At 47.1% G+C, this 243,793-nt stretch overlaps 8 protein-coding genes and 1 long non-coding RNA gene across 55 annotated transcripts; 6 read left to right on the forward strand and 3 right to left on the reverse strand.

The window, feature by feature from the left end:
- The first annotated feature begins 14,044 nt into the window (after nt 1–14,044).
- On the forward strand, nt 14,045–39,167 carry hk2 (hexokinase 2). Its single transcript, XM_006625350.3, has 18 exons — nt 14,045–14,343; nt 22,918–23,080; nt 26,610–26,758; nt 27,308–27,427; nt 28,001–28,096; nt 28,252–28,351; nt 29,324–29,507; nt 29,954–30,109; nt 30,211–30,444; nt 31,285–31,589; nt 32,158–32,306; nt 32,474–32,593; nt 33,240–33,335; nt 33,430–33,529; nt 33,768–33,951; nt 34,270–34,425; nt 35,168–35,401; nt 35,786–39,167. The coding sequence occupies exons 1-18, from the start codon at nt 14,281–14,283 to the stop codon at nt 35,928–35,930; spliced, it is 2,754 nt and encodes a 917-aa protein (XP_006625413.2). The 5' UTR covers nt 14,045–14,280; the 3' UTR covers nt 35,931–39,167.
- Nucleotides 39,168–40,278: 1,111 nt separating this feature from the next.
- Nucleotides 40,279–50,048, reverse strand: LOC138224444 (uncharacterized). The gene is made up of 3 exons (XR_011182944.1): nt 49,860–50,048; nt 47,944–49,591; nt 40,279–42,540 (listed from the first exon to the last, which is right to left on the reverse strand). It is a non-coding gene; the product is annotated as an uncharacterized lncRNA (long non-coding RNA).
- Nucleotides 50,049–53,269: 3,221 nt separating this feature from the next.
- On the forward strand, nt 53,270–63,647 carry LOC102686592 (pituitary homeobox 3-like). The gene is made up of 3 exons (XM_006625540.3): nt 53,270–53,716; nt 59,550–59,788; nt 60,831–63,647. Exons 1-3 carry the CDS (start codon nt 53,632–53,634, stop codon nt 61,302–61,304), a joined length of 798 nt encoding a protein of 265 aa, XP_006625603.2. The 5' UTR covers nt 53,270–53,631; the 3' UTR covers nt 61,305–63,647.
- A 190-nt stretch (nt 63,648–63,837) lies between these two features.
- LOC102686392 (protein transport protein Sec24C) lies at nt 63,838–76,039 on the forward strand. 5 transcript variants are annotated; one of them, XM_069181766.1, is made up of 21 exons: nt 63,838–64,186; nt 64,803–65,212; nt 66,434–66,519; nt 67,154–67,222; nt 67,846–67,957; nt 68,200–68,327; nt 68,451–68,595; nt 69,416–69,525; nt 70,316–70,428; nt 70,515–70,709; nt 71,769–71,862; nt 71,963–72,073; nt 72,243–72,410; nt 72,527–72,623; nt 72,702–72,850; nt 73,312–73,450; nt 73,690–73,811; nt 73,920–74,099; nt 74,692–74,889; nt 74,977–75,066; nt 75,231–76,039. In XM_069181766.1, exons 2-21 carry the CDS (start codon nt 64,891–64,893, stop codon nt 75,369–75,371), a joined length of 2,769 nt encoding a protein of 922 aa, XP_069037867.1. In that variant the 5' UTR covers nt 63,838–64,186; nt 64,803–64,890; the 3' UTR covers nt 75,372–76,039. The 5 variants fall into 5 exon arrangements, with proteins under 5 accessions (XP_069037867.1, XP_069037876.1, XP_015195840.2 ...); XM_069181775.1 differs by having other exon boundaries at nt 75,237–76,039; XM_015340354.2 differs by having other exon boundaries at nt 73,339–73,450.
- On the reverse strand, nt 68,791–79,653 carry mrps24 (mitochondrial ribosomal protein S24). Of its 4 annotated transcripts, XM_069181807.1 has the most exons (7): nt 79,568–79,653; nt 78,843–78,916; nt 77,770–77,850; nt 77,103–77,214; nt 76,683–76,901; nt 70,655–70,706; nt 68,791–68,992 (listed from the first exon to the last, which is right to left on the reverse strand). In XM_069181807.1, exons 2-6 carry the CDS (start codon nt 78,879–78,881, stop codon nt 70,678–70,680), a joined length of 480 nt encoding a protein of 159 aa, XP_069037908.1. In that variant the 5' UTR covers nt 78,882–78,916; nt 79,568–79,653; the 3' UTR covers nt 68,791–68,992; nt 70,655–70,677. The 4 variants fall into 4 exon arrangements, with proteins under 4 accessions (XP_069037908.1, XP_069037906.1, XP_069037902.1 ...); XM_069181805.1 differs by having other exon boundaries at nt 68,791–70,706; XM_069181801.1 differs by lacking the exons at nt 68,791–68,992; nt 70,655–70,706 and adding an exon at nt 71,415–71,485.
- Nucleotides 79,631–87,002, forward strand: nudcd3 (NudC domain containing 3). The gene is made up of 6 exons (XM_006625538.3): nt 79,631–79,828; nt 81,295–81,587; nt 82,229–82,361; nt 84,098–84,241; nt 84,539–84,727; nt 86,149–87,002. Exons 1-6 carry the CDS (start codon nt 79,631–79,633, stop codon nt 86,257–86,259), a joined length of 1,068 nt encoding a protein of 355 aa, XP_006625601.2. The 3' UTR covers nt 86,260–87,002.
- A 5,982-nt stretch (nt 87,003–92,984) lies between these two features.
- On the forward strand, nt 92,985–168,900 carry LOC102696029 (calcium/calmodulin-dependent protein kinase type II subunit beta). Of its 37 annotated transcripts, none has more exons than XM_069181844.1 (25): nt 92,985–93,267; nt 100,349–100,443; nt 109,001–109,060; nt 109,407–109,461; nt 110,640–110,705; nt 113,860–113,932; nt 122,963–123,065; nt 123,561–123,644; nt 124,114–124,208; nt 124,789–124,911; nt 125,337–125,420; nt 126,536–126,578; nt 129,311–129,385; nt 133,520–133,557; nt 138,874–138,906; nt 142,994–143,062; nt 147,933–147,977; nt 150,380–150,428; nt 151,612–151,710; nt 152,646–152,783; nt 154,475–154,624; nt 156,566–156,641; nt 157,156–157,250; nt 157,500–157,734; nt 158,800–168,900. In XM_069181844.1, the coding sequence occupies exons 1-24, from the start codon at nt 93,206–93,208 to the stop codon at nt 157,730–157,732; spliced, it is 2,043 nt and encodes a 680-aa protein (XP_069037945.1). In that variant the 5' UTR covers nt 92,985–93,205; the 3' UTR covers nt 157,733–157,734; nt 158,800–168,900. The 37 variants fall into 37 exon arrangements, with proteins under 37 accessions (XP_069037945.1, XP_069037938.1, XP_069037951.1 ...); XM_069181837.1 differs by lacking the exon at nt 113,860–113,932 and adding an exon at nt 116,902–116,974; XM_069181850.1 differs by lacking the exon at nt 113,860–113,932 and adding an exon at nt 116,902–116,974 and having other exon boundaries at nt 133,523–133,557.
- A 2,325-nt stretch (nt 168,901–171,225) lies between these two features.
- Nucleotides 171,226–221,004, forward strand: ogdhb (oxoglutarate dehydrogenase b). Of its 3 annotated transcripts, XM_069181817.1 has the most exons (24): nt 171,226–171,386; nt 176,155–176,550; nt 188,533–188,721; nt 190,047–190,149; nt 196,900–196,944; nt 204,793–204,908; nt 205,935–206,089; nt 206,540–206,686; nt 207,109–207,199; nt 207,616–207,795; nt 208,122–208,250; nt 209,114–209,293; nt 209,963–210,115; nt 210,659–210,761; nt 211,452–211,580; nt 211,857–212,007; nt 212,120–212,247; nt 212,873–213,051; nt 213,496–213,567; nt 213,798–213,923; nt 214,442–214,514; nt 216,347–216,510; nt 216,819–216,973; nt 219,156–221,004. In XM_069181817.1, the coding sequence occupies exons 2-24, from the start codon at nt 176,329–176,331 to the stop codon at nt 219,274–219,276; spliced, it is 3,111 nt and encodes a 1,036-aa protein (XP_069037918.1). In that variant the 5' UTR covers nt 171,226–171,386; nt 176,155–176,328; the 3' UTR covers nt 219,277–221,004. The 3 variants fall into 3 exon arrangements, with proteins under 3 accessions (XP_069037918.1, XP_069037926.1, XP_069037923.1); XM_069181825.1 differs by lacking the exons at nt 190,047–190,149; nt 196,900–196,944 and adding an exon at nt 189,734–189,827; XM_069181822.1 differs by lacking the exon at nt 196,900–196,944.
- A 614-nt stretch (nt 221,005–221,618) lies between these two features.
- pargl (poly (ADP-ribose) glycohydrolase, like) lies at nt 221,619–239,488 on the reverse strand. 2 transcript variants are annotated; one of them, XM_015341020.2, is made up of 17 exons: nt 239,317–239,488; nt 235,826–236,340; nt 234,794–235,155; nt 233,967–234,083; nt 232,102–232,188; nt 231,482–231,553; nt 229,473–229,559; nt 229,166–229,326; nt 228,560–228,633; nt 228,083–228,149; nt 227,365–227,440; nt 227,132–227,279; nt 226,646–226,724; nt 226,076–226,184; nt 225,888–225,996; nt 224,120–224,248; nt 221,619–223,531 (listed from the first exon to the last, which is right to left on the reverse strand). In XM_015341020.2, exons 2-17 carry the CDS (start codon nt 236,319–236,321, stop codon nt 223,419–223,421), a joined length of 2,286 nt encoding a protein of 761 aa, XP_015196506.2. In that variant the 5' UTR covers nt 236,322–236,340; nt 239,317–239,488; the 3' UTR covers nt 221,619–223,418. The 2 variants fall into 2 exon arrangements, with proteins under 2 accessions (XP_015196506.2, XP_015196519.2); XM_015341033.2 differs by lacking the exon at nt 235,826–236,340 and having other exon boundaries at nt 239,317–239,487.
- Nucleotides 239,489–243,793: the final 4,305 nt, after the last annotated feature.

Raw genomic sequence — 243,793 nt, forward strand, 5'->3', positions numbered from 1 at the left:
CTGGCCCAGAACACAGGAGTAATAAATAGGCAATACTCCATGGCCCAGAACACAGGAATAATAAACAGGTGATATTCCCTGGCCCAGCACACATGAGTAATAAACAGGCAATACTCCCTGGCCCAGAACACAGGAGTAATAAACAAACGATACTGCCTGGCCCAGTACAGAGGAGAAGCAAAGACTGCCTGAGCTAAGAAGGATATTGACGATGTGCAGGCTCAATGACAGCTGTCTAGAGGTGGGGAAGTGTGGACACAGGCAAACGCAGACACCTAGAGAAGAGATGAGTGTGGACTGGATGGAAATGCACGTGAATTGAAAATCTTTTCTCCCCTCTGTTCAGCAGCCAGGTTGCCCGTCCTGGGCTGTGTTTCAGTGTGAGCTGGACAGTGCCAGGGCCCCCTGGGGACTCAGACAGGCTTCTGGCGAGGGCAGTGATGGTGCTGTGCCAGCAGGATTCCAGCTGCTGTTTGTTTTAGAGTCCATTATGCTGTAGAGCCGTGGGGGGGTTTTAAACACAAATTTCCTGCAACTCTGTTCTTGCATTTGTTCTCCCTTCTCCCTCTCTCTCGCTTCTCTGTCTCTGTCTTTTCTCTCTGTGTCTCACATGCCGGTGTGTCTCTCTGTGACTGTCTCTCACTGGTGTGCGTGCCTCTCCACACGTCCAGCACAAGCAGGTGAGAGGAACCCCCAGGCAGCCATATGGGAGAGTCAAAGAATAATAATTAATAATAATTCCTTACACTCATACAGCGCTTTTCTGGACACTCCACTCAAAGCTCTTAACAGGTAATGGGGACTCCCCTCCACCCCCAGTGTGCAGCCCCACCTGGATGATGCGATGGCAGCCATAGTGCGCCAGAACGCTCCCCACACACCAGCTATCAGTGGGGAGAACAGAGACATGAAGCCAATTCGTAGATGGGGATTATTACGAGGCCATGTATGGTAAAGGCCAGAAGGACATTTGGCCAGGACGCTGGGGTGACATCCCCAAGCTTTTAGAGAAACACCCTGGGAGATTTAATGACCACAGAGAGTCAGGGCCTCGGTTTTATATCTCATCCGTAGGATGCCAGGCACTTTTTTATAGTATAGTGTCCCCATCACAAAGAAGCATCCAGCCAGACAGGTCGATGGAGTTAGGTGTAGGAATTGTTTATGGGATTATAAAGATACAGTCGGATACAGGCCCCAAACAAAGATTGCCAGGAATAACAAGACAAGACAATTCTGCCCCCGCCTGGCTGTAGGGCGGGGTGGACAGGACCTCCATGTAGGGAAGTACCACACAGCTGCACGGGGGGGGATGCAGAAAGACGAATACAAGGAAGAGAGAGTGGCTCACTGGGGTGTTTCTAGCTTTTCAGGAAGTGACATCATTGGGCACAATAAGTTAGAAGAGCAGAGGTGTGCAATTAGGGATTTAAACTCCATTTCAATAGTTCTGCTTCAGGTTAAAGACTGTATTTCTAGAGTTTTAATGTTGTTGAATGCAATTTGTAGGTTGCTGTTGTGCCACTTGGTCAGATCACCTTAATATTCAGCTTCCTGAATAAAGCTATTAGCGGTACTGGGTGATTGGGTGATGTGGAATGATGGGTGGTCATGTATTTTTGTCAAAGGAAGATTTTGGATTGCCAGTTAGAGATGGCAAGGACACACACTTGACTGTCCATTTCTACATACAGCCTGCTCTCTCAAAGCACCTTTCTCCGACATTCATTCTCAGGATTACCAGTTTGACTCTCATAAAGCCGTCCTGAATGGAGAAGGCCGTGTAGATGTCAAAGGAGCAAGACACAGATGTTTTTTAATGTCGATTTCTAAAGTTCGTCTCCTCAAAAAGCTGGGCTTTGGAAATGCTGGTGATGCGTACAAACACACAGTGAAACAGGCACCCACACCTGGTAACACGAGCAAAGGCACTCCCACACACTTTACACAGACACCATGATAAACCTGAGCATGCATGCAGTGATTACTTATGGTGCTGTGTGTGCAGGGCTTCATTTGGGAATTTTATTCAGTTTCGGAATTCTACCACAAACGGGAGTACACAAAAAACGGGAAGGCACAAATGCATTCAGTCTTTTAAAAGTCTACTTTTCATTGCCTCGGGTTCTTAGAATTTCTTGTTTTTCTCTATTTTCGTTTAATTCCCCACTCCTTCAGTTTTTCTTTTCCATCTGCCTCTGTCCTCTCCACTAATTCTGTCTCCCTTTCTGTGCAAATTTCCATCTACCCCTTGGCGCTCTCTGACTTTGGCTCTCTCTCCCTCCATCTATCTCTCCGGGCCTGATTTTAAAAGTCCTGCATGGATGCAAGCCCACAGAAAGTCAATGAGCTTTTGTGGTTGCAGCCCTTTAGAAATCCAGCTGTCAATTTCTTTCTGCAAATGGACAAGTTTGTGTACACTCAGGAGTGAAGTCCTTGCCAACTGCCTCAACACCACACAGAAAGCAACAGTACACTGGCCTGTAAATGTGCCCATAATTCAGTGCAATGTTTCTTCTGTGTAAGAGAGATAGTGCTGCCTTTTTGCTGTGTGTGTGGTTGTACATGTGAGAGTAAGCATAGTGGGTTTTGTTGTGTATAACTGGTAGCTTTGTGTTGTGTGCAACCTGTTGTGCATGTCTGAGTGACAGTGCACAGGATATTTGTTGTGCGTGTGTGTGAAAGTGCAGTATTTTTCTTGTGTGTATGTTAGAGACATTGCTTTATATTTGTTGTGAATGAGACTGCAGTGTGTTTGTTGCATTGTGTATATGAGAGACAGTGCAGTATATTTGTAGTGTATTTGTGTATCTGAGAGACAGTGCTGTATGATTGTTGTGCATGCATGTATCTGAGAGACAGTGCAGTTTATTTGCTGTGCATGTGTGAATGAGACTGCAGTGTGTTTGTTGCATTGTGTATATGAGAGACAGTGCAGTATATTTGTGTATCTGAGAGACAGTGCAGTATAATTGTAGTGCATGCATGTATCTGAGAGACAGTGCAGTTTATTTGTTGTGCATGTGTGTATGAGGCTGCAGTGCGGTGTGTGTGTGTGTGACAGTAGCGTGTGTCTGGCCTGGGCAGTGCACTGTGGGTGATCAGATCAGCTGTGTGTTGGGGCACGTGCTAGTCTCTCCCTCTCTGGCTGGGAGCCAGGACGGGGGCTTAGTGCTGAGCTCTGCTGGCGCTGACTCACTGCTCAGTCACTCGGATAGACCCATTCATTCACCAGTGGTTCTTCACACAGCCTCAGACTGGCCTGTCTCCACCTCGTGTGTCCACAGGACCTGGCACTGTCAATGTCATTACTATACCAGGGTAAAGTGTGCCCACATTCAAAGCACTGGTTCCCTGTGCCAGCAACAACATTGTGTCACATTTCATACCTTATTGCTCTGTTGTTATTATTATAGCTGTCACATTTGCCATGCGGGTAGATAAGACAACAACATGTATTTAAAACCAGAACAGGAGGCACTTCTTTGCGCAAAGGGTTGTGGGGGTATGGAACTGGATGGCTAGAAGAGAGCCTTGCATCAATAAGATACACCAAACTGGCCAGAAGGGCCAAATGGCCTCTTCTCCTGGGCGACACTTGTTATAGGAAGAGGGGCAGAAAGCCAAAAGTTTATGGATGGGATTTTGAGGAGGAGGTTGAACTATAGCGCACAACAAAATGTAACAAAACAGGTCTGAATGATTAAAAAATATTTGTGCTCTGAATATTGGTGAAATGATTCCTTCTTGAGTGTAGGAAGAAGATAAGTGATTCTATTTCAGTCTTGAAAACTTACTTTTAAATAAAACAAGATTTGCACGATTTCAACCTTTCATAAATAAAGAAGAGACAAGCTAAGAAAGACATGAGTATGCAGACAAAAAGCCGATCAGAAAGATGTACGTATCAAGAAGATAGAGATTTCAGTACAGGTACAAAAGGTGTTGGAACAGTGGTGCTTTTCCAGGACAGACAAGCCTGCCTGCTCTGTAACATAGAAGGCATTAGTGTTCTGCAATTCGTATTCCTGCATTTATTTATTCACTGAAAGCAACAGATGCGGCACAGTGGCACAGTGGTTAGCATTGCTGTCTCACAGCGCTTGGGCCATGGATTCAATTCCCAGGGTACAATCTCCATGGAGTTAGTATGTTCTCTGTGCATTCATGTGCTCCAGTTTCCTCCCGCAGTCCAAAGACTTCCTGTTTTTTTTTAACACAATTAATGTCATTTCCAAAATGTTTACCAGTCTTAACAATGAGTACAACTCTAACATAAGATCTCCACTAAATTATAAAAGTTCTTAAAAGGGTGATTGACCATTCTCAATCAATTCACTTTGCAAGTGGTTGCTGGGGCTGGATTTGCACAATGCAAGAGTCTCTCCAAGCCCCACCGCTTGCTCTTGTCCCTGTCCTGGCTCTGAAACTTCTGTTGTCCAGTCCTCCACTGGTTTTTCCTCCTCAGCCCCTGTCCAGAGCCACAGTGCTTTCCAGTGCTCCTTCGCCTACTGCTAGTTTAACTGGCTCCCAGGAACTTTGGCTCTAGGTGTGAATGTGTGCACTCTGTGCCCTGAGGTATACTGGCGTCCCATCCAGGGTGTACCCTGCCTTGGGCCTGTTGCTTGCCAGGATAGACTTGACTCACCCCTTGACTGTAGTGGATAAAGTGGTTAGAAAATGGGTGGATAGATGAAAGCAATGGAAAACCCTGCAGTTATTAACAAATTGCATCTGCAGCCCAGAAAGCCCACAGGTTACAGAGCAGTCGCCCAAGCCAGGGAGACCTGCTCGCAGTGCAAACCGATCTCAGCGAGCATCGGGCGAAATCTCTGAACGAGACCCACACAAAGGAGACATACTAGAAGCGCAGCCTTAAGGAGCCTCAACAATTTCATTTTTGCGGCAGAGCCCTTACTTGTGTGAGAAACCACCAGAACGAGCCGCAGGAGTGTGCCATGTGCTCTCATTGCACTCGTCACAGATCTGAGTGTGGGGGTGAGCAGGCACCAGGTCCTCATACTCAAGCTGTTGCAGGATGCTGGCACAGCTCTGGCCTCGATTGCAGGCCAATTAACGTTCTCCTACTGGTGTTGGGGAAAAAAAATAAAAAGAGCTTATTTTTAGAAAATGTAGGTTTGTTTTTGTGTCTTTCCAAAAAAACACGCCAGGTCAGGAGGACTTTCTGAAAGAGGCAAGGGGAAAGAATCACAGGGTACTTCAGGATCGAGGCTCGTGAACTCCTTCCGTCTCTTTCCTGAAGACTTTGTGTCTGATGAAACAAGAGAAGAAAGGGAAAGAAAGCAAAAGCATCACGAGTGGAGGAAAAATAGAGACGCACGTACTGAGAGCTGGGGCGCAACACAATGTGCTGCACTGCGGCCATCTGATCACCCCACTCCATGCTGATATCAATCGAAACATACTTCGGGAAGTAGGTTTCCTCAGTGACATTTCTTTGTTCGGTTAACAAACGCTGATGTAGGCTTGGAATTTTCACCCGAGAGCCCAGCCTCTGTAATTTCATCAGCCACCAAGTCACATGGTGGGGTGCAAATTGCTGATTGAACCTTATTGTGTGTTTAGATAAGGTAATTCAATACTGCATCCTCTGTGCCTCCAGTGCTGAAAGACCAGCCTAGACTGCACACCAGTGTCATGCCATTCATAAATTCAAATGCCCTGGCATGCAGTGTGTGCTTTATACAGTAATAAAAACTTCTGCAGTGCAAGTTCTTCCTTTTTGTCTCCAGTGGTAAATGATAGAAAACAACTATTAAAACACTGAGAGGTGGAGAAAAATCACTTGGGGTTTTGATTCATCCACATGAAGAGAGAATATCCCTAATGCTAATGATTACCTTAAACCAGCCACAAACCTTAACTCTGTACAAAAACGCAGGGACGTGTAATGCTTAGCGTGCTGTCTGCTACTCCAGCTGTATGTTTTCTTAACCAATGTGAACCTGAAGACATGCACTTTCTGCTATTAAAAATGAAGGCATGGTTCATGCAAAATGGTTAATGCTGTAGCTTCTTCCAGGTGGTCACTTTGTCCTGCTGGTACCCATGATGTCCATGTGAGGTCAGGGCACTGCCTCTGTACTGGCTGCTTTTACATCCCCCATCTGGCTCAGAGAGGGGCTGTGCCCTCCCACCCTTCCAATCCGATCCAGGCCTATTGGCAGACTGTTGCAGCAGCCTGCTTTTCCATTCTTTAATTGATCGTCAGCAAGATCAATATGACAATCATGACGCTGGATGCATTTCCAGGTACTGCAGTGGAGTGGAAGGAAAGGGCCACATGTTGAAGGATCCCAACCGACAGCATGACTCATGGTCTGTAAAGATGACCTGAACCCGTCTGCAGCTGGCAGTTATGGTGTCCCCACTTCTCCAGCATCACAAGCACGCCATCCTTGCCCTGAGCTACATGCTTGTTGTCTTGAGGTGGGAGGGGCATGGGCTTCGGGGTTCGAAGGTGACCAAAATCCCTGCTTAGGACATTCCTCCTCCATTCAGGAGGGCTAAAGGAGTATCCCTATTAAGGCATGTTGACTTTGGTGCTATGATTCCCAGGCATGCCCAGGTATGATGCCACACGTGACACAATACTGCTGGCACCCTGCCGCCTGCCCACAGTGCCATGCTCTCGAAGACTGGTCCATGGTCCAGCCTGGAGTCTCCAGCCTGCTGGTGCTGCCGAAGCCTGGAACGAGATACAGTAGGTGCCTCTGGCTACGGCTTCAATGTGTTCAGAATGATTTAATTGAATCTGTCGTTGGAGAGGACACAAACACGCAGGCTGGGAGTCCAAATCACAGGTTGGACGCTGCTGCTTTACCCTTGAGCAAAGCCCTTGTACTGAAATTCTCACCTGTATAAATGCGTGCAAGTGTAAAAAAAACCAACTGGTACAATGAATGCTGGAGGAATAGTGGTCTACTCCCTTGCAGAAATAACCCTGTGACCTTCTTAGAAAAAAAAGGGTTATGACAGTGTTTGAAATGGACAGACTTCGTGAGGACAGAGGCAAGAGCTGCTAAATCACCCCCTGCCGGGGGGTTAGTCTCTCTCTCCTGCCACCCACATGCTGCCCCCAGCGCTGAGCGCAGGCACGTCTCCTCCCCTTTATCCTACCCCCTCCAGCGTGTTAAATCAATTAATCCCAATTAAGGATCAGGGGGTGCTTTTGGCTTTTTTTCTCTGAAGGTCTGGACGCCTGTGTGAAACAATCAGAGCTGCTATTTTGGGGTTCTGCTCTGGTGCAAAAGACTCTTCTGTCTTGCAACAAGCCTAGATGAACCTTGCAAAACGAGTGTGTGCAGGGTGATGATGTTAAATGTTCAATCTCTGTACCCCCGCGCTCTCCCTCTCTTACATTTGCACCTTTTACCTGGTGCAATTTGATTTTTGGGGAGTTGCAATTTGGCCTGGAGTTCAAATCCCTTCAAAATCCTCTTGCCTGTGCGGAGGATGGTTGCTCAGTGAGAAATGTGGAATCCTGCAGGTGGGTTATGGAGACATTCTGTGGCTACACTCTGGTGAGCTGGTGGGGATTAAGAGAAACCTGTTCATCTCTGTTTAATTCACAGCTGATAAGCCCGGAGTCCTGTAAAAAAAGACTAAATCTATAAGTGAACAGAGAGCAATGTCACAGGCGATCTGTCAGCTCCTGGGACTGTAGCGCACACTGATATGGGATGTGCATGTCAGATATCACGTACCAATCCAGAGGCTGGAGAGCATTCCCGGGAGGGGGTGGGGGGGGGGAACTCCCTTACTACAATGTCTCCCCAGCAACACCATGGCAACCGCTCACTGGCACCCCATTGGCTGGGCCAGACTCATCACAGGGGCAGGGAACCGCTTGGGGGGATCAGAGCACCAGGGGTGAAGGTATAGACGGATAGAGAGAGACAAAGGGAGAGGCAGAGGGATAAAAGGGAGGAAAAGACAAAAGAAGGGGCAGGGCATATAGAGAGTGTGATGTAGAACGTGCGACGAAGCTTCACTCCCTCTGAAAGAGAGACCAGGGGTGTGAGAGTATCTGAAAAGGAAGGGGGCTCAAGTTACTGGGAGAGGCTTTGAGTACATGTGTTGAGGTTTTGGATTGGGCGTTAGGAGAGAGGTGACATGAATTCCTGATGTGCACTCCCTCCCTTTCCCCTTCTAAATACCCTACCTCCCCCCACCCCTGTCACATGACCAGGTGCCAGATGTCTGCTGCTTCTGAGCTGAATAAGCAGTTTATAGCGTGCAGCGGTGATGTGCAGTGTCCTGATTACATCTGAATAGGTATGGACCACAGTGGATTTACTGTACAGACCACAGCAACTATGTGCTGTACAGTATAAACAGTCAACCTTGCACAGTCACCTTCAACCACAATCACATGAATGCAATCACACTCAGATTGCAACACACGTAATCACAGACTCTCCCAATCAGGCACACAACAGTGAAAACCTCCTCATGATATGCTGTATCATTATGCCACACAGTACTCTGTAACATCCTATTCTTAATATATTTTTCACTTTACCTAGCCTTAGGAAAACTAGGGAAATCCCTTCTCATTGCTAAATTTGACAACACTCTGGTTCGTGTTGTTTCCACTTCATAAAGACTTGTTTGTCATTCTTCTAGGGTTATCTTTTTTTTAAACCTTTTCCCAATCTCTCCTGTGAAGACCTACATCTGATGATGGAGCCATGTGTCAGCATTACTGAATAATTCTGTCCACCCAGGGAATGCTGGGAGCTATAGACAGTTGTACTGCTTTACTGTGCTGCTCACTGTGCACACACATTTTCAACAGCTATCACAATTCAACTCCAGTTGCCGACACTGGAGGCTAAATCTTGATATCAAAGATGCAGAGTGTTTTTCTTCAGCGCCTCTTGCAAGTTGAAGCAAACAAATTTTGGTATGGTGTCTCATTCTGTCCCAGCTCTCCTGCATTATTGATCTATGAATCCATCTATGAATTGCCTTCATTACTCTGCTCTCCTCCCCTCTGATAGCTGATGTGTGGTGAGCGTTCTGGCGCACTATGGCTGCCGTCGCATCATCCAGGTGGGGCTGCACATTGGTGGTGGTGGAGGGGAGTCCCCATTACCTGTAAAGCGCTTTGAGTGGAGTGTCCAGAAAAGCCCTATATAAGTGTAAGCAATTATTATTATTATTATTATTATTATTATTATTATTATTATTATTATTACTGAAATGCGCTACACACCCTGTAACACCCTGGGGGTCTACCCAAGTGATTGCAAATCGTGCTCCTTCATTCACACTAGCCACCTATCTCTGTTGTTACTGAGGACTGGGTGTATTAGACTTGTTGTTCTTGCACGTTTTTGATCTGATTAAAATGCCTGCCATAACCACACTGGACTGGCTTATTCATTGGTGTCCGATTGTCGTTTCTTACCTGCAAGTTAGCAGCTCCTTGTAGCTGTTCCAAAAAACAGACCTGTTAGAAAATATAGCCCCTTAGTTCTTGTGCTTCTTGTGCACAGCCCATGTGCGTTCAGGTAGAGATTTCACTCAGAGGCTCGGTGCGGTGTCCTGAGATTTAGTCTAGATTTAGATAGTGGAAGAAACAATCACATGGGGCAGTTTTGCTCAAAGTTTCAGTATCTTACTTTACTGCAAAGACAGATGTGGAGACATTTTTTTCCATTTAAGCTGCTTTCCAGAGAGCAGGGGCACTAATGCTGCTTCTGCATTTAGCCCCACAATGGGCGGTTATGCAACAATGTCGGGTATTAAATTGGGTTAGAGGATCGCTGGCTCTGCTGCAAAAGATCCACAGTGTAGCAGCCATCGCGGATTAACAAACCGGCTGTAACGTGGCTTGGTGCTTTAAGTAGGGGATCCTCGGTGCATGTGCTCTGTGTGTGAGTCCATTGTGCGAGAGTCCATCTGAGTGCGTGAGGCTCAGTCTATGTATAATTTAGTGCTTCATTATCTGTGTGAATTGCCTGGGTTAGTATGAGAGAGTGTATAGTCGCAATGCATTAGTTGTGTGGATGACTGTAATGTACCGTGGAGATTTTTCTTACATTATGTGCTTCTTGAAAAGTACTACTTTGTGCATATAAGGAAGGAAGACTTTCTCTTTCATTTTCTCTTGTCTCTCCGTCTCTGTGCTTGTAGCCTGGGTTCTTTGGACGGAGATTAGCGGGAATCGGTTATTCTGCTTATTTGATCTCAAACACCTCTGTGCAGAGTGCCATGAAGGATCCTGTGGCGCTATGCAAGGAAGCACAACTGTATTTATAAGGCCAGCACGATCTCGTACCACAAAGCAAGGCAAACAATTTCCAAAGGGAAATCACAAGGCAAACAAAATAAAGCTTTCAATATTGAGGATATTATATTTTATTAGCAAAAGCAGTAGGGATGAAATCAATGCAGATTCTTTCAAATGAAAATGTTGTTTCTTGTTCATCTGGTTTTACCAGAAATGATAACGAGCAGGTCGTGATTAAGGCATGACCTCCAGGTCTATATTCATTCAGGACTGTGAGCTGCAAATAAAGGCATCTCCAGCCTGTGGAGTACTCAGTGCTCCACGGCTGGAATCTGAGGGTGTTGCTCTCAGCCAGATACCTGGGAATGCAGACTAACTGGGTTGAAGGTATCAGATATTTCGGGAGGGGAGGCTCTTCAGAATCACCGAGTGAAAATGATCCGTCATGGAACTCTGCGTGCGAAGAGGGGAAGGGCGCAGACAGTTGTGCCAGAGACTTTGCTGGTGAAATCTAAGGCGGGACAAAAGAAACCAGACACGACGGACGACCTGTTCTGAGGTCAGTCCTCACTTGTAGTGTCAGTCAATATGGAACACATCTAGAGGAGGCGGGACATTCTCTTCCACACCTGTCTTCATGTGAAGAGGGGTAGGAAGGTTCCTCTTGATGGACAGTATGTAGGAATTTCTCAGAATCTATTTTTTTTAAATGAACTCTTAGAGGCATGACTATTCTGGAATAGAATAAGGCTAGGTTCATGTTACACAAGGAGCGCGATCAAGTCACAGGGTCACGGGTCCTCCTCTTTCAGTTTCATCAGAATGCTTTAAATGTTCACCCTTCTCAATAACTGTTTCCTCATCCTGCACCTGCTGAGAAACACGTTCGTCTTTTATTTTCTTACTTCCCTTTATTTACCTTGTTTCTACCCTCAGCCCCTCGAGCCTGAAATGTCATTTTCAAGGAGGATTTTTTTCCAGGAAAACAAAACTCTGTTCAACCTCTCCTTTCTCCCTTCTGACATCCTAATCAACTTCAGCAGGTTACTACTACCCGTAGTATTAGCAACAGTAGCAGCAGAGGTTGTAGAGCATTAGCAGTAGTAGAACAGTAGGAGTAGGACAGTTATAGTAACAGTCACAGGACAGTAGTAGTAGTAGGGCAGTAGAAGGACGGTAGCAGTAGTAGTAACAGTAGGAGTAGTAGGACAGTAACTGTAGCAGGGCTGTAGCGGTATTAGTAGGACAGCAGTAATAACAGTAGTAACTAGTAGTAGTAAAACAGTTATGGTAACCATCACAGGACAGCAGTAGTAGTAGCAGTAGTAGTAACAGTAATTTTAACAGGGCAGTAGTAGTAGCAGTAGTAGTTACAGTAGTATTAGTGAGGCAGTAGTAGTAGCAGTAGTAGTTACAGTAGTATTAGTGAGGCAGTAGTAGTAGCAGTAGTAGTAACAGTAGTATTAGTGAGGCAGCAGTAGTAGCAGTAGTAGTTACAGTAGTATTAGTGAGGCAGTAGTAGTAGCAGTAGTAGTTACAGTAGTATTAGTGAGGCAGTAGTAGTAACAGTAGTATTAGTGAGGCAGTAGTAGTAGCAGTAGTAGTAACAGTAGTATTAGTGAGGCAGTAGTAGTAACAGTAGTAGTTACAGTAGTATTAGTGAGGCAGTAGTAGTAGTAACAGTAGTATTAGTGAGGCAGCAGTAGTAGCAGTAGTAGTTACAGTAGTATTAGTGAGGCAGTAGTAGTAGCAGTAGTAGTTACAGTAGTATTAGTGAGGCAGTAGTAGTAGCAGTAGTAGTTACAGTAGTATTAGTGAGGCAGTAGTAGTAGCAGTAGTAGTAACAGTAGTATTAGTGAGGCAGTAGTAGTAGCAGTAGTAGTTACAGTAGTATTAGTGAGGCAGTAGTAGTAGCAGTAGTAGTTACAGTAGTATTAGTGAGGCAGTAGTAGTAGCAGTAGTAGTAGTTACAGTAGTATTAGCGAGGCAGTAGTAGTAGTAACAGTAGTATTAGTGGAACAGCAGTGGTAGCACTAGTAGGAACAAGTAAAAGGTTTATTCCATGCTGTAAGGAGAAGAAAGAAAACACAACGTTTCAGCTGTGGAGCCTTCTTCGGGTGTGAGGAGCACACCTGAGTAGCACTGGTAGGACAGTTATAATAATAGCAGTAGTAATAGTCACGGGACAGCAGTAGTAGTAACGGTTGTAGTATTTGACAGACACCTTCACTCAGGGTAACGGACTTGCATAACAGAAGAAATTGATCAATATCAGATACAGACACCGGTTGCTATTTTACTGTATCAAATACTCTGGTAAAAAGTATTCCAGAGCCCAAAATCAATTTTAAAATGTTGACCAAAGTCATAAGAAACACCCTCACATCCAAAAACGGCTCCACAGCTGAAACGTTGTTTCCTTTCTTCTCTTTTCAGCAGGGAATAAACCTTTAACCTGTTCTTTTGCAGACTGATAAGAACTACAGTAATTCATACTGAGTGCCCACAGGAGCTGTGCCACTGGGTAGACGCGCAAAGCCCGGAGCAAACAGAAGAGTGTATGATTAGCTTTAAAAAAAAACACTGTTTAAGTTGGGTGCTGGTTGGACAAACGGTGAAACACACAGAAAGAATACCATTGAAACAACAGTACAGTGAAACAGCGGAGCTGTGGACCTGAGAGCAGGTTATTCTGCGCAGGGTAAGTGTCTAAACCTTTGTGGCCTTTTCTGAGCTCCGAAAAGAAGCAATCAAGCTTCATTAAAAAGTTTAGTGGGCCTACGCATCGGCTCTCTTTCAGGAAAGGCACAGAAGACGCCAGGGGTGGCTTGGGGCCTGGAGGTAGTGGAAATGCTTCTTTGGCCCTGTAGCTGACTGAAGCAGATTATTCCAGACTCCGCAGAGCTCCAGTCCCCAGGGTGCTGAGCGCTTCGCTGAGCCAAAACGCTGAATTTCACCACTTCCATTTAAACACAGTGGCAACCCTGGGGGAAGGGTCTTCACCTCCGGACCCGAAGAGCTCCTGTCCAGTCAGTTTTATAATTCCCCACTACATCTCCGGTGTCAAGAGATTTGGAGCAATTTCATTTTGGCATATTAAGCTGGTGAAATCAAGTGATGTAGAAATATTTGGCACCACAATCTTAGCAGCTTTTGGCCCTCAAGGGACAGAGTTCTGTGCATTGAACAGGTGACTTGCTCAATTCATCAGTAACAATCTGTAGAAACAGGTGACCTGTTAGACAAGCTGGATTGGCTCTCTCTATGACCGGGGCAGGAGACCCCCTGACCTGCTGTAAAAGGAACTCAAGTACCTGAGTGAGAAGACTTTAGGATAATTGAATAAGAAGTATAGGCAGCCGCTTGCCTTCAAAGGGGAGTTTACCGGTCGGTCCTGGTTTTCTAGTTCATGTGATGAATTAAGCAGCCGCCAATCCATTGGTTACATGGGAGAAGCTGTGTCATTTTCTCCCCCCCGTTCCAGTTAGTCTTGACCTCTTAACGGGACGTGCCTTGTGACCGTAAGTCAAGCGCATTGTACGTGTGTGATGGAGGATGTATGAGTAATGCCTAAGCCATCTTTTTCAAAGCCAGTTTTCACGCGTCGCACCGCTCTAATGAGTCTAGTCACTCCGCGCCCTCTCGCGGCTTCCCGAAAGGCTCCATTCTCTCTCGATAGCGGCGCCGCTCATTGGCCCGACCAGCACCACACCTTCCGCTCTGCCAATCCGGGGGGGCCGGCTCGAGTGACGTCAGCGGAGGCTCGAGTTACATGTGGAAACCCCTTCGTCAGTCCACATCGTGGAAATCAATCTGCCGGCAACTGGAAGCGAAGTACTGGCTATGTTCGTGGGCGAACGCGAGTAGCACATTTTATAGCAAGAAAAGTAAAACGGGTTCAAATAGCCGCGCAGAAAGCAAGACTATTAGGGGCGAGGACTTCAATCAAAAAGAGAAAAAAATAATCTAATTTATTCGTTTTTGTTACATTGTATTTTGGGGAACGTAATTTGGGAACCATGATTGCTTCGCATTTACTGGCATACTTTTTCACGGAACTGAATCATGACCAAGTACAAAAAGTGAGTATTTAAAAGTTTTTTTTCCCATTAATGTTTTAATGAATACGTAATATTTCACTTACGTGTACTTACGTCAACTGTGTACATGTTCATTTACACATTTCGAGAAAAACTATGAAAACACGACTTAATTCCTATCATTTAGACCTTAAAAAAACTTTAATTTAAAGTTTAAATGTTGTGAGTTCTGTCAGTAGTTCGAGTATCTGCAGCCCGTAATTTCCCTGGGCCTTATTAGCATCATAGTACATCGTACCTTAACAATAGCTTCAGATCCCTTTGAATAGGGCGATCGGGTTTAAAACCTTAACAGTGCGTCCTGCAGCGACGTCCTCTGCTCTGTGTTAGGAAAAGTCTAAAACCTCTTCAGTGTAGATTGTATTATTCTACAGAATTATGTAAATAAGTGACAACCCACGAATTGGAACTTTGCGGGCTCAAATTTGCCCTTCTTTCCTGGTTGTGCGTGATGAAATATGCAAGAACACGCCGAGAGCATTTACCTTCAGTTTCGGAGATGTGTGACGCTGCGTGGTGCCTGAGTTCAGACACGTAGCTTCGAGGCGCTCGAATTTAGTGGTCGTCTCTTCAGATCGTTTCGATTTTGTTTTTAACTTGAAGAAAGTATGATTGCGCAAGTGGTGAGAATTCACGAGGGCTCTTTCTTTTCCTTTTCCGCTCTGTTTCGTGGAACTCCCTCCCCCGTGGAAATTGAAGCTGGTTTCCTCGTCTTTCCTTTCGGCTTTGAAATCCCTGATCAATTTGAAACAATCGCAGGCCAGTCTGCTGCGCCTGAGTTTTCGAGAGAAGTTATTGCGGTGACGACTGCGATTGAATGACTTGGAGTATCTTTTTCCCCACTGACTCGACACGCTAAACACTTCAGACACTGAAAGCTCGCCGATGTGTGTTCGAAATATAACCAATTATTCATATTTAAAAGTATTGTTGACGGAACTTTGAAAAACGACACGTAACCGATCTCTTCAATAGCATTGATAGACCTTTGAAGTCTCGTATTTTCTTGATTCTTCGATATGTTTTAAATGTATGCATCAATCATCATTTTACCTCCAGTGACCTTTGCGGCGTAATTTACAAAAGAATCGTGCCTGTACCACCAGATACGCAGTTAAAACCTTACGGTGTGGTAAAGTCTTATTCTGAGGCGAGAAGGTATAGATAGCTCTCATTGGCTTTTTTTTTTCTTAAATTTCAGACGCCTGTTTAGCCTCGGCTGTCCTGAAACGCTCCGTGTTATCTGCTCCGCGATCTCAGTTCGCACTTAAAGGGACCTATTAAAGGATAGTTATCATCCTCTTAACAGGATGGTCAAAGTCAGAGATAAGAACTAGGATTCCGGATGTATATATTTATCAAGCTGTTTAACACTAATGGTTTTCGCACAGACCCAGGAAAGTCGATATTTGGGGTGCGCTTTTCCTTCCTTACGGACTTAGTGCGGAATAGCTCACACAAAATAAAAACACCTAAGTGCTCTGGGGCACGCGAGAGACGTGCCTGTCCTGCCTTTCCCAAATTTAAGGAAACTCAGCCTTCTTCCTCCTCAAGGGCTCCAGGTCTCCCCTACAGTCAGACCGCGGTGAAACAGCACCCCCACAAAAAAGGGTCGAACACGTGACCCCGTGGTTCAGGTGGCGTCATTCTGGCCCGGAACGCGCTGCGGGCTGGAGCCTGGTCTCCTGCTCCCGGCTAATGTCACGGAGTTCAGCCCTGAAGGTTACAGAGCGACGACGAGAATAGGAACACGCGTAGGTCATTGTCGACAAGTACCTCAAAAAGGATAGACTATATAATTTACCACTTAACATACACCATGTCAGATCCAAATGATTTGTTCCTGGCTATAACTTCTACGATCTTTTTTTTTCCCCTTGGATTTACCCTAAAAGTACAAAAAATTGTAAGTCGCTCAGGATAATGACGACTGCTGAGCCAATTATTTCATTTTTTTTCCCCCCAAGTTTTTCCTACACTCCTTCCCCCTGTAAGATATGAAAGCTGGTTTGAACCGTGATAAGGGAGAAGCCGAACAGTCACCGAGGTTCTGTTATTTCCTTTGAGTCTGGGGCTCTACCCCAGTTGCATGTGCCTGGTTTTCCCTAAGAGCACCCTAACAGAGCAGGGTTCGACCTGCTCGACCTGCTCCTGCCGAAGCGGATCAGGCCTCTACTGCACAGCCCCTGGCCCTCTTCCAGTCTGTAGAAGATACAGGCTCCTCTTTGTCAACCTCCTTCTGGCAGTGACTTTGCATACGTGTTTGCCTGCCACCTGATTCACAGTGCATGTAAATATGCGACTGCAAAGCCAATATAATATTGTATATTGCGTCTCCACTCCCTTTGTACAGTTTGCGCAAGATCCTGCTTGAAAAACCCGAGCTGGATCAAAGCGCTACGCAGCGGGAGCTGTTTTCCCGAATGCGCAATGAAGAGAGATTGTGCCTTTTCCTGCACACCAAGGGGGAGTTTGAGTAGGGATCTTGAGTATGTTCTTGCTCAAGATCTCTGAAGTGGCTTCATCACTCTGCTCTCCTCCCCACCGATAGCTGGTGTGTGGGGCGCGTTCTGGCGCACTATGGCTGCCGTCGCATCATCCTGGTGGGGCTGCACACTGGTGGTGGTGGAGGGGAGTCCCCATTACCTGTAAAGAGCTTTGAGTGGAGTGGCCGGAAAAGCACTCGCAGTCTTGTATAAGTAATGGTACAGGAGGGAAGTTCTGGGAAAGAAATGTGCATGACTTGCTTCCATTATTATTCATGTCTGGAGGCCTTCCAGCCACAAAAAAGGCCCCAACTTGTAGCAGTGAAATCACAAGCCGGTTCTGGCGGATTCCTCAGCGGGGGCTCATTTCCACGTGCGCATTTTCGGCCGCTCGAGCAGTGGGGCGTGTTGGCAAAACTATCCCTGGCGTTTGCACGCCCGATGACACAGTGGATGTGTTCGAGCTTTATATGTGCGTCCCCTGAGCACTTCTGTATCATCAGGCTTGTAACTTTCCAAACTCCCCCGGGACTTTACGCAGTATGTCAATGGCGCTCTCTATATAAAAGTCATGCGTGCAGGAAGCCGTGGGGCTTGGATGTTAATATTTTCATTGTCCAGTGAATGCTGTGCCGATAGGAGCTATCAAGTACCTTTGAGAACTGCTAACAGCTTTTCATGCCTTATCTCCGCGCTGTGCTTGTTTTCCAGATAAGGGTGTTATTGGTCCCTTACAACTGGCCGCTTCCCAGCTCTCATGCAAGCGCTGTGCTTGTGGGACTTTGGCAGGCTCTGAGCGTGCATGATGGAGTGAAGGGATGAGTTTCACTCGACATGCTGAGTGTCCCAGTACGTGCGGGTCATTGTAGAGTACCTGCAGAGAGATGAGGCAAAGTCATATTCATATGGCATGCATAGTCATATGGCAAAGTCCAGGTGGATGCTGCACATTGGTGGTGGTGGAGGGGAGTCCCCATTACCTGTAAAGCGCTTTGAGTGGAGTGTCCAGAAAAGCGCTATATAATGTAAGCTATTATTATTATTATTATTATTATTATTATATTCCCAGATGCAAAGGGCAAACATCTCAGGAACTTCTCATTGGAGGCTGATCTGGAGAATGATCACTTTATTAGCCCCATACAGTTTTTTGCATTAGAAATTCATCTTTTTTGCATACACGCAGACACACAGACTGGGGGAGGAGGTTGGGGTCAGAGCGCAGGGTCAGCCAGGATTCCTCTGCCGGCCGCGGGATTTGAACCGCCATCCTTCCAGCCACAGACGCAGATCCTAAGCCCCTGAGCCCCTGAGGAGCGGAGGCTGTGTAAGGGAAAGTAAATACGATTCCTAGGAAGTCAGTTGCTGTGATTATTTTGTGTATTCTTGCAAGCCCTCTAGTGGTTGTAGAATACCTTGGGTCTGTGCGGCACATTTCGGAGAGGCCTTGCTTTGTCTTCATGGGGTTTCTAGCTGCTGTCTACCTGTACCGACTGGCTTGGCTCGGACCTGAGGCCACATGGTCCCGCTTTCAGGACAGGGGCACTGCTGGCCCTTCTCTCCGTGTGGAGCGGTTTTGCCCCGTGCCCCCAGGGCACTGGTTCCCAGCCCTGGCCCTGGATTCATCCAGTTCTTGCCCCCTTTGTTAATGTTTCTGAGCTCTTAAAACGTTGTCCTGCCTGTCCTGGAAAGAGAAGGCCTCTCCCAAGGCTGGGGTCCGGCTCGTCTAGGAGGAGCGTCTAAAAGACCCCCTCGGACAACGCCTGCTTCAGTCAGTTGGTGTGACTGATTTCGAAGCGGGACGTTCCCCGGCGTCTCCCCAAGACAAACCTCAGCCCTTCATGGCAGGAGCTCATGGGCAATATAGGCACCCCCAGACTTGGGTAAGTTTCGAAAACTTCATATGCAATGATCCTAAAGCATCCAGCAAGAGGTGAGGCATCGGGTCAGCTGGGACCCTGACAGGTGCACTCGGACTGTGGCTGTGTGTTCTGGAAGGCTCATTTTCACATCTACTGACCCCTAAAGGCTTGGAAAATTGAGATCAATTTCATGATTAAGCTCAGCGGGTGAGAATGTAGGGGCATGTAAGGCCACCCCCTGCGATGGCATAAGGGGCACCGCAGGCCATGAGCTTGGGTCTGTGCTGGGGTGGGCAGGGGCCGTGTGCGTGCCCTGTCCCCGCTGAGTGTTGCTGGTCTCCGGTCAGCTGTGCGTTTGTGCCTGAATGCCGCGATTACTCCTTATATAACAGGACTCGATACCCAGTGGCAGACTGAGAGCGTGTGGATTTGCACATACTCCCCTCTCCCTCCCTCTCTCTCTCTCCCCATCGCTCCCTCGCTTCCTGCTGTTCCCTTCTTACGCTCCCCCCTTTTTTTTGCCCACCTCCATGCCTCTCTCCTCCCCACTTTCCCTGTCTCTCTGTTCCTTTTCGTCTCTGCTCTCTCCTCCCGTTTTCTGCGTCCACATTCTTCCCTCTGTCTTTCTCCCTGTGAGTTGCAGCAGAGTGAAAACTTTTCTGCTTTGCCCTCCTTTGTCACATTTACTGCCGGCGTCTCTGGCATTTATATGGAGCGTTCTGCAGCGGTCAGTTGTATAAGCGTGCGCCGTTATAATCTCACCTTTGGCATTACCAGGAAAAGCAGGTGTTCGGTCTGTATATGTGCATCTTTCTGTGCGCTCGTGTGCCCTTTAACTCCTCTGTCTCCTCCTCCTCCCCCACCGTTCTCCTGCTCTTTTTAAATGTCTTAACAGCTGACGCTAACTTGTTGCGCAGTGTTGCTGGATCGTGGGGGGAGAGAGTGTGTGTGTGTGTCTTTCCAGTCACATGGCAGAAGGGTGGGGAACTTGTGCAAGTCTGTGCTGTGCTGCCCTCCCCTTGCTCTTGGTGTTCTGGTAGCGTAGTTTTCGGAAAGAGGAAGCTGGTGGTTGTGAGCTGGGGGGAGGGTGGTTTGGTGCTTTCTGGGAAGCGTCCTTTTCCTGGCCGGGCTGCTGAGGTCACCTTGATGGCTTGCTCACGGCCCCTAGCACAGCGATTTCTCAAAAGGTCTTTTCTTCAAAAAAAAAAACACCTCCGTCCTCCAGCAAATGAAGTCCTTCGTGTTTCATGGCCTGCTAGTTTCAAGATGGTGCGATTTGTGTTTCTGACTGTGGGTTTGTGCGCTTATCTCAGCGGAATCTGTAGGCTATACTATAGTGGTAAGCCATAAAATGAGCAGCCCCGATGAAGGGAGAAACAACACATTGGTACCAAAACACCAACTTGACAAAAGCAGGTGGATTTTGCATCACGCTGGGCCTGATGGAGATGCTCAACAAGAAACCATGGGAGAGCCAGTGGAAAAAGGGACAATTGCACTTTTGGAAAGGCTTGTATACCACACATTCTTCCCTCTGTTGATCATCCAGTTTTTATTTTAATATTTATATAGGACACCTGGATGGTCTTCAGATTCTTTTTCTTCGTAGCATTGCAATTAGATAATAAGCCCCTGCATTCCTCAAGCTGATGGAGTTGTCTCAAAACACAACACAACTTTGTAAAGTCAATGGGTTATATATGCCTTACTGTTTTGAAGATATCCCATGAGATCTTTGATGACCAAGTAGTCAGCACCCCAGTTTAATGTCTCATTCGAGGCACAGTGTTCTCTCCTGTCAGTGGTCACTATCCTGGGGCATTGGTTGGGAGATTGTGGTCTAGAGACAAGATTGCTCCTTATCAACAGCACCTACAGCAGCAACCTGGTTTGCCCTGGAGGTCTCCCATCCAAGAACATGCCAGGCCCAGCCTGCAAGGCAAGGCGGTGATCCTGCTGGGGTCACTCTTCTTTTCTATGTGAGCTGTCTGTCTGTTCAGTTGGGAAGCTACAATGGTGCTGTCATAGGTGGTGCACTCATCGTAGTGGACACATTTCCCACCTGTCACTTAACAGAGGCAGCTGCTGACTCGAGTCTCTGAGCTGGGGCGCAAGAGAGTGCATTGGACCTGGAGGGACCGGGGCAACTGGGGCACAAGAGGGAGTGAGAGGGTGCCCCAGACCTGGGGTTACTGGGGCACGAGAGGGCGTGTAGGTCCTGAGGCGAGAGAGGGTGCCCCAGAGCTGGGGCGACTGGGGCACGAGAGGGCGTGTAGGTCCTGAGGCGAGAGAGGGTGCCCCAGACCTGGGGTTACTGGGGCATGAGAGGGCGTGTAGGTCCTGAGGCGAGAGAGGGTGCCCCAGAGCTGGGGTTACTGGGGCATGAGAGGGAGTGTAGGTCCTGAGGCGAGAGAGGGTGCCCCAGACCTGGGGTTACTGGGGCATGAGAGGGCGTGTAGGTCCTCAGGCGAGAGTACAGGTTAATATGATCAAGGGACTGAAAGAAAAAAACTGCAGCCAGTTGTCGTCCAGATCTGCCCTGCAAGGAGTGGTTTACTGAGAATCTGCATGGCTGTGCTCAAGACACACTTTCTCGTTTTTCAGCCACATGCCTTAGGTCATTTTCAGTCAAAAACACTTGTACGGGAACTCGGTGGGATACTCTAGAGTGGGTGTTATTTAGCATCTGTTTACTTGACCGCCGTTGCTACAAACCCCCATGTTACTCCTTTGCTGCAGTCAGGTACTTCGGTCCTTACAGACTGAACATCCGTCAGGACTGGGACCGGATCAGGTTTATAGTGGAGGCAGGGGGGCCTGTTGTTGGAGGAGTTTGTTTAAAAAGTGCGTCAGCGGAACTGGGCCTCCTGCCTGTGAGAGACGCTTCCAGGGAGGGAATGGGTTTTACAAGAAATTACTCGAGTGTGGGTGGGGAGAGCAGTGTGACTCTGCTGTCCGAAAGGCCCCGTGATTAAGGCTCATTGCAGAATTCTTCTTGAGCAGTCAAGCCGAGAGGGCTCCACAAGCCTGGTGCCGATGTTCTGGCCTGCCGCGACATGCGCAAAACATGAGCGAGGCTGCAAATGAAGGGAAACCTGCATGGTGCCTCTTTGCTTGCTCATTGGAACCCGAGTCCTGTGGCAGGGCTGCCCCAGTCAGAGGAAATTGTCCCTCCATACAGGCAGGGGTTGTGGGGTGTGTATAGTGTGCAAGGGGAGCTGTGAGAGTCTAGGGTAGGGGTCCCCAGCCCCAGTCCTGTTAGTCTTCTAGGTCACCAGGATCACCTGGTACTGAAAGATCAGGGAGCACTGGTTTAAGCTGTTGATCAATGAATACGTAATGTTTAAATGGAGAGAGCACTGGTCCTTGAGGGCTGGAGGATTTTCAGATTTTTCTTTCAAATGATCTCCGAATGACTTAATGGAACGCCCCCACCTCATTGGTCATAGTAATTCCTGGCCTTTAGAAATTGTTTTAAAAGTCTGACTTCTGAAACCTGCCGGCCCGGCACTCTCTTAGACCAGGAGTGGAGATTGGGAGAGGAATGGAAGGGAGGGTGTGATTAATTCACCACTACTTGTTTCTGACTTTGCCTGTACTGATGCACTCTGCATCGTCCTGCGTGTTTAAATAAGCTCACCCTTGAAAAGCTACAGCAGCTGGAGTGGGCAAATTGGTTGTCGTAGGTTTTTTTTTAGTAAATTAACACAGTGGAATGGAGCCCTCCCACCAGGATTCATGTTAGTGTTACAGTTGTTTGGTTTATTTTTGCAAACAGAATGGGAGTACAGCCATCTCTTTTCATTAAACAAGACACGAAAAAAACAAGGTCTGTGTAAGTGTTAAGGACTCAAAAACAGGACGTCAGGTTGGAATGATGCCAGTTTTAGCCTTAAATACGGTTCGTGGTAAAGATTGCATTTTCCTTTTCTGTAGACCCCCTGTAGTAGTTTTGTGGACCACCAGGGGTCAGTGGACAACAGGATGGGGCCTGTTGGTGTTGGTTTTCCAGAAGTTGTACTCTATCAAAATTCCCTGCTGAGCTGTACAATATGTACAGTATTCTTTTTTCTAAACCTTTTGCTTCAGTGCTTCATTTAAAAATTTGTAGTCACATAGTTTGCAAATTTCTTGGAGCGGGAAATCGGACTCCCTGTGTTGGTTTGTCAGAGGAGCACTCTGACCGTGTGTGTGCTTGTCTGTCTCAGGTCGACAAGTACCTCTATCACATGCGGCTGTCCGACGAGACGCTGATGGACATCTCCCTCCGCTTCCGCCGCGAGATGGACAAAGGTCTCGGCCGCGACACCAACCCCACCGCCGCCGTGAAGATGCTTCCCACCTTCGTGCGTTCCACCCCCGATGGCACAGGTGAGACACTTGGGGAGCCGGGCACATGCATGCAGGGAGACGACAGGGTACCTGCACGTGCCCTCCGACACCAGGATCGTAAAAGAACATGTGCAGGGGACGCAGCCGGGTGCAGACTTGCCGCGCGTGTGTGCGCAGGCGACGCAGCCGGGTGCAGACTTGCCGAGCCTGTGTGCGCAGGCGACGCAGCCGGGTGCAGACTTGCCGCGCGTGTGTGCGCAGGCGACGCAGCCGGGTGCAGACTTGCCGCGCGTGCGTGCGCAGGCGACGCAGCCGGGTGCAGACTTGCCGCGCGTGCGTGCGCAGGCGACGCAGCCGGGTGCAGGCTTGCTGAGCGTGCGTGCGCAGGCGACGCAGCCGGGTGCAGACTTGCCGCGCGTGCGTGCGCAGGCGACGCAGCCGGGTGCAGACTTGCCGCGCGTGCGTGCGCAGGCGACGCAGCCGGGTGCAGGCTTGCTGAGCGTGCGTGCGCAGGCGACGCAGCCGGGTGCAGACTTGCCGCGCGTGCGTGCGCAGGCGACGCAGCCGGGTGCAGACTTGCCGCGCGTGCGTGCGCAGGCGACGCAGCCGGGTGCAGACTTGCCGCGCGTGCGTGCGCAGGCGACGCAGCCGGGTGCAGACTTGCCGCGCGTGCGTGCGCAGGCGACGCAGCCGGGTGCAGACTTGCTGAGCGTGCGTGCGCAGGCGACGCAGCCGGGTGCAGGCTTGCTGAGCGTGCGTGCGCAGGCGACGCAGCCGGGTGCAGGCTTGCCGAGCGTGCGTGCGCAGGCGACGCAGCCGGGTGCAGGCTTGCTGAGCGTGCGTGCGCAGGCGACGCAGCCGGGTGCAGGCTTGCCGAGCGTGTGTGCGCAGGCGACGCAGCTGGGCCCACAGACAGCGCAGCAGGCTGCATCCTCCACAATCCATACAATGTAACACCTAAAGACCCTTAACGGTCATCTTAAGAATGAATAAAAATAGCCAACTGCATGCGTGAGTGTGGTCGTTCAGATGTTGCCATGTGTGGAATGAAGAGGCCAGTTCCTTCAGTGTTGCCTGTGCCAGGCAATCGTCTCCCGTTGGGAGAAACAGCAAGTGGTCTCTGCCAGTGGGCTGAACTTGGGCCCACTTTAGGGAGTGTACTGTGATAACCGTCGAGCTTGTTTGTCAAGCGAAGGAATGCAGAAATAGTGAGGAAACAGGCCAAAAGCAAGGCCTGGCCTTCTCTGCTGCCTGGTGTTTATGTCTGGGTCCCACAGCTGATCCGTGGGAAGAGCAGAGTGTTGACGGTCTGGCTGCTGCAGCCTCGCTGTGCTCAGGGCCACCTCGGTGTCCCGCTCCAGTGCTCAGCAGCGAGTGCGAATGGAGATAGCGCTAGTGCAGATGTTTCCTTTCAGAGATTACATTTTTGTTTTGAATCCTCCCTTTTCACTTCGTGTTTTTTTTCCTTTCAGCTGGTGTCCTCTATTATTATTATCTCTGTACGTGCTGACCCAGGTCTTTGACTTGCACAGAGCAGCAGGCCAGTCTCAGTCCGGCCTGCTGCTCTGTGCAAGTAAAAGACCTGGGTCAGCACGTACAGAGAGAATTTTATCATATATTTTACAAATATACCACTTAAGTCCAGCAAAGTCAGGATGTTCAAATCCTCAACTTTTAAAGCCTTTGAATAAAAAAAAAATCAATAAAATAATTATTGCAGCAGCTAAATGAAAAGTTAAGTTAGAACAGAAAGCAGTAGATGTTGGCGGCACTCCAGGAACTGAGGATTGGCCTGTAGTTCAGAATCCAGAACAGATGTGCTCCGAGAGATTTTAAGGAGTGTTAGTAACTGGGTGTGCGCACTGCGAGCATGCTCAGGGCAGGGCTTTGCTTTCCTATCTGGTGCAGTTTGGAAGAGCCTGTTACTTTTCTTTTCAGCAGCTGTTAATCGCCGTGTTTCACAACAGTCCTTATACCAGCCAGAGGGGCCTGAGAGCAGTGAGGCCTGTGCCTGTCCTCCCTCTCACATGCTTGGCAGAGCCATTGGCCATTTTACACACTTAATTACAGGGCGTGTTGAGAGACGTGAAGCCTCCAGTTTCAAGCAACAGTCCAGACATGCAGAGTTATCTGGAGGAAGTGAAAAATAAAACTTAATTTGCTTCTCAACTATTATTTAGCGGTGAATATACCACACTGTACAGAGTGAGCCTGTAGTTAGTGGCCTTATTACATTTCATTGATCACAAACATCCTCTCAACAAATAGCTAAATGTGTTTGATAGTGACTTTTCTACATTCTGTTCTACCTAACGGGAACAGCAGATTTGTATCCTAGTAAGGTCTGCTTACCCTCCTGTTTGAGAACATGAGCACCAAATCCCATGCACGACTGTGAGCGACACAAGCCAGTTTATTGGGGTTGTCAGTGAAAGGGTTAATGATCCCAGAATCCCTTTGACAGCATGACTGGGCAGTCGGTATCTCTCTGGTTCTTACTCCTGGGCACTGAATTGCACTCATTCTCCAGGGATGCTGCAGTTGAACCTGCAGTGAAGACCACACTTTCAGTGAAGCGTACCTGCAGTACACACCTGCTCACATTCCAGGTTTGGCAGCAGGAGTGCACAAGTGCAGTAATCCAGCGAAAGATCTGCTCTTGGCTGGAACGCTGTTTGCACAAGAGGAAGCTCAGGGGCAGGCTGGGCTCTGTTTACCTTCACTGTTGACACAGGTCCTTACTAGGTGCTTATATTGCCGTCATTCTGATAAGAACAGCAGCAACCCCCTCTCTCTCTCTCTGGGAGTTATTTCCTTTAGTAGTTCTATCTCTTGTACAAGCGGAACACAGTCACCACAGTTCATCTTTGCATTAAACTTCCTGTTCTTGAACTGATGTACTTGGTTTCTTTTACATCACTTCTTTTAAAGACAAATCCCTTTTCTCAACTTCTGGTTTCATCTTCCTGTGACGCATTTGCGTTTCAATACCCAGCTCGCGTGTGCACACTGGGGTGTGTGAGTGGGTGCAGACGTATTGTTACATTCGTAAGGATCAAACTGCTTACCAGAACCAGAACTGTTTGTTTGTTTCGCAGCTACACTGCCTGATTTTAATTCCGTAGGATGCAGAGCAGTAAATAAGCCTAGAGAGCGAGTTTCTGGAGAGGCCTCGCAAGTTTAATGATCCAGACATCGGTGCAAGTCACTCGCAATAAAAGGGTCTGTCAGCGAGGCAGTGACAGATCCAGGAAGGCTGGAGGAGAAGTGTTTGCGAAACCGAGCCAGGCAAGGGTTCACTCAAAACATTGACGTGGACTTGAAAGCCGAGACTCCTAAAATAACCCTCACCTGGCTGGCAGGCTCAATTCACAGGGGGCACCTTGCCGTTATTGTGCAGTCGTGCCCGACACCGGCGTTGGCAGTCGCTCACCCAACCCCCCCCTCCTGCTGTGTGTTAAGCAAACATGCCTTTGTTCAGGTCCGGTCTGCGGCTTGATCATGTTTGTCCTTCTCCCTCGTTGTCGCTGACTGTGCTGTTCTTGTTCCTCCTCCCGCCTGTGCGCAGAGAAGGGAGACTTCCTGGCCTTGGACCTGGGGGGGACCAATTTCCGCGTGCTGTACGTGAAAGTGTCCGACAACGGGAAGCAGAAGGTGGAGATGAAGAATCAGATCTACGCCATCCCTGAGGACCTGATGAGAGGCAGTGGGACAGCGGTGAGAGAGGGGCGGAGGGGAGGTTAATGCTGCCCCCTGGTGGCCAGATGGGGACACGGCAGTGGAAGGGATCTGTCGGGTGACCTGAGCTCGGTTTTGAGCGGAGGGGCAGAGAGGCCATTCTTGAGAGGGCTGCCCAGCTCGAGGCTCTGATTGCAGCCTGTCCAGTGTGGAAGCTCGTCTTTAGCAGAAGCCAAGCATTTCCATCTTAGCAGAGCACCCCTGTATTTTGTGGGGTGTACTTTCTGAGAGTGGGTAAAGAGGACAGACGGAGTTAAGAGACATTGGAGGGCGTGGACATGGGTGGAGGTGGGAGGAGAGAATAGGACCGAGGTGGGAAAGATTCAGAGAGGAAGAAGGTCCTTTGGAAACGTTCTGTATCCTGGGTGGGAAGTGAATCCGGATTTAAGCACACAGGCCAGGATAGCTGGTCCCCCACTCATGACCGCAGGTGTGGGTCTGGGTAACGTTTGATACTGGGAGGGAACAAATCAACCCGACATCAGTGTCCATCTCATCAGAACTGCACTTCCTCCTCTCCTCCACCAGCTGTTTGACCACATCGCTGAGTGTCTGTCCAACTTCCTGGACAAGCTGGGCATGAAGGACAAGAAGCTGCCCCTGGGATTCACCTTCTCCTTCCCCTGCCAGCAGACCAAGCTGGACGAGGTGAGCTGGCCTGAGCTCAGCAGGGCCCTGTAGCTCAGAGCTGTGCAATATAAAAAAGAGCTTTGCTTTTAAAAATCCGTCTAAATCCTGCAATTTTTTTTAGTTCCCTTAACTTATGGAAATCTGCAAGTGTCTTTTTGCATTTTATCAAATGGGCATTTACCCAAAGACTGTTCACAAGTCTCCATAAATAGTTCCCTATTCGCTGGGAGTCTCAGCAATTCCCTATCGGTCTTGTTGACAGAATTCCTGCGTCAGGTGTGATTTTCTGATCTCGCTGGTGGTGCAGATCTTCACATTTCTCTAGAGCAGTGAAACAGAGAGGGGTTCACCAGTGATATAACAGCACAGTAGTTTTTCCATGCTGTCTGTCCCTCTTTGTGTAGCTTGTGGCGTTTTAGTGGTGAGAAAATAAAGATTTCAGAGGTTTTAGATATTTTCAGCATTTTTAAGACATTAAAACTCCGATTTTTATTTTATACTGAAGTGAAAGAAGTTGAGGTAGAACTTTATAGTTCAGACAAAGGGCCACAAACGCCCCTGTGACCTCCTGTCCTGTCTGTCCGCACACAGAGCATCCTGGTGACGTGGACGAAGGGCTTCAAGTCCAGCGGGGTGGAGGGCAAGGATGTGGTCGCCCTGCTGAGGAAGGCCATCAAGAAGAGAGGGGTGAGTCTTGGCTCGGGGTGCAGCTGGGCATAGCTGGGCGGTGACCGGAGAGGGAGGCACAGAGCCAGGAGAGGGGGGCGAGGGGCGAGTCGTTGCTCTCGCCCTACGCCGTGGTCAGCACAGCCGGGCACTGACGGGTCAACGTGGTCTTGCAGGACTTCGACATCGATATCGTGGCCGTGGTGAACGACACCGTGGGCACCATGATGACCTGTGGCTATGACGACCACAACTGCGAGATCGGGCTGATTGTGGGTGAGTCCTGGAGAACCTAAGAATTCGTTTTCTCCTGTCCTGGGAGCCCAGTCCGAGCACACAGTCCGCGCCTGACAGGATCGGCTTGGTGCTTTACAGCGACAGCACATCTGTGTCCCAGTGAGAGGTTTTGCTCACCTTCCTGTTCAAGAGCAGGAGCTGTTGTCTGTTGTCTGTGACTGTTACCCAAGAGCCTGTCGTAGACGCAGGGCGAGAAACGGACTGTTCCTGTGCGGTTTCCAGTCACACTTTCTCGAGACCTCAGCTGGGGGGAAGGGGAAGAAGCATGTAGGGAGCAGGGTTCAGAGTGAAGCCGCTTTTCCACGTTTCCTTGCGAAACCTATTTCACACTATGTCTCCATAGGGTCCATGGCAGACTGCCAGAGTCAGAGCGCTGTAGTGACTAGAACCTGCCACTAGAGGCCGCCACAGCGGCTTCAAAGGCCGGGTGAAGTGTAGTTTCACCAGAGCAAACAGGCTCACACGTCTGCACTAATGGTAGATAGTCATGGTTTGCAATGTGCTTTTTCACATGGGGTTAGCAAGTGGGATCTGTGTACATAAGGGTGTTGTCTTCAGGCTTCATTATGCTGTTTAAAAATAATATACATGATGCAGTAAGACATAAATGTCTACAGAACATGTTGGATAACAGGGTGTAAGTGGTTTAAAAGGCAAAAAAGGAGTCATATCTCCCACTGTGACTAAATTTCATCTTTTGAGACTCCTTTAATTTTGCGCATACCAACCCCCCAAAAAACTGCCCATGGGCAGTGCCTGGAACAAAAGGCTCCTCCATCATCTGGCAAGAGCAGAGCCGGAAGATCGGGCAGCTCGGGTTAAGGCTGGTGAAGGGCCTCTCATGGTCCAGAGCTGACTCTGAAGGCAGAGCGAGGCTGCAGAAACACTCCGGGACCCGTCTGTGTGCCAACCCGGCTTGATTCATGCCATCTCCTGCCCCCCCCCCCCCAGGCACGGGCACCAACGTGTGCTACATGGAGGAGATGCGGCACATGGACCTGGTGGAGGGCGACGAGGGGCGCATGTGCGTGAACATGGAGTGGGGCGCCTTCGGGGACGACGGGACGCTGGATGACGTGCGCACCGACTTCGACCGCGAGATCGACATGGGCTCGCTGAACCCCGGGAAGCAGCTGTGAGGCGCCACTCTCGCTCTCTCGACTCGGCTTTGCGGGCGCGGGTTCGACTCTGCCCTGCCAGTGCGGGCATGGGCCTTGAGTCGGGCTGAATGCATGCTTGCGGCCGTCCAATCAGTTTTCCCTCATGCCCTGGCACTTTGCTGACTGTATGAGCCTTTTGAAGTGACTTCTTTAGGTGTTACACTGAATTTGCCTAACGATCATGTATCATCTGCTGCACCTCTAGCCTCTTGTGTGCACGTTCTGCAATTTGCTATCCTTATACTGTAACATGTCGTTTTTTTAAGCTTACTGTGAAACACTTTGAGATGCTACTTTTAAAGAGGCTACTTAGACGCCATTCAATATTGGACATCTTTTTAAATCCATTTCTTCTGCTTTGCTGACTAAACTTACGTCATACTGTAATCATGACAAGTATGCGTCTGCGGCTGTGCCCCAGGTTCGAGAAGATGATCAGTGGCATGTACATGGGCGAGCTGGTGCGCCTGATCCTGGTGCAGATGGCCAAGGAGGACCTGCTGTTCGAGGGCAGGATCACCCCCGACCTGCTGACGACGGGCCACTTCGAGACAGGCTTCGTCTCCGCCATCGAGAAGTAAGTGGGGGCCGTGGGGGGCTCGGGGGGGGGATCCGGGGGGTCCGCTGTGTGCTGGCCCGGAAGACGCACGAGCGCTCACCCTCTCTACCCCCGCGCAGCGACAAGGAGGGGCTGGAGCGTGCACAGGAGGTCCTGACCCGCCTGGGCCTCTCCCCCTCGGAGGAGGACTGCGTGGCGACCCAGCGGATCTGCCAGATCGTGTCGACGCGCGCCGCCCACCTGTGCGCCGCCACGCTGGCCGCCGTGCTGCGGCAGATCCGCGACAACAAGGGCGTGGAGCGGCTGAGGACCACGGTGGGCGTGGACGGCTCTGTGTACAAGAAGCACCCGCAGTGAGGCTCGCTCGCCGGCTCCCACTCCCACTCTCTCCTCCCGTCCTCCTCCTGTCCCTCACCGTCTCCTCTCTCCTCCTGTCCCTCACCGCCTCCCCTCTCCTCCTGTCCCTCACCGCCTCCTCTCTCCAGCCCTCACTGCTCCCCCTCTCCTCCTGTCCCTCCCCGCCTCCTCTCTCCAGTCCTCCTGCTCCTCCTCTGCTACCGTCCCTCCCCGCCTCCTCTCTCCAGCCCTCCTGCTCCTCCTCTCCTCCCGTCCCTCACCGCCTCCTCTCTCCAGCCCTCACTGCTCCCCCTCTCCTCCTGTCCCTCACCGCCTCCTCTCTCCAGCCCTCACTGCCTCCTCCCTGCTCCCGTCCCTCACTGCCGCCTCCTCTCTCCAGCCCTCACTGCTCCCCCTCTCCTCCTGTCCCTCACCGCCTCCTCTCTCCAGCCCTCCTGCTCCCCCTCTCCTCCCGTCCCTCACCGCCTCCTCTCTCCAGCCCTCCTGCTCCCCTTCTCCTCCCGTCCCTCACCGCCTCCTCTCTCCAGCCCTCCTGCTCCCCTTCTCCTCCTGTCCCTCACCGCCTCCTCTCTCCAGCCCTCCTGCTCCTCCTCTGCTCCCGTCCCTCACCGCCTCCTCCCTGCTCCCGTCCCTCACCGCCTCCTCCTCTCTCCAGCCCTCCCGCTCCCTCTCTCCTCCTGTCCCTCACCGCTCTGGCTACCAGCACTCTTACCGGCTTGTCCACACTGGCAGCGCCCCCGATTCCCTTCCTCTCTCCCCCCCTGGCCGGCTGGCGCCCCCGTGTGGCGCTGGAAGGCGGCGCTGACTCGAACCCCCCTCCCCCCCCCCGCCGGCAGGTTCGCCCGGCGGCTGCACAAGATGGTCCGCCGGCTGGTGCCGGACTGCGACGTGCGCTTCCTGCGCTCGGAGGACGGCAGCGGGAAGGGCGCCGCCATGGTGACGGCGGTGGCGCACCGGCTGGCCAGCCAGAAGGCGGAGCGGCAGGCCACGCTGGAGGGGCTGCGGCTGGACCGGGAGGCGCTGCTGGAGGTCAAGCGCCGCATGAGGGCCGAGATGGGCGCCGGGCTGCGCCGGGAGACGCACGCCTCCGCCTCCGTCAAGATGCTGCCCACCTACGTCCGCTCCACGCCCGACGGCACAGGTGAGCGCCTCGTTCCCCTCGCCCTGGGTCTCAACCGGGGCCGTGCAGCCGTGGGGCTGGAGGGACCCCCACCTAGCATGCCCGGAGGTCACCCCCGAATCACCCCAGCCCTGAAGATGGGGAACACGAGCTGGGTCCAGGTGATTTGTTCGTGAGGGAGGAAACCCTGCTCCTCATAAGATGTGTGTTGCAGATCATTCCTAAATGAATTATCACGCCAAATGAAGCAGGTGATCGCGATCACACAGTTCCCAGCTTGACGAAGGGGGTGCTCTGGTGGTCCTGGGTTTTAAGCGGTAGAGAGGCTCTAGCACCTGCCTGGGATGTACTTGACCTCCAGATCATGGATCACACGTAGCGCTACAGCTACGTATCTGGCTCTGTGATAGATGGCTGTTAGCGCCATTCTCAGCCTTTAACCGAGCTAAGAACCCGATTTTTCTTTTCAGCGGCATCGTTATTGAATCAACAGTGTCTCTCCTGTCAAAGACTGTGTCTGCGACAGTCTGCTCCCAAAAGGCTCATCGCTGATTTTGTTTTTGCTGTTGTTATTGCCGTTGTCCCACAGAGAGGGGCGACTTCCTGGCGCTGGACCTGGGCGGCACGAATTTCCGCGTGCTGCTGGTGCGCGTGCGGAACAGCAAGAGGCGCACGGTGGAGATGCACAACAAGATCTACACCATCCCGCAGGAGGCCATGCAGGGCACCGGCGAGGAGGTGCGGGTTCGCCCGAGGGGAGAACAGTGGTCATTGCGTGGGGTACAGGTTTTGCAGTAGACCCTCTGCAGCCTCCATGGAGCGTCTGTGTGTGAAGTAGTCGGGTCGGTGCTGTGTTCCTCTCGTGATGACGTCCCTCTCCATCTCCTGTGTCCCCCCCCCCGCAGCTCTTTGACCACATCGTCCACTGCATCGCCGACTTCCTGGAGTACATGGGCATGAAGGGCGTGTCCCTGCCGCTGGGCTTCACCTTCTCCTTCCCCTGCCACCAGAACAACCTGGACCAGGTGGGCACGGCGCCGCTCGGTGGGCAAGCGCCAAGCTCCGGCGCTTCACTGGAGATGCGCTGGCAGTGCCACATGTTTGCACGTCCGTTTTGAGTCCTGCAGCTGGATACTCTTCATTTCCACTCGTGACCTCGAGTTCTCATCTCACTGCACTCGTTGCACGTGGAGCAGCAAGAACTTACCTGGTGCTTCACTGCTCCGGTCTCCTGAGCAGCCCGTTGGTACAGCGGGTTTGCCGATAGGGGTTCTGTCTAGGCGATCCGAGTTCAATACCCACTTCGGGCACAAGTTTTTGGGGCGGTGTGGTGGCACTGTGGCTAAGGATCTGCACCTGTACCGGAGGGTTCAAATCCCACTGCCGGCAGAGAAATTCTGACCAAGGCCCTCAACCCCAGCTGTTCCAGGAGTGCCATATAAATGGCTGATCCTGCGCTCTGACCCCAAGCTTCTCTCTCCCCGTCTGTGTGTCTCATGGGGAGCAAGCTGGGGTATGCGAAAAGACAAATTCCTAATGCAAGAAATTGTATATGCCCAATAAAGTGATCTTATCTGATTGCACTCCTGACGTGGGAAGAACACATTTGCTCCAGGCAAACTCTCACCGCCTAATCCCCATGTCTCGTGCCTCTCATCCTTCTGCCCCCAGGGGATCCTGCTAAAGTGGACAAAGGGCTTCAAGGCGTCCGGCTGCGAGGGGGAGGACGTGGTCACCCTGCTGAAGGACGCCATTCACCGCCGCGAGGTCAGATTTCACCAGACGCTTGCACTTCCTTTGCAGATGGACATCCGTTTCATCCGGCCTCGGCTGACCGTGTGTCCCCTCTCCTCTGCTGTAGGAGTTTGACCTGGACGTGGTTGCCGTTGTCAACGACACAGTGGGCACCATGATGACCTGTGGCTACGAAGACCCCCTCTGTGAAGTGGGGCTGATTGTGGGTGAGTGTGCGTGGGGTTGTCCCTGCTCCGATTGGGAGGAGCGTTGGAGATGTAGCTCCTGTCATTGTGACGTCGGTATCCTGGCGTGGGAGCAGCAGCAATGCCTGCTGGTCCACTCCGGGGAGATCGTTACCGTGACGCGCTGTGTGCACCGTGCAGAGCACGGTACATGGTCTCTCTCTCTCGGTCCAGGGGCTGCGCCTGTAAACGGCCCCTTTCTGTCTGTCTTTGTGCTCAGGAACGGGCAGCAACGCCTGCTACATGGAGGAGATGGCGAACGTGGAGCTGGTGGAGGGCAGCGAGGGGCGGATGTGCGTCAACATGGAGTGGGGCGCCTTCGGAGACAACGGCTGCCTGGACGACTTCCTCACCCCCTTCGACAAGGCCGTGGACGAGCTGTCTCTCAATCCTGGCAAGCAGAGGTACAGGGATACGAGCGTGCCACACGCCACTTCTCCATAATCGGGAACGCTTGGCATTCAGTGACCTAGGAGTGCTTCCTCCTCCCCAAGAGAGATCATTCAAGATGGCACCCTCCACTCACACTATAGCCGCTGCATCTAATTTTACAATCCGAAAAGGAGAAAATGGGTATGGTTTCTGGGTCAGCTCCCAAGTTTCCCTGGTTCTTTTGCTTGACAGTAACAGCTGTGCCAGCCCGTGTCAAGTCTGGAATCCAGGTCTCCATTGTAAGTGCCAGTCTTACCGACTCTCCTCCTGCCTTTCCCCGCCCCTCTCAGGTACGAGAAGATGATCAGCGGGATGTACTTGGGGGAGATCGTGCGGAACATCCTCCTGGACTTCACGAAGCGGGGGCTGCTGTTCCGGGGCAAGATCTCCGAGCGGCTCAAGACGCGAGGCATCTTCGAGACCAAATTCCTGTCTCAGATCGAGAGGTAGGGCACAGGCTCTCCTGCGCGGGCATGGAGTCTTAAAGGGGAACGGCTATGCTATTTTCATATTCTGGGGTTAGGAAGAAACAGCACTGATGAGTGCATTACAAACTACAATGCAAGTAAAATGTACACAATAGTGTGTAAAACCTCCAATTTACATCGGAAAATTACATTTCCAGGTATGCACGGCTCCATGTTCTGTGATTCAGAACGAATCAACTTCCAGTAACGTGTGCAGTTCTATAACAGCGTAAATGAGCCGGCGAGTGAATACATCTCTTTTAATCCAATAGAAAAACTGCTCTTGATTTTGAAGTGGTTTTGCTGACAAATACTACTTGTTAACTCTGCGTGCAGATCACGTTGGAAACTTTCTATGGAGAAATGTCTGCTGCGCAATCTGTACTTATTAGCTCGTACACCGCATTCCAAGAGTCATTACAGTGACTTGTGAGCAGGAAGGGCCGCTCCACATCACATTCGTGCGAGCTCTCCCTCTCGCCTGTAGCGAGACTAGGGGTTTGCAACAACCTGTTGACTATACAGTACTTCCGAAAAGTTCATGATTTTGTGCTTAAATTCAGAATTTGTCCAATTGTGCAATCCCGTCAGTTGATTTCTAGTTTGTTACCAAGATGGAGTAAGTGGTCTGAGAAATTGGCCCTGCAGTTCCCCTTGAAGTCCTGGCGGTGTCGGTGCGCGTCTCTCTGCCTCACTGCTGTCTCGCTCGCTCACTCTGCAGTGACCGTCTGGCCCTGCGGCAGGTGCGCTCCATCCTGCAGCACCTGGGCCTGAACAGCACGTGCGACGACAGCATCATCGTGAAGGAGGTGTGCACGGCCGTGGCGCACCGGGCGGCGCAGCTCTGCGGGGCCGGCCTCGCCGCCGTGGTGGACAAGATCCGCGAGAACCGCCGGCTGGACCACCTGAAGGTCACCGTGGGAGTGGACGGCACTCTGTACAAGCTGCACCCTCAGTGAGTCACTCGCACAGACACGGGACACAGGGTGTCCAGCGTTTCCGCTACTTGCCGAATTCCCTAATCCACTTCAGTGACCTAATTTATCAGTTGTGGATCAATGATAAAATCTTCTGACCTGTGGGTCTCCATCTTCAGGAGTTGCTGTGTGCATTAATATCCACACATGCAAGTGTACACTAGTATAAATACTCTGCATATAGTGAATATATCCTATACCTGCTGTGATACAGATAGCATGGCTTAGATTGTACATCATGTGTCCTTCATCTGCAATGTGTAAGTCACTGTACATTAGTATAAACAGGCTGTAGTTGCAGTGTTAAATCATTTTCTTTAGATCTCCATGTGATAATGCTGTGATACTTTCTTGGTTTCCAGTTTCTCCAACATTCTGCATGAGACTGTCCAAGACCTGGCCCCACAGTGTGACGTCACTTTCCTCCAATCAGAGGACGGCAGCGGGAAGGGGGCGGCCCTGATCACAGCAGTGGCCTGTCGTATCAGAGAGGCCGGGCAACACTGAACCTCCTCTGCCAATGAGAGCAGAGCAGCAGGCTGGAGGGAGGAGAGAAACAGAACAGACTTTAGCTTCCATTTAGCTTCCTTATTAAACCAAGTGGCTTCCACTGCCCCCTACTGACCTGAACAGAAGCATGCAATTTTTAGGAGCAAAAGCAAGATCTCCAGAGTGGAGGAAGTGAGATTGCTGTGCCAAACGATGTTCACTAATTGTAACGCTGAGGATTTTTTTTGTTTTTGTTCTTTTTAACACTGGTTGCTGTGGAAACGGCTTGTATTTCTTTGGTGCGGATGGTGGATGATTTTTATTTCACTTGTTCTAACCTAATTCCCTCTGGGACAATGAAATTTAGAAAACTCCCTTCTGTTAAAATAGAAACATGCCTGCCCCCTGCTGGGCGGCTCTAAAACTGCAGCAGCTGCATGTAGGAACCGCAGAAGTGTTACTTGTGCTGTGTTTGGGCCAGTTCTTGTGCGATTTAAAAAACCTAGCAGGCAGATGATTAGAGTAGTCATCCTCACTAGGATTAGGGTCTAAGTTTTTTCCTTATGTGGTGTTTTTTTTTTTGTGTCTGTTTTGTGTTCAGTCTGATTGGGGTTCTTTAAAGCCAGCAGGCATTGAGTTCAATAATTTTCAAAAGAAATAAGTTCCTAGTGTCCTGCACAGTCAGCCCCCTGGAAGAAATAGGTCTTATGTTTTTGATTTATATATTTAAGTGTCTATTTATTGAATGTTCTTTTTGTGCGTGTGAAATGTCGTGTTCAGTATGGTGAGAGCCAATGGCTGGAGCCGGCAACGGTAAACCTGTGGGCAGGTTAGGAAACAGGGAGGAAGAGGCTGGATTGGCAGCAGTCTCTGCTGTAGGGAGAGCACTGTGTGCGCTGGGGGAGTTGGTGCAGCAGTAGCTCTGCTCCTGTGGTTTCTGATCCAGCAGAGATCTAGATTTGCCTCATCGAACCTCTTTCATTTACTCTCTCGGGAGCTGTGTAGCAGATTTCCCATCATGCCCAGGGAATTGAAGTCGCATGAAATCGATCATTCTGGCAGCATGGTGGCATGCCTGTCGATGCTCTCGGGTGCTGGTTTCAATTCTGGGGTAGCTCACCTTCTGCGTGGAGTTTGCATGGGTTTCTTCCCACCTCCCAAACACCTGTTGCCCGGGTTTGATTAGCTCTTCCAAACTGTCCCTTTCTCCGTGACTCTGTAATGGGCTTAGCGTCCTGTCCTGGGTCCTGCCCATGATGGCCTTTCAGTCCCAACAGGGCTTCTGGGATCGATCCTGATTCCCACGACCCTCACCGGCACAAGCAGGACTATGATCATCCATGGCTTGTATGGAAGCCTGCAGTCTGTTATCAGGTTTAAATATTAGTAAAGTTCTTACAGTCACAGCTCCCCTTGAGATTAGTCTCGGTTTTCCCTTTATATTAAACACATTGGGGTTCCAGGACGTATGTCTAATACAGGGGTTTGAGCTCCTAAAGGATCCTTCGTTTTGCACCTTGGTCAAGCTTTCTGTCATTTGCACTGCGTATAAATGTCAAAGTAACAAACGACGTTTCCAAAGTATTGTAACCGGAACATGTTGACCACAGTGCTGAGTTAACCGCAACACCATGAAAGTGTGGAGTGTAGTTTTAATCTTACAGGATGCTAATTTCGGAGTCACCACAAGCCTTTTCATTCCTTCCTTTTTGGATTTGATAAAATTAGAAAGTTATTCCTTTGTCTTTAAAAAGGTACGAGAACAATTCTCGTGTCAACAGAAAGAAGTATACAGTGGGCTCCAAATGTATTCATACCCTTGATATTATATACTCAGATTCCTTATTTGTTCTTTTTTCATTACACAACATTTAACAGTTGCAGGGTATGAATAAACTTGAACATTTTGATTTTTTTTTTCATTCTTGTTTTGCAAAATGAACTTTTAGTTACAGTTTATCAAGGGTGTGGATAAACGGGACCGACTGTAGTGTCCCATTGGCAACAGCCATAGCAAAGCCAGCCAGTTAGGGTGTAAATAAACTACTGCACTTTCTCTCACCAGCCTTTGTAAGTACGTACTGTAACCACACACTTAACTGCGAGGTGTTTTATATGTTATGTTATGAGAAATGTAGTAAAGTGTAAATATTAACCGTGATGTCAGTTTTTGACTTTCATCGCCTTCGACTTGAAATCAGAGTGGTCACTGTTTTTAGGAGTGGGGTTTATTTGGAGGTCTGGGGGAGGAATTGGCAATCACCCAGCCTGATTCAACCCCCACACCCTCATTTGCAATCTCTGGGTTTTGCATAGATGCTCTGGGCCTCTGCTTTCCTGTCTTCTTCCTGTTCATGGACAGCAGGACTGTGTGCTTACAAAAATCCACCCCTCTTTGCACTTCCAGTGGACTGCTCCACAAGGATCCAGGGAATAAATGTCTGGGATGTACCATTGTGTTCCCAGAAGGTGCAGGATGAAGGGGGGGCTCTGATGCTGTGTGAATTTGATCAACGGTGACTCGGACCATATTCCGAAAAGGGATTTCATTATGGCTGCAGTCTCTGCAAAACAGGAGCGCCTTGATTTTCATTTAAAGTACACAGTCCTGTGGTCTCCTTTGGACATATAACTCCCTTCAAATCCACCTGTTTGATGATGGGGGTGGTGGTAACTCTCATTGCATTGCAGTGTGAAACATTGCAGGTTTTAAAAGCTGTTGGCTGCTGGACATAAGCCTGCAAGAGGCCCTGGATGCATCCTGCTTACTTTGTTCAATTTGGAGTAAGTTTGTGTAGATAGACGTAGGGTCCTTTTCTTCTCTAATGGTACACTCTGCCTAAGGGCCTGTACCCCATAAAACCAGACATGGATCCAAAGGCTGGGCAATGGGAGCTTTCTTGCCATCCATGAGCACAATCACTGGGTTGCTATACTCTACATAGAGTTTGCTCCATATAAACTTCTAATGTTTATTAATCTGTAAAGGAGAAGAGAAATCAGTGTTCAGAAGTTTATTTTTTTATCCTATGTGTGTATAAACTATTACCTGAGCCAAATGGTGTAAAGAGATTAAATATTTGTACAGATGCTGGTGGAATTCTTGGATGAATTGAACAAAGAGTGCTGTTGCTAATCTTTTTTTCCTTCTGGAATTAACAAGTGATTGAACCTTGACAAGAAAATGATAGATAAGTAGCGCCCTCTTGTGGAATAAGATTGTATTGCAATACAAAATAAAGGTAGTGTACTGTTCTCATCTTGTGTTGATGACTTGGACTGTTGGCCTTCATTAGGGGAAAAAAAGGGGCAGGGCAGATTGTGGAGAAAGTGGTAAGGCGCTTTATAAACTGGATTGTTTATTCTGTAAGAATGAGATCCTGGGTCACACACTAGTCTGTGGACTGCCACACGAAGAAACAGATCCTGAGGAAGCATAGGCTCGCCACAGAAACTGGGCAACACAGGCAGACCTGGGTACCCACAGTGGACAGGCTCAGTGATCACAGCCTGGCCACAGAAAACGGGACACCGGCAGACTTGGATAGCCACAGAGGACAGGCTCAGTGATCACAGCCTGGCCACAGAAAACTGGACACCGGCAGACTTGGATAGCCACAGTGGACAGGCTCAGTGACCACAGCCTGGCCACAGAAAACTGGACACCGGCAGACTTGGATAGCCACAGAGGACAGGCTCAGTGACCTCAGCCTGGCCACGGAAACTGGACAGCTCAGACAGAGCTGGAGAGCCACAGAAAAAGGGCAGAACAGACGGACCTTATTCTCCAGAGGGGACAGGCTCAGTGCCCACAGCCAGCAGAAAGAGAACGAAAGAGCTGCACTTTCTGCTGTCCTGCAGAATGCTGTCCAGGATTGGACAGTTCTTATTCCGTTAATTAATTAACTAATCTAATCCTGGGATTCTCACATCTGCCAGAATCAGACCAGCTTCCAGTCCTACTGGGGGAGGGAGAGGAAATTCAGTAGTGCTTCAGCCCAGCCATGAGGAGCAGAAAGTGAACCTCCCAGGTTTGTATGGTAAATTTTTGCATATGTCTTGCTAAATATTGTTTTGGCAACACTGCAATTCATCAGTCATGCCAGTGAAGCTTTTTCCATTCTTTCATTGGGTCTTGTTGAGGCACGACTAGCTTTCATCTTAGATACTTACTGCCCACCAGGCACCCTAAAAACACTCATTTATCCCTGTGATCAGTAATGTGAGAAAACAAACCTGCCGTAATACGTTTCTAAAGTTTGACAGTATTGTCGCCCCGAAAACAATGAATAGCAAAAGCTGGTGCTGAATTTTTTAAGCTCTTTAATTTGATATTAAAAAATAACAAGTAATACTAATGTCACCATTCAATGTTCTCCATTCTATGTAAAATCACACACACACACACACACAAATGATATCGTAAGTTAAGGACAGCCTTCTCTGACAATCGACGATCAAAGTGTTTTTTCTTCACATCCGAGTCAGAGGGGACTCGGTCAACTTTTAGCCGTTTTCTTTATCCGCGGACGATACAATATAAAGGCAGACGCAAAATGACGGCGTGTCTTCACTAAGGGTGCGGATTGGCCCCCAGTTGTCGGCGAACCACTTTTCTGTTGTTTTTTTTGTCGTCCCGGGTGGGGAATGCAGGGGTCTTTCCATAAGGCCTCCTTGTTTTTGTATGGACATCCTCTGTTTTGTGAACTCTGCCCCACTCCCACCGCACGTGGCTGGGATGGCAATTAGGCGTCAGCCGCGTCTTGTCTGTCAGTAGCGCGGCGCGGGCTCACACTCTTACCCTGACGTCACCGCGCTGGTAAGCCGGCTCTCACAATCAATGGTGGCCGTATGCGTTACAATATGTACAGTATTCAGGACAGGAGACAAGGCTGCAGGAGGCGGGACCCTGATTACTTGGTTATTTAAAATCCGATTGCGCCGTTTGTCAGAGTAGTGCTGTTTACCTCGGTGTCCTGGCTGTCGTCCACTCTGGGCTTGTATAGTCTGGCCTCACTAAGGGCTCGCCCTGATTCGACTGGTGGAGCAATCTCTCCCTCCTATTCCCGATCAGCCATATAGTTACGCTGTTAGCACAGAATGGCTGTCCCACATTCCACATGGAAGCTAAATAAGTGGAAATGTCTTTAAGAACAGGAGGTGCTTCTTTACGCAAAGGGTTGTGGGAGTCTGGAGCAAGCTACCCAGCCATGTTGTGAAAGCCGATACCCTGGTTCTTTCAAGAAACAGCTGGATGTTAGCTTGGATCAATTAGCTACTAACTACTATTAACTGAGGAAGATTAGCCAAAAGGCACTCTTGTTTGTGAGGTCTCTTTTATCACCCATTTTAGAGCTGCAATTCAGGACTGCACGGGTGCCCCCCTATTTGTAAAGGACCTTGGGGATCCTTTAGGATGAAAGGCGCTATATAAATGACATGAATCATAACAAGTATCAGCATAATTATTTAGTTTCAAGTCAGGTCCCAGTGATCATTATTTGTACCATCTACAAAATATATGGCAATTAAATAACATTCAACAAAACAGTTTTTATCCATCAATGTCATTAGAACTATACCTTATTGATAGGTACTGCTTTGGAAACAGTCCTGCTGAATACAGAATGGCATGAACCAAGTAGCAAAGTTTACCTTCTCTATTAACCATGTTATTTGTAATAAAATAGTTCCTGATCATTCTAAGCTCATCAAATACATCTGCATTGTTCACAGCAAGAGGTCGTTCCAGTTTCTAGTTTCTTAACCCTTTTAACACGGAGGGTGTGTTTACAGAGGGGTAATTCTGCAGATGCACACAGCGTGTCAGAAGTTCAGTTTCTCACCCTGGGCTGACCCTCTGTGTCTCCCCTGGTCCTCTCAGGGCCTGATGGCTACCCCCCAATCCCCCAGGCTCGGGGCAGTGTGTCTGAGTCTCCCACTGGGATTCCCGAATGTCTCCCTGAAAAACTGAAGCCCAGATCAGACCGCACCCACAACTTTAAAATGACAAAACAATCTTATGTTAAAATTGACTTTGTTAAAATGGGGTTTTATTCTTTTGAATATTTTTTTTTTTCTCTGAGTGGCTGTGCGCCACAATTTTCAAAAGAATGCATATGCTCTATAAACGAAATAGGTTAATAAAATGTTTTAGGATTTGAGGGGGAATGGAACAGTGGCACAGTGATCAGCATTGCTGCCTTGTAGCACTGAGGCCCTGGGTTCAATTCTGGACCCGAGGTGCTGTCTGTGTGGAGTTTGTATGTTCTCCCCTGGGTTTCCTCCTGGTCCTCCAGTTTCCTCCCACAGTCCAAAGACATGCTGGGAGGATAATGGGCTTCTAGGGAAACCGGCACTGGATGTGAGTGTGTGTCTGTGTGTCCTGAGACGGACATGAACTGGCATCCCATCCAGGGTGTGCTCTGCCTTGAGCCCGTTCATGCCGGGATAAGTCCCAGCTCCCCCACCACCCTGACTTGGAAAAAGCGGTTGAGAAATGCACTGATGGATTTCGAGTACTCACCTCGTGGAGCCTGTGATGGCTCCTGTCTAGTGGACTCAGCACAAAAATGCAACAAATCCCTCTGTCTCCCGGACTGATCTCCCAGCACCTCTGGGGTATACTCTAATTAGGGAGATGAAAGCCAGTTAAGAAGGGTGGTCTTTCTCCTGAAGCGTGGTGTGGGGGAGTGACAGTGGGGAAACATGAGTAGTGCAGGGGGAGACACAGCGGGTGGGCAGCTGAGGTGCTGCAGGACATTTGATATAGGTCTGAGGGTCTTTATATTCAACGGTGGGTTCTTGTGGAATTATTAAAAGCATGGATGAACACAGGCAGCACGGTAATAAGCCCAGATGCCTCACAGCTCTCGGTTCCTGGGTTTGATTCCGGACAAGGGTGCCTTCTGTGTGGAGTTTGCGTGTTACTCCGTGTGTGCGTGCGTGTGCATGCACCGTCTGATGGACCGGCACCCGGGGAAGTCTCCCATGATTCTAGGACAGGTTCCAGGTCGCCACAGCTCTTGGCAGGAACCTGCGTCTTTGTGAGAACAGAAGAACGAACGTTTGATTATGCTGCTTTCAGGCAGGGCCAATGAATCACCATTAAAGTTCAAATATATAATCAAGTATGCCTTTTTTAAAGACAGAAAGACAAACCAGTACTATTATACAAGTGCTCATTCCTCTGTGATGAGTGTTGTCTACTCATTCACAACAATATAGACAAAAAAAACATCCTACTGCTGGTTTACATTTGATGTTTGCAGTTCCCCAGCTTGTAAACTGAGCATGCCTCATGAAGAATGTACAGTAGCCCTTAAGAGTGGAATGTGGTAATATGACTAAGGATTAGCTAAATTGGTTTATCCTTTTGTCCTCCCTGTGGGTAATTAGGGATGTTCGTGGGATGTTTTTTTAAGGAGGTTATTAGGGGCGGATTTTTTATGCCTCTCTACTGTTGGCATTGAACAGTCAGTAATCCTTCCTCTCCGTGTTTCTTTTTGTCTGTCCCTCTCTCTCATTCTCCCAGTGTGCTGCTCCCACCCTGGCCCAGAGGAAGAATGTCTGGAACAAGTGAGCTGTGAGAGAGGAGGACCGAGGGCAGAACAGGGCCTGTGCACCGCAGACGCGACACCTGTCTCCTGCACAGATATGACACGCAGGAGCACAGGTTAGCATTTCCTCCGTGGGTGTTGAACAAAATGTTATTGGAGCCGCTCCATATGTGCAGGTTACACCCATGACTACCACTACTAACAGACGCTTTGCACTGTGTCTGAGGGAAAGGGTGGCTGAGGTTTCTAATTTTATGCAAAAACTGAAACAAGCTAAGAACAGAACAACCTATGAGTTATTAAAGTCCTTGGATTTAACTCTAATCCTGTTTGCATTGCATTAAATACATTGAATGGTGGAAATAGTTGTACCATCATCAGATTTACTTAGCATTTTTGTTTAAATACCAGTGCATAAATCCTCTGACAATCTGTCTGCACTCCCTACAGTGGTGACTGCAACAGATGGAACCACTCTCTTTGCACAAATGAGTGCACATATTGTACAGTGCAAACATGCCTGGCTCTCAATAATAATAATAATAATAATAATAATAATAATAATAATAATAATAATAATAATAATAATAATAATAATCATAATAATAATAATAATAATTATCATAATAATAATACAGTGTGTGATCTCCTGTCCCAGCCTGAGGAACAGACAGTGAACCTGTCTCTCAATAATAATACAGTGTGTGATCTCCTGTCCCAGCCTGAGGAACAGACAGTGAACCTGTCTCTCAATAATAATAATACAGTGTGTGATCTCCTGTCCCAGCCTGAGGAACAGTGAGCCTGTCTCTCAATAATAATAATACAGTGTGTAATTTCCTGTCCCAGCCTGAGGAACAGTGAGCCTGTCTCTCAATAATAATACAGTGTGTGATCTCCTGTCCCAGCCTGAGGAACAGACAGTGAACCTGTCTCTCAATAATAATAATACAGTGTGTGATCTCCTGTCCCAGCCTGAGGAACAGTGAGCCTGTCTCTCAATAATAATAATACAGTGTGTAATCTCCTGTCCCAGCCTGAGGAACAGTGAGCCTGTCTCTCAATAATAATACAGTGTGTGATCTCCTGTCCCAGCCTGAGGAACAGTGAGCCTGTCTCTCAATAATAATAATACAGTGTGTAATCTCCTGTCCCAGCCTGAGGAACAGACAGTGAGCCTGTCTCTCAATAATAATAATACAGTGTGTGTGATCTCCTGTCCCAGCCTGAGGAACAGTGAGCCTGTCTCTCAATAATAATAATACAGTGTGTAATCTCCTGTCCCAGCCTGAGGAACAGTGAGCCTGTCTCTCAATAATAATAATACAGTGTGTGATCTCCTGTCCCAGCCTGAGGAACAGTGAGCCTGTCTCTCAATAATAATAATACAGTGTGTGATCTCCTGTCCCAGCAGGAGGAACAGACAGTAGGCCTGGCTCTCAATAATGTTGGATGTTGTATGTTTTATGTGATGTACTGTACTGTATGTGACTCTCCAATAATAATAATAATAATAATTGCTTACACTTTTGCTTATAGCGCTTTTCTGGACACTCCACTCAAAGTGCTTTACAGGTAATGGGGTCTCCCCACCAATGTGCAGCATCCACCAATGATGTGCTCGTAACGTAAATGTCGGCAGATGTTATGTTGATTGTACGTGGCTTTGGCAACAATGCAAAATTCATCAGCCATGCCAAAAAAAGCTCGTTGAATTTGAATTCGGATTTGGATTTCTGTCAGGAGTCACCCCCAGGCGGCCTGACGGGCTCACCCGTCCGCAGCACCTGCCCGCGCCCTCCCTCTCCTGTTTCCCTCACTTTCTCTCCCCGGCCCGGCCTCTCTCAGGTCAGCTCCCTCCCCTCCAAACAGCCACCCCTTCTCCCCCACCGCTGTCTCCCGCTGCTTCAAGGCACGTTCGTTTCCCGACACGCTCCCGTCTCGCTCTGGAGCTCTCGGCGCCTCTTGTTCACGAGCGCCGCGGCTCGGGAGCCACCTCCCCCGGCGGGCCGTGAGCACGCTCACCTGCCCTGCCCCGGTACTGATCCGAGCGGCCAGAACCCCCCGTGCGCTACCCCCCACCCTGCCCATCAAGCCTTTGTTTAGTCTGCTTGTTCCAATTAGGCCACCGCCACCCCAGCCTGCCTGCCGGCTCTCCTTAAACAAACAGCCTGCCCGCCTTTGTGCAAGTGTGTGTTTGTATGAGTGTGTGGGGCTGTTTGTGTGCGCTTTCAAACCCCTGGGGCTCTGCGGGACATTCCTCTAATAACCCCCCTCCCGCCTTTCCCCCCGTCTTAACTTAATTCTCATCTAATTGACAGCTGCCAATCACTTGACAACTGTCTCTGTATTATCACCACAGGGATTCCTTTCCTACATAATCCACTGGGGGAGGGGGTGTCGAGAGGCACAGCTTTGTAGGGGGACCCCTTTCTGAAGGAGAGCTGCAGTGAAAGACAGGGGTCACCAGTAATCCTCCTGCACTTTTAAAGATGCAAGGTAGTAAGGTAGGGGCGTTTCGGTGCGCCATCTTGTCAAGAGACTCAGCTGCTTTGTACGTGGCTGTGGTACATCGGATAGATTTTTAATACAAGAAAAAGACATTTTTACAGTATAGCAGGAATGGTGTGGACAGATAAGAAGGTGGAGAGCAGGAAAGTGCAGTTTTCTGTTTATTTGAACTGGGTTATTGGGCAGAATGGGACTGGGAGTGTATGGGGACCATTAGGGTAATGTACACAGACACTGCAGTGGTCTCTTGTAGATAATCCTGCCCTCTAATTGGCTCCAGACACCCCCCCCCGCTCAAAGAGCTCCTTTTTCTTAAGGGATTGTAAACAGCTTAGCATGGCTCCCAGTGCTGGGAAAGCACAGGGCCTGACGCCACGGACACCTCCCTTAAGAGCAGCAGCTGGGCAGATCTCATTGCTAAAGCAAACAGCTGAAGGACTGCTGAACCCGGGCACTTGCATTCTCTCATGCCCCCAGCCATTCTGCGTGCTAGGCATTCTGCGATGCTAGTCAGCTACCCATGGGATGCCCGATGAGAGGGGTCTGTCCTCTACAGGCAAACAGCAGTGTTGTTGGGCAGCAGTGCGAAGCAGTCACTTGGGTTGTGGACCAGTAACTATGAAGGCTGCGAGTTCAAATCCCAGGTGGCACACTGCTGCTGTACTTCAGAGCAAGATACTTCACCGGGAGCTGCTCTAACAAAGTACCCGGGTTCAAATGGAAGGTGCTTTGGACAAAAGTGTCAGCCACATAAACAAATGATCTTAAATGGCTGGTAGATTTTTTGCATCTGTCGTAGGAAGTTCTGTGTCAGCTGGGGCACAACAGTAGAAGTGAGGTGACATTATATACTATAGTTGAGAGGTTGGGGACCCTAGGGCTTTTTTAATTGCTTCGGAGTGTGAATGAGCTGTGAAGTTCAGTCCCCCCATGTGCAGTGCCTCTGGTGGAATGTTCTTGTTTCATCTCAGAAGTGTATTTGGTTCAGAAGAAGCATGGCATAACTAAGGATTCTGGAACAGCATAGAGCAAGCATCTGCATGACCAGTGCATTCCAGGAACCCAAAGGAAGAGGAGTGGTTTCTTCTTCCTGATTCCTCTTTTCTGCACTACCCCGGATCATAGGATGGTTCTTGACCAACATGCAGAGAATGAATGTAAAATGCTTTATTATGAATTGGATTTAAAAGTCTAAGGAAAACAAGTGACTCTTTTATGGATAAACTCAGTTCTTTAACACATCCATATAGGACCTGCCAAATAGTCCTGCCATATAGGACCCATTAAGAACACATGGAATCTGGCCAGCAGTGGCTAAAGTGCATGATGCTCCTCCTCCTACTAATGATCCACAGCAGCTCTCATCCCAGTGTTCCATCACTCTGAGTCTCCCCACAGTCTGCAAGCAGAGCAGCTTGTGTCTTACACTCTGACACCCAGGCTTCTCTCAAAGAACACAGCTCCACAAGCATTAGGGCGGATCTGTGTGTCAAAGCCTTGAACACAGGGGGTCACAGGGTTTGCAACGTGCAGAGCTATGAGCCTGCAAGCACTGAGTAGGCCACAGGGGGCGCTGTGTCACTGGGAGCTGAGAGACCCCCCTAGCTAACTAATCCCACCCTGCTCTCACTGCATGAGATAGCAACATGACCGAGGCTCGAACCCGTGACACCAGATCAAAAGGCTCACCCTTTGCTCAGGCACCTTCACTGGCTAAATTTCTTGGGTGGGGAAGAGAGGGCAATGAGGGTTGCAGGCTTTTTTTTTCATGGGGTTCGCTGTGAAGAAAAGGCAACCTTTACCTTTTAACTTAACACCACTCTTTTCATCGCTCTTGTCTGTGTCCTGAATCCTGAACTAATCTTGCAGAATAAATCAACGAGCCACTGATCTCTTGAAGCTAGCAGGCGTGGGCTGGTGGTTTTTTCCACCACCGGGATATGCAGTAAGTAATTGCTTACCAAATGTACAGTATGGGATATGCGAGCCCAAGGTTTTTCTCGGAAAGCAGGAAATCCTTGAAGCATCAGGGGCATGACCTGGTGGGTTGGAGCTGGCTGTCCCTGGGCCTCCCCAGCGCAGCAGAGCGATGACAGAGGCATCAATCAGGCAGGAGGGCCTTGCTCTCACAGTCCCGTTAAACTCTTCTGCAGACCTCAGCCCAGGAGGAGGAAGAGTTGGGGGGCGGGGCGGGGGTGAGTGTTCGGTCTGGAGGAGGCCGAGCTATGTCTTCAGAAGACTGCACCCCCCCTTTTTTCCTTTTCTCCTTATGATGTGCTTGGTTTCTGGCTTCTGGGGCTCCATTGGGGACCCCAAATTTAGGTGGTGAAGTGAAGCGCTGAAATGCAACCACCTGCACAGCTCTCCGCGAATCAGCTGCGGGGTTCCCTTCGGGGGTCTGACTTGGGAACAGCACCCTCGCGCAACGCACGACGATCCCACCAGTTCTTTTTTTTCAATCAGAATGAACTTCATTTCACCATACAAATCTCACAATAAGCACACGCTCACGCAAAGCCATGCAATCTCTATTATATTCCAACTGTCCTAACAAAATTGGATTGTCCTTTATCAGTCAGTTAGAGCAAGTGGATGCTCGGGCTGGATTTGCACACTGAAAGAGTCCCTCCAAGCCCCACCTCCTGCTGTTGTCCCTGCCTTCCCCGGTCCTGGCTCTGAAACGGCGGTTGTCCAGTCCACAGTCCCCTTCCAGCGCTCCTACGCCATTGAGAAGCCCCGTTTGGTGACGTTACTCTTCGTCCTCCCCCTGAGCTCCTCTAGGCTCCTCTCCCTCCGGCTCCTCGCGATCCACAGTCCTCCAATCCCGCCAGTTATGTGCCGCCCAGGATCCCGGGCGGCGGTGGTGTATCGTCACATCACGTGGCCCACAGGAGTCTCGAGCAATCTTCCCTCTTAACTTTTAATGGCCTGCGCGCGCAACAATTTCAAGTTGTGCAAATGTTCTCCGCAGTGACAACAACGTGTGCGCACGACGTTGAGTGTATGTCAAATTGTGAACCTGAAATCATTTCTAGGTCAATACAGTCATTCTCATAGAAGCATAGAGACCTAAAAGACCGGGACAGCGACTCAGCGAGCCCAGTCATGGAGACCGAGTGTGGAGCGAGGAGGAGCAGGGAGGTACGAGACTCCGAGAGCACGGATATCGATGATCGAGCAGCGATAATAACGCGCACAGCCAAGTCGGGCCTCTCGCAGCCAGTCTCGTGGTCAATTTAGCATTTTTCAATTGACGACCGTGTTTGTTTTATTATTATTATCTTTCGGGGGGGAATTACATTTTTTTGCGCGCAGTTCAATTTCCTATGTGGGCTGGTTTCATAACCTGTGTGCGCGCGCGCGCACACACGCGCACACACAGCTTAGGGGGAACGTTGGTCTCAAATCTCATTCTGCACCAGGGGTGAATGCAGAGGTGTCTTCCTCCGCGCTGGGGCCAGGGGCCAGGGGCCAGGGCCCGGGGGCCAGGGGCCTGGACATTTCAACACGCAGAAGGGGCCGCGGGGCCGAGCACGCCTCGGCCACCCCGAGCAGGCAGCACAGTCACCCACTTCGGCATGGCTTACAGGTCTGCAGGCCTGCTTCCGCCTGCAGATCACAAAATGAGACAATTAGACAATTTCAGGCAGGGTTCGTGGGATTGTAGCTGTCTGCGCTGCTTGATCTTGTGCTCATAAAAGAAGCTTAAAATGTTATGTCGAAGGCAGTTGAACAAGACCATTTTCTGGCACGCTGCAAACAGAATGTGCCTGCGGGTGACTGGAGGGGCTGCAAGCTGGAGCTGTGCGCCGTGCGCCGTGCAGGGCTGTGCCGGAGTGACTCAGTGAAAACTCCCGGGGAGAGGCGAGCGTTTCACCTGTATGTTGAGGGCTCTGGGAAGGGCTCCTGGAGACGGGCCAGCTCTCTCCCACAGCAGCCTTTGATCCAGCGCCGCTCCTTCCCTTGGCCTTTCTCTTCCTCAACGTCTGTCTCATCGCTTGACAGGCCGGGCCCCCGAGCAGCGGCGAGACTCGCGTTGCTGGGGCGCCGAGCGCTCCGGCTCCGCTCTCGCTCTCTCTCTCTCTGCCACGCGCGCGCGCGCCCACAGCGCCGGGCTGCAGCTGGGTCGGGGGCGCGCGTGCTTGTGCGTTGGGGCGAGAGCGAGGCTGCGCCCGCGGGAGCTGCACATGGGCCTGCTGTTGGCATCCGTACGACAAAAGCTTGTGTTCGATGCGAGGCTGAATCTAAAGCTATTTTAATACCCTAGTTAACTTAGAATCGGTGTTCGCGCTAAACACGTAAAATTGCGCCTGTGTGGAGAAAGAGGCGCAAGCGACTTGAAAGTCAAAATACGTCCCAGATAGCACCTTTAAACAACTCTGTTATGATTATTACAACCCTTTACAACCCTCAATAGCCTCAAACTAAAATTAAAGAGTTCAATTATATGAATCCCTTCCTGTGGATTAGACTTTATGCAGCTCGTACCGTTCCTAAAGGCTACATACCAAACTAAAACAATTATACCTCTCCAAAAGGTCAATGTGTTTTCGTGAGAAACCAAACCCAACGTCTAAAACCCAAATTTACCCTAAGCATAAACCTATTACTAAAAACTCTAAACCAAAGACATAAAACCAACGTGTCTTTGACAAATGTTATGAACATTTGTCAAATGTCACGTTTTATGCACATATGACAGTTCTGAACACTCCTATTTGAGTTTTTTGTCTTTTGAAGCAACTATCAGAAAAGGCTATGAATGTTGTTTTAACATCTTAGGCAGCCGACAAAAAGCATGAAGCAGGCTAATTCAAGAGAAAGCAACAGCAGGCTAAATTGAGTTAAAAAGCAGCAACGCGCCAGCCTCCGGATAAGAATCTGTGACAAAACTTGTAGGAAAATACTTCATTCACTAATAAAAACTTCGTTCGGAGTTTGATTCACTTAAAGAGTTCCTGCCGCAGGGTGAAAATGACCTCAGTGAGCGGCCGACAAGCGGACACAACCCAGCCGGCTTTAGCGAGCAGCAGGGACCCGCGAGCCACCCCGTGCTCGTGAAGACGAGGCCCCGCGACGCGCTCGGGAGCACCGCGCGCCCCGCAGAACCCAGGCTCGGAGAGTGGGGGTAAAAATAAAAGCCATTTGGAACCGGGGCAGGCTTCCCTGGCAGTGTGGTAGTAATTAAATACGGATTAGTACGAGGAGATGTGTTGTAACCCAAGACACGCAGAAACAGATCGTGAGAACTCCGAGCCCGCAACAGAAAGAGATGCAGCCTTCGCACACATCAGTAGCAGTGATGTCCACTTCAGAATATTATGGTCATTTTCTTTTTGCGTCTGTTCTCTCCCTCTTAATTGTTGCAAACAAGCCACGAGCGTGGCGGGAGTGTGCCATTAGCAGCGAAAGCAGGCGTGAGGGGAGTCTTTGTCTTCGGTGTGAGGAGGGAGGGGACCTCCGGTTTGACGGGTTGAAACGCGGGGCCGCCTCGCGGAGAGCGGAGCGGCGAGGAAGACACGGGCCGCCCGCGAGCGCGAGCTCGAGCTCGAGCGCGAGCGCAGGGTGGGGGCGCCGGTGACGGGACCCGGCCGCTCGCTCTGCCCGGGCCGCGCTCCTCGCGCGCAAATCCGCCGGCCGTTCAAGCCCCGACAGACACCGACACGTCTCCGGCTGAACCACTTCAGCGTTGGGAAACTTTAAATGGGGGGGGGGGGGCATGACGTCTAGTCCTTCTCACGAGAGCAGCGCTAGGGATTTGATCAATTTGATGTCCTTTTAAGCACCGGGGGGGTTACCTCGCCGATTTCAAACGGTATTCCAGTACGGTGGAAGACATCGCTCTTGCTCCGCGAGTCTGTCGAAGGTGACCGAAAAGTGACTGGCTGTCCTTCTTCAAGCGCGTTTCATTCGGTTTGAGGCGATACCTGTCGAGCACCATGTGAAGACAGGATCCTTATGGGCCTAACTGCAAAAACCTCACAGGGAAGGCGGATATTTGGGCTCGTTTTATTTAACATAGTTCTGGAGAAGATTTTAAAAACAATTGGGTTTTTATGACAAAGCTTTGCTTATGGAAAATTCGTTTATTGCATGCGTTTTTGTCATATTGTACAAGGAGATACTATTATTAACCCCCATAACCTCCCACAAACAAATTGACAACACCAGTTTGCCTTTCGAACAAGAACACCACGATTTTTCAGTCACAAATCCGCAAATTACACTACACACCATATAGCCCTCACCTACTGTTATTAAGAGTAAAACCTGCTTTTAAATAGCGGTTTCACCCCTAAGGATCCCTACAGCTGTTACACATACTGTACGAGGGGCCCTACTTCACCCAACCACTGAAATACCCCACCCACCCGGGTATCCCGCGCCAGCGGCCCCTCTCCGCGCCAGACCAGGGCGCTGGAGAGAGGAGACTTCGCCAGCTGCATTATGGGAGAAACAGGAAGGGCAGATTCTACACTCAGTGGAATTGAACCAAGACACTGGGATTCCATTTTCCTTGTATAATTGTCCAGCGATTTAATTTATTGGTTATTTTGCCCTAAACAATTTGGGTGATGCCCATAGCTCCTGAGTCCAAGAGCAGAGTCCCATCTGGTTTTTAAACCCACAGAAGCTGAGTTATCAGTCATATGGAATGGCTCTTGCCATACAGTACAGGGGGCATCTTCTATGCCAAAGCAGGACCTCAGCTTAACCTCCTATAGCATAGGGTCCCCGGTCACGATGGTGCAGTGTTTTCGTGATGAATAAAGGAAAATACTTGCAGTGTACTGGATATGATATGGTCATCCCTCTGTACCAAGGCGACTCTTTGACTTGGTGCTTTTGAGAAACTGGCATTAAAAAAACAACAACACAAGTGCTAACATAATTAAAAATCACTGGTGAATTAAAATAGGATTTTTATAGGAAAGGTTCGCACACAATATGAAATGTTTTTTTTTTTTCAGTTTGGCGGTTTTATGCCAGCTAAAACATCACTGTGTTCACGGACATCACTGTGTAAGGAGAAGCTTTCTCATTGTAGGTGCTTTCAGGTCATATTCTGCGAAAGGTGATTTTTTCATCCTCGTCATCACACTCCTTCTTTGTACCGAGCCTTGGCCAGCCGTGCCGTGACTTTTCCAGATTAGGGACAGGGAGTTCCCCTCCTGTGCGCTCTCGCCGAACCAATCCCTATAGTTGGCATTCCAGTTTGGCAAAGCGTCAGTCAATACTAGGTCCGACCACCCCGCCCCCTTTCCAGGCTGGGTGCCGCGAGAGATTTCTCCTGTCTTCGCGCTGTGTTTCGGTCTCACCGAACCCGGCTCGGGTGCGGAGCTCAGAGCAGCGATTCCGAGGGCGAGCTGGGTAGACGAGTCACGCCGGACGAGACGTTCCGACACCTGGCGGCTGCTCGCGGCTCCTAACCGGTGACCCGCGTGTGTTCCTCATAGGAACCTTAGGGAAGTTTCCAAATATCTCTCTTTTTGATGTGCCGTCACCTCTTTCCCTATTCATTGGCTTCACGCACGGGGACGGGATCGCTTCGGCTTCACGAATTCCGTGTCAGGTTAAAAAAAAACGTCAACACAGACTGTGTTTTGGATATTCATTTGATTGGCAGTTAGCATCATTATCTTTTTTTTATGATGGCTGCTGTGAATCTGGCGGAGAATGATGTCGCTGTGGACTTGAGGGATTTATCTGGTATCCCCACTGCTAAAAACGGAGGTAAGGTAAAACAAGAATTCCTTCTGCGTTCAGAACAACACTAGACACTAGCCGCGGGTCTGGGAAAGACATCTAATTCATAAAAGAGCAAAACCGCGTCATATGCATGGCTTTCACACGGCGATAGCATGAATACTTGCATTTGTCTCTCTATAAGTGTGTAGAGTAAAACGAGTTTGATTTTTTTTAAATCCATTATTTAACTTTGCAGGCACTTTGAACGTCACATGAACGCAAAGCACTTGTACAACAAAGTCAAGTTCTGTAAGTAGGCGCAGAACGAGCCTCCCGAACACGAGCCGTATCCTATCAAACCTCTTTAATTGCAAAAAAAAAGTTCAAAACTGCTGTCGTCCACTGTGCTAGAGGCTTCGAAACGCTGATGGATGATCATTCCGTAATTAAAAAAATAGCCGTGACCTTTCTGTTCATGTGGATTTTCATAATGTTGTGACATTTTTCGTTTCTGAAAGCAAAAGTGCATTTTAGCTTCTTTGGGATCATTGATTATACGTGGTTCATGTAAAAAAACGTGTTATATACCAAATACCAAATAAAAAGACCGATCGATCTTAGCCGAGTCTTGTTAGCCGGTTCAAGTTAAGAGTTTAAAGATTTTAAAGACAGAAATAACAAACAGAACTAGTAACCTCATTATGGGTCACTAAAACAGCAGCAACAACAACAACTAATACCACTACTACTCATAATAATAATAATAATAATAATAATAATAATAATAATAATAATACATGACATACGAAAGACGCGTGTACACCTCAGTCTGTATCGCTGTCCTTGACAGAAGGGACAACACTAAAAAAAAATCGATTACGCTCGCGATATTAATGTTAAACTGCGTGCGGTTTTTTTTTTGTTTAAAAGAAAGTGAGTCGGACATTGTTATCATTCCGCAATTTTTCTGCGCAGGCTGCTCTCGGAGCGTGTTTGCTCTCTGGGTGGGAATCTCTCCAGCACCGGGTTCTGCAATGCTGCACGTGAATGGCGGAGCGTCTGCCCAATGTTCCAAGAGCTGCCGAACTGGTCCGACTCGAATATTATCCCCTCTCCCTCTCCTTCGCAGGCACAAACCTTCTGTAGGAACCATGGCCGAGAGAGAAGGGCGCGATGCGATGTGTTATTGAGCGTTAGTTTTTCAAGCCCTCGGTGCCGATGCCGCATTGTGCGCCTCGCATCAATCAAACAATCAATCAAAGTTTATTTATCAAATGCACAACAATACAGTAGTTGCTGGAATTGAAATGTCTTGGCATGGAGATTTGAAGGATACTGGGTAAGGTAAGGCAGATCAAGCGCCGAAAATGTTCGGTTATTTTATTTCGAGGCGCGGTGTGTTCAAGTAATGTCGTAAGAAAGGGATTATACAATGGCAATTAACAAACCGATACCCTGTGTATGTTTTTAACACAGCTCTTGGTTACCAATAATAACACCACCAATACATTTACACAGTAAGATCCATCAACGTAACGACTCCTAACAACAGTAAGAATCGCCGGGTACAATGACAAACACCAGCGGTTTTTGAAGAGACTCAAAGCAATGTACATTATTTGAAATAACACCCCAAAAAAAGAAGAAAAAACAGCACCTTGACTCAGTAAAAACGCGAGTGAAGTTAAATTAGGGGCTGTATTAAATGTTGTAATTGGTATTTAGGGTTGGTAATTGGCGTTAATTGGTATTAAAGGTTGTGGTGAAAAGAGGTGAGGAATTGGAACCGCTGGCGAGGCATCGAATTCGAGAAGCGGGTTTCAGAGACGGCGCCGAGCGCGCGCTGTCCGTCGTTAAAATCTCGGATCGAGTTTTTGGCCTATAGTCGCGTAGCCGCAAGAAATGCCCGTAAATAACCTGGAATCAGGCCCGTGGAGGATTTTATCCCTAAGCAGGAGAAGTTCACAAGCAACTCTGAATTTCACAGGGAGCCGGTGCGATATGTGCTGGCGCTGAGGGCTTTCTCACACAGGGCCGGGATGTCCGGTCGCAAAAACGAGTATCATTCTTATTTTACATTTTTAAAGTGTTCGCATAATTCAGGCTGGATTCAAACGTGAAAAAAAAATGTCGCGGTTGAAGGCCAGGCTCCCCAGAACAATGGGTTTTTTTTTCACGATGTTTTAACACGCGTGCAAATAAATTGAATCTTTTTCTTTTTAAACGCGTTGGCCTCGTTTAAACGCAAGGTGACCATTTGTCCGCCGTGGACAAATAATGCAAAAAAAAGACCCTCAGAACGTATTGCTTTATATTAGATATAGTGTGCAACTTTAAATTATAATAATGCCATCGGGCTGTTGTCGAATGCGTGTTTCTGTCCTCAGTACCGAGTAATAGATAGTTTGAAACCTTCACATTGTGCGTCCACGACTGACCAGGTTACCAGATCGAAATGTTACCGAAGAAAAGAAAAATAATATAAAATGGGTAACAAAGTGATCATTACTGCATTCAATATATTTATCTTAAAAAAAATAAACGCAGTTTGGAGGACCCTGTCCCATCAGCACTGTTATCTTTGAAAAGAAAATGGCCAATCATTTTTATTTTAAGCTACTGTTGTTAATGCTGACATACAATGTATCTGAGATGTATCTTTTTTTTGGACACCGCAGGTGAAATTAGTTTAAAATGAAAAAAACAACAGTATTTTCTTTAAACAGAAAGCTCTCTCTGGTACACACCAAATAAATTCCTTGCCTGGATATAATTCTCTCCCTGAAGCAGCTGTAACTTAAAAAGAAAAACTATAAAAACTCACCGTACATGTATTATAGTGTTGTTATCTACATGGCATGCTGGATCTTTAATTTGTTGTTATTATTAAGATAACAACCTAAATAATATTCTGAAATAACTTTTTTATAAGGCCCATAATGGAAACATTTCTCTGTGAAAAATCAGGCATAAACGTTAATTTGTTCTAAATGGTCACTTGTTCAGTTTTGACAATACTCCTGTTTCGGTAGATCGTGTGGTAAATGAATTGTTTAAAATTGCATGCGGCTACTTAAAAACAAAACTTTCAATATCAGTGCCTGAAAGAGGAGGGTATGAAACCCTATATTTAGAAGACTTCAAACCTTCAGGCCTACAGTAACGTGCACAATAGAATCACGATTAAGAGTTTAAAATTAAGTGTATTGCAACAGAAAACAAACCCGTCTGAATGTTTTATTATAGCACTGTACTGTGTGTACAAGAATGAGTGTTAAAATAAAAAAACATTTAAAGGTAATTTAGTATCGTCTGTAAGTCTTGATTTGCGGCACACTATTTAGCACTTGGTCTTTGAAGCAGGCGAACGGAGTTACTGTACGTTTAAATGACAGCTTTTAAATAATTTTGTCAGTTCTTGTTAGACATGTAGAGACGTATTTCTGAAGTATTTCTCCGTTTGCCTTTCGTATTCATAACACAAACTTCTCTTTCCACACTACTTAAAAAAAATAGTCTACAACGACCAGAAAAGAATGCCTTTTATTACATAGTTTATTATTTTTTCGTACAGCAATCATTTATTCTTCTTCTTCATTCGGTCATTTACTAAATCCTCTTGTGATGTATAACTGAAACAGCCCCGTTAATCACTCGTAGCAAAGTCTACGATTCTACGGAGATTTCATGGGTATGTGGGTCTGGTCCTCATGTATATTCGGTGGATATTATAAAGTAAAAGCAGATGAAAAGAAAGGGGGCTGACTGGTTAAATGCGTCTGTCTGAAAGGCGCCAACAATCGTTAGGTTCGGTAATTTTTTAAGTTGTGTTTTACTCAGAAACGTGCTGGCGAGGAAGTTGCTGGAGATGAGCTCTAATAAAGGTATTTACACATCAAGCCGCGTTTCCTGATACACATGTATAATCTCCCTCCCTTACAGCTATTTTCTCTAATTATGTGAAAAAATCCACAGACTACGCCCCCATTCCTGCTTTTTTTAATAAACGAGCCCAACTGATTTTTTTTTTTTGGTCTGTGGTAGAGACTGTACACCTTAGCCGCAGTACAGTAGCGCCAACAGCAAAAAGTACAAGTTTTATTCCGCGGCGTTTCGCAAAACCGAAGTTAACCTAATACCGATAGGAAGAAAATTTCAATTTCGATACGTGGGAGATGGGAAACATTTCTGTACATAACCGAAACTTCGAGAGTATGGCATGCTGGAGAAGTGCAACATTTAATATTAATTTATCCTTTTTATTGTTCCCTTGGAAACGAGCGAGATTCAGGACGTCTGTTTATCGGAACTCTTGAACACGCTTTCGGGATCTCGAACGAATCTTCGTTTCGTTTGCGGGTTCAGAAACGTATTTTACTTCTGTTTGCTGCAAATTAAAATATTATTTTGATTTCGGGCTTGGAATGGACGGATTTTTACAAGTCCATTTTTCCGTCAGTCTGATAAAACTTAACACCATTACTTTATGTCTTATTTCCGAAAACCTCTCTCGAACCACGTGTTACGATCGTATTTTCTGTTCTTTCTGACAGAAATAGCCAGACCTGCCCTGGAACCTTTTCAGTTTCAAAAACCATCTTGAAATAATATTTTTATTGCGCTATGAAGGGCCATTAAACGCATTTTAACAATAAAATAAACCAGTCTGTTGCGCTTTGATTCTTTCCATCGAGGGTTTGATAAGCGTATAATATAGCGTATATTTTCCCGTCACGCTCTGCTCCGGCCTGTTGGTCGGTAGGCCTTCGGGAAAAAATCCGACGCGAAGAACAACAATTACAATAGTAATTACAATCAGAACGGCCCTTTATTATTTTAAGAAACTTCCTCCGACTCGTGATGTCGATTAGAGTTCCTGGGACCGCCGTGCTGAGGTTGGGGTTCAGTAATACTCGGGAGACAGGAAAGTACGCGGCGCCGGCCCAGTTTTGCCGCTTTGCGCTGTGCGGTCTGCGGCCGTTGTTTTGAAGTGTTAGCCCTAAGTGACCTTGTCGACGAGGAGTCCTGCGCAGACACCAGTTTCATCGCAGAGATGTTTCCTCGTCAAGCAGGACGACTTTTTCTGGTCAGGCAACCCAGTTGTGTCCAATAAAAGCGTGACATGACCAAATCCGTTGTTACTTAATGCTCTGTTTCTCATCTGTTGCATTTGGATCCTAATGTATTGAAATAAAATTGATAATAGGAGGGGAAATATGAACAATACAGGGCCATAAAACTCAAGGCACCTATAGGCAGGACAGGAACTAAACGATTACCCATTGGAACTAGGCAATAAACAGGCACATGTTGCTATAGCAACCCAGATACATAATTAGTACAGGAACCAAATAATTAGTCTCTATAGGAACCACAGTTAGCACAATTATATCAGCTCTCTTATCCTAGAAAATGACTTAGACTTATTATAAACAATATTTTTAGTTTGAGCATTCTAGCCTGTGTGGCCAAGGGTCTCATCCAGAGGGGAACTGTTACATTATTATAAGTCCTCAGAGCATTAAAAAACCAAGAACAGAAGGCAGTTCTTTACACAAAGGGGGGTGGGAGTCTGGAACGCGCTGCCCAGCCATGCAATTGAAGCCTAGACCCTGGCTTCGATCAGGACACAGCTGGATGAGATCCTCCGGTCAGGACAGCAGGCAGATCTTTACACAAAGAGGGGTGAGAGTGTGGTACGAGCTGCCCAGCCTTGTTGCTGAAGGTGAGACCCTGGCGTCTTTGAAGAAAAGGCTAGTGGAGACCTTTGGATCAGTCACCTGCTAGCTACCAAACAGGCGAGAATGGCTGCACCGTCCTCCTTCCTCGGGTTCGTGACCTGCCTTGTGCTCTAACGTTCCCGCCTGTCGCTCTCCAGCCGCGGCCGCGGGCAGCCTGCGGGTCCGCTCGGGCTCGGAGTCCAGCAGCGAGGAGGCGCTGGGGCCCGCGCTCTCCGGCGCCGCCCGGCTGGAGAGGAAGCATCGGCGCCAGCGGACCCACTTCACCAGCCAGCAACTGCAGGAGCTGGAGGCCACCTTCCAGCGGAACCGCTACCCGGACCTGAGCATCCGCGAGGAGATCGCCAGCTGGACCAACCTGACCGAGCCCCGCGTGCGGGTGAGCCACGGCCAGCCTGCCGCCGCAAGGAGCACAGAGCCATCTCGAATCGCGCGAGCCGCTTGCCCGAACGCGAGCCGTCAGCTCACCCGGGTGCCCCCCTTCCCCATCGGGAGACGCCATTGCAGCCTGAAAGGCCAGCGAGACGCCCGTGCTCTCGCAGGGCCACTCTTTCGGTCTTCAGTCCCCGGGGAAGGGAGTCCAGCAGGTCTGGCAGCTGTTCTGGGCAGCTGGTTGAGTTTAAACCAAGCCCTCGATTTGATCTGTAATTCCAATTTAGAGATGGGACTAACGCCAAAGGACACCAGGGCTTTCAATGACTGGAGTTGCCCATCCCAGCTCATACATTTGAATGTCTATTGTTATTAACTTATCTGGCTGATGCTTTTATCCAAATTTACCGATTTATACATCAGGGGATTATACTGGAGAGATTTGAGTGACGAACATTGCTCACGGCTACAACAACAGTGCCTCGCTCAGGTTTTGAGCCCACAGTCTTTAATTTTCCAAGACCAGAGTCCCTGTTCTCTCCTGCCCTAGGGGGAATAAACCCTTTGGATTTTAAATTGGCTGTCGTTAAGTGAAAGGCTACCCTACAAACTGTGGTTCCATACGGGACACATCACCACAGGGCACCAGTGAGTTTCTTGAACAGTATTGATAGATAAGACGGAAATTTCTATCATGCATATTAATATTGTTGCCAAGGACTGCACAGCTGCATGGCCGCAGACATGGTGTGTCAGAGGGAGAAGATTGCAGCTGACAGCTGCAGGAAAGCAGGTTGGCTGGGTAGTACAAGTACCTCTTCTCTCCCCACACAAAAAATTGTCCTGTTTCCTCCAGTACTTTAGTTCTCAAGACAACCCCAGAAAGACTCAACCTTCTGCATGACAGTCTGCGTCTGACCCTGCACGGTGTTAGGGCTGGCAGCCACACTTCAATGAGAGGGTTCCCAGTTCCTCGTTGGTGTCGGGGGGTCCTTTCTTCCTCCCGGTTGCTTCATGGTCTCGTCTTCTCTCCCTGTGTGTCTCTCCAGGTGTGGTTCAAGAACCGGCGAGCCAAATGGCGCAAGAAAGAGCGCCACATGCCCGCAGACATGTGCAAGCCAGGCCTGGGACCACCGCTAGGGGGGCTGCTCTCCCCGTATGAGGATGTGTACTCGGGGTACCCCTCTTATGGCAGCTGGGGACCCAAAGCACTGCCCCCCAAAGGGGGGTACCCTTTCTTCAGCCCTGTCGGCCACCTGAGCCCATCTCCGCAACCACCCCCCTCCCTCTCCGCAGTGCCACTGATGCCAGATTCCGTCCCGTCCAGTCTGGACCCCCTCAGCAGCCCCCCAGCTGTGTCCTCGCCCTCTTACTGCCCTTCCCAGCCCCACTTCCTCCTAAGGGAGACCTGCCTGTCTGACCCGCGGTTCCGATCCAAACAGCCTGGCTCAGCCTTTTCCTATGGGCCGATTCCCAGCCCCAGCCCGGGGCACTGCGAGTACCGTATGGACCGGCCTGTCTAACCCTGACCTGCTCCGGGAGGCCCAGAGATGAGAAACAGTGAAAACAAACATGTAGGCGCACATGAAGGAATTTGGATGACTTGCTGTATGTGCCACTAAATGAATGTAAAAATCACTTGTTTTGAGTCCAAAAACAAGATTCTGTCATACTTTTTTCCTTGAGTCCTGCAGGGACTGGTGCTGTGTACAAGCTGATGACAGCTCAGTTATTAGAAACAGTATGGCAGCTGAGAGGAACCTCTTTTTATATCTTTCCCGATTTCCCGGGATGTCATTCGGTTTAGATGGAGTATGTGCCACTATTCAGAGCACAGGGGGTCTCCGCCCTCCATTCTCACCATTCTAAGTGAGAAAATGTCTTGCTCTAGCTGTGTAGCTCAGTATTCCATCTCCACCTCTCTCTCTCTTTCTTCTCCACTCTCTCTGCTGACAAGCAGAGCATGGCTGCTACTGAAGGGCACACAGTTACCAGAGCCAGAGCTTCAGCAATCCCACAAAGTGTATAAACCAAGACTTGGCCCGTCTAGCTAGTTTGGCTGCAGGCAGCTAAGTGAACCAAGGATCTCATCCAGCTGTTTCCTGAAAGGCCGGGTAGCCCGTTCCAGACTCCCACCACGCTTTGTGTAACGTGACGAATATGAAGGAAGGCAGACTTCACACAGATCACACAGCCAGCGCTGTAGAGGTGAAACGTGCCCACCAGCAGAGCTCAGCTTTTCACTGTCCCACATTACATCCCAAATTAAGTAACTACGCAGTGAGTTCCTGCACTAGACTCTATAAGCCATACGGATAAGGTGATTTGCATTTGTAGCTTGTTTTTCATGGTCTGAACACTGTACATTAGTTAATGTCCACAGATCTGAGCAACAGGCTGGATTCATCTACAGCTCAACAGGGGTTGTGGTTGGACAGGTTCTACTTCAGCAAAGGAAAGACTGAAAAAGGGCCATCACTGCCTTAAAATGTCATCATAGACAGAAATCCCTACTTGGAAAGCATTCATACATTCATTTAGTATTAATGAATGGTTTTGGCGGCAAAAAAAGCCAACATCCTGCTGACATACTTATGGAGATCAATGCCAGCTCAACTCAGGACTGAAAGGTTTAAACAGGTTACCATGTCAGGAGTTCAACACGCAACTCAGTACTAATCCCAGCAGAAACTGGGTTGATTGAAGCACAATATTCTTCAATACTGAAGAGCTGCATGGTTTAATTATCTTGCTGTTAAGCTCTTTACTAGAGATTGTACCATTTTCTGAAGATAAAGCTAACTTAGAACATTTCAAGACCAAAGACTAACCAAAAAACACAGCAGTGTTTGGAATGTCTTTACATTGTTTTGTACGTTCAAGAAAACAAATGTGCCTGAAACAATTTCTAATTTTGGAATCTCAAGGGAATAAAGAAAAGTTGTTGTTTTTTTACCTCATCACCCATTAAAATACCCTGCATGCCTTCCTGTGAGTGCTCTGCCAGTTTGGCTGGGGGGGGTGCCCAGCTCTTCAGCGAGATGTGGTCTCAGTCACTCTGGGACTGGGGGCTGGGTGCCCACCCCCCAGAAAATAACAATGGATATCTGGAAACATTGTGTCCATGGTACAGGAAACAACAGCAATCTTTTCTTCAACTGATCCATCCTCTCAATGAAAAGCTTTATTGAGTGCTTGCAATGCAGCTTCTACTGTATGTGTCTTAAGTAGAAAGTGACATTATTTATTAGTGTTATACTGTATATTTCTATTTTCTTTTATACTTTTATATTTAATGCTGGTCGGGGGCATTCTTCTTCTTGAACTTGATCAAGAGCCCCTGACGTGGAGAGGTTTGTAAGGGAAAAATATCAAACCGGCCAATGTCTTCGCTCAGAGGGTAAATAAATGCAGAGAATCGTCCAGGCAGGGCCAGTGGCTGAATGCACCATCCTGACTCATTCTGCTGAGGGCTGTCTGTCCAGATTTTTGAATGTGCATCAAACTTACTTGGGCAGTATCCAAGGTGCTGTAAAAAATATATGTATTTGACTCTTGTTTCTTTGTTACCAAAAGACTGTGTTTTGATAAATTCCAATAAAACAGAACAAGTTAATATAAGTCTTTGTGAAATGACTGAAAAATGGAAAACGTGTGGGTTTTCTCCGGGAGCTCCGGTTTCCTTCCACAGTCCAAAGACATACTGGTAGCTTAGTTGTCTTCTGGGAAAACTGGCACTGGTGTGAGGGTGGGTCTGTGTCAGTGTCAGTGTTCATTCCAGGATGCATCCTGCCTGCTCCCCTAGGATACTGTAATAGATAAAGGGGCGAAAAAATGGAGGGGTGGATTATATGACCAACCCAAGGATCAAGATACCGCTACTTTTTGTGATTAAATATGTCTAAAACAACGTGGGGCTTAATGTTTTTTTTTTTATTTCTAAGTGGAGGATTTCTAAGTTCACGTGTAAGAAAGATTCACTAGCCAAGCATCTCAAACTGCGGAACCCAGCGCGCGATGACCAAGTATCGCGGGGGCTCGCCGCGGCGGCGTGACGTCACGGAGTAGACAGCTGCTCCTGAGCCTGGTCGGCCGGTGTGTTTCAGCGTTAGCGCGTTTCTAGTAGTATCATATCAAGACCGGTTTTGTATTAAACATAAAAATTGAGACATTTAGTATACAGACAGAAAAAATATATGCAAGAATTGCTACATGTTCATACGAACTACATATATACATATATCAATACCCTATAGATGGGTTTCAGGCGTCATCTGTGCAGTGCACGAGCAATGACGGAGCCACTGTCCAGCGACGATGTGCGGACAAGAAGACGGGGTATATTTTAAAACAGGATGCCAGTGACTCTTGCGGTGAAGACGCTGCGATTCGCACGAAGCGGAAGGTAAGGTGCTTAGACATTGGAAGTCGTGTTGTTGTCGTTAATGCTGCATGGGTTACTATAATGTTGTTGTCGAAGGGGTAGTAGAAATTAGCGGTCTGTCTGAGGACTGGCATGCTGACGTTTTTATGGTCTGTTTATATGCTATCAGATCTTCTGTTTCATATAGCCAGCTGGTAATTTAAACATTCCTGTTTCAAAATTTAAAAGCGAGGGCATACCACATTTTCCTAACGAAAAATGAACGAAACCCTCAGAATAAGCTGGCCGTGTACAGTATTCACTGTCTGTTTTAATTTAGCAGTGCTGTTTTAAATGTTTTATGAGGTTGAGACTGAATATGCACAAGCTGAGATAAAGTAGCCCTGAGTACAGGTACTGTATGTCCAAACGAGAAGGCCAAATCAACACTCAGGTGTAGACCTATGCACTGTAGTGTAGTTACATAAGGACAATTTACCTAGCCCGGCTGATGTTTGTCTTTGTCATGCTCTGAAAAGCATTTGGTAAGGCATTTTTAGGCTATTTTTTTCTGTGTAGTAACTGTCAATTACTGTCGTTGTAGTTTGTTATCTGCCTTATCATTACTGTCCCTGATTGCTGACATATATTCTTGCAGGTCTCCCTCTCTCACTGGCTCGTGTGTCATTGCAGACCAGCTGTTATCATTGTAGACGCCAACCAATCGCAACACTCCTCAGGGGACGATGCACATCCCAGCAGCCAATCAAAGCCATGTGGACAGTCCGACCTGGCCCCGCCCACAGGGCCACAGCACCTGGCCTGCTCCTGTCAGCACGGACCGGACACCAGCGACCTACTGTCCAGTCGGAGGGCTGGAGAAAGTCTCTGCCCCTGCAGGATCAGGAGCCCCTCCCCGTTTACTTTTTACAGACTGTCCAGCCTCCTCAACCCCTCCCACCTTCCCCACTGGGCCAGGGTTAGAGGGGCCTCAGTCCTGGGGGAATCTTCCCAGTACTGACCTCCCACCACAGCTCGGCCTGCCTGCTGAGCCCAGTCTCCCCAACGGTGAGTGGACTGCAGCAGCCCGTGTCCTTCATCTGTCTGCTGCAGATCAGTCCTGTGAGGGTTGCCAAGTGACCCTAGGTCCGCGGTGTCCTTTGCCTCTACCTTAAAACACATCAGCATGTAAACGGGCTGCTAAATGCTTAATGACCTGTTGGCAGCATTATTGTAAGTGTGCATTATTGTTATATGAAAATAAACCGATGGTATCTTGAATATTTTGCAATTGCATGACGTGCATTTGAAGCTTAGGCATTTTTCCTGTTTTATATAGACTTTTCCTGAACACAACAGTAAAGCTGATCTGCTGTTCAGGCCAGGAAATGTTGGGTGACAAAAGAGAATAAACCAGTTGAGTGCTTCCACCTAGTGTACATCCGAATTGTGTTGTGGAATTTGAACTCTGTGCAATGGTGGCATGTATGAGCAGCGTGGTGGCGCAGTGGCTAACATTGCTGCCTTGCATCCCTGGGGATCTGGGTGCAGTTCCGGACATGGGGTGCTGTTTGATGGAGTTTGCATGTTCTCCCTGTGTTCAGGTGGGTATCCTCCCACAGTCCAAAGACGCACTGGTAGGTAAATTGGCTTCTGGGAAAACCGGCCCCGTGGTTTGTGTGTGTGTCTTTGTGTGTCCTGTGATGGAATGGTATCCGGAGTGTATCCTGCATTCTCTCCGTTAATTAGAGGGATAACCTCCGGTTCCCCGTGACCCTGTATTTGATAAAGCAGTAAGAAAACGGATGGATGGATGTCATGTCATTTACCAAATCGCTTTATACCATATGGTGTCGCAGGAAGCCGGAGCCTACCTGGCAAGCAACGAGCACAAGGCAGGGTACACCCTGGACAGGGGGCCAGTCCATCACAGGGCAGGTGCAAGTCAGTTGTACATGGGGACAATCTGGAGACCATGGTAAAGGCCGAGGGGGGGAATTTGGCCCGGACACCGGGATAACTCCCTACTCTTCTCGACAAATGCCAGGGGATCTTTAATGACCACTGAGAGTCAGGACCTCGCTTTAACGTCTCATGGATGGATGACATATAAGGTACAATATAATGTTGCCTCAGATTGGCTGATTGATCAAGGACAATTTGGCAACTCTGCTCCTCTTTGTCCTCTAAACCTCCTGGCTTTGCTCAAGAGAAAACTTGAGAAAACCTCAATCTAAAACTTTAGAATTTCTCGTCGGCCAGCCGTTTAGCTTTGTTTCTGTTTTCCAGGCATGTCTGACTCTTGCGAGCCGAGCCCCTTCCCATCCTGCCACACTGTCACTCAGCCACCACCAGGGGGCAGCAGCACAGAGCAGGTGAGGCACGATCAAGCAGAAGCGAAGCAGTTGGACAGTGCTGCTTACAATCATGTCCTGCAGAGAAAAGGGTGGTTTAAACATACAGTTTAAAATAATAAAAAATATTATAATAACAAAAAATAGCTTATAAATAAAAAAAACATTTTCGAGACTACAAAAATTCATCCAGGTGGGGGCTGCACACTGGTGGTGGAGGGGAGTCCCCATTAGCTGTGAAGCGCTTTGAGTGGAGTGTCCAGAAAAGTGCTATATATAGTGTAAGCAAGTATTATTATAACTGTTTTCATCTCATTGTGACAACCTAAAGAAATACTGGTAGGTTAATTTACTTCTGGGAAAACTGGCCGTGGTGTGAGTGTGTCTGTGTTTTGTGACTCTGTGTGTGGGATGAGCAGGTGTCTCCTGCCTTGTGCCCATTTTTTGCTGAGATAGACTCCAACTCCCCTGGAACCCTTTCCTAGCGAATTAGAAGATGGATGGATGATGAACTTAGTGAAGTAATGTACAGTAGAGGACTTTGGAACCGTGCATCTCCACTGCCATTTTCCACTCATTATCACTCTTCCTCTTTCCTTCTCTCTCTAACTCCTGTTCCCCATGTCTCTCGCTCCCCGTCTCCTGTCTCTCCCAGGCAAGCCGAGCTCAGAGCCCCAGGGCGCAGTCTCGCTACGGGCTGGACCCCCGGCTGATCCCCAGTGCGGTGAGTCCGTGGCCGCTCCCCATCCTACAGACACACTCAAGGGAGGCCCGGTCTTTGTAACAAGATTAAAGTCTTAAAAGCAGGCGGGGCTGATTGATGCTTTCTCCAACAACTCCCGGGTGGATGTTTTTCATTTACTTCCCTGTGAAGCTGTTGAACAAGATCGTTCCGTCCTTCCCGGCACGACGGATAGACAAGATTTCCAGTAAAGGAACAGGTAAAGGTTTATTCCAAGTTGAATGGAAAAGAAAAGAGATGCAACATTTTGGCTGTGGAGTCTTCTTAACCCTTCTTAACTGCCGGTTTCCCTCTCCCCCTCACTCCTGGAGAAGGCTTTACAGCAGAAACGCTGTGTCTCTTTTCGTTTCCTGTCAGCATGGAATAAACCCTTACCTGTTCCTCTGAAGCCTGTGCAAACTGACACAGCTTCCTGCCTGGATTTCCAGTATGCCCCTTTAATACAGTGAAAAATAATTTGTCCGCCTCCTGAGTCGCCCTGACCTCCAGTCTTAGCTGCTGTTGAATAGGTCGGAACAGGATGAGAAGGAAGATGTCTTGGGATGCGAGGGCCGAGGGCCGATGTTAGCTGTCCCCTAAATCTTTCTCTCTCTCTCTGCCTCCAGGTGAAGGTGATAGAAGACGACCGAGATGAGTGGGCAGGGCAGGTGTTTGTCTCGGACACCAGCAGGCAGCTCCCACCCCTCTCCAGCACTGAGTGCACCGTGGAGGACAGAGGTGCGATGAGTCCCCAATGTCTCCCTGTTTCCTCTCCCTAGCTGTGCCTCTGTCCCCTCCCGTTCTCCTCCCTTTCAGCCTTTCTCTCCCTCTGCCCTCTGATTTAAGCCCCCCAGAGTAATGTCCCGGCTTCCTGCACACTCTCTCCCCTTCCCTTCCTCCCCTGCCAGACGTAGGACGTTCAGCTGGAACTTGTCAGCTTGCTGAAAAATCTTTCTCACCCTCGCTCTGTCTCTCTCCAGGTAACGCCAGTCCGCGCTTCATCCGCTGTACCTCCTACTCCTTTCCCTGTGATGGAGGGGCTGCCCAACGTTGTCACCTGCCCCTGGGGGCAGTCGTTACCCCCCTCGCGAGGCTGGGGCCCGGAGAGGTCAGAGAGCACAATGTCTGTCCGTACAGCCTTGTCGTTGGAGTTTCTGTTGTCCTCATACGCCTGCGTGCCAGTGCTTTGCTCTCTCGTGTTTCCCTCTGCTGACTGTGTGTTTCTCCACAGCGCCCCCTGCCTGTGCTGATGCGTGGTGCAGAGCCTGGCTGCGTGCTGAGCTGTGGGGGGTGTGGATCCTCCATGTGTCCCTTCATGACCTGGCAGGACAGCGGGCAGAGATTCCACTGCCCCTTCTGTGGGCACATCACTGAGGGTCAGCACACACATGATGTTGTTACTGGTATTACCGTTCTTATTGTGACACAAGATATGTCACATTTTATACATGCCTGTCTTTAACCAAGTTTTGATTGTACTGATTACATTTCTCATTTGTCAGTTGTTGCCCTCTTCTCTTTTGGCATCTTTCGTCTTCTCTTTTGAAATGTATCAAAACCACTTCCCCTCATTACCTCCTCTCTTACTTTATTGTCCCAGATGGGAAATGTCCTTTGCTGGCAGGTACAGATATAACACAGTACACACTACTTTTAACACGTGAACCAGTTAACAGATAAGAGGCATACATGTATGACAAGAAAAATAATAAATAAATACATGTAAATGAAGTTAGATACACAGTCAGTTGTCCCAATTGAGCAGGTTCATAGCTGAGGGAATAAAAGAATAAAAGTTAGTTCTCTCGCTCCTGAATCAGTCTAATAGATGTGTGGATGGATCACGACAGTGAGTGATCATATTGGCCTGCTGCGCTATTTGTTTGACGAAAACGTCCGAAAGCTCTACCTGCTGTGCACCAGTCATTTTGCTGGCTACCTTCACAGTCCTGCTCAGTCTGTTTCTATTGCGTGTATTAAGCTTCCCAAACCAGGCGTCTGCAGTGAATGTTAGGACAGATTCAATGAGAGTTATATAGAATAAAGTCATTGTTGTAGCTCATGCGTTAAGAGAGCGAAGTTTTCTTAGGAAGAACAATTGCTGTTGGCTTTGTAATCAGCAACAGTGCTACGATATTTGTAGCTGCTGACAGTTTCAATGTCTTGCTCCTCTTCCTCCTCCTCGCTCCCTTTCAGTGCCCTGGCAGAATTACCAGCCCACAGACAGGGGGAGTCCCAGGGTGGATTCAGAGCTGCACCCTGAGCTGTGCCGAGGCTCTTATGAAATTCTGGAGACGCACACGCAGGTAGGCTTCATGCAGCACACACCAGTGAGCTGAAGGCTGAGCCACATGAGAGGGAGGTAGGAGGCTCTGACCTGAGCCTCACCCTGCAGTCATCCACCCACTACTAGAGAGCCACCGGCAGAACGTAGGTCCTGTCTAAGGAGCATGGTGTGATAGGTGGGACTACACTCCGAGGGGCCACAGTTAACCTAGCCAGCAAATCTTAGCAAGGTCAGTGAAAACCCTACCTAACCAAACCCAACCAAACCTAGGGAGAGCATACAAACTCCACACAGAAGGTGCCCCAGTCCAGAATGGAACCCAGAACTCGAGGGTTTTGAGCCAGCAGCACTAATCACCCCGCCACAGTCTTGCCAGTGCTAATCCACACTATCTAAAACACATGGGACCGTGTTTAACCAATCAGTATGGGTGTTTACTCCTCCAGTGTTAAAGGGCCTGAATCAAGCAGGTGTGATAAGTCGGTTTCAGTCAGCCACAGAAAAAGAGCCATATAAAAGTAAGCTAATGATTAGTTCAGGTGGGTAGCTGCGTCAGCATGCTTAAGCTGCAAAGGAACAAGTAATAGATTCCTAGAACCTATTACGCAACTCTTCGGCTGTGGAGCCTTCTTTGTGTGTCCACAGCTGAAATGTTGTGTTTTCTTTCTTCTCTTTTCAGCATGGAATAAAATAATAATTAGTTCACTTCTGTCATTAGGAACAGATGTGGACTAGAACTCCACAGACGTGTTGGCCCTCCAGGTCACATGGGTGCTGCCCAGCAATGAATGACTTCTCTCTGTCTGCAGAGGGAGTGTCTTGGTCTGCTGTTGGCTGTGGATGTGTCTGGTCAGGCAGTGAGGGGGGGGCAACTGGCTCTTGTCTGCCATCAGCTCCGCGCTCTCCTTGCCTCTCTGAGCAGGTGAGGTAACACAAACAAGCACAGGCACCGACACTTCCACTTTGGAGCCATTTTGGAAAAAAAAAATCTTTTTTGATGTTTTGAAGGGATTATACCGGCTTGGGCAAGTCGGCTCTGAGAGTGGGAGTGGTCACTTACGACAGAAGTCTCCACCTTTACAACCTTAGCCCCGCCCTCTCCCGCCCCCACATGCTGGTTGTCACGGAAACAGAAGATCTGGAACTACCTGTGTGGGAGGGGCTACTGGTCTCACTGGAAGACGGCAGAGACGCCATTGACTGGTAACAAAAGAATATTGATGAGAGTTAGGGATGGGCACATAACTACAGTTTTACACATGCTATTCAAACAGTAAGTGATTAAGTATTAAAAAAACAGGTGAAGTCTTAACCAGTAATTAGTACAATGAGGCAATTGAAAATGGAATGAGACCCAGAGGCCGCTTCACTTGAGAACTACGGAGACTACAGACTCTGTCCCTGCCCCTGCCCCCGGAGGGTGTCTGCAGCAGGCAGTGTGAACAGCCCCTGAGGGAGGGCTATTTATTTCCAGGCTTATGGGATTTCCTAGTGTTAATGTCTTTAAAAACGTCACCACAGGGTGAAAAGTGTTGTATAAAGTTTTTCTTCAAATTTGTTTTTAACTACTCCTAATTACTTTCACAGTCTTACCCAAGGATGGGGACTTTCCCCATTTAAAGAGCTAAGTTTACTTTTTCCTGTGGTGATCCTAAAATTGATGCTGCCCTGAATGTTCTGATTTAGTTGCAGTGAGAGAGACATGACGTTTAGCCTTTGAAAGACTTATTATAACTTATTAACTCTTCACCTATTATTATATTTAATGTATGTATCATGGGTGTCTTTCTGGTATGTAGAGCTGAATAACATTTCAGAGGCACACTTTGGATAAACAGATTAGAATAAAGAAGATAAACCTCTTGCACTAAAATACCAGAGCTTTCGATTGTAATCAAGAGCAAATACTTACAGTAGATACCATTAACAACGGGATTTTGTCATTTTTCTTCTGGAACAAGTAATAGGTTTATTCCATGCTGAAAAAAAGAAGAGAGAAAACACAACGTTTCGGTCATGGAGCCTTCTTCAGGTGTGAGCTCACACCTGAAGAAGGCTCCACGGCCGAAATGTTGTGTTTTCTCTCTTCTGTTTTTCAGCACGGAATAAACCTATTACTTGTTCCTTTGCAGCCTACGCATGCTGACGCAGCTACCCACCTGAACTATGATTTTTCTTCTGCTACTAAACGTTTTTCTTTCTGTCTGAGCCCCCTCAGTCTGCTCTGCAGTGAGTCTTACTGTTGTGTGTGTGCGTGTGCAGTGTTCTGGAGCAGATCCCCAGACTGTTTGTGGACGCAGAGGACACCCCTGTATCACAGGACCTGCCTCTGCGCTCTGCCCTGAAGATCTTTAAGGTCAGTTACTGGGTGCTGCCAGCATGCATGGAGAAAATGCACACAGTCTGGCTGTCACATGCAGCCATTTTCAATTCCTCTCCATCTTTATGCACTCCAGGCAGCTGGTTGTCCAGGAAAAGTGCTGGTCTTCCACACAGCTCCCCCTAGTGACGGGAAGGTGAACTGCAGCAGTGGCCCCTCTGGATTCTTTAGCTCCAGCAAAACGAAGGTGATCCAGCTCTCAGTGTGTATGGAAAGTCTGCATGTGCTTCCATGTGTGAGTTTGCGTATGAAACCAGCTTTGCATCTGTGCAGCGAGACAGAAGTGGAAATGGAACTGTTTGTGATCGGATGATGCATCCCCTGCTCTTCTGACGTCTCCCTCCTCTTGCCGACAGTCCCTGTTCCAGCCCCCAGAATCCTGCGGCTCATTGGCTCGGGAGTGTGTGGCTCAGGGCTGCAGTCTACACCTCTTCCTGTTCTCCCAGCAGGCTGTGGGAGGGACCTGGGCAGGACACGCTTCCTCCCTGACTGGGGGCAGGGTCTACAACTATGAATGCTTTCAGGTTAGTTTCTGATGGGCTGTAGCAGAGGAAAAGCAGGGCTCGACAGCAGAACTGACATAAATAAAGATTCCCCATCTCTGTCTCTCCGTGTCTGCTTCCCTCTTTCTCTCGCTCAGGGAGAGGCCGACGTGGAGCGGTTCGGCAGTGATTTGAGGAGGTGTGTGGAGGCAGAAACAGGCTACAGGGCTGAGCTCAGGGTCTCTGTAAGCAAAGGTATAGGATCCTCAAGGAGCTGTAGTAGGACAGTTATGCGTGTTTGTTACAATAAATGATCCCACCCTGTTGTTGCAGGTCTGCGGGTGTCTGGATGCTTTGGGGCATTCTCCCCGGGCCCTGATCCAGCTGTCATCTCCCTGGCGGCTATTGATTGGCACACCGCTGTGGCAGTTCAGTTTATGCATCACAGCCCATTGGACGAGCACAGGGGCGTGGCCATGCAGGTGAGCACGGATTGGCTGTTTCCTGCTGGTTGTGGTCCCAGTTGCTTTTCTGAGTAAGGGTGCTTGAGACAAATACTTACTGAGTGCAAACATGTGGAGCTAAGTGACAATGACAGTAAATGTCCCCCTCTGTTTCTGGTTCCAAGTCTCTCTCTCTGTGTCTGACTACTTGACAGAATCAGATATTAGTGGGCTTGATACAAGGATTCTGATTTTTTTTTTAAACCAGTGACACATGTACTAGAGGGCACAAGTAGATGTCACTTTAAGGTGTATTTAAAACCTGAGGCACGTCTTTATCCAAAGGCTGGTAGGAGTGTGGAACAAGTTACCTAGCCTTGTGGTTGTGGTTTCTTTCAAGAAAAGGCTGGATAAATTAACTACTGTCTACTTAATAGGCTGGATGGGCTGAACGGCCACCTTGTTTCTACTATTGTAATGTTCTTCAAATCTTTTGACAGATGTGCTTGTCCTACACTTCCTCCCAGGGAGAGAGGAGGACCAGGGTCCACAGCCTGGGCCTGCGCTGCTCCCGCCACCTAGTGGACACATTCCGCAACAGCCAGGCCGAGACACTGCTGAGCTTCTACTGCAAGAGAGGTGCAGTCTGGTTTCTCAGTCTCCCTTTCTGTATTGGTCATTTGTGTTTCTCTTTTCTGCCATTTTGACATGTTTTTCTTTCTCTTCGATTTTATTCCTTGAATATTTTTCCCCCTAGATGTTCTCATTGCAGTCATTTTACCCCTTTACTGTTGCTTTAATGCAGCTCTGATCAGTGTGCCTGTGTACTGCATGTCTAAGAGTACTCTCCTAGGCTGATCTGTGTATCTGTCCGCAAGCTTACTGCGCCGTGCTGGACAGGCCTCTCCAGGCTGTGAGAGACGAACTGGTCACTGAGCTTACAGAGGCCCTGGCCTGCTACCGGCAGCACTGCTCCTCCACTGCACTCACACATGGACAGGTGGGAGAGGGGGGCACGGCCAGAGAGACAGAGCAACTGCTTGCATATAGTGTGCGTCTTAATGCTGTGCACCTATTCATCCTGTCCTTTCGTGTGTGTGTGTGTTAGCTGGTGCTGCCCCAGTGTCTGAAGGCCCTCCCAGTCTATGTGAACAGTCTGCGCAAGAGTGAGGTCTTGTTGCCCGGACAGCGCAGCTCCGTGCCACAACGACTGCAGCTGCGTGGCCAACTGGTCGCCATGGACCCGGCCCACACTGCCGCTTACTTCTATCCTGAGCTCCTCCCACTGGTGAGACTTGCCACACCGGGGGCCACCTGCAAATGAAGGCGTGGGCCCTCTGTGTGGAGCGTGCATGGTCTCTCCTTGGCCATGAGGGTTTCCTCCCTCGATACAAAGACACAGTATGGCTAAATTGTTCCCCGTGTGTGTGCCTCCAATGGACTGACGGTTATGGACAATGGATGGTACTTCTTTGAAAGAATCCAGAAAACTGGACCAATGTGCATCTACATCCAGAACAATTCCTTCTTTCATCTCAGGGTTCAGACACCACTGGTGAATTCTGTACACCTGCATGAAGCTGCAAAAACCTGGTCATAAGTTCTAATAGCAACCAAGACAACAGGAAAGGGTGTCTAATCCTGCAATTTTGCATTCCTACTTGGCCATTAGGTGCCCATTTCTACTAATTACTGGCTTAATTGGGCCAATTTAACAGAAATTCGTATGGTGCTAGTGACTTGGGGAGACTGCAGCTGTCACGTACCAGGACAGAACACCCCTGCAGCAGGTCCTCTTGACTGACGACTGGTGTCTGTCTGCATCTGTCTCTCCCTGTGCCCCACTCTCTCTGAAACAGCGATTCTCTCCCTGTGCCCAGCCCCTGTGTGAGCAGTCTGTTGGCGATGGTGCCCCTGCAGCAGCAGTGCGTTGCTCAGGGAGCAGTCTGGACTCACGGGGGCTGTACCTGGCCCACAGCTCCCTAGCCCTGCTGCTCTGGGTGGGGGAGCACGTCCCGCTGTCTGTCCTCTCCCAACTCTTCAACGCCAGCTCCTTCAGCCAGCTGCCCTGCGGAGAGGTCAGGAGCCGACACCGCCGCCCGCTTTAAAGAAACATTTCCTCGATTTGGAATTTGTAGTGAAACCCGGTCTTGTCTCTTCTGCAGTGCTGCCTGCCCACCCTGGACAACCCCTTGTCCCTGCGCGTGAGGGCAGTAATCGAAACCCTGAGGTCATGCACAGCCTTCACCCTAAAGGTGGGTGCCACGATGGTACTCTCAGTGCCACATCCTTGATTACACCTACACTGGCATCATCCGTGTATCTACCGACACACGCAAACCAAATGATGGCAAGACATCTTGTTTGCCACCAGTCAAATAAGCAGTGTTTTTGCTACCAGGCCTGTTTGTGTGTCCAGCTGCAGGTGGTGAAGCAGGGAGACCACAGTGAGGAGGCTCTCCGGCACCTGCTGGTGGAGGACAAGAGCCCCAACGGCGGGGCGTCGTACCCCGACTTCCTGTATCACGTGCACATCAACTCCTTGCAGCTGCTGGCGTGAACGGCAGCCGTCTCTTCCTCTTCCTCTTCCCCTTCCATTTTGCAGTTCAGAAGAAATCAAACAGCCAACTTGCAGTCCAACCCAGTGGATGATTTGGCACAAGCTCCTTATTTCTTTGTTCATCTATTGATCATTTTAAGGAGGGGGTTGCACCGGAGAGCTGCACTGGAATGGATGTAAGGCTCATTTTACCAGCACAGCTGTGCTTTCTCTTACTAAATGTCCTGTCCAAACATTCCCCATTGTTCATCCCCTAAACCAGGGCTCTAAAATTAAGCTGGTGGTGATTGGGGGGGAGGGGGCAGTGTCTCTTTTGTTCTGAGCTCTCCTTTTCATTATTTGGGAAATTGTAATACTTTTATCTAGGCCCAGCAACATCTAGGTCCTGCACCTGGAATGAAGGGTTTGGGAACCAACTGGAACTGGAAACATCTAGGCCCTGCAAGTGGAATATGTGTTTTGTCAAATCTGAGGAAATAACCCTATTAAAGGAGAACTCATGATGAGTAAGAAATGACACGGGCAGGCAGAAAAGCCTCCCAGTTTGAGTCTGAGACCCCTCCCCTCTCTCCTCCTGTCTGCCCCACCACATCTCGCTCTGTTTTTGGAGCAATTGCCCCTCACTGGGTTTTTCATTTCTTCTCTGAAAATAAAAAGCTTTCTGGGAACAGACACTGCCGTGTGTCGTCATTGCGTGACAGAAAAATGACAAAAACAAGAAGTGGTGTTTTTTAGAATCCAAACACCGGTCTGTTTAGCTACATGTTCATCCACAGAGGCTGTTCATATGCTAAGCATGTTGCAGATACTCCAAATGTAATTAAAACAATGCACAATATCTGTGCATCTCAAGAATTTTACAGTCCACATTTCAGTTTCTCACTCCCCTATAGAGTGTTCTGTACACTCAGTCGGCCCTGCACACATATGGATACCACTTCAGCACACGCTGACCTCCGATTTCTTACAAACCATTTTAAACTGAGTACACTAATAAGGCTAATGCAGAATATATTTCTTTCAGCTATTTTCATTATATACACAAATGTGTTTATGTAAAGTATATGCATGGTTTCAACTAATACATTCCTCTTGATGCACATGTGGAGAGCTTCTTTTTTTTCCCCCCCCAATGAAGGTAGGCTGCCTCCTGTCCTTGCTCACTGTTTAAACGCTTGAGGCATACTGAGTACAGGTCATGAGGCAGACAACAGAGCTCTGAGACGTTTATAACTGGCTTCCCTGTTCAGAGGTATTTATACACAGCCTTTTGCTGGAGGGTCTGCACCTCCATCTTGACAGGGCACTTACAAAAATGGGAGAGCAGTGTCTCTGTGTAGCCAATCAGGAAATAGCACTTGTGAGGTGGGAGCTTCTGCAGCAGCAGGGCGCAGATCACCAGCAGGTTGCCGCGGCGCTTGATGATGAGCTCATTCGCCAGGCAGCCGTGGAAAGTTCCAGAGATGAATCGCCGCACGAAGACGTCCTCAATGGTGCGCTCAGCGGCGCCCCCTACCCCATCCAGGTTACCTGGGGAACAACAATGAGTGCTTTAACTTGACCACAGGAGTGGGACAGCAATGGGACATTGTGGAGAATGACAGCTAAAAAATATACATGAGGAGACGATGAATAAATGTCAAAAAGAAAACTTGGCTCCAAACAAAGATGGCTGAATTATGCAATGGGCAAGTCTGAGTATGGATCTGCAAACCCAGTGGAAACACTCACTGGTGTGCTGGGACAGCCAGCCCTTGCGGTGGGCAATATAGTGAGGGGCCAGGGCCTGCTCGTACGTCACCGGATTGTCACCCTTCCCAACTCGCACTCGTGCTGCACGATTCTGGAAACAGGCAGAGGAGAAATCAGGAGATGAGAAATACCATAAGACAGCTTTCAGTTAATGCTGAACTCCCTCTCTGAAAACAGGACTTTACACATGAGCTAAAAAACACCCCTGCTGCCATATCTGCCTGCTGACCACTAGGGTGCAGCCTTACTCCGTTGTACATTGAGAGAGAGAAGTTTAATCAGGTTAATTTTTTGTTTATCTCAAGCACGGTTAAATGAAAGCCATTTGAGGTCATCTAGAATCACACTAACATTACTCTGCACTGACCATGTCGATGTAACCAAATCTAGAGGACTTAACACCAAGGCATATTGTAAAATTTGCCACCTGTGGCTGTTATACACTTTTACTAGCCAAATTAATCTTCTCATTATATGACAAAGATACAAACAGTTCAGCGAATCTAGCACATTTTTGAACAAATATTATTGCTATTCCAACTGGTGTAAGTTTTAATACATGATTGCTTTAACGTTTATTAGTACAATTAGTACTGTGGCTACAGTTACTAGTAATAAATTCAATGGGACTACTGGAACCTCTTACCTTGAAGCACACTGCAGTGGTCTGAATTGCTCGTGTTCCGGGAACACATCGAACTGCACTGTTGGCCTGGGCCAGTGGGATCTGTGGGGGCAGAGAGAGAGAAAAAGAGGACACACTGCCTATCAGCCAATGAAGAGGGAAGTGAAAATGACTGTCTGTTTCACACTCCCAGCAGATACTTTTGTATTATAGGTAACACTTTACAACGAGTCTCTGTCTATATTTAATTCATGATTAACGGGAAGTCAAATAAATTACTGAGGTGTACACTGAGCCAAGTCTTTGTATATCGACTGCTTGGCAAATTATGTATTGCTTCTTACATTGTCACATTAAAATGTTTCTTGTAAAGTTACTCAATTATCAGGGACTGGTACTGAAGCACGATCAGCGATAAAGATTAATGTGCAACCAATATGTTTGGTTCCCAGTGACAAAAAGTCCTGCCAGTGTAAAATATGTTTAAAGGGATTTATGTAAAAATGCCTACAAACTACTGTCTGCCATAAATGACCAATTACCACAGAACACTACTATTTAGAACTACAGAACTACCATCTTCTACGTAGTGTGTTTACTTAATGCTATTGCCTTTATACTGAATTAAAGGTTTATTTTCAAGAAGCGAAATATGTCATCGAGACTTTTGCCATCTGCAGTGTATTACCACAAGATAAAAACGTTTAATCTAAAGCTTTTTTCCACTCAATAATTGTAAAACACTCCTGTCAAATGTGATGGATTATATATCGTCCATCATGCTGTACAACGCAAATACAAATCCCTCAATTACAGTTACACAGATTTTAATTTAGAAAGCCTGGACTATTTTATTGATTAAATCATTTGCAAATCCTTTCAGAATCTGCCCAATTAAACGTGTCATTCAGTGTACACAAGCAATAACACAGTTTACAAGATCCAGCAGTAGATATCACCTAATATCTGAAAAGCCAACATATTTCCTCATTATATTACACGTAATTGTTTTTCGTTTAGGGTTCTGTACCACTGTTTTAATTAATTAACTAGATCTACACGACTACTTGAAAGATTTCTAAAGGCTTTCTTACCAACAGCTTCACAGATCGACTACAGAAGGACGTCGCCATCTTGAAACACGCACTGATTTCTGGGAGCAAAGTGGCTATAAAAAAAGAAATATTTTATCTCTATAATTTGCTGTAAATATAATATATGTATTCAGATACAAAAATAATCAAATGCATAAATACATTTTATACTGTTTCTTTTTATTAATTACCAAGTATAATTTCCATATTTACTTTTTATTGTACGAGTGGTGTTCTGATTAAATGAGTCCGTGGAGTTGTTTCCATACATACCTAGAATGTTCTTTTCCGAGGCAATAATTTATTCTGACAGTATTTTAAAAATGTTTAATTATTGTTAAAGGATACATTATAAATTAATTATAACTTAATAATATAACTTAATTTCTTCATAAATGTGAATGTAATAGTTAAGCATACGAAAATGTTAAGTTTCAGTTATGTTCATTTGTAACTTAAAATTACGTTAGAGACGCGTTTAAGTATTTCTCGGTGATGAATTTTTGAATGTTACAATGCCTTCATTCCTTTTTAAAAAGTGCTGACATTTTTTGTTGGGTGAGCGTAAAATTATAAGAGGCAATCGGGCAGGGCAACTTCGTTGTTTTGCGTTTCCACACGGACTGTAAAACGCGAGTCAACAAGAAGCAGGCGAAACCGTAAACCGTATAGACAGAGCAGTGCGTCAGAAGGGATATTTTGAAAATATCGTAGTAAACACCTACCATAAGTGTGCAGTACAAGTGCTTTTTATTTGCGTCGTGTGTGTTACTTCGGTTGTTTACACAATGTCTTCCCAACTGGAGATGACTGAGCTGTACGACAATGCTCTGCTGGGGATACTGCAGCACGTCGGAAACATACAGAATTTTCTACAGGTTTATTTCGGGTTTCTCTATCGAAAGACAGATTTCTACAGGCTGTTAACGAGCCCCAGCGATCGCATGGGTTTTCCTCCTGGGGTCGCCGAGAAAATGGTGCTTAAGGTAAGGTGAAAGTAAATTTTTAAAAACGATACAAATAAAAAAAAAGTTGTTAAACTATGGGATAAGTGCATAAAATAGGAGCGACTTCTCTGGAGCTTTCGGTGTTCCATCAAAAAGACTTATTGTAGTTATGTATGAGAGCACCACTCTGCGCAGATTTTGGAAAGAAACTTACCTGGTGTGTTTCATTGTTTATGTTCTAAGATTATCTCGGTGTACAGCTGGCTCTAGTCTGTGTTGTTTGAAAGTACAGTTACCTAGTGAAGGATTTCAGACAACAGTTTCTTAAGAGTTTACATTTTTTAATTGCCTTTTGCTTTGTCTATTTGTTAACCCGGAAAATTCGCGTTTTGGTGGTTTTAAGCGGTTTAATCCATTTCTCGAAAGGCTTGGAAGAAAACGACGGTGATTTGGGACAGTCTGTGAGACGCATAATTTCGTGTTTTAATTAACTAAAATGATACAAATGTATCTGGAAATCTTTCAATAAAATATGTTTCGGTTAACTTTTGTTTATGTTAACACTATATGGCATTTAGAGAGTTTTTTTTTTATATTGTCGTCGTTTAAAAGCAGTTTTGTCCCTACAAGCGTATTCTTATATACATTCATAACCATAGTGTTTTGTATTAATGCCCTATAGAGGTACATTTATAACTCCTGGTTTCAGGGTCCGTGGGCTCAATTTCTAACATCCACAGAAACAGAGCGCATGATGGAAGCTCCTAATGCCCACGAGTTGTCTACCTGGTGGTATTCTGCAGCGTTTCTCCCAGATAAAATAGAATCTCAATAAAATTCTGGTTTAATAATGAATTCCAACAAATCAAAACGTGTGTTGTGCTACAGCCCCCTATTTATTTGTCTTTTATGTGGAGCAGAAAACACTAGATCGTTAAAAAATGCATTTGCTGTTGTACTTGGGCCAAATTTAGTCATTAAATGCTATCTCCACCAACAGTCACTGGCAATGCAAAATATATACTTGACATAACAATTTGCGTTACCTGTATGTTTAAGTAGTTGTCTGTCAGACTTGTTTTCACATGTTAATCAATACCACCACATATCTGCCAGTAATCGCCCCCCCCTGCAATTCTGCTTGAAGGTATGGAGTTTGCCCCTTGAAATGTAAAGTGAAATATACGTAAGAGTGTGCTTGAGGGGAAAGAGGTGATGAAGACATCTGGTTAACCAAGCATGCCTCTGAAAATCCTTTTTGGAGATTTCCAGATTTGTTATAGTTTGTGTTTAGGGCCATCTGACACGGCAAAAGGTTGTGATGAACACTTTTGTGATAGGGATGTGTACTTAGATGATTCGCTGTATTACATCGGCAAGATACCAATAAGAAATGAGACTTGCTGCAGCATTAATCTCAAATCCAAATATTTTCCTTTGTGTTGCCTCCCCAAATACCTGAAGTGTCTCAGCATTCCTCTCTTCTCTGTCATTTCTCTGCCCAGACATTCAAGGTGTTTGAGCGCCTGGCAGCGCAGGACAGAGAGCAGAGCTTGCAGGAGGCAGAGAACAAGGGAAGGAAAGAGGCTCCCCCTGCTGTGGAGGAGGTGGTGGTACAGTCTGAGGCAGAGGTCCAGGTGCCAGTGCCAGTTCCAGAGAAGGAAGTGTCAACACAGCCCTCACCCCCCTTACAAGAGCAAGTCCAACCCCCCTGCCCAGACCCAGCCTCTGCTGACAACATCCCACCAACAGAAGGAGCTCAGGCCATGCCCATTGCAGAGACAGATGACACAGAGAAGTGAGTGTGGGCACTTCTTATCCCCCACAGAGGACGTTTACTCTGCACAAATGTGTTATAATAAGAAGCAAAGGTTTGGTGCATTGAGGGTGTCATAATTTTTGCTTGGATGGGGAGAGCAAAGAAATTGAAATAGTGGGGAATTTGGTGTATGCCGTTTAAAGTCTAGCATGAAATCCAATATTAATAATATTTGGCCTGGGGCTTTTTTGCATCATGACAAAAGCCGTCAGACTGCATTATTTGTTAGACTGGCTGCAACACAGCTGGAGATGAAAGCTCACACAATCATCAGTGTGGATTTCACAGTTTCCCAAGTCATGCTCCTGCAGGCATCTTTGTCAGTCTTTATGGCATCTTTGTCACTCTGATAGCTTTAGTCACTCGTGTATGCATCTATCCAGCACTCCACAGTCCACAAAAAGATTGCACACAAAAAAAAATCTCTTGTGTTTCCTCAGTTACTTTTAAAAGTACAATTTTGAAGTGTCTTAGAGAGAACCACTTTTCAGTCTCATCTCTGGTATGTGTGCCCACTTATTTGCCTGTGTGTAGTTGTAGTTAGCCTGTTATATTTTTGAGTTTGTTGTTTTGGTTGTAGCAGTGTGACAACCATCCTGTATTGTGTGTTTTATGTGCAGGGTACAGGAGCAGTTCCAGGGCAATCCTGATAGTTACAATGGAGCAGTGAGACAGAACTACACCTGGTCACAGGACTACACTGATGTGGAGGTCAAAGTGCACGTTCCCAGCACCATTCGCAAGGGCAAGCAGGTAGGCTAAATAAAAGAGGCAGACGCAGGTAAAACCTAAAATCAAGGGACATTTCAATACTCAAGAGAGAGAGGAGTACACTGACAGAAGTATTAGGGTTTATAGGGGTACACTGAAAGAGATGGCAGTATGTCACTCAGAAGAAGAGGTGGAGGAAAGGAGAAGTAATGAGACAATAAAAAGAAAGAGAGGCACACAGAGATGCAGGTAGTTCTGGATTTATTTAGTGTTTTTAACATAATTATTAATGAGGTAGCCATGTTGCTGGAACAGTATGCTGACTGAACGTTTTTCAGGACACCAAAACAGAATACCCCTTTTACGCCAATGACATAATCCTGCTGTTGCTCGCTAAAACCACTGCTAGATCAGTGCTGTCAGAGTTGGACTGGACTGTACCATAATGCCTAATTTCATCCCTCTGTTACCACCTAAAACCTTTTACCAAGTAGGTATTTTGAGCAAATTAATAATGAATGTTTTCATGAAAGCATAGGAGTGATAAAACAGAAAATCCTTAACAAATAAGAAATACAATTTTAATTTTATTATAACAATTCTTTTGAAGAATATTTTTTTTTCAGACATAGGACTGAAGTTCTTGAATGTTGAGTAAGTGGATGGTACAGGCAGAAACCATGGAGTAAGTTCTAGAGTTACCCAGGGTTAAACTTCCTGCAGTGGATACAGGATCCTTGTCTGCCTGACCCAGCGATCATGAACCTGATGACGATTTCTTGATTCTTGTAATCACGCTTCACAGTATTGCCTGCCAGCCAGGCTTGATCATATACCCCAGAGTACTTTCCAGATGGATACTGCTGAATCATATTTGGAGCCCCTACTGTCATGGATTAATGTCCCTGTAAAGTCTGAGAATTTGTGGAACATCCTCAGCTTGCAGTGAAAAGAAGGTTTGATGATGAAAGTGAAAGAATACTTTAACAATTAGCAACCAGAAAGGTTAGATGGGTTGAATGTTTGTAATCTTGTGTTCTTATGCTTGTTTTAAATCTTTTTAGGAACCCATTTTTGACGATAGGAGCAACTACGATATTGGAGGTCAACAGTAACTTGGTAGCAGAATCAGTATCACAAATTTAACACATTTTTAAAAGAGGAATTTAACACATTTTTATAATTTTAGTTTTGACGATTTGTTTAGTCACATTTTACATTTTTTCTCAGTCTAAGCTCATTGTGCAAAACTGTATGTGGTTTGTGTTACACGTACTTTGTTTGTCTGGAGGCCACAAATTACCAAATTTCCTCCCACATTCCAAAGACATACTGATTAGGTTAATTGGCTTCTGGGAAAATTGACGCTGGTGTGTGTGTGTGTGTCCTGCAGTAGACTGGCTTCCAATCCAGAGTGTATCCTACCTTGCACCCATTTCTTGCCAGGATAGAATTTTAGCTTCCCCATGACCCTATATGAGAAAAAGTGATTAGAAAATGGATAGAAAAACATGAGTGAGCTCCTATCCAGTAAAAACAGTAAGATTATTTTTGATACTGACTGAGGTTCAAACATTCATGTCTTGTTTGATTTTGGTTGCTTCTATGTCAGTTACTTCTGACAACAGGGCAAAGGGGACTTTGATGTCTGAGCCCTATACAGAAAAAGTTAATATTTAACATTTCACCACAGTTCTTACAGTGTTGTCTTCCTGAAACGGTTGACACACATCCTTTGTCTTTATTTCCTCCTCTCTCCTCATTTCTCCTGGGGCCAGGTGTCAGTGAATCTACAGCCAAACAGCCTGCGTGTTTCTGTGATGGAGATGGGTGTGGAGACGGTGCTGATGGAAGGAACTCTCACTCACAAGATCAACACGGAGAATTCACTATGGAGCCTGGAGCCTGGGAGCTGTGTGCTGGTAAGATGGACACTTCATCATAGTACAGTGCACAGTCTTGAAACTCACTGTAACTCCTGTAGTTCATTCAAACGCTGCAGTTTGCTGGAACACCCTGTAACACAGAGACATAGATGGTCTCCTGCCCTGTGACACTTTCCTTACTTTTTCTCTTCCTGCCCCAGCATTCAAGTCCGATAGATACTTGGCACTGCTCTTTCTTCTCTCTTTCTCTCTCCTTCACTCCCCCTCTCACTTCAGTAAGTGCAGTGAACATTGCTGTAGCTCCCTCTCACTCTTATCAATCTCTCTCTCCAGCTGTCTCTCAGCAAATGTGGAGAGTACTGGTGGTCAGCAGTGCTGCAAGGAGAGGAGGAGATTGATGTGAACCAGATTAACCGTGAGCGCTCTATGGCCACCGTGGATGAGGAAGAGCACGCCGTCCTCGACCGTCTCACCTTTGACTACCATCAGAAGCTGCAGGGCAAGCCACAGAGCCACGAGATGGTGCGTACTCTGCTGTTGTTCACGCCTCGTGTCTGCAGGCTTACTTGCATTCCTTGTGGCCAAGAGCCCACGTGCAATCTGAGTTGTTGTGACCTGTTGTGTTAAAATGTAATTCCTTCAGACACATCCATGTATCCATTCTTTCATCATCATTATTCACAGCAAAATGTGGGAAGGTTTGGAGGATAATGGGAAATTGAGAATGTGGCAAGAAGACTGACGTCACAACTACTTAGAACGCACACAGATATCTGTCCACTTGAAGGATTCACTTGTATTCATCCCAGTTTGCCCTAAAATAGTGATGTAGTGATCCACACTCCACAGGCACGTTTTGTGTAAAGATGTGCTTTTTATTGTGATTACCACAGTTTTAATAGACAATGGAATTGATTTACCCCTGTAGTGGTTTGTCAGGATTATAAAGAAAAAAAACAATCGCCTTATGTGTCATTACTGACATACTGGCAGTTTATTTAGAATATTTATATTTATACAGTCATTGTCTTGCAGGGACATAATCAGGGAAGACATGTGGAAATGAAGAAGAGTTAGGGCTTAGCTCTTTTCACAGAGAGCTGGAGGTTTTTGAAACACGTTTCCAGCAGTTGAAAATTAACTCTCTTATGAAATTGCTCTGTTTTCTGTAGCACACTAATCTTTGTACTAGTTCACCTCAGGTCTGCATCATTCACATGACCAGGTAGCTACATACAAGAGCGAATTAATTCTCCTCTGATTACATGTGTGAGTGAGTGCATTAATGGTGCCGGGTTTGTATCCAGCTCTATCCAGTTTTTGGCACAAGAGTGACTCCTTGTGACTCCTGCACATGAACTGCAGGCAGCTGTGAGAGACATGACTTCTCAAGTTGTCACCAGTTCTCCTGTAAATTGCTGTTGAATCTGACTTGTCAAACCTTGGTGGACCAGTAGGTCTTCCCTTTGGACTAGACTTTCCAAAACAGTTTTCCAGTGTGGTCAACACTGGGCTGCAGGAAGTGCCATCGTTCTGATCACATAGACCAAAGTCTTGACCAGTTGGTCATTAAAGATCCTGTGGTATTTTACAAAAGAGTTGGGCTATTAGTATCTCAATATCTTGGGTAAATTCCACTCTGGGCAGTCTGGCTTCCTTGAAATCAAGTTGTTTGCTTCTTCCCATGATAAGCTCTGTAGTGGGGCCGCTGGAGCAGATTGACTGCCCTGTGTCACCTCTGTAGGAGTGGTGGAGGAACTAGGTCCATTCTTGTACATAAGGTGCTTCAGGGTCCTTTCATTAGGAAAAGATAAACGCATTAACTTATACTTATAAAATCATGAATGCGTCTGCAGGTTCTTATTTCAAAAGAGTGTATCTACATGTCTGTGTTCCGACGCACCTCTCTATTCACATTGTGATGCTCATTGTGTGTTTTTCAGAAGGTGCACGAGATGCTTAAGAAGGGCTGGGATGCTGAGGGCTCCCCATTCAAAGGACAGAAGTTTGACCCCTCCATGTTTGAGATCCCTCCCAGCGCCGTGCAGTTCTGACACCAGCCACCGGGGGAGCACCAGGGGGAAGTGTGCCACACTGAACTCAAGTCACCACACACTGGCATGACTCTCAAGGAGTATGCATATGTACTCAAATTCAGGAGAGCACTCATCGGCTGTCTGCATGGTACTGCACAACAAAAAGTCTCTAAAAGATTTGCAGTTTACTACAAAACTCTTTTTAAAAAAAGTCAAAACATTGAGGTTTGCAGAATTGACCGAAGGCTAGGGTTAAATGTTCTTTATTTTACAGCAAAGTAACAAATGACAAAGGCGCAATGACATTGAATGACAATTTTAAACAAGGCAGAGGTACAGCCAATGCAATATTGCTTAAAAATGGACCTCATGGAACCTCATCAGTTGAACAAGGACCCATAACCATGTGCGATTTAGCTCTTCTTCAACTGATGTGTATGTACAGTTGTCCTTCAGAGCAGTCACCCCTTGTTCCTTCAACAAAACCTGGCATTCTACTTCCCTGTTTCTTTTTCCTTTTCCCCAAAGTCCAATTTACCATTGTGATGGTTCTGAACTGTTCTTCTTCACACGCATCCAAAGAACTGTGTGACAGGCAGGGGGGGATTATGCTTGCTGGGGTCTGGAGCCGTGTCGCTTTCTGGGGAGGGGGATCTCCAAATTGAGTTCCTTGCCTTTTGCTGTATAACAACCAATCTCAGTCTGGGATTTTAAATATTACCAACTGTAAAGCTGAATCAAAATTAAAATGAACAAAAATACTTTTTTTCTGCACGTTATTGTTAATAACATTATGGATTTTATTTGTATACATTTTTTAAGTGCCACATTAACACTTTTTTTTTACCAAAAGTTGAAATACCTTCATCTTTCATAAAGCAGTATATTTTAATAAATTTAGCCACAGTGAACTTACATAATAGTTAAGCTAATCAAGGGTTTCATTCTTGCCAAAGAATTGCAAAAACAGTAGATTTCTTTCTATTCTACATTTTCAGTGATGCCGATTGAATCAACCTGGCGATGCAAGCCACTCTGTTAACACCAAAGTCAAATTCTTTTTATGCTTTGCTAATCCACAGTTGATTTTGATAAAACACGGAGTCACCTTTGATCAAAGCCGTATTTGAAACCTAACATCCATATCCATCATTTGGTACTGTCTACTTAACTAGAATATTTGCAAAGCTGTATCTGCATTTGGAACCGAAAAGTAGCTATTCTTGCTGACTATTTGTTATACAATGTCCCCATATCGGACTTGAGTGCGTACATTTCTATATGCTTTGTGCCAATGTGTCAATCATAAATTTGAAAACCATCAAATGATTTTCTTTCATCTCACTTTTTCACACTTTTCACATGCAAATCAAATCTTCTGATGTACTGTACTTTTTTATTTGCTTTGCTTTCCTTTTCACTTTATAATTATTGAGGATAGATGTTGTAGATGTTGCTGCAGATTCATGCTGTGAAATGAAGTTTGTAGCCCTGCCAAAAAAAAAAACCCTTAGTAAGTTCACCAGTTGAAAACTTGCACAGAAAAGCATTTTGTTTTGTCAATTGGAGGATCAACAAGCATTGAGCATCTCTGATCTGCATGATGAGCAAATTAAGAAGTGCCTGAAGAAATACTTAATGCTTCCAAGAAGCGCTATATGTTTCTAATGTGAACTAAATTGAGGAATACAACTGAATCACTCTCTCTCACTGAATGTGTGTAAGCCATTATGTTCAAGTTCTCCTAAATGCATTGTCGTCACTCTGACCTCTGCAGTTTGACATTTCAGGGCTCATCTTATACAAAACCTCCAGCAACAGAATGTAAAAAGTAATTCCCCCGTACAGTAGGACCTGTTGTTTTATGTTCGGCCATGAAGGGCTTAAACAGCTATAATTCAATTCCAACTATTTAATTTCTCTCTAAAAGAAAGACCGTGCTTTGCTAGAAACTTGACAACAGCAACGATTCGCTTAAGCAGATTTCTTCCCATGCATGCACTCGTTTTCAAGCTGTTCTGTCAGATCGCAGTCTGCTTGGCTTCTGGCTTGTGCCCAGGAAACCCAAGGAAGCATTGCGTTTTGTGAGTCACGCTACGTTTGTGCTCTTCAGTACAAACCCTTAACATGTTTCCAGGCGCTGCACCCTGAATCACTCGGCGCTGGTGGACAAGATTTGTCCCCAGATAATCGGTGCACAGAAAAGAATACCAAATCTTTGTCTCTGTTCTTTCTCTCATGACTCAGCCGTTGTTCTGTACTCAGGTTCTGCAAGTTAATCTGCAACACTCTTTATGAAGCTCTTTCAGAAGCCTGTCTAATGCATACTAGTAACACTCCTCTATCATTGAGGCTGCATCTCAGTCTTACCTTTTGCTCTTTATGTCCTGGGGACCATGTTGTGGTCTCGAAAGAATAAGTAATAGGTTTATTCCATGCTGAAAAGGTGTCAGGCTTCAACGCCGAAATGCTGTTTTCTTTCTTCTCTTTTCAGCATGGAATAAACCTATTACTTGTTCCTTTGCAGCCTACGCATGCTGATGCAGCTACCCACCTGAACTACTTAATGTTCTGTACTCTCTCACTTCTCCTGGTCTAAAACCAACTCAGTCTCTGTGACTCCCTGCCTGGCTCTCTAAAACTATCTCAGCCAGTAGGCATTCCATCCCTTTGATAAATTTGAGTGAATTTCATAATTAGTTGGAAAGAAGAGTGGAGAAAAATAGGATTACGTCTTCGTGAAAAATGTACTCATATTAATAAAGTGGAGCAGGTTGTTAGCGTTTGTATCGCAACACTGATGCAGTCGTGACACAATGACACCACCAGAGGTCGCTATTGGCAACGACTTTGCTTAGAACCCTTATTCACCCCCTTTCTTTTAGATAGATACTTTATTGATCCCGTGAGGGAAATTGCAGTGCAACAGCAGCTTGACACACACAACACAGCCACAGTGTAACGAATTATATACTAATAGTACAATACATACAATACAATACAAGAGTTACTCACAGTCCGGACACACGAGAGGAAACCAGAACAGAACAGTACACAGAAAATCGTATCACACGTATGAATATAAATATTGATGTAGAATAGATAAATATACATGATATAAATATAAATATAAATGTATTGCACAGGTCCCTGGCATGTATTGCACAAAAGTGGTTGTAAACGGGAAAAAGAAAAAGAAAGAGAACAGATGTAGCAGTAGATGTGTATATGCATTTAGTCCAGAAACAGGTCACTGTCGCTGTTGCCTCTGCCAAGACGCAAGGTGGATGCGTTGTACAGTCTTATGGCAGACGGCAAGAATGACCTCCTGTAGCGCTCCCTGTCGCACCGTGGATGAATCAGTCTATTGCTGAACGTGCTCTTCATTCCTGCAAGCCTGTCATAGAGGGGATGGGAGAAGTTGTCCATGATGGCCTCCAGTTTGGACATCATTCTCCTCTCAGCCACTACCTCCAAGGGGTCCAGGTCAGACCCTTTTTAATTTCAAATTCTTATTTTTTTAAACACCTGCTTTCCCAATTTGGAATTGCACCTCTACCGTTTGAATGACACGAGTCCATAACAAAATGTTATATTATTTTTTTATTGTGTGTGTATTGCATGATGTGCACTGAGTATCATATTAGAGGTGGTCTGTAACTTCTGTACCAGGAACGGTACATACCCTGGTTTAAATTTACAGTCTGAGGCTGAAGACTTGTTAATCTTGAACACAGAAAGCTAGAAAGGTGCCTTCTTCAGAATCAGCAGTGAAGCAGGAATCAGAGAACGTTGTATGGTATATATGATGTCGTGTATTTAGTTCACTTCAGTTTTTTTGTCATATGCACAAGCACCATGAATTTATTATTTGCGTGTACACTCCAATACAAAGACATTAAGGAAACACCAAACAGAAACACAGAACAGCAGCAACAACAACAAAGTTAAATAACATACATCTTAAATACAAGTCAGCACAAGCCGTGTACAAAAAGACATCGGTGCGAGTGAGTCGGTGATGGAGGCATTTTGTTCTTTCAAATTGACAGTAGGAGACGCGTTTTTACAGTAAGAGTCGCTGGAGCCTGGAATGAGCCCCCCAGCTGTGTTGTTAAAGTCGATCCATCACTGCTTCTCAAGAAGAAGTGGCTGGATGAGATCCTCGGACCCTTCGTCCACAAGCGATCAATCGATCCTCCTCTCGTTTGGAACCTTTCTTGAGTCCTCTCCCTTTCCCTCCCTTTTATTGTTCTTACTCGCGCTCCCATCCCCTCTTTCTCCCTCTCCTTTCCTCTCCCCGTCCTTTCCACCCCCTTCCCTCTCTCCCTCCACCCTCTCTTTTCTGGTTCTCTTTGCTGGCTGATGCTCGGAGCTCTACGCTAATGAGGCTGCCTGCCGGCTTTGAATTTAGACTCAGGTTGGGCCTAAGCTGTGGGAGGTGTGGGAGGTGGACATTGGTGAGGGGGCTTTAAATCAGGTTGATGTCTTAGGAATACAAGAATGGGTACAAATGAAAAAGGAACTCCCCCCTCCTCCAGTCCAAACTTCACTGCAGCCCACTTTCCCCACTAGAAATCTACAGGAGGGCCGTATGATGGGAGTAGTGGTTATTATTGCTGCCTCGCAATCCTGGGTTCATTTCTGGACCGGGGGTGCTGTCTGATGATGATGATAGATACTTTATTGATCCCGTGAGGGAAATTGCAGTGCAACAGCAGCTTAACACAGACGACACAGCCACAGTGTAACGAATTATATAATAATAGTACAATACATACAATACAAGAGTTACTCACAGTCCGGACACACAAAGAACAAACTAGAACAGAACAGTACACAGAAAAATCGTATCACACATATGAATATAAATATAGATGTAAATATAGATATAAATGTATTGCACAGGTCCCTGGCATATATTGCACAAAAAGCAGTAGATGTGTAGATGCATTCAGTCCAGAAACAGGTCACTGTCGCTGTTGCCTCTGCCAAGACGCAAGGTGGATGCGTTGTACAGTCTTATGGCAGACGGCAAGAATGACCTCCTGTAGCGCTCCCTGTCGCACCGTGGATGAATCAGTCTATTGCTGAACGTGCTCTTCATTCCTGCAAGCCTGTCATAGAGAGGATGGGAGAAGTTGTCCATGATGGCCTCCAGTTTGGACATCATTCTCCTCTCAGCCACTACCTCCGAGGGGTCCAGGTCAGACCCAATGACAGAGCTTGCTCTCCTGATGAGCTTGTTCAGCCTTTTAGAATGTGTGGAGTTTGTATGTTCTCCCCGTGTTGGCCTGGGTTTCCTCCCACAATGCAAAGGCCTACTGGTAGGTTAAATGGCTTCTGGGAATTCTGGGAAAATTGGCCCTGTTGTGAGTGTGTGTGTGTGTGCCCTGCGAAGGACTGGTGTCCCATCCAGGGTGTACCCTGCCTTGCGCCTGTTGCTGGTCAGGATAATCTTCAGCTCCCCCTTGACCCTGGTTTGGAGGAAATGGTTAGAGAACGGAGGGATTCTACAGCATCAGACCCTGCATATTGCATCAGACTGATAGGGTCAGCTGTGGATGTTCCGATGTCAGATCCGTTTGGCGACTGGTCTTTCTCATGTCGGCAGAGACATTATTTTCGCGTTGCAGGGTTCGGCAGACAAATTTTTATTCCTTGTCACATGAGTAGGCCCCTGCCGAGCCAGTACGGTTTCCCATTCTCTTAAACGGATTGAGTAGAAAATATATATTTTTTAAAAAACTACGTTTGTCTTCATTTATATCTACATAAAACAGAAAAAATAACCAATCTTTCGCGTTTAGATCCAATACGCTCTTGGCTTTGTTATTATTCTTTTGTCAGTCGTGATCGTTTTGCCCTACAGGTGAGAACTGCCCCGCGGTAGCGAAAATTCCCTGTTCTCCAAACCTTTATTAACTTATTCAGTCTTTCGGCTGTTCAGTTGGTGAAAACGCTCGAAGTGACATATTTTCATTTGTGGATTTGGGGTTTCTGATACACAGCGACAGGGAGAGAGCGCAGAACTTGGCTCTGCGCTCTTAAGCGGGGGCCAGGCTTCTCCTTCCCCAATAAACATTAATAAGAACGCGGGGATGTCTGAGACCCCCAGGCGAGAGCTTCTATCTGGAGAATAATCGTCCCTCGACTCGGGCTCGTTAATCTCCGTGACAGAAAGAAGACGGAAACGTTTTAAATTGCCGATTAAAAAAACGGTTAGAGCTGAAGAGTCCTGTGTGTGTGTGTGAGTGTGCTACAGGGATTTTCTTAGTTCGGTTTTCGGACTAAGACATACAACTCCGAAGATATCTTTAAAGGCACGTCAAGAGTGATATTTTAGAAAATGTTTAGACTTTTGTCTTCTTCACACAACGGTCACCTCCCGTGGTGACCTTCTCCAACTTTACAGAAATGTTAGAAAACGCATCTTGCAGGAGAATAATATTGGTACAAAGGGAACGATGTTTGATCTTAAGGAAAAGCGATTTGATTGTTTTAGGAAATATCAATATCATGCTATATGTCAGACGTATACATTTCGATTTTGATATACGCATATAAATAAATAGGCTTATTTGTCTAAGTCTTTAGAACAAGAATGGGATTCCTTGAAAATTAGGCCCCGAGATGAAATATTTTGTTCAGTACAGCGGGCTGCAAATTCCTGCCCACGCACGCAGTTGCACGGAGCGCCCGACAGGGGGAGATAGCGAGGCGTTTTGGAGTAAATACGGCTTTGACAGCAGCAGAGCGCATAGCAATTGAGCAGAGGGAGAGGAGAGAGGAGAGCGGTAGAGGCAGCCAGCGCTAGCAAACCTCTCCTTAAGTGGGCTACAACGGATCCCACAGCCGCAAAACCAGAGGAGGCGCACAGATAGAAACAGTAAAAAAAGTTATTTATCCTTAAAGTAGAAGACAGCGTTCACGAAACAGAACAAACCCGCGGCAAGACGAAGACATGGCTACGACAACCTGTACACGATTTACGGACGAATACCAGCTGTATGAAGAGCTCGGAAAGTAAGCTTTTTGTAACCCTCTGTCCCATTATTATCATTGCCGTCGGTTGTATTGCTGTTGTTGTTCTTGTGACGCTTAGTATTATCCGTACGTGACTCGTGGATAATGTGTATGTGTGTGTGTGCGCGTTTGTGTCGGGGGCCAGCTGTAGCCGTAACCGTTCTCAAAATAAACCTGCACACACACACACACGCACGCACACACACAAGCGCCTGCTTTTCCAGAAAACAAACCCACCGTGCCGAGCAGGCTTCCCAAAAAGAGGTCGTGAAGAGACGCCTTTGTCCCCCAGCATTAGCTGTATCCGCCCCCCACCCCCCTCGGACCGCTGCACCAGAGTGGACGGCACCTAGTGACATTTTGAGCTGTCAGATATGCTCCGCGGCTGTTTGGTGTCTGTAAAATGTGTCTGTGTTAGCATGCCTGCGCCCTGACGTTAGAGGTGTATTTTTTAACTCCCTTCCCTCGCTACCCCTCCTCCTCCTCCTCCTCCTCTGCCGTTTGCATCGCGGGGTTTGCCCCGTATTCCGCCGAATACTTCAATAATCTCGGCGCTCCTCAACGCCTGTTAAATATTCATCGCGCAATAAAGAAAGGCAAATGCACAACGCAGCTTTGATTTACCGCGGTGGGCTCGTTTAATGTCACGAAGAGCCGGGCTGGTGATGTGGATATAGTTAGGAGCTAGCGTCATGCTACGCTACATTAGAAATGGGGGGAGAGAAAACTGCTATAGCTACATTGTACCGTAAGAGGGGAGAAGAGGAGGAGGCGGACAGACAAAACGGCTCGTTTTGAGGGTTTTATTTTTTGACGATGATGGAGTGGAGGCAGCGGGGTCGACCCTCCCGAGCACGTATCTTCCCCTCCTCACCCGACGAGCAAATGAATAATTCAGTCAACATGCCTGACGTACTTCACGGCTGAACACTCCAGCAGCACGGGGGCTGCGTTATTTTATTTTATTTTTTTTTGTTCTCTCTCCAAAATCCCCGTCGCCGAATCCTGCTGGGAATGTAACATCTCCCCGGAGAAGTTTTGCTTAAAATCCCGTTGATCTAAGAGCGCGAGTGGGCGAGTGACGATGGACTGTCGTTGTGATAGCTAGGACTTTTTTTTTTTTGCTGCTGCACCGAAAGGGCTCGGATATAAACATAAGCCGCAAACACCACCACGCAGTCGGACTCCCCTCCTCCCCCTTTTTCAACTTAGTGCTGTAGCGGCCGCAAGGTCTTCAGCAATTGAAAAACAAAATTAAGCGGTAACAGAGTATCTCTGGATATTACGCCGAGCCCACAAGAACTCTTGATTTCCTGATGAGCTCTCCTTTCGCTTTGTCAGGTTTTTTAAACCCCTAGATCTTTTTTTTTTACTACTGTACTACTGCACATTTCTTTACCGCCAAGATCCTCCTCTTTTTAACGCGTTGTCATGTTTTCTTAATTAATTACGCGCGTACGTAAAAAAAAAATGACTTCCCCCACACCATACCAATCGTTAGTGCCAGACTTTCATGTTTGTTCAAAATAACGTTTCTGAACGGTTACCAGGTGATATGAGGTTATAGACCCATGACAAAACGTGAGGGCGTTAGTTTTGAGAAATGAGCTGTACAAAGGAGCTGCGTGCGTTTTCTTTCTTTATCAAACCCGAAAGTGTTCCTGGCCATTAAAATGAGAATTTTACCTTCCAATTAAAGCTGTTTTTTTTTTAATTACTCTCATTGCAGTTATTGACATTGACTGAATAGGGAGAGATAGGGGGGTTGTAAGGCACTTTCACCAAGAGCGGTTTGCGTTTGCACAAACTCTGCTTTTTTTTGCACAATCTGTGTAAAGCACGCTTTTATATTTAGAAATTCCGAGTCTGAACCTTGAGGTCGTTGTAAAGGAGAGGGACAGTGTTGATTTGAAGCTCGTTCTGTTTTATTTTGAAGCTCATTTTTTTTGCCTCCCAGCAGGCCCGGGGTTTTTCAGGTCTTGTGCAGCCCCGCACACTCCCTCGCCCCATCCCCTATGAAAATATTTGGGCTAAACGTGCTTTCTTCCTTGGCCTGGGACAGAGATTCTGCATCTCCTGGCATTCGCCGGGCTGTGGATGGGCGCTTCTAGCTCCTACATAGTTATTGGCTTACATTTATTATTATGAATGTACCCTTTATTAAGTATTGCTGTTTTTGCTGCAGTTACAAACTATTGGGTTATATTATGATGCCCTGACAAACGACCCGTTTCACTCAATAAAACAGAGCCTCTTCATCTCACGGCTTTCGGGCCTGTAATTGTTTTCCCCTTATTTTTCACAACATTCCCGTTCTGTATGAAAAGATACGATAACACAAGTGTTTCAGGGGAGGCGTCTTCTCGCCAGAAGCCCCTGGCGGATTCCGGCTCGGCGTGGTGTTGGCTGTTGCGAGCGGTGACTTCCTTTAACCCAGCGCCGAGACGCGACAGGCTGAGCGCCCCGTGAGCCGACCTGCGCCGGGTGTCTTTGGAAATTCTGAATGACTCCGTCTTCCTGTCCTATGGAAAACACACGTTGTATATCATTGTATACGCAGCACCTAACACCGGGTTGGAAAAACTGCGCTCAGCGCACTTGCATTTGAATTGTTCACACGTGGTTTCAGCCGTGATGTGCGACAGAGTGATTTTTTTTTCTTCTGAGCGTCACAGGCAGCGATGCATTCATAATTGAGGGCGATATAGCCAACCACGCGGGTTCGAACTATGGAAAAAAAATCTTCCTTCAAAGTCTGCGAGAGAAAAAGTGAAAATCCTGCTTGTATAGATGTTAATTCATTTAGTGGTTCTAATATTTATTTTAATGGGATTCCCGCTATTCCTGTTGTCTGGCGCTGTGCTAAGGTGCCAGTCGCCTTAATTTAATTCAAAGCATGTCCTAATGTTCATCCAGACTTGTATAAGATTCTGCGTGTGATTTAGCATTATTGGTTCCTATAATTATTTTGTGTGTTGCACAAGCAGTTAGTCTTAGATCTCCTGAGCGATGTGTGCGATATGGATTGTCAAAGCGTCGGCTCAGGAGATTTCTCTTTTATGTCTGCAGATCTGTGTTAGAATTTGTGTGTCGCTGTTTGTGTGGGTGTTGGGGCGCAGTCAGCTTGTGTGTGGCTTTGTCATTTTGCAGCTGTAGCTGTCAGGTACGATCTTATGTTTTTTTTTTTAGATTCAGATCTAATTTTCCTGTGAATCTCATGCAGCCATTAATCGACATAATTGAATAACTTTGCACGCGGGGTCCGTTGGCCGAGCTCAGGGTTTTTGTGTATGCAGACCTTCCAGTCTGCTCTTTCTCCCACAGCAGTTCGAAGTATTTCAGCAATGTCCGGGACAGACGGGTGTCTGGGGCGGATTGTGTGGTTCTCTCCCAGTCCTTCCTTGACAGTCAAAGTGCTGTACATCACTTTAATATCTCTTCAGAGGCAGACGCGGTGCGCTAATGAAAAGCACTTCGTTAACGCATTGATTGCATGTAACTGCAGACAGAGCTGGGCAGCAGAGAATGCTCCTTCTGTAACTTATATCTCTCTGTCTCAAAAGCAACCTATAAAACATCTGCATTTCTGAGCCCGTGTTTCCTCACTGCTGTGAGTCCTGTTCTGTTGATTTTGTAGCATTTGCTGTCCTGACACTACACTCATTATTACTTGAGGTTTAACTGCTTACAGCAGGACAGAAGATTGAGAAATCCTGTCACCCCAGAGGCTGAGGAGCAAAAGGTTGAGCCACTATTCTTCACAATCGCCTGTGCTAACCACTTTAATCCAGTTCAGGTATTTAAGGGCTGTAGGTTCTCTTGCTTAGTACATTATTTTGAATACGTTTGCGGACCGAAACGCAATGTAGAAATAGTTTCAGCTTCTCTGCTTTACAGTGCGATTTCTGCAGGCGCCTGTAGCTCTTTCAACCTGACCCTGACCTCAGTGTTACAGTATGTCATAGGAGTCATGATTTCCATTTCTCAGTTTGCCCAGGGTCAGAGGAGGAGGCTTGATGCTAATTTGTGCTCTTTCTGACACATACTTCTTGGGAAATCTTAATTTAATTCAAAGAGTCAGAAATGGAAAAAAAAGTAAGGCTTTGCTTAGAATAATTAAGCTGCAAGAAAACTGACTCCAAGCTATGAAGATGGGAGAGAGCTTCAAAATACACAAAGAATTAAATCCAATGCACTAAAAATAAAACCTGAAACCACTGCCCTTTGAATCTGTTAGAAATAAAGAAGAAAAATATCAAAAGAGAAAAATCAATGCACAAGACTTTCATCTAACATGCAAAATTGATTATCCAGTTCATAGAAACAAAGATTTTTTTTAAAAATTCACTTTGTTTATTAAAGTGTGGCATAAAGCCTTCTGTAAAAGACATGTGTTGAATGACAAGCGCTGTTTCAGAGGTAAAGCTCGACTGAACTGCCTGCAGGCGGCTTGTCTCAGGGAGGTCGATGGCCAGGACACCAGCCTGACGTACAGAGCTCGCCCCTGGATGGGCTCATCCGCTGCCGTCCCGCCTCTCTCTGTTTTTTGTCAGTGATCCGACGGATTTTTCACAGCGTCTGTCTCCGTGAGTCGTGAGGTCCACACTGGCGCTGCTCCTCTGGTGGTGGAGGTTGGACTGGCTGTGAATTTACCCAGCTCTGCCGTCCGTGCCGATCGGACCCCCAGCTGCGGCGGGTCCGAGCGCTTGGGACGGGTAGAGCAGGCTGGGGCAAGGGCTTGCAGAGGCCAACTATGACCCCCCCTCTGTCCTGCACTCGTGGCTCGCATTACACATTACACTATCAGCTGATGTAGCATAGTGTGACACTGGGGACCGTCTTAGCAGACAAACTGTATATTGTATTACAAAAACAAGGCAAGCTAAAGTGAGCACCTTGCATGCAGTAGTCCAGGAGCACAATATTGGATGACATGTCATAAAGACTTATGGCGCTGATGAAGCAAATTGGTCAATGAACAAGATTGGAGGCAGCTGCCATGTAGCTCTTGATAACATTGAACCCGATTTTACTTGTCTGACCAGGAAGGTTAACTGATACAGTGCTGTACTGTAGTGAAGGTCTTGGTTTTTCTTCACCTTTTCGTCATCTGAGAAACGGCGGTTTTTAAACTAGTATCTAAATGCAAGGGTTACTTTGCTTTATTTTTTAACTGTATCTCGTCCCGCTATTTGCAGCACTCCTTGTCTTTTGTGTGATTTTCATTTGCTGTTTCCACTCTGATTGTAGCGGGACATTTTTTTTTCCCCAACAGCTTGGTTTGCAAACATTTTAAAATTTGGTCAGCCGGACTTCTGCTGGGAAAACTACCGTGTTGCTCAGAGACCTATAATTCCACTCCAAGCCTGTTAGAACTTTGATTACCCCTCTTTTCTTGCACTGTAGGTCCACCATGCTATAGGACTGTGTCCCAATCCTTTGGATAGTTTTAATACCTAGTGCTCACTGACGTCCCTTCTTGAAGACTATAAGCCAAATACCAAGGATATTGCTGGTCTGGAATTAGTCCAAAGAAGAGCAAGCAGACACACTCCAGGGTTTAAGGCAGGGGTTCCCAGTTCTGGTCCTGGAGACCACCACTCTTATCGGTTGATGTTTCCAAGGGTTGTCAGTTCCATCATCGAATCTGTAAATTGATTTCTACACCAGGATTCATCTGAACTGTGTGGCTGTTTTCAGATTTAAAAACCTGCTGGAGATGGTCTTTTAACTATTGCATTTCCTACTTAAAATCAAACACCAGACTCCCAAGTTGAAAGAAAAATGTTGCAGTCAAGCAGCTTATTCATTCAGTGAATTGAGTTAAGTTATTGTAGGTAATGATGCTCAGCTGGGATGAAAACCAGCAGGTGTGGAGCAGGGCCTCTCCTACCCGGACAGGCTGAAGGACCTGAGCCTTTGTAGTTTTGCAGAGAAGACTATCAGGAGATTCAAGTATTCCCAATCCTCAAAGGCACTGACAGAGTCAACCCGGTGGACCTCTTCAGTATCAGCAGTGAACCTCAAACCAATGGACACCAGTGGAAAGGACATGGAAGTGCATTTAAAACTGAGAACAGGAGGAACTTCTTTATGTTTATGCCAAGGTCTGTGGGAGTCATGCCATGTTGCTGAATTGGCTTTCACTGGTGAAACAATGGCATGAGATCCTTGGCTGAATTTGTTTCTAATTATCCGTCAGTGGCCTCCGCTGTTTGTACCCTTTCTTAAGTTCTTATGATTATTTCTGGGTATGGATCAGCTGACATGTTAGTTGTGAATGTTTACCTTAGAGCAGAATTACCAGGAGTCCCTTACTATGAGGTAACGCAATTTAAATGGAATAAATAATTAACAGTGGGAATGTGTCCAACCGAAGGGCTTCAGGGCTGCTAAAACAGACTTTTTTTTTCTCCAGCATGATGCTATGATTTTGTTTCCTCAGATAAATCCCTTTTGTATTTTTCATTAGCTGATTTTGGTGGAAAAGTTCATTAGCATTGCATGTTACGTTTTCAGTCAATAAATATCCATCCATTGTGTAGCCCACTTTATCCAATACAGGGTCCCAGGGGGACCTGGAGTGTAACTGGAGTGCAATGGGGCGCAAGGCAGGATACACCCTGGATGGGACGCCAGTCCCTCACAGAGCATATACAGACACAAACACACTCACACCAGGGCTAATTTCCCAGAAGCCAATTAACGCACTTGTATGTCTGTGGGCCGTGGGAGGGAACTGGAGCACCTGATGGCAACGCACAAGGACATTCCAAGCAGGCGAGAACATGGGGACGACATACAAGCTCCATGCAGCTGACACCCTGAGAATTGAACACAGGGCACCAGCGCTGCAAGACAGCAGTGCTAACCACTGCTCCACCATGCCACCTGTTGATGAATATGTTAGGAGTGTATGATAAAGGAACTCGAAATGCTGTCACTTTTGTGACATGTAGTTAAATTAACTACTTCTCTGTGGTTAAGATAACATGAATGCAGGATTTACTATGACTTATTAGGTTGCGAAAGTTAAGACTGAATGGACTAAATGGTGTATTTTTCTGTCTTTATTTCCCAGGGGGGCTTTTTCAGTGGTGCGCCGATGTGTCAAGCTGTGCACAGGCCAAGAGTACGCAGCCAAAATCATCAACACCAAAAAACTTTCTGCAAGAGGTAGGCAACGCCACAGGCCCACGGCCGGCAGCCAGAGAGCCGACTCGGGGTAATAGGATGACCTTTCCGGAGCATGAAGAGAGCCGTTTCATTCTGATTCATGTGTACTTCTTTCACTTGCTGCAAGACGCTATAACAGACATGTCGTATCAGAGAATTGTGATTCTGTGGAGGGGACTGCAGAGAATGATGCTGACGTGTTTCTCTCTGTTTCGCTTCCATCAGTCCAGAGGTTAATATTCCCTGCTTGCAGTGTAGTATTTCCACTGGTGTGTCAGTCACAGGGAAGGAATAGCTGAATTTCTGCCTTTTAGCTTTTTTCATTGTTCGGTGTGTTGAATTATCCATTATTTTAATATATGCATGAAAAAAATACTGGTTGCATTATGTCCAGAATTTCATATTTGGCTTTGGTGAGGGTGAGTGTATTATTTAGAACATTGCTTTAAAGGTGCAAGAAATTTGCATGAAAGGCTTTCGCTATGCTCCGTGGGTCTGAATTCATAGTCAAAGGCCAGAAGACCTACTGTAGCTCTAGCCATGTTCGTGCTTTGGCCTAGTTGAACATGGAATGTCACTCTGTTTGCGACCGGTGACGGTGTGTGTGTCTGGGTGCAAGCCTCCAGCTTCTAAATGCAGACCAGGAACTTGGCAACAGCAGGAAAGAGCATCTGTGAATCTGCGTGCCACAAGCATGGGACTGATCATGTGACTGAGACAAGGCGCTGCTGAGAGGATATCGTACAGAGGCTTCATGGCGCTTTGTGCGCAGTGCTCAAGTCATGAGGAAGCAGGTTTTTTTTTTCTAGTGTCTCAAAAGTTTTTGGTGTGCTTCTGTCAACTGCTATTTTTAGCTTAAATCTGGGACTACGTCATCCTTAAACTTACAGACACCATGCTGAGCTTGGCTTTTATTCTGTTCTTTTTATAAAATGCAACTTGAGTTCAAAGGATAAATAGAATGGGGATGTTTGATTGCCTCACCAGTTTTGCTGAACACTTGAGCTGGATTCAGGGTAAATTGCTTTATGTTGAGAAAACAGAAGAGAACTCTCTGGAGATCACACACAAGGCGCTGGAGAGGCCTTAGATGGTGGCCTGATTCAATCATGGTAGCTACATCTGAGAATTGCTGACCTAGAATGCACACATTTTGGGTTTTTTTTTCTAGGAAATGTGCAAAATATTTCATTTTGGAGTCTTTGCAATAGGTGAGCTTGACTTAGTATCTCTTAGTATAGTACAGTAGAACTGAGGATGAAGCTTGATGTTACGGATATTTCTGGGTGTTTAAATAAAAAAAATGTTTCATTATGTATTCGCACTCTAGCAAAATCAATGGATTCAATGTTCTCACTGGTATAGTTATTTTTAGAGTTTTTAATAGATTCTTTTACGTGCTGACATATTTTTAGGTATTATGCAAGCGGCAGCGAAAAAAAACTGAGTTTGGAGAGTGTTCTTACATTTGAAAAGATAATGACAGTGTGAAACGGTTCCTCACTGCAGCCCGGAAGTTAAGCAGTTAATCGCAACCGCATCGAGTGGAAACTGGAGCAAAGTGTTAGGGGGCGGGAGCAGACATGGGGATGGGCGTGGTTTCTCTCAGTACAGCGAGCCAATGATATATACGATCTGCAGAAAAGGGGCAGTGCAGTAGGCGGGCCTCTAGGTGGGAATCCCTAGTAGCCAATGAGCACACGGAGGAAGCCTTTGGCAAACGACAGTGATTGGTCAACGCGCATGCTCTGCAGTACCTGCAATGCAGTAGCAATGTGACCTGAATTTACCCGCACCGCTAGCGGTACCTCAAATGTACAGTACCTTGTCAGTAGTGGCACGGAAAGAGAGAGTCGTATAACGTTTTATTGCGGCTTTAAAATTACATCCGAACTAGAAGGCAGATGGATTTTTATACGCCTTTTATTCTGGTATGTAGATAATTCACGGATTCAATGAGTAACCAAACCTACTAAGTAACTCGTTAGTAGTCAAAAAGTTTGTTTCGTCGCCGCCCTTTGAGTAAAGAAAATTAAAAAGTTTTAATTGGTAGCTCTCTATTAGTCAATAGGATAAATTCGAATTTGAAGTGAACAATTGTTGTACCCCCAGTAGATCAGGTAATAGATAATCTGTCTCACCTAAAGGATCTCCTGATCAAAACAAATCAAGCCGTTAACTCCAGGCACGGCAGTTAGGGTCTGGTGACCTGAACACACCCGCAGAACATGCTGAATTGTTCTCATTAAGAAGCGGATTGTGTTAATGAAAGTGCTCAGAACTCGCCCCGCATGAACCCTGCCCGAACACCTTTTCTTTTCCGTGTTTACCCCTCCTGAGACCTGAACCCACGCTTTTTCAGCTGTATGGCAGAGCCCTGCGGCTCCACGCTGTGAAAACGTTTGGAGCCTATGCAGCTCGGATCCCCTTCCCCCGTCTTGATCAGCTCCCACGTTTTCTAAGGGAGTCTCCTGATGTGAAAACCCAGGCATTTTCTGTCAGTGCACCCCCGCTGTAGTCAGTATGGGTGCAGGATCCAGTCCCTGCTTGTGAAAACTGTCCCAGCTTTGTGTCTGTGTCCATTTGGCTGCTGAACTCGAATGACATCTTAATAGATGCCTTACGTTCTATTCTTCCCCAAAGTAAAAAAAGGAGATGCTTAGATTTACGGATATGTCTCCTCACCTCCTTCATCCTTCTCCATCAGTTCTTCCCCAGGAGCCTCCTCTTTTTTCACCAGCTCCCTTATAATCAACTCACCTCTTTAAGAACAGTGTTGGGAAATGTTATAAATACATATTTAACACACACACCGTTGACCTTGGTTTTTAATGTACCCAGCGACACCAGTGAAGTTCCTTTGTGGGGAAAAAGAAAGTTCGTACCGTATACAGCCAGGCCGACTGCTCCTGCTTGGATGCCTTTTCAAAAAGATTTCCCCAGTGCTTCCGAGTGCCCATGCCTCAGTGAGGTCTGGCCTCCGAATGGGGTTCCAAGTGCGGCATGCCACTCATTTACTCCCCCTGCAGTGATCCCCCTTTGAGTCTGAAGCAGTGTTTTTGTTCAGAGGAATTGTCGAAGCCAGATCTGGGAGTGGGAAAAGCAGGTCGGCACCATTAATCACTGGGCACGCTACTCGTACCCGCTGCAGAAGACAGAACAGCCAGGGCTGCCAGCCCGTAAGGGTTAACACTGTGCTGCTGCAGAGGAAGAGCCTGCGCTGTTCCGCCTTCCCTGTCTTCAGGGATGTTTGCATTAGGATGGCTTTCAGCTGAGCGCAGCCCGGGGGTGGGGATCAAGGAGCCCCAAAAGCAGCTCCCTCCCGGTCTCCTTCTCCTCCTTCGGGATTGGCGCAGGGAGAGGGGGTGGGGTGGGGGGAACGGAGGAGACAGCGGAGGAATGGGGGAGGCGTGAGGAGGGCAGAGACGGAGCTCCCGGATTTACAGACTGAGGAAAGACTGCGCACAGGCAAAGTCTGCCTGCTATGAGTGCAGTACGCACAATTGTCTGCTCCCTCCCTGTTATTTTGCCTCTTTGTAGATATGGCTGTGTGCTAAAAGATCATCTATAGGTTTTTGTTTTTAAAGTTTTGGAGCAAAGGGCAAATGAGATACGCCGCCTCCAGGCATCCTAGAACATCTATGTTTGTGAACACAGAGGACGTCCAATTTGGTGTAGTTTTTTAGTCGTGTACTATACTGCAGATTTGCATTTTTACATGTATGACTGGGTTATGAATTTCAAATCCCAAGCTTTTGCATTGTAATTCAAGAGACTTTATTGTAATGTAACAAGTATCCTTCAAACTACATTAGGACACTTTAACTATGCAAGATACTTTAAAAGTTCACTCATTGTTTTATGGTGCATGAGGAAGAAATCTTAAATAAGTGATCCCCAGTCTAGGTCATGAAGAGCTGCAGCACTGCTGGTGTTACAGGGGAAACTCACACTTTCAACACCCCAGTGACTAAACACTAATTAAGTAACCAAATAATTGATTCGATTAAGACATCAAGAGCTCAGGTAGACTAAAAACCAGAAGGCTGTACTCCTCTAGAGACTTGAGAGTGGAGGATAATGGCTGCAGTTGTAAAGAGTACAGGTTAAATGGTTATGCAACACAGAGATGCAACTAAAAGGTCTTCTTTATACCAGCTGTATGTCACCTTGTGTTTTCTTTTATTCTTAGTCTGTGGCATCTGAATAAAACTGATCAGTGCAATGAACTTTACCCCACCAGTCAATAATACTACAAGCAAGTACGATAATTGGGGTTTGCATTGGTTACACGCAAGAGGCACAGGTCAGCTGGGGCCCCTGTGCCCAGGTGAGCTGTGGCCCAGCAGGGCCCCTGTGCCCAGATGAGCAGCAGCCCAGTGAGACCCCTGTGCCCAGGTGAGCTGAGGCCCTGTGGGGCCCCTGTTCTCAGGTGAGCTGAGGCCCTGTGGGTCCCTGTGCCCGGGTGAGCTGAGGCCCTGCGGGTCCCTGTGCCCAGGTGAGCTGAGGCCCTGCGGGTCCCTGTGCCCAGGTGAGCTGAGGCCCTGCGGGTCCCTGTGCCCGGGTGAGCTGAGGCCCCGTGGGGCCCCTGTGCCCAGGTGAGCTGAGGCCCTGTGGGGCCCCTGTGCCCGGGTGAGCTGAGGCCATGCAGGTCCCTGTGCCCGGGTGAGCTGAGGCCCCGTGGGGCCCCTGTGCCCGGGTGATCTGAGGCCCTGCGGGGCCCTGTGCCCGGGTGAGTGGCAGTGGGCTGTGGGAGGGAGAGGGTTACACCGATGGCAAGGATGAGAGAGAACAGCGTGGGCTGACGAGAAGACGGGAGCATTTCATTTCTTTGATTGGGAGAGTCATCCCTTTTTGCGCTCTCTTCTTTCTGCAAATGCAGATGAGTCATGAGAAGATGCTAGCAGCGCTCATATTGTTTCACAGCAGCAAAACAGTAAATAAGCAGCATCTGGGCACAGAGTTGTCATTCTGTAGATTTTCTTACTCAGTGAGCACATCGTTTGCACGGTGTGCTCCCTGAAGGCTTTTTTCTACTTGTTCTGTCATTTTTATTGGCGTTCTGTACAGTTCTGTAATAGAGAAGGCTAGTACAGTACATCTTGATTTTATAGGAGAAAAATAATTAGTACACAGATCTCCATATGATGTGCGTCTTGTCACTTGTCTTATGTCAGCACTTTTTTTTCTGCACCTGATGTTAACATCAGTACTGATTTCAGAACAACATGTAATGGTTACACTAGGTGCGCAAAAACCTACTGGATACAGTTTGGGATGGTCTGCGTTTATAGGCCAGTGCTCGACATAATGTCAAATACACATCATGGAAGTGTTTTAGACCCTACCACAATACCGTCTGATTGTTCAAATCTTTTATTTAGCTAAATGAGTCAAATAAGGACAAATTTGCAGTAACTATGTAAAACATATCAATTTACAGCAGGACATTAGGTGGTGAAATCTGAGTAAAGCGGCCTGTTCAAGAGTAGACAGCTGTGTCCCAACCAGGATTTGAACCCATGACCTTCAGCTCTGGAATCCAAAACCCCTAAACACTTCCTAATGAACCTTCATTTGTTCATTCTGGCAGGTTAGAATCCAAGTAAATAAGCAGGATGCCATCAGAATCTGGCAGGTCCTGAACCCCAATTCTGAGCCCTGAAGTAACAACATTGAAAATCTTGATATGTTATTTTAATCTCTCTAGCTTAATAATAGTTTATCAGTTTTCATTCATTTTCTATTTGTACAAATGGGAAGAGAGCAGATCTACATGGATCAGTGTGTACCAGTGCTGATGAAAGGATACAGACAGAAGCCATTACAGGCCCTGGTTGCAATCGAAGGCTGTGTATTATATTCGTGCTACAAGTGTCATGTACTGGTGTCAGCTACCCTACTGTTTGAATATATTTATTTTTCTGATGCCGTTTATGACGCTTAGGGTTTTTTGCAAGGATTTGAGCTGTGTGCATATGTTTTAGTGTTCATGGTCATACATTTGATTCATTTGTATACCAAAAAGCAGGTGCCCGCGTGTCTGCTCGAGTATGTGCTGAGCGTGCATGCTCAGTGTGTGGCTCCTGCTCTGGGTGCGTCTGCATTCTAGTCATGTCGGTCTGCAGATTGGTTTGTAGCTCTGTTTGTCTTCCTCCTGCTCTTTAATTATTGACCAGCCCCATCTCCCCCCTTAGCCGGCTCTGGCTGACAGCTGCACTGCACACTGCTCCAGCGTATGTGAGGCAAGTGCACCCTGACTCCTGCGCTCCACCGGGTCTGTGTCAGTGCTGCCCCCTCCTTTATGGGTCGACTTTCACACAATTAGTACCTTTCTTCCTGCAAATGCTACCACCTACAGAAACATGCTCACAAGGCACCTGCATTGTCTGAAGGGTCATAAATGTGTTATTCACAGGCCATGTTTTATGAAGAGTGGTGTTGATATTTGGATAAAGAGGTGGATTCACAGAAGTTTTACTTGCCCTAGGGAAAGATTCACTCATCCTCTCTGTATACTGTTAGAACCCGTGTCTTGATGTTTGTCAGTACAGTGACAAAGAGCGTGTTGCTGGGTGGAAGTTTGGTTTTCGGGGATTTCGTTCTGTGCATTTGGTTCAATAATGATTCAAAGTGAACTGAATTGCCCAGCTTTGTGACCAGAACCCCTGTTCCAGTGAAATTCCCGGGCTGGAGCATGACCTGATGGCAGTGTAGGAGTTCCACATGAATGAACGGACAGGGAGCTGGCTGGCTGCTAGGCTGTTTTCCTCTTGGCATGTGAGCAGATGTCAGTGAGCGAGAGCATGTTTGTCATCGAAATGCACTGGTAGACGTTTTTGATGGAATACCTGAAAGGGATAATGCAAAGACAGGAATAGCAGAGTAAAGGCAGGGCAGCAGCGTTGGAACAGAAGAAGAATCAGAAAGTGGGGGTTACGGTGGATGGGCTCAAGGCTGGAGAGCCTGAAAGTGGTCTTGTGTAGAATCTGAGGGCTGAAGGAGCAGTGTGAGCCCTCGTCCTGAGCAGACGGAGAGCAGTAGGACAGGGCGAGAGGACACTGCCCGTTAGCTGCCTCGTCACCCTGCAGGATCTCACACAGAACTCGCTTTCCGAGAGGCAGGTGACCATACGGGGCACCAGTGCCACCCGTGGTACCCATCTGTCAGCGAAGGCCGCAGTGTGCTCCCCTGACCGCCTCGTCCATTCCTGTCACGTCACGGGCAGTTGACCAGCGCAGCTCGGGGCCCCCAGTGTGCTGTTACTGCCGAGAGAGTGTGTGTGTGCGTGAGGAAGAGAGGTGGGGAAAAAGGGAGAGGCAGGGGCGGGGTCACACGGAAAATACATGCAGGTGGAGACGGAAAAAGATACCGAGAAAGATGAGCAAGGGGGAGGAGGAGTGGAAAGGGGAAGAGAGACTGCACAGTAATGCTGCAAGTCAAGTGTAACATGAAAGCTGATTGTACTGTAATGAGGACAGACTAAGTAGGTCGATTTATTGCAGATGTATATTGATTTATTACCTATCGTATATACCGCTTCGAAACCTAATTTGCCTGTTGAAAGAACTACATCCTGAAATCTCTGCGCCATGCAGCAGTGAAATTGACGACTGCAGATCTACAGAAGACTCCCCTGGGGAGTGCTCACAGCAACCGTAGACGCCAGAAGGCGCTATATAGGCTCACCGTGTCTGTGATGGCTGGAATGGTCTGCTCTGCTCTCATGGACACCTACTGTTTCATAATGTACTTCTTGTTTGGGTGGGCCGGCTGACTTTCTAAACCCCGATGTCTGAGTGTCTGTTTCATTACGGCTGCCTTTGGTCCTTTCTTATTATTGTTGCAGCGATCAGCATGTTGATCAGCATGTTGCATCTGTGTTTCAGTCTGCTTCATTCTTTGTAGCTACTCCGCGGCTGCGGTGCTGTCAGTATGTCTTCTGTGAGTCTCCCCCTCCCTCAGTTCCTGCACATGGCTGTAGCCCTGCAACTTCACCGCCAGTGTATTCAGTGGAATTGAGGTCTGTGGAGTGCTGCCATCTGTAAGAGCTGCCTAGTTAATGCCCCACTCCAGTGCTGATTAAATCTGTAGATCTGGCTGGCAGGGTGTATTTTCACTAGTGCCCATCTTTCTCTCTCTGCCACGCTCTGTCTTTTATCATGTAAGTCTGCGCCTTTTTCCATAAAATCGGTTCTGCCTCTGTTTTTCAGTTTACGCTTTACAAAAAAATTTGCAATAGACAATAGTCCTGACACTATGGACAGAGGTGACCTGGTTTCCCTTAGATGTCTCCCATATCAATACTGAGCAGGCCCGGCCTTGCCGAGCTTCCGCCATCTGACCAGAGGAGGCGCCAAAGCTGTAGCGCAGACACCCGCGCAACATAGCCGTCTCTCGTCGTCTCGCTGCCTGGCTCCTTCTCTTGCTCGGCCTCTTTCCCGGCTGGCACTACCTGCCCCGTCTCTCTCTTTCTCCATCTCCGACTCCGATTCCCCCCTCTTCCCGACGTTTACCTGACGCGCCTCTGTCTCTGTCTCTGTCTCTCTCTCCCCAGACCACCAGAAGCTGGAGCGCGAGGCTCGTATCTGCCGCCTGCTCAAGCACTCCAACATCGGTGAGGGTCTGCGTGCGCGGGTTTCTGTTCTGCAAAGCTTTCTGGGAATTGAGTGTGGTCCTGGCCTCTGGAGTCTTTGAGCATGTGTCACCGGTAGGCGTGTTGTGCGTGTGCTTGTTTCTGCCTATTTGTGTGGTCGGTCGGTGTGGAGTAGAGGAGTTTGCTGCCTTCTGCACGTGTGCGTTGGTGTTCTTCTTCATGCCATTCTCTCAGGACACAGACAACACAGTACAACAGACAACGCCACACAGCATAGACCGTTCACTGCAAAACGAAAACTTGGGTTTCGTTTGGTGTCTGTGAATCTGTTTGAAGACCTGTAACCCGGTGTCCTCCTCTTTTGCAGTTCGTCTCCATGACAGTATATCGGAAGAAGGCTTCCACTACCTCCTCTTTGACCTGTGAGTGTCGTCCATCCTTCCGTCTTCCATTTCCTCTCCCCTTTTATTTCTCTGCCTCCCTCCTTTCCTCTGCGGCTGGTGTCAGTCCCTCCTCCTCTGTCCGGCACTTATCCGTTGCTTTCGCCCGCGCACGCACGCGCTCCCTCTCCACCTCTCCGGTCCCTCTCCATAAATGTCACGTCTCGCCCATCCATCGTCCCGTCGGCCCACTCCTTCTCCCTCCCGCGCGCCGCGTTCCTGAGCGCGGGCTCGTTTCCATGGCAACAGCCCTGGGCTGCCCAGCAGATGGGATTCCTCCGACAGGGGTTTCCCTCAGTGTGCCGAGATCCTGTTGAAAGGATTCCCTCAGACTGCAGCGAAAAGGAAAGGCTGACAGAGAAGCGTTTAGCACAAGAGAAGGAACCTGACCGAGACAGAGGGACAACAAGCAAGTCTGTCAGTAATCGCTGTGAAACAGGGATCTTCTTCTTCCCCCGATAATTTCGCTTTCTTATGTCCCTGCACGTAAGTGCCAATTAAGAGTCCGACAAGGCAGTTGTTCAACTAGATAATTACAGAATGAGATGACATTCCTACTATTTGTACCTTCAGTATCCGAGCTCTTAACATGAAGATTAGCATAGTGCGTGAAGCTGTGTGCAATTTGAATACTCCTGTGCCACTAACTGCTGCATCTTAAGAGGACATGCCCTGTGAGCAAGATCACTCGTTCCCTGCTTTTAAGTAAAGGAGTACACACAAAGCTACCTTGCATTTTTCAAATTTAGCTACTCCAGTCCTGTTTAACAGTTTGTTTGGTAATGCAGAGAGGACATAAGCAGCTGTCTCAGCAGTAACACCTAAAGCTCCTGAGCGCCCAGCAAGTCAAGCACAGTAAATCCAGATCAACTGACCCCTCGCTCCAGGGGCATCAGCCCACCCTGAGTCTCTGCCAGGACAACCCAGCTATTAGCTAGCCAAAGGTGTTGCTCAGATTCCAGCTTTCTGGCCCACAGGACCTGACTGGCACGCCAGCCACACGTCGGCCCTGCTGAAGCACATGGAAGTCCTCGTCTGTGCAAACGGATGTCGATTACTGCTTGTCCATTGTCCACAGAACACTGCTGTTCTGGTCCTTGGTTTAGCGTACTGCTCACCACCCGGTCTGCCAGCTGTGATAGTGTCTCTGTGTGTTTCAGGGTGACTGGAGGAGAGCTGTTTGAAGACATTGTTGCCAGAGAATACTACAGTGAGGCGGATGCCAGGTACGTTCATCCCTTGCTTTCTGTTTCCCTCCTTCCTCCCCTCCCTTTTCTTTTCCTCTCTTTCTCTGCCTTAGCTTCTCTGTGCCTCTTCTGGCGTTCCTGACGCCCTCTCTCACATGCACACAAACTGGAGGAATCTTGCACCTCCATCGTGAGCTGCAGAAGCAATGTTCTGCTCACAGCAAAGCTTGCTTTGTGTTCCCGTAATTCCATTTGTCAAAGTGCCTAATCAGTAGTTTGCACAATAAATAATTAGCCAGCAGGTAGTTCTACGCACAATTAACAACAATTAATATTGCCTGATGTGTCTATGTGGAAGAAAGAAAAACAATTTGGAAACTAGAATTAAGCAGTTCATTGTGTTTTAAGGGTCACATATCACACTTGTTTTCTGAACTTGCATGTCATCAAAGAGGAGTTTAATCTAGAACTAGAGATTTCAGAACCAGGTCCAGACACCATCCTGCCTCTCTCTATCCCTTTCTGGTAGCCTTTCTCTTCCTTTCTCTTGCTGTCTGCTCTGATCTCCGAGCTGTCCACCTATCAAATACTCTCTCTTCCTCTCAGCTTGTTGAACTCTCTCTCTCCCGCACCACTCATGGATGCCAGAACAGTGATCTAGCTGAGTCACGTTAAGTCGTGTTCAACTGCAGAAAGGTTCAGACTGCACTGACCACAATACCACACTTTCTGTTGTCACTTAACACCCACGTCAGGATGCCAATGGGCACTTTCCTTACAGCTGTAGAGAGCGACAGGGCTGAAGTACTGGGGGTGGAACAGGGACCCGAGCTTTCTTTTGCTAACTGGGTGGGTTTTCCCTTCCTGACCTGATGAGCAAATTTTGTGGGCCCGACGTGTTTCTGTTCTGCAAAGCTTTGTGCTGAAGTGCAGCTGTAAGGCCTTTCCAGCCAGATGAGTGTTCAGTGGGCTGTTTCAGTGACGGGGGGCTGCAGTGCGCCCGTGGGTGTGCAGTGGGTGTACTGAGCTTTTCAGTGCAGTGAGAGAAGCAGGTGTGTATGGCTTAGGCTGCCTGTGTGGGCCTGTGTGTCTGTAACATGCTGTAACCCCTCTGCTTGGACTGGGGGTGAGAGGCTGTGGGACTGTTCTCCCATTAGCCGTGTCCCAGTGGGTCAGTTAACGAACCTTGTTCATTTCTCACTATCCAGGCCACCGGTGATCCCCTTTTCCCTAGGAGACAGGGAGAAAATAGGGCTTTAATTAGTGAAGATAATTAGAGCCTGGGTCTGCCTCTTATGCACTTATTAATTCTGACTTAACTCTTTTGAGGCTTCAGGGGGTTTTGGAATTGTGGTTGTGTGGTAGGGAAGTATTCTGTACCCAGTGCTGCTTTTGTGTTTTACAGGACTGTAGATCACCCTGAGCGTGTGTGTGAGTGTGTGTGCAAGAACACATTTGTTACTGATGCAGGAACATTGCTTTCTTTCTTTGCCGTTCTCAGCTTTGCCCACCATGAGGGGTGAATCATCTCCGTAACTAGACATAGAAAGGCATTTTAATCAGATTTAATCGAATTTAATTATGCTGCTTGTCTGGGTCAGTGCATGTAGTTGCTGACTGCTTGAAGCCATCTGATACCATGGGGCAGCAGCTCCCTTCCTCCGCCCCCTCTCCAGTAACCTTAACAATGCCAGTTCCTGGATCGTCAACACTCCCCCCCAGGCAGAGCTGTGTGAGCCTAGCATACAATTTCATTGCTGCTGCAGCCAAGTCTGTGCACAAGCTCTTGGTCCTTCTGAGGCTTGTGTGCTGCTCAGAGTTCAAAGAAGGATCTGATACAAAGACAGTTTTTCTGCAGGGCCAAAAAAGGATCGGATACAGTTTGTCTGCAGGGCTTGTACAGCCTGCAGAGGCAGGGTGTGTGCTCATTGGATGGTGTTGAGGGTGTGTGTGCGTCTTCCCACAAGGAGGAGAAATGTTAAGAAGCATATGGTGACTGACAGTACTGCAGTATTAAAAAAGTAATGAAAACTATATGGGTACACTTTATAATATGTCCAGTTTAGCTGAGAGACATTGTCAGGCTACGTTTCCTTATACAGTATACGTTGTCCCTTGCAGGAGGCTGTGTGTGTGCGTGTGTCATGCTGGGTGTGTCGTACTGGGGTGTTGGGGTGTATGTTTGCTGATCTTGGGTGCACCCCCTCTCGCCCCAGTCCGTCTCCTGCCCACTCCACAGACACTGAGTGGGTGGGTATCCCCGCGAACTGGCTTTCTGCTGCAGCCATTAGTCATGTCCTCGAAGGAAAGGGACTTGCTTGTGGTTTTTTCTGATTAACGCTTTATTAGAATGGCAAATACGGGTGCAAAGGTGTCCTTTCAAAAAGCTTCTCTGGATGTTTTCTTATTATTCCCTTTTACAAATAATTTTCATTTACATTTCAAATTAAATTTCCCACGCAGTGGGGGGCAGAGGTTTCTACCTACGGCACTTACTCAGTGGGTGTTGGGTGTGCTCATCTTTCTTCTTTCATTGATTACCGATTAGAAAATACAAAGACACATGAAAGACATTTTTAGTGACAAGTGCACACAATCCCAAGCGAAGCTCTCCTTCTGTTCTGGCTCTTTTTTGCTGCCTCCTCTCTCTCTCTCGTTTCCTCCAATTGCTCTGCTGTCTCTCCGTGTCCCTTTTTTATCTCTTGCTCTGCCACCCACTCCTCTGTCTTTTCTCTCCTCCTCTGTCTTGCTCTTTCTCTCTTTGCCCTCTCCTCTCTCTCTGTGTTGTGTGCCGGGCTGGTCTGTGCTGCAGTGTTGTGGTTAGCCCTGTCTCAGAGTCTCATCCTGTTTAAACTGTTTTGTCTCCTCACTCCTCCTCCTCACCGAATTCACTCCTCTCCTCACCCCTCCTTCCCTTGACTGTGCTGCCCTGTTCTCTTCCTCTGTCCTGTTACACTGCCCTCCTCCGTCCCCTATGCCTCTCTCCTGCCTTCCATTCCCTACCCTTTCCCTATATCCCTCTCTCTTCTGATTCCCTTGTTTCCCCTCCACTCCACATCACTCCCCTCCATCCCCTCCTCCCCTCCTGTTCCCGATGCTTTTCCTCACTTCCCTCCCGATCCATCCCTGTGCTCCCTCTCCCTCCTCCCCTGCATTTCCATCCCTCTCTCCTCCCTCTGTTTTGTCTTCACAGTCACTGTATCCATCAGATTCTAGACAGTGTCAATCACATTCACCAACATGACATAGTTCACAGGGACCTGAAGGTCAGTATGTGTAGTGCTGTAATGTCCTGGGCTGGCCCTGCCAGCGCGTCTGTCTGTCTGTCTCTGGCTCCAGCACTCTCAGCTTGCTCCCGCTGCACTGACTCCTCTCTCCCCCCCTGTCTGACTCTGTGGCAATGCACCCCCTCTCTCTAACCTTCACCCCGACTCTGACTATACAGCATTGCTGGTGGCGTCATTATTTGGACTAGTTCCTGTGTTCCGACCTGTTTATTTTGGTTATTTCATGTCGTAAAGCATTATTGGTTGAAAAACATGTTGTTTGTATGTATATGTGGCTATACACTACATATATATACAAACGGTTGAGCACCTACATATATGTGCATCTGTATGTGTATTTACCGATGTGTATATATGTCTGTTTTATTGGTGTATCTTTTTTTTTTTACTTTGGAAAGGACCCGAATTAAACCATGAGGTGTGCAAATATGTTACTGTTAAGACTCTGAGTTGTGTTACTCGTTTCAAGAAAAAATGGTCGCTGCTGGAAGTTACCAGCGCTGATCTCTGATGGCAGTACGCCAGCTTGATAGCGAATATCTGGACATCTGTAAAAAGACCCTAGCAGTCCAGGGGTCAGTTTTGTGTACCTGGGCTGGAGCAACTGCATTTTGTCAGTAACTGCTGCAGGTCCAAATTCAAAACAGCCAGACCACTGGACTGAAAAGGGTTGAAACAAAGGTCTGCTTTCAGCCATGATGACATAAGCAGTAGTTTTAACAAAGCTGCAAAATTCAAACCGGCGATATTCCCACAACCCCCCGGTCTTGTGTTTTAAGCACTGCTTATGTCATATCTGCTTTCAAATCTTAGCAAGGCAAGAAGCTCACTGCTGCTCAGGGCCAAGGCAGGGGCCGTATAACAGTAACATATGATCCGACGATGCCAAGCCAAGTCCAGTCCCTCTGCATGCCCTCCCAGTGCCCCCAAACACCTGCACTTTACACCCCCCAGGTCAGAGAGCTGAGCGGGCGACAGAGGAGGGAGGTTGGTGAAGGGGCTCTGCTGGGGCCAGAAAAGTATTAAATTTCATACATTGAAATGAGTGCAGAAGGTCAAGGTCAGTTCAGCACACACACTGACGCTGTCACCCTGTTAAAGCATCTTAATCTGCAGGGTGAGATTTCCTGCCCTGTTCTATTCAACAATGACCAGGAGGCAGTGTTTGCACTAGCCATTAGGCAGCTTTCATATGGAAGGGCTGTGTTTCCCTGCTCGTTGTGGGGTACTGAAAAAAACTGTACTTTTAAATTGCAGGAACAGGCAGGAAATATCGTCTTGCAGCTCCATTGCTCTTATTAGGTCCCCTTTCGCTTTTGGATGAGACCTGTTGGCTTACAACATGAAAAAGATATTTCTGACTGAGTGCAGATACCTGCAGGACCCTCGGTGTAACGATACTCTGTGGAAAAGCAGAATGCTTTAACGGAGGCGTTCGTGGAAAATGCTCATGTGCACACAGGAGCACTCACACACCACCGCCCACAGAGCAGGCAGTGATGTGACCTGCTCAGTATTAATTCATCCTAAGACCTTTAAAACATAAGCACAGGCTCCTAATTTACAACTCTGAACTTTTACTGCTGTTGCAGTTAGGGCAGAGTAAATCACTGCAGGGGACGGAGAGAGACACTGTAACAATCTCAAGCTTTCCACTTCCCTCTGTCTCCCTCCCTCCCTCCCTGCTGGTCTCTGTCTTTTGCTGTGTCTCTCAGTTCACAACCCCCCTTAGTCAGGATCTATGAAGAGAACATGTGAGAGTCAAGGGGAACGAGGCATGGAGAATCGCCCTCTCACAGCACATGTTGTCATGAATAATTGAGATATTCAAACGGAAGATCCACTCTCCTCCTCTCTCGGTCTCCGTTTTTTACCGGGAGGAAGGAATAGGGGTGGGTGGGTGATGGAGATCTTTCTGTCTTGTGATCAGCTCCCTGACTTGGGATATCAGTGCGCCACTCGAGTGAAGGAATAAGTGCAGGCACCAGAGGTGCTGAAGACTACAGCGGAGTGGCAGTGGGTCTGTGCCTGGTCTCTTTCAGGACAGACACCCCCTATCTCAAATCCTAACAACACGACACTGAACCAGGCAATTCTTGCCAGCCAGCTCCAGTGCACAGACAGCATGGATTTGTGCATGGGGGATATGTTTATACTTTCTACGGCAGAACACGTGTGCATGCGTTTTAAGCATATTGAATACATGGTATATATAGATATAAAATCTATATCGGTATATCTATAGTAATATAGATATATCCCAACAGCTGCATAGCACAATTTTCATAACTATCCCCCCAGTTAAATCTGTGAAGCAGCTCCAGGTCTAGCTTGGGCTTTAGGAAAGTGACAGAATGTTGTAAAAGTGAGAAGCTGCAAGAATTGAATGGTAGCGCAGTTTGCATTCCCCCGCTTGCTTCAGTGTCTGGGAGGTATCGAGGTAACCTTCCCCGGAAAGCAAATCAGAGCTTCAACACTCCCCACCTGTCCTGTCAGAGACTAAAGACATCTTTGCCTCTTTTTGGGATTTTGAAGTGGCAACAGCTCATGATGGAAAATAACATTAACAAGGATTATGGACGCTATGTCTATATGGGCAAAAATGAAATCTTTGTCAAAATCGTGCCCAAAGCATTGCCATAATGCTAATTTGTTCGTCATAACTACAATGTGTGTCTATCAGGTTTGTGTATTTAGCAAAAACATAAAGTACAGGTTTAAAGCTAAGCAAACTCTCAGCTCCTGGCCCACTCAGTGCCATCCAGCCTCTTGATTAGTTAAGTCAACTAATCAATTGGGCAGTGTAGCTTCCCCGGTGCAGAGTGGAGTGGGTTGTGTTGGGTTGGGTTGAAAGAGGCAGCTGTGTGTTGAGTACACCCTGCCCTGGCCTGTGCACGGGACTGTAGCGCTGCTCTGACTAACACGCGCCCCCTGGTGTTTGCATGCAGTCATTGCATCCAGCAGATCCTGGAAGCGGTGCTTCATTGCCACCAAATGGGCGTGGTGCACCGAGACCTGAAGGTGAGTGACAGGTCATGTGATGTGGTGTCCGGCGTGTGCGTGTGTGTCTTTGTGCGTGTCAATTTCTCTGTGTGGGTGTTTGGAGATGGGTGTGATTTTGTGGCTATCGTTGTGTGACAAATTTCATTAAGAGAATGGAAGCACAGACTTGGGTAGTTTGTGCTTGTGTTATAAAGGGAGTCTTTTATTCAAATACCTATATCTGTATTTCGATCTCATTCACGATTTCTGAAAGCTATTGCTTTTTGGATGCTTAATTTATTCTTTTAGCACAAACATAGTTTTTTGCATGTATATATATGTGTGTGCTGTGTGCCACACACAGTCATAACAACACTTAGTTTGTGTGCAGAATAGTCAAATGAGGCTGCTGCTGTTCATTTCTGGTCCCCAGTAGTTAATTGTGAAGTCTAGTCCATTGCAGCACGACTTAACTCAGAAGACCAGTAGGTGCACCTGTGTGGACTGGTGAGTTGTCAGATGTTGGGATTAATGTGGTCTCATCATATCTGCCAGTAGGATCAAAAATAAAGCAGAGATCCTGTAGGCTGCATGGCCAGTATTCAGTATTTTTAGTTTGGTAATTAGAAGACAAATGGTTTTTTAACCTGATTTAAACTGTAGGCACAGGGATTATCTGATGACTATACAGCGCTCTATATTCCATGATCAATGGAGTGTATGCTCACTGTAGGCAGGCAATTACAGGTCATACACGAAGTGATTGAGTCACTGTAGACAGCTGGGCCTTTGATCCAGGTGATCCTCAATACAGGTTTGAGTGCATTGTGAAAGCACCTTGAGCATCGTCCCTTACTGTCTCACTTCGTGCCCGATGACGGAGATAAAGTCTCCTTTAATTTTTTACTGTATACATTTGTTTTATGGTTATCCTATGCTGTGTGCATGTATTCAGTGCATTTGCAATTATACTCATCTGATGGGGGAACAAAACTACCGTAATTGTGCCTTTTTCCAAAAGCTTTTTTGATGTGTTAGCTGTGTTGGATGTCAAAGATATTTTAACTGGTGTCCTGAACTGTGCTTTCGGTCAGATTGCGTGAGTGTCCTCCAAGCCTTCGTGACCACATGTAATCTGCACCACACCTTGTACAGGGGAGCAGATATTTTCAGAGACCTGGAATGACTCGGAATTATGAATCTGACTGGCCTTCCTGTGCAGTCTGCTGTGTATGGCTTGCTAGCTGTGCTGTCTTGCATTGAGCGTGTGCATGAAGTGTGCCTATTCTGCATGAAAAGGAAGACTTTTTATAATGCTGAAGTTTAACCCTTTGTGTATTATGTTTCTTTGAATAGTCGGCGTGAAATCTTTTTCTTTAACCTTTTCAAAGATGCAATATCCAATTTCATCCAAGGAGGTATAGGAGTTGTTTTGCAAATATGTAGATGATGAAATTTGGAGGTTTGCATGTTTAGAAAACATAGCGCTTATTGTCATCCCCTCTCCAGTGCTGTGAAGATTTGCTGTCACTATCACAGAAGAATCATCTGTAGAACAGTTTTGTCCAAAAGAAGCCCAGAGCACATCAGTGCTGTTTGTGAGCAATGAGGGAAAGTGGTTATGGATCGAAACCTGTGCTGGCAGGGAATGCAGCTGCTTGTCCTCAGTCCAGAGTGCTCACTTGATCTTCCCGTCTGTGCTCTCTCTGCTTTGCTCCACAAGGGTGGCATTGCCACTAACCATCTTTCCTCCAGCATTTTCTGATCCCTCATCTAGGATATAGAACACCACATGATAGAACAGAATGACTAGTTTTGCCCGGATACCTCCTGTGAAACCCTCAACAATGTGACGGTCACAGGGGGACTTGGCGCCTCAAGGCAGTCGGGGCAGATTTTCCTTTAGCAATGTGCGTAGATGCAAGGATGAGGTCGCCTAAGGTGAGCCCAGGCCCTCGATTGCCATTGCGTCAGCACCAGCCCTTGGTTTGGGCCATGGATAGAGATCAGAGGTCCGAGAGGTAAAGCACATTGCTTACTGATCTCCGGTTCTTTGTCGCTGGTCGGAAGGCGGCATCCTGTAGCCATAACGATCACGGTTATCTTTTCTTTGGATTGGAATTGCAGAGCCAGTACGTTTTCTTCCCAGCAGTCCCCACAGCCTTGAAATCAGAAGCTGTCGGTCGGCTTGCTTCAGACAGACAGTCGATTGCTTCAGACCGATCATGTGTGTCCTGTAGGGGCTCAGCCTGCACTCGGAACTAGCCCGACTGCTGTTTGATTTCTAATCAATAAGTACTGGTAGAAATTGTCTAAACAAAATAGAAAAAAAAAACTAACAGAAATGTAAAATTATAGGAAAAATTGAAGTGGATAAGATAGCAGTGAAAGAGTATTGAAAGCAGCCCAGCTTGGCTTGATTTCTTTTTCGGCAGCTCATTCTGTGCACTGTGCTACTGAAGAACAGGCAGCAGTCAGTCACAGTCACAGAGTGGCAAAAGAGCCCCCAGTGTTTCTTTACAGCACATGACAGTAATGTGTGGGTCATAGTCATAGTATAGTTGACCTCTGAAATGGGTTCATGGGCCTTCAAAAATGTCTGCGGTTTGAGATGGTTTGGAGCTGAAGACAGCGGGATTCTGTGCACAATTATCAAGTGGAATTAAACAGTCCCTTTGGCCGAGAACTGGAAACCTTCCCACCAGTCTGAGGACTTGTTTGCATTTCACCACACGGAGGTGTTCGGAATTGGAATTGTTGATCGGAAATCAATTGGTTTTGTGGGATATTGTTTCTGTACTTGAACTCACGTTATGTTATTATGTTATCAATTATGTCCACCAGTCACACAATTACAAATTCAGGTAGTTCTTGGCATTTTTGTTTTTGCCAGAGGCATGGGCGACCTCTGGAAACTTCCCATGAAGTACTTTGTAAATTACAACTGGCAGGAGGAGCAATGATTTGAGTTTGTTTTGAATGTCGTTTGGGCTCCAGGTAATTAGACATAATATAAAACAATATAAAATTAAGCAAAAGTTACAACCAAAATATATTTTCCACCCCTTTTTGTATTCAGATTTTTTTAGTTGTTTCCTTATATCAACATTCACAAGAAGCCTCCACGTGTTCAGTGAAGGCACCAGTTCTCCAGCCGAGACGGAACTCGGATTCTTTTTCTACGTGTCCTCTCGTGAAGCTGTGGGGACACCCGTTTGCTGCAGAAGTATTGCACCCAGTGTTGAAAGGCATGGTGTCATGCCAGACAAGGAATGCCAGCTTTCTTTTCATGTTTCAGGAAAACTCTCTTGTATTGAAATTCAGTGAACCTGGAATTATGCGAAATTAACGTACCTTCATCTTTCTTACAGTATTTAGCTGTGACGATGTAACTTGGTGCAGTTTCATATGAACTGTATGTCAGTAGCCTTCTTCTCCTCCTAGCTAATGTGGTTCTTGTGATCCCAGAGTCCACACTACTCAATTCTCGCCCACTAACTCCACTTTCTCCCCCCGATTCATTCCCACTGCAGAATGATAAACCTAACCTGCTTGCTTAGCGCCGGATGGAGGGAGAAATGTGTGCGATTTGACAAGCATGTGCGAGCTGGGTCATATGTGACTGGGCCTATGTAAGGGCGTGCAAACTCTGGCAAACCTGTATAGTGACAAACCAGCTCTGCGGGGATCTGGATACAGATCTAAGACCATATAATTTGTTATTCTATGAGTGAAATAGGATCATGATTAATCGTGGGTAAATATGCTTGATCAAAACAGTATATTAAGTAGCAATGGCCTACAGTGCTGTGAATGTCAACAGTGCGGTACTGGGCACGTGCACCTTTGTGCTATCATCTGGAGTGTACGTGCTCTTGTGTGCATCGCTGGCTGAGTTATTGTGTGTGCGTGGTTTTGTGGAGCGAGGAGGACGCAGTGTGTAAGCCATGCTTCACTGCCTGCCTCTGCTCTGTTCTGGGCTGAAAGGAGTCTGCCTTCCTGTTCCTTCATACGCCACCCCTCGCCAGGACAGGTGCCCGGCTGCTTGCAGCACCTCTTGGGCGTCCGTGCAATCAGCACGCCGTGATTGATACTCAGGGCTTTAAGACGTCAAATAGTGGGCTGTCCCGTTCGGCATCTCGGAGCACCTATGCAATGGGGAAGGGACACCCCATCAGAAAGCTGAGATCCAGACTCATTTTGTCCTCCTTTTTCATGCTAGGAAAGAAGGGGAAAAGAAAATGCCAACAAGTGGGCCTTCTGTCAGGAAAAAGAGCTTTAGTTCCCCAATCCCACAGAAGACAGAGGTGGCGTGGGGGGGAGTACAGGGACAATGTTTGCCTTACAACATTGATCAGCAAGAGAAAAAAATAACAAAAGAGGGGTGGGGGGGTGAGAGAGTAGAAATCTTCTTTAAAAAAAACTGAAGCCAATTTAAAAAAAGCAGTACAGCAATTAAGGCAAGCAGGGGACATTTTTCCAGGCAAGAAGTGCAGAAACGGTAACCCTCTAGCCTCCTAGTTGGTACGCTGGAATACAGATGCGCCAAAGACTGCAGCAGAGAGAAACCCCAGTTTGCTTCAGCATTCTAGCAGAGAAGGAGTTGAGACTCCTCGGTGCTTTTCTCTAAGAGGGAAATTAGCAGGAGCAGCTGCAATGCAGAGGTAGTCACGACGATGATCAATTCAGCCAGTGTGGTGTACTGTAGGCACAGTACCTGTTCACTCTGCAGGTGTGTGTGTGTGCACGTGTGCCTCTTTCACCTGCCTCGGCAGAGGACAAGATAAAAATAAAATGCAGTGCGTTAAGAAGTGTGATTTTTATTTTAAAAAAAAGCACCGACAGCAAAATCTGCAGTGTGCTAGTCTGTCAGCTGGGATGGCACAATTAAAACCGTGTGCTGACAGAGATTAATGAGCAACCCTAATCTGGGACAGTCAGAAAGGGACCAGAGCTCCTCTCCCAGTTTCTAGCCCAAAAATAAGAAAAAAAAAATCATCCCCTGCAAGACTGTTTTTCACAAAGACAGCTGCGGGGCAGTTTCCAAGTTGAAAGATTTGCCAGGCAGTTGACTTTCCCTCATTGCAGGTGCAGGGGTAGAGCTCTCTTCCCCATTCTGAAAGCAGAGTCATGTGCTTTCCATTCAGCTGTGTGGGCATGTTTTCTGCCTGTCAGTCAGGGTTTGTGTGGGTGCTTCTGTACTGTATGTTATGTGCAAGTGTGTTCCTGTGCGTTGGTGTCTGTCCTGCTGTGCTTTTGTCAGTTCATGTTAGCTTATAAATGCGTGCTTGGCAGTGTGTTCGGTTGTGTGCTTGTCAGTTTCTAATTGTGAGACGGAGTGGTGTGGGTTTGTGTGTGCATGGTGTCAGTGTGCCGCTTGATTTTCTGTGTGAGAAAGAGAGTACAGTATGTGCTGTCGGTGTTGGTGTGTGCTGCTGGATTTGTTGAGTGTGTGTGGTCTGTGCTAGTGTATGTGATTGTGTATATATGAGTGTGCTTGGTCTGTGCTAGTGTATGTGATTGTATATGTGAGTGTGCGTGGTCTGTGCTAGTGTATGTGATTGTTTATGTGAGTGTGCGTGGTCTGTGCTAGTGTATGTGATTGTATATATGAGTGTGCGTGGTCTATGTTATTGTGTTTGGCTGTATTTGGAGCATGTGTGTGAGAGCTTGAGTGGTCTGTGTTAATGTGTGTCACAATATTTGTTGAATATGTGTGATCTGTGACAGTATGATCTGCTATTGTGTTGGTGTGTGAGGCTGCATTTGCTGTTTGAAAGTATGTGTGGTTTATGTTAATGTGTTCTGTGCTGCGTGTGGAGAGTGTGTGTGCTCTGTGTTAGTGTATATGTGATTGTAAGGTCTGTGAGTAAGGTTTGTTTTAATAATTACTGTTGTAATTAGTACTAAGTACTTAGTGGGTGCGAGAGGATACATGTTTCTTTCAGTGGTGTATGCGTGGATCGCACCTGTACAGCTGTAATCTGACCTCCCCCCATACCCTCCACACCCCTCTCTCTCCCCCAGCCAGAGAACCTGCTCCTGGCCAGTAAGTGCAAGAATGCTGCTGTGAAGCTGGCTGACTTTGGGCTGGCCATTGAGGTGCAGGGCGATCAGCAGGCCTGGTTTGGTACGTACGCACCTGGGTCACACCATCACTCCAGAGCACAACACAAGGGGGTTTCACATCATCAAGACAGACGATTAATTATTCAACTTCATGGCAGATGGATTAGACTCTCAAATGTGGAGCAGCTCCAGGCTTCAACAATTGACTTATGGCCTGTGACACCGTGAAAGGTTTTCAGCTGAGGAGCAGCCAGTGCGATTCCAGTTGCAGAGTTGTGTAATCCTCTGTAGGACTTGATTCTTGACAGTGTACCTGACATTTATCTTTGCATTTTATCACTACTGGAGTGCCAGCTGACAGCACTGCCTTGACAGCAAGTCATATCGATATCAGCTGCAAGGTAAAACTTTAGTTTCGCAATGCCGAATAAGTGTGCCCCCCCCAACTTTGCAAACTGAATGACCGGTCTAATGACAACTGTTGCGGTTGCCGTGACTGAGCCTGTCCGCGGATCAGAACCGTACTTTCTGAGCCGGGCCCTCTTTGTCCCGGCAGGGTTTGCTGGGACGCCAGGATACCTTTCTCCAGAGGTCCTGCGGAAGGAGGCGTACGGGAAGCCCGTGGATATCTGGGCGTGCGGTGAGATCCGTGATTCATGTTGCCACTCAGACGCGCCCTCTCGAGAAGAGAGCTCTTTCAGCGATATCGAGTCTGAAAAGCCAGCTTACGTGGCACGCCATGAGTGTACAATTCATTTAACACTTTCCGAAGCCGATGCGTCTGTTTCTCGGTTGCTTCTGACTGGAAGCAGTCTGGGTCTGTGTTATGACGTGATGAAGGAGAAAAGCTCATCAAGATATTATCTGGCAGCATGATCATTTTGGAATTATCTGGTTGCTAATACTTTCAGGATTCCATCTTATCATTTTTTTCTTTAATCATACGCTGTTATTAATTGCCGTGGATTAGTATTGTTTCAGAGGATCTCTTCAGCACCATTGATTGCATCACAGTAGCGATAGTGGCTTGCCAGTCCTTTCCTGCCTCTTGCTGTAGGCGGTATGTGTGTCTCTGTCTCTCCCTCTCACTCTGTCTGTTTGTGCCACAGGTGTGATTCTGTACATCCTGCTTGTGGGATATCCTCCCTTCTGGGATGAAGACCAGCACAAGCTGTACCAGCAGATCAAAGCAGGAGCCTATGATGTGAGTGTGCCTTGTCTCAGTTCGTGAGGACAGGGAGAGACTGTTACGGCCTTCCAGTCACGGATACCAGTTTGAACACCCCCTAAAGTCAAGGGTTTCTAACTTTCGCTTAGATTAAATAGTGGGATGCAGCCTGATGAACATAATTACCCGAACTGTTTTTTTTTTGTAGATTTGTCTATCCTTTTTTGCTATTTGTGATCATCACAGTTTTAGCCTGTGAATGTTTCGCTCACCTCTCAGCAGCTACAGGTGTGCTGCGGTGACCGTATGCTTTTGACAGACTTAACAGCAAAACAAAAAGGTGTTTTACTCAACCTGTGGCTGGAGACTGACTCAGATTAAAACTTTGACTTGTGGCCAGGTTTTAATTCCAAATTAGTTTGCTAATGGCAAGCAGGTCAAGGTTTCTGTTAAATCTGCGCCTGAGCCTTTTTGCGTGTACGTGTGGGACCTCTGGGGACCTCTCCTGTGTTTTGGGGGTCACCTGGTCCTCTTGTGTGGGTTGTGGCGCGAGATCTGTGCGGTTGTCCCCCCAAACTCAGCTCCTCCCCCCAACCCCACCTTCTCCTTCCCACAGTTCCCCTCCCCCGAGTGGGACACGGTCACTCCAGAAGCCAAGAACCTCATCAACCAGATGCTGACCATCAACCCCGCCAAGCGGATCACTGCACAGGAGGCCCTGAAGCACCCATGGGTCTGCGTGAGTATCGCCACCTCCACCCTCTCAACACTGACCCCTGGGGTCCTGGGGAGACCATTCTATTGACACCCATCGCATCTGAGTCTCAGCTTCTCTTATCTGAAACTCTAGTCATACATTAAAGACAGTAGAATAGGTCATCAGTATCTCTTCCTTCAAGAGTCCAGGTTTTTGCAGTAAAATTGTAATACCATTACAGTTGTTTGTACTGTATTAAAGCTATGTGAATTGTCATTTTTTTTCAAGAACTGCAGTGCTATGTTTGTGCTGTCAGAGCTGGTGCGAGTGTGTTGTGTATCAGCAGCTCCGTTCTGCTCTCAACATGGCACTACATTAGGCATAGATAGTTATGAGTGCTTCTACCACTGCCACCATTAATAAAACATGCCTGTGTGACACCCCTCTCTGATCTCCTGCTCTCACAGCAACGCTCCACAGTGGCCTCCATGATGCACAGACAGGAGACAGTAGAGTGTCTGAAGAAATTCAACGCCAGGAGGAAACTCAAGGTCTGTCTGCAGTGTCATCGATCCCTTCCTCCATTTGCTTCTCTATTGACTGAGTATTGAGCTTCTCCTCATGTTCTTGCGCAGCTTGATGAGATACTTCTGTGCTTCTGGAAACCCGATGAGCAGAAAGTGCTCCTTATCTGCTACCTTTTAGGTGATCTTAACTGATGTCTGGTCACCTGTACCTATGCCTGTCTGCAGGGTTCAGACAGACTTAATTAAATAAGCAAAGGGGGAGTGAAAGCAATTCACAATTGTCAGACCTAACAAGAGCAGAGGAATAATTACGGACGAGAGGAGGGCATTCATCCTCTTTAGCTCATTTGGCTGCTAATGAGCTAATTGATCTAAAGGACATCCTCCAGCTCTCTCTTGAAAGATGCCCAGGTATTGACTTCAAAGGCATGGCTGGTCAGCTTGTCCCACACTCCCACAGACCTTTGTTAAAAGATCTTCCTGTTCTCGGTTTAAAATGCATGTACACATGGTTTTCACTCGTGTCCTCTGGTTGGTGTTTCAGAAGTCTGTTGGGTTGACCTTTGAGGATTTTGAACACTTGTCTCGGGGGCCTTCGAAATCTCTGTTCAAAAAAGGCTCAGTTTGTTCAGCCTGTCAGTGCAGGGCTCTCCCTTCAGCCCCAGAATGAACCTGAACCAATTCCAGAGCTGCAGTATAATCTTTTGTAATGTAGAAACCAAAGTTTTCTGCTATTTTAATTGTGGTGTCACTTGTTAAGGACACAATCTTGTCTTCTGAATTGCTCCCTGACATTTCCTAGAAAATGTTAATGATATCATAACATACTGCAAGCACCTCCATCATGTTCATGAGTAGCCCCTACTAATTCAGTATTTCCCATGTTATATTTATGGTTTAAATTTCTGTTACCTGCATTTGATACATCGCACTTGCCTCAAAAATCGTATTGCAGGTGTTTGCAAATCTTGACTGGTTTACCAGAGCCTAGATCCTTGATACAGTAGGAAGAGCAGTGGTCCAAATACAGGTCCCTGCGGTACTCCACTAACTGGGGTAATTATATCATCCCAGTGTGAGCACTAGCCTCTTCTCTGAACTCTGTTTTCTGTCATCAACCAGTTCTCTCTCCTCTGCAGGGGGCAATCCTCACCACCATGCTGGCTACGAGGAACTTCTCTGGTGAGTGAGGAATATGTGTAGAAAAAGTTCATGACTCGGCTGAGCTGCCTTTCACACATCACTGTCGTGGGGACTGTTGAGCAGCGGGTCACATCACGCCTCCTTTCTTTACTGTCACCTCTCACATCCGCTTATTGTAGCTGGGATGCTTGCCTCCTGCGTCTATTGTCATTTCTGGTGACTGTCCTAGAAAAAGGAATAAAAAAATCCTCTAGCGGGGAGTCTCTATTTTAATCAAATTGCGTTGGGGGCAGGACAATTAACTTCCCGCTGGCAGAGAGCTCCGTTTCTGAAGGTTGTGCTCAAGAGGAGCTCCACTGCCGCTGCACCCCAACTCGTCCACCGGAGGCGGAGTTTCACAGCGCCCTTCCTGCTGGAGAGAGGGAGACAGGGTGGCGAAGAGTCTGAGCCGATGAAACAACAGAGAACTGCCCGGGTGGCCTGGTTTTCCTAAGTAACATTTTTTACAGCATTCCAAGGCAAGATCACTTGTCATGTGTGCTACCTGCCCTTTTATATTTCAACCTTGGTATCCGTTTCAGTAAAAACACTTTTGAAGATAGAGGCTTGGACTTCCCTTAGCCCTAACAAGTAAGCCTTCTGCCCTGACCTGTTAGAAACCCTTCAACGCCTTCAGAAAGTCAGGAGTAGAGTAGGGAGTTGATATAACCGCCCGAGGCACAGGATATAGGCTCGTCCTTGAAATGCTGGTGACAGTACAGTCTCCCACGCAGCAAGTGCTGGGTTTGAAAAGCACACAGCACCCTGCCGGTGTTGTGACAGTCCCTGCTGAAAGCTGCAGAGAGCCGAGAGCAAGGGGTCTAAGGAAGGGAGCCGTCAAAACCTAGAAACGCCAATATTTGTGGGTAGCCTCCAGAGCGTGGCTTGTCAGACCCACTGATGCTGCCCTTTCCTTCTCGAGGGGACGGCGAAGGTGAAGCAGGGTGGTTGGGTGAGGGACCCGCTGGACCAGACAGCAATGCTGCAGACTGGGCTAGTGTCCACAGCAGAGGACGATTGAACCGGACTACTGTAGAAGGTCACTGTCAGATTGTCAGAGAGCGGGTGTCCAGTTTGCTTTGCATGGGGAAAAAAAAGCCACCGTCTGTAAAAGGAGACCTCTCCACGTTACACACCAGCAGAGTAGGAATCCGTTGATAGATTTGTAGGAGGCGGGCAATGGCGGTCATTTTGGGGTGCAAAACCCTGAGGAAGCAGCAGTCCCAGCGGAGCGCAGCCCCAAGCTCTGTCCGAGCAGTGAAGGGACGGAGCGAAGAAAGGGGTCGATTTGCGCCCACGCCGTCAGGATTAGACTCTCTTTGGAAGCTGCTGTGGCACTTCTTTCTCAAATGTGTGCGTGGCACAGGCAGGGGGCTGTCCGCGTCCTGACGCCCTGTGTGCAGGCAGGCGGCAGGGTGCCTGGAGTTAGAGATGTGGCTGACGCTCCTGCCCACTCCTGCCCACTCCTGTGTACTCTTGCACACTCTTTCACACTCCTGGGCACTGCGCGGTGATACCTGCCTGTTCTGATGCACTCCGACAGCAGCCTGGAGAGGGTCAGGGCTGCTCGGGTCTTTGTCGTGGGCGGTCATGCTCTCTCTTGCACAGCAGGGTGTTCACAAATCCCTCCTTCCCAGAGCTCTCCCAGTCCTCCGGTGAGCAAGGAATGTGTGCTGCCTTACACCTAATCATTATCACCACCGTCATTATTATTATTGTAATTATCTCATCTTCAGGGTTTTTGGAGGAGTCATTTAAGGCTTTTTAGGGCTGTAAATGCAAAGATGTCATCTCACGTGACACCAAAGCGTTTTGAGGGCTAGTGAGAGCACAGGGATTTGGGGGCACCTGTCCGCCCCGTGAGAATGGGTGGAGCTTTCGATATATAAAAGTACACGGCTCTTTTCCAGATCAGCTGTCTGGTAGGGATGCCAGACCTAAGCAGGACTTTCCCCAGGTTGTGTGAAAGCTTGTTTCTCTTGCAGGCAGCGCCGATGTACTTTGGAGGTAATACTGCCATTGAACTGCGGTTACGGCCACTTTTCCGAGCTTTTTATACTATTTGTGGCACGGCCTGTTACCGGGAATAAATCTGGACAGACAGGGGCTGTGCCGTGTGGTTCCTCCAGTAAAAGCTGCTCGTTTGGAGGCCAGATGGGGCTGGGCCGAGCTGGCATCGCCCAGGTGGTGGCACACAGCTGGGCGGGCGCTGTCAGGGGAGGCCATGTCGGTGGGGGGCAAAAAGATTGGGCAGGGGCAAGCCGGACCAGAGCTCTTCCTCTTCCTCCCTGTGCAGTACAGGAGTCGTCGCTGGCAGCCGAGACACAAAGACACAGTTAGCACATTCCAAACTGGGTGGGTATAGACAACAAATACAGAACAACATGCCCAGAGAAATCCGCACGCGCAGACAGTTACAATAACATATTCGTGGTGCTTTAAGATAAGCAATGTTCCTACGACGTTCTGCAGCTTGTGGATTCTGAAATCAGGGTGACTGCAGAAGCTCCGGGTCAGGGATTTCCCTAGAAACGGTCCTAGTTTCTTTCTTCCTGTGTTTAAACGATGAATCGGATAGCATTTCTGGCGGGAAGGAGAGTTTGGCGTCTCTCTGACATTTCCTTTTGCTGACTAACGATGGTATTTCTCTCCTTCCCCTCTGCTCTCTCTTTCTCTCTCTCGGTTGTTGTTGTCGTCGTCGTTGTTGTTGTGGTGTTGTGTGACACTAACAGTGGGCCGGCAGACTACGGCTCCGGCTACAGTCACTGCCGCTGCCGCCGGCACTGCCGCTGGGCTGGTGGAACAAGGTAGCCACGCACCAGGGGGCGCCCTCTCACCCCCTCACCCTCTCCTCCTCTCCTTTGCTTTCTCTGCTGGCCGCCTTGGCCTCCCTCCGCCCCCCCCACTCCTCCTCCTCCTCCTGCATGGAGCCTGGGCATGCAACAGAGATGCAGCTCTCCCCTGCAGTCACCCGTCATGTTCAGGGCACAGAGCAGATCCCCATTGCAGAGCTGGCTGGGCCACTCCAGGCTGTATTCTCCATCTGGCTGATGGGCTGAAGCTCGACTGGTTGCAAAGTACAAGGTGATAAGAGTGCTGTGACTCTCCAGCTCTGTCCTGAGGGGCTGGAGCTCCTCTGTCCCCAAGTGAGCGATTCCCATGTCCTCTCCATCTCCTGAATTGCCATCACTGGACCCTGCATGCCTGCCTTTCGATCTGTCTTTTTCTGTCTTGCCCCTCTCCGCTCTCTCACTCCCTCTCCCACCCCCCCCGCCTCCCTCCGTCACTTCTCTTCTGTCCATTTTGGTTTGTGTTACGTTCATTCCTTTTTCTTGGCTTTCGTCTTGCTAACATTCCCCTTTTCCCTCACCTTTCCCAACTCCTTCCGTCTGCTCCCGTCTCTCTCAGTCTGCCTGTGGGACCGCCCCCTCTTTCTTGAAGGATGGTATTGCCTGCCCGCTGGCCTGCTGAATGCTGCATGTGACGTGAAGACTGGCCTGGTGCATGAGCTGGGGTCATGGGGGTGGGAATGCATGTGAGACGTCTGTGTACAAGCACTGTATCAAATCTGCATGTAAGGATAGGGGGTTCTGTGTGTAAGTCTAGAGTCTGTATACTAGCATAGAGTGCGTATGAAGAGCGAAGGTGTGCTTAGGGAGAATATGCATCTCTGAAGCTTAAGCTATAGGTGGGAGATTCAGTCTTTTTTCACATTTTATGGTGTTGAGAGTCCTGATGATTTTACAGTGCAAATGCCAGTCTCCATCTCAGACGGACACTGCAGAGAAAAAAATTCACAGTAGTGAACTGTCTGGGCAATCGTGAATGATTTGTGGGAAGCTGCAGAGGTATAGGCAGTTAGCCTGCTGCATCTCATGGGCGAGAGTTCGGTCCATTCCACTGCAGTGTCCCGGACTCTGTTTGGTAACATAGGAGCAGTTAACAAAACCCTTCGCTGGAATGGAGTACAACATGGCAGCAGGTTCAAGCAGCAGGTTCCCCTGAGGTCTCCAGAGTTGTGGGGAGTGCACGGAGAAATAGGGGGTTATATTCAGCAGGTGCCCCAGGCAGTGAGCAAGACAGCAGGTAGCAATGAAAGTAAGGAGCTGCTTACTGAAGAAATCTAAACATGGAGGCCCTGGGTTGTTTTTTTTAATGAGAGCGTCTGGAACATTGCCATGTCACCTGAACCCATGTATCGTGAACACAAACCCCGAACACGGCAGACGACTGCCCCCAAACCCTGACTTTCAGATTGGCTGATCGGCTGACAGGTGGGCAAGGCCCTTGAGAAACGTTGCTCACCTGCGCCCTGGGACACCTGGAGACAGACTGCTGGGACTCTTGGCTGAAGGCCATCCTCTTGTCGTCTTTTCCTCCTCTCACAAAGTTGGCAGCGCTTTTATCACTGTTAATGACAAAAGGTTCCAAGTCAACAAGGCTAAAAAATACCCAAATCAGATGATTAAGTGGACGCCTCTATCTCTGTATGAGTAGCATGGAGTTCCAGGGTAGGTCTCGAAAAGATGCCCTCTGCGTTGTTCTGGGAAATGGTTGCTCAGTTTTACTGGTTGTTGGCAGTTGGCTCAAGTGGGTTTATTTTTAAAAACCTCCATCTTCCAGGGGGTGTTGTCTTTTGGCATCACTAGGCAGTTTGGGCTTTGGAACAGCCCCACCCCCTCTTCTGCCCTGCCCAGTCGGTTTGTGACACTTCTGGAAATCTGTGAAATAGTCCCCTGTGCACGGGCAGACCCCTCTCTTGTGATTTATTCACCTTTCCATTTCCCACTGTAGCTGCAGCACTGACAAAGCTGAATGGTTATGGAAAAGGCGAGATTATTGTTCTTGGGAAGCTGATCAGATGGATAATCGGATGGTGTTTATTTTAACTTTGCTGTGGATATGAACCCCCTACCCTCCCCTTTTCTTTCTGTAGAAACTGTAGAGTATAATGGTCGATTAGTATCATCTCTTTCTCTCTTTATAACCTCTCTTTTTCATTTCCTCTGTCCTCTGCCATCTTGACTCTCCTCTAAATTTGTTGCAAGGTAAGGAGGTCTCGGCTCAGACCTGTGCTACAGAGGAACAGTGCCACCCACTGGCTTGGGTCTGGCCCCTGTTCTGCCACACCCCGGCCCCATGGAGCTATAATCACACTGTAGCACACATTGGGCGGTCCCGGTGAAGCATGCCTTAATGGAGGGAGATCCACATGCTGTCATTCCATGTAGTTTTAAAATATTCCACCTCTTTGCTTTGTTTGTAAATTTCTGAAGATGATAACCCCAATCACCAGCTCTTGAGTGTGAGTCATCCATAAGTAATATATATATATAACTGAAACAGTGGAACTGCTGGCACTGTCTGATAGGTTTCTTCGTAAAACAACATTTGGCATGCTGTAGAATTCATTCTGATGCTCATAATCTTGCTGTGAAGCGTTCAGTGGATTACCACAACAAAACTGAAATGTGAACTCATAATAGCTCAGTCTGGAGAACAAAATTACATATGTTCATGAATGCCTGAGACCTTTAATGGAAAAAAAATTAAATAGGGGCATAACTCCAGTCCTGGAGGACCAGAAGGTTTCTTTTCACCCAGGCTCTTAATTACCTGATTGAGTTTATTATTTGCCTAATTCCATTATTCTAGTGAAGATTTAAAGAGATCTATAAACCCTGCTGAGCAGCAGCCCTTGAGGACCGGAGTTAGGCCCCTCTGATTTAAAGAATGCATCTGCACTTGATTTTCAGTGTGTAAATTACAAACCCAGAAATGTGGACAACAACACTTTGTAATTTTTGGGATGTCTGAAACCTGAATTTCTGGTAGTTAGGCAGTGAGGATTTTTATACTCCGTCAATGTAGAGCTGGGCACATGGCTGTGCATTTCAAGTCACTTGAAAAAAAGCTGTGCATTTCAAGTCATTTAACAAGAGCACATCAGAGCACATAAAGGGCCTTAAACTAGAAGAGCAAACAGGTGTGTGACTAGACCAGGGCTGTCCAGTCCCGGTCCCAGAGTGCCATGTATCTGCAGGTCTGTAAGGTCTCTATAAAGCAGAAGCACCTGAAGAGCCAGGAGCTGGTATTTAATTGGTCCAGTTAAGCCAGTAACCGGCTGGTGTAGCTTGTTAAGAGCTGAGTTGGAATGAAAATCCGCAGATAAACTGGCCCTCAGGACCAGGATCGGACAGCTGGGGTCTAGACCCTCTCACTACTGTGCACAGTGACCAAGGTGGACACCAGAGACGACTTCTCCACATGACCTTTCTTCCTGAGCTCCATTAGACAACTAGGGAGCTGGATGCAACAAGGTCCAACTTGATTTGCTGGGATGCGCAATTTAATCTTAACTGGTCAACAGCAGCAACGTGTCCTCAGTAGGAACCATGCACACATACGCACATGTGTGATGTCTGGGATGGTTCAAACACCAGCCCGTGTCAGAAATAAAGGCTCTGCATTGTTTTTCTGTTTATTCTGCTGATCGATATGGAAAACGCTATCAAATTTTTTTTTTCTCCTCGAAAAGCTTAAAGAAAATTTGAAACAACTAAATGGGAAAAGAATTTTACTGGAGTAAAAAGTTTTATAAACCCTAAGTGTGCATCTACGAAGAAAGGTCTAACTCACTGTAGTTTTTGTCTTTAATTACTTTGTCCACTGGCTGTTTTCAATCGCTTACACTGAGGTTTCTCAGCATTATTGTTTCTTGGTGTCAAGATGTCCGTGTCCTGTGGAGAAATCAGCAGGGCACTGTTGCTGATTAGAAGTGTTGCTCGTGTTTAATTCTGTGCTGCTGTGGGCCCTCAGTCCTGCCCTGTAGTGTTGCCACAAGGCCCAGAGCTCAGTGCTGTGGTCAGTCCTGTCTGTCCAGACTGCAGTGCTCGGTGTCTGTTCTTCCCATTGAGTCTGTGTCTCTCTCCCTCCTGCAGCAGCCAAGAGTTTACTCAACAAGAAGGCGGACGTGAAGGTAAGACCGTCTAACACCTGATCTGATTGCCTCTTTCTCTCTGCCTCTGTGCCTCTTCTCCCTCTCTCTCTGCCCCCCCACCCTGCCCTCCGGCTCTCTGGCTTTGCGTGTGCCTCTGTCACCTCTGTCGATCTCATTTAAGGTCTCGAGTGTTTTGTGTGTGTTTTGTTGCTGGCGCATGTGTGCAAGGGTGTGAGTGCTTGGGGGGGGGGCTCTTATGTGTAGATTTGGCTCTGTCTCTGTGAGCAGTGGCTCATGGATGGGGGTGCACAGGCACACGAGAGTGGGCTTGTGTGTCTGTATGAGTTGGGGAGCGTGTGGGCGAGCACGCCCCAAAGTTGCGTCTGATCTTACAGCTTAGCAGCACACTGGTCCAGGGGCTGCAGACAAGAATCTCAGCGCCTCATCACACCGTTATGAAAGATGTTTGGTATGAAGGCTACCTGAGACTTTGGGAAGGAGGTGTCTGAGGCCTAAACAAGACAGCTCTTGTGTTGCCACAGAGAGAATTCTTGGCTAAAACCCAGAAGGCAGTTTGCCTTTGCTTTCATCCATGTGCCACAGAGGAGTGACTCGAGATAAGAACACATGCTTTCATCCGGCTAGATTTCGGAAGCATTGTGGGGTTAGGGTATGTATCCACTGTGGTGACATGTAGCCAGCGTTTGAACTCAGAAATGGTTTGCTCTGAAGATTTGAAAAGGAAATTCTGCAGCTATACTGCAGTGGTCACATACGGTACCTGACTCCCATGGGACCAGGGTACAGATGGGTTTGTTAAAAGAATGACAGCCCACTGCCGTACATAGTTGTAACCATTCAAAAATGGAAATGAGATTTTATTAGAATGGTGGAATAAAAAGATTGATATAAACATGGAATGAATAAATAAAGTACTGTATGTCCATCTCTTCAAAGTAAACAAAGCATTAAAATGAAAAGTTGGATCTGACAGTGTTCTAGTGTTGCAGTTAAATGCAGTAGCTTCATTAGTATGCAGGAGTGAATAAAACCAGCTTCATTTTGTATTTCTTGAAAGTGCTTTTTTTTTTTTTTGCAGTCATCGTTAACAAAAGACATTTTACATTGGTGTCGCATATTTTAATGCTTGATCGGAGGTCTTCTGCCAACAGGGTAATGGCTTTGCAGTTCTTTAAAACAAGCCAGGGTGTTGAGGAATGTGGTGAAGGGGGGATGTGAAATGCTCACACCACATGTCTCTTTGTCACTGATGGAGACTTGGTACTTTTATGTACCAGGGTGTTTGGGGCTGTAGTGATGGTGACTGTTCTTCTAGCAACTGCAGTGGTGTTCAGATTTTAGGTCCTCTGTTCTTCTAGTGCCATATTGGTGTTCAGGTTTGAGGTCCTCTCTTTTTCTAGTGCTGCAGTGGTGTTCAGGTTTTGAGGTCCTCTCTTCTTCTAGTGCAAGTGTGATGTTCAGGTTTTAAGTCAACCTGTGCAGACAGTGTCCACGATGATAAATTGCTGTATGGGTCAGGGTGAAATTAAAGAATGGGTTTTCTTCAATGTATAGCCATAGATAATATAAAAAGCTATATAAAAGAATTTACAGAGACCTAAAGAAACCATTGGCGTTTGAGAGTCAGATTGGAGCATCCCTGTTCAGGCTAGTTAGGGCCAAGGAAGAGTCGTTTTCTTGTCCACTGGCTCAGAATCAGCTTTCAGCAGGTAGGCCCACACAGGCGTGCATCTCTTTAAGGAAGGGACTGGAAGCGGTTTTCTTACCGGGGTTTGGGGTTAAGGAGGCACCATCTAAGAATGAGATCGTTATTAGAGTTATTTATAAATGATTTATGGGGACGTTGTCTCATTACGTTTGTTAATGCCGTAAGCTGACACTGACAGCACGGTTCATTCCAGAGACAATGCTCGCTCATGTTAAGTGCAACAGGCTGCCTTTCATGGGATGCCTCTGAAGTTCCCCACAGGTCACAAACAATTTAATTTGAGCCTGTAATGCCCCAACTGGAATGGAATGACATGGCCTGGAATAGCTGGTGTTAGCTTACCCCTGTTTCAGGGAACACCTCAGCCCCTGAAGGTCCTCTGTGAGCTGGTGTCGGCTACACCGGCGTCCTCCAGCTGGGCAATACTGCAACCCACAGATTCATTATTGATCATTCTCAACTCTGATATTACTGATTGTTGTGCATAAGCTATTATACTGTTCTTAACCTCAGGAAAGCTGTGCCTGTTTGAAAAACTGTTACGTGTGAGACAAATGTTAGCACAATTCTCCAGTAATATTGGAAATACAGATAAAAGGAAAAAAATCCTGGTTTTGCAAGCTTTTTGTATAGCAATTACCTAGAAAGGACACTGGTTTTTCCATTCTTTTCTACAAAATCCCTTCGGACAAAAACAAAAGCAACCTGGTCAAACCAACTCTTCTGGTCTTTCAACTTTCTGCTGTGAAGGTTACACAGCATCTGTTTTTTTACTGTGAACATAATTCATGTAATTAATTTCGTGATTTAAATGGGAGAATCTGAAATCCGAAAAGGAGCGATGATTCCTGCCCATATTGTCTCGGATTTGGCTGCTGGGGGGCCTTGTGTCTTCTGGTATTTGTTCCAATGTGAATAGTCAAATAATTCAATTATTTCATCAATTAGATGTACTGTATATAGGACTTTTCTGAAATCCTGAACAATTAATTACACAAGACATTCATTCACTTCATTAAAGGTAGTTCCTTGGATATTCTAATTTAATTAGTATATCATGCAGAAGTATTACAGCTGCATTAGTATGTAATGCAGCTAATGAAATGATTAGACCAGCTGTGTGGGTGGAACAGAAACCGGAAGTCACCAGGTCCTCCATGATCCTGGTCTAGAGATGATCTCGGATTAATTTTATCAGGCAGAACTTTAACCCATAGGCAACACCTGTATGATCACCTGTACAGGTGAGCCCAGGACACGTGCCCTTGGGGAGCCTGGCACTACACACCAAGGGTAGCCTTGGGTTTTGCCCGCCTGTGCATTAGGCTGCAACTTTTTCCTTATCACTCCATCCGTCCGCAACAAATCCCTCAGTTCTCCAGTTTCCACTCGCTTTCCTCCATCCCTCTCTCCAGCCCAGGCTCTCCAACAAGACAGCCATGTACATACTGTACCTGCAGCACTGTGGATACAGGTTGTGTGCTTCACCCAGTTCTTTGACAACACGGGGCAACACAAAACCGTACTCCGGTGGCGGTCTCCTGTGTGCTCGGACTGACCTGGGGCTTTTGCGATAATTGCTCTTCAGGGCACGATCAGAGCGTAGGATTAGCTTACTCTTCCTGCACGCCCAGTTGTCAATTCAGCTTGAGCCGCCTTGAGTATTGCCCCGACGCTAGAGGGCAGAGCTCACAGGTAGGGTAAGTGTTTTATCTGTCAATAACAGGCTCGGGAAAGGACTTTTGGAAGCCCTGGATGAGCTAGAATAAGCTGTCACAGCATTGTACATATTATTAGAGGGCCGCTTGAGAAGTGGCTATGCTAAAGAAAGTCTCCCCCATCTCTGGTAGTGTGCGTTTTTGTTTTTGTTTTTTAAAACATTTTGGAAGTCAAAAAAAGTACGTGCGCGAGAATAAGAGGGACAGGTCATGAAACAGTGGGCTCCGCTTCATTTTCCTCTCTCGCGCGCCTGTCTTTTCCCCTCTCTCCGCCACTGTCCCCACACTTCCTGTTCTACTCTCTTTCCATCTGTACCTCTCTTTCTCCCCTTGTTTCTCACTCGCCATCACTCTCCATCTCCGCTCCCCCCCACCGCACACCTCCTCTGTCTGTGCTGTGAGTCAGTTCAGCTGGGAATGTGACTCCTGTTCCAAGAATAGCTGGTGTGTTTGAACCCTGGAAACACTGAGACAGAAATAGCCGCTCCACTTCCACTGCGCCTCGTCCGTCGCCTAGCAACCAGCTCCCCGCGTACCCGTATTCTGGTATTCTAGGGTTTTTTTTTTCCCTCTGCCTAATGCAGCCCCCTGCAGCACTGTGCCTGATTGCACTGGGGCACTGTCCTGGCCTGTCAGAGCTGCGCTGTCTCCTCTGCCATGCACACACACCACACTCGGCCCCTCACGGTCCTTGACCTTTTTTTAAGTTTGCTTTACTGTTGTTATTATTATGATGCAGTCATCATTTCTTTACTCCTGTCTGTTAATCATTCGTCTTGTCTCTGCTGTTTTGATCGTTCTGTTTTTCTAACAGTGCTGGGTGTGATAGTAGAATGATGTCAGATCTGCCAAACACGTGCAAGGGCTCAAACTCTGAGCTCCCTGCAAGTCAGGACGTGGAACAGTAGGGGCTTTTTTGCCGAAGCCCATCTGTCAAAGTACAAAGGAAAATGATGCGGTATAGAAGGATGTCCCCAATGGTGCACAACACCAACTGTCCCCAATAATTCAGGGCACCAAATTACCCTGCTTGTAAGTCTCTAGCAGAGCTGGCTTTCTGGAGTCCCAGCTAGGGCAGGTTAAAGCACGGAGCTTTAAAGGGATAGATCAGCAGCCCCAGACCCTGAGGTGATAATTGATGTCTCTGCTCCAGAGTGGCCAGTACTGAGCGGGCCCTTGCTTGATCAAGCCCATCTCCCGCGGGCGTGAGCCCTGCTCTCTGTAAAACCCACCTGAAGAGATCCCTGCCTTTCAGGTTTCAGTTTGCCCCCCAGACCACTGGATCTCTTGTGCATTTCATTTTTTTTAATGGCCCTGCTTTCTTCTGACGTCCTCGGGGGAGGATCACGGTTTTCTTGTGGCGATCACATGTCAAGATCTCTGTTCATTTGTTCACTCCAGAAACTGGAGCTCAGCTTCGCCTGTGCCTTGGCTGGCACCGGTTCGGGCAGAGAGAACAGCGCCCCCTGGGTGTGCCATTACAAGTGAATTTTCCCTGATCCTGCGCTAAACCTGTCACTCCTATAATGTACAGTATGTGACTCTGCCTTACAATTACCTGTGTAATCCTTCCTATGTGTGTGTGTGTGTTTTTTTTTTGTATTCAGTCATTTTAAAAATGTGATATCCTGAACAGATTTAATTTAGGTGCTATATCCCCATGCAAACCGAAAGCAAAGAATATGTGCAAGCGTAAACAAACTACAATGAAGCAGTCACTTTTTTTTCCCAATTCACAGACATTTATTCATTTGCTCTTTAAGAGATTGGAACAGCTCAGGAAATAGGGTTGGGCAGATGAGAAAGTAAATAATTGGAAATAAAGCAGGAAACTCTTGCTAGACATTCTCCATAATATTCACACTCTCTCATTCTCTTTCCCTCTTCATCCTTCCATCGCCGAGCCAGAAAAGGAAATCAAGCTCTACCGTTCAGTACATGGTGAGGATGTCATTTTTAATCCCAATCTCTCTCCTGAATCTCTCCGCCTCTCTTCCTCGCTTCCCGTCTCACTATCCCTGCCTGCATCGCAGAGTTTAGTTTCCTTTTTGTTGCTTTTGCTTCCTTTTTTTTTTGAGGGGGATCACTTTGTTTGACCTTCCGTGTCCCTCTGTATTTCTTTCTTCATCTTGCGAACTTTCCATCCATTCCGAATCATTTAAGAAAACAGTTCCTGGTGAGTAAGTCAATCTTTTTTGCTGGAGTGGTGCCTCCACCAAGCCATTCGATGGTTTGGTGCCATGGGGCGGCTGAGCTGGGTACAGTTGCTGCTGGTATTACTGACATTTCTCATTGGGATTAAGGTGAAACCTTGGATTAAGTGACGTTAATTTAATTTCCTGCTGTGTACAGTGGGAGTGCAGCGAGACTGTATTTCTCTTGCTATTGAACTGTTTTGTTTTGAGATTTATTTTTTGATGAAGCATTTTCAAGTTATCAGATAAGCTGACTCTAATCTCCTTTGGTATTTTACCAGGTTTTATATGGTATTTGACATTTACGCACGAGCTAGACTAAGCTTCTTATAGGATCAATATACCGTGTGATTGAGCGTTTGAAGTTATTGATGAGATGGGATGTTAATTTTCGTGCACTCAGTGACTGAAATTATAGGTGACCACAGCTGGAAAGGTGTTTCTGTGCTTTGCATTTTTAAAATTAAAGCTGTGGGGGACTTCTTATACTCTTGCTCTGCTGTAAGCATGCTTCCTGTTTGTTGCTGATGTCCGGATGGGTCTTTATGAAGCTGAGAGTCCCAGTGGCAGTGGATTATTTCTCTAAAAAGCAATTGAATTGCAGAGCTGCTGTCCTACTGTGGCTTTCAGCTGAGTGACAGATGTTCTTGTTTAATTTTTTTTCCCTTGCAACCCAAGAGAAGACAGCTTTTTCTTATTTGCAGAGATGGCTTTGTAGCCTCAGAAACCTCAGCAGTGTTCTGAAGTAAACAGGTGAAAGAAGACAAAATATTGGACTTGTGTCTTTTTCCTCTGTCTCGTTAACCATTCAGGGCCTGAATTTTAGTTTTGGTGTAAAGTAAAAGTAAAAGGTGCTCATATATTGTAGAATCAATGCTTTCTTATAGCCAGTAACTCAAAAAGGTTTTCATTTTTATGCAATGGAATATTTACAGGACTTTAATTCCTGTCAGGTCTGTCTGCCCAGCTGATGTAACTATGTAGAATATTCTGATGTTATTAGGTTGTCAAATGATTGTTTTATATAAGGTGTGCTCAGTGATTTATTAGATAGTTAAATATCAGTTTTGTATATTTTTAAAAGATAATGAGTTTTGACATCTGTAAAATAATGATCATCTACAAACAATGAGTCAAGGGTTTAATGAAAAACACATTTTATTGCGGTGTGGTGAAACTAAAAATGCAGTTCATTTTTACATTCACACAAAGAAAAAGTTTTGAGGTTTAATTCCAGTGCCTCACAGTTCACATCAGGCTGTCTGTGAGATGACCTCTGGCCAGTTCCCACCAACATCCTGCAATCTAATGTCTTTTGACACGACTCTGCAGCCCTGCCAGGCCAGAAGCCCAGATTCAGAATTTGTAGAGCTTTTCTACTGGTGAAGACTTTCAAATGCCAACAAGACAGAAAGGGTTCATGAGTCTGTCTTCCTGCAAGGAGCCTTGCAGATCGCAACACTGAGAGGAGCTGCTGCAGAGGAGGGCTGACCAGACCGAAACACAGAGAGGTGGAGGAGAGGGTTTTTAAGGAGAGAAGGGAGATTGAAGGGTTCAGCGCTGCAAAATTATTATTAGTATTATGAGGAGTTTTAGTAATAACTCTTAATAATAAAGTGCCATTCCAAACCCAAGGACTCTGTACATCCTGATAAACAAAAAGTAAAAGAAAAAATGAAACAGGAACGTACAGGATAGAATGGAGGGTTAGTTTTGATTTGAGATTTTTAGCGAGTCGAAGAATTTCTCTCTTGAGGGAGTGTAAACATGAAAGAGATTTGTGAGTTCAGAGATCTGTGATGGAGACATTATTTAAAGCCTTAAAAGCCAGAAAAGCTTGTGTTGAATGTGTAAGGTCACACTTAGTGAGACTTAATAATGGGAAAGAAAGAAGCAGAACAGTAGGAGGGAACCTCGTGGTAAATATGGCAGATGGCTCCAAGTCATGTCAAATGTTCGACGCTAAATGATGAGAAAGCTTTTTTCCAATTTCCTCTAGCCCAGCTCTGTTAAAAATCCACAAGAAAAACCCCACAAAGAACGACAAGAATTTGATTCCTCTTCCCACAGCCTGTATTAAAAGCTGTCGCCGGGGTAATAACCTCTCCTAGCAGTATTCCCAGTAGGACTGCTGGCCTTTTTATTTCTGCAAGGGAAAGTGTATTGTCGGCGATCTTTTCTGCTCTTGAAGGAAGGAGCGAGCGATGGGGGGCCTGGGGGGGGGGGAGGAGAGGAAAGGAGAGGAGGTGAAAGAAAGGAGTGGAGGAAATCGAGGACAGGCAGTCTGCTTGGAAGAATTTTATTTGTTAACCTTTCAGGGTGCGGGGTTGTATTGTATTTCTGCTTAGGATTGTTAATACGTACCTGTGCATACTGATAGGCATCTCACACCCCATTTTTGTGCCTATAAACATGCAGGCTGTATGAAGATCGTGGCAGCTGACTTGTCCGCAGTGTGACGCAGGTGGGCTGGAGGAGAACACTAAGTTCAGGTGGCTTGCCTGACCTTGAGTGAGTGGCAGCCAGATAACTGGAAAAAAATACCTTTGCCCCTGCGTTCAAAAATGGGAACTAAAAACTGGAGCATCTTCGCTCAGGTCGTAGTTTCAACATTCCCAGCTTTCCAAAATAGTCATGGCCTTGAGGTTGTATTTCAACAATATGTGATATATATCCAGGAGGTTTTGCAGTATCCGAGATGGAGAGAATGAGATATGCCTTCAGTAGCCATTATTGAGTCAGACGTCATTGTGAAAGCTGTCAAAAACATCCTTAACCCCAGGGGATAGCTGACAACCATGAGCTTTGCTCTGGCATCAGTGACTGTCCCATTTCCTGCCTTGATATCTTCCTTTTCCTGAAGCATTTAGAGATATTCATGTTTTTTTTTCATTGTTTGTGTTGTCATAACCTTCCTTTTAACCAGCAGGCTGCTAAACTCTTTAAATTGAACGTTTGACTGCATTTTGCCCGCCACCCTCTTAATGCCGATTTTCAAAGTGTTTCGAAAGCAGTCAGTCTTCGTCAGTGGATGGGCAGGCCGCTTCAAGTGAACAAAGTGGGATTCTAGACATCTTCTTGCCAGCATGTCGTCTTTGCGCCGCCCACCAGATCTTACCGCCGGGCTGTGATGTGCGAGTTTATCAGTCGGGTGCAGGTGCACAGTGGTCTCAGTATTCTGACGGTGCCCGCGAGAGCTGCCATGTGCGCTGAGTGTGGCCGTGCCTGGGTGTGACATGTCTCTGGCGTGTGAGTGGCACTTTCTGTCTCTGTTCCTGTGCTGCCCTGTGTTCTCCATGTCGTTTTCTCATGTTGTGGTTGCTCATATCGTGATCCGGTTCTTGATGAGCTGGAACGAAACGACAGCTACTTCTTTGCTCTTCAAGAGCTCTGATCACTGCTTTGGCTTTGTAGAATTGAGAGTTCTTATCTCCTTATGTCTGGACAGCCCAGCACTGCCTTTGTGAACAAACACCTGTGATTGGTTCATTTGTCCCATTGTAGCGAAGGTGATAGGCTGACAGACCTGTAGCGTAAAAGTGCATTAGAACCATTTACCAGGGAATGTGACTCATTGTGACACACGAGCACATGTTATGGACTAATCACTCTTGCCTACTGATAGGAGCTCATCGGATTTCATGATCGGATTCGATATTGAGAATAAACTCGTCATCACGTGACTGGGCTCGCTGTAGTGAATCTACAGTTTCATAGCCTGTGGCTGGCCAGACCTGGTTTGAGGAGCTGTAAGCTGATTTCAAGGTGCACCAGCAAAGTGTCTCTTGTGTTCTCTTAACGTATTTTAACATTGTGTTGTGTTTTCTGCACAGCCGCAGTCAAACAGCACGAAAAACAGCATAGTCACCAGTCCAAAAGGAAACCTCCCTTCTCCTGCTCTGGTATTTAACTCTTTATCTGTCTTTCTCATTCTCGTTCTCTCATCCTCTGTCTGTGTTTTTTGTCTCTGTCTAACTCCATAGACCATTTCCTGTCATTGAATTTGCCACTAGTGCCACAGTGATCTAAAAAGCTATATGCTACTGACAGTCCTCTTTGTCTATGTGCCCTACACAGTATAGCCTGGCCATACACTACAGTAGTGTCTTCACTGCTGTTTCAGTGTGAACATGTTTATCTTTGTTCTAAGCTTGTGTTTTGAATTTTCTCAAGATTCTGGATATAACATGCAGTATGTATTTTGTAAAGTGTATAACATAAGACGTAAAATAGGTTTTGATCACTTTTGCACATGCATAGATGCTGGTATATGCAAATTGTGCAAACCCTAATGTTTACACTGTGTGGCGCATTTAAATTACCATGGTAAATTATACAGTCTATAAAGTTAACTCACCCACATATATTTACATCGTAAACACACACTACATGGGTGTGTAATTTAATTAGCCACCGTCTCTAATGTATAGTTGGGAGATACATCCAATTAAATTCTTATATAATAAATTAAAAAGAAACTGCTTTTTCAAACTAAACACTACCTCTCAGAAGTACTAGCTCCAGTCTTCAGGTGTGCTGTTCTTTCTGTAAGAAGGGAATTGGAATGTACAGTACAGCACCTCCATTCAGGGATGTTAGATTAGATTTGCGCTGAGCTCAAAGTGGCTCTGAAAATGACTTCTGCGCTGCATGCTTGTGTGTCAGTGTTACCAGTCCTGTTTCACATTTTCTTTATGCCAGCACTGCTGCTGCCCTTTCAGGTGAGCATGTAGTGGCTCTCACACAACAGAGATGGCTGCTGTATGACACATGCTTTTCTGAAAGGTTGCAGATAAGTCATAAGCACAGACTTTCTCTTCTGTGCACCAGTGTATGACGAGTACCATCGTGCACCAGTGTATAACAAGTGTCATCGTGCACCAGTGTATCACGGATGCCTCTGTGCACTGGTGTATCACAGGTGCCATAATCCCCTTCGCCATTTCCATCACATTCCCACGAAATAGAAGAACCGCAAGGGTGAGTGAAAGGACTGTTGTGTCCCTCCAGAGTCAATGCAGCCATGAAAGTAATTGTGAAACATCACACTCGTGCGTTCTGTAATCTGAGCCTCTGGGAAGAATGGTTTCCATGGCTGTATTTGTTTGTAATGTGTGGGTGGGGCAGGGGGTGCATGTTTATGAGTGGGCGTGGGTATGATATACGGGAGCTTTAGCTGCAGCCACAGAGCCCAAGAAGGCTGCTCTACACAGCATCTTCATTTAAGCTCATATGACCTTGATTTATGCCAAATTAATTTGATCACAAGTCTCTCTGTGTTGCTGAGCATGTGACAGACTGAATTCCACAACAGTCAGCAGAAACTATGATTTTAAATATCAAGAAACTGTGCTGCATTGACTCACTGAGTTCTTCTCCATACAGTTTTTTCCATTCGGTTCCTCTACACCTGTGTCTCACTTGTCTCACTGTACATTTGTGTTTCACACCTTCTGCAAAGGGTCTCACTTTCCCGACAGGTTCTGATGTCCTTTCTTTCACGCTAATTATTGCTGTTTAATCCTTTTAACCTTCTTTAAAGCGGTGCTTGGTGTCATTAGTTCTGCATTCCCTTGGTCCTGAGCCGATTCTGAATAATTGCTGTGCTGTTGCTGTCTCGGTGAAGTACAGAAGGATAATGGTGCTCGGTTTGCATGCCAAGAGCGATGCACTACGGTTTGCGTGTCTGAGCGCAGTGCTTTACAGAGGCCTCAGCGGCAGGCAGTAGCTTTCATGTCCGAGGTGTGCCAGATATCGGGGTTGGCCCTGGAGCTGGCCAAGACTTTGGAATGTGGGGATTCAGAGGGAAAGGCCATTATCAGGCAGCACACGTTTCACACCAGTGCAACTCTGAGACCTCTGGTTAGGCGCTATAACACAAGTGTGTCTCTCAGACTTTTCAATGGAGCCCTGCTATGGGAAATGAGTACCCCAAGGAGCAGTGCAATGTGCTCACTGTACTTCCTGCATCCCATTATTTAAATGCCTGCTTGACTGTCTGCGTCAGGCCCTGCATGGCACCCAAGGTTAAACACAGGCGTATTTTCCCAGTCTCAAAACTGCTGCTTTCTGACAATCTGACAGGGCTTTGCTCTTGCTGTAAGGACTGGGAGGATAATACCGAATTTCCACTCTTGGTTGTTCTCAGGCTAAGTGGCTCCAGACTCGACCCTCTGCTGCAAGGCAGTAGTAACACAGACTGGGTGAAAATAAGCTCAGCCAGCAAAGGTGTTTTTATAACAGATTAGTTAAAAACTGCCGAAGTGTTAAAATCGAGAGGAATTTCACCCCCGGGAATTGTACAGCCCCCTCTTCTTTCATTTGTTCTATCCGTCATCTTCCTTTATCATGAAACTCCAGGTACTCTGCTGATCCCTAATTACCGGTGTTTGTAGCTGCAGTTGTTGAGGATGATAGTTGTCATGGAGATGATGTCAGTGTAATGAAAGAGACAGAGTGACTGGTTTCTGAGAGGAGATCAGTTTTCCAGGGAGACCTGTTGGCAGCAGGGAAGCAGTGTAATACAGATTATGTTACAGTTTTGTCCAGTGAGAGGGTCCATATCAGATATACAGTGCTCTAAAGGAAATGACTGTGAGGTTGATATGTACATTTCGGTGGGATATCAGCAAAGTGGGAACACATCTTTCTTCTGAAACATATATTCCTGCGTAAAACCATCTGAACCAGTATCCACCCCAAAGAAAGCCTGAAGGATAAGGCGGAAAGAAGCACAAGTGTCCAAAAAAGCATCTAAACGGGTCCAGGCTCCCTGGGATACAGGCAGGAGATGTGCCTGCCTGTGTGGCAGTGGAGTCTCAGTGCAGGCCCCAAACCTGTGGGGAGAACAAGAAGAAAAGGCAAGCGAAGTAAAAACCCTGCTGGAAACTTCAGAGGCCAGCAAGTCGGACTGCCTAGCGGTCCGGAGCGTCGGGCCCGACGGGCAGAGACGGAGGCGCTTGTGTCCACACGCCACGCCCTTTCCGCGTCACAGAAACCAGGCAGGCGGGTGCAACCACGAGGCTGGAACTCTTCGGACACTGAGCCGCGGTTCGGCACCGCCTCCGTGTGCTGCTCATTTCAACCTGGAAACAAGAAAACGGAAGCCAAGCTTTAACGGGCAACGGGCGTCTGCTGTGGAGCCTCATCCAGTCCGGCATCACGGCCTTTCTCCTTTCTCGGCGTCTGAGGGGGTCCCTCCTGTCCCCGCTGCCCGATCCTGTTTGGGCCGCGGGAGCAGATTCCAGAGAGCCCCACGGGGACAGATCCTGACTGGACGCCAAGGTGTAGGGGTGGCCAACCAGGTCGACAGGTTTCCTCTCCCTGACCTCAGCGGGACGTGATCAGGAGCTGTACGGAAGGGAGAGGGAGGCCCGAGAGCAGTTGCCGGAAACCGAGCCATAGGAGCCAGCGAGAGGAAGGGGGCAGGGCCTCGGCCAGCTGCGGGCGTCCATCCCGATGGACAGCCGGAAAGATTTCCAGTGACCGTCCCAGCATCCCTGGTCTATACCACTGAGATCAGTGAGGGAATTCGACCGCTTTCTGAAATAGACATGCAAAGCCGGTTTACCTCCTTTAACTCCGTTCCAGAGACCCGTGGATCAGCGAGATCAGCGGGATCAGAGACAGGCCAGACAGGCCTCCTCTCGTCTGGAGCTCCTGTCCCCTTGCAGCTCGCACTGCAGTCAGTCACTCGGGCTTCTTGTGGTTCCTGGCAATGCAACAGTGCTCACCGCACAGCATGACAGCCCCCCCACCCCTGCACCACAAGGCTGCGCAGCGCTGCGCGGCAGGCCAGTCGCCACCCCTCCCATGGCCTTCAACACTGCCGCCCCACCGTGACCACGGCGCTTCCTGCGCCAAGACTCCGCACCGCCTCAGCCAGAGGGCCCCGTATCTATAATTAATAAGCAGCGCGCAGAGGACTTGTTACTCATTAAAACTGCATGAACCAGATTTATTGTCACTTACCCGCAGAACACCGTTAATCACGAGGCCTCAGTGAAAGCTCTTAATGATCCAAGATTGCATCATTTCACACCAACACAAACAGAGGCTCGGCTCACTGCCTCCACACTCCCGGGCAGAGCCTGCACAGACGGTGCAGCTTGTGCAGATCAGTGTGGAGGGCTGCTTTTGCAGTTATTCGTGTTGAGGTCCGTGTAGTAGACGTACTTCAGCTGAACTGCATGCAGGAGCTCTTTGTCCATAAAGAGCTGTTTAATGTAGTGCGATTCTGTGCCGCGCTGCTCTGCAGCAGACGTTGTTGTACTGTTATGGTCAGCGCACTGTGGGGAGTTAATATTACAGCAAGGGCCCCGTGCTGAAGGATACAACATGCTGCAGGGTGTACACCAGCTGCCTAGGACTAGGACGCTCTGCAGTTCTAAGGTCTAAGAGGGGTTGCTCAGTTAAGTAGGGTTGAAGTGTGGGGCTGCCCTCAGTTCTCGGACAGCGCTCGATCAAAGCAGAGTTATTAACACAGCCTTAACTGCGGGCACGGCTTTCATTACCCTGCGTGCTACTATTCTTTTTTATTTCGGCTTAAGGTGTCTTCTTGGATCGATCCCCCATCCCTTAACCTCTTGTCTTGGAACCTTTAATTCTCTTTCTCCGAGCTGAAGCCCTTTTCTTTCCCCTTTGCTCTTTTCTCCATCTCAATTTTTTTTCTACTGGCTTCTCACCACTTTCCTCTCTATCTCTGTCTCTCACCTCTCGCCACCCCCACCACACCCACACTTCCTTCCTCTCTTGTTCTCTCTCTCTCTCTAGGAGCCTCAGACCACTGTTATCCATAATCCAGTGGATGGGATCAAGGTACATCCTTCTTTCCTTTCTCCCTCTGTCTGCATCCCTCCTTCTGTTCTCTGCAGCCTGACTGTCACTCCTCCTGTTCACACAAGGACGTATGCCTGCCCAACGCAGATCACCCTGTGCTACACCCTGTGCGTCTGTATATTCATGTCAAAACTGGTTTCACCAGGGTCAGGGTGAGCCATGCTCTCTAGGGGTCACAGAGTTTGATCCCTGTTGTGTCGCTTTGTAAACTGGGAGTCCCCAGTCCTAGGTGTTGAGTTTGTACAGGGTTTTTCTTAGTCCTGGTGGGATAATATCCTGTGCACGCTAGCACCACCCTGTGGCTGACCAGGGAATAGCAGCACTGGTCAGTAGGCCAGAAGTGGGTTCTGAAGCTCTGGCACTGTGGTGCTAGGTCATAGTATATAAAGAGCTGCTCAGCTGGGCTGCAGGTATACTGGCAGATATTATTTTCTTCAGTGGCAAAGGTGGGTTGAATTAACAATTTCCTCTTGTAAACTGGCATCTGCAAAGGTGATAATGATAGACAGTTCAAACAGACTTACCAATACATTAAAAATACGTACTAGCAAGTTAAATTAAAATGCACAATTTAGAGCCCCTGCTGCAGTTTCCTTTCTGGGAAAGAAAGGTAGTTCTAGAAGTTTTTAAATGAAAAAAATATTATTTAACTGGACAATTTGCCTTTTAGCAATTAGTTGGAGTAGCTGTTAACGAAGGAGACCTGTGTCCTCCCGCACAGCAGAGGTGATGTAGTGAGGACTCCTCTGTGTTTTCACATGGAGTGTGAGAATCTTAGGAAGTGAAAGACTGAGCACAGGAAAATGATAGCACATTATGAGCACGGAAAACCTTTGACCTCTGACACACCGAGCCTATGTCGGTGGGGGCTCCACTTCCTATTCTGTCTGCATTTCTGCTTGCCTCTTTCTTTCTCTCTGTTCTGACTTCCATTCTGTTCATCACCACCCAGTGCCTAAAACAAGTCTCGTTTGGCAGCATACACCTCATCATAGCAGCTTGTGCCCTGTACAGTTAAGCCCTGCCAGTCTGTAGCTACGTCACTTTCCTGGAGCAGTCTGTGGTGTACTGTACGCCTCCCGCCCAGAGGAGAATTAGACATGTCATAGCTGTGGAGTTTGGGTTTGTTCTCGTATTGTTTCTGTTATCCTGTCTGTTTCTGTTGTCTGTCCTGCACGGCTGAAATTCAGTCCGAAAGAATGCAGTAAGTCGTAATCCACGTACGGCACAGCGATGATGGCATTTGCCCTGGAGCCCAGACACAGGGCTGTGCCCTCTGAGAGGGAGACGGGTCAGGAGAAGCTGCCAGTGTTGGGGTGGGGGCGTTAGTGCTGGCCTATTCATGTCAGCCTCAGAACACGGCTTTCAGGCCTGTGGTGTTCTTAAAGGGATCGCATGCTGGCTATCGTCCATATTTGAAGCCTCTTGACGGTTCATCTGTGCCAGATCCCCCAGTGAGAACAAGGACAACTCTCTCCTGTTGCCTCCCTCGTCACGATCATCCGTAACAACTGGAGGGGGGGGGGTCTGGAGAGCCTCTCTCGGAAACCCCAGCTGGGTGCGGCTCGGCTTTTAAAGACCGGTGTCGAGACCAGCCTGGGCAGAACTAGCAGAACTGACAGAAAGAGGAGGCAAAGCAGAGACGGCTGTAGAGCTCAGCTCTCGCCTGGCGGGGGTGGGGGGGGGCAGAGTTGGGCATGCAAAGAACTTTTGCCAGGTGGACCTTTTCTGAACAGTATGTTTTTGTATTAACGAGGATTCAACCGATGGAAAGAAGTTTCAGTGTTGAACATGACGTTTTAAGAGAGTCACCAAACGTGTATGTGTAGGGGTGTGACCCATGTGTACTGGGTGGACTGATCGGGCACTGTGCTTGAGCAGGATGCTCTGAGGTCCGTCACCACTATGACACTGTGCTGCCACCTGGTGGATGCAGCTATAACTGCTGTCAGACTTTTCTTTTCTTCCCCAACTAGAAGTATCACTACCATGGCAGGGCCATGACTTAGCTCTGAGTCAGTCAATCCAATGGATAAGGAGGCTGGCTGTGACACAACTTGTGACCTCTGCTGTATTGCTCTTATGTTCCATTAGTTCATTCCTGTGCTGTTCAGTCTTTGGAAATGAAAAGCAGTAGGCAGGCCTGTGTGTCTTTGTTTGCTCCAGTGTTTTGTGCGGCAGTGTGTCCAGTGAGTGTGTTTGTCTGTATGAGTGATGTGGGTGAGTGTTTGACTGTGTGGGAGCACGATGGCTGTAACAGGTAAGTGGGTGTGTGGGTAAATATGGTGTGTGAGAGAATGAAGCCTAAAGGAGGCGTGTTTGTGTGTGTGCACATGATGAGTAATGGTGTGTACTAACAGATATGTTTCTGGTCTCTGCAGGAGTCGTCTGACAGCAGTAACACAACCATTGAGGATGAGGATGTCAAAGGTATGACTGAGCTTAAACTGCCTTACATACCCACACCAGGCATCCTTCATTCACACACTGGGGGTCTGTATCACACACACATTCACACACCGGGGGTCTGTGTCACACACACACATTCACACACTGGGGGTCTGTATCACACACACACACATTCACACACCGGGGTTCTGTCACACACACACACATTCACACACTTTTCACACACACGCTGGGGGTCTGTATGACACACACACACACAGTGTCAGACACAGACATCTCAGGTGGCGAGATCTGTCCCTGTGCTGCTGCACTCGCCCGGGACAGAGCAAGGGCACCTTGCAGTGTATTTTTAGCAATGTGAGGAAAGTAAGAGAGAAGGTGTGAAGCCTATTTTAAATGACATCTCGGAGAGCAGCAGTGCAGTGCAGCAGAGGCAGGGGAATGTGTGAGATGTGGTGTGTGTGTGAGAGAGGTGTTGTGTGTGTGCCTGTGTCAAAGAGAGGAAACTCAGCACAAGGCCCTGTGCAGCAGCTGCTGGTGTGAACAGAGGAGCTCTTGTGCTTTGCCACAGTCTCAGTTCATTCCAGGTCCCAGATGCAAGTTGGTGTTTTTTCCTCTTTTGCCACTGAAGCCATGGAGCAGAAATCTCCTTGTAATGAAAACTGTATCAATATTCTCTTTTTGGTAAAAGATATCACAAAAAGTGTGTTTTCAGGTGCTTCGGGACCAGCTGTGCTACGGGAATATTTGTAGTACTGAGGAGGTGTGGGTTGAGATTTTCGTTTTGGTGTATTTTTGTTGTCTAGCCCTTTGCATTGCAGTGCTCATATCAGCCTCCCTTCCCTCCCGGCGTAGGGCTGAGTAAGGTGTCAGCAGACAATCCACTCCCTTAGGCGTGGGATTTCACAAGCGCACAACCTGCCAGGCTGGACACAGCTTAGGAAAGTGTCCTGGCCTCTGTCCGGTGAGGTCGGACCTGTCCTCTCGCTCCTGGTGGCCAGATGGGCTGGTGGTTGCTGCCGATGTTGCCTGCCCCTGGTCGGACAAGTGGCTTCCTCCCCGCCCCTCTCCTTGGCCTCACGTCGACACCTGCCCCCTCCCCCGAGTCCGTCTTTTCTGCATTCCTCTTTTGTTTTTCCTCTCATGTTTTTATTCTCCCTTTTCCATCCATTCTTTCCACTCTCCCCCCTCCCTGACCGAACAGGGAAGAGTCTAGACAGCAGCTCAGTAAAGGCCCAGTCCAGCTCCGGTTCGCACTCGGAGGCCGTCCAATCACCACAAAGCCCGCCCCCCGCTGTGTTCTGTAAGTCCATCTGAGCATGCCCAGTCCTGCCAGCCCCTCATGCAAGCTCACCACTTGTGTGAGCTGATGTGCGAGTCTGTGTGCTGTGTCTGTGTGCATATGGGGCTGCAATCTTTTAACACCTTTTAACAGACAGATGGACCTCTAAAAACCAAAAGCCTTTACTCAGCCTGTTCATCCTACTTCACCTTCCACTGCACTCCTTAACATTGTTACGGTGTGGTTAAAGAACACATTGTTCAAAGATTGTTTTTTGTCTCTAGTGAAGTTGCACCACTTTTTCTTCCAAGTTAATACTTCACTGCAGCTCATGCTGTGAAGAGGAGCAATCTGATTTTCTTTTTTGTAATGATCTCCCCCTTTTCCCCCTTTAATATGGAATAACCAACAGCCCTGCTACTGCTTTTAATACACGTGTATTAGTGCCTAAAACACACTACTCCCTTGTACCCTCTTGTGGTATGAAGCGGAACTGCTTTAGCTGCAGCTGTGGTACTATACAAAACAAATCTACAAAATTCATGTAAGATCTCTTAGTTAGGCCCAGTTTTTAAATGATTTATTCCTTTAATCACTTGATTTTGTCAAGCACTTCCCTCATAATTTACATTCGGAGACTGATAGGGATAAATTGTTCTAGTATGAGTAGTTTTTAATGAACACACAGGGAACGTGAGTGGAAGTATATTTCAGACCGTGGGGCCAGTAGTACTGCCCTGGTTAGCACAGGCACTGGAGACAAGTCCAAGCTGGAGCTGTGCGTGTCCGCTGAAGCCTCGCTGGACGATGCCAGCTGAAGGAAGTCTGAGGTTTTCCCTTTCTCAGGCCGGTTGCCTGCCCCTCTGTGATGCCTGTGTTGCACAAACTCTTAATTCCCTCCCTTCCAGTCCTAACGTCTCTGCTTCTCTTCCAACCGCCACCCCTTGCGCCTTCAGCTTCCAAGCTGACAGACATTCTGGGCTGTGTGCGCAGGGGTTCGGGACCCGGGTCTGACAGCGAGGGGGGGGCCAGCAGTGCCCCAGCTCCCCAGCAGGGCCCCTTGCCGCCCCACACCCCTGTCATTCCTCTCCAGAGTAAGTACAGCATGGAGATCGGCCCAGGCGCAAGGTCCTGCGTTCACACTGCTGCCTGCATTTCTGTACTTGAGAGGACCTCCTGCTGGCTGGCACTCTGACATGGGGTGCAAGTCGACCCAAAACTGCTGGCTTTTGGTGCTTTTCGTTTTGAAAGACGACGCCGGGTGTCTCGTGAGGATCCCCTCACCAGTCCCCGGACCCGTCTCTCAGGAGCTGCTCCTCCTCTGACTCTTGGTCCTCACAAATACAGCCCTTCCTCGCCACACACAGCACACAAAACCCCGCATGCAGGCCCAAACAGCATGTCAGGCAGCTTCTGCAGGCTTACAGAGAGGTTCCCTCGACCTACCGTATTTCTGATCCGCTGTGTGGGCAGTTTTTGACTTCCCCAGGCAGCAAGAGAGACGTCAGAATGGAAAACAAAATGATAGAATCCAAGGATCATGGGAAGAGTGGCTGGCATGGCTGGTGGCTATTCGCTTATCTAGCCCAGGCCCTCGTCGTGCTGCCACTTGAGAGAGCCCAGCAGATCAGTTTTCACAGCCTCCTGGTTGCTTTTCCAGCTCAGAAACTGTGGCTCGGGAATCTGTCCCCTCGTGCTCTGAAAGAAATGAGTTCCTTTTCGCAGGCATGTTTCTCGCAGGTCTTTTTACTCAAGGCGGCACTGTTAAACAGGCCACGTGCCTCCTGGTTACCCTGCTGTGGGAGTGCAGCCCGCTTTGAAACGCAGGGCATGACTGCTCCCGTATGGACTGACCACTGTGCGATGCACCTCACGTTGTCACTGTTCTGCTTGGCTGTTGGATGTCCCTGTAGCGCGTCTCAGTCCTTCGTGCCGGGTGGGTTTGCAGGTTCAATAGGCATAGATACCACCCTAGCAAATCCATGAGATGTCTTCCTGCATTGCTTTCATTATCTCATTACATTGTATGTTTTTTTTCCTCCACTGATTTTGCTCCCTGGAACTGACAAGAACAGTATGTATGCAGGGTCATTTTGAAATTGCCTTACGCACCCCTGTGGCCTGTCATTACATCACTTATGCATATTAGCAGCAGAAACCGTGCATATACATGGGATCATGCTGAGCTCATATGTGGGATTTGGAGATTTTGCTGTCATACATGCTTTCTTGCGTAATTCATCTTAAAGATCGATCGGATTGTATTTTGAATTTGAATATTTTCTGTAAGGAATTATTTCCTACAGTTGGTACTGAAGGACTCATTGTGACTTGACCCCAGATGTATGCACAGTGTATTTCTAGTTTTGTAGTGTTGTGTTACTTTTTGTGGGTAACAGCCTGAACCCCGAAACACACAACATGATTTTAGAGCGCCCCAGAAATCCTGGCCATGTGGCTTTGTGGATGTGGTTTGATTAGAAAGTAAAAGTTCCACACGTGTGACTCCACGCTTCTCTCACGCCTGTTTTGCGGCTCTCTCCCAGTCTCACAGACACAATTGAAAAGCCTTTATCATCCACATGGCAGTGGATTTCCAAACCTGACTCTATAGAGGCCGTCAGCTTGCTGTACGTTAGCAATTCTGTGAGCGTAGTTCATTCAGTTCGTTTTTTTTTCCTGCTGTCGCACATTTTTCCTGTCTCATTTCTCTGTGTTTTATTTTTTCATCCTGTTCTTGTCTCCTTTCCTGTTGGCCCCACCCCCCTGCCCCTCCCGGCCCCAGCGTCCCGGCTGACAGACATTGTGGGCAGTGTGCGTCGGGGGTCGGCCCCCCACTCAGACTCCGAGGGGGTGTCTGCCAGGCCTTCTGTCCCCCCGCCCCGCTCCTCCCCCCCCCCACTGCCCCCCTCCAGCCCCTCTATGTCTCCACAGAGTGAGTACGGGCTGGGGGCGGGGCACTGTGTTTTACAGCTTGTCTGCTTGGTGCAGTATGAGCACAGGGTGGCCAAAGTGCAGGCCATTGAGAGCCTTCAGCGACTCATCTCGGTACAAAGGGCTGCTTCAGTCGCTGTGGCGATCTTGGAGGAAGAGCCAGCAGTTACTGCCTTACTTGTCTTTAGCAGCCGATGCATCAGGTGCTCTTTGATCTCTGTCAAGGGACTTGAGCAGCTTGAGCATGGACCAGTGGTGAACGACTGTGTACGGGGCTGGGGGTTGTTTTCCTGAAGTGTTGCTGCTGATGCACGCTTAAACAAACTCCCCTTATTCAAGTGCTTATCCATCAATGGCCATTGCAGCTTCCCTTTGCAGCTCCAAGCTATCCGTCCCCAAGCCATCCTTTCAGAAGTTAGATTGCTACCCGCAAGACGTTTCTGAATTTCCAGAGTGAGGAGCGGCTCCTCTTGTCTGCTAGCCTGCTGCCGCGGTGCTGATGCCTTTTTGATGCCTCCTGAGCCGGCCCTGGCTATTAGGGGATTATCCTCTCGTTAACTGTGACGCTCATCCGCCTGCCGTGTGTACGGGATTCCCAGCGGCCCCGCCCACCCCGGGACAGTGCCGCAGCCGAGGCCTGCCGGGGGGGAGGAGGGGGGGAGCAAATCTGATCTAAGTGACTGAGGGGGACGAGAATAGCATGTTGAGGTCAGCAGTCTGCGCACGACTGAGTCAGTGAAGGGGGGGGGGGAGGACCAAAATGAGAAAAGGAAGAGTGGGCCGGGCAGAGCAACTCCATCTGGTTAAAGGGAAGGGTGGATTGCACTGAGCCGGGCCTTGGCGATGCAGTGACCACAGCGCGCTGCAGAGATCCTGGGCTAGCCGGCAGGGGACGAGGGCACACGCACACGGAAGCGGGAGAGCGCACCCGTGTGCGAGAGGGGGAGGCCATGCTGCGCGCGCGGAGAGCGGCCGGCGGTGCGTGAGGAGGTGGCGCGCTCCATCATGAATAACAGGCCGGCAGGTAAGGTGGAGGAAGGGCGGTCTCGACCTGTCCGCGGCTCCTCGGGCCCCCTGCAGCTACAGCCGCGCAGAAACGACGAGCTGCTTTCTCATTGCGGCCAGCTGTAAGGAGCCGGCTGTGGGTCCGTGAGAGAGGCTCCTCTAGATCCCATGTGCAGGGCCTGACGGAGCTGTTGTCTTATTTGTTTAGCGTCTGATCAGTAGGTAAGAAGACTGATGGCCCATGTGGTCCTGGAGCTAAAGCACTGTGGCTTTATTAAATGGACACCCACAGCACTGCGTTGATCCCACTCCCCTCACCCTCCCTGTCCGAGTGGCCTTACTATGTTCGTACTGCGCGTAGTTATGTACTGTACATGTTGCATGTATATTTATCTAAATGGAAAGCTTTGCCGCACTTTGATCTCCTCCACTTTTAGCTCAAGGGAATGCGTTTGGAGAGCACTTAGGGATATTGAGTCATTGACTGCAGCCCAGTGTGCACAGTGAGTCAAATTTAGTGGCAGATATAAAGGGAAATGTTGTTCACGATCCCCCTGGAAGTGCGACTTGTCAATGAAATGTCCTTACAGTATGAGAGCACAAAAGAGGCTGTGCGTGGGAGCTCGAGCGCTCTTCGTAAGAGTTTTTTTTTTTGTACATCTGGAAGGATGTCAGGAAACTCCCTGATTGGAGGCCGGGGTGTTTCCGGGGTGATCTGTGAGGCCGAAGGTGTGAACTTGTGACTGGCTTGTGGAATGCGTGCAGGGACCAGCAAACGTGACACATGTGAAGTGAGCGTGTGAAAGAGGTTTTGAATTTGTGTGTGTGTTTGTGTGAGGTCATGATGGTGCGGGTTAAGGTGAGCACTCGTCCTGCAGCTGGCTGGGTCTGGCAGTGCCAACGCTCTGTAGTAACGATGCTGCTGGTTCCTCCTCAGCACGCAAGCAAGAGATCATCAAGATCACGGAGCAGCTGATCGAGGCCGTCAACAACGGAGACTTCGAGGCCTACGCGTGAGTCGCTGGGGCGGAGGGCAGGGGGAGGCGGGGCCGAGGGGCCTGTCCTGGGGTAGCTCTGATTGGCTGAGGGCGGTGAAGACCCTGATGCTCGGCAGTGTCTCTGCGCTGCACTTAAGCACAACAGTGGTGTTGCACTGTAGTTTGAGTCATTTTACCAGCTGTAGCATCTTGTACAAAATATGCACCGGTTACTGGAGGTTTCATGCACCCTTAGCTTATTTTGAGCAATTCTGCACAGACAGACAGCCTAGTGGAGTTAAAATGAAGCCGTGTTGAGGTAGGCCTTTTTTCTTCTCTGTTATAACCAGGAAGTCTTGAAATTGAACAAATTGAAGCACAAAGCGAGTTGAGCTTTTTTCCTCTGTCTCCCAGGATACAGTGTCATTCTTTTAATCCGCCGTATAGTTCTGTGCCTGTGATGCCACTGGTGTATTTCAGACACTCTCAGTGTGCAGTATGAGTTTCTTTCAGCGGGGAAGTTCAGTTTTGTTTTTTTTTCCCCCCACAGGAAAATATGTGACCCCGGTCTGACCTCCTTCGAACCTGAGGCCCTGGGCAACCTAGTGGAGGGGATGGACTTCCACAGATTCTACTTTGAGAACTGTAAGAGTGCCGGGAAGAGAGGGTGGGAGGAGGGAGGCGCTGGGGGAGGAAATCCGGTGGGCAGAATGCTTGAGAAGGCCTGCATGTGGGGAAAGCACAAAACAAACGTTACAAGGGCTCAGCAGGCCTTGTGAAAGACAGTCCGATTGCAGTCATCGTGCAGCTTAAGAGTTGGCGTTGTGCCGTGTAATTACTGCTCTTCTCATGTCACAAAAACAATCCTCCCTCCTCCTCCTCGCTCTCGCTCAGTGCTGTCCAAGAACAGTAAGCCCATCCACACCACCATCCTGAACCCCCACGTCCACCTGATCGGAGAGGACGCCGCCTGCATCGCCTACATCCGCCTGACACAGTTCGTGGACGCCCAGGGCCGGCCGCGCAGCAGCCAGTCGGAGGAGACCCGCGTGTGGCACCGCCGCGACAGCAAGTGGCAGAACGTGCACTTCCACTGCTCAGGGGCCCCTGCCGCGCCGCTACAGTGAAGGTACGGCTCGCCCACCCACCCCAGCTCTGCCTTCTGCCGAGAGTTGCTCTAGTACATTTACGCTCGCCCCCCGTGTCTGCTGGGCTGGCTTATCCAGAATTATTCTAGTACATATACACTCGCCCCTTGTCTCAGCTGTTTTCGGTTACCTAGAATTATTCTAGTACATTTACACTCGCCCCTCGTCTCTCCCATGTTCAGTTACCTAGAATTATTCTAGTACATTTACACTCGCCCCTCGTCTCTGCTGTGCTCGCTTATCTAGAATAATTCTAGTACATTTACACTGGCCCCTCGTCTCTCCCGTGTTCGGTTATCTAGAATTATTCTAGTACATTTGCACTCGCCCCTCATCTCTGCTGTGCTCGCTTATCTAGAATAATTCTAGTACATTTACACTGGCCCCTCATCTCTTCTGTGCTCGGTTATCTAGAATGCAGTTCTAGTGTTCTCTGTATATTATCTTGGGGTTACAAAATTGAATAAATAATTATGCTGATGTTCTTAGTTCTCCTTAATATTGTTATTCAGGTGCAATGTAAGTCAGAGAAATAGAGGATGTTACTGTAATAAGAAGTATAGCTTCATAAACTGGTCACAGATGCAAGCACAGCAAGATGAGATGTGAGCAGTCCCAGCGTAAGGGTCCGTAGCTGCAAGAAATAAGAGTTGAGTGGGACACAGAATCATTTTCTGCCATGCTTGATTAACCACATTCTTGAAAGAAGGTCAGAAGATCTGATGTTGCAAAGCTTAAACGGTGCCTTAGAACTGTTTTCACAGTTTCTTGAATTCGCATCGCTTGAAGATGCTCACGTTACTTTCCAGACTTGTGTTTTCTGTGTAGAAGAACACATCAGGTGTGAACTCGGGTGTGGTGGGGATTGTTTTAGGAATCTGGTGTTATGTACTTCTTCCTCGCCACAGGTTCTCGCGACACCTTTGAGCTCTGCGTACCCACTGACTGCTTCTCGTGCAGGTTTGTTGAAACCGAGGGACGCGGTGGACTGGCCAGCGCCGCTGGTCCCATGCTGACCCGCGCCCTGTGCTGTGTCTGTGTTGCAGGGGCGGCCGCAATGCCCGAGTCTGACAGGGTGCCAGCGAGAGAGAAAGAGGGAGCGAGTCCAGGGTTCGAGCTTTGAGCCAGCGCCCTCACCCGCATGCACGTCTTTACAACCGCCCGCTGCTGTGCTGCGCCCGCTAACGCAACCTTCCAGCTGACCAGCGATCATCTACCGGCTACCCGGACAACCTCTTACCCATCCCATAATCCACTTCACCTACCCTCCGGCATGACAACCAAGGATCCTGACAACCGCCACTCAAGACCAAGACAGCAGCAACAGTAGCAGCATCAGCAGCGAATCAAACAAGACTTATTTAACAGTCCAGTATTAATCCGCTCACATGTTTGTGTATCAACTCTTTAATCACGTCATCCCATTTCTGTCTCGACTGGCTGAGTGTTTACCGTGCCAAGCACAGGCGCTCCGAATACAGTATGTAAAGTTTTAAACAAAATGCATTATTATTATTAATATTATTATGATTATGGTTATTATAATATGGCGATTGTATATGTAATTTGTACAATTCATATTCTTGATGCCAGTGGTTTCTAGAAATATAAGAGAGGAATATTTAATTTTTTTTTTAAAGCATGAGTGTTTTTTCAGTATTCTCAGTGGCTGTTTTTATCGTGCTTGAGTAAAACACACATTGGCAGTTTTGTATATGCTTCTGTCTGTTTATAATTCTACTAGCAGCCCAGGTTCGATTCTTGTGTGGTTTGGTTCTGAAATGGAATAACAAGAGGAGAGCCCAGGTCAGAACTGGAGAGGTTTTTCTTAGTTTGAAGGCGGTGGGAGGGCGGGATTGATTTGGAGCAGTGCGATATGATTGGTTCACGTTTTCTATGCGTACTTGGGCAGAGGGGTTACGATTGGCTATCTTGCTTCTGCCAATCTGCCAGTCTGATAATTTTGTGAAAACCCTTTAGTGTGATATGGATCCTTTTGTGTGCTGGAGAGTTTGCTATATGAGGCTAATGAGCATGAGTGACAGGTTTTGTTTTTAGTTTTTTGTGTTTTTGTGAGACTTTTGGCTTTTAAGGGCTTGTGCTGGGGATCACCTCAGTGAATGGATCTTCAAAGTACTGCATCTTCTACAGGAACGTATCTCAGTACTATACTGATTTCTCTTGCTGCGCTATAATATACCAAATTCCTGTATTATACTAACATCATCTACTGCATATGGCTACTACACAAGTCCAAAAGTACTATATTACATTTCTTCTGGACAGTGGTAGTATGATATACTTTTCTAAGCATGCCACAGTGCAGTATTCCTATAACACTTCCTACATTCTGCTCCTCCACTGCCTTGTCTTCTGTTCTGTATTAACACAGTCTACTAGACTCCCACTTTACTGTACTAATACTTTCTACAGCAGAGCCTCTCTGTGCCCGACTCTCTCCAGCAAAGAGGCTCATACACGCCAACGCCTCATCTTGCATGCAACCCTTTCCTCCATACCCAGCTATACTAGTGCATCATGAAAATATTCCCAGTATTGTACCGTCCCATAGTTTTACAACTGCAGCTCCCAGAGAACTGCGCTGTGCTTTGCTGTACTATAAGATCCCAATTTGCATTGTCCCAGTTTTTGCTTGGAAAACTCTCTGCTGTCAAAGATAAGCCTGATGGGTCAGCTTTGCTTCTGGATTTGGAATGGATCCCCCCCAGGGGGGCTGGCTCCAGGACGCAGCTGTCCCAGCCCAGGATTGAGCTTGTACTCTGCAAGTACGAGAACGTAGCTTCTGTCGGCGATAGGTGTCGCCCGGGCAATCAGCCCACTGTGGGAAGGACCAGAACAGGGGATGTGAGGTTTCTGACAATAATCCACAGGTAGCGAAGACGAATCTGTGTTGAGCAAACAGGATGCCCGTAGCGAGAAATGCAGTGGGTGTTGTGTGGAGTTTTTAAAAAGGAATGTAGCAGAAAGTGGATGTTCCTGGATGTTCTGGGGCTGCAGAGCAGACTCTCTCATCACTGACTGATAATTACCAGAGTTTACAGACAAGTGTTATCCACACCCCAGGGTCTGTTCTTGTATCCTAATGAGGACAGCAGGAGGTGTGTCTTGTTTCGGACTTGTTTTTGCAGGAGACTTTAGGGTTTGGAGGAGTGCATTTGCTCTCTGAGGAAGGCTGCTGTGTTTGGCGTTGGGCGTTGTCACTGAAAGAGGCACAGCGAAGAGATTTACTGCTTCTGGGAGCTGATGCTGGTAATGGAAAGTCTCTCCATCTCCAGCGGAGAGTCAAACCAAGTGCTTTTCAGCGTCTTATTGGCTATGGTCCATAGACGGTGCTTGCAGGATCCTTGTTGTTGCTTCGGTACTCTTTCTCCTTGTCAGGGTGGTGATGGTAGAGTTTGCAGGCGAGCAGAAAGAAGGGAAAGCAGGGGAGGGGCTCTCACTTTAAATCTCTTCCGAGGTTGGTTTACCGCCACTGGCGCAGACTCCTGCGCAGACGCGTTTCTCTCCCTGGCGATCTGCGCGCGGGGATACGCATCGGCGGGAAGCTCTCCAGAGGCGTTTTCCAAAATCCGTCTTTTTTTTTCACTGGTCTCTCCGGGTTTTTGTTCGCCCCGCCATTGCAGAGGGGTTGGAATGCTTATTTCCCGGGTCTTGCAATGAGGCCCATGTGTGGGAATAAGGGGTTTTCTTGCAGTTTCGGAGCCTCTGAGGCGCAGAGGGGCTGCGTTGTACTGAATTCTATGTACACGCGCAGGTTTGAGTGAAGAGGTCAGAAACTGAAGCATATCTATTATTTTGTATTTATTTGATTGGGATTCATGTTCACTTTAGGAGCGAGTTTGGACATCTTGTTTTCATGTAGGTCACTGGGATTTGAACGGTGTTATTGGGGAGTTTTCAGGGGGATTGTCTGCTTTCTTTGAAAGTTTTAATTTATTTCATGTGTGTTGAAATGATCTCTGTATTTATTTGTACTTTTTATTATTTTATTTTTACCAGTTTTCCAAATTTCAGAAAAAGGCCATGGGTGTGTCGAATGTTTCATTGCTGTTATTATAGTAAGCTGTGTGATGGGGGGGGGGAGTGTTTTGATGTCACATTGCCGGTGACAGGAAGGGCCAAATCCACAGAGGGGTCAGTCTTACCTGGATTTGGAATTCGCCCCCCAAAGCAGGGCTGGGGCATTGCGGTCTGTAAGTGGTCTGGTCTTAGGAGCCTTGTGCTTGGATGTGTGAAAGTATGGAGGCTGTTCACTGTAAAACAAAGCTCTAGCACAGGAAACAAGACCTCTCGTTCTGCGTGAGGGGTGGCATTGAAGAAGTATAATTCTTCAAGACGTGCAGAGCCTTCCCATATTATACTGAGCAGTCTTGACGAGACAGATGCTAGGTATGTGACAACACATGGAAAAAGGGAGCACATACAAACGTGCTCGAACCCGGGAGCCTGGCCTTACGCATCACGCAGGGCCTGATGCATATGCTTAAAGTTTTACCATTGGCATGGAACGTGGATAATTCCAGCATGTTGAACTGATGGGGGAGGGCTCTTCTGTAGTATGAAATCCCAGTTAGTTTTAATCCAACCACTTTTGTGCTATGGATACTTGGCACTGCCTGGCTGTGCAGAACCTGATGCCTGGACCCGATTCTGGGCTGCATGCCCATCGTTCATCCCACTTCAGAGCAGGGACACAGTGACCAGGCTGCCAGCTCGAGGCACCGAGCCTTCTTGTGTGCTGCCCTCGAAGCACAAAGCAAACATTGTGCTCAGCAATGTGGCGCTCCAGGGAGCTGCAAGGGAAACTGTGACGATGCAGGAAGGGAGGCGCAGCAGAGGAGAGTCCAGCAGTGAAATTTGCTGTGGCACTGGTGATGCTCGCACTGTGCAGTCCCGTATTTACTGCTGACCTCCCTAGGGCAGCAAGACCCATACAGCTGGGTCTGAACACATCTGTTGTGCAGGCCAGTGGAATCAGTGTCACTGCTTGGAAATGGCAGCAAACAGTACTGCAGACAGGATGTCACTGATTCAGTTAAAGAAAGGCCAGGCAGTACAGACGCTGTGCACAGTCTGGGTCGGGGGGGGGGGGGGATCGGGGGGAGATCACAAGCTGACCAAGGACATGTAGAGGGATCTTTTTTAAGGGCCTTGAAACTTGTAGGATTTAGGAGTTAATTCCGGCAAAACACAGCCTCCTTTAATTCACTGCAGTACCTTCACGTACGCTAATGTTCTGTGGAAAGTAAGATGAGGGTGAATTTTGAAATCATTTTTTGTTACCAGACCAGCTGCTGATACCTGCTCTGTCTGGAGACAGCCTGCTGGAGCGATCCGATTTTAGGGGTGAAAATTCAGTTTCCAGAGGCATTTTGTGCACATCTGGGTTCACCATGAAGGGACTTGGGGGAGTCAAACTAGAGGGAAAGTTACAGACTTTGAAGGTTAAGCAAAAACCGGTACGATCAAGCCACTTGCAATCTGTGATGCGCTAGGGGTTTTTTTTTTTGGTCCTTTTCTTTTTTTTGTTCACCCCGGTGCTTGATGTGATGATATGGATGTGTGTGCGTGCGCGCAATTTAAAAAAAAAACTGTAAATGGAAAAAAAAAATACCCCCCCCAGGAGAAATAGCCGCATGTTGAAAATGGTCTTTTGTTCTTCAGTGTGTTTAGCATCAAAAATAATCATTTTAAAAAAAAATCTAAGAAAAAATATTGCTGACCTGCAGTTACCTAGTAATATCATAGATGGGATTTCTTTGCATGACATTCTACAGGACAATAAGTTTGGTGTTTTTTGTTTTTTTACTGAATGCTGTAAAACTATGAACCTTTCTCTATTTTCTGAGCTTTGTAAGTGCATAAAACTATTTTTGTCTCAAGATGATGATGATGATGATGATAAACCTGTCATGATGATTGTATGGCATGCTTTTGTACAGGGCTCAGTGTTGTCACGGCAGCGGGAGTCTGCACTGCAGAGCTGATCGAGAGCAGCGTGTTCGTACAGCACGTGCATTTGTAGATGGATCACACCCAGGCACAGATTATCCGGCTGCGCTCTTGGAAGTATTAGCCAGTTATTTAACCGAGCTAATTCATTGATTTAAATGTTTAATTTGAAGTGTTTATCCTTGACGTTGAAATACTGCTGAATGTCAGACCCTGTAATTGATAAGGAATAAAATCTTTTTCAGATGATGCTAGTCGTGAAAAAGCACGATACAAGTGTTTGTCCCTGCTCTAACGGTTAATACCAGCCTGACTCGGCAGAGCAGCTTCTATGGAATAGATCGATCTGAATTGGCCACCATAGATTTTTGTGCTTATAACCTTGTGTGAAAGCCTGCTCTATTTTTCTCCCTACATGGCCTCTACACCGCTCACCTGTAACACAAACGCTCAGAGAAGCATGAGCTCCGTTGCACATCTCCCCCACGACCCCCACCCAGCTCCATCTCCAGGATGGAGTTACAGCTTAACGCAAGGCAACGCGCTAAAGCTAGGGCATCAACAGGACCATGGCCAAAACACAGAACACCTGCAAAGCCAGGAACCATCTGCAGACGAAGGCCATTCTGCAGCTGTTCAACCATGACCTCCACTAGGTCAGGGAGGCTGGTGGGGTGAGTTGTTTCTCTGTCAAATAACAACCGCAGCCATTTTCCCTCCCCTGGAAAACTCACAGTAGCAGCAGGGAGACGGGGCTTTCTTCTCCCTAGCCAACATCACCAGGAGTGCTCCCTGGCCACCACTGCCCTTATATCCCATGGACCTGCATTCAGCGGGGATTTTTGTATGAAGTAGAATCGTGGCGGGTAGGTGCATTCTTCATGGCCAACCATTCAATCTAGACCACTCCTCCCACCCCTACCCAGCAACCCACATCCCCTCCAAGATGTGTAAACCGTAAACTTTCCCTTATTGGGGAAAGGGAAAGCCATTAAGTTTACCCCCGTTTTGTCTTTTTCCCCCCCTCATTTTTAATTCACCAACACTATAGCTTCAACCACCAGGAAGCTGTTCGAAGTAGTGACCTAGTAACCTACTCAACCCTGCCAGGCTGATCCTGTCTGGGCAGGGTTATTACTCAAGAACCCAGACTAGCACCCATGCCACCATCTACTGCGTCTGCTAGGATTCCATTCTGCCCAACCTAGTGGGCTCAGACACCACTCCCAGCCTCCATTCTAACCTCAGGCAAGACTACCCTCTTGCTACCCTCAACCCTTTGGAGTGAGCACACCGTACTCTGCCCTGCTGTCATTTCCTTTCATAACCCTTGGAGTAAACCCACTCCTCAGAGAGTGCAACCACGAGCCAAACTGTACTTTTTCCTCTCTTGCACCTTTCCTACCCACCCATGTCCACCATCTTGCCGTCTAAATACCCTGCAGCTGAGAGACGGGTCTTTATGGCTGCTTACTTTGCTAGTGCCTGCACGCAGTGTGGATTTTGAAGGTGGTGAGGCATCATTAGGCAGAGCCAGTCCATTCAGGAGACGTGCTACTCCTCCTAAACAAGCACTTTAACATCCAGTCCAGGGAGCCGTCCTCTTTGATTGAGCCCTTTTCCATAACAATTCTTTCAGTCTTAGACTTGAGGTGAGGATGCAATCTCTTTTCCCCCAGGAAAAGGACCAAGTTCTTTCCCAAAGACTAAATATGGTACTTCCCCAGTCCTTTAGGGCTAAAGGGTAAAACTCTCAAGACCTTACGGTACTCTTCCCCATTGAGCACTTAAGACGGGACATCTTAATCCTTTGGATCTGGGGACCAGGGCAGCCTCCCCTGCTCCACCTTCCTCCAGAAGTCTTCAGACTGCACAGGACGACCTTGCTTATAGGTTTGTAGTCTTCTCCGAGACCCTTCTGCCTCCTTGTGCTGGGTCAATAGGGTTTCCCCAGGGAAAATGGTGAAGGGCTAATAATGACTTTCACTTCCTACAGCCCGATTTCCTGCTGTGCATCCATGGGAAGACCTCCCGAAGCTCCTCCATCTGTCACTGCCGTGGCAGCTGTTGCACACTGCCCTTCTCAGTCTGAGGAGAACTCGCTTCCTCTTGGCATCTTTTTCCACAGACAGAGTTTTCCAGCAAAAGATTAGGAGTGTAGACAAACGTTCAGTTGTTAGAGTTCTTCTTTCTGGAGTAGTTTGTTACTCTGGCTGGTCTGTAACTGGGCTTCTGTAAAGAGAATTGTGTCCTCCACCTCTCCTCTCCGCAAGGGCCTGCTTGAGTTGGGAACACCTCTACGGACTACTTCACTGCAGTGCAAGAGACTCTGGACTAGAGATCTAGGAGGATGGCCATTACCTACTGGGCCTCCTCTACTACCGCCTGGAGGCTCATGGTATAGCTGGGTCTGCAGCTCGCTGTTTTCTTGTGTCAGGTGGTTCTGAAATGGGCATTCACTCATCAGTGTCTCAGATGACCACACTGACTCTTCTTCTGCTCTTCATTAGGCTGTAGGACCTCATTCTTCTCCCTCAGGTCACAGGTCAATGCAATGGACTTTTGCTGCAGTTTTCCCAGTTCAGCATCTTGCTGGCTCCTCTGCTTGGGGTTCTGGAGAGTTTCTCGAAGCCCGACAGTCTTCCATGGAAAAGCCTGACGGCTATGACTGAAAGTCTGGCCATGCGTTTGTCCTTTTCTGGAACCAAAGGGTCCCAGTCACATGTTCCTGGCAGCTGGAACAACTGCAGGTCTGTGGAACTGTGAGCCCCCCTCCAAGGTCACATGATCTCCTCTTCAGGAGAGTTTCTGGACCAGGCTTCAGCTCTCTTCTCCCAAGTCAAGCTCATCTCACTTGAGCACACCAGACTGCAGCCTGCGTTCCTCCGCGTCTCCTGGTGACCAGTCTTATGTTCTTTCTTCTTCATCTCCGAGGTGCTGGCCTCTTCCGAAGAGGGAGCTGTAGAGTGTTCTGGCCTTGCCGCAGGCTCTTACCGGAGCAGAAAGACATGCCTCCTGTGGTCTGCGGGGCTGGGACCTGTTCATGCTTCTCACAGCTGCCGGTCCAGGGAGGGGGCGAGGGGGGTGGGCTCTACACCAGTCACACCATCTCCTGGCGGGCCCAGCTGATGGTCTTAGCTACCGCCAGCTCCTCTCAAGCACTGCCAGAGGAGCCTGACCCATTTCACTCTGTTACAGAGTCTTCTTTTCCCAACTCTTGTCTAGCTACTAAATCATCTTCCATTGTTTTAATTGCATTCTCAGGGAAGGAGAATAATTTCCTCCCCCTTTGTTTGGGTGAAAAAAAAATCGAGATGAGAGACGACTTGCATCGGTTTTCGTCTTTTTTGGGGGGGATTGCAATACTTGTATTGACCGCTAGGGCTGGTTCTTCTTAACCTGGTAGCGTGGTTTCGGACGTTCAACACCCGTGAACCACCTGTGAACCACCTGTGATAGGGCGCCTGAAACCCTATTTTCAGTCGACAGGAGAGCCGTTCTGTTTCTCCGCCCCCTCAAACCTACGGATATGTTTATTCTTTTTGTTTTCAGTCAAACACTGTACACTGGTCTCGCCTTTTCGGAAGCCTTTTAAAGAGAAGACTGCTCTACTTCAGCTGCAGCAGGTTCCGCTCCCGTAGCCTCGTGCGAATGCAAAGTCTGCGCTTGTTGATGCCCCGCGTGGGGCCTTCCACGCCGTACACCTGTAGCGGGGAAACCGCTGCTCCACTAAATCAAATCAAAATTCTTCAGTCAATCGTCTATTTTTAAAAGGGTCAAAATACAGTTTACGATCACGAAGCCATGACCACTCGCAAGACTGTTGTTACTTGGTTTGAAATTCAGCGCAGTCCATCACTTTTCAACACCTCGGTTATGGGTTACAGTTATTTCGCTCTTGAATTCTCTTGTTTTTTCAGTCTGAAACTCCAGACAAACCTGTACGTGAGCTGCCGGGTGTCCGAAGAAAACAGTATACGTTTGCTTTTAATCCTGCTGAATTTCCTTTGTAAATAAGACCTGCGGTCTACGTACACGTACGCTAGATGGCGCAATCCAATGCTGTCAAATTTTCGATTAAAAAGTGAAGAATAATGGCTGATAGAACAGTAATTATTTTCGTTTGTTGTTAAGAGCTTGCGTGTGATTGAAAATGCCATGTTTATTTAAACATGATATGTGGAAGGCACAGTTTTTACAATGCAGTTGCACCTTGGTAAAAACAAAAGTTTAAAACAGTTTATTCCTTATCTCCATCGGGGTCCAAATTTTCGATTCTGTTTTCTCTTCAGGGTAGATCTAATGTGTTTTATAATCTTTTATCTCGATTGACCTGGTTTAGAGGACAAACAGCATTGTGGCTTGAAAACTAAATTATTCCAAGGACACTAAAACTAAAGACAAGGGTGTGGCACGTTTGTAATAAATGGTGCAGATTTAATCTTAATCCCGGGCCCTTTATCGCAGCAGGAGGCGCCCACGATGCGACACTAGGACACTCCAGCACTTCCACGCAGCTTGTGCGGTAGTGGCCGGCAGGCGCTCAGGTGTCGCTTGAAGGCCAGTGCAGCCCTGGTCCTCGCCCAGTGCCCCTAGCAGCGCCGCCGGAAGACGACAGGACCTTAACATCCGTGTAGCATGATTCGCTCTTCCCGTCACAGTCCCACTGCAGGGTCCCGCAGCGAGGGTGGGGGGGAGCTGGCGGGGGAACCACACCGCCCTTCCGAAACAAGAAAGGGAGGGGCAGCAGCTGGGGGGGAGGGGCTTACCCGGACTCGCTCGGGGTTCTCGTCGCTCCTCCAGCCCAGGGTCAAGCCGCCTGCCCCGCGGAGAGGTGGTCCTGCGTCCGCTCAGCTCTTCGGCTCTGTACGACGCTGCTCTCTCTCTCTCCTCCTGCTGCCTGACAACACCGAGCTGACGACTCTTTGTAGTATTCCTTCTGCCTTTCTTCCCCCCCTTGTCCTTCTTTTCAAAGTATAGTTTCTCCGCAGTTTAAAACCTTCTTTTCTTTTCTTTTTTGTTTCTGTCAGTTCTGGTTTCTATGAAGATATTAAACTACTCTATTTCTCGGATGATTATTCTGATGATTACTGTTCTCCGATGTGCTCTATGTGTTCTCTGACTTAAGGAAATGTGTTAAAATGTTATCAATAAAAGCAACAACTTCAATATAAGCCCTCCCTTCTCTCTCTCTCTCTTTCTCCTTGCTGTTGTCGTTTCCTCTGTCTGAAAAACATTGAAAATGCCAGAAGGACTGTAGCTGATCCAGTGGATCCTGGCTTAAACTAATTAAAATGTCTTTTTATCGTTGGCTAGCATGGCTGCCTTGTAGCACCTGGAGTACTGTCTGTGAGGAGTTTGTATGTTTTTCCCAGGTCCACATGGGTTTCCTCTGGGTGCTCCAGTTTCCTCCTACAGTTCAAAGACATACTGGGTGAGTTGGCATCTGGGAAAATTGGCCCTGGTGCGAGTCTGTGTGCCCGGTGATGGAGTGCCGTCCTGTCTTGTCCAGGGTGTCCTTGTGCCTGTTTCTTGTTGGGATAGGCACTCCCCCACAACCCTTAATTAAATAAAGAATTTAAAAAGGGATGGGTGGATGGAATAGCCAGATTCTTTAGCTGCCACTGAGCAAAAGCTGATAAAACGAGGAAGTTATAGTGTTCCGGGCAAGGTGATGACACCCTGTGGTGACCGGTGTCTCCTGCAGTCTGTCCGGCGGACGAAGAGTTCCCTTTCCTCATTGCCAGCTGCTGTCTCGCTGATTTCTGGCAGAGAGGAGGAATGCACTTGCACCAGCTGACAGGGCAGAAACCTCTCGTGACGTGGAAATGACGGCTCTCGTATCGACGCACCTGCGGACGTGATCCCCCTCTGACCCCTCCACCTGGCCACAGATGCGCCCCCCCCCCGGCACCCCTTCGGCGCCCCGCTGTGCTGATGCTGCAAGGCTGGTGTGAGCAGAGTCCAGCTCCTCCTTGCACAACAAAGGACAAAGTCTCTCCTCCTGACCCCCCCCCGCCCCCCCCCACCAGCACTCACTATCACAGGCGAAGTGATAACAGCGAGATCACGCACACCCCCGGAGGCACATGTACACAACACCCGCACGCAGCCTCTCACATCGACAGATGGACTGTGCTCCCACACCCAAAGACAGCTATACAGACACAGGTGAGACAGACACACAGCATGTTTCTGCACCAGGCAGCAGGCCTGCACGGACGCAGATGGACTGTGCTCCCACACCAGCTATACAGATGCAGGTGAGACAGACATACAGCATGTTTCTGTACCAGGCAGCAGGCCTGCACAGAGACTTCAGAATCACACTGGCACAGCGCTTTCTGAGACTGGTGCAGCTTGCACTGGGGGAAGGGCCTCTCTGACTCACCCCTCAACTTAAGCATCCTTTACAAACAGAGGGTGACTAAGAAAGCCAAAAGCATCAGGGAGTGTGTGTCTCACCCCCTCCATTGTGAATTCACACTTCTCCCATCTGGGAAATGCCTCTGTGCCCCCCAGGTATAAAACCAACAGACTCAGGAAATCTTTCGTCCCCACTGCAATCACTCTTGAACAATGCAAAGTCACTACCTTGTCTCTTGTTTCTTTTCTCCTGTAACACTTCTGTATTCTCTTCCCTTTTGATGATGTGCATTTGTCATTGTGTTGTGTTTGTGTCGTGAAACTAATTTCCCCTAGGGGACAATAAAGCTTGAATTGAAAAAGATAAAGCTTGAATTGACAGCGTTTCACGCAGTGGTGTTTGGGGTGGGGGTGGACAGAGTTTTCACTTCTCACACAGCTGTAAAACTGACCACCACTCTTTGGCCTCAGGAAGGGCAGCAGCGGCCTCTCTGCTGAGGTGGGAGAGGAGCACAGCTGGTCAGGAGCAGGCACGCCTCATGCGGACTGTAACCAGGGTGAGAAACCACCCTTGGCCTACTCCCACCAAGCCCTTCATTACATCAGCAGGGATGACTGTCCAAAGGCTGCTCTAGAGTTTCCCATTCACATCCCATCCTGTCACCTAGCAGCGGCAGATTTCTGGTCTCTAGGGGCCAAGACCACAGCAACACACAGGTGAACTCATCTTAAAGAGGTTAGGGAGGCTCCCCACTCACACACAGCACGGTGTGACAAAACCTTTAGCAACGCACATTCCCAATGCTCGGGGCCTGGATTTAACACCGAGCGTAACCCAACTAGTAAACACCGGACCTCGTGAAATCAGGACGCTTCCTCCCGTCAGGACTTTAAGTAGCAAACTTCTTCCTAAAGAGTTTATTTTGTCTACGTGTAATTCACAATGTAAAAAGCTGAGGAATAAAACGGTTGCTTCTTTTTTATATTTATTTAGCAAAAAATATTTTTTCCTAACGGGCACTACAATACGCTTAACAAACGGCGAGCTCGTCCTTTCAGCTAAGGTTACGTCTCCCAGCGTGAGGGTGCGGCACGCCAAAATTCCTGTTCGTGACGTCAGAGCGCGGTGACGCAGAAGGCCTGGACTCGGAGTAGTCTTGCTCCGCGCGCTGTCATTTCCAGTCTGGAGAATCGGAGGGCAGTGCGGCTGTGAGGTGCCGAGCCGCTAGTTAACTAATATTCGCCGAAATACTTACAGACTTTCACCCGCTAACCGACTAAAGGAGAACAAAACGTAAGTCCTCTGCATTATTTCTAGATAGGTTGCATTTAGAAAAAGAACGGCGCGACTAAAAACCGGGGGAATGAAGCACATCTCTGTGACGGCATAGAGAAGTAACTTAGGATCTTTTAGTAATAGGTAGCGATGGGAGCAGACCTTCTGTAGTACCTGTCTGAACTCCCGGGCAGGCCTTGGGAATGCCAGGCTGTAGTTTCTTTCCCCTGCAGGAAAGGTGGCTGAAATATTCTAGCAAAATTGTTTCTGTAACCCGGTACGCAAGGAAAGGACACAGTGATGGACAGTAGCGACGACCCAATCGCACCGCCGCGGTGTAGGCGGGCTGCTGCTAACGCAGCCAATCAGCGTAGCTTTTAGCAAGGATGGAGGCGGGACTGAGCCGGGCGGGACTGGGCTTGGTTGAGTTTAAGGAGAGAAAGTGCAGTATAGCGAGGACGCAAGGTCAGGACATAAGCGTAGTCCGCTAGTGGGACAAACAAGACGCGGGGGGGACATAGGCTCTCTGGGAACTTCACTGGAGGTTCAGCGCAGAACTGTGACCGGGTCCCCGTGCTGCAGAAAGCTGCCTAGTTGTTAAAGGAGGGCTGTTTTGCTGCACTCACTGCGGCTACGGGTTGCCATGAAAAGAGACCCGCGCATACACACACAACGCGCGTGTGTGTGCGCACATTGTGTGCGTTCCTGGAAGCATGAGGCGAGATAACACTTTTTTTTTTTTACAGCCCCGCACAGTACTCTAGTCTTTCTTTTTAATGCTGACTTCAGCAATCAATACATAATGAGGAATGCATAAATTACTCCAACGCTTAGAAATAAACGAGCAAAAGGGCAAAGTTCTATGTGCTGGGACCTACCCCAACCACCATCGCCTCTTCTTGGGTCTGTGCTGAACAGGGCTCTTTTGAGTTGTCTGTTATTCAGCCACAAACGCTGTTCAGCTCAAACAGAACAGAAGATACATGGCTGTAGAAGCAGCAAGGGCTTGAAAAGCAGATAACATGTAAAAAATGAAGTATCTCTTGCATTTCACAATTAAAAGTGTGCAGTTCGCATATAGGTGATCTTTTATATAAGATCTTTTCTTGGCCATTTACATGTGGAGCTTGCACTCCTTTTGTATCTCTTTTCACAGTACACCATCTTCACAGTAAAATTAGAAACGGATAGAAATACATCTCAGGGCTTAAAGGTGCTGATGGACTTGGAGATCAGTCCACACAGTCCTGGGGCTACCCAGCAGGATGCGAAGCCTGTGACTTGTTCAGAGCCCTGCTTGAGTGATGCAGGGACTTGCACAAGAATGTCGACAGGAGCCCATTCTTCTTCTGTAATTGGAGAAGGAAAAAAAATCATAACGTACCTCTGTGAAAGCATTCCAATAACCTTAGGAAGGAGGCATGTCATCCTTTCACAACAGGCCTGCTAGCGTTGTTTGCAGTCGCAATCTGTTTGCTGCGTTGTTGCTTGGTGTCCACTCTCTCTGGGTCCTGGATCATTCCTTCTGCTTGTGTTCTCACCTTGTGCGGCGCATAGGCGCGGGCCTTATTTTTTCATTTCATGCTGTTCGGCTTGGTGCACACGGCACAATCTTCACCGTGAAGTTTTAGATGTAACGTAGAGGAACGAGTGAGTTTCACAGACACGGGTGTCTGTGATGAGCCGCATCAGTGCTGTGCTGCTCGTGAGTGGTGAGTGCCGATGATTCATAGTAGCTTCAGCGTGATGTACAGCACTGAGTGGATGAGGTCTGTATGTGTGCACTGGACGAGGAGCTTAGTCACCTCACGTTTATCTCAATACAAATGGAATGGAGGGCAGCATGGTAGTTAACTGGGTCCTGGCTTCGATTCCAGCCTGGGTCTGTTTCTGTGAGAAGCTTGGAATGTGGGAGGGAATCGCAGCACTTGGTAAAAACAATTGCTGACTAGGTATAGCGGGCCCGGTGACGGACCTGTGTCCCATCCACAGTATCCCAACCACTGGGAGAGAGGCTCCAGGATGCATATCAGCAATCCGCAGTTTTCCGATAACGGATCGATGGAGTTAGACTTCACGGCAGTTGCTGTAGCAAGACGAGGGAGAGCCACAGTAATTGCTGATGTGGTACATTGTGCAGGAAAGCACATGACTGCATACGGAGCACAGGAGCAGTCCTGAAGATGGGGGAGCCATCAGCTTGAGTTCTGTTGTTACTGTTGTATCCTCAAACATGCCACTGTGTGCCCTGTAGTCTGGTTTGCCTGACACTTCCCTGATCTGAACCTGAGTGGATCTTCATTTTCCTGCCCAGAAACACCAGCCAGCATCAGCTTCCTCTTGTCCCATGGCGAGCTCTGCCCGAGACTCCATCTTTAACCTTCTTCCTCCATAGAAATTTGAGTCCTATGATGACAGTCTGTGGGACTTTCTTCTCTTTCATGTTTCAAGCAGTTGCCCTTTGCCCCCCCCCCAGACAAGGCTGAACAAACAAATGTTTTAATTGTCTTTTTGGTTTGTTTAAGAGGAAGGGTCCCGAGAAGAATTCAGGTTACATTGTCTTGGATTATGAATTAGCTGCACATGGAACACTTAATCCTGTTTTTACCCCTTTGGATGGAACAGGTGATGCTCATCTGATTAGATTTCTTACTGGACAAACCAAAGTCAGACTTTTCCGATTTGACTTGCAGACATGGAGTTTGGACCTTCCGTGAATTCTCCTCCCACATATCCTTCTTTTTTTTTACTGCCCGTGTATATTTCTGGATCCCAATATGTGCAGTTTTTAAAACTGAAACTTTGAATCTCTTTTCTGGCTCTGTGAGAATCCTGACTGGGGCAAGCTGCCAGACAGCTCACGTGTTCCTGAGCCACAGTTAATGAATATTTGGAGTTGCAGGTCTTGACTGTGGTAGGCAGAGCCCGCACAGGACCCACATTACTGACTGTACATGTCTGCTCCGATGATCTGTCTTCCTGCTCAGTAGAGAAAAAATCTACTGTGTGGATTTCAACTTTGCAAGCTGAAGGCACACTTCCTCTTGCCAAATAGGCCTTAGCCATTGGCAGCTGAAGCTGAGTTCTCGGTGTGACCACAGGCTGACCTGGGGACACGCCTGAGATAAGCTCGAAAGCTTGCATGAACCTGCGTTGTCAAACAAGTGATAAAAGTCAGGCTTTGCATGTTGCAGGTTCCAGAAGCGATGCGACAGAGCGTTAGGTGTTATTAAGAGGAGAGCCGTAGCCCTGGAGCTCAGCTCACGCCCTGGCCCGCCCTGTGAGGGTGTTGGGTAAGAAGCAGAGGGTCCCCACGTGACCTCGTGCTGCCCCTCGGGACGTGAACTGAACAAATCAGGTTTGGTTCTCAGGTTCTTCTAGACCTCGGGCCTCAGCCTGCGTCCCCAGGACAAGGGGGGGTTACTTGACAAGGAGCCCCTGAGAGCTCAAGTGATAGAGGAGTCTCTGACACAAGGGCCTTGACAGAGGCCCATTCAGGTGACTGGTGACTGCAGGGCGTTTCCTTCCCTAGACTGCAGACGGAAACAGCTTTGCCAAATAAGGAAACCCACTGTCACCGTTTTCTCCGCTGGATACCTAAATGAAGTAATCAGGGTTGAGGTTTAGGGAAGGAATTTGACATGGGAGGGTACAGCAAAGTTGTTTTACTCGCAGTGTATTTCACCTTTTCCTTTTATGTTACATTTTTCACCTCTTACAAATATACAGATTCCACAGTGGATTACAGTGTATGTGCCATCGTGTTTTTTATATATCCAACACCTCTACTTCTCTCTACAGCTGTTGTCTCAGTTACAGCGAAAACTCCTCTGACAGCAGAGTCATTCTTCAGTTCTTCTGTGATTTGGCAGGCCTTTGTCAGGTTGTTAAGGCTACTCTCGCCTCTCTCAAAATGTCTCTGGGGGTCAGTGTAAAGAAAAACACCTTCCGTCTCCATACTGCATGTCTGTGCATTGTGGTGGCCTGGGGGTTTTAGGTAGGTAGGGTACACGTCTTGCACAGAAGCAACTGAGGCCTGTAGGCTAAATTGAAGTAGACACTAGGGCTGTCTCTCTGCAGTGTTTGGCGATCAGACCTGGCTATAGTTGTGGTTCTGGGAATGTTTGGCCTGCTTTCTGTAAATAGAAATTCCTTGAACATTAAAGATGATCTGTCTTCTGCGGGACTCGGGTCTTGTAGTACAACACATGTTGTTGCTTTAAGTAGCACTTTTCTGTGTGCACTAGAGCATTTCGATGCTGTGCTGTGTTATTAATGACACAGTTAAAAGTTCAGATATTATATAATGCTGCTTTGGGTCACATTAGGGTGGCTCGAGGACTACACTGTGGTCCGGTTCTGCTTTTCAGACCAGTGAAGTCGTATTTATATTTAGCTTTGGGGCTTTCGGCTTCTAATGTTTGTCAATGAGATTAACGTAACAAAAATGTTAACATCCGGCATAGAAAGGGCAAGGTTTATTCCACAAAAGCTAGACTGGGGAATGGTGTCCTCCTCATCACGTGCTGAGTGACTGTCACCATTGTTTTTCCTAAACTGCGTCCAGAAAACATTCCGACACTTAGAATACTGGTTATTCTGCTTTCCTTTCTTTAGGGAAATGTGCATTTTTCCATTGTGACTCACTGTTGTGTAAAGCAGCTTTCAAGAATCTGTTGTTTTTTTTTTTTTCATGCCCATTCGACAACAGCCACAGTGACCTGAGAATTCACGATCGCTGTAACGCTGTCGTCTTTCCTCCCGTTGTTTCCCGGTGCCTCTGCAGAGACAGGGCGTGGGGATCCGCGAGGACGACGCCGGGGACGCGCAGAGGAGAGTTCCAGGGAACAGCAATCCCAGCGAGAGAGAGAGAGAGAGAAAGAGGGCGACAGCGAGACGGGAAAAAGAGAGATTTTCAGTAGCGGGTGGCCGGCGGAGCCGTGCGTTTTAAGGGACTGCAATGCACCGGTTAAGGACTTGTGCTGCCAAGCTGAGGCCTCTCACGGCCTCTCAGACTGCTCAGAACTTCTCACACAAAAGGCCGGCGGCCCCGAGGACGTTTCAGCCAATCAGGTGCTACACTGCGCCTGTGGCCGCCGAGCCCTTCCTCAGCGGGACTAGCTCAAACTATGTGGAGGAGATGTACTATGCATGGCTGGAGAACCCCAAGAGCGTACATAAGGTAAGGCGCCGAGGATGATCGGGCTAACGAGCCCCGGGGGAGGGGGAGGACAGGCGCCCTGCGTTCGGAGGGCTCTGTCTCTTTGTGTCTGTAAATTTAACGGAGGAGGAGATCTGTCGGGAGAAGAGGAAGGAGGCGCCGCGAGGCGAGAGAAGGAAAGGAGTCTTCCCCAGAGGACCTGCTGCGTGGGTTCGCTGTTCGACGTCCAGCGCACTTCTGGGATTTCCACTTTGCAGTTGCCAGAGTGCCTTTGACTATTTAAAGGTGCTGCAGCAGGTTTTGAAAGCTGGATGAGTGATGGTGGTGGGGGGGGGTAGTGTTGTGTGGTCTAAAACAGATGCGATCTTCAGCAGCCCCTGGGAGCCCATGAGTGGGCTGCTTTTGATGTTAACTAATCTTCTAATTATGCAGTCGACTTGGAAAAAATAAATCTATTGTTTTAGGAGCTGCGAAAAGCTAAGACGTAGAGACCTATAAAATGCTGGTGGGATGCAGACCTCCCTGAATGCTAAAGTCTGCTGCCTCTGCGTGTTGAGGGAATGAGCTGTGTTGAACTGTACACTTCTCCTTTGCTTTTGCTGTGGTTTGCCTTTACGAGGTTTATTTCCCAGTAAACTGACCTTGACTTACAGTGCTTTTTTAAATGTGGCACGTCCTTTCCTGCCTTTACCCAAGACGTGCTTAACTAGAGAAGAATTAGTCAGTGTCTACACATGCAGCGAGCACAGAACTCTGGTTTGCGTTAAGACTTGGTTGTGAAGCCCTGTGTCAGGTATATTGAAGAACTATCCCTACAGTGTTCTCTTATCTTTCCTTTTACCATGTGTGTGTGTGCGCACGTACTTTTCAAACAAAACTTTATTTGTACTGTAGATTTTGGAAACGCATAGCAACCATCATTCCCGGTCAGATACAATCACATTTCAACTGGGACTTTTTTTAAAGTTGCACTGCCACCTGTTAGGGAAGGTCAGATAATGGCAATCTGTGCAGTGTATAAATGGACATGGGAGCACTATTGAACAATGTCAATATAAAGGCTATCCGTTGTGCTATTTTTAAGGCTTTAGTCTGCGCTGCGTACTTACACTTTTTTGAGAAATTGTAGAATCTTTTAATGGAGTAGAAAAAATAGTTGGTGACCTAATCTGGCCTTTCCCCAGCAGTCTAAGTTTGCGATTATACTTGGGGAGCAACTTGAAACTCTGCTGCACACTTCATCGTTCATGTGCTCAGTGTCAATAAGGACACCCCGTTTAATCAAGCAAAAGTATTTCATCCTAATAAAGGTATGATTCATCATTCAATTTTAATAGCAGAGCTGCACATCGCTGTAAACGCTGGCCCAGATCCACCCTGCAGGAGTGGTGATTTGACAAGCTACTGACCCCTAAAGATCTTTGAGCCAAAGGTTGAGAATCGGCATGCGAAACTCGAAACGGCCTGAGATTTATGATAAATGAGAGCTTTTGTGTCCCGTTTAAATCAACACTGACTCCAAAAAGAATGTAAATAAGACGCTGATTTAATTCATAATCATAATTGCTTACACTTATATAGCGCTTTTCTGGACACTCCACTCAAAGCGCTTCACAGGTAATGGGGACTCCCCTCCACCACCATCAATGTGCAGCCCCACCTGGATGATGCAACAGCAGCCATAGTGCGCCAGAACACTCACCACACATCAGCTATCAGTGGGGAGGAGAGCAGAGTAATGAAGCCAATTCATAGATGGGGATTATAAGGAGACCATGATTGGTAAGGGCCAATAAAAAATTTGGCTAGGACGCTGGGGTTACACCCCTACTCTTTTCGAGAAGCACCCTGGGATTTTTAATGACTACAGAGTCAGGATCTCAGTTTTACATCTCATCCGAAGGACGGCGCCTGTTTACAGTATAGTGTCCCCATCACTATACTGGGGCATTAGGACCCACATGGACCGCAGGGTGAGCGCCCCCTGCTGGCCCCACTAACGCCTCTTCCAGCAGCAACCATAGTTTTTCCCAGGAGGTCTCCCATCCAGGTACTGACCAGGCTCAAACCTGCTTAGTTTTAATGGGTTGCCAGTTGTGAGTTGCAGAGAGATATGACTGCTATGAATTGCTTAAATTGCAACCTGGACAGTTAAGAGGTATTTCAGTATGGGAGATGAGAAACCCCACTGATGTTCAAGCTCAGTCGGAGCATCAATCATGGAGTAAATCTTGTCTGTGCTTTATGTGGGAGGAGGTGGTAAATTATTATTATGATGATGATGTTTGGTTTCAAGGAGAGCACAAAAAAGTTCTGCTGTTCACAGCATTTTGAGGTGTATGAATTAAATACAAATCCATGGAGGTATTATAGGTTTGACATCCAGCTGCAGCCAGTGTCCCCCAAATGTCAGAATCACTTAACCCATGTAAAGGTCAAAGTTCGTTTTCTATAAACTGTTGCAGTTGCAGGTTAAATGGAAAAGTTCTCTCTTCTGACTGTGACGAACCGTTGGATACCAAACCGTTTTTTTTGTTCACCAATCAGTGTATTTTGTAAGCAGCATGTGGACAGTTCATCACTGCAGATACCTGCTTCAATCTGTAAAACTGCAAATGCACGACATCTAGCTAGGGCAGAAGAAAATCAGATTCTGGCTTGTAAGGTGGGCGAAGACCAGAGGAGCCAGCAAAAACCACCACAAACACACCAAGCATAGAAGACTTGTTGGTTGTTAAAACACTATTATGGAGAGCAACAGTGCAGAGTAAGCTCGTTATCCTGTTTTCTCAGAAACCTCACCTTCTATGTTATAGGGAGGGATACAAGTCGTGGACGACCGGATAGCCCTTTTCTTTTCCTGGAGCTTTCTCCCGCAGTCCTCCAGAGTCCTGCCACATTAGAAACACAAGGCCTTGACGTGTGGAACGTACACGCGTGCTACAGCACGGAGCACCACCCAAAGCCGCCACACGTGTGCCCAGCCAGCTGGAGCTGGTGCAGCTCGGCAGAGGCCTGATGCAGCCACTCGCCATGAGGGGTCGAGTGTTTGATTGTCGGAAGAGACTGGATGTTTTCCAGTCTGTGTGGTGGTGCCCATTTCATGAACAGTACAGCTCATGCTTTTTCTTTGAGGGGGACGGACTCCCTAAGGAGACATGGTTCTAAAGTGTTTGGTTTCCCCATGTTCCTTTTCCTTTGCAGGAGGAGTTAAAAGTCCCAATGTCTCAGACCGGCTATTAAGTCTCGGTAACAAATTAAATTGAATGTCGCAGAATTTTACAAATTCTTAACGAAAAATAAAATCGGGAACTTTGTGAAAGTACTGGATGGTCTGCATTTCATTGTAAACCCCCAGTCATGCCACATGCGACATCATGTGGCCCTTTCTGCTCCCTAGTCACTGTACTGACTCGTGTAATGCAACGTACAAGCAAGTAAGAACAGGATGTGCAGCAGAAATGTTCCAACGTGATCTGCATGCAGAATTAACAAGCGGCTTTTGTCCACAAAACTGTTTTAAAGTCAGGAGCAATATTTCTGTTGGGTTAAAATATATGTACAGTACTCACAAGCCTGCTTGTTCACAATGTGATAGGGCCGCTTCACCTCACCAGATGTTTTGTTGCCTTGTTCTGAATCGCAGAATATAGCACTGCGCATACCTGGAAATTTGGTCTATTTTGTTATGTAAATTGGGGTTTTGCATTTTACACTTCAAAGTGTAAATTTTACTTTTAACGTGGTTTGAAATGTAATCAGTGCGGAAATATAAAAATAACATTGCAGTTCCCCTTTAAATGCATGTCTGTTAAAGGCATGTCAGCAGTTGCTGGACAACTGCTGACTTCATGAGAAATTCTAAGGTTCTGTAATCAAAACCTCGTTTCTCTCGCAAAACGATTAATCTGATCTCATCGGCTTTGTCCTCGAGGACTTGGCATTTCAAAGAATTTCAGGCGGCATTTTCCCTTTACTTTGCCTCTTGGTTTTCAGGAAAAAAAGATTTTTGGAAAATCCTCTGAAATCTGAAAACCGCTCTAGACTTTTTAAGCTTTAGTTTCTGTTTGCACATCAGAGCTGATAAAGCTTTGGTGGAACGCTTCTCCTTGAAGAAGAAATATTGCAAGTTTGCCTAAGTCTGCATTTTGCAACTTCCAAAAAAAGGAAAATAATCTCTTCTGCCCTTATAGTTAGCTGTATGTGCAGAAGAGACTTTTAAATACCTGTGTCAATCTTGTCAGACCTGACTTTGTGTGAGGTGTTGCAAGATTGGTCGTATCACTGTTCTCTAGCATTTCTGAAATATTTCTCCAAAATGGCTTCTCTTTTCTCTGGAATGAGGAATCTATTTCTTTGAATTATTTTTAGAGATATTGATAATGACCTTAATGATGATGATAGTTCATCTGATCATTCATTCAGAGTTCCCTTTTCTGCTCTGTTCTACAATCCAAAAATGAGATTTTTCCTTTGCAAGTGTTGCGAGCCCTTGTCAGTCGGTTAATATGGACACAGGGAAGCTGTTCCAGACATTTCCCCACTGAGTTAATAAGTAAATTCCATTTATCGTCAAAACTATCTTGGAGTCGAGAGTAATTGTTCCATTGGATTAAAAGAAATGTATTCACAAACCTGCTCGTTTACGATGTCACTGAAAACTTTGTTGCCTCGTTCTGAATTGCAGAACGTGGCACTGCACTGCGCATACTAGGAAAATTTAGTCTGTTTTTTGACGTGTAAAACCTCCAGTTTACATTACTGTGAACATTTTGGTTTTATCGTTGTTTGAAATGCCCTCATCATTTAACTAGAAAAGTCATTGGAAAATCTTAATGCAGCAATGCAGGGCAAGTGCAGAAGTGAGTATTTCTCCTTTCGCCTTAGCATCTTTCAAGTTTGAGCATACAGGGTTTGGGTGTTTTCAACAGAGTTGCTGCAGGCAGTACATCTACACATGTTCACACAGTTGTCACCCGTGCTAAATCTGCTGACAAGATAATCAACGAATGCTCTGCGAGAGGAATTGAGGGCTACAGAGGTTAATAATATGAAGAGTCATGGGGCTGGAATAAAATACACTGATTTTTTTTTTTTAAAGAAATTTGATATTTAAAAGAAAATCATGGAAACTGGCTGCAGTTTTCCCTGGTAAAAATAACATGACTACTTTCCTCCTCTTCATGTGCTTGTGGTTTAACACCGTGTGACAGCTACTGTGGGAGTTTCACCATGCCGAATTAAGCTTCAAGATGTAGTCTTTCATATGGTGTCACAGCAAGAGTGTTCATTATTCACTAACAGATTGTGGGCATTTTATAGCCTTGAGCACAGTGATAAACTGGGTCAATTACAGCACTCTTAACTTAAATCCGTGCATGCTGCATGCACACACACAGGTGCAGAGACTCGCATGGCAGCTGGATACCTCATTCTAACTCGGGGGTCCTATTGCACGCAAGCTCTGTGACCTCCTGCTCGCAGTAATGCATGCTTGTGACGCTTGCGTCGCGTTCTTTACTGCTTAATAATGGACTTGTTCTGTGTTTCGCTGTTCTGCTTTTGGAGCCTCCTCAGTATGCTACAGTTTTGTTTTGACCTTTTCAGCCATAAGTAGTTAAATAGCTTTTTTTTGTGTGTGTGTATGTGCATATGTGGCTTGATTAGAAAGAAAATGAAGGAGCTTCAGGATCATCAGCCTTGGCCGATGGCGATATGGTTGGTGAGGTTTCACATTCATGCCCATTTACGAGATGCTTGCCTAATTTTTTATTAATTCTGCTGCAGTCTCTGATGAAATCCCTGGTGGTACGGCAAGAGACAGAAACTGGAAACACACAGATGGAGGAACTTAAGATGTGTTCCTGTATGACTTGACCTTTTAAGGCGCCATTAATAGAGACAAGGGTCACGGTGTCATTCACCATATGTGCACTGTAATTCAGATTGCATCTGACATTGCACACTGCAGTGCCCCAGGACTTCTCAACTCTGTAAGGTTTCTGTGCAGGGGACCCAGGTTTCTGTGCAGTGCTCTGATAAGACCCAATTTAGAATATTATGTCCAATTTTGATCATCAGGATAGAAAAAAGATATTGCTGCTCGGAAATCAGTCCAGGTTAGAGTAACTTGGGAACCTGAATCCCCATGCTAAAAGGAATATTGTACACTGACAGGATAAAGGACTTAGCTTTGAACAGAGAAACCTACAGTATGAGGAGACCTGATTAAGGTATTCAGAATCCTCAATGGCACTGACAGAATTAACCCAATCAAGACGAACCACAAGCCAAAGGACACAAGTGGATTTAAAATTGAGAACGGTGGGCACTTCTTAACACAAAAAGTTGAGAGTGTGAATTAAGCCTGCTAGCCATGTTGTTACCCCAATAAACAACTGGATGAAATTCTTGGATCAGTTACCTACTGGGGTAAAAAATACAAAGGAGATAGAGGGACTTGTGATATTTTTGTGTTTGCCCGCTTTCCTAGAATCTGCTGAATCAAAATGTAAATCTTACGTTTTCCCCTGGGTGTTGATAATCCTGTATTTTCAAAATGATCATATTAATAACAGGTTCAGGGCTGCAGCTCAAGATCACTATCTGTTTTTTTTTCTCCTTTCACTAATGGAAAGTGAGATGTCATGTAGAAACATTTAAGCCAATTAATATGAATAAAATAAATACAATCATTTATATTTCCAGTCAATCTGTTGTTCCCATTATCTGATGGAGGCTGGAAGGTTAAGGTGTATAATTTAGATATTGCTGCTGTTTTGTTGCGGCTGTGGTTTGGCAGTGCTCCATTTCTCAGTAATAACTGATGTCTCGGCATCCTTGAACACAGAGCTGCCTCCTCTTTTATAAAACACTGCCGTCACTGACGAAGCAACCCTGATCGCTGTTATTCCAGGACAGTTGTATAACTGCAAAGGGAGTGTGCGTTGCCTGATGAGACACGTTAAGGTGCATGTTTGAACCGTTGCTTTAACTTTGGGGGGCAACTGCGCTGTTAAACAGTAATTTGAGGACAGCGTTGTCAGCATCTTTGAGATGAAACCTCCTTAGTCAAGCAGAAAATGCCCCCACTTGAGCTGTACTGAGCATAATATTTTTTTACGTCCTCAAGAGATGAATAAAGTTCCGGGGAGAAAATGTCAATCTTTTTGTTGCAGTTACGCAGACACTTTATTGAACATGGCAAACATTGTTCATTCTGCAGAACCGGGAGGACAGTGGACTCAAGCCTGTTTGCTGTTCTCTGTCCACGCCGTGTGTCTTCCCAGCTCATCGCACAAATGTCCAGAGCAGCATCAAGACCTACACCCTTGCAGTGGGACAATGCTTTATCAAGAAGGGCAGCCACTGAGCTCCCAGCGCTTGACCAGTCCAGCCTCCAGCATACCGATGGCAAGAAGGTGTTATTCTCTACAGAGCAACTAGTTCTTGGGGTCTCTTTCTTGATTTTTTAACCAGGCTTGATGAGCAGCAGCAGCTTAAATTGTCTCATCGCCTGTGACTCATCACTTAGTGCTTTTGCAAAAAAAATATTGTCGTGGTCAGCTGAAAATCTCAAATTAATCAGTCATGCCAAAGCAGTCAATATCCAAAATCTCTATATATATGCTGTACTTATTTTTTATAAATAAGAATAGCTGCATAAATTAAGCAATGCAAAGTCCTTTAAGCAGCAGAGCTCCCGTTTGGTTCCTGTGACCTTAAATGTTCCCCAGCCTCAGTAATTGTGCTTTTGAAGAGTCCTAGATGCAGTGTATTGAGAGTGTTAAAAATGCCGCAGATTCTATTGTTTGCATTACTCATTTGTTATATTTGTAATGCCTGTCTGTCGGCATGCATGTGTGCGGGCTGGGAAATGTTTCTCCCTGTGAAGGAAAAGCCACAGGCCTGCTGGATGAGCGCTGGCAATCGTGACCCATCTCGAGAGACGGGTCCTGTTTGTGTATTTGCTCAGGCCTTTACTCTAGGAGACGCGTTTGTGCAATGTGCTGCCTCCATCCATACAGACCTGCTCTTGGAAGGATATGACGCTAGTAGCAGCAAGCAAGATACTTCCTCTTGATATTCATGAGCAGACCTCGTTTATCATCTGGCTACAGCTGCGTGTCCAGCTCCAGACAGAGCTGCAGCTGTCGTTCCTCCCTTGGAGGAGTAGTTTTTGCTTTGTCGGAAATGTCGCTCGCTACCCTGGCTGAGCAGCAGTAAGCCTCTGCAACATGGCAGGGCACCGTACAGACCTAATCAATTCCTTATTTTGCTTACAAACCACAAATAACACAACATGTTTTCTGTATTCACAATCAAAAAGAGCCTTTTACCACCCTGTTGGCAAACGTTCAGAGTCGAGTCATTTTCTCCTTTTCCTGAAACCCCATGTACTGACTCAGGCTATCAAATATAATTGTAGACATAGTTGGAAAAGGTGCTGGAATTAAAACCAGTCGTTGACTCTCAAACCACAGCATGGGTTTCTGGAGCAGTTTGTAGCAACTGCCCTCCCCAAACCCATCAACCAACTGACCAACTACTGCTGCCTTAGTAATTTATGATCTCCCAAAAGCAAATTCTGTGGTTCATTGCCATCCCTAACTTTAAGAACTACGAGACGAGCACTGTTATTAAACGGTGTGATACCTCCACAGGTATTTCAGAGTCTTGTAACAAGTGGCTCATAAAGCTGTTCAGAGTGCACAAAGGAAAAGAACGAGTTACCTGAGGACCAGGCTTCGTATTGGTGCTACGTTGATCTAGCACGTTTTCATAAATCGCTTTTAGAATGCAAGTTCCTTGTTTTGGTTTCAGATGTGCCTTGATCCTACTTGCATTGGTCTGTGCTGGATGAAGTTTGTAGAGCCACACTTTACTAGAAATCTGCTCTGCCACAGCCAAGTCTCTTCAGAAGCAGCGGTGTGAGGCCAGTGTTGCTATGAGAGGAAGTTTGAACTGGACTGGGGAGAGCCATGCTGTGAAGGACAGTAATACTGCCACTCTGAAACTGCAGGAGCTGCTCCTTTAGTGCTACTGCATTCGCCTGTCATCCAGCACCTGCAAAGTTCGATTTCATCCGATTCCCTCCAACAGCCTGCGTTCCGGCTCTCTGTCCCGATGTAGTTTTAACACCTTAACCTTTGGAACCTCTTAACGCAGGAAAACCAATTAGTGCTCCATTAGAAAACCTAACTTGAACTAGACATTGGGGATGTCTGTGGCTCGCTGTAATCTCTTCTTCAAGTCAGGATGTAAAGTAAACCAGGTTAGTGCCTGAGGACGCAATGAAGAAAGAGACCTACAGAAGGACTGATATATTTGAAAGGCATCTTGGTGAGCATTAAGACGAGCTTATATTGTTGAGCCTTCCTGAGTACGGTGTCTACATTGCTACAGAGAAACGTTTGTGATTTATGCATCTCTTACAGTCAAAAGATCAGTTACACACCTGATTGGCAGTTCTCCATCTCAGCATCATTAAGTCAGTTCTTCTTTATTATTAAATTAGAAGGTGTGGTTTGACCGAAAAATCACCTCAACTAGTGCGCACAGTTCTTGCCCAGGGTAGCATTAGAAGTAATATTTGTGATTCTTGGTGTTAGAGGATTTAGGCGCTTAGTTCTGATTTAAATACCCTGCTTGGAGGCATGAGTAATGTGGATACCTATCTCTTCTGAACATCTTTATTCCCTTTGAAGAACAGGTGTCTGTTGTTACTGGTGGAACAGGTTTGGGGTTGCAGATCTCTATGCAGGTTACATTTCATTCCTTTTTTAGAAAGTGCTCGATCTGTCTTCGCTTTTCATTTTGGCTAGGTTTATTACCATGTAGTTTTCACTAACAGAATGACATGTAAAACTGAGACTCAGATACTATTGCATAACAAATTCAACCCCAAATTGAAACAAAAATCAGTGCCATTTCTGTAACCGTCAGGATCTAGGAGCTGATCTGAAATTGGAGTGTTTCTGTTTTTGTGGCTGGAAAATGTCTGGGACACCGAGTCTTGTTTTTTTTTCCCTGTTTTTGCGTTTCCTGTAATGCCATGCCCAGCTGTGACATCAGCCTCAGGTCTGCTGTTGTGTAACTAACCAAACGCTGATGTTGTCTGAGGCTCTTGAATGAGTATGCTGTCAGAGATCGGGGGGAATAACCCACACTTCTGTTTATGAAGCTCCACATGACCTAACTCAAGTTCTCGACTTAAACCGATGAGAACAGGCCCTAGTAAAAAATCCTGGCCATCGTGGAAAGGTTACGTTTTGTCAAACTGTGTGTTGTTGCATTTCATGCAGTTTGCGTTTATGGGGACCATTAGAGATGTTTAGCAGAAGAACTCGACAAAACTAGCAGGCACGATAAGCAGTCTTAAAAAGTGTTTTTCAGATTCAGTTCCCATAATTCCACATTTTCCTCCAGCTGCTCTCTGCCAGTGTTACCATTAAGAAAACTGTGGGATGACTCATACAAATGGGTACTTTTTGGCTCTTATTTCCTGTACAGAAAAATCCATGAATAATGCCCTTTATACTCGTGAACTTCCTGACTCAACTACCCCACCAAGTTTCCTGTTCTGTATGCTGCCTCGCCTACTGCTCCCTGTCGGAGTCTGTGCTGCTGTGATTTCTCAGATCTGTAATTGAGGAGTAGTGGGAAAATTATTTCCTTCTTTTTCTTGCATAGCCTTGTTAATACTGTAATTGCTTTATGGATGTGATGCAGTTGAAAATTGGGGAGGGGAAATAGTTAAAAAGCTCAGGCTGCTTGTGGGCTCTCTTGTAAGTTAGGAGTTAGGGAGTGCTGACCTGGATGGTTTTCCATCACTGCAGTCAGAAAGACAAATGGAAATGTCACCTACCGGTTTCTTTTTGTTTTCTGAACAAGGGCCCCGTTCAGAGACAAATACCAAAAAGAAAAATAGGGGGAAAAAGCAGATTCGGCACATTGCGCATGTTAATGGTGTCCCAGCTTTGTTGAGCAGTTGGCGTGCTCGTGGCTGGAACACGCACTGTGTAACATACTCACACCGCATGGGTGAACCAGGTGTGATAAATGCTGAGTGGTGGAAGAGTGAGGTGCTTTTCTGTCAGTGGATGCAGAAACACGTCTTATTGTCCCGAAACTCGTGGGATCAGCGAGGACAGGAAAGCAGAGGTATGAGCTGCATAGTCCGACGCCATCGGTCGTTGGTCTCCGCCCTTATGAATGGCAATTGCCTGTAGACAACTTGTGACTTGCTAACAACTTGTGTTCGCTAAAAGAAGAAAAAGACTACAAGAAATACCTGCAAATATAACATTTAAAATATTATTAACGCGCTTAGCTAATGCTCTTTTCCAGGTGGCTTAACAATACAATGTTTTACATTTATCAATCACGACGTCATCATTTCATCAGTTGTTTTCAAAGCAGATTTGCACTGTTTTGTTTGGCACAGAGCCCGTGCTGGAAAACCCAAGCCCTGGAAGAGCAAACTGTTACCAGCATTAATAACGGAGGCATAATATTGCAGTGAGCCCAGTCGCCCTGACCACTGCTGTAACAGTGCCTGGAAAGTTCAAAGTTCTTTTCCAGTTACTGCTTTGCGAGTTGCAGTGTTCTCTTAGTACACGCTGTTCTTTCAATATTCATCCTGTGACTCGTGCGCGTCGGGCTTTCCGATTCCTCATTCCTCCCGCTGTTGTTCTGATCTCAGTCGTGTGCGATTTGCTTAGGGGCGCTGCGACTCTTAAATAGCACAGCCTTCACAAGCAGAACAGCGAATCGCATCTTCTGTATCTGTATCTTTCTGTTTCTTTTTTTTTTATGTGTATGAATACAACCGAAGCATTGAGGGAAATTTGTGACATGCCTCCTCTGAAGTATCTGCTCACGTAACGGGTTGTTTTTCTTGTTGGCCTCTGTCAACAAGCTGTGCTGTTACTGTCACTTATGATGTTTTATGTTCTCTCTCTCTCTTTCCTCCCCCCCCCACCATCACTGTCTTCTCCACAGTCCTGGGACATATTCTTCCGCAATGCCAACGCAGGTGCCGCCCCAGGCACGGCCTACCAGAGCCCCCCTCCCCTGGGCAGGAGTTTGTCGGGGCTGGCGCAGGCTCAGGCGCTGGTCAGCACCCAGCCCAACGTGGAGAAGCTGGTGGAGGATCACCTGGCTGTTCAGTCGCTCATCCGTGCCTATCAGGTCAGTGCGCTCTGTATCCCACGCACCCTGCCCCAGTGGCCTGCCTAGGGTTAAAGTGGTGCTGAATATAATGCTTTCAGGCAGCTTGTTAAACCTGAAGCCACTCAGGAGGCCATGCAATTTGCCTGTGCACATCAAGTATGTAGATGTGGTTGTAGACACACGTACGCACCCATTATACGATATATACTGTATGGCCATTTCGCAGTGTGTGTGCATAGAAGCTTTATTCCTGTGTAGATTATGGCCAAATGTTTGCAAAACCCTCCTTTCTCGGTGCAAAACCTTTTTGTACAGCGTACTTTAGAATACGTTTCGTTGCCTGCAGTTCTCAGTTCTGCTAAGAGCACCTAATGAAATATCTGGATTTGATAGGGCTGTGAACCGGCTGTATTTAGCATTGGTGATTATCTCCCCCAGGTGTCTGTATTGAATATTTATAGTAACCATGCCCTAAACTTAATATTGATCAGCACTTTGGGGTATTAAACAAATTGTGTCCAGTTTATAATTTTGCATTGCTAACCTGCCAAACTGCACTGTGATAAATTTCAGATTCTGCTCCCTGAAGTGGGGCTTGGGACTGGTTTCCTCTTATTATACTGAATCTGAACAGGAACCAGCACCACCAGGCCAAATTTCAGACGGCAATTTCAGTTTAAGTTCTTCATATAAATGCAGAGTTACAGTACAGAAGGGATCTTTAACCCTTTTGTTATTGATCTTTGCACTGCATTTCACTGTCAAGTAAAGCTGATTGCACTACGGGGAATTTAAAACAGCACACTGGTTTCATAAAAAACATACATTTAATGGTCATTCTTGAGCGGTTGCCAGCTGTTTAACAAAATGTTGTTACCAGAATTATCAAATGATTTAATTTTGAGCTTTTTAATGGATATGCTTAACCAGCTTCTCCTTACCCAGTCGCGACAATGTAATAATGATTGAATATTAACTTAATAGTGTAATGTTCTTATATTTCATGTCACTACTGTTACCTTGTTTACAGGTGACTGGGCATCACATTGCCAAACTCGATCCTCTGGGGATCAGTTGTGTAAATTTTGACGATGCCCCAGTAACAGTCGGGTTCCCGAATGTTGGTGAGAAATATTCCTCTGCAGCTGCTCTGCGCAAACGAACGATGAACCTGTTTGTGTTAATTGTGCTTTTTCCCCCCCTTCCTTCCTCCTTCCTTCCTTTATCTCCTTCTGTTGCCTTTTTTTTCCCCACACTACATATTTTTTCTCCAATTACCCTCCCCTTCTCCCCCCCCTCTTTATTTTTATTTTTGTTTCTCTCCGAACCCCGTGTTCCTGTAGATTCGCGGGCACCATGTTGCTCAGCTGGACCCCCTCGGCATCATGGACGCAGATCTGGACTCTTGCGTCCCGACGGATATAATCACGTCCTCGGATAAACTCGGTGAGGGACTGGCGGACAGCGAGGGGAGAAACGCGTTTGAGCTGGTCCTCCTTCCTGTCGGCCCTCTTCTCCGGCCCTCTGTCCCTCTCTCCCTCGGCCTGCCCCTGCTCTCCGGAATCCCGCTCCCCCCCGGACAGCACGCATCCCGTCTCTAGCACCTCGCGTAGTTGACGTTTGTCATCTCCCCTGGCATGCCTCTGTCTTTGCTTTTCCTTTCTCCTTTCTGGGACTTTGCAATGGGTAAACGGCCCCTCTCTCTCTCTCTCTCTCTCGCGCGCGCGCGTGCCGGCCTGTACCTGCGTCCCGGTCTTCTTGAACCGACCTGGAGTAAGGGTCCTGTCCAGCCGCGACCCCTCCTCCCCTGAGGGGGGCCGTGTGTCGGACACTCTCGCCACCAGCCGGTAGGGCCCGGGAGTGCAGGCTGTGCCGGTTAGCTGCCAGCGAAGCAACACCTCCGATTTTCGTTTTCAGCTGTTTCTGAGCTTTCGCGGGAGGAAAAGAAAATACAGCTTAGCGCTTGTTAAGGGCTGCCCAGCTCCGTTTACTAATCAGACCCCTGCGGAGGGCCTGTACTGCTCTGCAGTCAGCCTCCTCTCCTCTCGCCACTGCATTTAAGAGCGGACAGCATGGGACCCTGATGTCCTAAACTCTGCGGGGAGTTTTGAAACCTTCACTTTTAAAGGGGAACTGCAACACTTTTTTTTTATGTTTCGGGGTTACAAAGAATCGGCACCGATCAGTGCATTTCAAACCACAATGAAAGTAAAACCTCCAGTTTACTTCACTAAGTAGGTGAAATTTCCAGGTATGCACAGCGCTGTATTCTGCAGTTCAGAACGAGGCAATATAACTTTCTGTGAGGTAAAGCGGCCCCATTACATTGTAAACAAACAGGCTTGTGAATACATCTTTTTTAATCCAATAGAAGGTTTTTCCAACAAATTCTATTTGTTAACTCTGCATGCAGATCACATTGAAACAGTTCTGTGATGAAATATCTGCTGCGCTGCCTGTTTGGCTCATACATCGCATTACGTAAGTCATTACAATGACTAGTGGGCAGGAAGGGCCACATCATGTCACAATTCCCGTGGTGAGACCTGGAGTTTACAACAACACGCCAACCATGCAGTACTTTCACAAAGTTCACGATTTTGTGCTTAATTGGGAATTTTTGTTTTTTTAATTTTGCGATCCTATCAATTATTTTATTTTGTTACCAAGATTTAATTACCAGTATGAGAAATTGGGACTGCAGCTCCCCTTTAAATCTGACTTGAAACTAACAGTGATGTCACAGTTTTGGTATATCCAACTTTTAATGTGAGTTCTTGAAGCTCAGAGCCAGATGCAGACTGAAAAATCTTTTTTACGTAGATTGAATGCAATAGTTAAGTCCATTTCATTTTTTGGATTAATTTACCCATTGGAAATACGCTCAATTTAATGGTTTCCCTTACAGTATGCTCTGTTTCCAAACTTTTTTCGCTGGACACTGAGCACTATGCTAGCAGATCTTTGCTGGCTGCCTTGGCCTCTGTTCTGCTCGGAGCCAGGGATGCTGCACTAATCCTCTGCTTCACTCACCCTGTGCTGGGCTGGGGCCACCTGCTGACCTTCCTGTTTCACAAGGGCAGGATTATCACGAGAGAGAAGTGTGCCCGTAAGGCACTGCCAGGAAGCTACCCTGGGAAGTGTCACTACGTTTGCCCTTGTTCAGTTGCCGGAAGGGGGCAGATGTTTGTGAACGCTAACCCCGAGAGGCAAGAACTGATTGGCTGAATTTGTGATGGGGGGGTAAGACCGATTTTTGGGGTGATAAGGCAGTGGTAGCCCAACTCTGGGGCAGGTCCGGGGTGTGGATGGGAGCAAGGCTACTTGGACTGCTGCACAGCTGGCACAGCACTGGCTACAAGTAGCCGTTACCTTTGCAACTGGGTGGTTACACAAGAACACCAGAGAACCTATGGATGAGAGGAGGCCATCTGGCCCCTGGCCTGTTTGGTAGTTAGTCGTGAATTGATCCAATTTCCAAATAAAGTGGGGGTCTTGGCTCCAATGAACAGCCTCCTCCGTACTCGCACCACCTTCTGTGTAGAGCGGTGCCTTCTGTCCTCAGTTTTAAAATGCCATTCTGTAAGTCTGTCTGCAGCAGTTTCCAAAATGCAGGGGAGGGGAATAAACTTCCCATTAGACAAGAAAATTGCAATTTGTTGTAAATGTAAGGCGAATGGGGCTGTGGTGCGGTGCAGTTTTGATCCCAATGAAAAGAGTGATTGGTGTTCTTTTTGTACTTTACAGGCTGAATAAAGTAATCCGGTTCCTTGTTTCCAGCATTTGTATTCCAACTTCGTGCTTACCAATGAACTGTAATTTATTTGCCAAGTGATGCATTTTTAGGGTAAGAGGAAAATACTCAACCTCGTAACTGTTTTAGGCATTTTAATCAATCCAAAACTTTCTACGTCACACTTGTATAGTATCATAGTATCACATGTGGGGATAAAGAGTTAACATCATTCCCCATTACTGCCATGGAACCCCCTGCCAGCAACTGAGGGAGTGTAAGTAATTAATAGCAATTAACCTTTGTTTTAATTGGCTAAATCGGCTCAGAAAAAGTGCAGAAGTGGTGGTACAAGATCAGAAATGCTGAAAACATGAAACCAATTAGCTGTTGTGCACAACAAAAAATCGGAGCTTGTTCCATAATCTTTTTCTCCCATTAATTTATGTACAGTTGATTTCTTGGCTCGGTTCCTGGGAAGAAGACAAACTGACGTAGACACAGCTGCTACAGCAGCAAATGATTTCGAAAATGCCGTTATCAAGAATGGTTTTGCTACGAATATTGCCGTCTGCCCGCTCCTGTACAAAAAACATCCATAGCTGAGTCACGGCACCCAAGCTTCGGTTGACTTCCATGCTTATCTGAAGTAAACCTCCATGTTCTGAACATGGAGTGAAACGGTGAAACTGCTGAACAGCTCTGGCAGGGAGGCAGTTACGTGTGGCGCTCGGTGTTGAAGGCTTCATGCCGGAGCCGCTGTTGAAGATTAGCCTGAGCAAACGGAGCCCTGCTCTTCTCCAGTGTTTGCTTCTGCCCCGGGACACGGGGAGGCACCGGGAGGTGTGATCTGGGAGGTGACATCACGGCCATGATGTCAAAACATCGTTCGGTGCTTGCAGCTTGTGATAACGCATGACGTTATTTCTTTAGCCTTTGTTTACTGTTCCTTTCAGCCTCTTTATTGAGATTAAAAGATTGACGGATTTATAAGAATCCAGGCCATAAGGAAGTACATCCATAGTAAAATGCATATAAAGTGTTTATATTTATATGCCTGTGTCATATTTAGGAATGTATGAGAAATACACATTTAATAGGTAGATGAGAAGATGTGGCAACGCCCATTTGGGCCTGGTAATGAAGACTGGTTTGTTGTGTGCAGTATTTTGCTTTGACTTTCTCAGTATGTGATTATTTTGTTGAAGGAGATGTGCGAGTTCTGTTTTGTAGTAATCCAAAGAATTGGTTTGGCAACAGCCGTCCTCATCGGAATAACTTTCCTGAAATATTTTCCTCTTCTGTTTATTTCATTGGTTTTAACAGGTGGAATGGATTCTTAGGATTTTCATTGGTGTTAAAGCCGAGCACTAGTGGTAGGCGCTGGCTACTGTACGTGACAGAAGAATAACCGACTATCAGAGAGGCCTTTGAAAACCTGCTGACGTATCATAGAGAATTTTAGCACCCATGTGGAAAGATGTTTTGTGTTAAACGCTGCCAGTGGGAGGTTAACGTAGAAAAGATAAAGCTACATTAAAAAGTTCTCTCAATAAGTGACTTAATCTCTGTGTTAGTAGAGTTAGTCCAGATGACAAATATCCTTTGTTGGGACATTTTAGATGGATTTATTGAATTAGGGAAAGCTATGCGAGTAACTACAGGATTGCACTGCAGGTACTGGGCTAGTCTCTTAGGCTCTGGCAACAGTATTCTTACAGAATGGCGGAGTGTTGCAGCATCCATGCAACATGAATCCAACTGCATAATGTATTCTGTAAAACATTTTTGAACGTTCTGGGGTTATAAAATCGGCAAGCAGTCCCAACACCTGCAAGAGACAGATTGTTACTGAAGACCCAGAGGTCATACTGTAACCCCTTCAAGTACTTCTGATGCAATCAGATGGGAACCTCTTGCACCAAATCTTAGTCTTAGTGACCTAACTACTGAATCACCCTTCCAGTGGCTTTAGAATGCCCTGCAGTGCTGAGGATTGTTTCATTTTGTTGTAAAATGTCCTTTTGTGTATCTGCAAATGCCAAAGGAAAATTGTTCATCAATGTATAAAGGCAAAATAAAGATATGCACAGTTTTAAGAAAGCTAGCACGCCATTGGAAAAAACAGCTGCAAAGAGTCCTCCCTGGAAAGGCAGTCATAATGCACATTGTTTTTACTTACAGTACAGCAACAAAAATCACAACTGATTTTAATTTGAACAATAAAAGCAGCGTAGACAAGTGAATTTTACCATAAAATCCAAGGAATGGTGTTGCTATTAATCTTAGGTGTGTTTGGGGAAAACTCTTATCATTGTAAAACTAAACTTCATGCATTCCTGTTTAAACAGAAGGGTAACACACCCTTTCAGGCTTCAGTAACTAGTATTAGTCTGTGAAGGCTTATATTGGTGTATCAGAAGGAGTATTGCATTTGTCCCCCTGTTTTGCAGTAGCCCCAGTATGTTTTGAGGGCCAGTGATTGTTTGAAACCTGACACTTTTACAGTGAGTCTGTACAATAGGTTTGTACACAGAGTGTACTGTATACTCTGCATCTTAGATCGAGAGAATTACTACCACTCAGCTGTATCCATTTCTAAGACAATTCTAGAATTAACTTCTTTTGCCTAGAGCTCTAGGTTATTGAAGAGGATGTGGTTGTGTTTTTACTGGGACAGGCAGAAACTCGTTTGGAGTTTTTTTTTTCCTCTGCTGAAGATGATTTTGAATCTCCAAAAATGGTAGTCATTTTGCATTTATTCACCACACATATTTGCAACTTTTAATGTAGCTGTGTTGTTGTTTTTTAAATGGATGCAGGTTGCCAGTCGAGTACGCAGTTTCACAATGCGGAAACATGGTCCAGTGGATACCAAATGAAGATTGTTTTTTAAATCCAGTTTTTCTTTATGTTTGAAGTAATTAGGATACATAATAAGTTTGTGGTAGTAATATTTTGCTGAAAAAATAACTCATTGGCTTTTAGATGAAGATCGGGCTGACTGACACATTGGTGGCTCAAGAACTAGAATGAGGTATTATTTTCACTTACTGCTGTCTTTTGGTTTTGCTGCACATAGTTCCCTTCACTAAACTTATGATCTCAGTTTGTATTCAGATAATTTAATAATCGGTAGCATTTTGTTACAGAAAATGTTTTTTGCTTTATTCAGTCCTTTCTCATTCATATTAATAAGTATACACAGTTAAAGAAGTTGCAAATAATCTTTACACCTGTTTTTTCTTCCTTAACACAGCAAAACACAAAGTTGTGAAACAGGTCTGGTATAGTTGTTAAGAGTGATCATTTAAGATTTCGTGCTGGCAGTCCAGATGTCTCTCTGTGGCTTGTGACTTGTGTTTTGAAGTACTGTAGGTGTTGAGGTTTGCTTGTGGTAAATGCTTCAAGATTGTGACCCTCTGCAACTCAACTGCTTGCTGTCCAGAGCTATGCGTTTCTCCCCTAGTGTGCATGAATCTCAGATCTGGAAACATCTGAAAGAGGACAGTTTTATTGGCAAGAGTGCAGCAAAACAGCTTGTGAGCCACGACTTGGCTGGGGCTCTGAGTTCACTGGGTTTGTTTCTGCCTTGTGTAGGTAGCGATGGTCTTTATTGCACAACTCGGCACTGTTTTGTAAATTTTTTTTTGCTTAGCTGATGAAATGGTGTGTCATGTAAGAAGTTTTGGAAGATGACCATTCTTAATTATTAACCTTTATTTTTTGTTTTGTTGTTCTCTACCACAAAGTTAAAATAAATGAATCGGAGAGATGAGTATGATATTAACCTGGCTGTGGAAAGGATAATTACTTTTATCTACGATTGTATGGGTTATTATAAAATCTGGCATTGACATATTGTGAATATATAGCGAACGTAAGCTGAGGCAACGTCACTACAGTAGAATTTTTCATCATGTTTTTCATCATTTGTCCTCGTGTTTTTGGACAGAGTAATGTGCTTGTGTATTATAACCATAAAGAAGTGTAGTGTTCTTCCCGTAATGTAAGAAATTGATTGATGGAGGTCATAGCCCACTGATGAATTGCTGCTTCTCAGCAGGGAAGAGGTGTGCTTGCCTGGAATGTAGCTGATCCTCGTTCTGCCTGTACCAGTTTCCCAGGTCTGTTGATTTACTGCCTGCACTCTGCAGTCAGTCCGCGCTGGTGTGCTCTAGAAAGGGCGGGCCCCAGGTTAATGAGTCTGATCAGTCAGCCATTGCCGCGCTGAGATGCATGATCTCCCTGGAGGCCCTCTTGGCACCATCATTTTCTAGACTGAGGAATGTGGAACGCCGAGCGGCCGGTTCGCTTTGCCGCTGGCCGATGTGCTGCGCCTGGAGTGAGTGGCTGTGACTGCAGCCTGTGGGATGCAGAGGGGGCTGCTGTCCCCTGGGTGGTGTGGGCAGCTGTGGTCACTAATTGTCCCCGGGTCTCTCTCCCCTTGCTGCCCCCACCAGACCTTGCTGTGTTCAAGGAGCGGCTGGGAATTCTGACGGTCGGAGGTATGCATCTGATCCCATGTCCCCATTTCCGTCTTTATTTCTGTCATTCCTTTTCATCCTTTATTCTCTTCCCCCAATTAACTGCTCCTGTGCATCTCTGTCCTGTCCATCCTCTTTCTGCATTTGTTCTTTCCTTCACGTTTTCCCCCCTCTCCCCCACTTGTTGTCTCTCCCTTCCATCCTGTCTTGCTCTCTCTGGTGCAGTGAATGGGTTAGTAAGAGAGTAGTGGTGGATTCAAATGCTAGAAGCCCAGTGTGTCCCTGAATCCCCGTGTGCAGGGATTGGAGTCCCATGGTCATTGTGTTCTCGGATCTGTGCCACACTTCAGAGTAGAGGGGCTTCAGTCTGTGGTACACTCATGTCCCAAGATAAGCTGGCGTTGACCTGTGCAGTACATTTAAGAAAAACAATGGATTGTTCCATTTTATTATGGGAGTATTTGCTGTGTGGGGACTCTAAAAGTTAAGCTTTTGGTCAATCTAATTACAGTTTTTCTCTGTCAATGTCAATTACATATATAGTTTATTCAAATTAAAATTGATATATAAGTCATAACCATTCTTACTGCTTTTGTTTGGCATACTCCTTTACTTTTCCATAGTGGAAAAAATTAGTGGAAATTCTATCTGCACAGATTCGAAGCATGAGATCTCTGCACAGTGTCAGCTTAGATGAGCAGTGCTGCTGCATTGTGGGACTGAAATGCTGTACTGGTGCAAAAGAGCATTATTCTTCTCTGTGCATTGCTGTGCCAACAGGCATGCAAGCATTAAAACTTTATTCTGAAACTGGGGGTGGATGCAGGAGGAAGGTGGAGAGCAATGAGATGGAGAATCGTATTTCAAAAAGCGCTAAAACAAAAACCGTAAGGATAAAAAACTGGATCCAGTGCTGCGCTGCTCAAACATTTGACCATGAACTCCAAATGGCAGCCAAACACTAGATAGATCTCATGTTTCCGGAAATGTATCGACTGCATTGTATTTTCATGCCTCTCCTCCCCATTACCACCTGCCAGAAGAATTTCTCAGTGACCACGCATCTTCCAAGCAGATGTGACTCTTCTGTTGTCTTTATACTACCAACTCACGTGGTGGATCAGTATCATTGAGTAAGCACATGTTAGTTTTACCATATGAAGCTAGTGAAAGTCTCAAAAGTTGGATGACCAGAACAAGGGTGGTTCTTGTCAGCAGCCATATCACCCTGCAGGTCACAATTCACAACTAACAACCCACTGAAGCTCAGCGGGTGTGAGGCTGGCCCGTACCTAGATGGGAGACCTTCTGGGAGAAACTAGGGCTGCTGCTGGAAGAGGTGTTAGTGGGGCCAGCAGGGGGCACACCCTGTGGTCTGTGTGGGTTCTAATGAACCAGTATAGTGATGGGGGCACTATACTGTAAAAAGGTAATATCCTTCAAATGAGACATAAAACAAAGGTCCTGATGCTTTGTGGTTATTTAAAATCCCGGGGTGTTTCCAGAAAAGAGTAGGGGTGTTACGCCGGTGCCCTGGCCAACTTTCCCATTGGCCTTTATCAGTCATGGCCTCCTAATAATCCCCATCTCTGAACTGGCTTCATCACTCTTTTCTCCTCCCCACTGAGAGCTGATGTGTGTGAGAGTACTGTGCACATTCTGGCTGCCATCGCATCATCCAGGTGGGGGTGGTGGTGGAGGGGAGTCCCCATTACCTGTGAAGTGCTTTGAGTGGAGTGTCCAGAAAAGTGCTTTATAAGTGTAAGAAATTGTTTTTTTATTATTATTTATAATAATAAAAAGTTAGGCTGTATTCCCAGTCATGGACAGTGATTTTCACCAGTCAGTGAATACTACAATGTCCTGTACAGCATGCTGTAAGAAAAATGTTCTGGAATTGGATTTTGTGTAGCTTCACGTATGTGGCTGGATTTAAGAAACTCTAGTTTAGACCTTTTCTTATTGTGACATTTGACGTCAGAAAAATATTTTTGTGGGGGAGTTATAAACAGACAGACCATTCATATTTTAGTTATGTTCCTTGTGGGTGTGAAAACATTTTTATATGTGTGTGGACTGGTTTTTCAGTAGTATGTTGCTCTGTTTTAACTCTGAATGAAGGAGTGTTCATTTTTCTTTTATTCTGCAGGTCTAACCAGTTAGAAACCCCACCATAATGTTTCATCTTCCATCGATACACTTTAGTTGGAAGGCACTTTTAACAACACTGCAAATATATATATTTTTTAACTTGCCTATGGCCATTCAGCCCATCTTACTTGATTCTTAGCTATCTGTTAAACAAGCTTTTAGGGTCCCTTCGGAATGGTTATAAATGAGAGGAGGCTATCAGTTTAATACAGGCTTAATTTTAGCTGTTGCTAGTCATCTATGTGACTTCTCCAGCCCTGCCGGCCATCAGCCTCAGAGTGGATGATGCTAGTGCACGCTGACTGGCTCCCAGCAAACTGGTTCGTTCTAGAACTGCTAAGGTGTTGACCTTCAAGCATGGCCCTTCAACCATCGTTCCCATTTGCTGAAAACAAATCACGGGACAAAGTGTTCCGTTCACCCTCTGCAATGTCAAGCTCCACTTAGCACATTAGAGTTCTGTAACAAAACACCCCCTCTGTTGAGGGACATTCTTTAACAATGACCAATGCAGGAGATGAGCAGGAGACTGTCTTGAGCTGATTCAGCCTTTATTGCCCTCAATATACATAGCAACGTGGCACTGGTTGTCAGCCCCACAGAACATACAGACTGCTACAGCTTTCCAACCCTTTTAAACGGTACAGTCTCGGTAAGGTCACGTGACCGTTTGGTTATTTTCATGCTCAGGTAGCTAAAGTCCTGTTCTCTGAAGCTGATCAATCTTTCTCTTTGACAGCTTCGTTAGGAGCAGATCAATTGCTGTTTGTTTTTACAAAGTCAGTTCTGATTACACTTTAACAGACCTCGAGGCAGTTTGGTGACCAACAGAGAGCTGTCTAGTTCACATAGTGTTGTACCCCTACATGACAAGCACTAGCACTATACGTATCCAACTCGCCCTCTACAAATGCCAAGTTTGTCATCTCAGCTTTGAGTCCAGGGGGGTCTTTTTGGCTTTTTATCTCTCCCCCCCCCCCCCCAAGACATCAGAGTATTTTTTAACTCGGTACTCCCCATCTACAAAAACGATACTTGTTTCTGAAAAGTAGGGAATAAAGTGCCGCTCATCTGCAATACCAAGCACAGGTGTCTAAAGGCTAGCCCTGGGGAAGACCAGCTTCTCAATCAGTCTGTGCCTTGGGGAGATCTCTGCAGCGATGATCCCGTGACTTCGGAGAAGAGCTGCGCTAGATCTTGGGCTTGTGCCTCACCGGTTTCCTGTTAGTGATGCAGCGGCAACTTTTGTGACACATTCAGGCTTTGTTTTGTTCTCTTCTGGGAAGAAACATGTTCGCAGCACACACAAAAAATCAGAAGGGAGGGGAAGAAACACCTTGGCAGTGCACTTCCGTTCTTGTGCGCTTTTTAAACCTTTCGTTTCAGTGCGAATATTCTTTCTTCTTTCCTCTTTTGCTCAATGGCTCCTCCCCTCTCTGCCCCTTTGCCAGTCGCTGGATTTCCTCTCCCTTTTCTTCTTTTCTCCCCTTTTTCCGCGCTTCCCTGTCTGCCTTCCCATTGTCCGCAGTAGTGGTAGTTGCAATCCATCTGGCTATTGTTCCCCCGTCCCCCTGTGCTTTTACAGGGAGTCAGAGTGGTGGGCTTCTTCATGACCCTGTCATGCCCTTTCTTTTGAGCGCTTTAAGTGGCTAAATGCACCAGAGGCATACCTGGGTGGAGAATGTTTCCTCCAAAGGGTTCACATCTTGCCTGTGCACTGCTGTGTGTGACAGTAGCCCAGCATTAACAATGTTTGGCTCCTAGCACACATAGCATATGCCTAGTCATGTGGAATTGAGTGTGTGTGCAGTGTGCACTAATAGCTCTGGGATCGGCAGTGTTATCAGCAGTCTGCTAGCTGTGTGTGGTCGGCACAGTTCATTTGTATAAGAAATTGCGGGTGGTCTTTGTTTTCTTAAGATTCTTTCATAGTTTCCTTCTGCACTAAGCTAATAGCAGCTTTCGCTGGTTTGGTTTTGCAAAAACGAATTGCATTGTTAAAAAGTGGGTTAAAAAACAAAAAGGCACACAAGACTGGACAAGAAGGACACAGGAATGCAAATGGCAGATGGGGAGTATGTCTTTATATTATCTGACCCTCTGAAATGACTCTTCATTCCACAATCTCACACCAAATTGGCTTCCTGCACACTAATTCAAAGTCCTGGGTCTGTGCTTTTTACTGGTTTCATAAAGAAACAACACTTAATGCTGCCTAACTACTGAATTAAGCCTATATATAGCTTATACATAAATAATGATGTGACAAAAATGACCTTGAATTTCTCTGTACATGTCAAATGCATACTATAAAGTTTTGTGATTGTCAGTAGACAGGTGAGAACAAGAGACTTACAGGCCACAGAAATTTATGGGAGAGCATAAAACCACTTCTGTTCACACATATACATTGTTACGCCGGTGTTTATAAATATGCTGACTATTGCAAGAGACTTATCAGTTATCGCTACAGGAAACTGGCAAAGTCATCAGGTTATTGAGGAAATATGACGTAGGCTTATTCATTATACTGTTTAACATTTGTGTCTGGAGTTGAAAGCCACATGCCAGGTTGCAGATGCTGTCTTGTGAGAATCTGCCTGTTCCTCTTGCAGCTTTTGTCCAAGCATGTGCCTGTTCACTGGTCCCTGAGCCCTAAGTGCTTTGTGTTATCCTTGCAGATCCCGAATAGGTTCAGTGGGGCTTAAGTCTGGCAAGTGGGGTATCCACAGCATGACGAGTGCATTTTCGTCTTGCAAGCGACCTGCTGTTACTCGAGCAGCGCAAGGACTTGCGTTGTCCTGCCGGGACTTTGCCACATCAGGCTGGTCCTGCAGGAATGCCGAGGAGTTGATCATTGTAGCACCATGCAGTCAGGTTACCAATGATCCCTACTAGTGGAGTCTTGTAGCGACTAACCACTCCTCTTCATCACCTAAGAGCACTGGGCTTCTTTTGGCGAGTCCACCTTAGATTACTTTGTCTGTCTTAGAACTTGCAAACAGAGCAAACTTATTATTCTCTTGATATGGGGGAATATTTGTTTCCTGATTTTTACCAGCGTTCACAAAAGCTCATCACCTGTGCCTAATTAACTGTCTCACTAATCAGGTGATTTAGTGCTTGTGTGTATTATGGTTAGTCATCAATTACCAATTATTTCAAATGAAGCCAGAAACATTTAATCAATATATCACTGTATTGTTTTCTAATAATACCTGAATTGATAAATCTGTCTTTTGCGGTTCAGTATTTTTGTGTAGTACGGCTGTCCAATCGTTATATTGTAGAGCTGGTTATCATTCCATTTCCACACTTAATGACCTAAATCAGCTCATTAAAAGCTTAATTGGGCCACTAACAATTTGTCCCAGTTCTTCAGGAGCCGCTGCCTTAAAGAGACTTTGAAAACCTGCAGAGACACTGGTCCCCTGGGACTGGACAGTCCTGTATGTAGTATTGTTGTACTATTGAAAAAGTCAGAGGTACAACAATAAAAGTTAAGCTAATTAATCATTCAAGAATTTCTCTTGATAAATGAGGCTCCAAAGCCCCTGTTTGGAAAAACTCCTTGTCATGCTTATAGGAACGAGATATTTTTGTGATGCACAAGAATAGCTTCAAAGCATTCATACACAAGGAATTTTCCATTCTTCATTTGTAACCATGCAACGAGTCACTAAATTCTACTCATGAAAATGAACTGCAGAACAAACCCTGGCCTTCCTGACCTAGCTGCGTGTGACGGCACGTAACAGGAAATCCGCGTATCCCTCTGCCCCTGGGCCGGCTCTATCTCACTTGGGTATTCGCCAGCTCCACCTGAAACGGGGCATTAAATTTCAAACCACCTCAGATTTGATCCCACTTCAGAAGATCTGTAACCTGGCCATGGACAAAAAAAGTACAGCAATGACTGTGGCCATAAAAGCCAGCCTTAGCTGGGCTCTTGACACTTTCATCATGTATAGCACCTCCTTTGACTCTTAAAGAATAGTGCTTTCCAAAAAAACTATCAGGAGCTCCGAAAGTGCTTTTAGCAATGTGTCAGGTGAGGTTTAGTGATGACTTTTAATAAACGTTCAGCCTAACCTTTCATCTTATGGAGGATACAGGTTCTAAAATATTAATATTTCTGTAAGAACCCTGGGGACATAACTTACAAGTGTTTCCAGGCCTCCCACTGGTCATTAATCACCTCTGAAAGCTTGAATTGGTTTTGTTTATTTTTGTCTTGGTTAAGCCAAAAGAACTCCAGGGGTCTGCATCGGAAATGCTCAAAAGAGTTTATTTTGGTACCTGCTGGTTTTGAATTGGTGGTAAGAGTTTCTGAGTGACGCTTGCAGTGCTTTTCAGCAATGCTTAAAGCCAAAGTGCTTTTGGTTAAAGTGACCATTTTTTTTCAGTTTTGCATTACCTGTGATTAAGACTAGAGCAAAAAATTCACACTGCCTACCCATCATCAACTGTAGTAAAAAATTGACTGGGGTTTCTAGTGGCACTATCTTGAAGCTGAGGGGTTGTGAATGTGCCTCTGGAAATGACCTACTGAACTGTTGAAATTATGAATGCCTTGCATTTATAGTCTTTACTTACCCCATTTGGCAAAAGGGTAAGGGGCTTTTAGAGGTTTACAGATTTTCTGTGGCTGTTGAAGGCTCAAACAAGGCACACATACAAATACATCTCGCATGATTGTAGCATCTATAGTGACCCCAGAGTTTTGTTGTGACCTTTTCACTTTGCTGGGTTACAGCTTGAAGGGAAGGGTTTGATAATTAGCCCACTGAAGCAGCCCCTCTGGGTGTGAGGGTATGGAACGAAGCTGTTGTGTTCTTGGTTTCCCTTCCTCCTCACCAGTAAGTCCGACTAGCCTGGCTCCTGACTGCATCCCATAGGACAGGACCCCTGTCGCCGCTGCGTCAGATCTGCGAGCAACTCGCCTCCAGTTTTTTAACTTTAAGGAATTTAGGCCAGAAGTAGTTTTTGAGAATGCAGTTGTTGATCTTTGTTAATATATACCACGTGTGTGAGAGCAATAGCCATAAGTCACTACTAGCCAGAGGGTGATACCACGTGCCCTGTCACTTGTCTGTTGCTTAGAATAGGCAACCTGATTATAAATGACCTGATTACCGCTGTTTTTTTAAATGTTAAACTTCTTCCAGTTACCATATTAATCGTGTTTTTCTTTTTTTTTACCCCATAAATATTCCTCCTTTTTTTTGTGCTCAAACCGTAACCCTCCCTCTTCCCCTCCCTGTCCTCGCTGTCTGTTGCTCTCTGATCAACCTGCTTCTTCATCCCTCTGTGTGTCTGTGTCCACTGGTGTCGCATGTCTGCACACCTGTCCCATTCATTGCTTTGTCATCATTGTGCTGTGTTGCATTATTATTTCAATAATGGCAAAAATAACGCAATGAATACACGTAACATCACTGTGGTGCACCATTTTGTTGTTGTTTTAATCCTGTACTGCCATTTTTTTTTTAAAATGTCCTCACTGTTGTCATTTTCATGATGTCACATGGCATGATCTTCTCTCTAACTTTTCTCTGGTTGTTTTTTGCTGCTGGTCTTGTTCGCTTCTGTATTGGATCACCTCCCCACCCCCTGCTTCCTTGGCTTCCTGTCCTGTCCCACGCCCTCTCCCCTCTCGTTCGCTCCTCCTCCTACCCCACCCCCCCGCCGCTCGGCTCTGCCCGCCCGCCCGCCCAGGGTTCTACGGTCTGGACGAGTCGGACCTGGACAAGGTCTTCCGGCTGCCCACCACCACCTTTATCGGGGGCAACGAGAGCGCGCTCCCGCTGAGGGAGATCATCCGCCGGCTGGAGGTATGGCCTGCAAGGGGCGCTGGCTCGAGGGTGAACGGGGGGCATCGGGGCGGCTCTTGAGATCGGGGGGAGGGGTGCTTTCAGGCTGCAAGATTGGCATGTGGGTTGTAGCTTCAGACTGAGAATAGACTCCCGATAGTCGCATACCTGTCCCGTAGGTCATTCGCTCTATACGAGGTAATGCAAGCATGCAAGTGGCTTCTGCAGTAGGGAGACAGAAAAAAAAATTTGATTGGTTCTTCTGTGCCTCTATTTTAAAAATGTGTGTGCTTGGATTGGACAGCATAGTGGCACCGTGGTTAGCATTGCTGCCTTGCCCCGGGTTCAATTTCAGATGATCCATGTGGAGTTTATGCATTCTCTAGGTGCTCTGCTTTCTTCCCACAGTCCTACGACTATACTGGTAAGTTATGGAAAAAGTGACATTGGTGCAGACTTCTGGGGAAATTGGCCCTGGTGTGAGTGTGTCTGTGTGCCCTGGGATGGACTGGCGTCCTGTCCAGGGTGTAGCCTCCCTTCCGCCCGTTGCTTGCTGGGATAGGCTCCGGCTCCCCATGATCCCATAGTGGATAAAACACTTAGAAGATGGGTGGATGAATGGATGGAAATGCTTGGATAAATAATGTAGTTTTAGTTGAACTGGGAGTTAAAGAAGGATGAGAGCTGATTGATGTATCAGTGGGACTTGGGGAATTACTTACAACGTGTTGCATCAAAAATCAGAGTGATTCAGTACAGACCTTTTTTTCACACTTGCCTCGTGTTTTCATGAAAACGTTTGGAGGTGTTATATCTGTGAATGTGGCATAATCACATAGCCTGTGTCCTTTGTGTGATCAGATTTGGAACAGTTAAAGGTAAGGAAGTACATTTTTATGCAAGCTCCTTGGAGCACACTGCAGACGAAACCTGTTAAAACTGGAAAGTGAATGGCACAGGCTTGAGATGAACAGTAGTTCAGTGAGTTAAGTGATGGAAGTGTGCGTGTTGTGATCATCCCCCCCCCCCCCTCCTTCTTGCCTGTAGATGGCGTACTGCCAGCACATCGGCGTGGAGTTCATGTTCATCAATGATCTGGAGCAGTGCCAGTGGATCCGACAGAAGTTTGAGAAACCAGGGGTGATGCAGTTCACACTGGAGGAGAAACGCACCCTGCTGGCCAGGATGGTCCGCTCTACTAGGTGGGCACTGTGTAAGACGCTTCAGGAGAAGACCAGCTTCACAGCTCCCGTTTATGCTGCTGTCAGCACGGCTCTTTTTGAACTCCACTGATTGTTTTCTAGGAGTAGTGCTTCATGCAAACACCAGTGGCAGTGCACCAGGTTGCATTTTTTGTCCTGATTTACTTCTAAATGTTTTACTGTGTCAGGAAGTCTCATACATTTCATTAGATGACGCAGGGTGTGTTCCTTCACTCACTTGGCAGCAAAATCACAAGCTGTGCAAACAGAAGAGAGGGCTTCGGCTTGATTCGTGCCAGTAATAACAAGAGCCCTTCTTGCTCGGTATTCGTTGGCGTCGACCCAGGAGGGGAAGGGATCCGACTAGACCAGGAGGGAGGGTGTCTGAAATGTGTCTATAGGGGCTGGCAGGTGTGAACGTGTCCCGTTCTGTACCACGGTGCGGCACAGGTTCGAGGAGTTCCTGCAGAGGAAGTGGTCGTCGGAGAAGCGTTTCGGCCTGGAGGGCTGCGAGTCGCTGATCCCTGCCCTCAAGACCATCATCGACAAGTCCAGTGAGAACGGAGTCGACTACGTCATCATGGGCATGTCCCACAGGTCAGTGCAGCAGCGATTGGCACGATGCAGCTGGGCTCGAATCATCTGATTCCACTTAGTTCATTATTAATCTCGCAGGTTGGTGAAGCCATCTCTGCCACTTTCAGTTGTCCTGGTTTTGGAACTCGGCTCAAGAGAGAATACAGCCCGAGTTGGCAGCTTACAAAGGGACGGTTTTGAATTGAAGATCTTGCTATAGTTTACCCTTTTAAAAAGCAGTGAATCGATCAGGAATTGTGTTACATATCCGTGCGTCATAGCCTGTTAAGTGAACGCTGTATGTTAGTAAACACTCCCCCTTGAACAGTGCTAGCAGTCGTGAGTCACTGGACCACATCATAGTTCCTGTAAAATCTCCTTTCTGGTGCTTCACTGCTTGTTTATCCCAGCTCAGTGTACCCATGTTTTGACCTCTCTCTCAGGGGTCGTCTGAATGTCCTGGCAAACGTGATCAGGAAGGAGCTCGAGCAGATCTTCTGCCAGTTTGACTCCAAGCTGGAGGCTGCGGATGAGGTGAGTTACAGCAATAATTTCTGAGCCTTTATTCCCTCCTAGAAAATGTTGAAATTGGCAGTGGTCTGCTTCGGTTTTCATAATCCTCCTCCTCCTAGTCCTCACACAAAGTCCAAATCTAGCTGACTGCATGGTAACCAACCCCAGCAGCACATAAACCTTAGGGAAAAACTTAACCTTGTACCAGCCAAACATTCTTTCCATAGGGAGGTAATAAAGCCATGGAAAATGTGATATTTGTGTTAAAGATATTGGAGCATGTGATGTTTTGCAGGGAATGGTAGCAAATGTGCAGAGCCGTGAAAAACTTAAACACCTGGACAAAGAGTCCTGGAAGGGCTTTTAAAACCTGCAGGGAAGCTAATATTTTACAATGGTGTCTGTGTCCCCCCTCCATCCCCCTCTTGTCCTGTCAGGGCTCAGGGGATGTGAAGTACCACCTGGGCATGTACCACCGGCGGATCAACCGCGTGACCGACCGCAACATCACGCTGTCGCTCATGGCCAACCCCTCCCACCTGGAGGCCGTGGACCCCGTGGTGCAGGGCAAGACGAAGGCCGAGCAGTTCTACTGCGGCGACACCGAGGGCAAGAGGGTACCACTGGACGGGGCTGTCTGCGAACGTGTTTGAGTGTGTGTGTGTGTCTGTCTGTCTGTCTGTCTGTCCGTCCGGATATGGACACGGATACCATATAGTCTCTGTTTCCTAACCCGTGCCTGCGAGTGTGTGGGGCGGTTTCTAAATACTCTGTGAGAGCGAGTGGATCTCTGAATGCAAGAAGCCTGGTGTCTGTGTGTGAGAGATTATCCAGTCGCAAGTCGGTGCGAGCGTTCGAGGGGTAGAGACCAGGTCCCAGGCCAGCTGGCCGCCTGTCTGAACGTGGCGAGGAGCCGCCTCACTGCCATTGCTGTGTGTTCCAGGTCATGTCGATCTTGCTGCACGGAGACGCTGCCTTCGCTGGCCAGGGAATCGTGTACGAGACCTTCCACCTGAGCGACCTGCCCTCCTACACCACCTACGGCACCGTGCACGTCGTGGTCAACAACCAGGTCAGTCTCGGACAGGGCTGCAAGGTCTCCAGGCTTAACGGGTCTCTGCCACATTTACAGGGGAACTGCAGTCCCAGTTTCTCAGACCATTTATTAAATCCCAATAACAAAATTAAATAATTGACAGTATAAATTTCAAATTAAGCACTTTGTGAAAGTAATTTATGGTCGCCAAGTGTTGTAAACTGCTGGTCTTACCACAGGCGAGAGTGAGAGTTCTCACGAATTGCGACATGATGTGGCCCTTCCTGCTCACTAGTTCCCTGTACTGACTAATGTAATGTGATGTACAAGCGAATAAGTACAGGTTGTGCAGCAGATATTTCACTGGAAAGAGTTTCCAACGTGATCTGCATGCAGAGTTAAGTTCCATTTATCAACAAAACCGTCTTTGAAGTCAAGAGCAATATTTATATTGTATTAAAAGTGATGTATTCATATTGCATCGCTGGAAGTTTTGCTGCCTCATTCTGAATCACAGAACATGGTGCTGCGCATACCTGGAAATGTCATCTATTTTGTGATACATATGGGAGGTTTTACAAGTTTCTGTGAACATTTTGCTTTTATCATGGTTTGAAATGCACTTATCAGTGCAGATTCTTTCTAACCCCAAAATATAAAGTAGCGTTGCAGTTCCCCTTTAAACTAAGCGCCAGTAATATCAGCAGAACAGTAGCCAAAACAGTTACTGCTTTGTGTCTCTTCCATCTCGTGCTAGTGTTATGCTGCATGCACACAACAGCGCTACAGTTTTGCTGCCTTGTTTTGAATAACTAAAGAAAACGCGCGCTGCCTCGTTCTGCCATGGAAGCATCTCGTTCCCTTTCCCCGGATCATAAAAACAAACACCCTTCCCCCAGATCGGATTCACCACCGACCCCCGAATGGCCCGGTCCTCGCCGTACCCCACGGATGTGGCGCGCGTGGTCAACGCCCCCATCTTCCACGTGAACGCGGACGACCCCGAGGCTGTGATGTACGTCTGTAACGTGGCGGCCGAGTGGAGGGCGACGTTCCACAAGGACGTGGTGGTGGATTTGGTGAGCAGCGTGTCGGGACGCTCGTCTTGGGCAGCGGGGGAAGGAGAGCAACGTCTGTGATAGTGTGTTGCTCTTTAGCCCTGGCATCCTTACGTACTGGGAGCTGTAATGATTGAACAATCTTGTAAGGTATAAATGTATTCATTGGAGTCTTCTTAATTTAACAAACAGGCTTTTTTTAAATGAGTTCCACTGCATTTCGGGATAGTCTTGCTAAATGACAATTGTGATTGCCAGCATACCTGTTTACGTGTGTTTTTAGGACACCCGTTATGTGTTAAGTGTGAATGACTGGTAAATGCAGTCTTTCATGAGACAAAGGCGTGAAGCTCTTTATTGTGAAACGGATCAGTACAGTAATTTGGAAACAAAATGTGTTTCCGCTACCAGTGCTTCTGTAAGCAAAAGTCTGATTTGTCCCAGGTCTGAAAGTGAGAACTGCTGGAAAAACCTGAGAGAGATGCTTCTAACTCTGCTGTGCCAGAACTGGAAAGATTTGGATTAAGTGAAGTGGGAGCAGTATAGTTTTATACTCAGTGTCCAGATATTGCATGATGCTTTTTTTCTAGGCCAGTTAAATAAATGCAGTGAAAGCGCAGCTCATTTGACGTTCACTGTGCAATAGAGCCTGGTTGTGTGGTCTTGACTGTCTGCGTGTCTGCGTCTCAGGTGTGCTACAGGCGGAATGGTCACAATGAGATGGACGAGCCCATGTTCACCCAGCCCCTGATGTACAAGCAGATCAAGAAGCAAAAACCGGTGCTTCAGAAGTACGCCGAGAAGCTCATTGCTGATGGAACAGTGACCCGGCAAGAGTACGAGGTGAGGCCCCTCCAGAACCAGACCCAGAGCTCGGCTCCTGTGTTTCCCAGGGGGAACGAGTCGGCATGCTCGGCTCACCTGCCTGTTCTTGGAGGGCACGATGGGCCCTTCAGATTCCGTGGCGCTCGTTTCAGGTGGGGTCTGCTGTGTCATATAGTTAACAGGGTGGGTTTAAAATCAGATAAAGGACGATTGGTTTTAGTTTGAAGGCTACAGCATCCTGCTCAACAGTGTCCTGAGGTGCTGGGCTTCTGTGAACTTGCAGTGTGTTGTATACTTCATGCTGTATCAAATGTCCTCCTAACAAATGGACAAAGAGAGATGGTCTGAAAGTGCGCAGACAGTAGCTATTCATTATACCTGCATTAAAAATGATAAACTTGCATATCGCAGTTGACACAATCACTCATTTTGAGTAAGTCTCATTAACGACGGTTCAGTCAGCAAGGAATGGGCATTGTGCAAGCACCTCAGAGCACTGTGAGTAAACACAAGCAGACATCTGTGACCCATAATGCATTTCTCCCACCCACCCCTCTCCAGGAGGAAATTTCCAAGTATGATAAGATCTGTGAGGAGGCGTACACACGCTCCAAGGACGAGAAAATCCTGCACATCAAGCACTGGTTGGACTCCCCCTGGCCCGGTGAGCTCTACTTCTTTCTCCCTGTGGTGAAAGTTCTTATCCTAATGTTAGGTCTTATCCTAGGATAGTGTAACTCCCATGTGAAACAGATGAGATTTACTGTGATGTACTGATTTTCCTTGGCATTATAAAGTGGGAGCAGTTTGAGATAACTGATATAGTGTACAACTATATAGCTCTTTACTGGACCCTCCACTGAAAGCACTTTACAAGTAATAGGGACTCCCCTCCACCACCACCAGTCTGCAGCCCCCACCTGGATGATGTGACGGTGGCCATAGTGCGCCAGTACTCTCACCACACACCAGCTCTCAGTGTGGAAAACAGAGTGATGAAGCCAATTCATAGAGGGGGATTAGTAGAAGGCCATGGTTGGTAAAGCCAGGGGGACAGAATTCGCCAAGACACTGATGTCAGGTGCTTGGAATGAAGGGCTACATGAATGTGCATTGAGCATGCTTTCCTGTGCCAGCTTTCTGTTTGTGTGTACCAGAGTGTGTATCTTGCGTGAGGGGGCTGTTAAGAAGGCTTTGCGTGCGTGCGTGTGTGCATGTGCGAACGAGCAACTGTCTGTTGCCATCTTGCACAGCAGGCACTTGTCAGTGTGCAAGCGCAATAACCATTGTCGTGTAGGGCTGTAATCTGTATGTGTGCTTATATCTGCTTGCCGATTCCATTGTGTGTCTTCAGGTTTCTTCACTCTGGACGGCCAGCCTAAGAGTATGACCTGCCCATCAACCGGCCTGAGCGAGGAGGAGCTCGGTCATATCGGACAGGTGGCTTCCTCTGTGCCCGTCGAGGACTTCACCATCCATGGAGGTAGGCACACCTGTAGCTAGGGGGCTTCTAACACCCAAGAAACAACATCTTCGTCTTGTTTTCTCTTAAGTGTTAATCTGTCTCACGTAATTGTTTCTGATTTGAATGGATTAAGTAACTCATATTGAAAATGTAAAGAGCCATAAAATATTGTATGTATTAAATACGAGAACTCGGATCAGTTTGATAATTGATGGCAAAATCAATTTGTCGCAGGTCTGGACTGTCTTGAGCTGGTTTCCCGTTAACTGAGGACGATGTGTTGTGTGCGTGCAGGTCTGACCCGTATCCTGAAGGGGCGTGGGGAGATGATTAAGAACCGCATGGTGGACTGGGCTCTGGCGGAGTACATGGCCTTCGGCTCTCTGCTGAAAGAGGGCATCCATGTCCGGCTAAGTGGACAGGATGTGGAGAGAGGGACCTTCAGGTAGGAGAGGCAGGCTCAAGTACTCGCCTTGCCTGGGACTGCTGAGCACAGACACTCTTCGTGCTGCTCTTGATCGCTGTCTCACTTTCCCTCTCTCTGGGCCTCTTACCAGCCATCGGCACCATGTACTGCATGATCAGAATGTAGACAAGAGGACCTGTATCCCCATGAACCACATCTCTCCTAACCAGGCCCCTTACACTGTGTGCAACAGCTCCCTGTCCGAGTACGGTGTCCTGGGTGAGTCGCACTTCCTCCTCTTGTTTTTGAAATGCGGAAGCGCCAACGTGTTGCTGTTTTTTATCATCCTCCCAACCAATTTGGAATCACCAGTTGTTTTATTAGAATAAGTAATTCAATGCTGAAAGGTGAAGAAACACCTTCTTCACACCCAAAGAAGGCTCCAGAGCTGAAAAGTGTTCCTTTTCTTTTCCTCTCAGCATGGAATAAACCTTTACCTGTTCCTTTACAGCCTACGTATGCTGACACAGCTACCTAATCAAATGTCAGTTGTTTTAATATCCAGCTTTCTGGCAGCAACTTCTGCCTCCACTCTAGAGCGAGTGTTGGACACATGGGCAGACTTCGCCAGTGCGCCCACTTGCAGGTTTTGCCATATGGTGCATTGCAGCGCCTTAAAGGAGAGCGAAACTGCAGAAGCAGCGTCTCTCTCACGGATGGGTATCTGCAGACTTCCTGCAAGTCACCAGAGTAGCTGTGTACAAGAAAGCAAAGAAAATCAGCAAAACCTAACTAATCCCAAGAGAATGGCGTTTTTTTGTGCTTCTGTACGTTTCTTATCCCCCCCCCCTCCCTTCCTCACCCTCCTCTCTGTTTTTTCCTCTCTCGCTCTCTCGTTGTGCAGGGTTCGAGCTCGGCTTCGCCATGGCGAGCCCCAACGCCCTCGTCCTGTGGGAGGCCCAGTTCGGGGATTTTCACAACACGGCGCAGGCCATCATCGACCAGTTCATCTGCCCCGGCCAGGCCAAGTGGGTGCGCCAGAACGGCATCGTCCTGCTGCTGCCCCACGGCTTGGAAGGAATGGTAACCGCCGCCCGCGCTCGCTCTCGATTGGGATGCGCTTCCGCCGGGATTGGGTCTTGCTCTGCCGTAGCCTGGACTGAAGGTTTGAATGTCGACGTCGCTCCAAGAGCCCCTCCGGCTTAACCCTCCCGTGGCCCTCCTTGACCCCGAGTTAACAGATTAGTCGCCACCGCCCTTGGAGGAGGCTGCATTCGCAGGCAGTGGAGGGTACCCAGCATGCAACGCGCCCCAGGGGCTCTTCGAGCAATGTTAATACACAGGCTGTCAGCACAGCATGACCTCTCTGTTCTAGGGGCCAGGCAGGATGGAGACAACCAGATGCGCTCTCGCGGGGTTTAGCCAGTTAAAGTGAGGATTCAAGTTTTTCTTTTGTATCTAACGAAAGGAAAGGTCTAACAGCTCTTCCTCTCTCCTGCTCTTTCTGTTTGCTGTCCCTGTCCGTAGGGCCCAGAGCACTCCTCCGCTCGTCCAGAGAGGTTTTTGCAGATGTGCAATGATGACCCAGATGTGTTCCCGGTACGTCATACACAAGACGAGCACATTGTCCCCAGTATAAATTGAACTGGCGTATTCTCCTGCTTAACACACTGAATGAAGCGGATCGTTTATTTAAAATGATGAACTGATCCTTGAGAAACAGGCCCTTGTGGACGCTGATTTGAAGGCAGGACAGGTGAATTAATTATGAGGGGCTGTTGTTTGGAATTTCATCACTTTACGGAAATGGTTTTGTTTGCGTGCTGTAGAGAGTCACCGAGGACTTTGCTGTGCGTCAGCTGTACGACTGTAACTGGATCGTCGTCAACTGCTCCTCACCGGCCAACTATTTCCACGTGCTGCGGAGGCAGATCCTGTTGCCCTTCAGGAAACCAGTGAGTCGGTGCACTCTGTCAGAGCTGCAGAACAGCTCAGCACTCCGCCGCACTCGCACACCAGATCCACCCACAGTGTCTCAGATAACAGACACTCGCTCGCACCCCGTTCCTCTTCTGAAAGAGGCTCAGTATTACCCAGCTTACCGTCTCTGTTTCGAGTATTCACTTCCATGAAGTTCGACGTGGGAAAAGACTTAACGATCGCATTGCAGTAGTCACGCCTCTACCGAGCGCTTGACTTCGATTGCTTTTTCACCGTCCTCGGCTTGCATGATAGCTGGCCCAGGCAGCAGGCCAGGCTCCCACTGCAGAGCCTTCTGAGCCAGCCCAGGCTTTAGCGAAGGCCTGGAACTGGGTAAGCGAAAAGCTGCTAGCTGCATGAAAGCAGGTCCTCTGCACCAGCAGTCTGACCCAAGATTGACAGTCCACCGCTACCTGATGGAGGCTTCTTGTAAGGAATGGACACCGTAAATGAAATGTTTTGAAACGTTTTAATTTCTTTCCTTTTTCCCCAGCTCATTGTTTTCACCCCAAAGTCTCTGCTGCGTCACCCTGAGGCCAAGTCCACTTTTGATGAAATGCTGCCAGGTGAGTCCTGCTCCCCTGAACCCAGCCAGACTGGACACAGGGCTGATAGCTGGGGGGTCTTTTTGCAGAGCTGTGCTTGAATAACGAGAGGCAAACATTACCTGTGACTTGTGGAGTTTTCCACGTGGGAATATTTACTGTAAAGTGTCCAATGGATGAGACTCTCCATTTAAGGGGATGCAGCTCCATTTTAAATGTGTAGAGTAGAGAAACGTATTGCCATATGTACATGTAAAGGAACAAGTACAAGGTTTATTCCATGCTGAAAGGTGAAGAAAGAAAACACAACGTTTCGGCTGTGGAGCCTTCTTCGAAGAATTTGGAATTCTTACTCGCACCGATTTCTCAGGACATACACAGTACAGCAAATGGCACGGTACAACAGACAACACCATGCAATGTAGACAGTACCTTACAAACTTTAAATCAATAAATATGTTGTGGAGAATGATATATACTGATGGAAAAAAGAGACGCAACATTTTCTGGAATGAGAATACTCTAGTTATCGCTTATGTACTTTCACAAAAAGTTGTCAATTTGTTTTAAGCCCTCTGACCAGCAGTACACCTTGTGCAGTGAGGCATTGCAACTGAACGAGCTTGACACGAAAGCTCGTCAGGTGCACTTTTACCCAACAAGGTCCAGGTGGAACAATCCCTGATCAGCTCACCTTTAAAAAGGCCTTAATTCAAAGCTTAGGTCACTGCAAGAAAAAGTCCACGTTGAATCAGTTTTCTGTGTATTCCATAATGCCTCGACTGTCACCAGAAGCAAGGGAGAGGGCCATTGGCATGCTGCAGGCAGGCATGGCAAGTGGCAGTGTTGCCAGACACTATGGAGTGAGCTGCTCCACTGTGTCCCGACTGCAGAGAAGTTTTCAGCAGACTGGCAAGACAGATGACCGTCCAAGATCCAGTAGCCTGCGAGTGACCACACCAGAGCAGGACCGACACGTCAGACTGGTCCATCTGAGAGATCGTTTCAGATCTGCCACCTGTACTGCTGCTAAAACTGCCGGCAGAACCAGTGCCCACATCAGTGACAGGACAGTAAGGCTCCATGCTGCTGGCCTTAGAGCAAGGCGACCTGTCAGAGGCCCTCTGTTCACACCTCCTAGACATCACACCCGACTCTTGGGCAAGACAGAGGCTGCGGTGGACTCGCCAGCAGTTGCATCAGGTCCTCTTCACAGATGAGTCACTCTTCAGCCTGTTCCACGCAGACAGGAGGGCAGGAGTGTGGAGGAGGAGGTGTTGCATTTCTTTTTTCCATCAGTATATACTGTAGTAGTGGAAAAAAACACGGTAGTCCATGGAAAAAGTGCATCATGCAGACATGCACTGAGTCTGAGGCATTGCAGTTAGCTGTTGAGAGTGCGTACTATGAGGACTGCGGTAGGGTAGAAGCTGTTCTTGCGCTAAGTGGTCCGTGCTTTAATAGTGCGGCACCGCTTGCCTGAGCGCAGGAGGGAGATCAGTTTGTGGCCGGGATGTTTGGGATCCTGAATGATGGATTGGGTCTAATTGCGACAGCGGATGGTGTAAATCACATCCTATAATCCTCTGGTTTGCCACAACCCTTTGTAGTGTGTCTTTGTCACGCATGGTAGTATTGCTGTACCACACAGTGATACCACTAGTGAGGATACTTTCATTGGTGCTGCAGTAAAGGTTCATGAGCCAAACCGCTTTACTTTAAGCATCGCAGAAAGTGCAGACGCTGCTGTGCCCGTTTCAGACTGGCTACGGTGTTGTGAGACCAAGCTGGGGTCCCCTGCATGCCCTCTGCCCTGTGCGGCCTGTACTGAAAGCGCGTGCTGTCTCTTCCAGGCACTCACTTCCAGCGACTGATCCGGGAGGAGGGGCCGGCGGCACAGTCCCCCGAGGGTGTGCGCCGCCTCCTCTTCTGCACAGGGAAGGTGTATTACGAGCTGACCAAGGAGCGCAAGGCACGCGGGCTGGAGTCCCAGATTGCCATCTCCCGCATGGAGCAGGTACCACTGCACGCTGTACCCAGCGCGTGCGCGTACCCCCACGCACCCACGCACCCACCCACCCACGCACACAGAGCAGGGTCTCCATGCTGCTGTGATGCACCTGGAGCTTTAAACCAAGGCCTGGGTGCTCCCTGAACTCTGGAGTTCCTGTGCTCTTTGGGTGTGCCCACCCCTCTGTCATTCAGCCCGTCTCCACGGCCTTTTACTCTCCAGGCGTCGGCCTGTTTCTCTGTGGAGCTGCGCACGCGCCCTGCCCGTCTCCCTGCCCCCTGGCTCTGTCCCACGCTTCCTCACTCTCTGTGCAGCTCTCTCCGTTCCCCTTCGACCTGGTGAAGGCCGAGGCTGACAAGTACCCGGAGGCGGACCTGGTGTGGTGTCAGGAGGAGCACAAGAACCAAGGCTACTACGACTACGTCAAACCACGCATCCTCACCACGTTTGGTCGCGAGCGGCCAGTCTGGTAAGCAGACTTTCCCTGCATGTTGCACTTCCTCTTTACAGTAGGGGTCTTTCACTGAATGCCATCTCGGTGTCTGGCTGGACATCCCAGCCAAGTTACCGTTGCCCTTAAACTGGGTGGCTGCAGTATCCAGTGGTACAACAGGACTGGATCAGTGACTTTCTTTACTTGTTACCTCCACTACAAGTAGTAATGGGCCCAATTATAGCTGTAAGCATACCAGAAATACCAAGTGATCACTTTTTCAGCAATATTCAAATAGTGATAATATAAAAGGGTTAGCAAGCAGGTAATGTGATTTATTCAAATATATAAAAGAACTAAAGAAAAATGTTCAACCTGTTTATATACAGACATGATAGAATTTTTAAACTTATCCCAACACTTGTTTGGATAATTGGTCTGTAGAAAAGATTCATTATTCATTTATGCACCACAAATTTGATACATTACAAGCCTTTATAAAAACGCTACAACTTCAAATAATAATTCCTTATACTTATATAGCGCTTTTCTGGACCCTCCACTCAAAGCTTTCTGCCAGAACACTCCCCACACACCAGCTCTTAGTGGGGAGGAGAACAGAGTGATGAAGCCAATTCAGAGATGGGGATTATTAGGAAGCCATGATGGGTAAAGGCCAGGGGGAAATGTGGTCAGAACACCAGGGTAACACCCGTACTCTTTTCGAGAAACGCCCTTTTTTAATGACCACAGAGAGTCAGGTGTCAGTTTTGAGTTCCAGGGTGATGTAGCTGCTGGCGATAGAAGCACGTTTTGTGTAAAGTGACTCCTCTCTAGGGAAGTAGGAATTTTACGCCAGTAGGTGGCATGCTTTGGTAGCCAAATTGGATTTGACTTAAAGCATTCAAATGATGAAATTCTCAGAAAGGATTGCGTATGGAAAGCAGTTTAAACATCTTTCCACAGATCCTCAACAGGATTCAGGCTGGGCTACTCAAAGACATTCACTTTTTTATTCCTAAGCCACTCCAGTGTAGCTCTGACTTTGTGCTTTGGGTCATTGTCCCACAAAAAGGTGAATTTTGTTTTACAACTTTACGACTAAAGCAGGTTTTCCTCTGGGATTTGCCAGAGCTTTGCTCCATATACTGCATTTTCTCATTAGTCTTGACAAGCTTACTGATCCCTGCTGTTGAGAAGCAGAATTACAACACAGTGCTGCCAAAATATAATAATAATAATTGCTTACACTTATATAGCGCTTTTTCTGGACACTCCACTCAAAGCGCTTTACAGGTAATGGGGACTCCCCTCCACCACCACCAATGTGCAGCCCCACCTGGATGATGCGACGGCAGCCATAGTGCGCCAGAACGCTCACCACACATCAGCTTTCAGTGGGGAGGAGAGCAGACTAATGTAGCCAATTCATAGAGGGGGATTGTTAGGAGGCCATGATTGATAAAGGCCGATGGGAAATTTGGCCAGGACGCCAGAGTACACCCCCTTCTCTTTTCGAGAAACGCCCTGGTATTTTTAATGCCCACAGAGAGTCAGGACCTTGGTTTTACGTCTTATCCGAAGGACGGCGCCTGTTTACAGTATAGTGTCCCCGTCACTACACTGGGGCATTAGGACCCACATGAGCCGCAGGGTGAGCGCCCCCTGCTGGCCCAACTAACACCTCTTCCAGCAGCAACCTTAGTTTTTCCCAGGAGGTCTCCCCATCCAGGTACTGACCAGGCTCACACCTGCTTAGCTTCAGTGGGTTGCCAGTTGTGAGTTGCAGGGTGATATCCACTTGTTCACTTTAGATCAAAGGACACTTTAAGAAGTGACATGGAATACAGAGCTAGTTTTTATTTTTCTGGGGCAGAAAAGGATCAGACCTCCCTGGTAATTCACAATGTTTAACAGTATAAATATCGAGGGCTTGATCTCCAGTGACTAGGTTTCTAGAGGTTACGCATCAATTTGAAGAAAGATCAGATCCATCCACATTTTCATTAGTTTGGAAGTCATGGCCTACTTCACGGTCATGCAAATATTATAGACTGGACCTCAGTCATCTCTGCCTGCTGCTGTATGTTTATCTTTTGATCGCCTCGTTAGCCTGTGGCATGGTTTCTTGTGCTATTGTTTGTGCTCACAGATCTTTGTGCCCCTAGATCCCTTGTGTATGTGGCCTAACCGTGTGCACGTGTGTGTTTTTGTGCAGGTATGCGGGTCGCGACCCTGCTGCAGCTCCAGCCACTGGAAACAAAAAAGCTCACCTGCAGGAGCTGAAGCGCTTCCTGGACACTGCCATGGACCTGGGCAGCTTCAAAGGCCAGTCCTAGCCCCCTGCCCGCCAACTCCAGACCCCAGGCTGTGGTTAAAGAGGCTCAGCCCCAGCCCTTCCCCGTCTTCTCCCTCCCCTCCGTCCCACACGCAGCTCCTGGACTCCCATACTGGCGCTCAGAGCAACAGCCCTTGCCTGACCCCTCCCCACAGTCCCCTCTCCGCACGCACACGACAGCACTGCCCCCACGTCCCCCTGAAAGCCAGCTGCACCCCCACAGCGCCACCCGTCTCCCTACGAGAACGACACCTCCCAGCGACACTACAGAACTGCAGTGACCTGTTGAAAACAAAATAAACCTTCTAAGGCAGTCAGTCATCCATGCCAGTGTCTTCTTTAAATGGGGACATTTTTAATAAGCACCGTGTCGAGTATCTGTGTATTCCGAGATAGCTAGCACTGAGTGTCTCCCTCCTATCTTGTCTGAACGCTCGTACCGAAAGGGTGAAACTGCGGAGATTGTACCCTCCTCCTATCTTGATCGAGAGCCAGGTCAATGAGTAAACAATTATTCCCCTCATCAGGTCAGCTCAGACATCTTACTGCACCCCTCCATGCGAAGTGGGGAAGGGTGCAGGGTGTGACAGCTCAAGGCTACTGAGTCAGCCTCTGTGCCGTGATGTAATCATAGTGGCATTTGCACAGTGCGAAGTGGACAACTCAAACCCAATTTGCTGCATGATCACTCGTCTTACGGAATACCCCAAGCCCACTGCCAAAGCAATAATGATGCATTAGTAGGTGTGCAATGCTGATGTCCTGCCTGACTGCATCTGGAATAAGTTAGTCGTCTCTGGGCGTGCAGCAATGACCCCTCCCACCCTCCTCCGAGCCGTGCAGTCTGAGCTCTGTATGACCACTACCTGTTCATGCTGTGACATCTGCCACTTCTACCACACATTTTCTCTTTTCAGTTTTGTCTTTTTTTTTTCGACGTATGTTTGTAGGATATAAAGAATTTGTATGCACAAAAGAACCTAAACTTAAAAACTCCACAGCTTCAGTAAAATGGAGGGGGGATTGCTGACACTGTACCAGGGTTGTGTCATTAGTTACTTACTGCACCGTCTTCCCTCTGGACTGTTAGTAGTAAACCAAAACAATGTTACAGAGACACTTGAACACATTTCTACGTCAGGAGTGCAGCTTGTATACTGTTGTGAGATTATAATCATCTGTACAATGAGCCTTTGGCAGGACATAGCGCCATTGATGGAACCTCGGGTCATGCTGTAGTTTTAAACTGTTTTATCATAGTTGTGATTTTAAAGCCGTTTCTAAGGCCCTGCTTTTGGAAGCTGTAACCTTTGTTTGTCCAATCTAGCCACAGCAGATTGGTCTAATTGTACGGCTGCGCGTCTCGGCAGTGGCGTCAGTTCCCGTCCGTCAGACCTCCTCTGTAGTGAATGACGGAGATTTAAATCGCCGCTGGCTTGTCGTTTAAAAACCCACGCCTTTCCCCATTCCTCCCCCACCGCGCTCGTCTCCTGCTCTCCGATCTCCCGTGCCAAAACCCAGGGTCATGTTTGATTTTTTATGAAAGGAAAGAAAATTTAGGACCTGGAACAAGCGTGAAGGGAAAAAAAAACCCAATACCTTACAGCGCAAAAACAAAAAAAAAATCACCACTCTCCAGGACAAAGTAACTGACTTATTTATTTTCGTATGGGTGATTAAATTTTTCCATTGTATTATTTTGCTTCATTCAATAAAGACTATCTTCTCACTGGAGCTTTTGTGAATTTGTGAAAAACGGCCCTTGACAAAATCCGTATACAGATATGTCTAGAAACTGTTCCATCTTTATCCCCCTTTTCCCCAGCAGGCACTGAACACTTGACAGATTTTTTTTTCGCACCTCTAAGATGGGACTTTAGAAGGTGAATAATCAATGTTAAGCTATTATGAAAGGAATGAAAATGTTAATTGGCTGAAATGAAGGTGATAGGTGAATAATAATCCTACTGAAAACCTTTAAACAAGCTTTAAAAAAGAAAGATAGTCAAGATTTCTCTTCTGCATTTTCTAGACATGACAATATCCCAGCTGTCGGCATGAAAAAGCTTGAAAGAATGATCTTTATATCTGCTGAGCTGGTTGTGGGAGATTAGAGCACCGTCTTTAAATGATACCCAAGTTGTGCTTGATTGTTTCTCCTTTGGCCAAGTTTTTTTTGGGGATAGTGGAGGTTAGCAGAAGCATTTTTAAAGATTTGAACAAAGTACACTGAAAAAAGTATTTGGGAGAGAAAAATTTGCATTTGCAAATGTACTCTGCAATTCACTGGAGGAAAGAAGTTAATTCCAAAAATTCAGTTCAATACATGGAAGTGAAAAGCCATTTTTCCTTGGTACACACGATTTTAATTATGCAATACAGTAAATAACAGATGTTTACATTTTGCTTTTCATGGTAGAGGCTTCCATTGTGAAGTTTGTATCCTGAGCTACTTCTATTAAAAACAACAACCTTTTACTAGCATGGGAGAAATTTTGTCTGGAAGGCACTTCATGTACAAAAAACTTCACAATAAAGGTTATGTACCGTAAATAGCTAGAAGAGGCATTCTTCACTGATGGCTCATGGCACAATCTTGAGGCACCAGTGTCAAGAAGGCTTGTGCAGTAGTACCTTGTTTCGGTATGTTGTTGAAGTGACAGCAATACTTACGACTGCAATGTATCTTCATTCTGAAGGTTATGTACAGCATGGAAGCTACAAGCCCAAAAACCCAATCTGCTCCTCTCAAGTGGTCATTCCAGTTCTTTGCTTGAAAAGCTCTCAGAGGCTACAGTGAGCCACTTAACCAGTTTCAAATTCTACAGCAATATATAGGGTAACTAATGAACCGAAGTGAACAACAGATATCTCGAAGACACTTCCAGGATTTGATTGGTTTAATAGAGTGTGGCACAGATTCTCCATACACTACATGTTCCTTGGAGTTTTGTCTTGTATGGCAGGAAGATGGACGTGTGACCCTTTCCTGCCAGACAGCTTGGAGCAGGCTGGATGACGTAGGTGAGTGTCCAGAAGGAGCCAGCTCGGAGCAGGCTCGATGATGTAGGTGAGTGGCCAGAAGGAGCCAGCGTGGAGCAGGCTGGATGAGGTAGGCGTGTGCCCAGAGGGAGCCAGCTCGGAGCAGGCTGGATGGCGTAGGTGAGGGCCCAGAAGGAGCCAGCTCGGAGCAGGCTCGATGATGTAGGTGAGTGGCCAGAAGGAGCCAGCGTGGAGCAGGCTGGATGAGGTAGGCGTGTGCCCAGAGGGAGCCAGCTCGGAGCAGGCTGGATGGCGTAGGTGAGGGCCCAGAAGGAGCCAGCTCGGAGCAGGATCGATGACGTAGGAGAGTGCCCAGAAGGAGCCAGCTCGGCGCAGGCTGGATGACGTAGGTGAGTGCCCAGAAGGAGCCAGCTTGGAGCAGGCTGGATGACGTAGGAGAGTGCCCAGAAGGAGCCAGCTCGGAACAGGCTGGATGACGTAGGCGAGTGCTCAGAAGGAGCTGACACCTGCATACCTGCAGTGTGCCACGGTCACGAGTGCTGCTCTTCTCTGCCCCTGCCATGAATCAATCCTCACACTGGAGTAGTAAACTCCACTGAAACTGCACCAAAACACCAGATCATTGGCTGAAGGAGAACTCTACACTGTTGAGGTGTTACAGGCTGCAATGTCACTTCAGTAAGCCGCTCAGTGGACTCAGCCCTGATGCACCCTGCAGATCGTCATTTATTCAAACCCACTTTACAGTAGTACAGCACTGCACTTCAGTACAATTTTGTGCAGGATTGTTAAATCAAAAATAAAAAAGGTTCATTCTTTTACTTTACTTGACAAACCCACGGAGAAAAAACAAATTTAAAACAAATTATCATGAACATAAACACAACAGTAGCTTTCCAGTTAGGATCTGGACTCAACCTTCAAGGCCAGAGCTCAGTTGACTGGACAGACGTCATGGCTTTTCCTGTTTAGAGAGCCAAAGTATTTAATCCCGTTTTCACTTAAAAGTTCCAACTACCATTTTTTTAACCAGCTGGTCCACCTTATAAATGTAGAGCTTAAAGTTTAAAGTAAGAAAGTAATACTGCCTCCTTAAGATCTAAGGAGAGCATCCTCATGTTTAATGCAGTTTATCCTTCCTTAGTGCTTACTTGCAGTTTCCATTATTTTTTTGTAAACAAAATCATACAGTGACTGTCTCTCTCCTTGGGAATATTTTTGGCAATACAGAGTCAGCACGCCATACAGTCTCCCTGTGGATAAGAAAGAGAAAAAGGTTAAATCTTCATGTGTTCCAACACTTTCAACTGCTGTATCTGTTGAAATGTCCCTGAATTCACAGTTTTAGCTTTGAAATTTCAAAAGAGGTTGACTTTTAACTTTCAGTGGCATTTGTCAATCCATGCAATATGACAGTTTCCCACATTTTCCTGGTCAGGGTCATCAGACGGTACCTTGTCTGGTCCTGGAGAGACCTGCAGGACTTGCAAGTGTTGTAGGCAGCCTTAAATGGTCAATAGATAATGCTCTAAAAAGCATTTTAACATAAATTGAACAACTGATTGATCCAATTAAGTTATTAATGTGCACTGTTGCTACCCAAGACCAAGGTTCGACACACCTGTTTTTGTCACTTGACAAAAAGCTTTTCTTTATCCATGTAGGCTCAAAACCATCATGTCAGACAAAGTTCGTACTTGTGTACGATATTAATGCATGCTTCTTTGTAGCCTTTGCGTTCATGAGGTGAAGAAGGGGAAAGTGCATGGTATGTTCGCATTTTCCAAATGATGACACCAGCAGAAACCCCACTGGTGGCCAGAGCCTCCTCCCACACTCACCCACAGTGACGCGCTGTTTGGTCAGGAAGCAGTGCATTTCCCTAATCTCCTTCTCCAGAGCACGGTCTTTGCAGGTGAAGTACACTATGCCTCTCTTGGCTTTAGATGCAGCCATGATCTGGATTAGAGCTGAAAAAAGGACAAAAAGGAAGGAAGCCAGTGAGAGAAGGAGAGAGAATGATCAGTGACCTCAGTTCCTCTCTTAACCCCTGCATCTTATTCCATCTAAATTCTTAATCATCGAGGCTTATTAAGAACGTATTTTATTAATTGTTATTTAAGTAGAATTGCCAGTTCAGCCCACACACCAACTGAAAGAGCCTGTGCAGTAGTGTGTTGTAGCTTGCATCGATCAGAGTTTCTCATCACCTCTCGTGTTCTTCTCTCTGGTGTGTCGAAGCGCTGGTCCTGGAGAATGTGCTATACATATGAACAAGTCCTCATGTCCAGTGGCAAAAAGACACTTTTTGGCTGTTTAATTGCAGAAAGAGAAGCTCCAATTTGTGAGGACATAGACTGTTTAAAATTGAGGATTTAGTCTTGTCTTTCTCTTTTGTTTTATATGTCCAAAAGTACACAAAGATAAATTGCAAAGGGGGACTGCTATTGTACTGAGCTGCACTCCTATGACTGAGACAGACGGTTCATGAATCCTGCTGTGCACTAACCTTACACACTGTGTAAGGAAATCAGAGCACCCCGTGTAAACCAATAGGTGTAGAAAGTTAACATGCAAACTCTACCCAGCCTGAAATTCAGAAGCAGTAGCACTGCCACACCACCACTGCTGTCAGAATTTTAATATTACACTACTAGTTGTTATATTAACTATTTTTCTCCGTTGAAATGTACTGTCGAGGAATATTTCAGAACTTTGCATCCAGAAGCGGAAAAGTTTAATCTTACAGCATCAAATCATTTTCCTGCAGGAAGGCAGAAAGAGGACATGAGACCTCTGTCTCCTTCTGCTTCACTGAACACGTGCATCTCCCAGGAGCACCAAGAGTTCAGAGGAAAGATATGCTATTAATTTTGTTTTACTATTTTAGAACCATTACTAGTATTATATGTGCTGCATGAAGAACAGAACAGATGTCCCCCGAGAGTAAATCAAGGACTGGAAATAGCATCCCTAAGGGTTTCTTTTTTTCCAAAAGCTGGTGCCTCACATGTGCACGTCTTTTCATTTGCAGAAGAAGTGCTTTAAAGGTGGTGGAAGAAATGGTGTGCAAGCAGATGTGAAAGCTGTGAAAGTACTGGAGTTGAGCGTCTGTGGGTCACATGAAGAAGCCAAGGGCAGGGCGGCAAGCAAGCACAGGCAGGCCTGGTAAACAGGCTGCCAAAACACAAAGCAAGGAACTAGCATGGGAACTGGGAAGGGAGAGCCCAGAACACCGCCAAGGCAGATCTTAAATAGGCTGTTTTTCATGAGACGGGCCTTGTCGGAAAGTGAGCGAAGCTAGAACTGACTTTCTTCCTGAGCAAGTAGCCCTGGCAGCTGAAGGACAGGTAAGGCTCTGCCGTTTGACATAGTAATGCTAGCTTGTTTTACAGCGCTCCAGCAGGGGGCAACGTGACAACAATAACATGGTTCAGGAAGAAGCATGCTTAGCCCTGAACGGCCTTTACTCAGTTCCAGAGAACTGGTCTAGTGTCCTAGGCTCTGAAGAGCCCCTGTGTTTTAATTTCAGCTCAGGCTCACTGATCTCTAGTTGATGGCTGCCAGTAATTAATATCGAACCCTGAACCCCCATCCCATCTCACTCACCTTTGAGGCGAGGGTCACCATGGAAAGCCCCGCAGCCCCAGTTGCCAGTGGCAATGGGGGTGTAGTAGTCTGGGTGTATTCCACAGTCTTCATAGAATCCACAGTATGCCTTTAACACACGCATACACATTAGACACCCGCAGTGCACAGTGGCTTCCGCACACACTCCCCCCTGGTCAGGCACCCACCTTATTCAGCTCTCGGGTCACACTGCCCATATTGAACTGTTCACTGGGGTTTTGGAACTTGAGCGCGTCGATGGCCACTATTTCTGTACGGAGTCTCATCCACTCGTCTCTGTGCATAAAAAGACAGGATAGGATACTTTTTCTGGAGCCTCATCGATCGTTCCTGGACTGCAAAGCCACACTTGTGACCTCAGACGAGTCTCAGGACAAACATGAGGCACAAGGGGGAACTACAGGGAAGCGCTTTTTTTACACAAAGAGAGGTGTGAGTGTGGAGCAAGCTACCCAACCATGCTGTTGAAGCTGATGCCCTGGCTTCCTTCAAGAAACGGCCGATCAATTCCTGTAGCTGTTAACTGCCCTTCTCTGGTTTGTAAGTGTTCTAATGTTATTTTTTTAAGAAACAATTATATCATCGCTGCGTGGTTTGAAAACCTTACAATTTACTTCACTTGAACTGCAAAGTTTTATTCGCAGCTTAAGTATCCAGGAAAATACTGTGATTAGAAATTGCTGCCATCGATTACATGTTGCCATACTGATCTGTGGAGTAGAATCTAAGAACGCTACCTTTCCGTGTTGTCTATGTAAGGCGCTGTCCACCTGTAGGAGTCGCTGTAGCCGGTGTAACAGCTGTAGCGCTGTGCCCCTGCAGAGAGAGAGAGAGAGAGAGAGGGTCAGGGGGTCAGAAGTCTCTCAACGCCTCGAGTTGCTCCTGCTCTCCTCCATACAGCTGCCTCCACAGCTTTCGCATCGGACTCATGGCAGTGAGAAAGGCTTGATTCAGTTGTCGAAAAGAATTCATTTCCCTGGTTTCTGAATGATAAAAAGCCCATCATTTTGTAACAGCAGTTAAGGAGCAAGTGAGACAAGTGCAAACCCACGATCCCTGCTGTGTCCCACCACTGTCCTGTCTCTGCACTTGGCCTCTTCAGTTCTCTCTGTGCCAGTCACTATTTCTGCCATGGTAGCCACACTACTTGCACAACGGCACACAGGGACACCTGTGCAGGACAGCAGGCAGGGTCAGCGGCTGGCACTGTGGCACTGGCGCACCTGTGATCCGCAGGCAGTCTCGGTCGCCCAGCTTCTCCGTGAAGAGCCGCGCCACGATCAGCTCGGGGTTGATGAGGAAACGGATCTCCTCCTGGACCAAGCCGTTGCCCAGAACCCCTCCACCCACCAGATTACAAGCAAAGTCCACCTGCGGGCACACACAAAGGTCAGCGGGGGGCTGCAGACACAGGGGTACGCTGTGTTGCTTGAAAATGTCCGGGGCCCCTCCCTACCTGCAACATTCCCTCGCCTTCGGTCTCAATGGTGCCGTCCGACTGGACGTGAAGTTTGGAGATCGTGTCGTTACAGCTGAGCAGCAACAGAGGGAGAGAGTCTTCAATGAGTTTTAACAAACTTTCTGCACCTGTCAAAATTCAGGTCTCTATTGCTACTGTCTGTCAGCGCTGTCCTTACATTATGAGGAACTATAGCAGTCCTCGTCATTTCAGTCACCAATAATACAGGTGATCAAGAGTTTAAGGGGAAAGGAAGCTTATCATACACCTACACATGTCCACTGTTTCCGTCCTGCTGATAAGTGTGAGGCCGATACCAACAAAAAAAAAAATTGTTTTCCAAAATGCATCAGTTCCATTACCAACAAGCTTACTCAAACTTGTGGGGGACACTGTGTTTCATACTATCTACAAACCACTCTTTAAACAAATGCTTTTTTTCAGAGCAAAACAATAAACACAACAAAACCTAAGCGAAAAAGTGTGAAAAAACACTAAAAAAGGCCATTTAACACGGGGCTAATTACGTGTGTTCTTAAGAACAGGCATGTGCACACCCTGCCTCCACACTGTCGCCAGCAAACTGTACATATGAGCTGAGGCGGTTAGTGAAACACTGAAGACCAGTGCTCCCACGCTCACTGACTGTCTTCACAACTGCGCAACTGGTCCTTCAACTTCCTTGAGCGCCGAAATGTGAGAGAGCGATAATTACTGTTGCCATGAGATCTGTTCTGTCAGATTTCGTCTCTCAAAGGTCACCAGGCCACGGGGACATGCCTCTGTGAGGGGTCAATCAAAAAGAACAGGTGTAGTTCTTCATTGGGCAAATGCTTTGGATTAACAGAGAGAAATGTAACCCTGTTCACTACTCCAGTGTCCACTACACTGTCTTCTCAGTGATGGACAGTAGTTTTGGCTCTGGAACAGAGAGGTGATCAGTGCTGGCTTGTTACATTCTGTAGGCACACAGGTCCATTGCTGTCTTTTTTCGCACACAGAGAACAGGCCCCTGGTGCCTGAGACACTGGCTGCTGACAAGCAGGATACAATACGCACAGAGCCTGTTTCAGAGCCTCCGAATGAGTGCTATTTCTACAAGGGCTCCCTGCAGGAGTGTACTACAGTTGTGAGCATACCTGCCTGCAGCGTTTCTGTGCTGGCAGTGGGGGAGTGGAGATGAACAACATACCTGTCACAGTTCTGAAGTAATGGAAAAGTGTCTGGAGTTTCTGGTGCTTCCGTTCTGAGTACTGTCCAAACAGCCTGCAGGAAGAACACAGTTACAGCATCACCACGCCTCACCCCTGCAGGACCCTCTTTAAGGAGTGCAGGGTGGAAATGAGAGTAAGGCCTGTGAGTCAGGAGACCAGCCCAGGGCTACTCTGCACAAGCAGATCAAAGTCTGAGTGGAAAGGACTGCTGGCAGGATTCACCAGGATGGGCCAGTTTGTAACCTTTCTTATCTTCTTATATCAGGAGTACGAATGCTGGAGATTGAGGTTCACCAGTGGTTGAAAAAGCAAAGGCTGAGTTCCATGATCCTGACACCTTTACTTCGAGTTTTGCTCATAACGTGGGTCCCTAACCAATGTCATTATGAGCTTAGCGCAGGGGATGGAGTAGGAGAATAGGACGACATCGTGACACAGGCTCCCAGGATGAACGGACGGCCTCTTTCGAGATACAGCTGCTGATATCGATTTCAGGGAAGGCACTCTGTGTTGTGTGCTTTTGCGTAGTGGTTGCTTGAAACAGGCAAGCAGGTGGCTGTAGGGGGGAATCGCGAGTCACTGACCTGCTGAAGTTGATGTCTGGGTAGTTGCTGTACTCGGAGTGCTGTTTGGTGGTGTTGCGGTTGGGGAAGGTGCAGTAGAAGGCGTTGGCCAGCAGGCAGGCGATCTGCTTCTGCGACAGAGTGATGGAGTGATTGTGGCCCTGCCTCAACAAAGGGATCGCCTGCAGACACGGGGACACCAGCAGCAAGATCAGGTAAGCTGGGAGAACTGACACCAGTCCGCGCTCAGACAACAGTACGTTCTTCAGAAAGACTGATGCCGGTTTTGAGGAGACGTGATCTGGATGCGTCCCTTACTGCCCCTTACCATCCGGCACACATCTGGGAGACTGACAGCCAGCTCGGCAATCTTGCCCAGGGTTCGAGAGCAATCTCTTTTGTCCTTGGGAGAGTTCTGTTGAGAGGAAGGGAGAGTCGGCGTACATCAGGGCCCAAAGGCGTACATTGACTTATTTTGACATTTTCTGTTGTTTTCGAACCAGTGGAGAGAGTTTTGTTAAGTAACTGACATCTCAGCAGGAAAAGACCCTAACTTCAGGACCAGGGTTGAATAACACAGACCTTTAGAATTGGGGGCAAGGAACAGCTCTAAACAGCTGAAGAAAGAAAAGCTTCAAGTGGAGCACAGAACAGAAGTGTACAGTGTAGTGTAGTACATTATAGAAGTATAGTATTTTAAAGTATAGTACAGAAGAAGAATTGACTGAAGACAAGGAAACTTAAAGCACATCATGGTGACTGAAATTACAGCAGAGTAACAGGTGATGAACTAGAGCAGTGGTTCTCAAACTGTGGTACGGGTACCTAAAGTGGTACGCGGAGTGCCGCTAGGTGGTACGCCAAATGACCCTGGAACTGTGTCGTGTGCGCTGAAAAATCGGGATGGGTTTTCATATTTTGTATTTTAATACGTGTCGAATACGCAGCCTACGTACTACGATACAGTGTGCGCTAATACTTCAGTGGACACAAGAGATACTCTGTAATTCTATACCACTCTATAGGAATGCGTGCTATGGACGCAAGTGACCAATTGTATTTAAAAAAAGCTACTGTATCTCCAGCAAATAGGGAGGTAGGAGAATGTACGTGATTTTGGAACAATGTCAATGTTGTAAGCACAGGAATGCGAAGAAATACGTGCTACGAATGTTGGTAATCTTGTGAGCACAGGAAAGCGTGATAGATAACAGAAAAATATTTAAGAACTGTTCTAAGTTAATTTGAGAAAAATACACATAGCGTCTCTGTGTTTCACTCCCATGCGAATGAAATAAAAACGGAAATAAAAACGGAAACACTGAAAAATGCAAGCTTGCGGATTGCTAAAGCAGGTAAGCCCCATACTATTTTTGAAGAACCTTATTTACCACTGGCAAAAGAGCTGACGTATTATGTGAGGAGAAAAAGCTGCTAAACAGCTCGACCTGCTGCCCCCTGAAAGACACAGTCACTCATAGAATTATTGAAATGAAGGATTATATCAAATGTACGCTGATAGAGCGCGTTAAGATGAGCAGATGCTTTTCACTGCAATTAGATGAGTCTGTAGTCGATTTGGCCAATTTGCTCATTTTACTTTAGATACGAGTTTGAGGGCATGTCCCATGAGGACTTTCTGTTCTGTAAGCCGCTACGAACAGGAACTACAGGAGAGCACATACTTTAGCTTCTGAATGAATTTATCGAAGAGAATGGGATAAAATATGTCGGAGTTTGTACAGACGGTGCTAGAGCAATGACAAGCCGACACAGCGGTGTAGTTGCACGAATTAGAGAGGTTGCTGCAGAAATTAATGGACGCATTGCAACATCCACCGCGAGACTTTTGAAGTCAAGAAAATGCCTGACGATTTAAAATCTGTTAGACTCCGTTGTGAATTGTATCAAGGCTCGAAAAATTAATTCACATCTGCTTTGCTCGACTAAACAGGCTCACCCCTCTCACTGAAATGGTGCTTTTTAATTATTTTTATTTGTTGTTGTTACTGCTTTTTTCTGTAAAACACTTTGAGAAGCCACCTTTAAAGGCGCTATATCAAATAAAGTTTATTATTATAATATTTATTATATGTATGCGCGCTCATGTTGGTCATTGAGAATTTCTGGGGTTCCTATGGGATGATGACTTGTAGGTGGTACTTGGATGCTTTGGTTGGATTAGGGGTGGTACTTGGTCCAAAAAGTTTGAGAACCACTGAACTAGAGTATAAGACATGAAAGGCTGGTCTATTTACTCAGACAGGGCTTGTATCACAGAACACAGCACAAGGTGAACATGGAAAGCACAGTGGAGTGAGTCTGGAATTCACTGACCTTATAAAATTCATGGAGTGCATCAAATGACCATTCATCCTTATAAGCTGGATTGTACTTCTTTATAGCCTCCTTCACAGGATAAAGGGGAAAAATGCATCAGGTGTTGTAGGTCAGCACCCTTTCTGCTTGGGAACTCTGCTGGGGCTCCAAGATCATGCCCAAGTCTTTTTTCTTCACTGCTAAAGGTCTGGGCATAATTCAAGTGGTTATACTCTAAATCAAGCAGTTATATACTTATTCAAGCAGTTATATTCTAAATGATGCTGTTATATACTAATTCAAGCAGTTGTACTCTATATCATGATGTTATACACTAATTCAAGCATTTATATTCTATATCAAGCTGTTATACTCTATATCAAGCACTTAAAATGTACATCAAGAAGTTATATCCAAATTCAAGCAGTTATACTCTAATACTCTAAATCGTGCTGTTATATACTGATGACTGATGAGTGACTACACTATATAATGAAGGTTCTTGAGAATTTCACTGGAAGGCAGACTGGCATCAGGATGATGCCAAACAGCAGCGTGAGTTTGCGTTTTTCCAAACAGCTTCTCTGTGCTGCCCTTACTAATTATGACCCCTTATGCCCAGTTCAGACAGCTCCTACCTCAACATCAGTGACTGAAGGCTCCTTGGACAGGCGTGACAGTTTTTTCTTAATGGACTCCCAACGTCTGACACTATCACTCATGATCTGAAAGAAAGGACAGAGCCGACATCAAACACTCCCATCATCCAGTGCTCATGGTACAAAATAAAACCAGTTGTTAACTTACTTCCTGCCTTTTGTATTCATCCTTAAATCAGTACATCCTAGCTACTGTATATCTAGTCTCTTAAGGTTTTCCTCCAAAAAAAGAGAATGTGCTATTCTGAAGTTCAAAATGATGCTCATTAGTCAAGTGTACACACCACTTAAACTGGAGAGACAGTATGAAAAAAAACAAAGGAAATTTTATTCTCCTGAGTTAAAAACACATTGCCCACAATTCTACACTGCTGCACATTGAACTTAATTATAGTATATAGTTATTATATTTCTGTGATTTATTATTGACCACACTTTCTCTACAATCTCCCTCACAAAATCAGTCTTAACCATAACAGATGTTTCTAATTAATGTTTATTTTAGTACATTATAAGTAGAACTACCCAGAATCCAACACATTAAATGTGTCAAAACTATAGGAAACTGCAGCAATACCACAACACAACTTTGGTAAAAGTGTAAAAATATACACCATAGTAAGGGTTCATAAAGGAACAGCCAAGTCAGGAACAGAGATGACTTAAATTCAAAGATGCCACATCTGTCAATACCGTTATAGTAGCTAAAACATATTGGTCTATGAAGGGTGTGATATACTGTAACATGACCTGATGCCATTCTCCCCCTTCCCATTCATAAGAGAAGACAGAGGTGGAAACTAAGTGCCTTCAGGGCTGAAAGCAGGAGGTCCTTCTTTACGTTAAGGGCGGTGTGGGTCTGGAACAAACTAGCGATGTTACGAAAGCACATTCCCTGGGATCCTTCAAGGAAACAGCCAGACAAGATCCTGGAGCAATAAGATACTAGTAACAGAATGAGCAAGGTGGACTGACTGGCACCCTCTCATCTCATCGGTAATCCTTAAATTTCCTAAAATGCCTTATCCAATTCAGGATTGCAGGGGAACCAGAGCCTCCTGGCAAGCAATGGGAGTAAAATGGGGTACACCCTGGACTAGACACCAGTTCATCACAGGGCACCCACAGACAGACACACACCAGGGCCAATTTTCCCAGAAGCCAGTTAACCTACGAGTATGTCTTTGGACTGTGGGAGGAAACTGGAGCACCCAGAGGAAACCCACACGAACAAGAGGGGAACATACTAACTCCACACAGACAGCACCCCAGGAACTAAACCCGGAGCCCCAGTGCTGAGACCAACCATTGGGCCACCCATTAATCTTCCCTAAGGTCTAAATCCAAACTTGGGTTTTCCACTTATTCACCGTTTAACATGCTAAACTGTAAATCATTTATAGATTTGGAAAAAAATACTTGGGGCATATTCCTACATACAGGACAACAGTTTAACATCAGGTCTGAAAATGGAAACAGCTGCAAGCAGCAAATGTGATATCAGATGCCTACAAGGAGAAGAACAGAACATGTTCCCAAATGTCGTGGAGATGCAGTCCAGAGTAAACTATCAAAGGAATCATTGGACGTACACGTTATACTTCAAAATAAGTGTATTATTTAACAAACTGTTAATGTTTCACACCAAAGCCTTCATCGGGAAAAATGTACTTTGTTCACTAAAATCCCACTTTATATAGAAATCCCCCTGCCAACAACATACAACATGAGAGGGGGAAAACCCCTGGTTAAAAACTGGAACAGCCATCATTGAATAAATAGACCAATTATATCTTAATTATATAAATTATAATTAAGATTCACAAAATAAAAACATGCCCTACCATGGATTTTTTAGTGTACATGCTGTGCTCAGAGCAAGGCATTTTCACAAATGCACCATGCCAGTGGTCTCTCCCCTCCTGGGGTTTCAGTTCTTTCTTGGCCTTAAAAGCATTCACCTACAAAGATGTGGAAAAAAGAAAGATCGTAAAATCCAGCTCAAACACCATTTTACCTGCTGGAACCCAGAGCTTGAGGAGGCAGCTATTCTTAACAATACCGTTTCAAAAAATGTAAGTTAGGTTAGCCTCCAACTTCAAATATTCCTTAGTCTCTGTGGACTTTAGCAATTTTATCAAATAGCAATTAAGCGCAGGGTGATCCCTCACCTTGAAGTGCAGCCAGTCTTTCCTGGTGATAAGCACTACAATACAGGCTGCTGGTGAAAAGGGTATTCCACTTCACAAACTCACTGGAGTCAACTACCAAACACTTTCCCCATGACTATGATCCCCATGTCCACATACAGGGGGACAAAGGAAGGGCAGGAAGACTCCTCCCACCTGCCCCCCTTCCAGCCAATCACATTTTAACACATCACAGGCAGCACAGCTCTGGAACAGTGGATCAGCGCTGATTGGCTGACCGCACCGTGAGCCTGCACGCTCCCAGGATGCCACAGGCGTCACTGAGATCCCAGAGAACTGACTGACCCCACCCTCTGGTCAGATAGTGACCTGTCCCAGGCTCAAACCCGCGATCCCTGGATCATACAGCTCCACTACTCTCAAACCCCACTCAACTACAATACTAAGGAAAAACAAATACAAGAAGCCAGTTCCTCTTATTTCAACAACAGAAAAAAAACGGCGGTTTCGCACGGCCTTACGTCTATGAGCACGGTTTGTGAATGGCTGTAGCAGAGGGGACGGAGAGACATTCTGTGCTTGGGCTTCATCTCTGATATCCCTGCGCACTCCTTCATCGCTGGCGCACCTCTGCCTGAACCCAGGACCACGGTGCTCTCCTTCTTCTCCTCCCACTCCCTCTCCGCTCCAGCCGAAACTGTCTGACTCTCCCGGCTTTCGGAATTTGAGGAACCCCGTCTTTGTCTCGGGGATTCAGACTCGCGGTCCTGCACCTGACACGCTGTATTGACGTTTCTCTGATCAGTGTTGCCTTGATCATAGGTGAGACAGGCGAACATTTGGGAACTGCTGTTTGCGTGTTGGTGATGTCTCTTAGCCATATCTGTGAAAGAGGGAGGGAAGGTTTCACATTGTCTCACCGCAAAGCGAAGGATCACACATAACATTTCTGCATGAACAAGCATCCAATAAAGGAAGAAGAGTCATCAGTAACATTTATGTAAAATTTAACAAAAATCATTTCTCTTGAAATGATTTTTCAAGAGATAATCTCTTTAATCATTTACAACTTCACATAACGGGTCCTTCAGGCACTGGTTGGCAATACTCATCCGTGCAACTTAAAATACACAGAAATACGCCTTCACTAAACATGGGCTGTTTAATGTGCCATAGGTGTTGTTATACTAAGGCTGTAAAATCCATATCAAGCTTAGCCAAGTTATAGCCGAGCTTCTCCGTATTCACCTCTGAGGGATTCTGCTCGGAAACGTCCCTACTTATTCTGCTTAAAACAGGCCCCAGTCCCTCACAAGAGTCTGCTCTGTGAGGGGCCACAGAACAGCACTGTCTGCTGCGATCTCTGGAGAACTTGCTTTTTCAATGTTTGTTTACCTCTCTATTTTTTAGGGACAAGGGATTAATGAATCCCAATGGACTGGATTTTCATCCTTCAGCACAAAAGGAAACGCATTGTGTTTTTTAACACCTTCTTATTAACGAAAGCCAGTTATATATTTTTTTTTAAATAAACGGGCAGGTGACAGTGTTACCTTCTCCCTCTCTGTCCTCCATTACTGCCTCGTTCTGTAATGCCATGGCAGACTCAGCCTCGTGAGCTTCACTCTCTTCCTCCATCTTCCCAGGGTCTTCTTCATTCACCATGGGGCCGCCCGTGTGTGATGAGAATAATGGCGGCCCAAGAGCCCCATCAGACTTGTTTGCAGACACCTCTCCCCTGCCTTTATCTGCCCTTTCTGCATTTGTAACAATCTGTTTCAGTCCCTTTAACTCAAGCAAATGGCTCTTGATTTGTTCCCTCAACTTCTGGATCTCAAGCCGTAGTCGTTTGTTTTCTTGTCTCAGTTCCTCCTGAGACACCATGGGAGAGGAGGAGGCGCTCGTGTCCGCCCCGGGCTGCTCTTCGGTGCTGAAGGTTACCATTTTCTCTTCTGACGTCGGTGGCGTGGGCTGGCCCACTTCCTCCGGGCTCTCAGCTGAAACCTCATTCCCCTCTTTGGAAGATGAGCTGTCCTGGATGCTTTCCATGCTTACTGCTCTCAAAGCCCTAGATTTCAATTGAGCATCAATACATCAGGCCTCACCATCCTCAACCTCAGTCTTAGCATGTATAAGTGTGCCTATCTGTTTTGACAATCTACCTGTACTACACATGGGAAACCCTAGCTGGGCTCCCCAAGAAGGTTAGGAGTGTTCAGGTGATGCCTGAGAAGGTTAGGAGCGATGAGGGTCTCCCGAGAAGATTGGAACTGTTTGGGTGCTCCTTGAGGAGGTTAGAAGTGTTTGGGTGATCCTTGAGGAGGTTAGAAGTGTTTGGATGATCCTTGAGGAGGTTAGAAGTGTTTGGGTAAGCTTTGAGATGTTAGGAGTGTTTGGGTAAGCTTTGAGAAGTTAGGAGTGTTTGGATGATCCTTGAGGAGGTTAGGAGTGTTTGGGTAAGCTTTGAGAAGTTAGGAGTGTTTGGATGATCCTTGAGGAAGTTAGGAGTGTTTGGGTAAGCTTTGAGAAGTTAGGAGTGTTTGGATGATCCTTGAGGAGGTTAGGAGTGTTTGGGTAAGCTTTGGGAAGATAGGAGTGTTTGGGAAAGCTTTGGGAAGATAGGAGTGTTTGGGAAAGCTTTGGGAAGATAGGAGTGTTTGGGTGGTCCCTGAGAAGTTAGGAGTGTTTGTGTGTTTCCCAAGAAGGGAAGGAGTGTTCGGGTGCTCCCTCGGAAGGTTAGAAAGGTTAAGAAACACTGAGCTTGAGGATGCAACTAACACGCAACACAGTTTATTGCCTATTGCACCATTTTTCTTATAAGAAAATACTCAACATGTGGTCCTTTTCACCCTTTAAAATACATGCATGCTCATCTGAGTTCAAAACCACGTTCCAAATGAAGTTTTAGAATTTTGAGTCATAACGACTACATGCTTCAAGTAGTGCCATATTAGTACAATAATCATTCCCATTTTTAAGCACTGTAGAGTAGCCAGTGAGCACAGCAACCACACAATGGTCATTAATAATCAAATGATTACATGATTAAACTCACTATTGCTGACACCTTTTCTTAAAAGGAATAAGTTGCATTAAGTCACGGCACATAGGGTTTGATTTACAGATGTTGCGCAGGAGCAGGTTATTCTCTTTCATCTTTCCTGCTCGTGTTCTGGACACTCAGAAGAAGACAGCATATTGGTCACTTGATCGCCATTTTGTGGAGAGCTGGATTAATCTCGCTGTCTGGACAGACGCTGGATGTCCGCATGACAAACACACAGTGTGTCAATACAGTGCGTTCGGTGAGAAGGGGCAGCAGGCATGGACGGGATTCACCTAGGGATATTGAGGTCACCGGACGTGATTTAAGTTGGCAGGGTTGAGGTAACTTTTCAATGCTGAGTGGAAGGCGGATACAGAGTCTCTGGATTGGCAGACCATGGTGGTGATTGGTGGTGCCCATCTTTAAGAACGGGGGCTAGAGGGTGTGTCTCACCGATAGGTGATCACACTACTCAGGCCTTCCCGAGAAATATACAGCAGAGTGAAGGAAGGAGACTGTCCGCTGGCTGAACGGCAGGTTGAGGAGGAATATAGTGAGTTCTGTCCCAGTTCTCCCTCGCAGATAATCAAGGTTGACATGGCAGTCTGACAATCCAGCCCGCTTGTTTTGTAGACCTGAGGAAGCCACAGGGCCACATTCCTCAAGACGTCTTGCGGGAGATGCTGCCATGATTTAGCATGTTATCTGGTCTCTCTACTCTCAGCAGGAGAGATGTGTCCATGTTCTTGGCGTTCAGGGAGTTGATTCAGGATGCGCCTGGATTTTCACGAGCAGGAAATCGATCAGCCGACATGGGGTATGGAGAGGGCCCTGGGGGGTCTGGAGGCAGCATCTCCGCTGTGTGCAGGGGATGTTGACTGTCGTGATCTCCACATGAGGGAGGACCATCTGCCCTTTGTAGCAGAGTTCAGGTACCTCAGGGCCTTGCCCACAAGTAGTAGTTGTGGTAATAATAATAATAAAATTCCTGCATTTATTGAGCACTTTCTATCTAAAAAAATCCCAAAGCGCTTTAGATACAGGAGGGGACCCGTTTCCTTCACCACCGAAGAGCAGCCCCCATCTTGGTGACACGCAGCAACACCACTGCAAGGCTGATCAGGGAGAGAAGCAGAAACTGGCTTCACCAGCTGAGTTCGCTTTGGAAATGCAGTCGGGCGGGCACGCACCGGTGAAAATTAAAAGGAAAGAGCCACCCTTCCCACTCTCAGAAAATAATACCGACAAGAATTGCTCATGAAAGAAGGGCTCATGAAAAGCGATATATAACACCACACTGACCGAATCGCGCTCTCTGAAGATTGCTTTGTCCTGAGCTGACGCAGAAGGTTTCAGCCTGAATCTAGATGTTAACATTTGCGGGAGGTATTTTCCACAGTTACGGATGCACTCCCAAAACACGTCACGAGCAATCGTAAGAAGTGGACTGCTTTTACTGACTAACGCAGGAAAGCAAATGAAACTCAGACGAGAGGTAAACAAACATTTGGGTAAGCAGAGGATTTCGTCTGAACGTATTATTAATATTACAATCATCGACTCCCCTGCGCACATGACTTGTGAGCGCTTCTCTATCACTCAGTTTCGTTTTCGGAGAAACGGAAACTTGACCTCTTTCCGATTTGCATTGATAATTTGCTGATCTTTTTTTTAACCACTCCACACATAATACACAGAATATGTTTAACACATACAAGTGACGGATCACGAAGAGCCTGTACCGTCGTATTTCATCATTAAATATGTCACACTCTCTCTTCAATATTTGACGACCTCTGTTTAGTAATACCAACACCCTACGTCGGGCACAAACAATACAATATTATTAATATCACTGTTAAACAACAGCAGCAACGGCCACAAAAACAAGCAACATACAAAACACACTGCTATTACTGATACAGATTGTACGTTGTTGCCTGGATGCAGTTAACCGTACAGCAAGAAGTGTCGACTCTCGTATGTCGTAAAACTTACCTGCTTTAATCTATGAAATCGTTTGTATACAAAGAAAGAAACAACGCTCACTGGTCCCTCTTTTGAGCGCTAACTCGGATAGCTCTTTCAAAACTTCTTTCGGTTCTTATGAGACGAAGACACTGTGACTACCTCCATACAGCCATTACTGTGAGAGTGCGGCCAATCACAGGCTCGCAGAGGGGGCGGCTTTCAATAGTGAAAGTAACTTCTAGTACGGCGAGGTGTTGATGTGTTCGCCGGATAATAGCGGTACAAGATTTCGTTTTCAAAATTCACAGTCAGGGGAGCTGTGTTTTCATTTTAGGAGTACAGGTTCCCCTGGTGGTGCCAGATAAGATTGAATCTTTTAAAACAGCCTTTATTAAGAACTCGCCGACGTTCACTTCTTGACCGAAATCAAAATGTTTTGTTTCAATGAAGGCATCTTCATTCTAAAAACAAAAACGCTTCGCTTCATCACTATTTCTCCCCTGTCATACATATAACCAGTCTTATTTTTTTTTTCAATTACAACGTCATATTATGTAATGATTGTAAACTATATTATTATAATTTATGCCGGAAGTATTATGCTATTGAGATAGATATGACGCAGTAAAAACGTGTGTGTGGCAGCAGGTGCTGTTGACTTATAGTGGTTGGTGTCTCTGCCACCGGGGAGTTTATCTTTCTAGTTCTTTTAAGTTTCTCCTCAATTAGACGTCTTCCTAGCTTAGACAGTGAGGTCTCTATCAACAACTTTACCGAAACAAAATTCAGATTCAAAGAGCTGTTCTTTTGGCGTGACCGGCGAATTACAGCCTCGCTTAAGCCGGTCTGCAACAGCAGCGCGGTGCAGACACGCTGTCCGCTCAGACGCTCGTGACCCGCCCCACGCCCCACGCCCCACGGCTCGGAGGTGACACGAGGGATGGTGGGACAGGTTTGCCCGTGTCTGTGCCTGCTACCGGGTTCGGGGGCCGGCCTCCTGAACAGGGGAAGAACAGACGGTGAATCCTTACAGCCGGCCGTCCGCATACAAGTCAGTATGTTACCCAGACCCGAGTCGTTAGCGCTCTGCCCGCGCCTCACCCGTGACAAGACAGAGTCACTTCAACTGCTCTGAACTCTGGCCTGTCAGGAGAACCCGGCAGAGCTGAATTTGGAGGGGGGACTCGGTTTTCACCGCTGGTACCCAGAAGGGGACACCGGGTGGAGCTCTACAGACATAATTTGGAGGCAGGCTCTGGCATCATCTACCTCCCTGGACTCAGGGGAAACGGGATACATGCGGAGCTTAAGGCAGCACTGTGCTCGGGCTGGCCATTTCTGAACAGGGTGGCCAAAGACCATCGGGGGGACTATCCCGGAGTCTCAGCCCTGACATCCTTCCGCGGGGGAAGGAGTCACGCCAGGTCACAGACCGCAGCCAGTGTCGGAGAGCAGCGCCGGGGACTTTCCTTCTGGGGCAGTGGGGATGTTGGTAAACTGGGATCCGTGGGGTCAGTGAGTGTGGGGGTACCCAGGTGGGTAATTTGTGTCATGTGCTCCGTGTGTCGCGTATCGGCAGCGATAGACATGGTAACTGCGAGATGGCTGGACTGGAATGCGGTACTACTGTCTGGTCTGTGGGCACTGGTGGCTCTGGGAGATATAGAGAGCCCGTTGCGCGGGGGAAAGAGCGTTAGCATCCCTTTCGATTGCTTAGTGGCGTGGTTGGCTACAAAGTATCCTGTTCGTTGGGGTCCCTATCCTAACTATATCCGCGACATAGTTTTGTTTTGTCTTGATCTTTCAAAAATTGTTTTGAGTTGTCTTCTAAATATAAAATAAGCATGACGTGCGTTACATTTTTACCAGCCGTTTCCATATGCAGCACTTGGGAAAACATTCAGAGTTGGAATATTTTTGATTGAAGCCCCACCCGAATGTGTATTTTAACTAGGTGGTGTATTTAGCAGTATTACACCCGTTGGACGCTAGGTGGTGTCCTGGCATCATGTTCTGAAGGCTTGACCCTGTAAGAACAGTTTGGAACAGATAAGGCGTAAAATTCAGTCTGCGCATTTTTTTCCAGGAGAACTGCGGTAGACAGTCGCATATTTTTAGCCCTGGTTACGAAACGTTTCGCTTGAAATCCCCCAGATAATCACGATAATTCTGAGAACAACATTTTTTCACCGGATGCTGTTGTTTCATTGTAAACCTAGTGCTAGTTAGGTAGCTCACCTATTTGTTTGGTCTGGTGGATGGTTTAGGAGAATTGAAGTATTTTAATTTAATCCTTAGGTGAGCGCTCATGTTAAACACCCTTAGTGTTTACCACATGGGGATATATGCAGCTTTAATAGGCTTTAAACCCCGCCGCTACGTCCCACGACACGCACATATGGTGTTTGGTCTTTGTGTGCCACTTTTCGTGTAACACGAGCAGGGGAGTAACTCTTCTCGTGCATTACACTGCGTTGTCATGGCGATCTTTGTCCTCGCCTCAGTCTGCTGCAATGACGTCATTGGAACGTTGTGCCTACACGCACTCTCTGCGAAAAAAATCCCTTCGCTGAACTCGTTGATCAGACGGCCGTGTGTCTTGACATCGCCCATGTTTCCCTTTGCGTTGATCTCTGCCGAACATGGAAGCTGTTTGTATTATCATTAGCCTTCAGTAATATTAAAATAGAAGTAGTGAACGTCGCAAACGTCATCTCAAAAACGGGTTTATCTTTTTTTTGAGTGACGCTGATACTGAGTTTCCGTTTGAACGGATTTTAGCGCCGTCACGGAAGTCTATTCCATTTTGAACGATTTGAGTTTTTTTTTTGTAGTCCAAGGCTCGCAAGGATGAAATGTACAGCCTTCGCGTACACAGCGCGTACCTTGCAATACTGAGACGCATGACTGAGAGCAGACACAGGCACAGCAACGGTGCTATCACGTCCCTCTTGACACGTCATTGTGGGCCTGACGCAGATGCTCAGGCAGAAGAATGAGTAATAGGTTTAGTCCATGCTGAAGAGAGAGAACACAGCGTTTCGGCTTGGAAGCCTTCTTCAGGACACCTGGACACCTGAAGAAGGCTTCACAGCCAAAACGTTGTGTTTTCTCTCTTCTCTTTTCAGCATGGGATAAACCTATTACCTGTTCCTTTGCAGCCTACGCTGACGCAGCTACCCACCTGAACTGTGCTGGGAGAACCCTGGAATGTATGTATATATAAGCACTACCTATCCTGGTGCATTTCAGAAAAGCAGACCACCCTATTTAGCCTTTGGAATGCGCCCATGAATACAGCATGGCTCAGTGTGGTGGTGTGCGGTACAGTGTATGTCCAGAGCCTGGCTTTGAAGCTGATTGGGTACCTGGCTTCAGGCGCTGGTGCGGCGCTGTGGACCACACGGTGCAATGTGACTGGATACCTGGGGGGGGGATCCATGCGGCGGGCCAGTCGTTTCATTTCGCCCTCTCTGTCTGCGGAGGAGCAGCCGAGGACTCTGCCCGCAGGCATCTGGTCGGGAGCTGCATCTGACCTTCAGCTGTCCAGGGACGCCAGAGCGCTGCCCCCTTGCCTCTATGGGGCTCTCTGCGGAAACCGTGAAGTTCTCCCCAGGAGGACCTGCGTGTATCTGGGTGCGGGGAGGAGTTCTTTCAGCTCCACGAAACGGGACTGCGGGGCGCTCGCGCTGCGCGCCAGCCAAACACAGGCCTTGGATTCTCAACTCCTGAGCCCCGCGCCCGGCGACGACTGCAGCCATACAGGACAAAAACGGGGGAATGTCAATCATTAAACCGATAAAGAATTAAAATGCCATCTACACCGGGGCTAGCAGATTTTCAAGACAAGCCTCCCCCCTCTGGCTAGAGCAGGCCGTGTGTGGTGTGAAACACCGAAACACCGAAACACCCAAGGGCAGCTGTGACCCCCTGCTGCCTGTTCCTCCTATTATACCACAAAGATCATTTCTGTATCTCTCTATACTGATGTGTATCACCCTGCAACTCACAACCGGCAACCCACTGGAGCTCAGCAGGTGTGAGCCTGGTCAGTACCTGGATGGGAGACCTGGGAAAGCTAAGGTTGCTGCTGGAAGAGGTGTAAGAGGGGCCAGCAGGGGGCGCTCACCCTGCGGCTCATGTGGGTCCTAATCCCCCAGTGTAGTCACGGGGACACTATACTGTAAACAGGCGCTGTCCTTCGGATGAGACATAAAACCGAGGTCCTGACTCTCTGTGGTCATTAAAAATCCCAGGGTGTTTCTCGAAAAGAGTAGGGGTGTAACCCCGGCGTCCTGGCCAAATTTCCCATCGGCCTTTATCAATCATGGCCTCCTAACAATCCCCGTCTATGAATTGGCTTCGTTACTCTGCTCTCCTCCCCACTGATAGCTGATGTGTGGTGAGTGTTCTGGCACACTATGGCTGCTGTCGCATCATCCAGGTGAGGCTGCACATTGGTGGTGGTGGAGGGGAGTCCCCATTACCTGTAAAGTGCTTTGAG

The sequence above is a fragment of the Lepisosteus oculatus genome, chromosome 2 (genome assembly GCF_040954835.1).
Source record: "Lepisosteus oculatus isolate fLepOcu1 chromosome 2, fLepOcu1.hap2, whole genome shotgun sequence".
Classification (NCBI taxonomy): Eukaryota; Metazoa; Chordata; class Actinopteri; order Semionotiformes; family Lepisosteidae; genus Lepisosteus; species Lepisosteus oculatus.

What these genes read in the sequence shown, in the direction of transcription:
- nudcd3 (XM_006625538.3), top strand. Translation starts at nt 79,631, where the DNA reads ATGTCTTCCCAACTGGAGATGACTGAGCTGTACGACAATGCTCTGCTG. An exon ending in AGCCTGGGAGCTGTGTGCTG is followed by an intron (nt 84,242 to 84,538) that starts GTAAGATGGACA and finishes CTCTCTCTCCAG; the next exon opens with CTGTCTCTCAGCAAATGTGG. An exon ending in AGCCACAGAGCCACGAGATG is followed by an intron (nt 84,728 to 86,148) that starts GTGCGTACTCTG and finishes TGTGTTTTTCAG; the next exon opens with AAGGTGCACGAGATGCTTAA.
- pargl (XM_015341020.2), bottom strand. Translation starts at nt 236,321, where the DNA reads ATGGAAAGCATCCAGGACAGCTCATCTTCCAAAGAGGGGAATGAGGTT. An exon ending in CACTCCATGAATTTTATAAG is followed by an intron (nt 229,560 to 231,481) that starts GTCAGTGAATTC and finishes TCCTCTCAACAG; the next exon opens with AACTCTCCCAAGGACAAAAG. An exon ending in CCAGACATCAACTTCAGCAG is followed by an intron (nt 228,634 to 229,165) that starts GTCAGTGACTCG and finishes TTCTTCCTGCAG; the next exon opens with GCTGTTTGGACAGTACTCAG.
- hk2 (XM_006625350.3), top strand. Translation starts at nt 14,281, where the DNA reads ATGATTGCTTCGCATTTACTGGCATACTTTTTCACGGAACTGAATCAT. An exon ending in CTGAACCCCGGGAAGCAGCT is followed by an intron (nt 29,508 to 29,953) that starts GTGAGGCGCCAC and finishes GCTGTGCCCCAG; the next exon opens with GTTCGAGAAGATGATCAGTG. An exon ending in CTCCACGCCCGACGGCACAG is followed by an intron (nt 31,590 to 32,157) that starts GTGAGCGCCTCG and finishes GTTGTCCCACAG; the next exon opens with AGAGGGGCGACTTCCTGGCG.
- LOC102696029 (XM_069181844.1), top strand. Translation starts at nt 93,206, where the DNA reads ATGGCTACGACAACCTGTACACGATTTACGGACGAATACCAGCTGTAT. An exon ending in CGATCAGCAGGCCTGGTTTG is followed by an intron (nt 123,066 to 123,560) that starts GTACGTACGCAC and finishes TTGTCCCGGCAG; the next exon opens with GGTTTGCTGGGACGCCAGGA. An exon ending in GGAGACTTCGAGGCCTACGC is followed by an intron (nt 156,642 to 157,155) that starts GTGAGTCGCTGG and finishes TTCCCCCCACAG; the next exon opens with GAAAATATGTGACCCCGGTC.
- mrps24 (XM_006625539.3), bottom strand. Translation starts at nt 78,881, where the DNA reads ATGGCGACGTCCTTCTGTAGTCGATCTGTGAAGCTGTTG. An exon ending in GTCGATCTGTGAAGCTGTTG is followed by an intron (nt 77,851 to 78,842) that starts GTAAGAAAGCCT and finishes CTGCCCCCACAG; the next exon opens with ATCCCACTGGCCCAGGCCAA. An exon ending in CCACTGCAGTGTGCTTCAAG is followed by an intron (nt 77,215 to 77,769) that starts GTAAGAGGTTCC and finishes GCCTGTTTCCAG; the next exon opens with AATCGTGCAGCACGAGTGCG.
- LOC102686392 (XM_069181766.1), top strand. Translation starts at nt 64,891, where the DNA reads ATGCACATCCCAGCAGCCAATCAAAGCCATGTGGACAGTCCGACCTGG. An exon ending in ACAACTATGAATGCTTTCAG is followed by an intron (nt 72,411 to 72,526) that starts GTTAGTTTCTGA and finishes TCTCTCGCTCAG; the next exon opens with GGAGAGGCCGACGTGGAGCG. An exon ending in GAGCTTCTACTGCAAGAGAG is followed by an intron (nt 73,451 to 73,689) that starts GTGCAGTCTGGT and finishes TCTGTCCGCAAG; the next exon opens with CTTACTGCGCCGTGCTGGAC.
- LOC102686592 (XM_006625540.3), top strand. Translation starts at nt 53,632, where the DNA reads ATGATGGCTGCTGTGAATCTGGCGGAGAATGATGTCGCTGTGGACTTG. An exon ending in CCCCACTGCTAAAAACGGAG is followed by an intron (nt 53,717 to 59,549) that starts GTAAGGTAAAAC and finishes GTCGCTCTCCAG; the next exon opens with CCGCGGCCGCGGGCAGCCTG. An exon ending in TGACCGAGCCCCGCGTGCGG is followed by an intron (nt 59,789 to 60,830) that starts GTGAGCCACGGC and finishes GTGTCTCTCCAG; the next exon opens with GTGTGGTTCAAGAACCGGCG.
- ogdhb (XM_069181817.1), top strand. Translation starts at nt 176,329, where the DNA reads ATGCACCGGTTAAGGACTTGTGCTGCCAAGCTGAGGCCTCTCACGGCC. An exon ending in GCGACACCGAGGGCAAGAGG is followed by an intron (nt 207,796 to 208,121) that starts GTACCACTGGAC and finishes TGTGTGTTCCAG; the next exon opens with GTCATGTCGATCTTGCTGCA. An exon ending in CCCACGGCTTGGAAGGAATG is followed by an intron (nt 213,052 to 213,495) that starts GTAACCGCCGCC and finishes CCCTGTCCGTAG; the next exon opens with GGCCCAGAGCACTCCTCCGC.